Consider the following 288,358-nt stretch of genomic DNA (forward strand, 5'->3'; position numbering starts at 1 on the left):
TTGAAAAAATCACTTACTAAAGGAAAGAACTCGCTCTACAACTTAATGAGAGTCAAGATATCATAGATCAACTCTCTAAACATAGTGGATATGAGGAAGCAGAAGAGGTAGTCTTAGAGCCGATGGAAAAGAACAAGAAGCAGACTGAAGAAATCACAAATCTAAAAAGAGAGCATGAAAGTCAGGCCCTGAGAATGACTGAAATATTACAAGCCAGCAGGATAGCAGAGGAAAGAAAGAGAAATGCAGAAGAAGCACAGTTAAAAACTGAAAGAGCCAAAAGGCTTACTGAAGAAGCCCTAAAAGAGAATTATGCAATCATCATTGAAAAGGATGAAGAAATCTAGATTCTTACTCAAGAGAATACAGTCATGCAAGAGCATCTGCATGACAAAGTAGAGGAAAAGGAGAAGATGATGAAGGAGATTGAACAAGTCAAAAATGAGTTGAAAGCCACAAATGAGAGAAATGAAAAGCTAAGAAAATTTAATGAAAGCTCTGAGAAGATAGATGAACAATTAAAAGCTCAGAGGAGAACAAAGGTGACAACCGATCTTGGCTACTTCGGTACAAGTCCACATGAAATAGGAGAATCATCTAATCCCAAGAAGATGAAGGATGATAAAAGGGACAAATCAGGAATAAAAGGTATGAATTTTTCTAAATCTTCTTGCAATTATTGTGGTAAATCGGGTCATAAGTCTGATTTTTGTAAATATCAACCAGTCAGTCACAAGAAGTCATTCACCTTTGATGGTTATTGCTATAATAGTCACAAGTATGGACACACTGCTTATGAGTGTAAATCTTGATCAAGTAACATGTCCAATAGAAGAAGCTTTAATGGATATTTCTTTACATCCAATAAATATGGACACAAAGCTGAAGAATGCATGTTCAAGACAAATGCATCAAGATCTCCACCCAAACTGGTTAGCCCTAATAGAAGGAGTAATCAACTCAATGTCACCTGTTCCACTTGTGGAAATTTTGGTCATGTTGCAGCGAATTGCAGGATGAGAATGGGTCAGAGAAATAATGCAGGACCATGGAAAACAACTGGTATGGCATGTTTTATTTGCCAAAAGATCAATCATTTAGCCAAAGAGTGCAGGAACCGATCCTATAACCGATCTAAAGAGAGGAACCAGTTTGGCAAGAAGAAATGGCCAAATGATTTGAAAGGAAAGAAGACAATTGAAGAAGTGAAGAATGAAATGAAAAAGACATGGACTAAGAAGGAATCGAACAAAGAAGGAGAGAAGAATTTTGAATCTAAGTCATCATCCACCAATGATGACAGTTCTTCTTCGAACTAAGCATACCGATGCTTAGGGGGAGCCTTTTAAAATAAAAAGGAAAATCATGGCTGGTTCCCCGAAACCAAAGTGAGGTAACTCTTATTTAGATGCAGAAAAGTTGGCATATTATTTGTAATTCTTCATTGGTCAATTATTAAGAGTATAGGTGTTAAAGGTTGTATTGTTGCCGGTAGGGAAGTAACACCTATAAATTATAAAATATTACCGTTTGAGGTCGTACAACTTAACCATTGTAAAAGTGCACCGAACAACTTAACAAATAAATAAGGAAATGAAAGCTCATTTTCTTTACCTTGCTTTCATTTGTGAATTCGTGAGCTCCTAGTGCAATCAAAGGCTTTCTAAATCTGTTATGTGCATTACGTGTAAAGTTAGTTTGGAGATCAAGCAGTGAAGTTTTGGTGATCGAAAGCCCTAGCAGAAACGGTAGAAGAAGTCAATATGTGAATTCTATTCTAATTCATCATGGCAACTTCCGTGTTGACTCCTATGTTGGTTGAGGTAGTTAAGGAGCCACAAACCGAGTTCAAGCTGCATCCTATGAATGTCAGAAATATCGATATGACCGGTGCCCTATCATCTGTGCCCTCTGATGTGTTACTGGTTGAAGATATCCGTTCTTTCATCCACTATAGGCTTGAAGAACTTGAAGTCCAATTCATTCAAGATGAAATCAAAAGGTTTTGTGACAATGATTTGTTGAAGGTAGAACATATCCATTTGAAGACCAAGGGTTTGTCGTATGCTGTTGATATTCCTAACCAATTCCATCTTGATTGGATCAAGTATGTGCTAACTAGAGTACATGACTAGTTTCTATGGTTGGGAAATGAAGCACCAATCAAAATCACAAAGGAGGTGATCAAAAGAGTAACAGGGTTTAACGCAATAGGTGAAGTACTAACCCTAAGGACAATATCATCCGGTGATGTCACTCGGTTGACTCAATCCCGATTTGACAAAAGAGCAATGACTGTCACTCACATTGAGGACACATAAGTGAGGTTTGCATCTGTAGTGATAGCCTATAGGGTTTATCAATCAAGCCACATGAACAGTGTGTTGAGTGGTACTATACATGCATCTTACCAGATCATCAAGGAGGACACAACATACGACATTTGTGAGATGATAAGAAGTCAATTCCTGGTGAACATGGGCCGAATCAAGAATGACAAAAGGCAATCATTCAAGTATGGCTCAATACTGGTATGTATCTTCTTCTATGTGCAAAATTTATTTCCAAGTAAGAGCAATGTAGTGTGGTCTGTAGATAAACCTATCACAGTTCAGATAGGTGAAATGATTAGAGACTTAGGTGATAAGTTTGGAGAGACAATGTGGGGTTATTTTAAAGATTTCTAAACTAGAATGCATCAACGAGAGAGAATCCCAACCGGCATAGTCCAAAAGTTTAAGGACACCATTTGTTTTCTTGTTGATACTGACTGTTGCATTATTCAAGTGGTTCAACCTAGAACCTTCTGGGTACCTGCTATGGGTTATGAGATTGGGGCAAACACTACCAAATTATATGCAAACATGTTGCTATCTAAATCGGTAGACAAAAATGCAAAGAGATTTGGAACTTATCAGGAGGCAATCTCCAAAATAAAGAGGGAACTCAAGAAGACTATCATACAAAAGAAAGTAAGGAAAATGATTGACACCTTAGATAAGAAGTATGGAGGTGAAACATCTAGTGCCATTGCTTCCACCGGTACAAGTGAAAAAACAAGGGCTAAATCAAGCAAAGATGGAGAACAAACCGAAGAAAAGAAGAAAATGTCCAAGACAAAACCCAAGGGTGTTGCATCCAGCAAATCGATAGCATACATGAAAGAAAAGGACTCAGATACTCCTACATCTTCCCAAGGTAAAGGTAGACCATTAGAAGTCACATATGTAAGAAAGAAAAGGAATGAAAGGATAGTTGACACAAAGGCCAAAAAGAAGCCCAAGAAGGATGAAAAGGAGGGTGATAACTCTGACACCCAATCTGATATTATAGTAAAAGAAATTAGAAGAAGTGGTAGGAATGTAGCTCCAACTGTTAATGAATTGGTCCATGGGATCAAAGAGTATGGAGGTTTAGCTGGTGTTGGGATAAGTTATCCCCTCTGCAATGAGGAAGACAAAAGAAAAATTGAAGATGCACTTAACTGGAACTTACATAATTTCTATAGAACTCCTAGTGAACTACATGGAATTATTCCATCAAATCTACAAAATCTCATTGAAGGGAGATGGAAAACTGCCCTAGCAATTGATAAGGAACACAAAATTAAGGCACTCATGGAAGTGCAATATGAATTAGATTATGATCAAGCATCTGTAGTGGCCAAAGCTTGTGTACAACGTTTCAAAATAAGGAACAAAACATGGAGAGTGGCCATAGAAGATATTAAAGGTGTGCATGATGAGGGCGTTGCCATGTGGAAAACAATTTTGAGCCATCAAAAGGATGTTGAGGAGGAAATAGAAAAATAAGTACAACAAGGACAAGATGTAGCTGCTCAAGAAAAGGGAAAAAGAAAAGATAGGGACACCACCAATGAGTTTGATGTGTTTACAGTTGAAGATATCATAGGTAATGTTGTGTCAGATATTCCTAATCTGACAAAGGATGCAGAGCCACCGGTTGAACAAAAATCAACTGTTGAAACTATTGATATTTATGTTACACCGGCAAAGGGAACCGATCAAATTAAGCATCCCGGAGAAGATGAAGTCATAATTGAGGAGATCACTTATGAGAAAAGACCTCAAAGGAATCCGGTGGTAATAAATACTCCCATAGAAAATTCTACTAATAACAAACCTCATTTTCTAGAAAAAGGTGCAAAGGAAAAAACCCCAAAGGTGATAGATTCATCAATACCATCTGTTGATGAAGAAGAAAAGAAGGAAGTAGAAAATAACGAAGAAGAGAAGAAGGAAATAGAGGAAAAGAAAATAGAAAGGAAGGAAATAGAAACAACTGATACTGGTCCAGAGGAGACCAAGGAACCGGAACAGGACAAGAAGAAAGAGGATTCCCCATTCGGTCAACCTGAAGGTAGTAAGAAAATGGACACTCCTCTAGTGAAAAGGAAGTTAGATTTAGAAAAGGAAAGTGAAAAGAAGAAAGCTAAACTCACCATCTCAGCCAACTCTGAGGTAGAGGCTGAAGAAGAAAAAGAGGAGGAAGAAGAGGAAGACTTAGTAAGAGATACCAAGAAGATGACCCCCAAACAGTTAATGAAAGTTTCAGAAAAACTGAGAATTCAAGTTGAAAAGGCCAAAGTTAGAGCAAATAAAAAGAAGGCAAAAATTCTTAATACTGCAAAGACAATCATATTTGATCTCATTCATGACATTGCTATTGATGAGAATGCATCCATCATTGATCAATTGGGTACTCTTGTCAAAGCAATCGGTTCAGAGGCAACCAATCTGGAGAAGGTTGCAACTAGGCAATATGAAACTAGGAGAGGTGACAAATGAATGGAACAAATATTAGTTGACAAAGTTGCTCTCTCTAACAACACTAAAGAAGTGAAATCTATCTTAAAGGAAGTTGACCAATTATTGGTCAAATTATCAAACTTCACTGATTTCATCAAAGATCTTGAAGATAAAAGAGTACAGACTCAAAAAGAAATCCAAGATCTGATAGGTACTTTTGATCCTCTTACAAGCTTTGTAGCGACTTTCAGTGGAAAAGTCAAATAGTTGACTCATGAAATCAACTTTCTGAAAGAGGAACAAGACAAATGAGCTCTCAACTTGCTAGAGCTACAATGTTACATTGCACCCATAATTGATTTAATGCAAGGGAATGTGAAAGAAGCAGAAAGCTTCATCATTTCACCTGACTGTAAGACAGTAGATGATATGGAGGATTTTGTCACAAATCTGCATGGACAAATCCACACTATGAAACAGGTGAAGCCTTCATGGGAATCTACTTCGAAGGCTGCTAAGGTCAATTTCAAAGACATTTTTTATCTACTCTCACCCTTATGAATTCTTTTGTATACCTTGATTCTTTTATCCTTTGTCATTGTTGCAAAAAGGGAGAGAATAAATGAATGTGGGTTGTACATATGAGGAGGAAGGACTATGTGTACAAAGAAAAAGAATGTAAATAGTCAGAATACCACTGGTAGAGGTAGAGTAGTACCGGCAGAGGCAGAGAATAGGGGGAGAACCGGAACAGGGGGAGGATTCCAGTTCAATCCAGCTAGATGTTTTGCCACCAATGCCAAAGGGGGAGATTGTTGGCATCATGGTGAGCATGATGAAGTTTGAGGTACTTAGAGGTTGTCATTGATGACAAAGACCGACTCTAATGTCATCACAACTGATTAGAAAAGGGCTATAGTGGATTGGTAAGAAACAGGGGACTGAAGACTTCCACCGGTGAGTAGAGACCGGTTTACAGGAAGCAATCGATAGTTGAGCTGAGTGAAGCAGGTTCTTTGATATAAAGAAAGCAACCAGTAGCAGATCATAACGGTGATTGATAAGCATGCAAAGTGAAAAAGGATAAGCACGCGTAGTCATTAGCATGTTTGGCTTGCTAACATGTGGATCCAACAAATTTAGAAAGAGCTAGTTGAAGTCAAAGTGCTTGCTAGAGAACCAACGAGACTCGTGGCATGAACGAATAGTATAACCGATACAATCGACGAGATTTGTGGAACAAGATTGGTGCATATAATGATTTTGAGTTTGAATTTTGGAGGGAAAGTTAGTGCCAAGATTGAATACAACTATATACATGTTTTTCATCTTGATTTTTTTTGAGTGCGTGTCGTGGGAGTTGTGAGTGAGCAGAGATTGAAAATCAGAATAAGGTGAAGAACAAGCTAAGGGAAAAAGGGTTCCTTAATGAATCAGTGGTCATCACCAAGCAGAGATTGAAGCAGATATAGAGCGGATCTATTCGACAGAAAAGTGTCATCGTCAGATCAATGATTTGTTGCTCTCTAATCATTGCAACAGATTAAATCCCTTAACAGGGTGAACCTTAACCGGTTCTGTTTGTAAAATCCCCTAACAGGGTCGCTCCATGAAGGAAGTGTATAATCCTTTTGCAAGGTGAATCCTAACTGATTCTAAGGTATGCTTAACAGGATACCAATCATCTTTAATAGAGTGATGTTCCCAGAATGAACAAGATTGTAAGCTCTTAACTGGGCACTCTTTTTACTGCAGTAAAAGAGATTGTGGGTTATCCCCATCGTGGTTTTCTCCCTCTAACCGAGGGTTTCCACATATAATTCCTGGTGTTATGTGATGTTTATTTGATGCATGCAAATCTCTTTCCTTCAATGTTCTTACCTTCATGATTAATGCAATGTTTTAAGTTAATTTAAAAAGGGTAGTTGCAGACCGGTCAGTTTGGAATATTATTGTTTATAAACTATTTTTACTAATTCACCCCCCCTCTTAGTCACTGGTTAATACCAACAGAAGTTCCATTTGTTTTTCACCACCGCTTTATTGCATAAAAGAAATGTTCTTTCATCCCACTCTGTTGAGATTGTGGATCGAAGAATAATGACAGTGATTCTAGAAGACTGATTGCCATAAGTAATTGATCGTCCCCACCATTGAATCCAGTTTATATACAAGAGGAAAGGTTGCCTATGTAGGGACATGTCCATACGTGGCAGTTGCCACGTGAGGCAACCATTCATAACAATATTTTTGTTAATGTTTAATTTGCCGAACTACATGCTCCGTTAGTTTAGTATAATGCGATCGATAATCACATGGGCACGATAACTATCGTGCCCATTGTGATTACATTATAGTGCATACTGCAATGTAATCATAGTAGCACTATAGATATCGTGCTCACTGTGATAATCATTGCAATGTATATGATGTTACTGTCCATCTGCATATCGGGACTGTGTATTAATATATCACTCTCTAGAATGACTTTCAGGCATCAAATTAATAACCACACACACACACACAGATATATATATATATATATATATATATATATATATATATATATATATATATATATATATATATATATATATATATATATATATATATATATATATATATATATATATATATATATATATATATATATATATATATATATATATATATATATATATATATATATATATATATATAAAACAGTGGATTTTCCATTAGTTAGATTCACGAGGGCTATATCTTAACACTCCCTCTTAGCAAGAGTGGATCTAAGTAATTTTCTTGGGAGCATATTATGTCATGACTTCCAACACAATTCGGGACAACAATTAATGTAGTCTTATCATGACAATAAACTCAATATTATGATATCCGGCTCAGTTCGGGACAATCACTTAAGAAGTCAATCATGAGATGATCACATACTTTAGGATCAAGATATCTGGCACAGTCTGGGACAACAACTTAATGTAGTCAATCTTGACACTTGGTCAACTATTGTCAAGATCGTCACCTTGAAATAGTAACCTTAACCATAAGAAGATCGTCATCTTCTTTGAACAGAGTTAGAATATTGCAATATACATTTTATTTATTTATTTATGAACAAATTACACATGGTAGGAATTTCATCCTAATAATCTCAATTATAATCTAGTCATACCAAGTTTACTTCTGAAGTATTATATCTTCAATCTTGTAAGTGGCTTGGTGAAGATGTCAGCATTTTGTTCTTCAGTACTGATGTACACTAGTTTTATGACGTTTCGATCTACCATGTCTCTTATGTAGTGATAAGGGATCTCAATATGTTTGGATCGATTGTGAAAAACTAGATTTACTGAGAGCTTGATACAACTCTGATTATCACAGTGAATTATGGTAGAATTGAAAGTTTTTCCAAATAATCCAAATAATAACTTTCTTAGCCATACCGCTTCACGAGCTCCCATGGAGGCTGTCATATATTCTGCTTTGGTGGAGTTTTGTGCAACTGCTGACTATTTTCTGCTGAACCAAGACTGAAGCAACACCCTATAGTACTTTTATGGTCAGTGGTACTTCCGGCCCAATCAGAATCAGAATATCCTTCAAGTTGAATCTCAACATTTTCATACTTTAAGCCAAGTCCGATTGTGCCTCGTAAATATCTTAGAATGTGTTTAGCAGCCATTAGATGTATCTTCTTATGTTCACACATGAAGTGACTTAATACATTTGTAGCATAGCAAATATCAGGACGAGTATTTACTAAATACATGAGTGAACCAACAATTTTTCTGTAGTGTGTGGGATCTGTAGGTTCTGAATCTTCTGCCTCAATTTTTAGCTTGTGCAAATTAGTTTCCATTGGTGTAGCTAATGGCTTACACTCCATCATCCCAAATCTAGTTAGGATATCTGTGGTGTACATTTCTTGATTTAGGAAGATATAGTTTTTCTTCTGCCATACTTCTAATCCCAGAAAATAACGTATAAGCCCTAGATCCTTCATATCAAATTCTGCTGCCGGATCTTGTTTACATTTCACAATGAGATTATCCTCTCCCATTATCAAAAGATCATCCACATAAAGAACCAATATAATCATATTTCCATTTGAAACCTTGAAGTAGATGTTGGGATCTGTTAGGTTCTTGGAGTACCCTAGTTTGGAGAGATAGTTGCCTATCCTTGCATACTAGGCCCTAGGTGCTTGTTTTAGCCCACAAAGAGCTTTCTTCAGTTTAAAAACATAGCAATTTTTATCACGAATGGTGAATCCTTCTGGTTGTTCTATATATACTTCTTCTTCAATTGAACCATTTAGGAAGGCAGTCTTTACGTCCATTTGGTGAATTTTCCATCCTTTGGATGCTGCAATTGCAATGATTGTTCTTACTGACGTATACCGAGCAACTGGGGCAAATGTCTCTTCATAATCAATTCCTACTTTCTGAGAGAAACCCCTGGCCACAAAGCGAGCTTTATGTTTTTCAATGCTGCCATCAGATGCATATTTGATCTCGAATAACCACTTGGATGAGACAACTGATTTGTCTTTTGGTCTAGGCACTATATCCCAAACACCATTCTTTAGTATGGATTGATATTCTTCAACCATAGCATCTTTCCAAGCCTGTTTTGATAGAGCTTCTCTAACATTTGTTGGTTCAGAATTTGTAAGTTCGGTTAGAAGTGCAGCATAACATTTTAGAGTTCTTGTTCTCTTATTTTCTTTCGAAATTTCATTTGGTTCTACATTATTCTCTTCAATCATTTTCCTTGCCCATAGAGGTCTTTTCTTGTTATTGAGTGTTTCAATATTTTCATCAACTAGAGATTCAGAAGCTCTTATGATTTCATCCCTCTCAGTGACTGAAGGTTCAGAATTTTCTATGATATTCTCCCTCTCAATCTCAATTATGTGATATTCTTCTTCTTCGGTAATGTTATCATCCACAGGTTCTTTGAGTGTAGTGTTTTCTTCAAACTTTACATCTCTACTTATCTCAACAGATTTTTTCCCTGGAATGTAAATGCGATATCCTTTAGTATTTTCACTATAGCCAATGAAGATACCTCTTTTTCCGGATGGTTCTAGTTTCGTCCTCTTTTCTTTAGGAACATGTATATATACTGGACAGCCAAATATCCTTAAATGACTTAATTCTGGTTTGTTCCTTGTAAAAGCTTCTTCTGGAGTTATGTTTTCTAGAATTGAGTGCGGACATCTGTTTTGAATGTAGACTGTTGTATTTGAAGCTTCTGCCCAGAATGAAGTGTGTAAATTTTGGTAATGCATCATGGCTTTTGCTACTTCAATTATGGTTCTATTCTTTCTTTCTGCTACTCCATTTTGAAGTGGATTATATGGTACAGTATACTCCCTCTTAATCCCAACAAAATTACAAAAGTCTTTGAAGTTGTCAAATGCATATTCTCCTCCATTGTCGGATCTTAACACCTTAATTTTCTCCCTTGACTAGTTTTCTACTAGTGCCTTGAATTCTTTGAACTTAGATAGTACTTCATTTGAGTCTTTGCACTTTAGAAAATATATCCATGTTTTTTGAGAGTAGTCGTCAACAAAGATTATGTAGTATAAAGATCCAGTTAGGGATGGTGTTGACATGGGACCGCATAGGTCTGAGTGAATTAATTCTAAAATAACTTTTGATTTGTGCTCGCTTGAGGGAAAAGAAACTTTCACATTCTTTCCCAAGGTACATCCTTTGCAAATGCCCGTGTGTTCAGATTTTAGTTGGGATAGTCCTGAAGTAATCTTCTTTATGTTGGATAGAGCACTATATCTTAGGTGTCCTAATCTTTTGTGCCATAATTCATTATTATTTGAAACTTCAAGATTTAGTGCTTCCTTTTGATCACTGCATAGTTTGTATAGGCTACCATCTCTTGAACCTACTATTATGGCATTTTTTATATTTGTGTTTTTAGGCCAGAGTAGAACTTTATCTTCATTGAAGGTAACCCGATATCCTTGATCAACTAGGCCTAAGATTGAGACTAGATTTCTTTTTATTCCAGGTACAAACAAAACATCTTTTAATTGTAGAGATACTCCATTTCTTAGTTTTATAGTACAGGTCCCAATTCCTTTCACAGGATATGTGGAGTCATCTCCAATAGTGACCTCTTCACTTGAATGCCCGTTAAGTGTTTCAAACTGATTTCTGAATCCAGTTATATGTCTTGATGCTCCACTTTCTATGATCCAAGTGTTTTTATTTGTATTTATTTCACTTGATAGGGCTAAGAAGAAAAGTGAGTTTTCTCCTTTGACTTCGACTAGAGTAGCTTGTGTTTTCTTCCTTTCTGGACAATTCCTGTGAGTGTGCCCATACTTGTCACATTTGTAACACTAAATTTTAGATATATCTCTTTTCTGATGGTTTTTATTTCCTCTCTTCCGTTTGGAGAACTTTTTCTTTTTGTTGAAGGTATTTGTATTGAGTGCTTGGATTTCTCCTTCTTTATTTGGCCCTAATCCCCTTGAGATTAGTCGAGATTCCTCTTGAATGCACTCATTCTTAAGTTGTTCAAATTTGGGTAAGGGAGGTGTTCTGCTAATATATTGAATGTAGGATTCCCATGAAATTGGTAATCCTCTTAGGGCTATGAGAGAGATTTCTTGATCATCTAGCTCATTTCTAAAAGTTTGTAATTGGTCTTTTACTTTAGATATCCTTGAAAAGTATGTAGATATTGTATCATCTTTATTCATCTTTATGTTTAAAAGTTGTTGTTTCAAGGTTAACATTATGCTTGCATTGTTAACTTCATATGTATCTTTAATGGTTTTAAATACTTCATATGCTTTAGGCAGTCTAGCTATAGATGGAAGAATATGATCTTTGACTGAGTCAATAATTATTTTCTTTGCTTTATTATTACGCCTTTTCCAGGTAGATTTCTCTGGTTCATCATTTGGTATGTCTGGATTTTCTTCTATGTAATACTCTAATTCTAGTTCTTCAAAAATGGCAATGATTCGTATCTTCCAGGAAACGAAGTTTGAGGCTCCTTCGAGTCTATCTTCCACTCTCATATTACTTGACATTTTGAATATTTTCTTAGTCGGATATAGCCTCTGCGTCTATAGCCTCTGCGTCTATAGCCTCTGCGTCTATATGTTATTTACTTCCAATAATTGCTTGAGTAATATGGCTGTCTAATTAATTCTCTAATAACCTGGCTTTGATACCATGTTGAGAATGTGGATCGAAGAATAATGACAACGATTCTGGAAGACTGATTGCCGTAAGTAATTGATCGTCCCCACCATTGAATCCGGTTTATATACAAGAGGAAAGGTTGCCTACGTAGGGACATGCCCATGCATGGCAGTTGCCACGTGAGGCAACTGTTCATAACAATATTTTTGTTAATATTTAATTTGCCGAACTACATGCTCCGTTAGTTTAGTATAATGCGATCAATAATCACATGGGCATGATAACTATCATGCCCACTGTGATTACATTATAGTGCATACTGTAATGTAATCACAGTGGCACTATAGATATCGTGCTCACTGTGATAATCATCGCAGTGTATACGATGTTACTGTCCATCTGCATATCGGGACTGTGTGTTAATATATCACTCTCCAGAATGACTTTCAGGCATCGAATTAATAACCACACACACACGCACACACACACACACACACACACACACACACACACACACACATATATAATAGTCGATTTGCCATCAGTTAGATTCACGAGGGCTATATCTTAACACACTCTTCCTTTGGGACTACCCATCTACCCGTCTCACATCTAAGATGATGAGAACTGGTTCTTAGTTGCACAACTAGAAGTTTGGCCTTTCCCTTAATTACCACCCTTAGGTAGTATTTCTCATCATATTCCATCAAGGGGTTGAACTCTTTAATATATTGTACTTTGTTTTGACCAACTTGTTTTGTCCCACTTGCTAAACCACTTGCTATTTTGCCTCATCCAAGTCGGCCAAATGTTGCTTGTCCATATTTCTAACTTTTTTTCAAATAACTTAGCAAATAGATTATTGTTGAGGACTCCATTGGGAACACACCTGTTTTCGCCAAAAGAATCTCATAAGGAACTGTTAACTTGACCTTGAGGCTACTAATAATAGTATGCTTTTGGATTCTTTCTAACTGTCTCCAATTGTGGTTTGACAAGCTACTCCCCCAAATCTCACAACAATAAAGGACAACTGGCATAACCAACAAACCAAAGAGGGTTTTCTTGATTTTCCAATTCTATAGTTATGCTTTTCTACATCTCTTTTGTAATAGATAAGAAGTCTTCCACCCTCCTTGAATCCTTTTAGACCTACAAGTCTCCCAACAAAGCTTATTGTGGAAATCAACTCCCAAGTATTCATATTCTTCTACTATCTCCAATGGACAACCTTCAAATATGAAGTTAATTTGCCACTTTTTTCTTTTCAAGGAGTAAATCATAAATTTAGTCTTGCTAACTTGTTTACTTGCATTCTGACCTTGTGACAAAAAAGTTCAAGTTCCTTCAAATGTTCTCTTAAAATTTTTGTAGTTTTTGCTGTATATGGTGAAAATGGATATCAATAATAACAATATTGAAAGGCTAAATGAATCCAACCACAAAACCCTAGCCTAACAATCAACAAAGATCCACCATAACATATGAAGATTACCTAAGACAATGCAAATCAAACAAAATCACAAAGATTATACTATCACATGTCCAATAGGGTTTTGATCTCCATTCTTCCTATCTCCATTGATCTTGCTTGATATATTTGCTCTCAGATTTTATGTGCACAAGAGCTCAACAAAGAACAGAATGTGGTTGCAAGTAGGATCGTAGTGTAGTCAAATGATCAGGTAGTTAGGTCATTAAGATGCATCATTAGGGTTTGATAATGAAGAAAGCATCTCCTTATATAGAAGACACTATATGAAATGGAGGGATAAGATTGAGAGGTGTAAAAAGGAGGTCGACTATGATTAGAGGGTAGGTAAAAGAAATAATAAAATAATGAAAGGGGTAGGTAGTGTATGAATTAATAGATGAATGGCATGTGTCATAGGTAGAAAAGGTTAATGAATTAATTAAATAAATAAAGATTTATTTAATTAATAAAAAAAGTGGGATCATTAAATAAATAAAATATTTATTTAATTTAGGAAAAGGATAATTTAAATAAATAAATGTATTTATTTAAATGAGAAATAAAGCTAGAAGAGGATAAATGAATGAATTAAATAAATAAAGATTTATTTAATTAATAGAAGAATTAGGCTAAAGTAATTAAATAATATTTATTTAATTAGACTGGACAATTTTAGGTGTCTACATTTTGCCCCTCTTTGAGACAATGCGGCTTGTCGCGTTGTTTCAAAGAAGATAAGATGAACTGATACAGAGTTGCCCTAGGATGGGAATGATATGCCCCCTCGAGAGATTGGATGAAAATGTCTGGAAAGATCGCAGACAATCTCTCGATAAGAAAGAAAGGCTAGAATGGATTGGCTGGATAAAGTGACAGAGTCACGGGACAAAGAAGACTGACTCGGGAAATGAAGGCTAGGGTAGTCTATAAGATAGACCACGGGGAAAATACATCCTCATTGTCATCTACACATCCATGAGAGCATATTGTAGAGCGAAAATAGAGCAGGAGCAGTTAGCAGCGATGGCTTTCACTCACAGATTCGACCGCGTTCGCCGATTCCAGAGGCCAGCAGAGGCAGGAGAGCCGGTAAGTACCACCAAACCTCCTTGTACTTTGACGCATTTAATTTTTGTCATTAATGCATGCTAGATAGGGCAATAAATGCACTTAGACTAGGGTCCAAAAAGTGTCAAAAACGTCCAGGTGCGTCTGCGTTGGTGCCAGGCGCGTCTGTGCTCGCGAGGCGCGTCTATGTTGGTGCCAGGCGCGTCTGCGTTGGAACCCGCATCTGTGTCAATTGCGGCCGCGTCTGTGATGTGCAGGTGCATTTGTGCCAATAAGGCACGTCTGTGTCGCCTAGGCGCGTCTGTGCAGAGCATAGGCACGTCTGTGCAGTTTGAAAGCGCGTTTATGTCAGGTAAGCGCATTTGTGTTTGAAAAAGTGTGAATTTGCATCTTCTAGGTCAAATCGGCAGTTTTGTGATGAACATACGCTGTCGATTGGATAAGCCGCTGAGAGAATACACTCAAGCAGGTCCTCTAGGGAAGACTAGGATAGATCAAGGCACTTTGTGATGAATAGTGAGTACCAAGATAGAGTACTTTGTGATGAACAGGGAGTACTAGAATATGAGCAGCACTTTGTGATGAACAGGGAGTGCAAATGTGAGTAACACTTTGTGATAAATAGGGAATGTCACACACGTAGTACTTTGTGATGAACAGGGAGTACCACTAGGATAAATAGCAACACTTTGTGATGAACAGTGAGTGTCACTAGGGTAGATAGCAATATGCATTTGGATAAAAAGTAGCATTTTGTGATGAACAGTGAATGCCACGATGACTGACATGATTGATTTGTTTGACTGCAGGAGTATTTGTCGATGCTAGAGTCACGGGAGAGATTCCCATCGACTCAGAGGTTGCGACCTGAGTTGTCTTTCGAGGACAAAGCTGCCATCGAGGAGATGGGTTTGAGACATGTGCTATATGTGCCCGAGTTTCGGGCAAACATGGGACTGCTGACTGCATTAGCTGAGAGATGGCACTCTGAGACGTGCACGTTCCATTTGCCGATGGGTGAGATGATGATGATGGTGGAGGGGATGGGGGCAGAGGCTGACAGAGGAGGAGGGGAGTAGTTGGAGAGAGGAGGGTTGCACCTCGGAGGGAGGGTGGTGAGGAGAGGCAGGCTTGGGTGGTGAGGGGTCGTGGTGGATTGCCGCTACAGGTGCCAGCAGCACAGGGTCCCAGATAGGTACAGGTGCAGGGACAGGGACAAAGACAGGTACCAGTACAGGTACAGGTACAGGCACAGGCACAAGGGGAGGCACAGGCAGAGGCGGAGGATACAGGGGCAGGATATGCTTATGTCCTGTGGGCAGGGGAGGAGATTTCCTACTAGAGAGACCTCTACTATGGTGCAGTGCCAGCAGATCAGCGGGTGAGGAGCTTCCATAGACCATCGCGTACAACGACAGCTACGGGAGGGAGCCGGAGGAGACAGGCATCGAGTGGTGGGGTTATGGGTCCTCCACCACCACCATATAGAGGGGCTAGGAGGGATGATCCTAGGGCGAGTCCTTCAGGGGCTCAGATTCCGTCGAGGCCAGGCGGCTCCAAGGGAGGGAGTTCATCATAGCCATAGAGGGCTCCCTTTGTATCAGTGTTGTACCATTTTTGTATTGTAGACACCTGCGAGTGCTTTTGTAGCCATATGATTTTGACATCATTGTATCATGACACTTTTATATATATATATGAGATGATTCATCTTTGCGGCAGCTATATGCATGTGTACCTATGTGATGAGATGTTCTTATGTGATGCTTGTTTTATGCTATGGATGCAAATATTTATATGATGTAATGCAATATATATTTTTTTTGTTCTTTTATGTTTTAAAATGTTATGCCAATGCAAATGTGAATGTATGTAATGCAGATGAATATGATAGTGCAAATGTAAATTGTGCTAACAGGTGTTGTGTGCAGGATGTGATGCAGTTGTGATATCTATATGTATGTATGAAATGCTTATATGTGGTAATGCAGGTGCAACTACATGAAATGCAAATGTTTTTGGTGTGTCATTATACTCAGTCATGTGATAGTAGGCTACGCGGACTTGAGAAGGACGATGGAAGTCAATCAAGAAAGGGGGATGGAAGACAGAAGATATGAAAGTGAAAGAGCTTCTTGTGCGTTATCATCATTGAGCTTTATTATGGCAAGTAGGTTATGACAATCGAGGCATATGTTCGACCTAGAAAGTCATTGTACCTGTTTGCATGGAGATAAGACAGTCACAAACAAGAAATGCCCCAGTTCATACTAGACTCACAGTGTCCTCATATCCTTGGACAAGTCATAGTATTACTAAGAGACAATCCACAGACAACAAAAGAAAATAGGTGACGATACCCCATCCTCGCCTTTCTAGTTAAAGACATCCTGGAGATAGAATCTCTAGTCAAAGACATCCCGGAAAAGCTAAAAGACATGTCACCAAAAGACAAAATCAAAAGAAAACCAAGACTTAACACCAACATTCACTGTAATCCTCAAGTTTAGTGTCTCTTGTCACTTGTATAAGTTTTATTTGATTGTGGTCACAATGTTTACTTTCACAAAAAGGATAGATAGCACTGAACCATATGTTGTCTGAGTCTGTTGAAAGATTTGATTTATTGAAGCCCATTGTTGCTCTTGTCTCTCATCTGAAACTGACTGAATCCATGAAACTAATACTTTATTGTGGAGAAGACGAAACTTTATTGCGGATCTGCGATGCAAATGTTTCTTTATTGCGGATTGTGCGCGGATAGACTGAAGGAAGCTAGAAGAAATTGTACTCCTCGAAACATGTAATGTTCTCAGTTCCACACCCACCACTAGACGTAGGATTTGCCTTAGCCACAGATAGGATCTGTTTTATTATGGATGGAAAGGGATGAAAAGGAAGGTTTATTATGAATGGCGAACCAATCTTGGGTAGATCAATAACAAGCCATGATGGGAATGGGTAAGTTTATTATGAATGGATAGGTTGTGAGTGTGTGCAAAGTGAAAGGATGAAAGTGAATCCTGAAGGACGGAGGAGCAATGTCTCTACACATGGCGTTGGTAACCTAGTTTTCACCATGGTACTTGCCCAGGGCGCCACCGAAGTGGTTTTCACCATTGGACGAAATTATTTCTCTTTACTTTTTTCGATTTTTCAATGTTTTTTTTTGTGTCACAAGGCGCCTGTTTGCCAGGTTTTCACCAAGTAACGATTTTTTTTGTTTTATAATTTTTTTGTATTTTTGATTTTTTTTTGATTTTTTTTGTATTTTTGAAATTAGGATATTCCGAAGAGCTATGTGTAGAACCTGCGAAGGTGCATGCTGTTGATAGGATCCTCCAAAGGTTCACCTTCTGTAGTTGAGAGCTGATATGCACCAGATCCATATGTTGTTGTAATAATGTAGGGACCAAGCCAGTTTGGTTCGAACTTGCCCTTCTTCTCTCTATCTTGTTGATTTTTAGGATTTTCTCTGAGAACTAAGTCACCTACCTCAAATGTGCAAGGCTTGACTTTGTGATTGTAGCTGTGACTCATTCGTTGTTGGTAAGCCTTGAGATGATTAAAAGCAATTTGTCTTCGTTCATCCAATAGTTCTAGCTCTTGTAAGCGAGAGACCCTATAGTCTTCGTCACTGATGATGTTTTGCAAAGAGACCCGTAAAGAGGGTAGCTCGACCTCAATAGGCAAGATAGCTTCGGCGCCATAGACAATTGAATAGGGTGTAGCTCCTGTAGGTGTGCGGACACTTGTGCGGCAGGCCCAAAGTGCAGGATTAAGTTGGATATGCCAATTACGACCAGCATCGTCAACTGTCTTCTTTAGGATTTTAAGGATTGCTTTATTAGACGCCTCAGCTTGGCCATTACCTTGGGGGTAATATGGTGTGGAGAAATGATGGGAAATATGGAAGCGGTCATAGAGTTCACGAACATCCTGATTTTTGAAGGGACGCCCGTTATCAGTGATAATGGAAACAGGAATACCGTATCAGCAAATGATATAGTTGAGGATGAATGTACCAATATGTTTTCCAGTAACTTGTGTGAGAGGCACGGCTTCAATCCATTTTGTAAAATACTTTGTGGCAGTGATAATGAATTTGTGACCATTGGAAGAAGGAGGGTGAATCTTGCCTATAAGATCGAGTCCCCACTGACAAAAGGGGCAAGGAGACGCAAGTGGTTGAAGTTCTTGTGCTGGCGCATGTATGAGGTCTCCATGAATTTGACATTGCTTACATTTCTTGACAAACTGATATGAGTCTTTCTCCATATTGGGCCAGTAATATCCAGTCCTGATGAGTTTCTTGGCCAAGGTAGGACCACTAGCATGTGGACCACATATCCCTTCATGCACTTCCCGTAACGCAATCTGAGCTTCATCGTTTTCTAAACATCTAAGAAGAGTGCCATCTAGACCTCGCCGGTATAGGATATCAGCTAAAATGACATATCGAGAGGATTGGCAAATGAAAGTGCAACGTTGGTTATTTGATAGATCAGGAGGTAAAGTATTGTCACGTAGGTATGTGAAAATGGAACCATATAACTGGGATTCGGGACTGACAACACATATCGTCTTAGTAGGCATGATCTCGTATGAAGGAACCAAAAGGTTATCCACCAAGAACTCATAGCGGGTCTTGTCTAGAGTTAGATCGATTAGTGAAGCAATTGTAGCCATGGCATCTGCGGCGCGATTCCGTTCTCTTGGTATCTGCTCAAAGTCTATCTTTGTGAAGTGTTGTTTCAGATCATCCACCAATTGTTTATAAGGCATTAACTTTTCATCTTTTGTTTGGTAATCATCAATTGCTTGATGGATGACAAGTTGGGAATCCCCAAAAACATGAAGTTCCTGGATCTTCCATTGAACTGCAATTCGTAATCCTGTTGTTAATGCCTCATATTCCGCTATATTGTTAGTGCAAGGAAATGATAAGCGGTATGATTTTGGTATAGAATCCTCTTGAGGAGTTATAAAGAGGATGCCAGCTCCTGCCCCATGCTATGTGTATGAGCCGTCAAAGTACAGTTGCCATGGCTTTGCTTGTGACATTGTTAAAATGGATTCATTTGGAAATTCTGAACTTAGAGGAACATCATCTATCATGGGAGCATCTGCTAATTGATCTGCGATGGCTTGTCCTTTTATTGCTTTTCTCTCCACATACTCGATGTCAAATTCGCTCAGGATCATTACCCATTTGGCTAGTCGCCCAGTAAGTGTTTCTTTATTGAGAAGGTATTTCAATGGGTCTATTCTTGCAACTAACTTAGTCTTATGAGTGAGCATGTAATGTCGTAATTTCTGCGAAGCAAAGACCACGGCGAGACATGCACGCTCAATTGGTGTGTAGTTTAGCTCATATCCTACCAACGTGCGACTGATATAGTATACTGCTTTTTCCTTGCCTTCAGCACTTTGTTGTGCTAAGAGTGCCCCCAGTGTTGTTGGAGTAGCTGATATGTATAGTAACAGAGGCTGATCTGGAACTGGTGGCATCAGAACTGGCGGATTTAGAAGATAATCTTTGAGCGTCTGGAAAGCCTGTTGACAGTTATCATCCCATTTGAATTTGATGTTTTTATGTAGCAGGTGCTGAAAAGGATTACACTTATCTGCCCGTTATGCTATGAATCTTCGGATGGATTGGAGTCTACCTTGTAAGGATCGAAGTTGACTGATATTTCTTGGAGGTTGCATTTCCAAGATGGCCTTAACTTTTGCTGGATCAACTTCAATTCCTCTTTTGGATACAATGAATCCTAGGAGCTTCCCGGAGGTTACTCCAAAGACACATTTCTTGGGATTTAACCTTACTTTGTATTTTTCCAACCGATCAAAGGCGACTGAAAGTATGTCCAAATGTGTATTTCTGTCTATTGATTTGACCAAGAGGTCATCGACATAATCTTCCACAGTTACGTGCATGAGATCATGAAAGATAGTAGTCATGGCCCTTTGATATGTAGCACCTGCATTCTTTAGCTCGAAAGGCATGACATTCCAGCATAAAGTTCCCCACGGACATGTAAATGCCATTTTATGTTGATCCTTGGGTGCGATCCTTATTTGATTATAACCAAAGAATCCATCCATCAATGATAACATTTCATGACCTGCTTTGACTAGTAATGCCACTTGTGGATGCATTTTTCTTAGTTTCTGTTTTACTGGTTTTGCCCCCGGTTTTACTGTCAAATGATGCATTACCAAATCTGGATCCAATCCAGGCATATCAACGTATGACCAGGCGAAGTTGATTTGTCATTCTTTGAAGAAACTTATGAATTTTGACCTTTTGGACTCTGTTAGTGATCGAGCTAGGAATATGTTGTGTGGAACCTCTTCTGTACCAATGTTTGTTTTGATAGTCTCCTCTACCAACATGGATGACTTTTCCTCATATGAAGCTGGGAGAATGTCGAGCCTTCCATCTTCGGGTGCCTCAGAGAGGTTTTCGCCCTCAGATACGTCCTTTCTTTTTACTTTTTTGGGGTCAGATAGCGCCACAATGTGGTTTTCACCATAAGACCCTTGATTTGCTCTTATTTTCACATTTTTGCTACTGGAAGGTCCGACACCCTCACCAAAATATGCCATGCTATTGAGTTCTATAGTGTATCCCGCTTTATGGTCTCCAGGAGGAAGATCATCTCGTATGCCTAGATAGTCAATAAAAGCTTCATCGTTTTGGAATGTGTCAAATTGTGCAGGTCCTTCATGATCCCAGTCAATGAGTTGGTGGTGAACAAGGGGAAGGCCGTTAATGTTTTCAAAGTTAGCGGGGCTAAGAGTGAAGATGCAGTTATATTCGGGTATATCAAGGTAATTATCGAGGTCATCGATGGCACTCTCCTCATCAGTCTCGATCGCGAGCGAATCCAAATTATCATCATTAGGAGCGCACTCTGGGACAGGTGTTCTCATCCTATGTGATTTCAACCTAGAACCTTGAGACAAGGACTGTGTGGAATCCTCATGGGTTGTTTCTTGACCAACTCTGAACTTGTTATAAAACTCCTCTTCTTCTGTGGGTTCATCTGGCTCTCTGAATGTCTCGGTGAGCTCGTAGTCATTGGAAGACTTGTCGGAACCCCATTCCCATTTGTTGGAATCTGTGGAATAGCGATTCTCTTGTTGAATTTTGGCAGCTTTGATTTGTAAGGCTTCTTCTGTCCTTTGGGTGTGGACCTTGGAAGTTGAGAAACCAAGTCCTTTCGAGAGTTCTTTCTTGAGAGTCAATTCAGGTTGTAAAGGTTCAATGATGCCTTCCTTTCGTAATCCCAAAGGGCTTTTTCCATCATACCCGAATTTTTGTAGGATTTTGAAGCCTTTGCCTTATTTCTCACATGGTAGATTGATGTGATCTTGTGTTTCCTCTTCATTGTCTCTGAAAAGCATTTTGTATAAATCTTCCTCTTCTAATTCACCCCGTCTTTGAAAGGTAGTAGGGTCCCATTTAAGCATCATGATGGAGATTTGTTTGTTAGGATGTGGGCTTCCATATTCTTTTGGGGAACTCATGACTTGTCGTAAGTACATGGTCTGATTGAAAGTATATTCCCCCATGCCTTTGTCCTAAAACTTGCCTTTAAGCTCACCTTGTTTTGATGTCGAAGGTTTTAATGACTCAGGATCAATGTATGCCGAGGAAGGAACAACCTCACGATTACTGGGAATGATGGTCTCAGTCTTTGATTTCAAGTTATTGCAATATATGAATGGATTTGGATCACCGTTAACTGTTACTTCCACTCCATTATGAGGAAACTTAATGCATTGGTGATATGTGGATGGGACTGCCCTCATTTCATGGATCCAAGGACATCCTAGCAATATGTTATACGTGAGATTTAAATCCAGGACTTGACAAACCACATCCTTTGTAATTGGCCCAACTCTGAGAGGCAAAATGACTGTACCCTTGGATGAACGTTCTTCATCATCATATGCTTTAATGGTGATTTTGTTTGTAGAATTCACAACTTTATTAGAATATCCCAATTGTGTAATAGTGCTTAATGTGCAAATGTTTAGACCTTCTCCTCCATCTATCAAGACTCTTTTTATTCGATGTTTGTGTATGAAGGCTTCAATGTGTAGTGGTGCATTATGTGGCTGACTTACAGAGGCGTCATTAGCTTCTGTGAAAGTAAGTGAATGTGGAATGGAAAGGTATCCCACCATGGCTTGAAATTGGTCCATGTTTAGATCAGTAGGGACGACAGTATCTCTCAAGGTTTTGTCAAGAATGGCCTTATGAGTAGGGGATATGTGTAGGAGCTCAAGGATCGAGATGAGCGCGGGTGTCTTCCCTAGCTGTTCTACAAGGCCATACTCAGGTTTGGTTGATGAAGAAGCGGTGTTTTTAGTTGGAGCACCTTGCAAAGTGATTTTACCTCAACGAGTTGTAACATTACATTCAGAGGTAGGTTCAGAAGAAGATCCAACACCTTTTAGGACAATCCTGGGTCTCTGGGTAGAATTCTCGGACGCTTTGTCCTTGATGATAATGGTAGAGACATAATTGTCCATTGAAATGTGATTGATAGTTGAATCATAGTTATAAGATGCTCTGGTATAGTTGGTTTGATCCTCTGTGGCTTTAGCTTTTCCTTTGTCATGTTTTGGGAATGGTTCCTTAAACATCTCATGTTCTTGATTAAACGAATGTCCCTCAATCTCAATGTCACCTCTATCAATAAGATCCTGTATGATGTTCTTCAGTCGATGACAATTTCCTGTCTTATGACCTTTGCTCTTATGAAATTCACAGTACTCATCATCGTTCCACCAATTTGGTTTGACCTTTGGTTCATATGGAGGAAAATCTAGAACTGTGATTACCTTGTTTGCCACTAGCTTCTTGAAGACTGACTCAAGTGGTTCTCCCAATGGGGTGTACTTCCTTCGTGATCTGGAAGTTGTTTGAGTATTCACTTGATTGTTTGTAGAACTTGATCTAGAAAAAATGAATTTGGGTCGCATTGTGTTGGCATCAACAACACCATCATTGACTGTGTTCTTGTTTTTATTCCAAAATCTTGGCTTGTCTTTTCCTTAAATATCTTGAGGACTCCTTGTTCAATTAGGACCTTTTCTGTCGCTAAGCCTTTTTCAATAACGTCCTTGAAGGTGGACAAACAAGCTTTTCTTAGATCATAGCCAATGTCTTTGTTAACATTCTGGGTGAACATTTCTACCATTTGTTTTTGTGGAATTTCACAAGAGCATCTGCTGGCTAAATTCCTCCATCTTTGTAAGAATGATGCAAAAGACTCTCCCTCTTTTTGCTTGGTGTTGCACAAAGTAGTGACTGATATGTCTGTCTCTATATTGTAGGAGAAATGTTGAATAAATGCCTCTGCTAGATCACCCCATGACTTAATTCCAGGTGGTAGTTGGGAGAACCATTCCATAGCTTGATCACCTAAGCTTTGTGGGAATAATCTCATCAAATATGTCTCTTATGCTGCTACCTCAATGCAAGTTGTGAAAAATTGTCTTATGTGTGTCTTGGGATCCCCTTTTCCTCTATACTTATCAAATTTAGGCGTCGCAAAGTGTGTAGGAAAAGGAGGCATTGGAATGCTCTTGTCAAATGGATAAGGACATATGTCTCTCATTGTGTATGTTGGCTTTGGTGCATTTATGTCCTCCATTTTCTTTTGTAAGTCCCTGATTTGTTGCTCCAAATTGCTCTTAGGTGGAGATCGACTTCTTGGACCATACCCTATGCTTGAGGTACCCATTGGAGGAGTAGCATGTTGCATATATGGATGATATTGATCATACACATGTTCATATGGAGGAGGTCTGTAATGATGCTGCACATATGGACCACTTGGTATAGATTCATGTTGAGGAACACCATATCTATTTTGTGCATGTATACCATACTCTACAGGCATGTCACGTTCTATTGTATTGCCCCCAAATTTGACACGGGGTTTTCTTGTGTCCAAATTTTGAGCATGCCTTGGAATATCCCATTGCTTTGGTGGTTGATCCTTAACATTGATATGTGATTGAGCATATTTCTCTCCATAAGACTTCCATAATGGTCTGCGAAGGTGAGTATCATATTTTTGACCATGTGTATGTGGGACCTCTGGTTTTTGAAGCAAAGCTGATGGTGATTCAGGTACCATATGTGGTCCTCTATTTCCTCCACTATTAGGTCTCCTTTGATCCATGTTGGAGTGAGGTTGTTGCAAAGGTCGATTTTCCATTATTTGAGACATGTCAAAATCATGAGGTATCTTGGCTCCACTTTGTGCCATCATTTGTAAAAAGTATTGTCTATCCCTCCTCATTATTTCCTCAACCAAGCGATTGAAATGGGGATTCATAATGGATTCTTCCAAATCTGCTGAATGTACAGAAAAGTTGTCCATATTGTCATTGTGTGTAGCATTGTTGTTTATAGTGTCCATGTTCTCAACATTTGGAATGTTTCTATAGGCATCCATGTCAGGTAATGTAGTATGATCGGAATTGAAAAAGATCTCATTGTCATACTCATAAGAACTCATGTTCACGGACTCTTGAGCCTCTTTAGTTTCTCTCCTAGATTTTTGAAGACGGGTTTCAACCATGAACTAGGTATTGACCGAGATGTGTGAGACTAGATGAAAATGGAAAAAGTATGGAAGACCAAGAGTTTGATGAAATGTAAATGAATCTGAAGTGTACTTGCAATGTCCAAAGTGTAAGACCAAGTATGTATGTAGTAGAGTAGGTGTGACTTCCAAAGAGAGGATAGTTTCTCTTGATGAGGTAAGTTGACCTTGACTCTAAGTAAGACCAAATGAGACCCAAAGGTAAGAAACCTTGATGAGGGACCACTTAGCAAAGTGTTGTTGTATGTAGTGTGTTGACAAAGTATAGTGAGGACAAGCAAGTGACCTTTTGACTCAAGTTTAGACAAGTGTGAATGTAAAGTGAGATGTGAAGAAATGATGTATATGGTGAAAATGGATATTGAAAGACTAAATGAATCCAACCACAAAACCCTAGCCTAACAATCAACAAAGATCCACCATAACATGAAGATTACCTAAGACAATGCAAATCAAACGAAATCACAAAGATTATACCATCACATGTCCAATAGGGTTTTGATCTCCATTCTTCCTATCTCCATTGATCTTGCTTGATATATTTGCTCTCAGATTTTATGTGCACAAGAGCTCAACAAAGAACGGAATGTGGTTGCAAGTAGGATTGTAGTGTAGTCAAATGATCAGATAGTTAGGTCATTAAGATGCATCATTAGGGTTTGATAATGAAGAAAGCATCTCCTTATATAGAAGACACTATATGAAATGGAGGGATAAGATTGAGAGGTGTAAAAAGGAGGTCGGCTATGATTAGAGGGTAGGTAAAAGAAATAATAAAATAATGAAAGGGGTAGGTAGTGTATGAATTAAGAGATGAATGACATGTGTCATAGGTAGAAAAGGTTAATGAATTAATTAAATAAATAAAGATTTATTTAATTAATAGAAGAAGTGGGATCATTAAATAAATAAAATATTTATTTAATTTAGGAAAAGGATAATTTAAATAAATAAATGTATTTATTTAAATGAGAAATAAAGCTAGAAGAGGATAAATGAATGAATTAAATAAATAAAGATTTATTTAATTAATAGAAGAATTAGGCTAAAGTAATTAAATAAATAAAATATTTATTTAATTATACTGGACAATTTTAGGTGTCTACATTTGCAATTAGAATAAGATCGGTTGCATATAAAAGTTGCTTTACTACATACTCGACAAGCTAAATACCTTCCTTAGTGGGTTTGTTTAGCCAATCTTCAAGTTTATCAACTTATAGGCGGAACAAAGTAGGGGAAAGAGGATACCCCTTTTTAACTCCAATGTCGCTACCAAAACATTTAGACATCCCATCTTTAGTTTTGATTTTAGCCCTAACTTGATTACTTAGTTTATGCATTGCAACTCTAAGCTCATTAGAAATCTCAAGTTCCTCCATTCTGCTAGGTTGTCCATAGAGACCATATCAAAGGCTTTCTTACAATCAACAAAGCAAAAAAAAAAGCTTCTTTCCCTTGCGTGTCCCAAACCTTCTCAATAAAGTGTTTAAGAGATGCAATGGTCAATGGCAACATGTTTTGATTTAAAACTTGCCTATCCTTTCACTCTTTTTCCTTATCTTTCTGCTCAACTATTGATTCTATGCTCTATCATGCTCCCAAAAAGCTTTCTGAGAAGAGGATTGATCATAATAATGTTATAGTTAGAGGGATTATTAATGTCTCAACTTTTGTGCAAATGAATCATTACATTTGTTGTCCACTTTGTCAGAAAGCCACTTTGAGTGACTTTGTTAAAAATTTGCTTGAAGTGTGGAGCAAGAAGCCCCTTTCCCCATTTTAAAAATTCAGCTTGCAACTCATCAATGTCCCGAGCTTTACCACTTACTGAGCTTCTTATACCTTGTTTGATATCTTATTCCGTTAATAGTTTTTGGAATCACCGATTATAGGGGCTTTGTCTTTATCATGTGTCTGTTCATAAAGAAGTTTTGCATAATCTAACCATTGTGCATTTGTGATGTTGTTTTTTGTTTTCTTTCTCTCTCGTTGCAGCTCCCTCCAAAATCCTTTGGGGTTGTGCTTACAGGTAAAAATATTAACTCTTTCCTTCTTGCTATCACATAGTTTTCTTTTTTCACTTTGATTAATTCTCATATTTTATTTAGCTTTCTTTGTTTAACTCATCATATTTGAAGAGTCTTCTTATAGCCTTGCACTCTTCATCAAACCAAGAGTTGGTTGGAAAAGAATTTAAGACCCCCTTTTTAGGTTGAGATCTTTTCCACACTTTTAATGCCTTGATGATTATCGCGATCAACAAATTGCTGCAAATGTGGTTTGTTTCCCCATTGTTTTCCTTGCCTGATATGCTAATTTCTACTATTTCAAGGTGTTGTCAAGTGCAACAACAAAAAAGCTCCCAACTTTCACAATTTACATGGATTTACCTTGTGAATGTACGTTTTTATACTTGTGCACGGTCTTCCTTTCTCGTTGGTTGTTTATATGAATGTGAAACTTAACATGTAAAGGTAAATGGTCTGATTTTAACTCACTAGGGCAATTCCCAATAATGAATTCAAGTAGCCTAGAGATAGAGTGTTGAGAACAAATTACATAATCCACCACACTTTGCCCGTTGTAAGTTATCTTGGCCATTTTTTCACACCATTGCAAATAACCATATTGTACAAGCTACATAAGCCCAGTAACTCCACCCCAAAATGAGAAATACTCCCATTTCCATCTCATGAAGTCCTCCCCTAAAGCTAGTCCTCATTTTCCTCTAAACATAAGGGGTTTTTGTCGTCCCCTTCTTCTCTATCCAATTGAATAGATTGATTATTGACTATCCTTACTGTTGGTGTAAATAATTATTCATCATGGATATTATTACACTTACTTAAGTTTACTTAGGATAATGCATTTCATAGTAGTTTGGATATGAGACACTTGGGTGTTTGTGCCACACACTTGGGTGTTTGTGCCACATTGGGATAGTGTGTGTAGGAGAAATTCCACCTCTTATGGTGTTGATCTTGTTATTACACTATCATATCCACTTATTGTGGAGTGATAATTCCACCTTCGGTGGGTGATCCACCTCATGTGGAATATTATATTATTTCTCCTACCTACCCACACCTATTTCCTACCTACCCTTGTTTCTTATTGAGCCACATGTCATATTTGTGTGCTCATACATATGCCTAGCCTTGCCTATATAAGCAGGCTCATCTACATTGTATGTAACTATTGAACAATTATTATTGATCATTTTCTATTGATGAGAATACAGTTTATTCTTGTCCCATATTATATCTCTTTCATGTACATTTCAATGACTTCTTGATCTTGGCAAAATCCAACATGGTATCAGAGCTATTGGAGCTTCATTGATTCGTCTTGAAGAGGCATTATTGTGACGTCAAGAGGCAGATCTGAGGAGCATCGTCATTTGGAGGCGTCCTAGACCAGATCCGACCTCGCCATTGCGTCCGGAAGGCCATTTCCATGAATTTTGGTTATAAAGTTGGCCTATTTTGGTGAGGAAAATTTTTTTCCCCAATTTTGCTTATCGTACGGATTTTTCAAATATTTATATATATTTTTCAAAAAAAAATAAAAAATTTCATTTCTCTGAAAATTGTTTCAAAAAATCAAAAAATTGAAAAATTGAAAAAAATTCGAAAAAAAAAAAATCATCAAAAAAATATTGTTTGGGGGGTCCGCAGACCCCCCCCGTACCCTACGTACCTGTCAGCAGTTTTGTGCAGGTACCCGCAGCCGACACCGTACTCCATCGCTGTCACCCTCGCCAACCACGCCGCGCTCCGTGCTCCGTGCAGTCCCCCGGCGCTCCGCTCAGCTTCCCGACGCCCTCCACCTCCTCCCGGCACTACACACCCAGCTCCCTGCAGGACCTCCGCTCGGGCACCGGACTCCGGCGCCTCCTCAGCCGCTCCGGCACCTCCCTCGCGCTCCGGCTCCGCCTCGTCCGCCGGTTCTCCGCCTCCCCAGCTCCCGGGCTCCGCCCCGCTCCGGCTCCATCCTCAGACAGTCCAGTCAGCACACGCAGACAGACACATCAGACCCTCCGTACACTCCGTACGACAAGTCAGCCGCTTCCGTACTGAGCCATGTGGGATTTCCGTACGACACATCATCACTCGGTACTGCCACGCGTCAAAACCGTACGACACGTCAATCGTACGGACTGCCACACCAGCAGCCCAGTCACCTCTGCCACATCATCATCCGTACAGTACGGAATATCCAGTCAGCTGTCCACGCAGTCTGTCCGTACGGTACGGACGTCCAGTCAGCCAGGCAGCGAAGTTTTGGCGACGGTCATACGGCCGTCAAATTTAACCCAGTGTTTTGCTGACATCAGCACCACATCAGCAGGGTTTGGAAATTTTTTGACCCCCTCTCATTTGCATTTTTGATTTTGCAGTTCAACTTCAAATGGCCATAACTTGTTCATTTTTGCTCCTTTTTGGGTGCAATTTTTTTTGAAATGGGCTAGAATTTCGTGTTCTCCGCAGTGGTGAAATAATTTTTTGATGTTGATGCACGGATTTTTCAGAAAATGCAGTTTTTGGTGACTGTCCCTGAGTAATCCCTGTTTTTGCAACTTCAGAGGCTTCGTTTGGGGTCATCCGACCTCCTTTTTAGGTGCCGTTTTTTTTGAAAGTGCGTATTTTTTCGTCTAATTTCACATGATGCTATCAGATTGATGTCATTGTAAGTAGAAATTGTACTTTCAGATCTTGGCCATTTTTGGCTCTCTTGGTACTTGTATATTTGCTTGAATCTCAGTTAGATTCATTGCACTATTGATTGAAGTCTCTTGTATCTCATTTGAGAAGTTGTAAAATTTGCATCATAAGTCCACTTTGCCTTGTTTTGCAAGTGGCTCATTGTAACCGCACTAAGTATAAAGTGCCAAAATCATCACTTTTGGGGGGATACTTTGATTGATTGAATTTGGGGGGTGTCTCTTGTGCTTTTGTGCTCTTGTGTTCTTTCCTTTTTTGCTGCTATGGGTTCTTCTAAGTTTCCTCTCTTAACTCCACATAATTATGCTACTTGGAAAATTGATGCATGGAGTAAACTTATGGAAAAATGACTCACTCATTACATTGATGGAACTATTGTTGCTCCAGCTGATCCTAAGGCTGATCCAGTTGGTCACTTAGATTGGCTCACTAAAAATATCATGGCAATTGGTACCTTAAGAAAGTATGTATCAAAGGATCTCATTTTTCATATTGAGAAATGTACTCTAATCAAGGATGCTTGGCAAAAGTTTCAAGACTTGTATGGTCAAGTTGATGAGATTAGGGGATATCAAATTGATAGTGATCTCACCATGTTAGATCCCAAGAACTTTGATACTATACAAGATTATGTCACTAAGGCAAATGAGTTGAGGGCACAACTCAAAGATTGTGGCATTGATAAAAAGGATACTCAATTGATATTCAACTTGATAGGGAAGCTTCCACAAGAATATGCAGCATTTGTTTCTAGTTTCCAAACTCATAGAATGACAATGGGTTCAAGCTACAAAATGCCTACATTTGATGCTTTCAATGAAATGTTGATGATGGAACAAACTAAGTTGATAAGCATGGGCATTCTTAAGACTTCTTCTAAGTCTCAAGCATTGGTGGCAAATCAAGGAAACAAAGGAAATCAAGGAAAGGACAACTCAAACAAGAAAAAATGGCAATCAAAGCCTAAGGAAAAAGCATCATCTTCTCCACAACAAGGAGATTCATCTTCTTCCAAGAAAGATAATTCACCAAAGAGAGAGAGACCTACTTGTGCTTATTGTAAAAAGATTGGTCATGAGGAACATCGTTGCCATACTAAGAAGATTGATGAGCTTACACATATCATCAAAAAGCATAACATTGATTTGCCTAAAGTCTACAAGAAGGATGATTCATCAACTTCCACTTCCTCGCATTCAAAAGGAAAAGGGCAAGCATTCATGGCTTCTACAAATGGAAAGACTCACTCTTTTGGAACAAGAAAAGGACAAGCTCTATGTGCTACAACAAATCATACTTCAGAGAGATGGCTTCTAGATTCAGGGGCTTCTCATCATATGGCATCTTCACAGTCTATGTTCTCTACATTTGAGCCTTGCACCATGCCACAGATTTTGATGGGCAATCATACATACATGGATGTGATTGGGAAAGGATCTATTGACATTGGGGATAACTCCTTCAATGATGTGTTGTGTGTACCCCACTTGACAAACAATCTCCTTTCTATCTATCAAATCACACATGGCGCAACTAAGAAAGTTGTGGAGTTCACACCTGACTCAATTTTTATTAGAGATATGGAGACTAGAGCTATCATTGCAACTGGGGTGGTTGATCATGCATCTCGGTTATACTCCTTTTCAGATTTTGTTGATGATGATGATTTCACATTTGATGATTCTACACATGATGATCACACTTATTGTGATGATTCAGATTTTGAGGAGAACTTTGGACACTTGAACTTGGGGATTCTCACATGTGACCCCGTTCTTGAGTCTTGTACTTCATCTTCTCATATTGATATCACATCACCTATTGCACCTGATGATGCAGATAGTGCGACAGTTTTGCCTTCATGTGATTCAGTGCAGCAGGATATACATTGTCTTCCAGCTTCAGATTCATGGGATGATTACATGACAGATATTGCAGGTTTGTTTGTGGAATCCTACATTGCAGATTTGGGAGACATCATTGATGACATACATCTTCTCTTTGATGAAGATGATCCTTCTTCGATTGTTGCGAGGGCACACTCTGACCCTCTTGTTCATTCTCTACATGATCATTCTTTCAAGGTTGACATGATTGTGGATACTTATGTACAGGAGTTGGAGGAGGTCTCTTTATTCTTTGAGGAGACACATGAGTCTTTGGATATTGTTCTCCATCCATCTTCACTAGATGTTGGAGTTCCTTTTTCAGCAGTATGGCACAGTTTACCATCTTTGGAAGGGGTATCTTTCAGCATCGACATGGGGACACTTGAGCAGTTTTCAGAGATTCCTTTCATCATGAGTTTTCTTCATACATCTTCCCTTCATGATTGGGGAGACTTCATGGATACACCTTTGGTTTTGTTTCTTCCTAAGGGGAGGAATGTTGTTCGACGTTCGTGGAGCAGTTTCTTCATACATCGAGCTTCTATCTTTGGTGCAGATTCTTCATTGAGAGATGATCACAGTTTGACTTCTCTTCTTCTCTCGTATGGGGGGGACCTTTTCCTCACATGGGGTTTTGTTCCTCACATACTTCTTTGAGAGTTTTCTTGTATAGCTTTCATCTCTCTTTTGGGGGAGGGTTTTTTCCCATTGGGTTTTTCTCTCTTTCCCCACTTTGTGAGAGATTTCATTGCATTGGTTTGCATGCATTTGCATTTGTTCATGGGTACCTAACATGGCCTCATAGCCGGGACCCATCTTGCATTGCTTAGTTGCATTGTAGACTTAAGTGCATTCCCCTAAGTTGCACTTAAGGGGGGGTGTTGGTGTAAATAATTATTCATCATGGATATTATTACACTTACTTAAGTTTACTTAGGATAATGCATTTCATAGTAGTTTGGATATGAGACACTTGGGTGTTTGTGCCACACACTTGGGTGTTTGTGCCACATTGGGATAGTGTGTGTAGGAGAAATTCCACCTCTTATGGTGTTGATCTTGTTATTACACTATCATATCCACTTATTGTGGAGTGATAATTCCACCTTCGGTGGGTGATCCACCTCATGTGGAATATTATATTATTTCTCCTACCTACCCACACCTATTTCCTACCTACCCTTGTTTCTTATTGAGCCACATGTCATATTTGTGTGCTCATACATATCCCTAGCCTTGCCTATATAAGCAGGCTCATCTACATTGTATGTAACTATTGAACAATTATTATTGATCATTTTCTATTGATGAGAATACAGTTTATTCTTGTCCCATATTATGTCTCTTTCATGTACATTTCAATGACTTCTTGATCTTGGCAAAATCCAACACTTACATTAAAATCACATAATGAAACAATTTCTCGTGAAGTGCTAAAATCTGAGATGTCTTTTTTTAAAACTACATAAGAATCTTTGTTATCTAGATTTTTCTTCTTGTAAATTTTAGAATTTTTTTGATGCAAAGTAACATGCAACTACCCTAATAATAATCTCACTATCAACTATTTTCAACCATATGTATTGCTTGTTTGAATCTTCTTTCTCTACTTTTTACTATTTTGTCCCACATTTCTTTTACAAGAATTGTGACCCTCCTTATGCCTTTTACCAGTTTTAGTCCCTTTATTTTAAATTGAAATTTTATTGTATCCAACAAAATTTGACACTTTACAAGCATTGTGTTCATGTGTTTCCATGAGAACAACAATATCCTCGAGAAATACAATGTCCATTGGAAATTTGAAAATTACTTTTTAAATACTAATAAAATACTATTAATTTTTTTCTCACCCACTGAAATTTTTTAAGACCTCTCCATGGGACCCAGCCTTGTTCTCTATCGAACATAGGCTGCGGCCTGGAAACACGCACTTTCGGAACCAAACCTTATTAAAATCCTTCATTTCATTTCATTTCCAAACAACTTTCTATAAGATGTACTTCGTCCGTGTAACACAATGGATCTTCTCCATGAAGGCCACTAACTGTGACAGGACAAGTTTTCTAATTTACTAAAGAGGGTTTTGTTGATCGAATTGGAACCGTTTTTCCGGACCCGAGGATTCAACATAATTCTCTTTATCGTCTCGGAGATCTGTGTTCAAAATTAGATTAGATATCAAGATTTGCAGAATATAGGCTTACCAGAAAGCGTAAAAGCTGAAAATTCTCTGATCGTCTTCGTTTTAGGATAACTATTAAGTGTGACCCAAACTCAGTTTCGCTAAATTCCTCAGCAAAGCTATTGCCAACATCACAAACTAAGCATTACTTTTTAGGCCCCGCTTGATTATTTCTTGTTATCATATTTGGCATTTAGTTGCATGATGGCAGCTAATTTTTGGGTTTCCTCTCACTGGTAAGTCTCTCCCCCTTTTTCTTTTGATGTTTAGTACTTAAAATTCGTCTACGACTTCTGGCATGTGTAAAAATGGAGAGAATGTTTGAATTTATTTTGCAGCAAGAAACTTCTGGACCAGGAAGAAGTGGACATTGTCCATCCTGCAGATAAGGAACTGGGGCTCACTTTAGAAGATATTAAGCTCATCAAAATGCAAATGACATCACGTGAGTAATTTTTAATTTTGTCTAAGATTTTTTTCCATTATATTAATTTTTGTCAATAATACCATTGTATTCACTTTGGGGATAGAGAATTTGCCAATACTTTAGTGGCAGTGGAATATTATGAAGTTTCAGTAGAAAGAGGTACTTTTTGGTTTATTGACCACCCTGCTGAAATCCTTGACCCTATTTGCGCAGTACAAATATTTTTGTTGTTTTTATTTATTTTTTAATTTTTGGTGAACTCGCCTTGCGGATTAGCCGGTGCCATTGTCATAAGGGATCCTTTCCCGTCTGGTCATCTTTTAGTGTAGTTGTGTTGAATATAGTATTTTACACAATTTCAACACACATCATTTTGAATGTGATATTTTACCAGTTTCAACATCTTTTCATGTTTGCTGTGAATCTGAACCTGGATTTCTGTTATTAAAATTCCCAATGCACTTGAACTCATCCTATCCAATGGGGCATATGACCTTAAATTACCGACCTTAACCCTACCTAGCAAATGGATCATGAAATTAACCTATTATTAACAACATAAGGGTACCTGTATTGATGGATGATACAAAATGATTGACTGGAGAAGAAATTAGGGTTCAGCTCTGTGGTGAGAAGCTCATCCAAAGGGGGTCTTGTTTTGATAGTAAAATAGAACACTGACTATTCCTATTTTCTAAATTGATAAATTCCAATGACAGGGACTCATTCAGCTAAAATGTCACGAGCAAGGGACATCTCTTTTGTTAAAACTTAATATAATCCAGGACTTGCACCTGGTTTCATCTATTTTCTTTTTGTTCTGTGAATTGAGCGACATGGAACCCTCTCCAGTTTTTCCAGCACCTCATAAACAGGGAATACATATCAAAGGCTTTGCTCGAAAACCTGAGCATCGGTATATCAATCTATAGATATGATGTGCTATATAAACCTATTGATATAACAGTCCTGTATATACTAAACCAACCTATAAACCAGAAAAGAGCTAAACCAATTCTATGTCTTCAGTCTTAATAGCTTTGAAAATGCATGTATCTTCATTCTTGATTAGGCAAGACACCCAGATGAGGAATTTGATGGCTTTAGTGACTTTCTTTACTTTGTAGCTCTCCCAGTGCATTGAGGCCTTGAAAGGGGAAGCAAACTTCTCAATGTCCTGACCAGGGGAATAATCCTTTTCATTTTCCACCAAAAAACTTTGCATTCTGCCCACGTCACCAACCAGTGCCTTAAACCTTCCCTCAAGCTCTCTGAAAGTGCCTATAGAGGCCAGCCCATCTAATTCCTTGCTCGCCACTGAAGGGTTCCATTTGGAAGCTTTCAACTGTGTCAAGGGTGCTTATTCCTGAAATAGTGGCAAGCCAAAGCTTTGACCATTTCCTTGTCTTTGATAAAGTCAAGCAGGTTTGAAATGAACATAGAGGAAATAGCAGAATTGATTCTGTGCCTCTCTGCTGCTTCAAGCGAACCAGCCCCACATACTTCTTTGATCACTGCCTTGATTCCACCTCTCTGTATGATGAAAATCTTCGCCAATCTCATATCAGAAATCTCCCCTCTGAATGCCATTTGTTGGCTCTCTCTGAACAGGTGGAATATTGTCTCCATGGCAAACAGAGGTGATTATAGCTCAAAGAGGAAACAAATATTTTCTTAATTGCTGGTTCAACTTTCTAAAACATCACCGTTCCTTGCTAGTCAATCATAAGTCATCTCTTCATTAAACAAGCCACATGTGAAATGGGATTGAGGCTTTCGAATGACATGCTCAAAATACAGGACTGGGTAATCATGACATATAGAGGGAGGGGGACAAAATTCAAGCCTTGCCAGCTTTCCATTGAATGACTTATGACAAGGTCCCTGTTTGCATCTAAGCATTGATTAGAAAGATGATCCACTACCCCATTAACCTCTCTAAAGAAATGTTGAAGGGAGTAAGTGTAATGTCCCCTTTTGGGATATACCTGATTTTTGCCAAAAATAACAATTCCAACAAATGCAATTTATTTACAAACAGAATTCTATAATTAAATTATAGAATTGTAATGCCAATTTAGAGAAAATCATAATTTAGGTCTTATAAACTATATTAATTAACATCAAAGCATTAATATCTAGAATCTATGATCGTATACAAATAATCTTTATTAAAATCACAGTATCCTAAAATCATTCATATCTATACCAATTGTAATGTCCCCCTTTTGAATATATCTGATTTTTGCCAAAAATAACAATTCCAACAAATACAATTTATTTACAAATAAAATTCTATAGTAAAATTACATAATTGTAATGCCAATTCAGAGAAAATCCTACTTTAGGTCTTATAAGCAATATTAATTAACATCAAAGCATTAATATCAAGAATCTATGATCGTATACAAATAACCTCTATTAAAATCAGAGTATCCTAAAACCATTTATATCTATTTCATAGCTTATTCCCATACTCAACCATTTCAGGAATCCGATGGAAAAGTTTGATAGGACGCCGGAGAGACTGTCCTCTTTAACCAAGCCCAAGGGCACAGAATGAACCTGCAATCCATCCATCTTGGGGTGATGTACTTGATGAGGGAAGACCGGTACCGCTGCATCTTCCTATAAAGCATTTCGCATTGATTCCAAACATGGTTATTGATGGAAATTAGGTGAATAATTACTTATCCTATATTTATTGATGGATTGGCAATTTAATCATATAAGTAGGACTTAATAGCCAATCACATTGAATAGCCAAGTATTTCTAATCTTTGTCATAGAATATGGACAGAGGTGAAGTTTTGGTTAATCTTTCTTCTATAATGCAAGGCAAGGTAGCAACATGTCATTAGTAGTAGGTAGATCCTCCCTCTCTTGTTGATTCTTCATAGTTTTGTGGACCCAAAGCCTTAAGTTTGGGGAAGTGTGATCCAAAAATGAATTTTGGTTTGTCTCCCTGGCAAAGTGTTCACAACTTATAGGACACGTGAGTAGGTCCAATATCTTTGGTGGTACCTCTGTTTGAATGTTATTGCATATTTGGAATTTTCTAGTAAAATAAAAATTTGACACATTATTACAAGTGTGGTTGCAAATTATGTTTTTTTTTTCTTTTTCTTGAAGAAGTGGAAAAATTATTAGGAAGTGGCATTTTCATAACTGTTAAGCATAAAGTAATTATAAAACCCACTTGGAGTAAACAAACTAAAAACACACAAGGCACAAAGCATACACGCAAGACACAAAGCATACATGAAAAAGGCACACATATAAAAATGTTAATACTAAGGCAAACCAAGGTTCCAAGTGCACTAGGTAAGGAGCTCTCAAGGTAAAGGTTGTTTCAACTTTCAATCACTAAGTACTTAATTGACTGTCCTAGAGTGGGAGAAGCATTGATAGGAGCTAAGGCCTACATAGGAAGTGTAATGTTGGTCCACTTGATTTTATTTTTGATTACTCTCAGGGCTCAAGAAGTTTGCGCTTATTAACTTCCAAGCTCGAAATCTTGACTACTGAAAACCTCTTATCATATTGGCAGAAAATCCTATGATCTTTGGTAAGAGGAACAATTGTGGCCCTGTGAATGGTGAAATCCTAACTATCTTATCTCTGTATATCAGGCTTTGGGGTTTTGAAGTGCTCAAATGGGCATTTTGTGATTGGCCCTACGGGCACTCCCTTAATATTGCTGGAATCCACACAAGTGCATATAGCATTGTTCCTGATTCGTCCATTAACACTATTAGGGTCATTTGATTGTTCTAGACTTTTATGATGTGCATCTTCATGGTGATGCGTTTCTCAGATCCTTCTATTTAGGTTGGAATTTCTTTGATGCACCCATATTAAGATCATAGAAGGAAAATATGTCTTGCAACTGATGAGGATTAACGATTGTTAATAATAATAATAATTCCACTAACTTGATGTCAGTATTGTCTATATGCAGAATGTTTAAGACCTAGAGTGTCTAATGAGTGCGAAGCTTTAATATTGGAAAGTAATTAGCCAATGAGAGGATACGTTTTTTAAACCATGTATTTGTCAACTCTTGGATGATGGTTAATTTTAACTTTTAATTGGTGCAACTGATTGTATCTTACACCAACTAGTTAGCTTGGAATGAGACATATGGGACGAAATTCAAATATTGGATTACTCAAGAAGAGGCTGAATAGTTAACCCTAATTGGATGGCAATTAAAGTAGGTTTTTTCCTGCAGGTTGACAAGATTAACGCTCTGATACCAATTGTAATGCCCCCTTTTGGGATAAACCTAGGTTTTGCCAGAAATAACAATTCCAACTAGTGCAGAATTCTATAATAAAATTACATAATTGTAGTCCCAATTTAGAGAAAATTTAAATTTAGGTCTTATAAACAATATTAATTAACACCAAAGCATTAATATCAAGAATCTATGATTGTATACAAATAATCTCTATTAAAATCAAATTATCCTAAAATCATTCATATCTATACCAATTGTAATGTCCCCTTTTTGGATATACCTGAATTTTGCCAAAAATAACAATTTCAACAATGCAATTTATTTACAAATAGAATTCTATAACAAAATTACATAATTGTAATCCCAATTTAGAGAAAATCCTAATTTAGGTCTTATAAACAATATTAATTAACATCAAAGCATTAATATCAAGAATCTATTGTTGAAATAATAGCTAGTTCGGATTAAAATTTAAATGTTGTCAAATGGCAATCATATTGTAAACAACTTGTGCGATCTATTCTCCTTATTGTAATTGGGCTAGGACCCAAACATAACGTGTACTCTTAATGTGAACCCCAAATGGGCGGTAAAGGCAAACAAGCAATAATGTCTTAATAAGTCAAGACCTATTTGAGCGGTCTATATAACATTATTATGAAATTAATAAGGAAGCCGACTTGAAACCTGACACCTCAAGTCAAGTATATAAGCAAGTCATTTGCATGGCATTATACACAATCACATCATGCAAATTACATCAATTAAGTCAGCGAACTTGTAATGAGCCTCAAGTCAGCGAAATTGTTGTCTCAAGCTTATTCATCTTCTTGAAGGTCAGCTCTCATCTCTCTCCATTGGCTGGTCTGATATAAATGTTGCCAAGTCTGCAAGAGTTATCTTAAGTCTGAGACAGACTTCTGGAAGGCCAGCGATCATCCCCATGCAAGCGAATTCCTTCTACATATCAGTGCATCACATCTCCAAGACAGCAAGGCAGATTTGATACATCTCGGTCAAGCGAATTGATTGAAGACTGTTTTGGCAGCAAACTGATCTGATGTTGGAGATAAGTTTCATGTCTTGTAATTGCCTTCATATTTGACATAATATAATTGGATTTTAAGGCTGGGTTTTTCACCTCCAAGAGGGAGGTTTTCCCAGGGTATTGCTGTGTTGTGTTTATGTGCATTGTGTTTTTCATTGCATTTTCTGTTTACATTGAATTCTGTTATATCTGATTGGTAAAATTAACATCTATGATCGTATACAAATAGTCTAAAGTATCCTAAAATCATTCACATCTATTTCATTGCTTATTCCCATGGTCAACCATATTAGGAATCCGATAGAAAAGCTTGCTAGGATGTTGGGATACTGTCCTCCTCAACCAGGCCCAAGGGCATAGAATGAACTTCCAATCCATTCAGCCCCTTGGCCCACAAGTATGGCAGGACCTCCAGTCCATCCATCTTGGGGTGGTGTGCTTGATGAGGGAAGAACGGAATTGCTGCATCTTCCTATAAAACATTTCGCATTGATTCCAAACATGGTTGTTGAAGGAAATTAGGTAAATGATTACTTATCCTATATTTCTGGATGGACTGGCAATTTAATCATATAAGTAAGACTTAAAAGCTTCCTTTTAAATTTATGTGAAATAAATAAATAAATTCAATAATACTTGCATAGCAATTATTTCTCTTAATATCTAGACTGCTGTTCTTAATTTCTAACTCAGTTTTATTCTTGAATATATTTCTTTTTCTGTTTTCTGATTTCACTTTCTTATTGGTTGATCCCTCCAAAATTCCAAATGAATGTTTTCCCTTTTATATTCACGTATCCAAGTGAAATGACACATCTTTTTGAATAGGGACCTCCTTCTTAAGAGTCATGACTTTCTATTCAACCTTAAGCGCTGCTTTATGAATTGTAATTATTTCCTTTAAACTTTAATTAGTTTGCCCAGTTCTCAATCAGCCCTCTTGCTAAATATATTCTTTCGATCCAGGTCAGCCTCCTTTACGCAATCGCTCATAATTAAATTCCTTTTATCTTGTTTGGCCTGCTGAGAATTAAATTCCTTATCATCTAGGTCAGCCATTCATATGGAAACATTATATTCTTTTGTTTCATAGCCTAGGTATTTTTATTTATTAGCAGGCTGCGATATGTTTTGTAAGGCAGTATTCTCAGCAGGGGCATGACAGTAAGATTTGAGGGAGTCCAATAACAACCAAGCTTCTATGAGATTATTTTCATTTTTCCAATTAGTTGATTTCCAATTTCTAAGAGAATTGAATATTACTATATAATCTCCTTCAACTATGAGGCTTTAGCTTGTTGTTCGTTTGTTTGTTTAAATTTTAGAGCCAGCTTTGATAAGATTTCTAGACAAGTCACTAATCACACACCCGGCCTCTAGGAGGCCTGGATTTCTTCTTGAAGCACTATTGAAATTAAGTACAAAGAAGCCAATGTAAAGTGGAATCCCTTTAACCTTGCCCTAGAAGAGGGATTTGACTCTAATGCCCCATGAATAAGGGGAGGCTGATGAAGGGCTATGCAAATCCTCACTCACAAACTCTCAACGATAAACAATGCAGCTCAAAAAATGTTAGAAATTAACTCAAAATCTGTAAGAAATGCCTCATGTTTCTCATTCAAAGGCTCCCAAATTGATACAATAACATAGCATAACTGAAATTACATTGACTTGCAGATGTATGGGCTTTCTAGACACAATGACGACGTCTAGACTCTGTTCTAACCATGGCTTGCACACACTGACTTATAATGTTCAAAATTCAGGTCGCTCAAAACTGACAAATTTGGCAATACTGACGCAGGAAGGTCACAAGGCTCTAACAAAACCCCTAGAAAGCAGGAAAAAGGGAGGGTCCCCATTTGCAATGGGGTGATGTGTGAAAAAGGTCACAACAGGTATCTCGCTTTGATACCAATTAAAGAGCACACAGAAAATACTGAGAGGGGGGTGGGGTGAATCAATATTTTAAACTTTTTAAAACATGAAACCACATAATATATAGAAGAGCATACAACAAGATGCAAACACCAAGATTTCTTGTGGAAAATGCTTTCGGGTAAAAAACCATGACACACAAAAAGATTATATTAACTAAACTTGGGCACCAATCCAAAATATAGAAGTGAGCACCAACTCACTAAGAGCACCAATTCTTCTTGAAACACGGACAACATTGGTGAAGCACCCACTCCACAAAAAAGAGGCACCGACCTCAGTTCTGCAAATAAATGTTCCTCTTCTTCAATTGTAACACTCTCTTTTGCACAACTTCAAAGAGCTGAATTCCAGCCTGCCAAAGAACTTTGAAATGATATATTTTCCTTATTTTGCACTCACAATCTCATATATCTCTCCTCTGTACTTCAAAAATCAAAACCATGGGCAATATAAAATATTATAATTCCTGACTTGATTTCAGTAAGTCTAAATATGCAGCCTGTCACACACTTAACGAAACACCAAACCGATTCAGTTTACACCCCAAAAAGAAAAAACTATCTTTTTTGCATTGATTTTCTATACATTATTTTAACACCATATCCCTTGAAATCTATTATTGGGATGCATATAGAAATAGGAAGTAACGCTTGCTTACAAACTCCTGGTGTAGAGTTGATATGGCCTAACCATGTCCCATGACCAGCTTAGGAATTTATTCGTTGCCTTAGGGAAAATAAATGTCCAGCGAGGGAACTGACAACAAAGAAGCCCCATGTTTTTTTGATAGCAAATGAAATGCTACTGTCAAAAACATATACCTGATATCGGGTCTTCCTTAAGAATACCATAGCCGACATTAATCCAAAACTTCAATAACGCAAAGGCTTGATGTTGAATCCAAAACGTATACTTCATAAAACTCCATAATTTATGCTTAAAATAGTGCCCATAACATATGCTAAGAACAAACTCTGATGGCTTTTGAAACAATAAATTCATACGCATGTTCTTGTCCCTCTCATGGCTTGCAACAACAATAAAGAACGATTCCCTTTTTAGTCTAATGCGTTACATTTGCCGTATTCATAAAAATCGACCCTTTTTAATATTCAAGAGATGACATGGCAAACAAGTAGACAAGTAGGCAGCTTAAGCAGACAGTCAACCAATTCTACTAGATTGGCAAGTAGCTCAACCAGACAGGCAAGTAGCTCAACCAGGTAGGCAAGTAACTGAAGTAGCTCAAGCTAGTAACTAAGCAACTCAACCTAGCAACTAGGCAGCTCAACCAAGCAACTAGGCAACTCAACCAAGCAACCAAGTAGCTCAAACAAATAATTGCTAGACAACCTTGATCATCATCCTTTGACATCAATGACAAGATATCCAACATGATCCTCCAAGATAGTCGAGTGCCTGGAGCCTAGGACTTTGTACAACAAAGTATGGATATCATGAACACCCTCAAGGACAACCTACACTACACCCAAAATTAGCAAAAGATCTATGTTGATTAGAACCGTACCGAATGAACATATGAAGTTGGAGACTTGGTTTTCTTATGACTACAACCATACAAGCAATCTTCGATTGGTCAGCAGAGCATAGAAGCCAAAACCCTGATTTTATGGGCTATACAAGATTATGAGAAACATAGGCAAAGCAGCCTATGAATTGGAATTGCTAGAGAACAACAAAATTCATAATGTCTTTCATGTTTTCCTACTCAAGAGAGTGCTAAGGCAACATGTTACCTTGTGTTTGGAACTATCTCCACTTGATGATGAGGGCAAATTTTTTTCGAAACCTAAAACCATCCTCAATATGCGGGAGAAGAGATTAAGGAATAAGATTTTTTCTGAATTCTTGGTCATGTGGAAAGGCCTGCCTTTAGAAGATGCTACATGGGAAGGAGGAGATTTTTAATCATCCAAATTTGAAATTGCTTGAGGACAAGCAATCTCCGGAAGGGCGGACTGTCATGCCCTCACTGTTAAGGAGATAATAATGACAGAGAAAATAAAGACAGCATGTAAATCATTAAGAAGCGATGATTGCCACAACAATTAGATAGTAATCAAACATTGCAACAACAATCAATGAGGAGAACATTAAAAGGTACGATTAAGTAGGTTAATGATTGGTTTATGAAGAGATTGCTTGTCGATCAAACCATCTCTTCACCACTCCTTGGTGTTTAGCAAAGTTCTCTAATGCTTGATCTCTCTTTTCTTCCAGGTTCATCAACTGTGTCAATCTAGCCTGCACTGCATCAGTGTCTTCCATGTACTCCTGAATGAATCTCAAGGTCGGAATCCTGAGTTGCATGGGGAAGACTGGGTCTTGGCCATAAACTAGAAAATAAGGCGAAATGCCTAATGCGTTCTTTGTTCTGATTCTGTCTGCCCATAAAGCAAATCTCAATTGGGTGTGCCATTCTCTTGGACTTCTCTCTAATAATTTCTTGATGACGCTGAGCAAATTTTTGTTTGTGGATTCTGCTAACCCATTACCCTGAGGATAATAATTTGATGAAAACTTGAGGGTTATTCCGTACTCAAAAGCCCAATTTGAGAATCTCAATGATGTGAATGCCGATCCATTGTCGCAAACCAACGCATAAGGACATCCAAACCTTGTGATTATGCTCTCCTCCAGAAACTTGATTACAACTTCAGTAGAACAAACCTTAAGTGCTTGTGCCTCTGACCATCTGGTACAATAATCTGTAGCTGTAATGATGTACTTGTGTTGTGCTGAGGATGTGGGGTTGATGATACCAATAAAGTCCATTCCCCACTTAGCAAATGGTTTGGCTTCAATCACTGGATTCAGTGGCATGGCAGGATTTCTTTTTCTAAAAGCTGCGACTTGACATGTATGGCAAGTCCTAATGTGATTGAATGTATCTTTAAAAAGCGTAGGCCAGTAATATCCTGCTCTTAGGATCTGGTGAGCTGTGGCGAGGTTGGCTCCATGTCCGGTTCCAAACTTGGAATGGAAATGTTCAATTATCTGCTTTGCTTCGTCTTTGCCAACACATCTCAGGTATACTCCTTCATAGTTTTTGCGGTATAAAACAGATCCTTGAAGCATGTAATGTTGACACTTTGATCTTAATGCTCTCTTTTGTGTAGGTGTCATGTGAGCAGGACATCTGTGATTAAGCAAGTATGTCACAATATCTTTGTACCATTCATCATGAGTGACATCTTCTAATTCATAAATTTGTTGAACTAATCCTGGCCCATCTATTGCCAATGTCTGTGCCAAAGCTTGTCCTCGGACAAGTTTCATGGGCTGGATCTCAATATCAAACTCTTGGATAATGGCGACCCACTTTCCTCTTCTTTCTCCTAATTCATTTTGCATGAGAAGAGTCTTGACGGCTGCATCGGGCACTATTGCATAAATTTTGGCTCTCAGGAGGTAATGTCTGAATTTCTTCACTGCCTTTACTAATGCGTATGCTTGCTTTTCAACATTTGGATATCTCAGTTCTGCATCTTTCAACGGAGTGCTCATGAAAGCAATTGGGTTTTCGTCCCTCTCTTCACTCCTTTGGGTGAGAATGGCGGCACAAGTGTAATCGGAGGCGAAAGAATATAAATAAAAAGGTTTGAGATAATCTGGACTGATCAACACTGGTGCTTCTGAAATTGCAGTCTTTATTTCTTCAAATGTCCTTCTGGCTTGTGGAGTCCATTCAACCTTTGCATCTTTCTTTAACATTTCATTCAATGGTCTGACAATCTTGGCAAATCCGGTAATGAACTTTCGGACGAAGTTGATCTTGCCGAAAAATGACTTGAGCTCTTTCTTGCTTGCTGGCAAATTGATAGTAGATATGGCCTTCACTCTTTCAGGATCGATAGATATTCCTTTTTCTGAAATGACATGTCCTAAAAGCTTTCCTTCTGTGACTCCAAATATGCATTTCTTCGGATTAAGGGAGACACCGTATCTTCTGCATCTTTGGAAGACTGTTCTCAAGTCGTCCACATGATCTTCTCTCTGTCTGGAGAAAACTGTGATATCATCCATATATATAATAATGCACTTACCAATTAAATCTCTGAAAGCGATATCCATAGCTCTCTGGAATGTGGCCCCGGCGTTTATGAGTCCAAAAGGCATTCTCTTATAGGCAAACGTTCCCCATTTGGTGGTGAAAGCAGTCTTCAGTCGATCTTCAGGTTCGACTAGGACTTGATTGTATCCTGAATATCCATCTAGAAAGGACATCATCTGTGATCCATTGACGATCTGCAATACCTCATCTAATGATGGGAGCGGATAATTATCTTTCTCTGACGCTCTGTTGAGATTTCGGAAATCAACACACAATCTGATCTCTCCATTTTTCTTTCTAACAGGTACCAAGTTGGCGACCCACGTTGAGTGTCTTACTGTGAAGATGATTTTAGCTGTGAGTAACTTCTTCACTTCTTGGTATATCAGCGGTTCTAACAAAGGGTTGACGGGTCTTTGTCTTTGCCTGAATGGCTTGCTTCCTGGTTTCAACGGGATTGTGTGAGTGATGATTGCAGTGTCGTAGGTCTTGAGATCTTCATAGCTCCATGCGATGACATCTGGGAAGTCCCTCATGTTTTTCAGGATTCTATCTCTTTCAGTCGCTGTGCAGGACTTTCCAATGAAGACATTTTTAACTTGTGTCTCATCACCTAGATTGATTGCATCACACATATTGCCTTCTACATCGTGATTTTTCTTTTCTTTCAACTTGTCAGGATCAAAAATCCTTTCCAATTCTACCATTCCTTTTGGAATAGTGTTTGTCTTTAAGTTCAGGACTCCTTCAGCATCGAACTCAGCTTCACCCACTTCATCTTCATCTATGATCTGCGTCAAGAAGACGTCCGTGTTGGTTAGGAAGTCTAGAATATGCTTGTCGTCTTCGAAAACTTGGAAATTGGTAATGTTATCTGGGACTGAAGGAACTGATACTAACTCGATTGTAAACTTCTTCAATCCTTCCATTGCTAATGGTATCAGTGAGCTTGCGGCCTGTGCAAGTGAATTGGCCACTTGATTCTGATGTCTATAAATTGAATTGATATTGAAAGCATCAAAACTTTCAATTAGATCCCAGACTCGATTTCTGTACTTAGTTAATCTTTTGTCATGGCAAACATATTGCTTCCTGATTTGCCTTATTGCAATTTCTGAGTCTCCATATACTTGCAGTATCTTCGCCCCCTTTTGGATGGCTAACAGTAATCCATGAACCAAAGATTCATATTCTGCTACGTTGTTGGTGCAAGGGAACTGCAATCTGTGAGCGGCAAGGTATGTTTCTCCTTTAGGACTAATCAATTCATATCCAGCTCCAGATCCTTGTTTGGATTTAGATCCGTCGAATCTTAATGTCCATATTTGATTTTCTTGATTCTCTGTTTTTGGACTTTCTTGACTTTCAGATGATGTATTGGACAAAACTTCATCTTCCACGGAACCCTCGGTGTCCGTAGAGCTTTCATTCTCTGAATCTTGAATTTCTTCTACAATCAGTGTCTGTGGGGCTCTTTTGTATACTTGCTCCAATGCGGTCTGGCATAAAGCACAAGATAATTCAGAGTGGACGGCATTGTGGATTCTACACCAATTCGGAAGAAGCAAATCTCGGACGGAGGTTAGGTTGCCAAGTTGCACACTTTGCTGGATGTTTCTTTGTACGAACCTTCTGAAGTTTTCAAACATCCCTTCATCCTCTTGATCGGATCCTTGATCGCTTTCAATAACCATCTCTGTCGATTCTATGACCTCTTGCTGGGTATCTTCATTTTGTACATTTTGTATCATCAAGACTTCCTCCACTTCGGGCTTGTACGTTCCTAGATCGGACTCTAAAAATAGGACTTCATTGTCTTCCCCATATTCAGTTATCATCAACCTCAACCTTGGAGTGCTATCAATTTTAATCTGGTTCGGGACTCCTCTCCATGGTAACCACATGTGTGCAAAATCGGTCGATACATATCCATTCAATTTTCGTGACCAATCTCGACTTAGGAGCATTCCATATGAATCTGGAATATCCACTACTGAAATATCTATAAAATTCTGGACTCTTGGATCCGCGGCCAATTGCATGTGGATGTTGTTCAATTCTCCCATGACTGGAACTTCTGTCTTGTCAAGCTGAGTGACCTTCCTCTTGGTAGGTGCGGGAGTTATTCCAAGTCTTTGACAAACAGCTAGAGGCATCATGTTGCTCGAGGCTCCAGAATCATAAAGGCAATTGTGCAATAATTTTCCAAATATTCTAACTGATAACAGGAACGGGGCCGGTTCGTCTTTTCCTTGAGAAGGAGCTGAAGAATCCCCACTGTGTTCTTGATGTTTGACTTGATTAATCTTTGAATGATCATCCTTTACCAGACTCTCCTCTTTTGAGTGATCTGTTTTGTTTGAAGATTTCCCTTTCTTAACTACATCTTTCTTGATTGCGACTTCCTTTTCGGGAAGAACCTGGCTAGTGGCGAGGCCCTCTTTGACTGTAGGCTGAGCTTTCCTGGTCTCACCCCTTTTTAGTAATACTTTTCCTTCCAACATATCTTCCTTTTTAGCTGGGAAGGTTATTGTTTGAACCATGCATTCATTTTGTTCAGATTGTTCTTGGGAATCGCCTTCCTCTTGAGTCACATTGATAGTGGCTTGAACATTTGACCTTGTTGTACTAGGCTCACTTAGGCTATTGATCACCGCATCTTTAATTTCTGACACCTTGAGCAACTCATAGAGTGGTAGACTTACCTTGACTTTTTTGAGTTCATCCAATACCAAGGCGGCCAATCTTTTCATTTCATTACCCGCGGGAGGTGAAATATTCCTTTGTCTGTATTCTTGCGCGTTCTGCGGGTACTCTGGAACGTTGCTGGCTTGGGGGTCTGGCGGAGTTGAGAAATTGTTTGGAGGGATCGACGTTGTTAAAGGTTCAGGATTCCTCTGATTCCTGTGATAAACTCTTTGGTTCACTCCTCCTGATGATTGATGAAATACTTCCTTTATTCCTTCTACTAGGACACTGTCGTTCAATGGTGGGAAGTAGTATTCTGAATCCTCAACAGGTCCATTTGCAGATGCTGGCGGAAACTGGGATCCTGGTGGTACCATTGGTCCATTGGCCGACTCTGGAGGAAATCTCCCATTTTGCACTTGACTAATTTCTTCTGGTGAATATCTACAGGTTTCAACGATCATGGCTTGACCATATTGCGTGGTTGGAACAATTTCGTACCCTGTGGTGGGAGGATTTTCAGGTGGATTAGAGGTACGCATCTCTTGTTGGAAAATGTCGGCTGCAATTTTGAATTCAGGACACTGCAACTCAGAATGTTGGTTCGTGTTGTGGAGTCTGCACCAACTGGACAAGGCTGCTTCGGCTAAAAACACTTTGCTTGAAGAAGGGTTCTCTTGACTTTGCGCATTTGGTGGATTGTCCAAAGGCGTCACCACATTTCCATTGTTCGGAGCTGTATTCCATGGTCTCCTCTGGAAACCTTGATTGTTATTTCCTTGATAATTGTTTCTAAATCCTTGATTATTATTCCCTTGGAAATTTTGGTTGTGATTGATTCTTTGCATGCTTTGGAGTTGATTATTCTGGTTCCTTAGGTGAGTGACCTCAGTTGATAGCTTCTTGACTTGTTCGATCAACTCTTTCATTTCATCCTTTTCTTCTTGTGTCATTGACGAATTTGTGGCATTTTGCAGGTACACAGGTTGTGCGGGTGGAGCTTGAGAAATTGGGGCTCCAGGGTGAAGGACCAACTGATTTGCCGGTTGTACGCTCGGATAAGTTGCCTGCGGAATTGGATTCATGACTGGAGTTTGGTTGGCCAAGGCCGTACCAACCGCCTGCATCTGGTTCGGTGCCGCGACAGGTCCCATGTGTAGTAATGGCCCAGTGATGTTTTGCCCCATGTGCTTACTTACTTCAATAGCCTTTGCATAGGCCGCATTTAGATCATTTGGGGTCGGATGCGTCCTTACAAACATAGCTGTGAGATGATCTAAGGCTCCATAGTAAATTTCCCTTGGATCTGCAATGAGATAAGGGGGACGCAACATTGTGTATGCGCGGTGAAATCTGTTGTTGAAGGAAGTAATAGGTTCATGTTCTCTCCTTCGAACTTCAACAAATTGTCTGTATAACTCTGCTGGTGTAGTTGGGATGCCAAATTTAGCAATGAATGCGTCCTTCATCGCGTCCCAAGTCCTGATGGACCCTGTAGGCAAGTGAATGAACCAAAAGTATGCCTCTTCTCCCAATGAGTAGGGAAAAAGCCTACATGCCACATCTCCATATTCAATTTGTCTGTTACGAAAAAGGTCCTCGAACATCTTGATGTGATCTTCTGCCGTGCGATGGAAATCACTGACATTGAACTTGGAACAAAAGTGCTCTGGATTCTTCGGCATATCATGATAAATCGCGAATTCCAACGGTGATGGATTGTTGACTAGCCAAGTCGCACCATTGAGTATATGAGGAGGAGGAGGTGGAGGTGGAGCACGTTGAGCCATCGTACCTTTTGAAGCTGAACTTGATGAACTAGCTTGGCCCTTTGTTTGTGAAATTGCCTGGATACTAGATTGGATCGCCGCTTGAACTTGTTCTTGAAGAACTTGTGATGACTCAGGAGATCCTTCCAATCTTAGTTCGAATTCTTTGGGAGTGTCTTCTCTTTTAACTCGCTTTGCTTTGGAAGTAAACTGAAGTTCACTTAGATCCTTGATGCCTGGTGTGGACCTCAACAACCTTTGATGTTTCTCGGGCGAGAATGAACCAATGCGATCCAGCGTGAAGTCTTGCAAGGATTATTGTAGGTTCCTTTGATTGCGAAGATTTCTAGCTATGACCCTTTGATGTTCTTCGGCTCTATCTTCCTCTTGCTCTAAGATGATCCTGACTCTGTTATATTCGACTTGACTTCTCCTTGCGTTCCAAGCTACTTGATTCAATTCGGAAATGATGTCCTCTTGGGTATTGCCTACTTGCAAATTGGGTTGCACTACTTGATTCAATCCTTCATTTGGCAACACCATTGTACTTCATGATCATGCTTGCAATGTATTTCTTTTTTCAAAATCTTCGGACTTTGAACTTTCGGAAACTAAGAGCCCTCCTTCTAGCGCCAATTCTGTTGAGCGCAGGAGGAGGGACAAAAGTCCTGCACAACTCCTTGCGAATGTGATTATCTATGAACAGCTTGATAATGATCGAGGCATGATAGTACAAGCCCTCCTTCTAGCGCCAATTCTGTTGAGCGCAGGAGGAGGGACAAAAGTCCTGCACAACTCCTTGCGAATGTGATTATCTATGAACAACTTGATAATGATCGAGGCATGATAGTACAAGCCCTCCTTCTAGCGCCAATTCTGTTGACGTGTATTTTGTACACAATCATACACAGAATAAAATACCAATAGGCATCTTATCCTCTCTTGAGAAAATAGTCTCTAACTGCTGAAGATTCGCGTGAAGGATCAGTTAGGTAGACTCCAAGGTTCTTTTAGTAGGGTCTCTACGTGTGGACAAGCTTTTTTAGTGGTATGATGTGATTTGCTGTTTCGTCCAAGGGGTCTTACGCATTCTAAAGCTCGAAGATTTTACTAAACTAAAAGGAACTTTTCAAAAAATAGCAAAAGATAGGGTTTAAAGAGGTCTAATCTAGCCTAACCCTATGAATGACTTAGTATGGACGAGATTTGGCAAGACTCAACCAACTTCAATTTTGCCATAAGATAACAACTCAATTGAAATTAGTGCGATCTTCTAAGGTAATATAATGGTATTCAATGCATCAAAAGATCAAGGACACTACTACGAAGGTACATATCCAAGACACAATGATAATTGAAGATTAAGGACTCAAAGTGTTCTCCAGTCGACCACACAAGGCGTTCCTACAATCAGCAAGAAGCTAGTGGTTTGGATTACGAATCCTACCAAATATCAAATCTCACACTTAGTCTTTCAAATTAACAAACTACTTCGATTGAGCACGATTCAAGTGTATCAAACAACCATGAAGATAACTCAAGAAATTTGCAACAAAACACCATAACTTCAATATTTTATTGATTTCCAAATCATCATGTACAACAATTGCTTGAATTTCTCTCTTCAAGACTCAATCTTGCTACAAAATAAAATTGCTTACAACTCTAATCAACTATTGACTCTCTATTACACCATTAACTATTACCCAATGAAATGAAAAATGGGGGTATAAATAGCATCCCCAGTTACAATGAAAGGTCCAGATTGAAAGTAAATCAACGGACAAGATCATGACACCTAAACCCTAATTAGGGTTTGTTACAAATGACCTCCTTTTTACTGAACAATATTAAATACATAACCAAATATTAAATTTGGCACAAAAACCTAGGAGGTATCAACCAATGAGAAATAAGATGTCATGTCATCTGTAACAACCTTTCATCTAGAATCTTATTCCCTTTCCAATTCTCTTTCTTAGCATATGCAATGAATTTTGTCACGATTCCTTCGATTTCTGTGATTGGAATCTCGGGAAGATTCTTGATACTTTCTTCCAAGTGGATGACCTGATCGAATGCATCTAGAAGAGCTGCGTCCCAAGTAGGTTCAAGTTCCTTCGTTCTATCAATCAGGGGCATGGTGGCGTACATCTGATCATACTGTTCATCTGTAACATCTGCGTCCTTGCGAAAGATGATCTTGATTCTACCCTCAAATTCTTGCATATCCACATCTGTCTCGACCTCGATCCTTCTGCCAAGAATGGTACGAAGTACCTCAAATACTCTGTCCTGGATCGGATTGATCACCTCCTCAACTTGACCACATCTAACACTGATGTCCTCGAAGAGAACACTCTTTATATGGAGTAAGGTTGACCACTGAAATAAACTGTGAGAATCGCCTTCCAAGATCCTCTCCTGCGCTAAAATTCTTCTGGATGTATGTCTTATTACTTTCAAGACAGGGATGATAACGTCCTTGGTATGGGCAAATGCAGCTACTGTTACCATCAATCTGTGGATTATCTCAAGAACTTGGATAGCCTGATGAATAATCTTCGTCATCCTTGAAACAAACTCTATGGCCACTGTATGAGATCTATCCATCCAACTACATGTACGCTGGACCAGGTTCCTGAATCTTTCTGCTTCATTGATCGATTGAAGGGGCAATGCCTGCACTGGTGATCTAACTGGATCCTGACGTCCCAAAGGTTCATTGATGTGACTGAAATATGTCCTCCATGCACCTCTCTCTCTCTCTCAAGCTTCCTATTCTTTTCCACTTCTTCTCTAAGCTTGTCCTTTAATGCCTCAAATGTGTCGGTGGCATCATCTAAAGTCTGCTCTGCTGTGGATGGTCCTAACTCAAAAGTCTGTATATCATATTCCTCTGCTAGGATCTCACCTTCATATTTGTCTGCTGCCGGTGTAGCTATCTGCAGTTTTCTGGATCCAGTCTCATCTCGAATCATCTTGGACATCTTGGTAGCCTTCTTCTTTTCTGTTACTTCATGTGAGCGTCCAACAAGGCTCTCTAAATCAATTGCATTGTCCTCGTCCTCTACTACGATCACCTTAGTCAATCTTTCCTTCAACCAATCTGGGATATTCGATCTTGTCTCTTGAACTTGAATCTCTTTATGCACTATTTCTTCTTGTCTGGGAGGAGATGTCATTTCATTGTCCTCTTTGTCTTCATCCAACTCATAGTCTTGGAGAGATCCATCCGACGAAACATGCTGTGCCTGTCCTTCCTCCTGTCTGTCATTCTGTACCATAGACTCCATGGACTCTTCTACTTGAATTGTCTTATTCTCTGATCTAGAAGAAGTACCTAGCACTTGATCTTTGTTGGCACCCTGCTTTTTCTTGGAAGACTCTTTCTTTTCTGTTCTTTCCTTTCTCTTTGAACCTCTCGGATGGAGATTGCCCTCACTGGCACATCGAAGGTTACCTTCACCTGAATTCCTAGGATTGGGATTGCCTTCACTCACACTGGCTCCACCTTCGGCTGGTTTCTCTTCCAAAGTAAAAGACATAGCTATGCCTTGTTCTCTCAACTTCTGATGCTGAACGTCTACCCATCTGCGAGTACAAGACAAGACTGGTGCCATCAAAGCATCTAAATCCACGACCTCGGGCTCATTCCAATCCAACCTTATTGTTTTGCTTTCTCTATCATAGGAAGACTGGATATGCCTGCCATTGTCCTGAGCTTGGTCGGCCACTCTGTAAATCCTGCATTTCCTGATGAAATCCAAAGGCAATCTAGAATGCATTTTTCGTTTCACTTCAAGATCATCCAGGAGGTTCATCATAAAATCTTCAATCTGGTGCTCATGTCTAAATCTTCTACCGACCGTCTCCTCTAAATGTCCATGTGGATCAAAGCTATTTCTCCAAGCGAAAGATGAAAAAGAATACAAGGCTAACTCCTTCTCTGCGTCCTCCATGGCTAAGACATTAGGACATACCTCAACTGAATTACCCAAAATAATAGGTACCTGAACTCCATTCTGATGTCTGTGTCTGAATGCCTTCACGTATGCTGCCAACTGCCTTGTTACCTCAAGTAACACAATTCTGTCTGTCGGATACCTCGGCAACATGTATGGAGGTAAAGGACATCCATGCACTCTAATGTAAGTGAATTTGGGAAACTGAATGAACCAAGCACCGTACCTCTTGATGAATTCCTGGGCATCCTGAGATAATCTGTTGTGAATCCCACCTTGCAACGTCCTTGTGATGTTCATCGTGAAAGTATCATTAACTAACTTGTAGTTTTTCCCTGGCGGATGATGCAAGTAGGTATAGGATTCACAAGCTCTGACCTCGCCGGGTCCTCTTCCAATCACTCCTCTGTGAGGTAGTCCTGCGTACTCAACACTCCTGATCAAAGCATAGATGACGTATGAACTCATGTGGAAAGACTTAGTAGCCCTGAGTCTCCTCAACTGTACGTCTAAGCAATGGCTAATTATCCTAGCCCAATGTATCGTACCCTTTCCTTGAACAATCACCTGGATGAAGTAAAACATCCACTTCTCAAAATAGAAGGCATGAGGTGCTCCTGTAACTCGGTTGAGCATAGTAATCAAATCTCTGTATTCCTCCTGGAAATCGATCCGATGCGGTGTGTTCGGTACCTTGCTTAGACGGGGACGACTCTTGAGTAGCCAGTTCTTGTTGATTATGCTTAGGCAAGCATCTGGATCATCATCGTACACTGATCTGGCTCCTTCAATGCTCTTATATATCATGTCCCTGTGCTCTGGAAGATGGAAAGCTTCACTTATAGCTTCCTCTGAAAGGTACGCCAAAGTGTTTCCCTCATTGGACACAATTGTCCTGGACTGTGGATTGTAGTGACGGGCACACTCGATCATCAACTCGTGGCACTGAATAGCTGGAGGAAAACCGGCCGCCTTGATGATGCCACTCTCTATTATTCTCCGGGCGACAGGTGATGGCTTGCCAATGTAAGGGACCTCTCGAAACCTCTTCGTGCTAAAGTTCCCCAAGTTTGTATCTCCAATGTTGCTCCACTTCGACACGATCTTGGTCTCCACTTCTTCGGTCCTCTGATCTTCTTTCATGAGAGCTGAGCGACTGGTGGATGCTCCCGCCTTCGGGGTCGCCATACCTACACAACATTTCATTATGAGAACTAGATTTTGCAATAAATAACATAGATAAGAGAGAGAATATTTTTTTAGGAAACGTCATGATAAGTCTCTAGAGTTATCATTTCCTAAAAAAAAGCAACGATTGAGCCAAGAAAATCAAAATTCAAAACATTCAAAATTTAAAATATGACGATGAATAAATAAAGCAATAAAAATCAAATCGCCATACCTCAATAGAGAGCTAACTCTAGAATGCAAAAAGACAAAATTCGCCTAGGCAAAATTGATGTATAAATGATCTCCAAAGTTATCTCCTCAAAAGATCAACTTCGCCACCTTTGGATCAAACGCGATCTTCAATTGCACCTTTGACAATTCGCTCAAATGGATCTTCAAGTTCGCTCAAATGAAGGTCTTCAAATATCGCACCACCCTTTGACGTGGTCTTCATTTTACTTTGTCAGGTTCCAAATTTATATTCAACGGACTCGTCATGCTCTACTCCATTCATCCATGCCTTGACATCGTCCGCAACTTGGCAAGAAAATTAATTATAACAAAAATCGCTCTGGTCCCTTCCTGAGGGACAGGAGCGAACTAGGCCTTTTGGGACCCCTGTGGACGTTTTAAAATATTCAATTTATATTCAATGAGTTCATCTCACGCTCTTCCTTGCTTTTGGACGTAAACTTATCTTGATTTTTGCCTGGATTTTTCTCAATGAAGGACATCGCTCTGGTCCCTGGGAGAGGGACGGGAGCTATAAGGTACTTCGCCCTGGTCCCTTGGAGAGGGACAGGAGCGAACTTTGCATTCTGGACCATTCTCCTTCATTTTTGCATCTCAAATTATATTCATTTGGTAAAGCATCTCCCTTTGGACCTCTTCAAATCATCAAGTCAACAAAATCTCGCAAGGACAAGGCAAAATTTGATTTGTAGCTCCGGTCCTTCACTGAGGGACAGGAGCGATTTTCCTCCTGGAGGCGTTTCGGTGCTCATGAAAATCTTCAATTTATATTCAATGGAAAGGTCTCGCCGTTCACCATCACTTACAATTCGAAATTTGTCTAGACTCTGCAAGAATAATGAGATATTTGGAAAAGAGCTCCCGTCCTTCACTGAGGGACAGGAGCGATTTTGCTCCTACAGGCCAAAATAACATGATTTTTCACAATTTAACACTTCACAAGGCAAAAACAAAACATTTCCAATGCCCAGGATCAAAAATCAAAAAAGTCAAAATTTAGTCAAAAATATTCAATCAGACAAAGATTCACATTTCACTTTCAATACTTAGACAAATTTAAGCTCTGCATCAACATTCCAATTGAACATTAGACCACTCTGGCGAATTCATTGCATTCAAAATTTGCATCCTAGAAAAGGAAGCTCAAAAGCTCTCAAAAACGACTGGATTTTGGCCTGAAGAGACAAAAAGAAAACCCTAAGGCTTGACCCTAAATCCAGACAACTAACTGACTAACAAAATCCTAAAAACGAAGGCGAAAACGAACGAAAAACGAGCAAAAAAGAGGGGGTCCCCATTTGCGATGGGGCGATGTGTGAAATGGTCACAACAGTTAGTCATGAAGGGACACGTTTTTGCTGAGAGGGCAACTACTTTCCAAAGAGATGCCTATCTTCATAAAGTCATCAAAATATATATAGAGGAAGATGGAAGGCAGAAAAGATCATCATCGAAGAAGTAGAATCATTAAGCATTCGATCTAATCAGAGTTGCAGGCTCAGAATATACATATTAACCAGCAGCTTATATACCGATCTTAAATTGTGGTATGAAGTATAATGCATATTGATTTGGCTGATTTTATATTTATATTCAATTTGATAGGAAGTGGGAATGTATGCAGATATTCTATCACTTGTAATATATGCATAATTAATAGTGAAGTAGTAATGCATGTATTGATGTTAATGAAGATTCCTTTAAAGCTTAGAGCCAATTAGCTGCCCCATTATGGAGGGGAGAATGTACATACACGAAGTGCAAGTAGCATGAGTATCCATTCGAGTAGTAGTAAATCAGTAATAACCCTGTGTGGGGCTGGGAGGCCAAATGGTGAGTGTCATTCTGTGCTCCTAGGCTTGATGGATAGGCTCGAGGCGCCTTGTATGATCTCCCATGGTGCTTCATAATGTGGATAGGTTGTTGGGTAAAGCCTTAAGGGTCCTACATGAATATTATGAGAATTATAATATTAGTTGATTAGAACTCTATTTTAACATGGTTAGATTATATGCCTATTCATCTTCTATAATGATAACTAACTTGGTTGCAGGCTCTAATTCAAGATATCAAGTTGACAATTTACATTACCAAACATAATCCATACCTCAATTAGGGAATTCTAGGGCAAATTGACTAAAGTTCTAATAGGGTACACCACACCTAGGCAAAGGCTCTCGCTTTAGACATGCAGTCTTTGTGTCAACAGTTATCAAAGGGCCAATTTTCATCCATAAGCTGTTTAGAGATAGATAAATATTGTAGCTTGTGGAGCAGGACCCTGATTTAGAACATGCCCACCTTAATTCATCCTCCACATCTCCGAGGAAAATTTTCCTTTGTTCCAACTCATCCTTCTTAAGGGCTTTTTGAGAACGCAAGGCCTCCAAGTTTGAAAGACCTTTCTGACTAACCATTTGCAGCCCCTTAGATTTTCTGATGCCAACTTAATCCCTTACAAACAATCCCCACTCTTTGCAAATAAGATACTAATCTCTTTCTAATATCTCTTGTCTTGAAGTGGGCATTGGCTATTCTATGTATCATCCCAGAGTTTTTCTTTTATGCATTCCTAATCTCCCAAGTGAGATGGTTTTAAATGACCAGCCTGCATTTTTTGATGAAATAAATATGGCAATGAACCTCTTCAAAGATTGAAAGTGGTAAAGATTCTGTCTAGATCCATTGAGTCTGGACATTTCCTCCTTAGGAAGGTTGTCCACTTGGCAAACGATTGAAATAAATTCTGTCTACAAGTTTAGGGTCCAAAGCCCTATTGTGAGTAGACTGACTTTTTAAACCAGCACCACTTGCTCTGGTTGGGTGTAAACCGTACCCTATGCCACTAATGGAAGCTTTTTCTTGTCTTTTGCTTCTTGCCATAAAATCCTTCATTAGCTTATTTTGAGCTTTGGAGGAGCTAGAAAAAGTGTTCAAAACATAAGCTAGATAGATGGGAACCGCTGCTAGAACATTTTTTACTATCACAATTCTCCTTTCAAAGGATAGCCATGTACCTTTCCAAGAAGAAAGCCTAGATTGGTATGATTCAACAAATTTTTTTTTTAGCGAACCTGAAAACAAGCGGGCCCCAAGATCTCTACTTCCTAGCTTGCCAATTTTGAAGCCCAAATTAGTTGAGATTCTACCTTAGATTCAAGAAGATGAATTAAAAAAGAAGATTTCTGATTTGTACCCATTGATGATTTGGCCAGAGACAGTCAAATAGTAGCTGAGGATCTCTGTGAAAGTAGATGCTCTAACTAAACTTGCCTCCCCAAAAGGATAGTATCAATTGTGGATTGTTGATTTGTGGATGCTGCCCTTCCATTTGTGGCAACAATTCCTTTCCATAGCCATCTTTGATTAGCTAAGTTGATTGATCTCTCAAGAGCTTTTGTCATTGAGATAATCAAGGAGGGAGAGGGATGGTCCCATTGTTAGAGACCCATGGAGGGTTCCAATGGAGCATTGTGGAGTGGAAATACAGCTGAAAATGCATTTTATCCACTTGAGACAAAATCCAAATCTTTCCAAGATCTTCATTAAAATTCTCCAATCAACTTGATCATAAACTTTGCAGACCTCTAATTTTACCACCATGTTCTTCAATTTTACCAAAAGAATAGAATGAACTACTTCTTGAGTTACAACAATTTCTTTAGTGATGAATAAGGCTCACATTTGTAATAATGTCACCTTAGTGGCAAGTTTGGCAACTTTATTTCTATTTTTTGTAGTTTTCTTTTTAGCATTATGTGAGTCATGTAATGTTTATCCGTTTGGATGGTTTCATTCTCCAATCTCTATATGAGGAGATTAGCCTCTTTCTGCTAATCATCTTGTTGATTAATAGAATATTAAAATATTGTGTTCTATTAATTTCTGCAATATGGTATCAGAGCAGGGAATAACGTGAAAAGGAGACTTGTTTGAAAATTGTGAAGGTATCAGTTGGGAGATTCACATGGGTTTTTTCAAGTTAAAATCGCTGAGGTGTTTTGTTGAAATCCTTGCATGCTATTCTAAAAATTGTGGGCCTGTTAATTGTTGAAAAAATTGTGCAAGAGTTTTGATTCTAAATCAAGACCATTTTCATCTAAAAATCGTGGTTTGTCTTCTGCTACAAATAGAAAATTTGTGCCTCTGTTTTTTACTTAAAATCGTGCTTGAAGTTTCACAAAAATCATGTGGTTTTCATTTAAAAAAATTGCGAGGTTTTTCTTTAAAGCACATTTTTAATTAAAAAAATGTGATTTTTTAATCAGGGAATCACATTTTTTTCTCTGGATAGAAATCGCGTTTAAGCACTACAAGTTAAAATTTTTTAGGGTTATTGCATGATTGTGTAATGATGAATTTTTGAGGCCATTTTTCTGTTCATGCCTAGGGTTTGCAATCAGACGGTTAGGGCATAATAGTGAATCCAGGGTTTTATGATCTGTTTTGTGCCACAACTAGGGCTTTTAGAAATCAGCATCTAAGGTTTATATGTTTTTATGAGCAATTTTCTACAATTTGCAACAAGGGTGTCCTTGAAATGTGTGCTAGGGTTTGAAGTTTTTAAATTTTGTTATTTTGGGTTTCTATAAGTTTCAAAAATGCAAAATTCCTTTGGATAAATATTCTAGTTTCAACTTTCACGCTTGGAAAGTAAAAATTCAGATGAAATTGATGCACAAGAATATATGGGGAATAGTTAATGGAAATGAGACACTTTCTATAGGTGCTAGTAAAGTATCGGAATGGCAGAGCAGAGATGATGAAGCCAAAGCTGTTATTGGTCTTGCCCTATTCGATTTAGAGTTACATCATGTAGATTTGACAAAATCATCTAATGAAATTTGGGAGAATATGAGAACACTATTTTGAGCAGCAATGGTTAATGCACAATTCTCTTTAAAGCTTCAATTGTTCAAGTTCAAGATGGGTGACAGAATCATTATGTCAAGCCACATAAACAATCTAAGGCCTCTTCTTCAACAACTAGCAGAGGTCAATGCTGTAGTGAATGATGAAGATGCTAAAGCTTTTTTACTAAATAGTATGCCTTCAAACTTCAGCAATGCAATATTTACTCTTAGTCAACTTTCTTCTAAAAGTTTGGAAGACATGATTTCAGCTTTCCTAGCTGAAGAAAAGAAAACTATCGTAGAAGATACAACAGATGAGCGTCAACCTGATGTAGCATTATACTCGAATAGTAGAAGATCTGATAAGTACAAAAGAGGAACAAATTGCCTAGTATTGCAAGAAAATGGGCTGCACAGCTTGGAATTGTAGACTTCGAGCAAACGATATTCTCAAAGGAATACTCAAAGGAGCTAATGTAGCCATTGTTGAAGATCCTTTGGATGTCGACAATGATCTTCAACAATAGTGAAGGAGAAGTTGCTTTTTATGCATTTTAAAGAAGTTTAGTTGTTTGAAGATAGGTAGGAAGCCAATGTAGACAACTCAAGATGGATAGTTTCTTAGATAGCTTAGGAGTTTGTGATCTTGGGAATCATAAACTTTTGAGGGTTACGAGACAACTTGATGGAGCTTAGTGATTGTAGGTTAGCATGGATTGTTGTCCAATGGTTAGGGAGATCTATACTTTGGGAACTTTGTGAATTCAGTTGGGAGCCACACCTTTACAAAGGTTCAAGGTAGCTTGATGGAGTTCTACCTGGTGTATGGTTAGTTTGCAAATTAAATTATTAGAAGATCAGGCTTACAGTTGTAATAAAGTCACCTTAGCAGCAAGTTTCGCAAGTTTTATTTCTATTTTTTGTGGTTTGTTTTAGCTTTATCTGAGTCATGTAATTTTATCTTTTTGAGTGGTTTCATTCTCCAATCTCTATATATGGAGATGAATCTCTTTGTAATAATCATCCTGTTAATTAATAGAATATTAAATTATTGTGTTCTATTAATTTTTGTAATAAAAATCACTTTTTCTCTAGAATTTAGAGAAGGGAGGAGTATTTTAAGTTTTTTAGATATTGCCTTGGAGATAATTTTTTAGATGAAGTCATTTTTGGAATTGATGCAACAAAAGTGCAGTTCATTGCCTTCAAAATTTTCCTTGAATGCCGAACTTCATTGGCTGCTGTCCAACATCTTTTCCACTGATGTGCCAAGAAAAATGGCATTTCAGAAACCATTTGGACCTGGGCTTTATCAATATGCATTTGAGATAAAGCCAATTTAATTTCATCCTCTGAAAAGGGAACCATGAGAGTGTTAGTTTGTTTCATTGAGATGATGGAGGGGATATATTGCAACAAACAATTTTGGGCTGATAAGGTGGAATTGCTTTCCCATCTCAGAAGAGCTTGAAGGAAGGAGAGGGCCTCTAACTTGTTATCAAAGGAGTCTTCCAAAAGATGCCCATTTTTGTCATGAGTGGAAGAGATTCTATTGATTTCATGACAAAATTGGGTAGAGCAGTGAAAAAATTTAGTGTTCTTATCTTCTTTAATCAAACTTCCTTGATTTTTGCTTCCAATATGTTTTCTCTCTCATATGGATTTCAGAAAGAGCTGCAAGGAGAGATTATTCCTTGGATTACATGTCTTGATCCATTTTGTTGATTAGTACTTTTTCATTGAAAGAGTGAAGCTCCATTTCTGTCCTTTCTTTGCAATCCTTAAAATAGGATTTGAGATTTGATAGCCTCTATACAAAGGAGAACATTTTGGATCCACTGGTTTTTGGAATACCATCCCACCAAGTTTTAACCAAATCCAGAAAGTTAGAATCACAAAACAACATTTTAAAATTTGAATGGGCACTTAGAATTAGAGAGATAATTAGAGATATGAAGCTATATTGGGTAATGGCTAGAGCTAGAACATTGTATGATCCTACATTGTATGAGCTAGAACATTGTACGACCGCTCGAGATATTAAGCTATGCTGGAATGTTTAGAGCTAGAATATTGTATGATCCTACATTTAGGCACACAGCCACTATCAAGCCAAAAGGGGCACCAAATAAATCTATCCATTCTTTTTGTAATATAGTTGAAATAGCCTTTTGTTTGTCCATGTGAAGGTCCATTTTTAGGCTTAACGTCCTTATAGCTAGCAAGATTAACAAAAGGAAACAAAATCCAGCCGAGTTTGAGTCTCACTCGACACTCCTCTTTTTATTTCTAGATTTGAGGATAGCATTGAGATCCCCATTCAAGATGAAGATCTCTTTGCTAATGGTGTCAATTATTGTAAGAAGCTGATCCCATAGTACAATGGGACCATTCACATTAAAAAGGAAAAAATGTTATTGGATGAAAACAAATTATTTGATGTTATTTGTGTGTTGTTTCAACATTTTGCATGGTTTCTACTTCTCAAGTTGTAGTTAAAGTTCATTGATTTTGATGGAGAAATGTGAAGATATGTGATGAATTTGTTGGTTCATGCCATTTGTAATTCGTTGATTGTGGTTAGTTTGAACCTCATTTTGGCAATAGTTTGATTGTGAATATTCATTTTGGATTGCGCCAACATTGGGTATTTGGATGGATGTTTGTAATATGAAAATCTTTCACTACCTTAGAAGATTGCACTCTTTCTATGGTGTTGTGAGCTATCTCTGGATAAGTAGAAAGTAGTTCTATAAGGAATCCGTCTATCTAAGCACTATCCATTATTATCATTGTCCATAGGATTTTAGCTTAGATTCCCTAACCTTTATCCTTTTTTGTCTTTTATTTGAAGTTCAAGTCAGTTTAGTATTCAAATTCCAGTTCCAGTGAAAAGTGTAAGTCCCTTTGTGTAAACAGTGTTGGTTGAAAATTTTGTACACCTGGGAAGATGTGCAAAATTGTGGTTTCAGCCACAGTGTGTGAGTATAAAACTCTCCTAATTTAGGGAAGGCTCCCCCTTTGCTTTCTACTTCAACAATTCAAAAATCTCTAAATCTATTCTAAATCTGGGTTAAACTCTGTCTTGTTCTCTTTTTTCAGAAAAAGACACTTATTCTTTTCTCTTTTTTCAGAAAAGAATCACAGCTGAAAGCACAAATGATTAATGAAGTAAACTAAATAAAGAAGCAAAGTTTCCATAAAGGCACAAAGTCCTCCGTTGCTTCTTCGGGAAGGGAAAATAGAAAGAAAGCTCAAAGTCTTCAACTATCTACTCTCCTATCAACCTTTTTAAATGATTTTTTGGTAACCAAGCACAATATGTAGCAGCTCAAAGTCTAACTACATGATGCACCTCTTATGCACAAACATAGAAAATAAAAGCAGCACAAAGTCTGCAAGTTACCCCTTTTGCTTGGGCGTCCTACAATAGTTTCAAACGTGACAAGCAGCTCAAAGTCTGCAATATCAAATCTTAAAACCAATCTAAAACTCCAAATGCAATAAGCAGCTCAAAGTTTGCAAGATTGAGCTTGAATCCCTCTTGTATAACACCTCAAAACTCACAATCAATCTTCAGAAAATGTTGTCACATAACACCTTGAATCAACACAAAGTTTGAAAGCAATTTGCCTCTTTTAATTGACTGCAATCTGATTTACAATTAAGCTCAAAGTCTTAGAGTGTATATACAAACTGATAGAGTCTTGTTGCATTGCCAAAAGATATCTATTACAATAGACCCCCTCAAGTATTTATAGGAGAGGAGCCTTGAGAAAAAGGTGGGAGGATCCCAACTAACTTGAGAAATTCTCTCAACCACCATGACTTATTCCAACTACAGTCCTAATCTAACTCAACTTGTAGTTGCCTTATATGTAATTACATTTTACAAAAGTGCAAGTGAAAGTGACACTTGCAATTACAAAACTTGTTTTTACATTTAATTTGTCAAAACAAAATTATAAATGCATAATTGAAACTATTCTATGCGTCCGAAGACACGACTCTAACAACATCATCCTTTGTCTAGGATGATCTTCATGCTGCTTCAGGATGCTAGAACTTGAAGTATTCAGGATTGGTGAAGACATCTCGAACCGGAACGAGAATTTGCATCCTTAATGATCTCTGTGTCCTTGGCCAACAAACTTCAATCTTATCTTCTTGCTTGGGGTAGTACTGGCTTTTCAGGAGGGAAGTTCTTTGCAAGGCTGAAGTAAGAAGCCTATTTCTGTCTTGAAAGCATTCTATGCTCTCAATCGTTCATATCACTAGTTATCTCCTTGTGTGGCTCCATCATGTTGTTGTTCTTTCTTTGTATCATCCTCCAATCTTGGAATCTGCTTGCAAAATAAGGCCCATGCCTTAATTTGTTGGTTTGATAGATCATGTATGCAAACAAGACTGACAAGGGAAGGGATAAATTGATGCAAAAATGGGCTCACAAGTGAATTTCGGGTTTGGGAAGGCTGACTGCAAATGCAATTATTTACATGAGGCTAACTTTGACATGGTGAAAGGCCATACAAATCCAAAAGCAAGTGTTTTCTTGATGGGAAAATCATAGACTTGTCAAATATCACTACTTGTAATCGGGCTTCAAGCACACCACAAGCAATATAGACTCCCACCAGGTCACATTTCTTGTTGCAGAAAAAACGGCTTGGCATTCAACCCGAAATCACAAAAATTGGCAAGGCAGAAGACTCCCATAAGGCGTTGAAAACTAAACATTCAATGTTGAATGCAACAAATGGCGGAAAACAAGGGCAAAGCGCCAAAAACGCGGAGCTAAAACAGCAAATAGAGAAGCAAAAACCCCCCACGTTGGTATGCATTCATGGCACCATCCCCTTATGAATCGGATTCTTAATTGAATGCCACAAAAGAAGTCACTGCCCTTGGAGAAACACGTAGTTGGGTTTCTAGAATCCGACTTCAGCTAAGGAACACAAACTTAGCACAAGGAAATACGTAGTCGGGTTTTTAGAATCCGACTTCATGTTTTAATTAAAACATACTTCCCTTGCAAACCTCCAAAATCGGGTTTTTAGAAAGCAAAAACAAAACATAAAAAGCACTAAAGACTTGTAATCGGGTTTTTGAAATCCGATTACAAGTTTTAAAATAAAGAAAAATAAAAGGAAAGTAGGAAATTTTAGGAGAACTCTCATAAACTTGTATTTTTAAATTCACTTGTAGTATGACCAAAAAATTTCTACAAAACAACTTAAAAGGCAAAAAAGAAAATGGAAAAGGAAAGACAAGTTACAAGTTACACATGTTTTATAAACTTTCACTTGCAATTGTTTGAAAAAGTTCCTATAACTTAAGAACAAAAAGTCTCTTTAATTGCAAAAGAAGGAAGATTTCCCACTCGCAGTCCAGAGATAAAAACTCGATTTTGGAGGAAAGACCAAGCAAACGAACTCAGAACGCGATGAAATTTGAAATGTGGATCAAGGATGAACCGAAGATTAGTCCAGTTTAGAAAGAAGCAAGAATTTTGCCTCGAAAAGCGTGCCTTAGAATAAAATCTTCAACTTGCAGTTATTGCTCTGAAACCTGAAATTGCACAGAAAGCTAGGAAAATGAAGGCCAAAACTCACCAAAACTTGGACAACAATGGCGAACACACCCCCTGATGATTTGATACTAACAAATGTGAGTTTTGCACCTCGTAAAATGTGCCTTAGAAACAAAAATGACACATTTTGAGCAAAAATTTGTAGGTGTTGTCACATTTTTGAAAAACAAACAGCAAATCATATCTTTCACTAAATCTATCCATTGCATTGTCGCATTTTAAACCTTGGGGTTGCCTTAATTGATCACATTGTTTAGCATTTGAGGTTTCCTTGTTCAAGAGAGTATAGATACTATAGAATACTTGGTATTTTATTTTGTGTTGGAGAGTGTCACAAAACATGCATCAACAACAAGTAGAACAACAGGAGAAGAACATGAGATATGGCTGGCAGGGCTGAAAGGTTAAGTTTCAAGCAGAATGAAATAGTATGCCAAAGATGACATGGGGAAGAAGTTTTCAAACTTGTCAAGTCCTTGGGGACCAAAAGCCTCCAAATATGGGAGGGTAGGCACGATCCAAAAATCAGATCAAAAGTGTTGGACCATTGGGCTTATGTAGGTCCCCTTTAGTCGAGAAAGTTGTCATGTGACTTTGAACTTGGTGTTTGTTGGATTTCAGTGTGGTATGGAGCAAAAAGTACCATGTTTTTGTTAGGGGTGCATCCAAGGTTATTTGGGGCTTCTTGGCTATACTTTAAAAAGGGGTGCAAACTTCAAAATGAAGTAGAAAATCAAGTTTTGTGAAATTATTGGTTTGTGTAGGTGCCAATTTCGTCATCGACCATGGCGAATGTATCTTCACCACTCTATTAGATGCAACATTTTTGTCATTATGCAAACATAATGTGGAATATGAAGGGTTTTGACATTTGGCAAGGGAGGATAGCTGAATAGGGAGGATAGCTGAATGTCATATAATTTTTAAACATGAAGTTTGAAGGGTTGGATCTCATTGTTTGCTTCAATCTCATGCTTATTTTGTGGTTGGAAGTGTAAGAACAGGAGTTTTTGAGTGTGGAGGCACATTGCAGGAGCAAATTTGTGACATTTGTCAAGACTCTTAATAGCCAAAGGCACTGTAAAAAATCTGTACTTGTACTACAATAGTGGAATGGGGAGCAAAATTCTCTCTTGCTGTAGTTTTCACCTTTAATAGGTTTTTCTAGGGTAAATGCATTGCCTTTGTCATTGTGTGTGTCTTCTTTGCTTGATACCATCCCGGTTTTGTGTTTTTATTAAGTTTACATGACAGATCAATATGTGTGACTGTAATCACATCCCTTTGAGGTTAATTAATAGTGTTTGAAGGTATTGGAAGAGCTGATATCTAAGCATATTTGTAGATGATGATCTTTTTATGGATCATTTGAGTAAAGCAATTTCAAGGAGGGGGTACTGCTATGAACCTATTTCATAGATATTTTGAAATTTAAAATTGTGCTTCAAACAGTGTGCCTCTTTAGTATTCCTTTAATAAGTGTGCTTGTGGGTTCATTGGGACCAACGTATGGATTCTTTTGGGACCAGTATTTTAGGTCCAACTCAAGCAGTTCTATGGTTTTCTAGGAACTTGTTTTGGAAAATTGTTTTTATTTGCCTATGGGGTCCAGTCTTTTGTGTCCACTTGGGTTTGGTTCTTGATGTGTTTTTTGTAAGAAAGCGAACTATCCCACATTTAAAGAAAAACAGGAGTTTGTGTGAGAAATTAATTTTAAATTGGCTTTTGGTGTTAGAGAAGGACATTACTTTGGAAAAATAAGCTATCACACACACTTCTAATGATTGTGTTTGGCCAAGACGATGATCATAGAGTTCTCCATTTGGTCCAAGTTGGTTTTCTCACCTTCTCAAGAATTTTTTTTTTCCCTCTGATATGCATTGTCATCTATATCAATGATTTCATAGCTTTGACATTTTTCTAGTTTCCAAAATAAGAACCCGTTCTCATTTTTCAGCTGCGTAATTTTCTTATTGCCAATAGTTAAAGGTTTCTGCTTTACAGTAATTTAAGATATGGTTTCTAGCAATTTCAGATTTTCAGTAGTTTCTGAATTCTAGTAGTTCCAGTCTTTCATCTATTCCACTTTATCAGAATTTCTTTTCATACCATTATTAGCTTATTTTCAGCAGTTACTATATTTGGCATCATTACATCTGGACTATTTAAGGTTTTAAACATTTGAATTAAACAAGAATCCATTACAGTGCAATGGCACACAAGTGATTGTATGAGATTCTTGCATGTTCTTCATGCTTTTTTTTTATTAATGCTTATAGATATACTAGTTGTTTCTCTATCCAATTTTAGTACAATTGTGCTATAAAGGCTATACTCATTATCCTGGGAATACAATATGGCTTTTGTAATGTGTTCTTTTCCATTGCTTATTGGCATGTATTTAATAGTCATCCATATTGTCACTTTGAATGGTTTGTTAATAGATTATAATGTTTGATTTTTTATCCAGACATTCAGATATTAGCTCCGCAAGTGAAAGTGCGACAAAGGTTAGAACATCTGACTTGTGTAAGATGGTACCTTAAATTTTTGAAGTGTGCTTAAAATGTTTTTTAAATTTTTTCTTTCGAAGATCCATTTCTACATCTAAAGAATCTCTATATTTTTAGGATGAATTCATACAAAGAACATATCTAGCATAACATTAATTTGGTAATTTACATGGATTTATTTGGATGGTTCTTGTTAGAAAGTATGGATGGATTATGATTCTTCTATTACAATGTTAATTAGAGCTGTATTGCATGATGGATTTTTTAAGGCACAAAGCATTCATATCCAATGTTTTTTTTAGAGTTATAGTATATACTGCATGTCGACTTTAACAACTTTGTGATGTATATTGAGCCTAGATCTAATAACATTTGCTTGTTGGCTTAGTACCCATGGGTCTTTTTGATTTTGTTCACCATTTAAAACAGTAGTAGCTACTAGGATCCATTTATGTCTAGTGGTTGATGGAAGCTTCACCATATTGATGAAATCTAAGCCCTATTTTGTAAAGTTTTATTCAATTGCAATAAAAGAACATATTATATATATGTGAGAATTTCATATGATTATATTGTCTAATAATCTGATTATTTTGTTGCAGGCAGAAGGAGAGAGATCATTAATATTTTTATATGTCTTCTCCAAATGAATCATGTTGGGCTTTATATGTTTTAGAAGACTGGTCAATAGATGTCTTGACCGGTAGACATGACCGATCAAGGCACCTATTGATCGGTGCACATCCCGATTTCGGTTATGTTTGGTAACTAACATTTAATACTTAACACTCGGTTGAAACGGTGTTAGTTATGATGCTTTGTTAATGGCTTGAATAAATGTTTATCCCGATAACAAATAGCATTACATATGCTATCGGGTTAATACCCCGATAGCAAATTAATGCCGATTCATAAATGAATCGACATTAATATGCTATCGGGTTACTAGCCCGATAGCATTTAGATCGACGCTTAACTATGTTAAGCAAGTCGTCGATCTTATCCATCTTTATACAATGTCAATATCATAATCATGATCAATGTTACAATCTGATAAACATATTCAGTTCGGAAAGCATAAATCAGATAATCTAATAGTATAGATGAGTAAACCAAAACAGAATAGAGGAGAGTAAAGGATTAGGAAAGTCTTATCTTGCAGAAGCTACTAATGCATTAACACTCCCTCTTAGCTTTGGAAGATAGATAAAGTAACCTGCATCACATTTCTTTTCAATAATGTTAGTCTCCAAGAATATATATCATCTATACATATGATATGAAGTACCATCAGGACATAAGATACAAATATAAATCATCACTTTAAGTATGTGGCATAGAGTATCACCTAACCATGTGATATAAAAGATTCATCATTTCATTATGACAAGATATCACCTGAACACGTGATATCAGTATTGCCTAAACACGCAATACTAAGGATAAACATATGAGGATGGTTAGATTCTCATCTTATCCACATTGTGATATGTGTACAAACATAAATGTTTTATCACAACACCATCATGGCACATCCATGACATACCAGAGATCCAACATGATAACTGATTTAGAGAATCATAAGATTGTCACCTTATGATGTCTACATACAAGTGTTCATAATTTGAGAGATCGTCACCTCTTAGATATGAACACAGGGGGTGAAACCGAGAATGTCCCAACATGACAAAAGAAGTTTACACTTTAAACATCTTATTTACAAAGCATATTACCTTTCTATCATACCTAAACCTTTTCTGAAGTGATCAACCTTCACTCTGGAAAGTGGTTTGGTTAGAATATCTGCAGTCTGATCTCATGTACTAACATATTCCAATTTGATCACATTTTTGTCTACCATGTCTCGTACATAATGGTATGGAATCTCAATATGCTTAGATCTGTCATGAAATATTGGATTTATAGAAAGCTTTATGCAGCTTTGGTTGTCACAGTGGATGACAGTGGGTTTCATGGGCTCACCAAATAGTCCCACAAGCAACTTCCTAAGCCATACTGCCTCTCGAGCAGCCATGGAAGCTGCAATGTACTCGGCCTTGGTGGAACTCTGTGCTACAGAAGACTGTTTTCTGCTGATCCAAGATATCATGGCTGATCCTAAACTGAAGCAACACCTTGAAGTGCTTTTCCTGTTAGTCACACTTCCAGCCCAATCTGAGTCTGTAAATCCGTGTAGGTCTAGATCGACTTTCTCATATTTGAGACCAAGGTTTAGAGTACCTTGTAAGTATCTCATAATGTGTTTCACTGCAATCAAGTGGATTTCCTTAGGCTCACACATAAACTGACTTAAGGCATTGACCGCATAACAGATATCTGGCCTTGTATTCACCAGATACATCAAGGACCCAATCATCCGTCTGTAGAGAGTAGGGTCAATGGATTGTGACTCTGTTGATGCTTCCTTAAGTTTATGTAAATTTGTTTCCATGGGAGAGGTTATAGGTCTGTAGTTATGCATTCCGAATCTCTTCAAAATGTCCAAGGTATACTTTCCTTGGTTTAGTATAATATTTTCAGAATTTTGCCATATTTCCAAACCTAGGAAGTAATGAAGGAGTCCCAAGTCCTTCATATCAAATTCTTTAGATAAATCTTTCTTACATTGATCTATGAGGTGATCTTCTCCTGTGATTAGTAAGTCATCAACGTATAGAATCAATATTAACATATCACCTTTATTTTGTTTGTAGTAGAGATTTGGATCTACATCATTTTTAGAGAAGCCTAGTTTAGAGAGATAGGTGTCAATTCTTTCATACCAGGCCCTGGGAGCCTGTTTAAGCCCATAGAGAGCTTTCTTGAGTCTGCACACATGAGACTCTGCACCCTGAATTTCAAATCCTTCAGGTTGCTCTAGGTAGACTTCTTCTGAGATCTCACCATTAAGAAATGCTGTCTTAACATCCATCTGGTGCACCTTCCACCCTTTTGTTGCTGCAATGGCTAGTACTGTTCTTACTGAGATATATCTGGCTACAGGTGCAAAGGTTTCTTCATAATCTATTCCTTCCCTTTGAGAGAACCCTCTAGCTACAAATCTGGCCTTGTGCTTTTCAATACTGCCATTTGTAGCACGTTTGATTTTAAAAAACCATTTAGATGAAACAACAGATTTCTTAGTAGGCCTAGGAACGATCTCCCAAACATCATTCTTCATAATGGACTGATACTCTTTAGACATGGCATCCTTCCATACTTGATGTTTAAGTGCATCTGATACATTGTTTGGTTCAGCTTTAGAGAGATCATTCATAAGCGCAACATAGCTAGTGAATTTATTAGGTCTTTTGCTTTCCCTGAAGGTTCCTGAAGGAGCAACAAACTTTTGAGCTTCTGCTACAATCTTGGTGGCCCATAGAGGTCTTTTCTTGAGGTTTTCTCTAGGTGGGATTGGAGTTTCACCTATAGTTTCCTCAAGATCCTCCCTCTGAAGCTCAGGAGTAGGATCTTCTTCTATGTTAGGAGTGGGGATATAGATTTCAGGCTCTATTGTACTTAGGGCTCTTTTGAAAGCTAAATCTTCTTCAAAGATTACATCCCTACTAAGTTCAATATTTTTCTGACCATGTATATATATTCTATAAGCCTTGGATGTTTCACTATGTCCTACAAGTATTCCCCTTTTTCCAGAAGGTTCTAGTTTTAGTCTTTATTCTTTAGGTACATGTATATAGACAGGACATCCAAATATCCTAAGGTGGCTGATATCTGGCTTTAGTTTGGTAAATACTTCCTCAGGAGTTTTATCTTCAAGATGTGAGTGAGGACATCTGTTTTGTATATACATAGCAGTGTTAGTTGCTTCTGCCCAAAGATTGATATTTAGATTCTGATCAAGAATCATGGCTTTGGCAGCTTCTACAATTGTCCTATTTTTCCTCTCAGCTACCCCATTTTGTTGAGGATTATAAGGTATTGTTAGCTCCCTCTTAATCCTTGAGTTTTTACAAAAATCTCTAAATAATTCTGATGTGTATTCCCCCCCAGTATCAGTCCTTAGGATTTTAATTTTATTTCCTGAGTAGTTCTCCGTCAGTGATTTAAACTCTTTAAACCTGCTAAGGATCTCTTCTGATTCTTTACACTTCAGAAAGTAGATCCAAGTTTTCCTAGAGTAGTCATCAACAAATATTACATAATACAAACATCCTCCTAGAGAGGAAACGGACATGGGTCCACATACATCAGAATGAACTAACTCTAAAACTTTGCTTGTCTTCCTAGTACTATTATGGAAGGCACCCTTGATATTTTTACCTAGGGCACATCCCTTGCATGCCTCTGAATGATATTGCTGCAACTTAGGTAAACCTGTGACAAGGTTTCCCGTAGATGATAAAGCTCTATAATTCAGGTGGCCTAGTCTTCTATGCCAGACCTTATTTGCATTTGTTGCTTCATGAATTAGGGCTAGGTTGGGCTTTGTGCACAACTCATACAAATAGCCTTGTCTTTGACCAATGACTTTAGCTTTCTTGATGGATGAATTTCTTGGCCAAGCCAACACCTTGTTCTCCATGAAGGTTACTCTGTATCCTTTATCTTCTAGGGCTGATATGGAGACTAGATTTCTCTTGATGCCGGGGACATATAGTACTCCTTCGTGTTGCAATGATATGCCTGTCTTCAGTTTGATGGTGCAGGAACCAATTCCTCTAACTGGATGTGAGGAATTATCTCCGATGGTTACTTCCTCATCATTATCCTCTGTCATGGAGTCTAGCACTTCTCTAAACCCTGTAATGTGTCTGGATGAGCCACTGTCGCATCCAGGAGTTAGACTTATTTGATGCATGGCTTGTAAGTGTTGAGTAGAGGACATAGTTCTGGGAGTCCTCTTCTCTTTTAGATTTTCCTGCTCTGGCAAATGTGGTTTGTTTGGCTCTCTCTGGACATTTTGCAACAAAGTGCCTGAACTTATCGCACCTATAGCATTGAATATGTGATAGGTCTCTCTTTGAAGTGTTCTTGCTTTGATGACCCCTTCCTCTTCCTAAATTGCTTCTTCTTGGTTGTCTTATTTGTGTTAGTATTTAGAACTTGAAGGTCTTCGTCTATGTTCTTTTGTTTTATTCCCATCTTGTTCAATCTTGATTCTTCTTGGAGACAATCGTCCCTTAATCTTTCAAACTTAGGATACTTGGACCTTGCACTGATGCCTTGGACGAATGTACTCCATCCGCTAGGCAACCCATCTAGAGCAATGAGTGTTAACTCTTTGCTTTGGATCTCGTAATCCAAAGTTGCTAGTTTATCTCTTAGAATTGATATCCGCATAAAGTAGGCGTTGATTGTCTCCCCTTTGTTCATGGTGATATGATTTATTTCTCATTTTAATGCCAGAGTTCGACTTGCATTTGATATCTCAAATGTGCTTTCAAGTGCTTTGAACATTTTATAGGCTGTCTGATGTTTTCATATGATGGGCATTATGTTGTTTTTCACCCCATCAACTATTATTTTGATGGCCTTTTCATTTCCCTCAATCCATGCTGTTTTGTCAGGTTCATTTTCAGGTTGATCATTTTTAGTTTGAACAAATGAATCCACTTTGTTCTCCTTTAAGATCATCTGGATTCTGAACTTCCAGGCTGAAAAATCATCGCCACCTCCGAGTTTGTCTTCGAATTTGATAGCGCTAGCCATTGGAAAAATGTGATGTAGTATATAACCTTGTTCTTAAATTATTCACAAAATTGAATAGCCTCAAGTTCGGTCAACTTGGCTCTGATACCATGTAAAGTTTTATTCAATTGCAATAAAAGAACATATTATATATATGTGAGAATTTCATATGATTATATTGTCTAATACTCTGATTATTTTGTTGCAGGCAGAAGTAGAGAGATCATTAATATTTTTATATGTCTTCTCCAAATGATTCATGTCGGGCTTTATATGTTTTAGAAGACCGGTCAATAGATGTCTTGACCGGTCACGTCTTTTAGACATGACCGATCAAGGCACCTATTGATCGGTGCACATCCCGATTTCGGTTATGTTTGGTAACTAACATTTAATACTTAACACTCGGTTGAAACGGTGTTAGTTATGATGCTTTGTTAATGGCTTGAATAAATGTTTATCCCGATAACAAATAGCATTACATATGCTATCGGGTTAATACCCCGATAGCAAATTAATGCCGATTCATAAATGAATCGACATTAATATGCTATCGGGTTACTAGCCCGATAGCATTTAGATCGACGCTTAACTATGTTAAGCAAGTCGTCGATCTTATCCATCTTTATACAATGTCAATATCATAATCATGATCAATGTTACAATCTGATAAACATATTCAGTTCGGAAAGCATAAATTAGATAATCTAATAGCATAGATGAGTAAACCAAAACAGAATAGAGGAGAGTAAAGGATTAGGAAAGTCTTATCTTGCAGAAGCTACTGATGCATTAACATATTTTGCAAATTGTTGATCAACTATTATGGACATAAAGGGGAGGGGAATCCTTTTTTGGCCAGTAAAAAAATGACATTCTATTTTTATATGGATCCTCACCCTATAATGGGCACCATGGAACTTGCTTAGCCAATAATACCTTGCTCTCATAATATTTTTCATAGTCGTCTAGGTAGAGTAATGACCCTTGGAGAGTCCACGGTGGAATTCTTCAAGGAAGAAGTTTGTTTTCTCTAGATTGATGCATCTCAAAAAATACTACCATAATTTCTTATGAACAAAATTGTAATGTCCCTTACTAAATATAAATACACAGTTATATTTACCTGGGATAAATAATTCAGAAACGGAAAAATGATTTACCAAAAAGACTTTTTCTGCTAAATACTGTAAGACACCTGTGTTCATATCCACTTATATACACAGCAAATAATTTGTGGATATTTACGTTTATATATTAAGAGTTGTAAGGTTGATTCATTTTAATATTTATTCTGGAAACCAAAGTATAACCAGGTTTGCCCAACCGTCCCATATTGAGCCCAGAAGTGGTCAACATGCCCTTCTGGCCCTGGCAGGGTGGTCTACTCACTCTGGCATGGGTCTTATCCCCTTGTTTATACCTTGTTTCTTAATTAATTTATCATCTTAGCCAGAGAGCCAACGGATGGTAGGGGTGGTTTAATTTTGCCAAACTCAAGCCTAGGAGCAGTTACTTGCCCTCCTGGCCTACTGATTTATTAGTCTCAGTAGGTGGCCTGCTTGAGTGGGCAGTACTACCCCCCTACAGATCCCTGCTCCTCCTTGGAATGTCATCACTTAAGCGTAGGTTAATGAATGCAGATTGTTATCTTTGTTCACTTTTATTAATATTAAATTGTTCATTATGATTAGTTCAGATTTCAATAACCTGTACCAATTTGTCAGTTCATAATTGATTTTGTTCTTATGTCTTGTGATGGTTATTTCGGTTTGACAGTATACAAATTTATTGAAGATTCTTGACCATCTATCCTGCAATTTATTTTATATCATCTAATCCTAGATATACTGTATCTTACTGCATATTTTATGACATATTATTATCAGACTGATACACTTGAGAATATCTATGTGTATAACGTATTTTGTCTTTCTAATTACTGTTGCCAGATATAGATCTGATTGCATTTTTATTAAGTAATTTCTGCATTTTCCTTGAGTCGGGTGATACATACCTGGGACGTCTCCTCCGTATAAAGTCTGAATCCTTAATGTCCTGATTCCTGTAATACTTTCCCCTTATTTTCTCTACGTACTTTTTCCTCCTTATATCATGTAGTTGGGATGAGGAGTCACTTGTAAGGGACATGATTTGTTTTCTCTTCTTAACCGCATCATTCCATAATTCTTCCAATCGTTGCATGTATTCATATCAGGCTTGTATGCAATGGTTAATACACCCATTCATTATTGTTAATCGCTGCCTTCTCTCACTAACTGTTGTTTGCTATTGCTTGTCTCAATCGTTTGTTCCATAATGCTTCCAATCGTTGCATGTATTCATATCAGGCTTGTATGCAATGGTTAATACACCCATTCATTATTGTTAATTGCTGCCTTCTCTCACTAACTGTTGTTTGCTATTGCTTGTCTCAATCGTTTGTTCTTAAGTTGTTGCTTAGTCATTCTTGGTCGATCCTTGATATGAAATGATAATTAGTATGAGGCAATCCAATACTTTATTTGATTGTCATCGCGGGATACTAATTATCCAATTAGCGACAATCATCTTCTTCTTTTACACCATGATGGACTATATAATTTGTTTGTTCTATAATCGCTTCCAAGACGATTCAATACTTATGTGTTATTGTTTGCTAGTCTGCTAGGTTAATATAATCGCTGCTCTTATTAATACTGATGCCATTGTATTTTGACGTTGATCTCTTTTTATCGCTGAGCAATATGGATGCCGGCCGCTACTTTTCTACCCTCCGTGATTGATTTCTCCTTCAGTTTCATTCATTAAGTGTGACACCAAGAACAAGGATGTTACTACCTGTACCTTACTAACAGTTCTGATCTGATCTGGTCAGATCGATGGTGATGTCCCTAATGGTGATCTCTTAATTAGAGGGAGAGGTCACACCTCTTCTGAAAGATGCCAATTGAATCTTTCCCAAATCCAATAGGTTTGCCAACTGAATTTTTCTTTGACCAGCGAAGGTTTCGTTTCAGTTTTGAATGAATTTTGTGGTTTTGTAGTTTTGGGGTTTTTTACTTGAGATTTGGCAATGTAGATTAAAAAATAAATACAATACACGAAGAGCAATTAACTGAAAAGAAACTTCGGAATTCTGACTTTTATTACCAGCAATTACAAAATCAAATGAATTCACTACTAATTGCATTTAAAACCAAAATTGGCCTACCAGGATTCCTAAGCTTGCCTGGATGAGCTTCCTTATTTGCCTGAACTGAAGAAATTATTGAATTTGGTGCTTCCAATGTGGATCAACAACACCAATGAGTTTTATTGGTCCTAAAATGAATTACCAAAACACAATAATAAAGAACATTGCTGGTCTAAGTCAATTCTGAGAATCTTGCCAGGCACAACCCCTTGAAAATGACACTTTTCCTGAATGAATTGTTCGTACAGGTCTTATGCTTACTAGATTCTCCACACAAACTACTGATCTGTTGTTCTGAGACCCTAACCATGAATTCTGGGCATTTTATGGCAGTTAAAACCCTTGTATTTATTTCTTATGGTCCCCAGGCAAGAGATGATGGTACAGCCTTACCTGGAAAGGTATGATCTGCATAGAAGAGGACTTTACTTGTTGGATAATCACTGCAAACTGCTCAGATCAGAAGATTCAATCACCTATTTGCTGATACTGTCCACAAAACTCCTGAATTTGACCCTCACGGCTTGATTGGAGTTTGCCTGTAGGTGCTACGTGGCTGTCAAAGACTGGATGGGTGTCCAATCTTACCAAGAATAGGGGTTTTCGTCCGTAGCTGCCAATTTCTGAGGATTCACTGCTACTGCAGGTAGAAGAATAATAAATTTGAACAAAAGCATAGCGAACTCCAGCCCCACGCATTGCTATACCCTCCTCAAACTCTCATGCCAAACCTAAATCCTCAAGATTCCAAGATGCTTATAGAATCTTCTAAACACTTAACCCATGCCAAAGAGAAGGGGTCAATGCATCATGAGTAATTTGGTCCCTTTTAAAAAACAAATATTAGCCTAGATAAAAGTGCCATGGTGTAATTTAGTTTTTCAACTTATAAAGTTACTTTTTATTAAAATTTTCTATTTATAGAAAAAGTAACTTATAATCTTTTATAAGCTTTTAAAAGCTTATAATATGAACCTTATTAAATAATTCTTCACCAGGCTCCAATAATTGACTAAGTATAACTCCTCCTGGTAAATCCAACATCTCCTAACCCCATCATTTGTCTGTGGAGATGACTAACAGGCAAATCTAGGATTCTTGAGATATCACTAGAAAAATGGGGACATTACAGTCCTCCCTTCCCGGGATTGCTTGCCCTCAAGCAGCATCAAGCAATCCGCTGCTCCACTCTGATAAAATTTCCCAAGCAAATTAATTCCCGGATCCCATACGAAGATAAAGAACCCGCTGAAGATGCTGATGCATGAGAATATGGCATTACATAAGTTATCAAACATACTGTCAAGTCAATACCAATCCATGTAATATACCCCTAACTCTGTCTCTATCTCCAAAATACACCTTTGAGCACTACCATACTGCTGAAAAACTTGTGTACACCCTGCCAAATCCACAAGTGCCAAACGGTCCTTACCAAGACAGTCACTAACTCCAAAACCATGGAAGAGGTAATCACCAATCAGCAAGGATATTGCTGTCATCTGAAGTGGAGTCGGTGACCAATCCACAAGTGAGTGATGGATACCTTCCACTATCATCAAAGGCACCTCTTGAGTAGCTGGCTTACTAAAAGTATCATCAATCACAACTTCATTCTCATTAAAGGAGCAATCAGCAACTGAGTTTTCAGAATTAGACAAATCTTGTCCATCATTCAATATAGGATAGTGAAGGTAATGCATGTGTAGGAGATTTTGCTTAGCTTGTTGGGCTAACAATTTGGCATGTCGTGCTCTTACCAACCAATCCTCATTCAACCCCTGGGATTGTTCTATAACAGCTGTTCCAAAGTGCACAAAATCTGATTTACTACAAAATGCATTAATATTAGGTTCCAACCAGCATGCTGTCATTCTTTTAGGCTTGCCATCCGTTGTAGCTCTCAACACTACTTCCTTCCCATCCATTGAGAACTCAAACTGCATCTTATGATAATCAAATGTGTACCTACCAATGGATTGTAGCCACTGCATACCAAGAACCACATCATATTGCTCTATCGGTATCACATAGAAATCATCAGTCAAGAGATAAGTTCCCAACTGAAGGCTAAGTTGAGGAATTCTCATAGTGCAACTCAAGGTATTATCACTAGCAGTTGTCACTCTAAATCCTGAAAAATTCTCATCTTGTAATCCAAATTTCTGTACAGTCTGCTCACTAAGGAAGTTGTAAGTAGCAACAATATCTACCAAGCAATCCATTGGCTGCCCCCTGAGAGTTCCTTTCAACCGAAAGGGGTAATACCAAGGTACTCCAGACCATAGTTGGACTACTTGCGACTCGGCTCGATTCGCCAAGCCCCTGGGAAAAAAACTCGGGAAAAACTCGGCAACTTAAAAACATGCTTAAATTTAATAAAAAATGCATTTTTTTGCAAAATTTAATGAGAAGATGCATCCAATGAGTCAATAAATGATAACACAAAAGAAACAAGCTGATTATAGATATATTTAAATGCAAAGTGTCTACAAAATCACATCCTCATGAGGAATGCTGATGGCTGGAAGCTTGAAAGCAATATAGTAAATAGTTTTTGTAAAACCAAAGGTAAATACATCATTACAAATTACAATTACAACTTCCTCTTCCCAGCTCTAGCAAAAACTTGGGGAGAGGTAGAACTAGAGGGTCTAGTCCTATAAGTCTGTAGTGGGCGTGATTGTGCCTCCTCGCTCGGTATGGCTGGCTCATCCTCCATCCTGGATGAAGCTATGTCTCCACATGCTTCTGGCACTGGCAATGAATCATCCTCTTCCTCTTCCTCTTCCACTTCCTCATCAATGTCATCCAGCCCAAATCCACCCCCCTCCTCCTTCATAGCCTGCCTCTCCAAATCAGTGATGTCAGTGTCGGAAAACAATGGAGGCTGCTCCTATGATGTCCAATCACTGTAAGGATCTATATCATCCAAGTCAGTTGGACCATCTTCTACTTCCTCTACCTTCCTTACGCGCAATTGAAGATTATATTGCACGAAGACAAGGTCATTGAGGCGTTTCTGCGCTAACTTGCTCCTCTTCTTCGTGTGGATTGCTTCAAACAAGCTTTAATTGCGCTCACAATTGGATGAACTGCAAGGCTGACATAAGACTCTGAGGGCAAATTTTTTGAGATGTGGGGTGTTTCCACCCCAATTTTGCCACCCAGCATCTGCAAAATAAATAAAATGGAAAAGTTAGAAAGCAAAGAGAAAAGAGAAAACATAATTTAACAATCATTTTAGATCCCAAAATCCAAATGGCAAATGTTATACCTGGGGTTTGAGTGGTTCTTCCTCTCCTAGCCAGCTCTGAAGAGAATAGCTTATCCCTTACTCCCTCATAATTTTGGAGCTAACTCACAATGAGGTCTCTCTCCTCAACATCGGGTACCATCCTCTCAATGCATGTACTGAGGCCCTCCATGACCTCTCCATTTGGATCTGAGTAAGAACCCCCGAACCTAAAACGAGGGTTGAGGAAGTACCCTGCTGCATGAATGGGTTGGTGGAGCTGATTGTTCTACCTCCTATCAACAATTTCCCAAATGGGATCAAATTTGAGTCTATCCCCCTTGTAGTAATTTTTGATTGACTCCTTGGCCCTATCCATGGCCTCATAAAGATATCCCATTGGGGTTTTATCCCCATCCACCAAGCGAAGAACTCAAACCAAGGACTCTGACACCTACAATTGAAAAATACAAATTACAAAAAGATTAAATAATGAAGTTACAAATTAGTAATGAGAGACTTGAATCAAGAATAATTAAAAATTAAAAATTAAAGTTTTGAAGTTACCTTCACAATCTCTGCAACCCTTTGTGCAAATTGGCTGTCGAAGACTATGCATGCGACAGTCTCTCCTTCAGGATTCTTTGAATAAGGTGAGTTAAAGAAGGCTTTGCAACGTCAAGAAAATCGTTGCAAACCTTGTGACACCAACTCTCACCAAATCTTTCCCTTGGGTTTGCTGTCTCATCAAATTTAGGACCCAAGGGTGATTGTATATATATTTGGTGATCCTCCTTGCATCTTCCACAACTGGAGTCACCCACTCAAATTTTCCTATGTCCTCCAAAAGAAGGTCAAGGACATGTGCTGCACAAGGTGTCCAAAAAAGAGTTGGGTGCCTCTCTTGGAGGATTCTTCCTGCAAAAGAAGAATTTATTCTTAAGATAGATGCAACCAAGTAAAACAAAGCCACAACAAATGAAAATATTGCTAATGCCTAAAGGTGATAATTCAAAAGGATTCTACTTGTTGACACATATGTTGCTGCATTATCTGTGATGATTTGCACCACATTCTCTACCCCCACCTCCATGACGACATGCTCCAACATTCCAGCCAATGTTTCTGCATTCACCTTGTTGGAGGCATCAACAAATTTTAAGAACACTATATTGTCCTTGCAAGCAACCAAAAAATTGATGATGGTGCAGTTCTTGCCATCTGTCCACCCATCATAAAGAATGGTGCAGCCATAATTTGCCCATTCAATTTTTTGTTCCTCCATCACTTCTCTTGCCCTAACAATTGCATTTGTGAGCAACCTGTAAGAGCAAAGTGAAATTAGGTCTTAGTACACAATTTTGATTTAATAAACAAGAAATCTAAAAAATAATTAAAAATGAAATCAAGTGGACTATGTAGTAATTTACTAACCTCCCACTCAAATCCTTGCGAGAAGGGGCCTTGTACCCCTTTCTTGAAACTGTCATAGCAGTCACCAAATTCAGCCAATAAGGATTGTCCGCCGCATTGAATGGAATGTTGTTGAAGTACCAAAAATCAGCTGCTGCAATGTCGGTTTTCTCATGTACCTCCCTATTCCATCCAGTGGCTTCTAATGATGGTTGTGCTCCAGGTGTGTTCCTGGGCACAAAATAATCACTTATGGACCCTAATCATAATGATGGAACAGTGCCAGGTACTCTACTAGAGGAAGCAAAAGTGATGGGCAAGGTGGTGGTGGGATTGCGGATACGTGGGGCACGCCAAGAGCCCACTATGCCCTCAAGTGCTTCTTGTTCCTCTTCAATGTCAACATAAACACCTTGAGATTCAGCTATGGCTGATCTCATGGCTAGCTTTGCCCTCTCCCTTTGCAATTTCTTCTCTTCCCCAGCTGCAAGTAGGGCATTCGTTTGTCTTTTTATTTCTTCATTGGTCCCAGGGCATGCTCTAGCATCATGCCTGTTTATTCCTGCAAGGTGATATTTGAGGCGGTTGATGCCTCGATGAAGTATTTTCTCACACTTTATGCATATAACTGACCCAGGATCGGGTCCCTCATAGGCATACCTCCATGCCCCATCTCTAGCACCTTTAGGACGGGTGCCTATATATCCAGATGGGCATGGATCTAGTGGCCATTCCTCCCTTGCCATGATTAATGCTTACTTAACCTACACATACAAAGTGAAAAAAAAAATTAACATTTTAGTTAAACAATTTAGCAAACTATCTACATTAGTTTAAATAAATTTAGACATCATTCAAAGTTTAAAAAAAATAAAATATTAGGGTTTGAATTTTTTTTTGAAAACTAGAGATTCTTCAAAAAAATTGTGAAAATTCAACAAAACTTGTCAAATCTAGTGTTAAATCTTGTGCAAATAACTTAGAAAGGATTTAGATTACCTAGGAATCATTTCTAATTCATCTAAATGCAGCAAAAAATAAACAAATTGTTTTAAAAAAGCATAGGAAAAAAAAACTAACCTGGGAATCTGATTTTCCTTGAAAAATCACTTCAAATCCCCCTCAAATCCACTTTAAATGAGCAAGAATAGTTTGAAATCTCTTTGCTGGTCACTCTTCCCCCTTCTCACCAAAAAACCCAGCTCAAAAAATGAAATGCAATGAACTTTTGACGTTTTTTCCTTTTGTGCTGGCACGGCCAAGTTTTTGCCAAAAACTCGCAAAAAATTCGGCGAGTTTTTGGGCGAGTAGAAGTCGTAACTACTCGCCTGGCCCAAAAACTCGGCGAGTTTTCGGCGAGTAGTCCATCTATTGTCTGGACAATGAGGCAATTTTAATGTTGGCATAAGACAATGTATCCTCATCACTTGTACCCTACATTTGCTCATCCTCACCATCAGAAAAGACCTCTATAAGATGTGCCTTGCCTTTTCCAAGGCATCTATGACCTGGTTCTCATGGCTCCTTGCATGAGAAACACAATTTCTTCCTCCTTAATTCGTTCCGTGATTCATGATCCATCTTAGGTGGAGGTGGTGCACTGGGTAACTGTGAAGATGAACTCTGAGAAGGTTTAGAACCTTCGGAAGATTTCTCGTTCTGCTGAAATGTTGAAGGTGGAGGTGTGGTGTCCAAGTCCAAGGTAAGCTATATAGCCTCCTGCAAAGTCTTAGGCTTCAAAGCCTTGACTAAACCACGATATCTCTTATGAAGCCCCTCTATGAAGAGCATAACTACCCTCCTAATAGGCATCTCAGGTACCATCATTGCTATACGCTGAAATTCATTAATATATGTATCCACATGACCCGACTATATCAGGAGAGCTAAATCCTTGTAATAAAGTACCACATCTTTCCTGTCAAATCTGGAAATCAGCCTCTCTGTGAACTCTGCGTATGAATGAATAAGAGCATGATTCTGCGTGACCAATTCATGGTGCCACCAGTCATATGCGATACCTTCCAAATGTAGGACAGCAATCCGAATGGCCTCATTTTCAGTCGTGGGTTTCAAGGAGAGGTATATATCTAGCTTGTGAACCCACGTTCGTGCACTAGTGGAACCACTGCCATCAAAAGTGGATAAAGTCAGCTTGTCTGTAGCCTTCTTCAGATCATTATTCCATTGCTGTCTGGGTCCCCTGTCATTCTGTCCCCTCATGGAATCACGGCACTGCATACAATATTGATGCAACGGGAATGCATCTCTAACATGTGCCAGTAGACGTGCCCACTCATCGCTGGCAGCCATAACTGTGTCTGGAAGGTGATTTCATTCTGAGGCTCAGCCAATGGTGGTACATCTCTAGAAGTGAACCGTGGGAGCATAGGTCTATCCGCTGTCCTAGTATGGGTCCTGTCCCTCCGTGGTGAGATGGATGCATTACTCAGGGAAGATGGAATTCTGTTGCTGCCCCTACTTCCTGCAACTGATACTGTCCTGCTACTGCTTCTGTGCCTTCCCCTATTATTTCCCAAATCCATTCTGTCAAGTGTGCCCTGTAACTTGTTGATTGCTTCAACAATTCTTGGCTGTGCTTCAGCCAAGCTCCTTATAATCTCATCAGGATTGAGTGGAATCTATCTCTCCTGTCTGGGTCGGCTCCTCTATCCTTCAGGTATATCACCCATATTAGTCTCCAAGGGTGGTTCTATGACAAAATTTAAATCCACTCTAGGTCTCCTGCATGTGTAATATCTGTAGGTACCAAATCTGCCCCGCTACATAGAATTTCTCTGATGACCCCCAGGTTGGCAGGATCATCGCTCTGATACCACTGAAAGATGCCAACTGAATCTTTCCCAAATCTGATAGGTTTGCCAACTGAATTTTTCTTTGACCAGCGAAGGTTTTGTTTCAGTTTTGAATGAATTTTGTGGTTTTGTAGTTTTGGGGTTTTTTACTTGAGATTTGGCAATGTTGAATAAAAAACAAATACAATACACCAAGAGAAATTAACTGAAAAGAAACTTCGGAGTTCTGACTTTTATTACCAGCAATTACAAAATCAAATGAATTCACTACTAATTGCATTTAAAACCAAAATTGGCCTACCAGGATTCCTAAGCTTGCCTAGATGAGCTTCCTCATTTGTTTGAACTGAAGAAATTATTGAATTTGGTGCTTCCAATGTGGATCAACAACACCAATGAGTTTTATTGGTCCTAAAATGAATTACCAAAACACAATAATAAAGAATATTGCTGGTCTAAGTCAATTCTGAGAATCTTGCCAGGCACAGCCCCTTGAAAATGACACTTTTCCTGAATGAATTGTTCATACAGGTCTTATGCTTACTAGATTCTCCACACAAACCACTGATCTGTTGTTCTGAGACCCTAACCATGAATTCTGGGAATTTTATGGCAGTTAAAACTCTTGTATTTATTTCTTATGGTCCCCAGGCAAGAGATGATGGTACAGCCTTACCTGGAAAGGTACGATCTGCATAGAAGAGGACTTTACTTGTTGGATAATCACTGCAAATTGCTCAGATCAGAAGATTCAATCACCTATTTGCTGATACTGTCCACAAAACTCCTGAATTTGACTCTCGCGGCTTGATTGGAGTTTGCTTGTAGGTGCTACGTGGCTGTCAAAGACTGGATGGGCGTCCAATCTTACCAAGAATAGGGGTTTTCGTCCCTAGCTGCCAATTTCTGAGGATTCACTGCTGCTGCAGGCAGAAGAATAATAAATTTGAACGAAAGCATAGCAAACTCCAGCCCCACTCATTGCTATATCCTCCTCAAACTGTCACGCCAAACCTAAATCCTCAAGATTCCAAGATGCCTATGGAATCTTCTAATCACTTAACCCACGCCAAAGAGAAGGGGTCAATGCATCATGAGTAATTTGGTCCCTTTTAAAAAACAAACATTAGCCTAGATAAAAGTGCCATGGTGTAATTTAGTATTTCAACTTATAAAGTTACTTTTTATTAAAATTTTCTATTTATAGAAAAAGTAACTTATAATCTTTTATAAGCTTTTAAAAGCTTATAATATGAACCTTATTAAACAATTCTTCACCAGGCTCCAATAATTGACTAAGTATAACTCCTCCTGGTAAATCCAACATTTCCTAACCCCATCATTTGTCTGCGGAGATGACTAACAGGCAAATCTAGAATTCTTTAGATATCACTAGAAAAATGGGGACATTGCATCTTCATCATATATGCCCTTTGGCAAGAGACACACCATTTCACCATTGGCACCCTTTGAAAGAGTGCAACTCTTCATTATTTCTGCCCTTTGAAAGGGACACAACCTTTCACAATCAAGTCTGCACTTTTATTTAAATCAGATCTGCACCTCTGATTCTCATTATTCCCCCCTCGAATGAGGTTTTCAACAGTAGTTATTGTAATATCCCCTTTAATTGGACCTTGGAGTATAATTTAATGATTAAAAGTGTGTTGTCAAAAATAAGTAAACTTCATGGCAACTAATTTTAATTATTTAATAAGGTCATAAAATAATTAATTCCTAAGGTTTAAGTGACCTCTTATGTCGATGGAAAATTATAAGACGGCCACTTTATTATTTCCTAGGCTAAAGTTAAAAATGAAAAGAGAGGGAAGTTGAAAAGGAGAATTTGTAGAGTTTCTCAGAAGGGTTATAAAAGAGTAGTGAGAGGCACATTTGAGATGTGTAGAATTTATTCATTTTCTTTGATTGTAACCCTGTGGTTATGGAGTTTGGAACTCGTTCCATCTCAACCTCTTGAGGATGAAGAGCCTCTTGGGATGATCAATTTCGGTGGTGAAAGATCACACCCTAACTGGTGTTTGGTGGAGTCGCTCAGATTTCACAATTGGATTCAATGATTGAGGTTTGCAATTTGTGAAATATTCATCGAATACAAATTTCAGGTTTGCAATTCAGGGTTTGTGGAAGTCACTGAGTTGCTTGTCTATGTGCTTTATATTTCCTTTTGTTGGTCATAGTTCAAAAGAGGAATAAATAAGATTTAAATTAAGATTTCTTGTCAGAGTCTTTGAATAATCAAAAGGGATAAATATTCTTTATTTTGCTGGCCGCATTATTTCTATTGCAAATTGTGGATATCAATATTATTTTTTTGGTACACCTTATAAAAACATGATATGATTGTTGGAGTCAATTGAAATAAGAGAAATATTATTGTTTGTTGGTGTGATATCTCTTTGAAGACTATGCATCCTTCATATAAGGGCATAATTTCTTAAATTGGTGGGACTTTGTTGGAGTTGGTATTATAGAGGTTGAAGATTAAACATCCTAAATATGCTTGGTATTGAATAAAGAAAAAGATTAAACATCCTAAATATGCTTAGTTCCTTATTGAGTGTTGGGTTGATTTTTTTCTTGAGCACGGCCTTATCTTTCTCATGTGGGCTTTTCTCTCTAGCATAAAACCCTTGACTAAATAGGTATCTTCCTGACATGAGTGTCTTCTATTGCTAACGTGAGCACTTTGAAATCGTGGCTTCTTCTCAAGTCCATTTCATTCAACATAGGAGATTATAATTGGTGCAGGAATATTGCTGTGTTTTTATATGGAACTTTGTTGCTATTCAATTATCGTGGGTGCTAGTTTTCTTGGTGCGGCTCCTGGTGTGGATTAGCAACACGTACAAGTTGGTATTTGGCTTTCATCCTTTGGGGTGAACTACTTCTTTCTAGATGGTCACTTCTTTATTGGTGCATATGTCTTAAATCCCTAGCCGTCCCTTATTATTTGCTGGACATGTGTATTCCAAATCTGGTGCAACTTCTACTTGAGGCTTAAGATATTTTATGGCATGTGGGATTCATATTATTAGTGCTGCTGGGTGTTTTTTACTTGGCACGAGTTTTCTGTTCAAGTCGTGAGTATCTTGGGATGTGGAATTTATTTATATTGCAAGCTCTTTTCTTTATCGTGGGGATCTCTTCCATTATGGATTTAGTGTTTTCTTTGTTGTGGTGTGCCATCCTCTTATTTGGAGCTTAATAATTGGTGTATGCCTCGTTTGACTTCAACACATAATTTCTTTGGTTTATTGTTGAACTGTGGGAATCTCATTTCTTAGGCATAAACAGTTACTTGGCGTGACATGTATATTGTTGGTGCTTCAATTTGAAAGGCATATTGACCTTTGAAATCTTTGAAGACAAAAAGAAGAGTTGGTGGAGGGGATTAATTGCCTGGAGTTTATGCAAGAGCAAACTGAGGTTGTCTTGCTCAACAGTTACAAAGATTTAAACATATTCACAACTGAGAATTAAAGTGGTGTGTTTTGTATACTTATTGTATATTCTCTGCCATCTAATATCAGCAGCTTTCAACGCTGGATATTAATGTTTGTCTTATCAATTGTAATTTGTGCCTCCATACAAATTCGTACAATTTTATTCTTGCTATAAAAGGTCAATGTAATGTCCTCGTTTTTATGCTTTCCAATTCTGATAGGGTTGGCCTATTCCTGGAGGTTTCCAGTTTCTTAGAGAATGTTTTGGAGTTGTCTGACACTTTATGGGGTGATTTTGGGCAACTAGTTTGAGACTTACTATTTTTAGTAAGTATTAGTTTTGAGACCGTTTGGTCAGTTGGGAGTGTGGGCTGACTTACTATTTTTAGCAATTAATATTTATATTAACCGCTATTTTTGGCAGCTAGCCATAGTTCAGTCTCCTCCCAGCTTCAGCTTGCAACATCTTCAGTGAGCAGGTTTTGTGTGTACCTTCCAGAGCTCTTTTTGGGCACTTTTGTTCATACTATTTACAGTAAGTCATTAGATGTCATGGGTATTTTTGGATAGTCAGTTTCTGCAGAAGTTGATAGCGTCATGGTGATTGGAGTTTTATGGATACTATATTAAATAACGTTTTAATAAAAAGTTAAATTAAATGTTTAACTTTACGTTATTTAATATGATAGAGTGACTTTATGAAGTAATGTAATAAAAGTGACTTTATAAAAGTTTTTATAAAGTGGCTTTTAATGGTGCTTTGGGACACATGGATATTATAAAATATTAAAAGTCACTTTTAATATAAATGTGCAAACCCTAATTAGGGCGTTGGGATGAAAGCATTATAAAAAGGCTCTTGGGAGCTCGTTTGAGATGTACGTGGTTTAGTTTATTTTCTCTCTGAGAAGGTTGAGAGCTTTGGCTTTCATTTATAGGAAATTTGAGGATAGAAAGCCTTGGAGTCTTGGTGGATTGGACGAAAACCCAACTTCACATTGAGAGGTGAATTCACCTAGGGTTCATCATTGAGTATATTTGCAGGTTTACATCGTTCTGGAGCTTCAACCAGCTAGGTTTTGAAGTTTATTTGCAGGTGGAAGACATTGCTTCAGACTTGTAGCTTTTATTGCCATATTTTTCATGATACGTTGGACGGCTAGGGTTTGGCATGCAATTTTTGAAGATTTTGAAGCTTTAATGAATGTTGAAGGCTTGCTACAGTGATGTGAATAGTGCTGATACGGTGTCATGCTACAATAATGCTACAATGATTCATATTTCTGCTACAGTGATGTGCTTAGAGCTCCTATTCCATTCTTAGCAGGATAATAAGGGAAGTCTTATTGCTGCAGATCTTTTTATAACATTTTGGAATCATATTTGAAGAGTTCCAAGGAAGTTTCAGTCCCATCGTTTGGGTTGACACTCCCTTTGCAAGCTTGGAAGCACTGCTGATATCTTCTGAGCATCATTCTTAGGCATAGAAGTTCCCTGACAGTCTATGAAGCATGAGTTTCCAGGTCTGAAACTGTTCAAGGAGTTTGACTTTGTTTTGGAGGACATTGATACCTCATTGTCCTTGGTATTGGTCCAAGGATCAACCTCAAGAGAGTCTCAAAATCACAGCTGGTTGCTAACAGCAGTGCCACTATTATTGCAAGCAAAATTTTCGACAAAATACCCACATAGCTGAGTGGGTGAAAGAAGTGGAAAATATTACAAGTACAAATCGGGTAGGTCATTACAGTCAGATCTTATATTGTCGTGAGTAATTATCTCTACATTTATATTCGTTGTTTCTGTTCTTTATGCAATTAATATCATCACCAATTCCTTTTCTTGAATGTATTAAACAAACAAACATAGTAGACCTACAACTTTGAAACAAAGTAGCAGCAATACTGGAAACTCGCAAAGTTCAGAAATAAGTATTTTATGGTAAGAGAAACAGTGGTGTCAGGAAAGGGTCCTTACAGTGGTATCAGGGCTGGTGATCTTGCCAACCTATTGAGGAAAATTCAGATTGATTTTTAAATTAGAGCTTGGCATCAAATGACAGACAGTGGTTGGCCAAAGTATTATATGAAGCAGGTAGCAACCTCAGCATTCAACCTCAACCAAGGGATATTGTTTTCAACACCTTGAATGAATTAGATGGATGCTTGTGCATAGTAGAGGAGTCACCTTCAGAATTTTGTAGATAGCTCTTATTCTTCCAATGACTTCGTTAAGTCAACATAGGTGGTTGAGGCATTTGGATGATGATATAAGCGTAGTGGTTACTTCTTGTTTGAGTGAGATCATGAGGATTCTAGCACCTCAATTTCCTTATGATGACAACACCATGGAGGAGGTACTTCATTTGATGGTGGATAGTTTCTTGGATTTTGATAGACATCAAAAGTATTCATTATTCAAGAAGTGTTTCCATACTTAAAATATTCGCTGAAGTCAAATTAAGTAATTGTAGTGTTGTAAATTGTAATTGGTACAATTCACACCTCATATTTGTGCTCCTACTTTAGTGTGTCCTATCTTCATCCCCCCCCCTAGGCCTGTTTTGGTCCCTTTTGCTCTGGATCTGATTTCACTCGGTGGCATTGCTAAGTGGACCCAATCCCAGGGTTATACCCCCTTCATTTATTGGTTGTTTGTACTCTTTTTCGAGGACAAGGGCTCTGTGGCACCCCTATCTAGACTAGGGTGCCATAGTGCTCCGATCCTCCTTAAACAAGACCCATTTTAAATGTGCGGGGCATTCCCCATCCCTAATGGATTTTGGTCCCTGTGGCTTCATGTGACTATTGGAGGTCGGTGTAATCGGTAATTTACCTAGGGAACCCTATATAAGGACATCCTATCAATTCATTTTAGACCCGGAAGCAATTGATCTCTCTCATACCCCATCATTCGTGCATCCATCAAGCATTCTCAAGTATTCAAGGCAACATTTCATCCCATCATATCCTTCAAGCATCATGGAGCAAAGTCACATCAATCTTCATGCAAGCATGTGTATTTGATTAGGCCATTTATGTTCATGTGTTTGCCATGCTATTGCATTCAACATTCGTGATAACCAATCATTTGCATCATCAATCTTCTATCTACCATTATAGATCTGAGGTATAGCTTCCAACATTTACATTCAATTCAAGGTTAATTCTTAAAACGGGGTTTGACCTAAGGCAACCCCCTATCTACAACCCTTTTTCTCTCTTTTTGTATATGCAAGAAATTGATTCAAGAGTTGTGATCGAAGATTCCGACAAAATTGATGGCGACGAACAGGTTCAAATTTTGAAAGAGTGAAAAGTGGAGGACCAGGGCGACCCACCACCATGGTCTCGAGAATTTTGCCCAATCTTCCTACAGTGGATCCTATGCGTCTTCCTGATTCGGAAAAGATCCCATTTTCCCATCATAAATTTACAGGACTGAGGTGACCTACCACCTGGGTCTCTGTTTGTGGATTTGTCTGACATCTGTGGCATTTTGTTATTACTATTTCACTTCAATTATACATTGCTTTGCCCTAAAATTTACAATACAAATCCAATTTCAACTCAAAAAGGGGAGACAAAAAAACGAGTGAATCTAATCAGTATTTTAGCCCTTTTTCTAATTGAATTGTGGCTAGATCTATTGGATTCACCCCCCTTTTTCAATGTATTGGTTAACTAGGTAAGATTAGTGGTTTTATTCTCTTAATTGGTGAAACCTTAAAGTTTACCACCAACACATTTTGGTGAACCCAACATTTCTTACATTGCATTAATTCTGATTTTCTTTTTCAGATCTGATTTGGGGCGTTTCATAATGGAATTCACTAAATTTGATAGGTTTGCTATTTCACATGTGATTACTGTGTTTCTTAGTTATATTTATCAAAATCATGTGTCGGATAATGGTGTCTTTCACTTTACATTACTTCATTTCATTCATGGTACTCTTGCATATGGCATCATTAGAATTTCAAAGATATTTCTTACTTGCAAATCATCTCTTAAAAGTTTTTTTTCATGTTGTATGCTGTTTTATGATGATATTTTTAAGAAAATGCTTTACATATGTAGATCACATAAAAGCTATTGTAGATAGTGATAATCCTAGACGTGACATTGAAAAGGCTAACAATTGTACCTCTCCTAGGTTATCCCATGAGAATGAGGAAAGAATCAATACTCCTGTCAATGATCTCTCCAATGGAGAGCAAGTACTGAAGAGCAACATGACACCATCTTCTTTTCATACACATACTCTAGTGCAAGGAGGGCAAGGTCAAAATGTTGGTGTATCAATCTCTCTAGATCCTCCTTATTCTCCTAGAACTTATCTTAATCATCAACATATTTGTAGGCAAGATGATGCTATGCATTTCATTCATGATCTTTCTCCTCACATAACATTAAGCAAAGATGAAGCCTTAGATGATAAGGATCCTTCTTCCCAACCTACCAAAGAGGACATGAATAATGATGATAGAAAGGAGAATTTCCCTACAAGGGATATTCCTTCTTCATCTAATTATCTCTTTGGCCCTTCGACTTGTCCTTACACTACAAATTTTGAAGAAATTCATAATGAAAGTCTTTCTTCTCCACAATCAAGAACTTCTTATGAAGTTGGATATGATATGATTTCAAAACAAGGCTATATAGGACAAGGACTTGGAAAACATGAACAAGGAATTAAGATCCCTGTAGACCCTCCCACACAATTTACTGAAGAAGGCTTGGGATATCCTAATTCTCAAACATCTATGGAGGATGCTCATAAGGTTCAAATGCTTGAAGAGTATTTTGCAAGTCATAGAAACTATCTTCCATCCAAACATGCTTCTACATCAAGTAATCCTCCTTTACCAATTCTTTTACAAGAGTCAAGAAAAAATAGCTACAAGAGTTAGAGATTGAAGTATGATAAGCATGTTATATTTCCTTTCATAAAATACAATAATAAGAACAAAGAAGGTCATGAGTATTGTCTTTTTCATTGTTGTTATTCTCATTCTCTTGGAAATTGTAAAGCTTTCAAAGAATTTGTTCAAGACCAATATGATTGATCTCACATAGCTCTTACAATTGATCTTGCAATTTTTTTTGGTGAAGAGGTAGTGCCTTAGCACTCCATTCACCTTATTATGTTGCTCCTCATCCTATGACATTATTAGTTTAACTTTATTGGGGGCTCTTTGTCATGTGTGGTGATGCATCTTTAATCTCAATCATACTTGAACAACAACATAATTCTTCCTTGTCTCCTTGCTTGGGGGGCAAGGATAGTATATTCAACTCTCTCTCTCCTTTTCGAAGATTGCCTCTTCTTTTGAGTTGTATTTTTCATAACTTGATGTCTTTTCTTGCATGGAATTGTCCTTCATGCAAGTACATGTGTGTTCCTTGGTTAGGACCTATTCTTTGCTTGAAGTGGTGTATCTTTTATGTATAATCTCTCATTTGAAGGAGTGTAATCCTTCTCTTTGTCCCTATGCTTGGGGGGCATTGATTCTATCTTCTATCTCCTATCCTTTCTAAGGATTCCACTTTTCCTATGATGAATGATGTTTGCTTATGATAGTGAAGTTTTTTGTTTGCTTAGGGATTCTCTCTTATGAAAGAGGTGTGTATCCTTGGGTACAACCACTTCTTCAGTTGACGATGTATGTCTATTATAAATGAACCCCACTTAGGGTCAAAGGTGTGTTACCCTTCATCAAGAATCCCTTTATCTAGCAATAGGAGGAAGGTGTGAATTCTTGCTCTCCTTCCTTTCTTTTGGTCAATGATGTTATTTTTGTTCAAAAGCTCCTCTTGGAGGTAGGTGTCTTTGAGCAAATGTCTTTTCCTCCTCCAAAGGATTCCTTTTATACTTGTTGCAAGATATCTCTTTTACAACTATCTTTTCCTTGCTTATAAGAGTCATGCCTCTTTAGCTTGGATTTATGTACATTGTTTTCTAAAGGACATCTCCTTGGTGATGAAGGTGTGTGTTTCTAGCTTCCTTAAGACATCAACATATTGCTATGGTGACATCTTAAGGGGGGGGGGGAACACATCGTGTCCTCCTTGTACCATATTTTTGATTTCGCATGTCTTATATGAGTTGTTGCATGCTTGAAACCAAACCTAACTCTTAGACCGGATGCTTCATTCTTGAAACCAGATGCAATTCTTTTATATGTCTTATATGGGTTATTGCATGCTCAAAACCAGACCTAACTCTTAAACGAGATGCTTCATTCTTGAAACCAGACGCAGTCCTTTTATATGTCTTATACGAGGTATACATGCTCGAAACTAGACCTAACTCTTAGATGAGATGTTCTCGAAACCAGACATATTTGTTTTTCAAATGCATGTCTTATATAGTTTGTTGCATGCTCGAAACCAAACCTAACTCTTAGGCGAGATGTTTAACTCTTGAAACCAGACAACGACATATGCAGCAGGATGAATTGACTAGCATAACGCAGCTTGCTAGACCTTTCAACTCTTCCCTTTTCAACTTTAAGGTAGGTTGACTAGCATACCATAACTTGCTAGACTATTCAACCTTGTGTGGCATTTTTGAGTTGAGTGGAACTAGCATAACACAACTTGCTAGACTATTCTGACCTCCTTCTCTACATGAATCACACAACATAACACAACTTGTCTCGTGAGTATTCATGTTCCCATTGATCACCTAGCATAACACAACTTGCTAGCTTGTGGGTTCCACGGTCTCTCTTGCTTTTCTTCTCACGGATCACCTAGCATAACGCAACTTGCTAGCCTGTGGCATCCATGTTCTCTCCTTTCTCTTTCCCATGAGCTCATAGCTTTGCTACATGTTGGATCATGGTTCATCACTTGATGCATGCTCTTGCTCTTTTCATGTGACCACTTGTGTTCTTGTAATATCATTCCAAGAATGAGATTAATGGCTGAGACATTTTGACTATTGAGGTCTCTTCAACTAGTTGACTTGGAACTTGTTGTTTTTAGTACTGACCCCTTGTTGTGTGTCTTGTCTTTTTTTGTCTTTGTTTGGCTTTGTCTTGTTTTGTGTGTCCTTGTATGTGACTGTGTGAGTTAAGATCATAAGATTGGGGGCTTGGTTCCTTGAAATTAGTGATGTCTTTGTCTCTTTGTGACCTCGCTCCTCTCTCTCTTCCTTATCTTTCTACTTTAACTGTGAGTATTTGCATAGGCTCATACTCCCGTTAAAGTGGGGGCTAAATGTAGCATCGTAAATTGTAACCGGTACAATTCACACCTCATATTCGTTCTCCTACTTTAGCGTGTCCTATCTTCACCCCCCCTAGGTTCATTTTGGCCCCTTTTGCTCAGGATCTGATGTCACTTGTTGGCGCTACTAAGTGGACCCCATCCCAGGGTTATCCCCCCTTCATTTATTGGTTGCTTGTCCTGTTTTTGGAGGACAAGGGTGCTGTGGTGCTCCTGTCTCGACCAGGGCGCCATAGCGCCTGGTGCCCTAGTCCTCCTTAAATAGGACCCATTTTAAATGTGGGTGGGCATTCCCCCTCTTCGATGGATTTTTGTCCCCGTGGCTTGATGTAACTGTTGGGGGTCGACCTAAGCAGTAATTTATCTAGGGAACCCTATGTAAGGACATCCTATCAATTCATTTTAGACCTGGAAGCAATTGATCTCTCTCATACCCGATCATTCGTGCATCCGTCAAGCATTCATCATCAAGCTATTGCAAACAACATTTCATCCCATCATTGTCCTTCAAGCATCATGGAACAAAGTCACATCAATCTTCATGCAAGCATGTGTGTTTGATTAGGTCATTTATGTTCATGTGTTTGTCATGCGATTACATTCAACATTCGTGATCACATCTAGAGAGCATTTGCATCATCAATCTTCTATCTACCATTATAGATCTGAGGTATATCTTACAACATTTACATTCAATTCAAAGTTAATTCCTAAACTGTGGTTTGACCTAATAAGGCAAACCCTATCCACAACCCTTTTTCTCTCTTTTTGTGTGCAAGAAATTGACTCAAGAGCTGCAATTGAAGATATCGATAGAATTGACGTTGACGAACAAGTTTAGATTTTGAAGGACTGAAAAGCATAGGAGCAAGGCAAACTACCACCATGTTCTTGAGAAATTTGCTTGATCTTCCTATAGTAGATCCTGTGTGTCTTCCTGATCCGGAAAAGATCCCATTTGCCCATCAAAAAGTTATAGGACCAGGGAGACCTACCACCTTGGTCTTGACAATTCAGCTCGAATTTCTAGCAACTGGTTCTGATTCTCTTCTTCTTAGATCTTTGTCTGTGGCTCTTCTAACATCTGTAGCATTCTGTTATTACTGTTTCACTTCAATTATCCATTGCTTTGCCCTAAACTTTACAGTACAAATCCATTTTCAACTCAAAAAAGGGAGACAAACAAACAAGTGAATCTAACTAGTATTTGAGCCCTTTTTCTAATTGAATTATGGCTAGATATATTGGGTTCACCCCCCTTTTTCAATGTAATGGTCTCTTAGGTAAGATTAGTGGTTTTATTATCTTAATTGATGAAACCCTAATTTTACCACCAATACAGTAATCTTATGCTAGACTTCTGCTACGTATGAGTTGGTCAATAGTCTATTCAAACAATGTGAGGGAAAGTGAAACCTTACTTGTTTAATGAAGAGCAGGTGGAAGAAGAGGGGTTCAAATGAGAAATTGTTGATGAAGAAAGTGCCTTACCTCATGATGGATGTTTGATAGAACCCCATGATGACTACTTAGAGGTGCTGCATCTATAAATGCTGAGGATGAGTGCAATGAAATTGACAAAACAACAGATTTGAATACACATGTAAAGCTATCCAATGAAGTCGATGACACTAATACAAATGTTGGTTTAGCGGAGATCATTAATGTACTTTCTAACGATGAGCATAAAGTTGACAATAAAGATGATGGTCTCAAATCAGCTAATGATGATGATTCTTTTTCCATTTCAATGACACCAGTGGCTTTTGGTTTGATTTCCAAACCAAGCCTATGTAGAAATTTATGAAATTCTTTTAGATTTTAATGATATTCTTACTCCATCTCAATAACCATGCATAGAGGATGACATTGAAGGAGCTGATTCTCTTAAACACAAATTTGATTTTTCTTTGCTTGAAGCTGATCTAGAATAGAGTCCTAGTGATGTTTATGATTTGGATTCGCAACTTTCTATTGAAGAGGAAAAGGAAGAGCCATTGAAGATTTGTGACAGCCATGGACACACAATTGAAAGGTGTGAGACTAATTCTGATCTCTACATGCAACATAAAGGCAGTTCATCATCTTTGTTTGGTCATGACTGTAAAGTCATTTCTTGCTATTTCCTGAATATGAAGTGTGTAACAACCAAAAATTCTAGAATGGAAAATTTCATTAACTATTAACTATTCTACTGAAAAGAATTTCATTTCAATCATGTTCAGCTGAAATTGAAAAAGTTATTAACTAACTTTAACTTCAACTAACTAACCATTTCTGCAGAAAGGAAAATAACTAACATCTAATCAACTTTAGATTTTTAAGAAAAGAAAGAGAAGGGTTAAGCGTTTATAGAATAATGAACTTTCTGAAGAATAGATGCTAATCTCATTACAACTGGGAGAGGGAGAGCATCATCAAGGGCTTTGCCGCCCAAGCACGGACATAAGTTCCCCGTGCCACTTCCTATTGGAAGGGCCCGACCTTTCACAAGGGTAGCAGATAGAGGATAGAACAATTGCCATTAATCCTTTGAGCCTGGTGTTTAGAATATACACTAATTAACTGGTTATACACTATAGGTACCCCTGAACTTGCATGACACTCTGGCTAGTAGTGTATTTGACTCTTGTGAACTGACATACGCATGCTGACTGTAGCACCACCTTGGCTAAGGTTTCATAATAAGCACGTAGAAGTGCATTCAATGTCCACCACCCTTACTTGGCATAAGGAATGAAAGAGTTGCATACTTGCAACTTACCCTTGGGTCCAACTGACCATTAAAGTAAATTACAAGGTGGACAAAGGTATAATCCTACCATAGGAATCAAACATAAGTACTTATTTAGCTCAGGGTACTAGGTTTTATCATACTAAAGTCCCAGTCTAGAGAAAATCACAACGAGCATCACACAAAGACTGAGTCTCAGAATTACAAAACAAAGTTATTCAACATGAATATACAAACTCTCTCTTACTTCCCTTATGACGGTTTAGACAAGCTTAACTAGCTGTACATGATTACTTTATTTCAAGGGAAAAGCTTTAACCAGAATAGATTGAACTTCCATTTTCAAATAACATTCACAGCAAGAATAGACTTCACGCAATTCACATCACGAAGTAATGAACATTCGGTTCTCTTAACAGTGATACCATATATTGGTACACTGCCTTAGGTCCTTGGTGAATACAACCATGCATTCCGGTTCTCAACATTTCGTTAAGCAAGCAACAAAAAAAGCAAACTATAAGCTCTAGAACTCTTCAACTTAATCGCTTAGTCCAAAATTCATTTAACTTTACATATCATGATTCAACTCTTGATCTTTTTACAATAAGAAACTAGCTTCAAATATACATTCAAAACAGAGATAGATTAAGTATATCTCTTGTCTGAGAATTTAGCAGAACAAACGCATACACCAGCTGAGCTCAAGGTAAATCAGCTCGAATGCTGAACAAATACTAACAATGCTTCCAAGCTACAAGAAAACAACACAACAACGACTTGGTATCCCGACCTCCCAATGCTTCTTTCTCAGAATAAGATCGGCTTACCAAAAAGTTCAAAATTACAGAGCATTATCTGAAAACATCATTGATGTCTTTTACACCATAGAAACAACAACCTCGCATTATTGTTCGAGTCTACCATAAATACCAACGCAGTGGCTAATGCCAAACACAAGCTTGGTAAAGAAACACCGACCTCGAGACAGCCAGGGAAGTGATGTCCCTACTGTTACACAAGAAAGCTTCTGCCACAAAGGTGGTGGTTTCCTCGACATGCTTGTTGGTGGTCACCGAAAATAAGAACCATTACCAATGTGATACTTCGCATAACATAAACATACCAAATGAAAAGATGGATATATTCATATCCATACACATCGCTTATCACATACGTGTGTGGATATGGATATGCATCAAAACAATATCAAAGCATTGAAGATGCAACAATGAATATATATATGTATATCTCGAACATAATAAGAGAGAGACAAAATAAACAAGAACACTCAACATCAAGAAATAGATTCAAACCAAGGATACCGGACCACTCAACTGTACTAGGGTGACAAGATTACTTTAGGTCAACACCAACAAGAAAAGTGGAACAAACCTTACTTAACCAAGGCCGTTACGCTCAAGGTATATGTCCGAATTTTCCGGACTCAGGACTCAATGGCAATGGTCTTTTCTAATATCTGCGACCATCTCCTTGATGATACTCTCCCTCCCTCCTGAGGGTGTTGTGGTTCCTACAAACACTTGATCACAAGATAATTCAGTTAGTCACATCTTAACCGTATTGTCGAATTCATAAAATACTGCTTACTAAATAACTTCATCAATCATTCTCGTTTCATCAATCAATCATTGTCATTGATGAGCTAGAACAAAGCATAATAAGTATTTTCCAAAATCAAGAAAGAGGGATGTAATTTATTCCCCCCCTTGTGAATCATCGTCCTCGATGATTATTTAACATAAATCAAAATTCCAAACATATAAGCAAGTTCATTATTTCTCATAGTGATAATTGAATGGTTTTTAAATAGATGAGGAAACTTCTGAAAGATTTCTTCATAATCCTCCCAAGTGGCATTTTCTTTTGCATACTGGTCCCACTGGACCTTGCATTGCATAACCTCACGGTTACGTAGGCACAACTTACACACCTTGAGTATTCTGAGTGGTTCGATCAAAACCACCCCTGGATCTTGCACCTGCAAGGAATTCCAATCAATCATGTGCTCAAAATCTGCCACATACTTCTTAAGATATGAAACATGAAAAACATTATGCAATCGGGTGAGAGGTCGTGGTAGAGCAAGTCTATAAGCTACATGGTTAATGACCTCCAGGATTTCAAAGGGTCCCACGCATCTCAAGGCTAATTTGGAGGCCTTTTGAAACTTGATGAAACTTTTTTGAGGTTTTACTCTGAGGACCTTCTCCCCTATTGTAAATTGTTTGGGAGTCTGTTTTGCATCGGTGTAACTCTTATGCCGATCGTTAGCTTCTGCTAACCTTTTCATGATCAGCTTCACCTAATTTTCGATTTCCATGAGCATTTCAAGACGGAGGGTTATTCTGTCCTCTAGCCTATCCCAATTGATGGGGGTTCTGCATTTCCTTCCATGTAATGCTTCAAAGGGTGCCATTTTTATGGTGGATTGATATGAGTTATTGTAAGCAAATTCTACAAGAGGAAGGTATTCTTCCCATTTATATTGCTGATCCATCTTTGCAAACAAGAAACCCTCACAGTTGCAAACTATTTGGCAAAATGATGATGTTGAGAGTACAAAAATTTGGTAAATCTCAGTGAGGGTTTTATAACTTTTTACACTACAATCTGTTATAATTTATTATCTTGATTATTAAAGGAAATTTCTCAGGTACCTTGTCTTCATATACAAACCAACAATTCCTTCAGGATGTGTGTTTCAACTAAGTTACCAGTTCGGGTTTGGATTCAGGTTCGGATTCGGGTACGGATTCACAGATTCGGCAATTTTTTTCTTTTCTTGGGTATGGGTACGGGTTCGTCCGTATATATACATGTCATATATTATATATATGTTTAAACATCAAAATAATAATATATATGTTCACAGTTCAAACTTCAAACATACAAATATGAAACATACAATATAACTTTCCCATACAATGATACTTAAATGATAACAGATAAATCATAAATCATAAATCATAAATCCATTTTTGCCAATGCCAATAAATAATCTGATATTAATATATCGTAAATGTAATATCATATTCATAATTTGCAAAAAAGATAATATTCAAGTTTCAAACTGATTCAAGTTTGTTTATACATTTTTGACTTTTTTGACCTATAATTTTCATGTTTGGTTATACTTTTTTGACTTGTATGACCCATGGGCCCCGTTTTTGGGAACCCACAGGCCTTGGTTCTCCCGGGTCCACCTGGGTTCTCCCTGGGTTCCACCCGGGTCCTGCCCAGGTGGCTGGGTTCTCTGTGGGAACAGAGAACCCAGCCACCTGGGCAGGACGCGGGTGGAACCCAGGGAGAACCAGGCTCGGACCAGGACCGGGCAAGAACCAGGGCCTGGACCCAACCTTTTTCCCCAAGAACCGGTATCTGAGTGTTTCAAGTTTCAGATCACAGAATCAAATATTGATCTGTTAACAATATTGCAGCAGAATTGGTCTTTGATCTATTCCTTCAGGTATAGCCCTCTAGACAGGAAAAAACATCCTCGGTATAGCCCTCTAGACAGGAAAAAACATCCTCACAATGCTAAACATTTGTATTCCACTGAGCCCTCTTTTAGGGAAATGGGACTGGCTGGGGACATGGAAATGAGGAGCATGAATAAGGACACCTAAGAGTACCCCCAAAATCATAGGACCAATATTTTAAATAGAAGAATAATGTTGGGATGGGAGACTGGAGTGCAAAATGTGTCTTTCTGGAGCATAGCTGAAAATTAAGCACCAATAGAAGCCCCTTGAAGATTTAGTGGAAGATTAATTTGCATTTCTTGAAGATGCCTCTTGCATAAACTCTTGGCCTGATGGTTTGTTGTTTGTGGGTTTCTCTTCTTGATAAGCTCATGGAAGACCTGTATCTTGTCACTTTGTTACACTTAGGTGTGGGTGTAACTGTAATTTCTGAGTTTATAATTTGGCTTATGGTAATAAAGTGTGCTAAGCTTGTGAATAACGAGCACTGATTGTATTAGCAATTGCATCCTATATGAGTTTTGAAGTGCATGGACACTAGAGATGTGCTTAATCCTCCTAAGGCGTGGCTGGGATGGTGAAATGGGGACTGCAAAAAGGGAACACTTAAGAGCAGCCCCAAAATCCTAGGATCCGTATTTGAAGAGGAATATATCATGGATGTGGGACTGTGGGGTGCAGAATGCATCCCTGTGGAACATGGCAAAAATCAACAACCAATGGTAACCCCTAGAAGGATGAATAGAAGCTCAATCTGGATTTGTCCTAGATGTGTCTTGCGCAAGGTCTTGGACTTATGGTGTGTTGTTGGTAAGTCTTATTGATAAGCTTGTGAAAGAGCTGTAGCCTTTCACTATGTTGCATCTATGTGAGGATTTAGTTGCAGCTTCTAAGCTTGTATGGATTGGCTTGTATTAATAGAGGTGAGGATTACCAAATCTGAATATCAATTATTTTAAGTAACAGTCATTACTAATTTAACTTCACTGTGCCAGATATAGAATTGAAATTAAAAAAATAAAATAAAATTCCATACAATCTTGGCATTTAAACAGCAGTGGAAATGATCTGCTTGAGCACTGTAGATATCTTTACTTGATACATACTGTATCCATTTTTGTTGTTGATCTGCATACGAAAATCAATTTGAAACAGATCCATTGTTTATGTGGATCATACGAAAGTGGATCTGGTATGCAGCTGTGCTATGCATGTTTTTATGATGTAAATAAAAATTTAGAATAACAAAGAAGTTTCTCTATAAAAATATCTGTTCTATTCATTTAGAAATGCACTGATGTTTGAAGGTATAAATTGACTGCTTTTTGCAGTTAAAACAAATCCATTTAGAAAATTAAATTTTAAATTTGCAGTTATTGTGCTGACAAGAACTACAATGAAGGGACATAATATGTGGAATGCATCTCAAATTTACAGATATGCCACGTGGATGAAGGATTTGAGATGGAAAAATTTGATGTAGAAGAGCACCAATTAATCTTGTCTTTTGAATCTTGTAGAGGATCTTCTTGTAGATCTAGCTATCATGGCTAAGAAACATGGGAAGAATCATATTAGCTTTCATCTTAGGTCCCTGGCCTTTGTAAGTTAAAGTGATACTTTTTTTTTTATCTCACATCGCTCTTCACATCTTTGGCACTTGCCATATGTATTTATGAACTATAAATTTAATACCTAGTTTCTTGAAAACTTGAATTTAAATGGTGTATGTGTTTTGGTCTATGGATGTATGAAATTTGATTTATCATTTATGACATTTGAGAAGTGTTTATTGTATTCTGTGATGGTCTAAGTGAGAATGTAAATATCATCGAAGGAAATCTTTGAAACTATAATATCTGTGGATGAATTTATATTATTTTTTAAAATTTATTGTGTATATTTACATTTGTCCAGCAGATCAGGACACAAAGTGGAATGTGACTTGGTTCTCTAGACCATCATATTGAGTCTGAATAGAGTGTTGTTACCGGTAACAGTACGTGTATTGTGCTTTGAGATCTACCCCTTAATGAGATTTTCTTGATTCTTTTCTACTATTGCAGCTTCACAATCTGTTAGTGAAAATTGAAGTGTATAACATGTTGAAATAATTTCTTTAATTCTGTAAAGCATGAAGTTCAAGCAATCACACCTTTATAGATGCATTGCTTTCGAATTGTTTTTTGCTTGTTACAGCATTTTTAGAATTTGGACAGCTCGAAAATTTTCATTTTTATTTTATGGGATGCTTTCAGGGTTATAGCTACAGCTGTTACCTACTTCAGACGTGTTTATACCAGGTATGTTATTCTTTGCTATTTATTAATGAGTTTTATGAAATCAAATCTTGAAACTTTACTTTTTGTTGTGTGCTTATGTCCTTGCTCTGGGCTAGGCAATGGACAAGTCAAGGATGCTGCCTTCAAATATCGCATATCAAACATATTTAATGAAATGATAATTGATTGTTGTATTAACAAAGGAGAGGAATACTCCTTATATAAGCAATTACAAAAGATTTTTCCATAACAGAAACGATCGAGAACTAAAGACAAAATAGAAAGATTCTAAATATTAATTGACTTACAGAATAGAAAGTTACTAAAAACTAGCTAAATGACTTAAATGACCATTATAAGCTAAATATTACAATATTACTTTAATACCCTCCCTTAATGGTCATTCTATTAACTATTATGTGTTGATGCGTGTTTTGTGACACTTGCCAAAATAGAATAAAATACCAAGTATTCTTTCCTCTCTTGAACAAGGAAACCTCAAATGCTAAACGATGTGATCAAATAAGGCAACCTCAAGGTTAACAATGCAACTTTGCAATGGATAGACTTAATGAATGATGTGATTTGCTGTTCTAACAAAGGGACTTACGCTTTTCACTGGAATTGGAATACTTAATTGACTTGAACTTCTAATAAAAGACAAAATGGATAAGGGTTAGAGAAATCTAATCTAAGAACCTAAGGAAAATGAAGATAATGGATAGTGCTTAGATAGATAAATTCCTCATGGAACTACTTTCTACTTAACCAGAGATAGCTCACAACACCATAGAAAGAGTGCAATGTTCTAAGGTAGGGAAATATTTTCATATTGCAAACATTCATCCAAATACCCTATGCTAGTGCAATCCAAAATGAACATTTACAATCAAACTATTGCCAAAATGAGGTTTAGACTAGCCATACACTGCAATTTGCAATCAATAAACTACAAATGGTAGGAACCAAGGAATTCATCAAATATCTTCACATATCTCCATTAAATCAATGAACTTCAACTAAATATTGAGAAGTAGAAACCATGCAAAATGTTGAAACAACACACAAAGATCCGACGTCTTCAATGAAAATTTTGTATTCATTTCAGCATAGTCTTGGCAACAATTTCTAATCTTCTCCTCCTCCTCTTCCTACTACTTCTAACTATTCTTAACTTCTATTAACTATTGCTCTATTTTTAACCTTTACAAATGAGAAGGCCAAGCCTTTTATAGACTTCCCAATTACAAATGAAGGCTCCGGATTGATTCTAAATCAACAACCAAGATCATTGAAAGAAACCGTAATTTGAGGTAGTTACAATTAGCACCTCTTTACATTTAATAACCTCCAATGAGAAAATTACAAGTCCTTAAATGCACATCCTTTTGAGGAAAAGTACTTATGAAAATTAACCTAGCTTCAATGGCACAATTTACAAGGAGAAGATGATGACATTACATGTCCACTTGTTCTCCTTTAGATAAGTTAGGTTTGATTAATCCAGACATGTTGACCTTGAATTGTTCAATTGGTTGGAGATGAATAGGTGCTACCTCAGCTTGCATTTGTTGTAACTTTCATCCTTCATCACAAAGAAGTCTTTGCATCTCTAGCAAAATCTCTGGATAGTCAACATCATCCAGCTTTTTGACTGATTGTAATGGTTTATATTCCCAAATTGCATCATCTTTATATCTCCACTGGTTGAGTTTCTAACTTTGATCAACCCCTCTGAAACTATCTTCCTTGTCCTTAGGCTTCATTGAGCATTTTCTTCTTCATCTTTGGAATTCTTTTGCTATCTTCCTCTTCTCCATCAATGTCTTTGTTTTCATCTTTTGCTATCCTCCTTGGAAATCCTTGGCCTTGATCGCCTTGTCGTAATTGTATCCTCCATTTTGTAATGTCCTTCCTTGTCATCCTCTTGAAGTGTTGATCTTATATCTGCTTTTGTTGAGTCCTCTATTATAGAGCAATCCTTCTTTGTGATCTTCTTGAACTTGTTGATCTTGTCTTCCTTTTCCTTTTTGATTTCTTTCATCCTACTCCATTTCCATCATCTTCCTTGATGTATTTATCTTGTCCTCTTCGAGTCATATTTGTATCCTTCCCCACCACTTCATGTAATCACTCTTGCGAGAGAGAAGAAGTTTCTTGTATCATCCTAGGTTAGTAAAACGCAAGGAGATTATGATAATCAAATGAAAGTTCAACCTTGCATTCTTAATTTATTTTCAAGAACTCTAAAAGAAAATTCATGATAATCATCGTTCAACAATTGTGAAACAAATTGCACCTTACAATAACATTAATAATTTCACCAAATTTGCTTCACGAACCTTTCTTAAATCAGGAAACAACTTTGTCAACCCTTGGAATTTTCTGGAAATGACTTGGAAATTCCCTAAAAATTGATCTCAAAATAACTTCACTTCAGTTTTAAATGACGTTTTTCTTGCTTTGAAATCCTGAAATTCTTAATTTGGTGAAGGGATTCGCTTCAAATCTGAATGTGAATCGCCTTCCTCTTCTGTACAACTCGCCTCCATGGGTCTTGGACCTGATTTTCCTTGACAAAAATCACCTTCAATTCTGCTGGTATTCGCTTATCTCTGCCTGAATTTGCTTGTGGATTGAATTGAATTTGATGTGGAAAGACTCCCGTTTGATCTTTCATTTATATGCGTTCATAGCAACTTGATAAGGGAGGTCGGCCAGATTTAATTTATGTCATTAAAACTACAACCCTCTATTCTTGTCAAGCTGTCCTTCATCCTTTATATTTTGGAGGGATTTTCATGTTTTGCAATCCAAGTTGGCCTTCTAAGATCATTGATTTTATCTTGTATTGAAGGGTATAAATGCAAGGTAAGTGTTTATACTCTTCCTTGGCATCATTTTCACCAACACAAGGACTAGTGGGTGCAAATTCCATGTGTTCATGGACACTTGGGTGTGAATTTCATGTGTGCAGGGACTCATAGGCACATTTAGAGGCTGTCCATGGACTCATAGGCGCGAATCAAGGTTGTCCAAGGACTTCTAGGTACATTTCCAAGGTGGAGAAGGACTAGAGGGTGCATTTTCACATAGTGCAAGGATTAGTGAGCGCATTTTGAAGGTGTCCAAGGACAAGTGAGCGCATATTCACCTTGTGCATGGACAAGAGGGTGGGTTTGGAGCATTGACAAGGACTCCTCATGAAATTCTAAGGGAAATTCGATCTTGAGAGGGATGATCCATATTTGAACCTTGGATTTCACATTTCAATTTTAGATTTCCACATCTCAACTTAGGATCTTGAAGGGGAAACTTGCATCATACATGGATATTGAGTGGAATCCAAATTTCAATCTGAATTTTCCATGAAAATTACAACTTTTATCCAAGGGTAAAAAAAAGGTCTAAGAATTTTCCTTATTTTCCTTTCTCGTCAAGGTCGGAAATCCGACTTTGACAAGGAATTTTCGTGTCTTTATATTACATTTTTGAATTTTCTTCTCCGAATTCACACTTAGCATCTTCCAAATTTCACCTTCTTGACAACTTCTCTCGACAACATTTTTCACAATATTTTTGGCAACATTCTATGCTTTGCAAAGTCTCTCTCAATTTCACCCTCTATTCCCAATCTTGAAGTTCACTCATAGATTTTGAACTTGAATTCTTGACTGGATCATACCCTTCTAAGGATAAAATTTTGTACTCTCAAGTTATTTCAAGGATTGATCAATGTATTTCCTGACTGACAAGGGTTTACAACCTTTTTGCTAGGGAGCTAAAGGACTAAAATTGCTACCAAGCTAAGCAACACAACACCTAACCTAGCAAGCGGTGAGAAAGAGGGGTCCCCATTTGCAATGGGGCGTGTGTGTTTACAACACAACACCACACAAAAGACTTGTCATGATTTGCTGGTCTTTTGGCCATGAATGCATAGAAGGCTGACTCCTCCTTTGAACCCTTTGCGACATGAGCCTGTTGTTGAGACCCTCCGTAGTTGGATTTTTGATCAGCCAACCTCTCTCTACAGAACTTCTTCATGTGACCAAGTTAACCACAATAGTGACACCCTCCCGCTATCTAGAGACACAAAAAACGAGATAAAAACTTCTCAAATACCTTTGATTTTTTTTGGATTAAAAAAACAAAACAAAAACCCACGATTTGTTTTTAAAAAATCATGCAAAAATTTTGAATACCCACGATTTTTTTGAAAATCACTCTAAACCTTCACAGTTTTGAAAATCCACAATTTTGCCAAAAGTCGTAAAAAAAACCAGGTTAAAAACCCTCCACTGCTTTGGAGAAAACAACACCCATGGTTTTGTAAAAAAATTGAGCAAAACCTCAATACTTGTCACGATCCTACCAGAAGAAGGGCAAACGCAGCATAAGTAAAATCGTCTTGATTTGAAGATTTTGCTATTCGCCAATCAAAAGTCTACACTAGCGATCAACCCCAATCTCACATAACAAATAATTAACAAGTTTGAGGGATATTTGTTAAGGCATTGATTAATTCCAAGGGGTGCAATTTGTGAAGGGTCCAAAGGGCTTGAAGACAAGGGGCAACCGTTGCAAGAGGCATGCCTCTTCAAGCGCAAAAAGGTATTAAGGGCAAGATTGGCCTCCAAGAAGGGAATAATAGAATAGAAGCAAATACAACCATCGATTAAGAAGATCACAGTCAAATCAGGCATAAGAGAATCAAACTTCTAACCATGTCAGATTTTCTATAACAATCAACAAAGACAAGAGTTAAGCATTTGAACAAGGGAGAATTGACAGTCTCGTTATTATTACAATGAACAACAATCTATATATTGATAAAAGAATTGTGGCTCTAAATCAAGGTACTAAATTGACAATTTACATTCCCATGCCTGATCCAAACCCTATTTGGGGATCCTAGGGCAAATTGAGTAAAGTCTCAATAGGGCACATTATAGTATTTTTGCAGAAACGTCGTTTGTCCTAGATGTTATTTTTAGTACTTTCAGATTGAATAAAACTCAGAAAATTAGAATAAGGTTAATTAACTTATTGTTTTCCAGACTTAAGCATAATAAAGGAAATGAAATGCAAAAGACAAAACACAGTTACCCTGGGAAAACCTCCTAGGAGGAAAAACCCAGCCAAAGGATCCTCAGATCTGATTATGATTTTGAATTCAACTGAACATTACATATGATCTCCAGCCTCTTATGAAGTTCGCTGTATGGTCTCCAGCTTCTTATGAAGTTTGCTGCCCTTAATTTGGGATCTGCAGGTGTCTAATGGAGTTCGCTATCTCCTATTGATGATCTGAAGTTCACTGCCTTTAACTAGGGATCTGCAGATGTCTGATGGAGTTCGCTGTCTCCTATTGAGGATCTGCTGCTAACTAATGGAGTTCGCTGTTTGCCAGATGCCTTTAATATAAAGTTCGCTTTTCACTGAATAAAATTTTCATCTGCCAAAGTTGGAATGATGATAATGAGAAGCAAGAGTCACATTTATAGGAGACTTATTTCCTTTTAACATGTCGGCCTTCATGTATTAACATTATTAATTATATTAATTATATTAATTCCTTTTAATTGAATTGAATAGGGTCGGCCCTATCAAGGAGGCGTGATATGTTTTTTTTTCTGATAAAGAAATTTTCTCCTAAACTAGCCCTACCCTGGCGCCCCCCCGACTATTCTAGTTGCTGATTCGCCCTTCAAATAGTAGGGGGAGGAATATTAGTTTAGGGGCCGGATGAAGGTTGGCCCTATCCAATCTATTGTTCAAATCACCAATTCGATGGGTAGGGAGTAAGTGTAGCGTGGGAGCCTTTTTAGGTGGGAGCCGAGGAGTATTGGGCCTGGCCCTATATGATGGAGGCGGATTCCAATGTTGGAATCCGCCAACCCTAATTACAAACAACACTCCCTCTTAATTAGGGAATAGAATCATAATCATAATCTTCTAGCTTGCACACAAGCATAGACTGGATCCACCTTGCATTACTCACAGAGGGTGGAGAGGATCCTTTTCTACCATCTTACATTGCCCGCAGAGGATGGTTTAACAATTACACTTCCCTTTTACAATACCATCTTACATTGCCCGCAGAGGATGGTTAATAAATACACTTCTCCCTGAGAAGTTTACAATACCACCTTACATTGCCTGCAGAGGGTGGCTAACATTTACAACACCATCTTACATTGCCCGCAGAGGATGGTTAAGAATTATACTTCTCCCTGAGAAGTTTACACTACCACCTTACATTGCCCGCAGAGGGTGGATTTATACAATACAAAGTATCATTGAACTTGAGACTCCCTCTCAATCGGAGTTTCATTTTCTACAATACCGAGTCTATCCCTGAAGTACACAAACTTCACTTTGGATAGAGGCTTGGTAAGGATATCTGCAACCTGCTCATCAGTGCTGATGTATTTCAGCTGAATGGCACCCCTTTGCACCATATCCCGAATGAAGTGATAATGGGTTTCCACATGTTTTGACCTGTCATGAAACACTGGATTGATAGGCATTTTAATACAACTCTGGTTATCACAGTGAATAACTGTAGTGTCCCATGGCTGACCAAACAGTCCAGCAAGAAGCTTACGAAGCCACACTGCTTCTCTGGATGCTACACTTGCTGCAATATACTCATCTTCAACAGTACTCAATGCCATTGAGGATTGTTTTCTGCAGGCCCAAGAGATTACTGCAGAACCCAAGCTGAAACAAATACCGGAGGTGCTTTTCCTGTCTTTGACACATCCAGCCCAGTCTGCATCAGAATAACCTTCCAAGGTTATTGGGGTGTTACGTGGATACTTCAGCCCAAAGCCAACTGTGCCCCGCAAGTATCTTAGAATATGCTTGGCTGCAACAAGGTAAACATGCCTGGGCAAACTCATGAACTGACTGAGGGCATTCACAGCAAAATATATGTCTGGTCTAGTGTTAACTAGATACATCAGTGATCCAATCAACTGTCGGTACTCGGATGGATCTGCAAATTCAGAGTTAGCTGCAGAAACACTTAACTTCTTTAAGTTAGATTCCATAAGAGTAGACATTGGTTTACAATCCATCATTCTAAATCTTTTCAAAATGTCAATAGTATACTTCCCTTGACTTAGAAAGATTTCGTTAGATCTTTGCCATACTTCTAGACCTAGGAAATAATGCATTAGACCTAAATCTTTCATTTCAAATTCTGAAGCTAATTCTTTCTTGCATCTAATAATAAGTTCATCTTTACCAGTCAAAAATAAGTCATCCACATAAAGAACTAGAATTAGCATTTCATCATTGGCTACTTTAAAGTAAATGTTACGGTCAACATCATTTTTACAAAAACCTAGACTTCGCAAATATTTATCAATTCTTTCATACCAAGCATGAGGAGCTTGTTTAAGACCATATAGAGCTTTCTTTAACCTGCACACATGGGTTAATCTATCTTGAATCTCATATCCCTCAGGTTGCTCAATATAGACTTCTTCCTCAATGACACCATTGAGAAAGGCAGTCTTAACATCCATCTGATGTAGTTTCCAACCCTTAGAAGCAGCAATATCAATTATTGTTCTAATGGAAGTATATCTAGCAACAGGAGCGAATGTTTCTTCATAGTCTATGCCTTCCTTTTGGGAAAAACCACGCGCTACAAATCTAGCCTTATATTTTTCAATACTACCATCAGCATTATGTTTAATTTTAAATAACCATTTAGAGGAAACAACAGACTTACCTTTGGGTCTGGGCACAAGGTCCCACACATCATTCTTGATGATTGACTGATATTCTTCATCCATAGCAAGCTTCCAGGCATGATGACTTATGGCTTCTTCAACATTGCAAGGTTCAGTTTCAATGAGATTACACATTAAAGAAACATAGTTGGAAAATACCTGAGGTCTCTTAGTTTCACGGAAGGTGCCACTTGGAGCAGCAAATCTTTCAGCTTCTTGAATGGTGTTTCTTACCCAAAGTGGTCTCTTCTTGGTAACGACAATGTCACTAGGAATATCAGTGGGATTCATGGGTTCTGGAGGATCATCATGATCATCTTGAGGTGGAGGTTCAACTTGCTCACTCTGAATCTCAGGGTTAGTATCAACGTTCATATTTTGATTATCATCAGATTCATCAATAACACAAGAACCCTTCGATTTCTTAAACGCAATGTCTTCTTCAAATTTAACATCCTTACTTACCTCAACATACCTTTGACCTGGGATGTAAATCCTGAATGCTTTGGAGGATTCACTGTATCCGACTAGCATGCCTTTCTTTCCGGAGGGTTCCAACTTTGATCGCTTTTCCTTGGGCACATGAACATAGACAGGACTTCCAAAGATCCTGAGGTGACTAATGTCTGGTTTGAGTCCCGTGAAGGCTTCTTCCGGGGTCATGTTCTTTAGAGCACGATGAGGACATCTGTTCTGGATATATACTGCTGTTCTAGAAGCCTCAGCCCATAGGAAGGTCTTCAAGTCTTGATCGTGAATCATAGCCTTTGCAGCCTCCACAATGGTCCTATTCTTTCTTTCAACAACACCATTTTGTTGAGGATTGTATGGAACACAAAACTCCCTCTTAATTCCTGACTCAACACAAAAATCATGAAAGCTACCGGAGGTGTATTCACCTCCATTGTCAGATCTTAAACATTTGATTCTTTTACCAGAGAGGTTTTCAGTTAATGCTTTAAACTCCTTAAATTTACTTAAGACTTCATCAGATTCTTTAGATTTCAAGAAGTAGATCCAAGTTTTCCTAGAGAAATCATCTATGAAGATTACATAATAAAAGAATCCACTAGGAGATGCTATAGACATAGGACCACATAAATTAGAATGAACAAGTTCTAGTTTGTCTTTAGCTCTATTTTCACTTTTATGAAAAGGACTTTTAACATTCTTACCAATAGCACAACCTTTACAAGTGTTATCATGAATTTGTCTGAGTTTAGGCATACCTTTGACTAGCCTTTCAAGGTATGGAAGAGCTTGATAATGTAGATGTCCAAGTCTTCTATGCCATAACTCACATGATTCTGGGGCCTCATTAATGAGAGCTTGAATAGGGTTAGTAGAGAGCTTATAAAGACTATCATATCTATGACCAATTATATGAGCAGATTCAAAACTATCTTTCTTAGACCAAGCAAGAACTTTTCCTTCAGAAAATGCAATTTGATAACCTTTATCTTCTAGAGCAGAAATGGAAATTAGGTTTCTTTTAATTCCAGGAACAAACAATATATCACTAAGATGCAAGGAAATACTAGAATCTAATTTTAGAGAAGTAGAGCCAGAACCTCTTACCGAATAACGAGCGTCATCACCAATTACTACGTGAAGGCTGGTATCCTTTTCTACTAGGCCTAAAAGATGATCGCAGTAACTTGTGATGTGTCTGGAGGCACCACTGTCAATCAACCATGTATTGCTATTTGAGGGAGCACTGCTAGATAGAGTGGAGATGAATAAGAAGTCATCATTTTGTTCTGAGACTTCATTTAGGTTTGCTGCACTTTGGTTAGGGTTAAACTGACATTCCTTAGCATAATGACCGAATTTGTCACATCTAAAACATCGCACACGCGAGGTATCTCTTGGTTTCTTCCAAGGGTGTTGGGAACTAAAGGATCTGGAATCCCTATTTCTTCTAGGATAAGGTTGCTTCCAATTTCCCCTTTTCTTGCATTGAGCTGCAAGCATGTGATGTTCATCTACATGGGGGCTCTTGGATTGACTCCTTGTGAAGAGGCGAGACTCTTCCTGGATGCAATCATTCTTAAGGCGATCAAGAGTAGGTAACTCCGACCGACCACTTACGGTTTGGATAAATGACTCGCAAGAGAGAGGTAGACCATTAAGGGCAATCATGACAAGGTCTTTATCTTCCATGTTATGGCCAATTAAACCTAGCTGATTCTTTAGTTCTGAAATTTTTATGAAATAGGAAATAACAGAATCTTCTTTAGCCATTTTGATATTAAGTAGTTGTTGTCTTAACGTAATTGCCCTACTAAGATTGTTAACTTCATATGTACCTTGTAGATGGCTGAACATTTCCCTTGCAGTGGTGAATGAGGCAATAGAGGTGACGAGGTGGTCTTTGACTGAATCAATAAGAATCTTCCTGGCCTTGATAGCATCCCTTTTGAATTGTTTCAACTTAGCTGCATCCGAAGGCTCAGTTAGCTCTTTCGCTTCAATGAATTGGAGAAGATCTTCTTCCTCAAGAGCCAACTTGATTTGAACTTTCCATGTAGTAAAATTTAGATTCCCATCAAGCCTATCTTCAACTTTCAGCCCCATTGACCTGATCTGCAAAAGCTACAACAATCTGGAAATAAAGGTGTACTGAATTTTAAATCTGAAGATTGATCTAACCAATTAGCTCTGATACCATGTTATTTTTAGTACTTTCAGATTGAAGAAAACTCAGAAAATTAGAATAAGGTTAATTAACTTATTGTTTTCCAGACTTAAGCATAATAAAGGAAATGAAATGCAAAAGACAAAACACAGTTACCTTGGGAAAACCTCCTAGGAGGAAAAACCCAGCCAAAGGATCCTCAGATCTGATTATGATTTTGAATTCAACTGAACATTACATATGATCTCCAGCCTCTTATGAAGTTCGCTGTATGGTCTCCAGCTTCTTATGAAGTTTGCTGCCCTTAATTTGGGATCTGCAGGTGTCTAATGGAGTTCGTTGTGTCCTATTGATGATATGAAGTTCACTGCCTTTAACTAGGGATGTGCAGATGTCTGATGGAGTTCGGTGTCTCCTATTGAGGATCTGCTGCTAACTAATGGAGTTCGCTGTCTACTGTTGAGGATCTGCTGCTAACTAATGGAGTTCGTTGTTTGCCAGATGCCTTGAATATAAAGTTCGCTTTTCATTGAATAAAATTTTCATCTGCCTAAGTTGGAATGATGATAATGAGAAGCAAGAGTCACATTTATAGGAGACTTATTTCCTTTTAACATGTCGGCCTTCATGTATTAACATTATTAATTATATTAATTATATTAATTCCTTTTAACATAATTGAATAGGGTCGGCCCTATCAAGGAGGCGTGATATGTTTAAGTGTAGCGTGGGAGCCTTATTAGGTGGGAGCCGAGGAGTATTGGGCCTGGCCCTATATGATGGAGGCGGATTCCAATGTTGGAATCCGCCAGCCCTAATTACAAACAACACTAGAAACCCTAGGCATGACTCCAAAACATTGCAAAAAAATGACTAATGATTTTGATGAAAAAATCGTGCAAAAAACTCTTGTTGAAGCAAAACCAAGTCCGATTAAAAAAAAATTATTTGCAAAAATGAATAGCAAGAAATCACGATTTTATAAAAATCATCAAAATTTTTTGTTGAAGACGGAAAGGACAAAATCATCAAAAAGACATTTGCTTGAAACCCTTCGCATAGAAAAAAGTAGTTGCAACCGCTGCAAAAAGAAAAATGACTCGTTGCGAGTAGAAATGATCAGGAAGCATGAACCAAAAAGCCATGATTTTTATCAAAAATCGTTCAAACGCTTTGTTGGTAAAAATCCTCGATCTCCAATAGAAAAAACCACAACTTTTATTCGATAAAAAATCTGTGAAAAAACCCCCATGATTTTTGTTTTTAAAAAAAGATCAAAAAACGTCTATAAATTTCCTCAAAATTTATAAGTAAATGGATCATGAATAAAAAAAAAAAATTTCACCCAAAAATAACCTATGCTCTAATATCATGAAATGATAATTGATTGTTGTATTAACAAAGGAGAGGAATACTCCTTATATAAACAATTACAAAAGATCTTTCCATAAGGGAAATGATTGAGAAATAAAGAGAGAATAGAAAGATTCTAAATACTATTGACTTATTGAAAAGAAAGTTACTAAAAACTAACAAAACGACCATTATAAGCTGAATATTACAATATTACTTTAATATTTAACTCATGTTTAGAGTTCCTATCTCTTATCCATATTAGTTTGTAGTTGCGTCAACAGGGGGGATACTTCTTTCCCTTAATAGTTGTAGGCTAAGTTATTGGGCTTGGGCCTTGTAGCCCAGATGCGGGTCCAGGTCCGCATCGGGTTCAGGTCCACGTTCGGTATGGGGTCCGGTTCGCCGCTCAGAAAATCATAAGCTTATTTTTTTAATATGAATTTGTAGTTAGTGTTTTTTATATTTTTAATTCATAAATGCTGTTAAAGTTTTCAAATAAAGTTATTGATTATTTGATTATTATATATATTATTATAATATAACATAATAGAATATTATGTTATATAATAATATTGTAATTTTTTTATATATATTATTATATATAATAATATTAATATTATTTTATGTATATTTTGTTGCCACAAGGAATCTCCATGACCCAGCCCAACACCCATTTGGGCCGAGTTGAGGCAAGACTAGTCCTTGGGGATGTACCAAGGAGCCCGCAAGCCAAGTGCATTAGGTGATCCTGGGCCTCAGAGTCGAACCCAAGACTAATGGGGAGTAAACCCATGACCCAAGCCAATTCTGCTACCCTTTCGGGCTTATTGTTTATATATATATATATAGTTTTTGTACTAATGAACCCAAAATGAACGCAAACCCCTGTTCAAAATTTTCCCGAAATGGCGAACTGGGTTCTCGAACCCGAACCGGTTCCTGAACTGGAACCTGCAACTTAGGTTGTAGGACAAGTTGCTTCCATTCTGTATTCATGTATAGTAGAACAATCTGTGGTAGAGAATTGGAAGCATCAAATCAATTCCAAATTTGGTTCTTTGTCTTGCAGTTTAATTTATTTTCTTTTATTGGAACAAATCTATTTAATTATGCCAAAAAACACCTCCGCATATATTTTTATATAAATTGTAAAGTAAGATAAAGCATAGAAGCATTAATCATTTGGGGAATTAATCGGCAAAACAAAATAGCGTAAAAAATTGTAGAAATATAATCAAAAACTACTTTTTTATATATTTAAGGGCATTTCCATAGCATAGAGATATTGTAGGCAATTAAAATAGAGACTTCAACACATGAATTGTAGAAAATAGATTTTCGTTGGTTATATTCATATCGTTGATTACATTGCACAAAACATACCACAACATAAATAATATCTAGATGGTGACAGTTGTCAAAATGTCGATTACAATATAGTTTGTGACTTTGTACAAAGTCAACTTGTAAACTAAGTGCAAAATTCCAAAAAATCAATTGTAGTCAATGACATGCTAGAGGATAGGAGGCCCTAATGATGAAGTTCCTGGGTGAGAGCCTGTCCTAAGTCGTTCAATCCATTTAGGATCCATGTTGGCCATCTTCATGAGATCAAAATCTTCAGGCTCAATTGGAGTATCATCATCATCAGCAGCAACAATCCACTTAGACTCTAGATCTATCTCATCGAGGTCAATTGGCTCACTTTCCTCAATAGTTCTTGATTTTGCCCATGTCTAAAATTAGTCTTTGCCTTACAAGTGAAAAACACAATGAGTACAATTTCAACTAACTACAAGTATATATTAATATTCTTACCTTGAGCTTTCTTTAGCTTCGAGCGAAGGTTGTGGTGAACAAACACCAACTCATTCATCCATTGTTGTGTTAGGTGGTTGCGTTTCTTGGAATGTATGTGTTCAAAAAGACTCCAATTATGCTCACAAGCGTATGAGCTGCATGGTTGGCTCAAAATGCGCACCACCATCCACCTAAACTTTGGTAATTCGTCACCAAAACAAGCCCACCATTGATCTGAAAAACACATTATATGGAAATAATATTGTAAGAATATCTTAAAATTTGAACAAATTTAATGACCAATTTGGCAAAATAAAGAGACAGTCAAAAGTTTATAGAGTTTACTTGGTTGGAAGGTCTTTCTACTTTCCATGGCAGCCCTAGAAGAGAGAAAACCCCTAGCCTGCTTGTACATTTCCAACTTTGTCATAGCTGCATTAAATTTATCCGATTTGGAAACATTTTGTCCATGCACTTGAAGAAGCCTTGTTTGATCTCAACATCAATATCCATGAATGGAGTCTTGTAGAATAACGATGTATTGAGAAAGTATCCTACAACATGGAGAGGAGAGTGCATCTGTCCATCCCATCTCCTACCAATTATGTCCCACAATGACATATACCTCTCCCTGTTTTGCCAACTTACTCCTTATCACCTTCTTGGCCCTATTCATGGCCTCATACACATATCTCATGGGGGATTTTTCCCCATCCACTAGTCTCAAGACTTTTACTAGAGGCTCTGAAAATTCTACAATTTGTTCAATCGATTCTCAAAAGCTAGTAGAATACATGTATTGTGCCACTGCGATGGAATTTGATTGATTTGTGAAGCCCAATTCCATCCACTTAGCTGAAACAAGCATTCGCCTCAAATTATTTTTTTGTTCACATAGTTTCTGTAATGCAAGGAAGTGTGTTGCAAATCTTGTCACCCCTGGTCGAACTAGCTCCTTGCCTCTTGTGAAAGAGCGCATTATAAACAAAATCCTCGTGATTATAAATAAATTTGGTAACCTTGTGAGCCTTTTGCAATGCCTCCTTAATACATTAAATTTTTCCAATGTACTTCAGGGTTAGATCAAGGTAATGTGCTGCACATGGTTTAAAAAACATAAGGGGTATTTTTCAGTCAGAATTCTCCCAGCAACAACACAAGCAACAACATTGTCTGTGATAAATTGAACCACATTTTGTGGCCCTACATCCATAATTACCATGTCATACATATTGAACAATGTAGCTGCGGATTATATTAGATGCATCCACAGATTTCAAAAAAATATTGCCAATCTCACAAGAGACAAGGAAGTTAATGAGGGTTCGGTTCCTTCTATCTGTCTAGCCATCTGACATAATGTTGCAACCGGTAATAGCCCACTATAACCGATGCTCTTTAACAATATCTTCAACATCCCGTACTGCATCTTTGAGCATACCAACCCTCAATGACTCATAAGATGAGGCTTGAAACACAAGACCTATAGCTGCAATAGCATCCGCCATAGCTTGCCAATATGGAGATCTGAAAGCATGGATTGACAAGCTAGAGGAGTACCAAAAATTACCAATTGCCTTCTTTTCTTGTTCATGGACGATTTTCCTCCATCCTGTATTCTCCAAAGTGGCTTGTGATCTTGGTGTAGTACGAGTTTGGAAGAAATCATTAATGTTTCTTCCACTTGTGTTTGGTCCACATGCTATAGAAGAGGTTGCTGACCCAGATTCCCTGAAACCCCCATCTTCACCATCCTCTTCACCCAAACGGTTCCTCCTAGCATTTGCAGAACTAGAACCTAGTTCAACCCCTTGGCCTTACTCTCAGCAATCCCATCAAGAGATTGCTTTGCCCGATACGAGATATCTGCAGGGCATTCTTTGCAAATCTCAGTATTATTTCCTCCATTCTTTTGACAAATACCATTTGAAACAATAAATTCCACCATCGACTTCATTTAGACACCAATTGCATTTAACCTTCGTGCTACCAACAATTGGTGTGCAATGTGTCCATGCAAAGTCTTTTTGGCGTGGCATCGTGATCAAGAATCAGATCTGCAAAAGTATTTTAATGCAGTCTTTCAGCATTTTAATGTTATAGTTGTATGTTCATAAAGGATGCTAATGGTTCCAATAGATAATTTTAAAGATATGCATGAAGTTTTTGTAATAAACAAAGTTTTTTGTAATAAAAAACATGGGAATTTTGTTTGGCAGTGTTTGGTCTATAATTTGTACGGATAATCCAAACTCAAAGAACATTTTTCCAACATGAGGGCAATAATGACTAAAATGACAGATTGCTGCTATACTTTAAGAATATTTTTCCAACTTGTATCTTTTAGTAAAATAATGACTAAAATGACAGATTGCTGCTATACTTAAAGAGCAACAAATATCTCAGGTTCCTCCTAAAATGGCTACTACTCCTTCCACATCGAATGCTCCTCTAGAACAGGTACAAATAGATAATACTCCCAATTGGATGAAAACAACAGTTTTAAAAAAGAGGAAGATTGTGTCAGCAAAACAATTGAATATCAGTGTTCTCTCTTCTCTTCCAAGAATCAGGTACCAAAACATCCAAAGAGGCAAATCAGGTTAAAGAAAAGTTCTCTAGGGCACATCAGCACAGAGACAACAATTCTGCCCAAAGGAAAACAGAAATCCAAGAGATAGAAGCATCAGATTTCCATATTGTACAAACTGATTCGAGTGGATAAACAAGGCAGGGAAACCTAAATCTTTTTAGGCTTGTTTCAGACAATATCAGAGAAAGGGTGACAAAGTATGGAGAAGATAAAGCAGCTCTAAAAGCTCAAATCAAAGAGTTGCAAGAATATATGGCTAATTTGATCAAAGTTTCAAACCTTGTCTGAAATACCTCGACCCAGCAGTCAGTGCTAAAGGAACAAGAAAGTGAAACCTATTGGAAGCAACTGGATTAATTGGTTACATACAGAGAAGTTAGTCAGTAGTTGATCAATCAGGTAGGACAAAGGTATGTGAACCATTAATAAATTCTACAAAATTATGAGCAAAATCTAAACAGTTAAGAGGAAATATCTCAGAGATGGAACAAAGAATGCTTGATGATGTATCTCTGTTTTGAAAACTTCTTAGAGCATCTAAATACCATGGTTTCTCTGAATACGGGAAAATCAATCAGGTTGGGATCATAAAAGAAGCTAAGGAAAACCATATTTCTGATAATGAAGTAAAACCTGGGCCATTTTGATAATGATTGATGTGGCTATATTATCTAGGATAAATATTCTACCTTGGAGATGCTTCTACGCAAACATTAAGTGTTCTAGAACTATATACATATGAAGGTTAGATTTCAATTCACAAGTCTAATTGTAGAAACTAGTATATTGTTGCTAAAGGAATAATTCAAAGTTAAGCATAACCGAGCAAAATAAAACAGAAAAGGAATCGAACATTAGAATACAAAATAAGTAATAGTGCACTGTCACAATGTCAACAGTCACTAACACTGATTGTAATGGCAAGTAAAATCATTGAGAAAGAATACTGATATAAGAAAAGCTTAAATGAATATACTCTCCCCAAATGTGTGTCCATTTCACACAACAAACATACAGAGACAAACATATGTCTGTGTATGTTTGTGTATGTCTGTGACATACACACACATACACAGAGACAAACATACACACACATACACACACAAACATACAGGTCAATATACACATTACACAGTATGCAAGAATTAATTCGCTCGATAAAAGTATACATATACCTTGAATTAATTCGCAGAAATTGACGTCGCCGGTAATCACTGGTGAAGCCTCTGTCACGCGACCAAAAACCACTTCATATTCCCTTCACTTTGACTTTGACTTCGACTGGTGAAGCCTCTTTCTCCTTTGCCACGAGCTGAATGAATACCTCTGCCATGTGATGTAATAAATAGTGAATTTTGCAGACATTTTAGGGTTTTCACGGCTAATTTAGTGTTTCGCAGGATTTTGCGTGATTTATTCCTGATTAAACGCACGTTTTTTTCGTGATTAAAACACGAAATAATTGTTGAAAATCGGTAAAAATCGCTGACCGATTTTTTCTGATTTTTTGGGGAAAAAATCGCCTCTAGTGCCGATTCCCAATTAATCGAGTATAATCACGATTTTTTGCTGACTATTGCTTCTATGATTATAAAGTAGTTTCTTTCCCACCTTGTATATTTGGCTGTGATCAAAATTGATTAAAATCAGACAAGATGGTGATTGACTGAGTGCAAAATGAGTAGATGATAGTAGAGGTAGGCAGCCAGAAGCAGATCAAAGTAAATAACCAGGATTCTCAGCAGATTCACAATATATCCTTTTAGCAGCAGAGGATATCCCTTTTATCAACTAATTTTATGAAATCTATTTTTTGCAATCGCTATACTTGAACTTTGTCAGTCTTTGAAGTGGTAAAATTCTTGCTTGGCGTTGTATATATACATGTGGGGTTGAATAAGAGAATGACAGCGTTATGTTTTTTTCACAGAAAGAGCTTCGCAGAATATGATCCACGATTGGTAGCTCCAACTTGTTTGTACCTAGCATCAAAAGCAGAAGAGAGCACTATTCAAGTTAAACTACTAAGCTACTGCATGAAGAAGCCTCCTTTGAATGGTAATTATGCCTAAATTTTTCCTTTGTTGCTTCTTAATTCTTACATGATAGTATGATTCTACAAGTGGTACTTTTGCTTCCATAGTATTATTAATAATCATTTGCGTATGTTATGTATTCTGAGTTTACTTTAGAGCACATTTTGTTGGTTTTTTAATTGATCCTAGCACTGTGGATGAAGCTGATATCAAGCATAGATACGATTGGAAGGATGTGCTTGAGATGGAAATGAAGCTTCTGGAAGCTCTTGATTACTACTTAATCATCTATCATCCTTATCGTCCTCTAGTCCAGTAAGTATTGTTTTTAACAGATTACCATTCATATGCTTGTTTTCGTATTATTTACACTGTTTATCTAAATGTTAACCCTATTGGTTAATGTTTTTCTTTTTATAATATGGTGGTATTCATTCAGAATATTTTATTGAGAGAATTTCTACTCATTTGTATAATATTGGCGAATTTCTTTGTGCTTTATTCAATATAGTTTAAAATCACAACTTTTCAAATTACCTTTTGTCAAGGATGCAACTTATAATATTGCAATAAGAACATGGAATCTCACTATGTGGCAAGGATATGAGGTTGAAATAGATAGGCACTGAATTTTTTAGTTATTTTTTCATATATAGTGACATTATAGAATGAACTATGAAGTAAGTGAACTAAATTGCTAACCATGCTTCTATTTTCTTTTATTTGTGCCCAGAGTCGCTGGAGAAAAAGAAAAAATGTTGGTTCTATAATGTCTTTGATGACAGATTCTCTGGAAGGTGTACACATTCATATTAACATATTAATGAGAAGGGTTATGTTAACTTTAGTACTTTCAGATTGAATAAAACTCAGAAAAATCAGAATTAGTTTTAGCTAGGTTAATTAATTTATTGTTTTCCAGATTTAAGCATAATAAAAGAATTGAAATGCAAAAGGAACAAAACACAGTTACCCTGGGAAAACCTCCTAGGAAGAAAAACCCAGCCAAAAGATCCTCAGATCTGATTATGATTTGAATCCAACTGAATATTACACACTTATCTGGAGTCTAGATGTTGCAGTTACAAGGGAGATGACATAGAGGCCTTTGGATGTCATGAATTGCAGTCCTTATGACTTGCTGATTGTAACAATGGTGGCAGCAACCCTTTGATGAAGTTCTTTATTTCTTTGGAGATGATCTGCTGCCTTACTTAGGTTCGCTGCCTTCTTTTATTGATCTGCACATCTCTTAGTATAGTTCGCTGTGACTTAACTGCCTTAGAATGTGATTCGCTTCCTTAGAATATTTCGCACCTTATTCAAAAGACTGGAAAAATATGAATGTACATTGTGTGTAGCTTGTGCTTTATTTATAGGAGAGCAGTTTAAACATATTATTCATGTCGGCCTTCTTGCATTTAACATATTATTCATTTAATCCCTTTTAACCGAAATGCATAGGGTCGGCCCTATCAAGGAGTGGCGTGGAGACTTGTAGCGTGGGGTCCTTTTGGAGTGGCCGAAGTGTATAGGACCTGGCCCCATATTGGAGAAGGGGTTGGTCCCCTTAGGCGGATTCCAATGTTGCCCAAGGCAATTGGAATCCGCCGGGCCCTAATTATAACCAACACTCCCTCTAAATCAGGGCAAGAATTATAATCATAATCTTTCGTCTTGCACACAAGCATAGACTGGATCCACCTTGCATTGCCCGCAGAGGGTGGAGAAGATCTTTTTCTACCATCTTACATTGCCCGCAGAGGATGGTTGACCATCTTACATTGCCTGTAGAGGATGGTTTAATTTTTACAATACCATCTTACACTGCCCGTAGAGGATGGTTACTAATTATACTTCTCCCTAAGAAGTTTACAATACCACCTTACATTGCCTGCAGAGGGTGGTTAATATTTACAATACCATCGTACATTGCTCGCAGAGGATGGTTAATAATTATACTTCTCCCTGAGAAGTTTACAATACCACCTTACATTGCCCGCAGAGGGTGGTTAAAATGTACAATACCATCTTACATTGCCCGCAGAGGATGGTTAATAATTATACTTCTCCCTGAGGGGTTTATAATACCACCTTACATTGCCCGCAGCGGGTGGTTTTACATAATACAAAGTGTCACTGAAATTGAGACTCCCTCTCAATTGGAGTTTCATTTTCCACAATACCAAGTCTATCCCTGAAGCACACAAACTTCACTTTGGATAGAGGCTTGGTAAGAATATCTGCAACTTGCTCATCAGTGCTGACATACTTTAGCTGTATAGCACCTCTTTGTACCATATCCCGAACATAATGATAATGGGTTTCCACATGTTTTGACCTGTCATGAAACACTGGATTGATAGACATTCTAATACAACTCTTGTTATCACAGTGAATAACTGTAGGATCCCATGGCTGACCAAATAGCCAAGCAAGAAGCTTACGAAGCCATACTGCTTCTTTGGAAGCTACACTTGCTGCAATATGCTCAGCTTCAGCAATACTCAATGCCATTGAGGATTGTTTTCTGCAAGCCCAAGAGATCACTGCAGAACCCAAGCTAAAACAAATACCGGAGGTGCTTTTCCTGTCTTTGACGCTTCCAGCCCAGTCTGCATCAGAATAACCTTCCAAGGTTATTGGAGTGTTAAGTGGATACTTTAGCCCAAAACCAACCGTGCCTCGCAAATATCTTAGGATATGCTTGGCAGCAACAAGGTGAACATGCTTGGGTAAACTCATGAACTGGCTAAGAGCATTCACAACAAAACATATGTCTGGTCTAGTATTAACTAGATACATCAGAGATCCAATCAACTGTCGGTACTCGGATGGATCTGCAAAACCAGAGTTAGCTGTAGAAACACTCAACTTCTTTAAGTTAAATTCCATAGGAGTAGACATTGGTTTACAATCCATCATCCTAAATCTGTTCAGAATATCAATAGTATACTTTCCTTGACTTAGAAAGATTTCGTTAGATCTTTGCCATACTTCTAGACCTAGGAAATAATGCATTAGACCTAAATCTTTCATTTCAAATTCTGAAGCTAGTTCTTTCTTGCAACCAATAATAAGTTCATTTTTACCAGTAAGAAATAAGTCATCCACATAAAGAACTAGAATTAGCATTTCATCATTTGCTACTTTAAGGTAAATGTTAGGGTCAGCATCATTTTTACAAAAGCCTAGACTTAGCAAATATTTATCAATTCTTTCATACCAAGCACGAGGAGCTTGTTTAAGACCATATAGAGCTTTCTTTAACTTGCACACATGGGTTAATCTATCCTGGATCTCATATCCCTCAGGTTGCTCAATATAGACTTCTTCCTCAATGACACCATTGAGAAAAGCAGTCTTAACATCCATCTGATGTAGTTTCCAACCCTTAGCAGCAGCAACAGCAATTATCGTTCTAATGGAGGTATATCTAGCAACAGGAGCAAATGTTTCTTCATAGTCTATGCCTTCCTTTTGGGACAAACCACGCGCTACAAATCTAGCCTTATATTTTTCAATACTACCATCAGCATTATGTTTAATTTTAAATAACCATTTAGAGGAAACAACAGATTTACCTTTAGGTCTGGGCACAAGGTCCCATACATCATTCTTGATGATTGATTGATATTCTTCATCCATAGCAAGCTTCCAAGCATGATGACTTAAGGCTTCTTCAACATTGCAAGGTTCAGTTTCAATGAGATTACACATTAAAGAAACGTAGTTGGAAAATACCTGAGGTCTCTTAGTTTCACGGAAGGTGCCACTTGGAGCAGCAAATCTTTCAGCTTCTTGAATGGTGTTTCTTACCTAAAGTGGCCTCTTTTTGGTAACGATAATGTCACTAGGAATGTCAGTGGGATTCATGGGTTCAGGAGGATCATCATGATCATCTTGAAGTGGAGGTTCAACTTGCTCCCTCTGAATCTCAGGGTTAGTATCAACATTTGTATTTTGATTAACATTAGATTCATCAATAACACAAGAGCCTTTCGATTTCTTAAAAGCAATATCTTCTTCAAATGTAACATCCCTACTTACCTCAACATACCTTTGACCTGGGATGTAAATCTTGAATGCCTTGGAGGATTCACTGTATCCGACTAGCATGCCTTTCTTTCCGGAGGGTTCCAACTTTGATCACTTTTCCTTGGGTACATGAACATAGACGGGACTTCCAAAGATTCTGAGGTGACTAATGTCTGGTTTGGATCCCGTGAAAACTTCTTCCGGGGTCATGTTCTTTAGAGCGCGATGAGGACATCTATTTTGGATATATACTGCTGTTCTTGAAGCCTCAGCCCATAGAAAAGTCTGCAAGTCTTGATCGTGGATCATAGCCTTTGCAGCCTCCACAATGGTCCTATTCTTTCTTTCAACAACACCATTTTGTTGAGGATTGTATGGAACACAAAACTCCCTCTTAATTCCTGACTCAAACACAAAAATCATAAAAGCTGCCGGAGGTGTACTCACCTCCATTGTCAGATCTTAAACATTTAATTCTTTTACGAGAGGAGTTTTTAGTTAATGCTTTAAACTCCTTAAATTTACTTAAAACTTCATCAGATTCTTTAGATTTCAAGAAGTAGATCCAAGTTTTCCTTAGAGAAATCATCTATGAAGATCACATAATAAAGAAATCTACTAGGAGATGCTATAGACATAGGACCACATAAATCAGAGTGAACAAGTTCTAGTTTGTCTTTAGCTCTATTTTCACTTTTATGAAATGGACTTTTAACATTCTTACCAATAGCACAACCTTTACAAATGTTATCATGAACTTGACTGAGTTTAGGCATACCTTTGACTAACCTTTCAAGGGATGGAAGAGCTTGATAATGTAGATGTCCAAGTCTTCTATGCCATAGCTCACAGGATTCCGAAGCCTCATTAATGAGGGCTTGAATAGGGTTAGTAGAGAGCTTATAAAGACTATCATATCTATGACCAATTATACGAGCAGATTTAAAACTAGCTTTCTTAGACCAAGCAAGAACTTTTCCTTCAGAAAATGCAATTTGATAACCTTTATCTTCTAGAGCAGAAATGGAAATTAGGTTTCTTTTAATTCCAGGAACAAACAATATATCACTGAGATGTAATGAAATACCAGAATCTAAATTTAGAGTAGAGCCAGAACCTCTTACCGAATAACGAGCGTCATCACCAATTATCACGTGAAGGCTGGTATCCTTTTCTACTAGGCCTGAAAGGTGGTCACAGTAACCTGTGATGTGTCTGGAGGCACCACTGTCAATCAACCATGTATTGCTATCTGAGGGAACACTGCTAGATAGATCGGAAATGAATAAGAAGTCATCATTTTGTTCTGAGACTTCATTTAGGTTTGCTTCACTTTGGTTAGGGTTAAACTGACATTCCTTAGCATAGTGAGCGAATTTGTCACATCTAAAACATCGCACACGCGAAGTATCTCTTGGTTTCTTCCAAGGGTGTTGGGAACTAAATGGTCTGGATTCCCTATTTCTTTTAGGATAAGGTTGCTTCCAATTTCCCTTTTTCTTGCATTGGGCTGCAAGCATGTGATGCTCATCTGCATGGGGGCTCTTGGTTTGACCTCTTGTGATGAGGCGAGACTCTTCTTGGATGCAATCATTCTTAAGACGATCAAGTGAAGGTAACTCAGACCGGCCACTTATGGTTTGGATAAATGACTCCCAAGAGAGGGGTAGACCATTAAGGGCAATCATGACAAGGTCTTTGTCTTCCATTTTATGGCCAATTAAACGTAGCTGATTCTTTAGTTCAGAAATTCTCATAAAGTAGGAAATAACAGAATCTTCTTTAGCCATTTTGATAATAAGTAGTTGTTGTCTTAACGTAATTGCCCTACTAAGATTGTTAACTTCATATGCACCTTGTAGATGACTGAACATTTCCCATGCAGTGGTAAATGAGGCAATAGAAGTGGCAAGGTGGTCTTTGACTGAATCAATGAGAATCTTCCTGGCTTTGACAACATCCTTTTTGAATTGCTTTAACTCTGCTGCATCCGAAGGCTCAATTAGCTCTTTCGCTTCTATGAATTGGAGAAGGTCTTCTTCCTCAAGAGCCAACTTGATTCGAACTTTCCATGCAGTAAAATTTAGATTCCCATCAAGCCTATCTTCAACTTTCAGCCCCATTGACCTGATCTGCAAAAGCTACAACAAACTGGAAATAAAGGTGTATTGAATTTTAAATCTGAAGATTGATCTAACCTATAGCTCTGATACCATGTTAACTTTAGTACTTTCAGATTGAATAAAACTCAGAAAAATCAGAATTAGTTTTAGTCAGGTTAATTAATTTATTGTTTTCCAGATTTAAGCATAATAAAAGAATTGAAATGCAAAAGGAACAAAACACAGTTACCCTGGGAAAACCTCCTAGGAGGAAAAATCCAGCCAAAAGATCCTCAGATCTGATTATGATTTAAATCCAACTGAATATTACACACTTATCTGGAGTCTAGATGTTGCAGTTACAAGGGAGATGACATAGAGGCCTTTGGATGTCATGAATTGCAGTCCTTATGACTTGCTGATTGTAACAATGGTGGCAGCAACCCTTTGATGAAGTTCTTTATTTCTTTGGAGATGATCTGCTGCCTTAGTTAGGTTCGCTGCCTTGTTTTGTTGATCTGCACATCTCTTAGTATAGTTCGCTGTGACTTAACTGCCTTAGAATGTGATTCGCTTCCTTAGAATATTTCGCACCTTATTCAGAAGACTGGAAAAATATGAATGTACATTGTGTGTAGCTTGTGCTTTATTTATAGGAGAGCAGTTTAAACATATTATTCATGTCGGCCTTCTTGCATTTAACATATTATTCATTTAATCCCTTTTAACCGAAATGCATAGGGTCGGCCCTATCAAGGAGTGGCGTGGAGACTTGTAGCGTGGGGACCTTAAGTGTAGCGTGGGGTCCTTTTGGAGTGGCCGAAGTGTATAGGACTTGGCCCCATATTGGAGAAGGGGTTGGTCCCCTTAGGCGGATTCCAATGTTGCCCAAGGCAATTGGAATCCGCCAGGCCCTAATTATAACCAACAATAGTGACATTATAGAATGAACTATGAAGTAAGTGAACTAAATTGCTAACCATGCTTCTATTTTCTTTTATTTGTGCCCAGAGTCGCTGGAGAAAAAGAAAAAATGTTGGTTCTATAATGTCTTTGATGACAGATTCTCTGGAAGGTGTACACATTCATATTAACATATTAATGAGAAGGGTTATGTTAGGAAAGCTTCATATGAGTTATGAGGAGGCTGAGATGTTAAATTCCTTTGCTAAATTTCTCACTTTAAAGTCATGTCTGAGTTGAGTTGCTATTCCATTACTAGGTACTATGCTAAGAAATGGAGGACCAAATGCACTGGTAACGGAAGGTAGTGTAACCCAAAGGAAATCTCTTTTCTGAACTATAAAACATGTACAACAAACATTTCTTGAAGAATTGAAGGATGTATTAGTAGCAATTATGATGGCTAATGGCATTGTTTGCAATGCCACGTGATTTGTTTATTTTAAGGAGATGTTTAAAAAATAAAAAGGTAACAATTCCTTAGAGACCAAATACGTGATATGGGATGACCAAGATGAACAAGAACACAAAAGTTCTAAAGCAAACTTAAGTTTGGGATTGGATTGTGAAAATTGTAAAGATGATTGGACAAATATTGGTCTCGTTTCCTGTTAAACAAAATTGTTACTTCTCTTACAAGGGCCTGCTTCATGAGTTCACTGTAGTTGGCTCCATAAGAAAGATGATGAATTTTATCTCTGTAATTTTGTGGTTTTATGAGGACGAGAGCATGTATCATGATACAAGGCATCATGGACTTGTTGATGTGTTTTTTATGCACATGTGGACACAAAATAAAATACCAATGTATCTTATCCTCTCTTGAACAAAGTTTCCCTGAATGCTGAAGATTTCGCCTAAGGATCAATCGAGGCAACTCCAAGGTTCTTAGATGTAGGGTCTCTACGTGTGGATAAGCTCAATTTGGTCTAATGTGATTATGCTGGATTAACAAGGGGACTTACATTCGACTGCCTAAGCGTTTAATCTGCTAGAACTTGAATCCTATCTACTAGCTAGAAGATAAAGAAATGGCAAAAGATACAGGGCTCAAAAAGTCTACTCTAAGACCTAGAATGCGAGAAGATGGATGAATGACTAGGTGGAGTCCTATTGGGCTAGGTCTCATCATCAGATTGAACAATCCGACACCAACTCAGTGCAATCTTCTAAGGGATGCTTCGAATATATTCAAATCATACACCATCAGATATTGATCACCATTCAAGATAATGCATGAACAATAGACATGTAACGACTCGAGATCAAACTCATTCTATGCCAGTTGACCACGCAAGGCGCCCTTACAATCAATAAGAGGCTAGTGGTTTGGACTAAGCGGATTCCATGCGAGTGCATTCAATAACTTCCTTCATTCAATCTAATTATCTATCATCTAAAATGAAGATTCAACAAGAGACCATGCATATTGCAAAGAAACGACACATTTCACCATAACTTCAATGAAAATGAAGTTTATCTACAATCAAGGCAACAATTTCTCGCTTTCTCATCCTAATCTACTCTAATTACTATTCTATTTTATTGACTATTAGCTATTCTGAGCTCTATTAGCTATCTCTTAACTATTAACCCTTACAAATTAAGAGCCAGGGCTTTATATAGAGAGCCCTTTACAAATTGATGGCTCTGATTGACTTAGAATCAATGGCTAGGATTACAAGATAGAAACCCTAATTAGGGTTTGTTATAACAAACTCCTTTAGCCAATGAGAAAATTACATTCAATATTTGAGAACCAATAGGAAACAGGGGTAGGTGCCTCGATATTTGTGCCATCACTGGTGAGTCAGGTACATTGAATCTGGACATGTTGAGGTGGACCAATTTGGTTGGAGGAATAGTGACTGGGATGCCACCTTATCTGATGTTTGTGTTTGGTTGGTCTTCTTCTGTCCTTGGTGTACTTGATGGATGATGTACCCCTTTGACTCTTATGTGCTTGATGAGGCCGCCTCACGGTCAAGTCACTCCTCCTTCTCTGGTAGCATGTGGTTCCTTTGTGTGGCAGAATGAAGGTTTTGAAGATAGCTTGCAACTCCTCGAACACTTGTAGCCTTCCAACGCTTCAAAACACCTTGAGTTCTCCTTTATGCATTTGAAGTGTCCTTGATGATGATGGGACTAGAATAGGTCATCCTTGTCCTGACTTGATCTTCCTCCATCTGCAAAACAAACCGAAAGATGATTAAGCATACATAATATATTTATCCTAACTTGGCATTTCTTACCTTAAATCATCAACAAGAAGGCATCAAAATGGAATTTGCTCATGATCCTTTCTAGGGACAAGCCCTATAGGAATGTCGCTCTAGACCCTTTGGAAGGGTCAGGAGCGATTTTTGTCAAATGCACAAATCTTGACCATTTCCTTCAACCTCACTTCTAAGCCTGGCTTTTATGTCTTATCCCCATCTCAATCTTACTCAATTACCTTCAAAGTGATGTCAATTTCAAAGTGTTTTTGACAAGAAATAAGGTTATCTAAGGATTTCGCTCTGGAAGGGTCAGGAGCGAAATTCATGATTAAGACACAATTCCATCCCTTCCTTGCTCCAAATTGCTTCTCAAGGTAAGTATACATTAATCTTTGCTCCACCAATGCCTAGGAATTCATATTTTGGCCTCCATCATGAGCAAATTAGGTGTTTTTTGAGAATTTCGCTCTGGACCCTTTGGAAGGGTCAGGAGCGGAATTCATACTTTGCTTGTTTTCCCTCACTTGGCTCTATCCTTCCTACTTCGTTTTCCTTTGACTCTCACCTTTGGATCCCTCTCTCATGAAGGCAACACTTTTTGACCCTCAAGAAGGCCTAAAAAGAGGATTTCGCTCTAGACCATGGCTAAGGACAGGACCTATAGAGAATTTCGCTTTGGACCCTTTGGAAGGGTCAGGAGCGAAATTCAAGATTTAGCTCAAAATCTTCACTTTTTGTGATCACAACTCATACAAATACATGCCTAGGGATATCTTCAAGCCCAATTCACCCTGATCAACACTTGGCTCAACACGAAATTGGGAGAAAAAGGAGATTTTGAGAATTTCGCTCTGGACCCTTTGGAAGGGTCAAGAGCGATTATCATGATTTAGGCTTAATTCCTTCATTTTATTAACTCCAATCCACATTGCAAAGCAAATATAAACTAATCCACCCTCAGCCACGCCATAGGAAACAAGGTTTGACCTCACACAAAGGGAAAAAAGGTGCTTTTGAGGAATTTTGCTTTGGACCCTTTGGAAGGGTCAGGAGCGAAATTCAAGATTTTAGACAAAATCCTTCATCTCCTTCACTTTCAATCACTTCAAAAGGCCAAAACATGCCAGTCCACCCTCACTATGTCCAAGGAACAAGGATTTTGGTCTAAACAAGGAAGAAAATAGTGTCTATGGAGAATTTCGCTCAGGACCCTTTGGAAGGGTCAGGAGTGAAATTCAAACCTATCCCTCCTCATCATAATCAAGTCAATTTGCCATCCACTTAGCTCAAAACAAGGTCATTTTGATGCATTAGGCAAAATAGAGGGTCAAGTTGAGGATTTCCCTCTGGACCCTTTGGAAGGGTCAGGAGCGAAATTCTTGTTTTAGGTTGATTTTCACCACTCCATTGCCTCAAACTACCTTTCAAAGCCAAGTACACATCAAAATCTTCCCAACCATGCCTTAGAAGTCAGAAAACTTGGTCATAACAAAGAGCAACATAGAGGAGGTCATAGTGATTTTGCTCTAGACCCTTTGGAAGGGTCAGGAGCAAAATTCATACTTGAGCTTATTTCTCACTTCTTTCCTCCCGTTTTTGCCTTGGATCTAACTTCTCAAACCTTTTTCTATCATGATCAAGTCAATTTGCTCTCAAACTGGCGTTTACTTTAAGGTTTAGTGAGGAAATAAGGTCATACAAGCATTTCGCTCTGGACCCTTTGGAAGGGTCAGGAGCAAAATTCACCCTTATGCTTCAATCTTGACTTCACTTCCAACATTTCTTTATCCAAACAAGTGCTTTGCCTTCAACAATGCCTGGGACATGGATTGGTTCATAGTTTGGGCAAGGCAGAATGCCATATGGAGGAATTCGCTCTGGACCCTTTGGAAGGGTCAGGAGCGAAATTTCTCCTCTAGGCTCAAATCATCTTCTTTTCCAATTGGCTTCGCCTTAGACTTGATCCTGGATCCATTTCCTTCCATGTTCTTGCAAATTTGCTCAACCATTCAATGACTTAGGTGAAGACTTAGGTCCTTTGGGAAATTTCGCTTTGGACCTTTTTCACTCATCATGCTTTAGTCTTATCTTCTTGAATCCTCTTCTTGCCATTCAAGTCCATTATTTGATGTCCTTGATGAAGAAATAAGCAATAAGGATGACTTCGCTCTAGACCCTTTGGAAGGGTCAGGAGTGATAATTCATACTCATTTCCAAATTCCTCACTTTTTATCACTTCACTTTGTTTCAAACATCAATTCTCTCTTCACTATGCCATAAGGACAAGGTTTATGGGGCAAATTAAGACCAAGAAGGGAGTTATTAGGAAATTCGCTCTGGACCCTATGGAAGGGTCAGGAGCGAAATTGAAATTCGCTTTGGACCCTCTGGAAGGGTCAGGAGTGAAATTTGACATGTTAGTCTCTCTGTTAGGATTCATATATGGAATATAACATTTAAGTTATATTCCATATATTCTGTCAGGATGTTTGAGAGTGGTTTCGAACCTCCAGGAGTTATAATGCAAAATCTAGTTTTTGGAGGAATCTTCAATTTTCTAGACAGTCAAATTTCAGGATCAGGATGACATTCCAAACTTAGCCAAATTTCAGGACATTTGAGGATCAGGATGATATTCTAGACTTCTTAAGGCGAATTTGCTCTGTCCTTGATGTAAGGGATGGGACCTAGGAGGACATTATGCATTCAACCAAGGTTTGATTTAGCAACTTGAAGTGCGACCGGATAGTACACAAAAAAAAAAACCCTAGGAATGATCTAAATAACCCCTAATCACTCAATTGACTTGACCTCTTGAGGAGATCCACCTAACTCAATCCCTTCAATGTAAAGGCTAAGACACTAAAACGACTAACAACAAAACCAAAAGGGCTAACCCCAGAAAGCAAAAAGTGGGGGTCCCCATTTGCAATGGGGCGATGTGTGAAAACGTCACAACAGGACTATACCCTTGCTTGTGGTTCACATTGGTTAGCATTAATTGAGGTAATGGATGAAAGTAAAAGATGAAGAAGGGGAAGGAGGCTAGATTAGATAAAGCTTGGTTGAAGAGTGCAAGAGTTTTGTCATATTCATGGTTCACATTGTTGACTATTTTCTATAAAGTTTTGAATCTTGTAGCCTTCTATATATTTATGAGCAATTAATCACATGATAAGAAAAATAGTATTTGTTATTTGCTAGAGGGATCCTTCTCTGGACTCCAAAGAAATCAAAGAATGACACAAAACACATGCTAAAACAAATATTTCTTTTTGCTTGAGTTGATAGCAATAAATGCTCAACTCAAAGATCAGAAGGCTCAAATAGTCAAAATGGGATTCCTATGGTTTGTTCTTCCTAGGATTCATCATCATCTGATAAATATTCAAGGTTGCAAGTTTGCTGGTTGTTTACACGAATTGGGCTGTTTTTCACACATTCTAAGAAGAGACACAAGCTGATCGCTAAGAGAGCAAAGACCTTAGTATCAACAAAGGATCCTGATTGGGAAACATGTTTGAAATTGAAATGTTTTTTTTTTCCATTTGGGAAGTCTTCAAGGTCATTTTTTAGATGTTTTTTAGGAGAGGGCAATCTAGCATCTCTCTTTTGCAATATTTCAATTGTTACTATCCCTAAAACATGCTCATTGGGGTATATGGATGCTATAGTGAACTATTAGTGATTAACAAAAGAAATCTGAAAAAATACAAATTATATACCAATTCATTTTAGAAAGAAATGAATAAATGGAGACCTTCCTAGAAGAATGAGCATTTGTGCAGTGTCTGCAATACTTTTGCTAAACAAGGGAGGTGGGTGGAGAATGTGTATAGTCAATAAAATCACCATCAGGTATTGGTTTTTCATTTTTGCAAGTGGATGACCTGTTAAATTGTCTGAGTGGAGCATGTTTCTTTGTAAAGATTGCCCCCAAGAGCCATTACCATAAGATCAAATTTTGAGAAGAAGATGATTGGAAGACCACAGTTAGGACTTTTGACAAAGGATGGTTTATATGAGTGGGTGGTGATGCTATTTGGGCCAACATTTCGATGAGGTTGATGAACAGGATCCAAAATCCGTTTCTTAGGAAGTGTATACTTATGTATTTGGATAATATTTTGGTGTTCAACAAGATGACATAGTGTCTTGCATGGTTGTAGGTTTTTTTGTGTAGTTGAAGTCGCATATTTACTCGAAAAAATGCAATCTCATGTTAAGGGAACTTGCTAACTTTAGTTTTGTGATATCTCAAGATGACTTGAGAATGGGCCCAGAGAAAGTGAGCAATGATCATATGACTAGTACCACAGTATCATTGAAGTCAGAAGTTTTGATGGATTGGTGAGCTTTTATAGGAAGTTCATTTGAATCTCTAGTGATAGAAGTTAATTCACAGTATGTAGAAGAGTGGGTTTTGATTGGACTCTTGCCACAACCAAGACTTTCAAACTCATGTAGAAGGTGATAGAGGATCTTGTGTTGGTACTTCTTGATTTCATTAAGATTTTCAAGTTGATTGTGATGTTGTAGTTCTTAGTTAGGAGGGAAGGGAAAATGCATTTGTCAGTGAGAAATTGAAGGAAGCTAGAAATTACTTGGTGTGTGATCAAGAGTTCTACACCATTGTTTAAGCTTTGTTGAAGTGGATGCATCACTTGTTGGCTGGGGAGTTTGTATTTTACATAGACCATCAAGTGTTGTAGTACATCAGCAATTGGTCAAAGCTAAACCAAAGGCACATGTGCTGATTAGAGTATTTGCAAGGTATTCCTTTTTGTTAAAATATGGATCTGTCAAGTCAGATTAAGTCATTGACACCTTGGACGAGATGCATCTTTGTTGTCCATGGTGACTATTGAAGTAGTGAGCATGAGGGGATGAATGTTTTGTATGCACTGACTTGAGTTTTATAGATACGTTTGTTGACGTGTATTTTGTACACAACCAAACACAGAATAAAATACCCAAATGGTACCTTATCCTCTCTTGATTAAAGCCTCTGAATGCTGAAGATATCGCGAAAAGGATCAATCAGGGTGACTTCAAGGTTCTTCGTTGTAGGATCTCTACGTGTGGATAAGCACCAGTGGTTGTTGTAAATGCTGTTTCTTCAAGGGGTCTTACACACTTTCTGAGAAAGCTGGTCCGTGTCACTCTCGTTTGACTGCAGGAACAAGATTTTCCTAATACTAACAGATTCTCGAAAAAGATCAAAAGATAAGGGTTTCAAGAGATGAACGCTAATCTAATCCTAGGAATGACTCAATGTAAGCTGGACTTGGTAAGATTCTACCAATTTCAGTATTGCCAAGGAATTACAACTCTACTGGAATTGATGCGATCTTCTAAGGTGATTAGTGATTTTCAAATCATCAAGGATATAGATACTATCATAAAGATACATATCAATATTTCAACAATGATTGAATGTTTAAGCAATCTCAATAGCTCCAGTCGACCACACAAGGCGTCCTTACAATCAGTAAGAAGCTAGTGGTTTGGAACATGAATCTCACCAAAGATCAAGCACAACACTTAACCCTTCAAACTTAAACTTAAATACTACTTCGACTGAGAATGATTCAAGAAGATAAACAATCATGAAGATAGTGACAAGTACTGCAATAAAACACCATAACTTCAATATTTTATTGATCTCAAGGCCAAATAGACAACAATTGTTCAAAATTCTTTCTTCATTACTCAATCTTGCTACACAATAACTTTCTTCTCTAAGCTCTCTCTCTTCTCTAACTTCTAACTACTATCAAAATGAAAATGAGTGAGGGTATATATAGCATCCTCAAAAACAATGAATGGCCCAGATCGAAAGAAGATCAATGGCTAAGATTTTGACACCTAAACCCTAATTAGGGTTTGTTACAAAAAGGTCCCCATTTAGATGAACATTATTAAATGCATAACCAAATATTTAATTGGCACAAATATCGAGGAAACATAGACCAATAGGAAATAAGCTGCCACATCATCCTATAACAACTTTTCATCTAGAATTTTGTTCCATTTCCTATGCTCCTTTTTAGCATATCCAACGAATCTGGACACAATTCCCTCAATCTTAGCAATGGGAATCTCAGGAAGATTCTTCATTCGCTCTTCCAAGTGAATGACCTGATCAAAAGCATTGAGAAGAGCTGTCTCCCATCCAGGTTCAAGTTCTTTGATCTTCTCAATCAGGAACATGGTAGTGAACATCAGGTCTCGTTGCTCATCTGTGATGATATTCTCCTCTTTGCAAAAGATGACCTTGACTCTCTCCTCCAACTCTTGGATGTCCACACCTGTCTCAATCTCGATCCGCTTGCCAATAATGGTACATAACACCTCGAACACCTTGTCTTGAATTGGATGGATGATACCTTCAACTTGACTGCATTTGGTGCTGATGTCTTCAAAAAGAACCTCTTTCATCTGGAGCAGAGTTGACCACTGTAGGAGGTTATGAGTTCCTCCATCCATTATCTTTTCTTGTGCCAGGATCCGTCTTGGTGTTTGTCTTATTACTTGCAGGATAGGAATGATAACATCTCTAGTGTGAGTGAAAGCGGCTACAGTTATCATTAGATTATGGATAATCTCAAGGACTTGGATAGCTCGGTGAATTGTCTTCATCATTCTTGTTGCAAATTCAATGGCTACCGTGTGGGATTTATCAATCCAAGAGCTCATAAGCTAAACCAAGCTCTTGACCCTTTCTGCTTCGCCAACTGATTCAAGAGGAAGTGCTTGTAAAGGAGATGCTGCTGGATCCTGACGTCTCAAGGGTTGATTGAGATGACTAAAATAGCCTCTCCAAGCATTGACCTCTCTCTCAAGCTTCCTATTCTTTTCCATTTCTTCCTTAAGTTTGTCTTTAAGTGCTTCAAATGAATCGGTTGCCTCTTCCATCGCTTGTTCGGTGGTAAGTGGACCAAGCTCGAATGTCTCTAAGGCATACTCATTTGCAAGAATCTCATCCTCATACTTGTCCACCACTGGTGTAGCAATTTGCAATTTCCTGGATTCTGTTCAATCCCTTATTACCTTGGACATCTTTGTGGCCTTCTTCTTTTCCATTACCTCTTGAGAATTTCCTATGAGGCTTTCTAAATCAAATACATCTTCTTCCTCTTCAACCACAATCACTCTTGTCAGTCTCTCTTTTAACCAATCCGGAATGGCAGATCTTGTCTCTCTTACTTGTATCTCTTTAGGCAGTGGTTCATCTTCTCGGAGAGGAGATGTCGCTTCATCATCATTCTTTTCTTCATGTAGCTCATCAACTTGGGGAGATTGACCTGATGAATGTTGAGGTGTCTGTCCCTTTTCTGGCTGGTCATTTTGTACCATAGATTCCATAGATTCATCAACTTCAAGTACCATCTTTCCTTGACCTTCCCCTTGGCTTGCCCTCTTTTCATGTCAAGAAGATGTGCTTGATGGGTGATCATGATTGGCCTCTTGCTTCCTCTTGGAAGATTCCCTTTTCTCAGATCTTTCTTTCCTCTTTGCACCTCTAGGATGGGAAGTGTTCTCACTCATGCTTGCTTCTCCTTCTTCTGGTCTTGCCTCCAAAGTAAAAGTCATTGACACATTTTGCTCTCTCAATTTCTGATGCTGTACATCCACCCATCTGCGAGTACATGATAAAACAGGAGCCATCAAAACTCTCAAATCTAAAACCTCAGGCTCATTCCAATCTATCTTCACTGCTTTGTCTTCTTTGTCATAAGACGATTGGAGATGTCTACCATTATCCTGAGCTTGATCAACTACTCTATAAACTTTGCATTTCCTGATGAAATCTAAAGGTAGCCTGGAATGCATCTTTCTTTTAACCTCTAAATCACTTGAGAGATTCATCCAAAAGTCCTCCACCTGAAACTCGTGTTTGTACTTCTTACCGATTGTCTCCTCCATATAACCGTGAGGGTCAAAATTCTCCCGCAAAGCAAAGGATGTGAATGAATATAAAGATAATTCCTTCTCTGCATCTTCCGAGGCTTGGGTGTTGGGACATACTTCAAGTGAATTCCCTAGTATGATGGGCACGGGAATCCCATTTCCATGCTTGTGTCTGGATGCCTTTGCATAAGCTGCTAATTGTCTAGTCACCTCAAGTAGCACTATCCTGTCTGTCGGATACCTCGGCAACATGTAGGGAGGTGAAGGACACCCATGAACTCTATTGTATGTAAACTTTTGAAACTGGATGAACCATGCACCATACTTCTTCACAAGCTCTTGTGCATCCAGAGATAGTCGATTATGAATCCCACCTTGCAATATCCTAGTGATGTTCATCGTGAAGGTATCATTGACTAACTTGTAGTCACTTCTAGGCGGATGATGCAGATGAACATAAGAGTCACAAACTCTCACTTCTCTGGGTCCTCTTCCGATCACTCCTCTGTGAGGTAGTCCTGCATACTCGAAACTCCTGATTAAGGCATATATAACATATGAGCTCATGTGGAATGATTTGGTAGGTCTTAGCCTTCTTAACTGCACGTCCAGACTATTGCTAATAATTCTGGCCCAATGAAGCATTCCCTTTCCTTGGACTATCACTTGAATGAAGAAGAACATCCACTTTTCGAAGTAGAAGGCTTGAGGAGCCCCTGTAACTCGATTGAGCAAAGTTATCAAATCTCTGTATTCCTCCTGGAAGTCGATCCTATGCGGTGTATTGGGAATCTTGTTCAGGCAAGGCTGACTTTTGAGCAACCAATTCTTATTGATGAGATTCAGACAAGTATCGGGATCATCTTCATAGATTGACCTGGCTCCTTCTAAGCTTTTGTAAATCATATCTTTATGCTCTAAAAGATGAAGAGCTTCACTTATAGCTTCCTCTGAAAGATAAGCTAAGGTGTTCCCTTCCTTGGATACGATCGACCTTGATTGTGAGTCATAGTGGTGGGCACACTCGATCATCAGCTCATGACACTTGACTGCTGGAGGGAAACCTACCGCCTTGATGATGCCACTTTCAATTATCTTCTTCGCAACAGGTGATGGCTTGCCAATGTAGGGGACCTCTCGAAACTTCTTCACATTGAAGTTTCCCAAGTTGGTGTCTCCGATATTACTCCATTTGGACACGATCCTGGTCTCCAATTCGTCATTCTTTTGATCTTCCTTGATGAGAGCTGGGCGACTAGTAGATGCTCCTGCCTTTGGAGTCGCCATCTTGATACCTACACAACATTTCAAAATTAGTCCTGGGCATTAAAGGGTAGAAAATAAGACTTAAAAGGAAGATTTAAGATATTAATTAGGAAACTTCATGATAAATCTAGAGTTATCATTTCCTAATTAACTAATCAACACTTAGACTTTTCTAAAAAAAGTGCCCAAAAATCAAGTCTTACACAAGGATATTAGGATAATTTCGCCATACCTCCTCTTGAGTACTAAACTCTAAGACCTTTGAAAATGATGCAAGAAAGAATGGACTTCGCTGGGCAAAGTTTAAATCATAGCCCTCTCTTGGATGAATTGCGCCTCCTCTAGCTTCAAAAAGAATAAATTCCACCTTCCTTAGCCTTCAACACTTAGTAGAAATTCGCTCCAAACAAGCTATATTTCGCTCCTCCAATTTGCTCTTTTATTTCGCACTTAGAAGGAATGATTGAATGATTTGAAATGTAAAGCAACAATCCTCCATTATATAGAGCGCTCACCCTACTACCTTCAAGGCCGACTTGGCAAAAAAAAGGGTAAAAAAATAAATAAAATCTCCAAAAAGGGTGGCCGACTTGCAAAATAAATGCAAAATAATGCCTTGAGCGCTCATTAATAAATTTTAATTTAATAAAAATTAATTTTAGATGCCTCCAAAGTAAAATTTCGATTTTTTCAAGGCTTAAAATTAATTTATTAAATGCAAAACGCTTTGAAATTAATGCGAATTTAAATTTAATTTTCCAAATGCCTCAAATTTAGCAATTTTGGCGATTTAGTGCAAACTGGAGAATATTAATTTCTTGATCAAGGTCTAAATGAAGCTTGCAATTAATTTCGCCCTGGACCCTCTCCAAGGGTCAGGAGCGATTTTCCAAATTTAGCCTTGAATATTTCGTACCTCGACTCTAAAATCTCCTGGAGGGTGAATTCATATCCAATTAAGGTCTTGCATTTCAAATTTTGGCATTCTGCATGAGGAATTTAGGTGGAAATGTGGATTTCGCCCCGTACCCTCTCCAAGGGTCAGGAGCGATTTTTTCATTTTAGGTTGTAATCCACCCTAGCCTTGATTATTGAACTCTCAACGTCATTTCCAAGATCCATTTCCTTGCGCCACCAAGTTACTTCACCAAAAATCTTGAAGGAAATAATGCTTTTAGAGGAATTTCTCCCTAGACCCTCAGCAAGGGTCAGGAGCAATTTTCCTAATTTGGCTCAAAATTGGCATTTTTCAAAGTTCAAAATCTCTTCAAGACATCTCAAATAGGTCTTCTCACTGAATTCCAGTCTTAGCTCTATCCAACTTAGGAGAAAAAGTGTGTTTTTGGTGTTTTCGCCTTGGACCCTCAGCAAGGGTCAGGAGCGATTTTTCAAATTTGACTAAAAATCCTCATTTCCTTGTCTAAAAAAAAACTTCTTCACCAAGCAAGATCATGTTTATGCCTCCAAACTAAGCAAGAAAATCCTCTTTCCAAGTTTTTCGCCCTGGACCCTTAGCAAGGGTCAGGAGCGATTTTTGCAAATTAGGCTCAATCCATCGTCATTTTTCGTTGAAACTTTTATTCATCAGTAGATAATGTCTTTCCTTATCCACTCCATCCAAATTTGTCTTGTTTCTGCAAGGTAAAATGAGAGGTTTTCAAATTTTCGCCCTGGACCCTCTCCAAGGGTCAGGAGCGATTTTTCTTCTCTTGGCCTAGAATCATCAAGTTTGGAAGCAAACCACTATTCATCATGATCTCAAAGGGCATCTTTACCTTAGTGCATCCTTGCCTTAGCAAAATCTTCAAAGAAATAGGTAGGTTTCATGATTTTCGCCCTGGACCCTCTCCAAGGGCCAAGAGCGACTTTTGAATTTTAAGCATATCCCTTCATTCCTTTGACTTCAAATCACCTCTAAGGCATAACACATCACGTCCTTCTCCTATCCAAGCAAGATTTTGTCTTAATTCAACAAAAAAAAGGAGAGAACCTTGGAAATTTGCTCTAGACCCTCTCCAAGGGTCAGGAGCGATTTTGATAATTGCCTTCAAAATTTCCACTTTCAACAATCCTTCTTCACTTCAAGGCAATTCAAACATCATTGCAAACTCATGCCTAGGCTCAGCTTCGTTCAAACTTGGAGAAAAAGGTCCAATGTTAGGTTTTTCGCCCTAGGCCCTCAGCAAGGGTTAGGAGTGATTTTCCTTACTTGGCTTGATTGCTTCTTTGTTGGCCATCCAAATTATCTTCAATGGGTAAAACATACCTCCTTACATCTATTCCAATCATAAAAATCATTTTGACTTTGCAATAAAAATGTGTTTTTGAGAATTTCGCCCTGGGCCTTCAGAGAGGGTCAGGAGTGAACTTTGCAATTGTGACCAAAATGCTTCACTTTTCATCTTAAAACCTCTTTGCTAAGGAAGATGTCATCTTGTATTGTGCTATGAATGGGTTTTCATGCCCAAGAAAAGTCAAAAAAATGTGTTCATAAAGAATTTCGCTCTGGACCCTCAGCAAGGGTCAGGAGCGAAATTACCTTTCTTGGACAAAACTCCTTCATCTCTTCATTTTCAAACAAGTTTGGAGGCTTCATCACGCTCATTTCACCATTCATCATACCTTTGATATCTCAATTTGACCAAACAAGGCCAGAAATGACTCTAATGGAAAATTTCGCCCTGGACCCTCAGCAAGGGTCAGGAGCGATTTTGAGGTTTTAGGACAACTCCTTCATCATTTTAAGATAAAACTCTTTCAGGCGGGTGGAGGGAGTCTTTCATTTTCCATTCATGTTCAAAACTTGGTCTTTTTTCACTGCAAAATGAGGAAAATCAAAATTTCGCCCTGGGCCCTCAGCAAGGGTCAGTAGCGAATTTGCCCTTAGTCCCCAAAATTCATCATTTTTCATGTCCTCAAACCTTCAATTGCCTCAAGTGACGCCCATTCCTCCTTCCGGGAGACCCTGCACAAAACAAGTTAGCCAAAATCAGTGCCAAATAAGCTTAAACAACATTTTCGCCTTGGACCCTCAGCAAGGGTCAGGAGCGAAATCCTCATTTTAGGCTAAACTGTTCAAAATTTAAGTCTCAAACCACTTCACAAGGCAAAGTCAGGTCATTTTCAAGGCTAGGAACCAGTTAGCAAATCCATCAAAAAACAAGAAATTGTGTTTAGGATGAAGTTCGCCCTAGACCCTCAGCAAGGGTCAGGAGCGAATTTGGCATTTCAGGCATCATCTTACTTTCCAAAAATTGATCAAAAACCTCTCCAGGCAAGAACACACAATTTCACCCTCAAGCATGCTAACACTTAGTCAAAATTGTGAAGGAAATCCAGTCTACAAGGAACTTCGCCCTGGACCCTCAGCAAGGGTCAGGAGCGAATTTGACATTATCAGGCTCTTGATCTATTTCTTTACCTATTTAACTTAGCCCACTAGACTCCCTTTCTTCACTGACCATGCTTAACTGACTCTGACTTGGTAACAAACTAGACCTTACCCTAAAAACCTAACCTGAGACCTATTTGACTCCCCTAAAAGGCTTACCTCATTCCAACAATTTCAATTTGTCCAGGAGACACTTAACAATTTTCCAAAATTTGACTGGACTTAGCTTGAATGATGCCAAACAAGAACCTCTAAGGTTTAGCCCTAGCCCTAGATAGACAACTCATTCACTCAAAACCCTAAAAGCAGAGAGAAGAACAAGCAGAGAGAAAGCAAAACAAACGCAAAAAGAGGGGGTCCCCATTCTAATGGGGCGATGTGTGAAAAGGTCACAACAACGTGGAAGTTGTGTATAGAGCCATGGTCTACAGATAGAGGCCCATTTGTAGACTACTTTGCATTGGAGGGATACTTGTTATAGAGATAACAAAAGTGTACCTGTTCAATGAGGTAGAACCTCATTCGATATTTACATAGTGGCAGATTGAGAGGCCACTTTGGAAGTGATAACATGCAAACTATGTTAAAGGAAGGTATCATTAGCCTAAATTGTGCAAAGATGTGCATAAATTCGTTCAGAGATGCAAAACATGTCAATTGTTGAAGGGTGTGGCATAAAACACATGGTTTTACAAGATATTGCTAGTGCTAGATGGTCTTTGGGAGGAACTATCCTTTAATTTTGTGGATTATCCAAATGTTGAAAGGCAATGACTTAGTTATTGTAATTGATAGATGTTATTGTGAATAAGGTTATTTCCTAACTAGACATTAGTGGGAACCTATTCACATGTTAACTTAGGTCATAGGTGTCATTTCTAGAAGTTAGTTATAATGGGTCCATGTCGACCTCATCATGCATTTAATGTTTGTGTCATGTTAGTTGTTGATACCACATGGGAACCCATTGTGCATTTCATATTCAATCATATTCAATCAACACATTCTTATTATGCAAGCTATCTTTCCATTCTCTCTTGTGGGAGCTATTTTTGGTCTTGTAGGGATTTTGGGGGTGTTGAGGATTCACCTATCTATTCTACAATAGATTCTCAAAGATGACACATTTCGTTCTTTGCAGGGAAACAAATGAAGAATCAAAAGTAGTGAATTTTCTCTTCAATGGGGTAGTGTGATTGGATGGGTTGCAATAGAGCAATACTTCCACTCAAGGCACCGTGTTTCTTAGTCACTTTTGGCTAACACTTAGGAAGAAGTTGGGTACAAGACTCAATTGTGGTTTTGCACACCATCCACAAATAGACAGTCAAAAACAGGTCAATTAGATCCTTGGAGACATACAAAAGTGTTTGGTGTGAGATACACCTACATAGTGCAAGTAGAGTTTGCACTTTGCAGATACCACAATGAATAGGCCAACTAGAAGGATGCTTTTCTAGATTGGGTATGCGACATTGTTGAGACATGTCGTGCACTTGTTGAAGGAAAGGTGAAATACACATTAGTGTAGAGGTTGAGAACTTCACACAACACATGGAGGTCCATGCGTAGGTCAAGAAACAATTGGAGGAGAGTAGTGGGCACTATTTGATGTGTGCAGAAGAGAAAAATACTTACAAAGGGAGAGCTAGTCATGGCACATTTGAGAAAAATAGAGGTTCCTGAAGGAACATACAAGTTGAAACTGCAAAATATTGCTCTATACATGCTTTTGCACAAATACTTTGAGAATGTATATTAAATTGCGTTATTAGAAGGATTGGGTAAATCATCAATATTCAATGTATCCTGGCTTTTATCATTTTGTTGGGCAAAATGGTTTCACAAGAAAATAAATACTATTGTAGGACAATATATATTGGAAGAAGCAAATACTTAGAAAACAATAAAATATAATAGTGTAGGTTCTCTATTGGGATTCATCCCATAGTGTGATGATTAAGGTGTGGCATTTTTGTTGTTGCCGCCAAGGTTCAGACTCCTGCTGGGCTATTGTGATTGCGGGCTTTTTGCCCTCATCGATCCAATATGCTCGCAGGTTTGAACTTTCACATTGATGCTATAGGCATTCAAGCCAATTGTTGATACTATAGGAATTCATGCCTGTGTCTTTGTGCTCCATACCCACGTTGGGCTAGTGTGCTTGTGGGCTTCATGCCCCTATTGGGCTACCATGCTTACAGGGATGGGTTGTACATGTTAATGATGTACATTCATGCAGGGTATGAGGTCCCTCGCTTGTGGCCTCACTTGGTGCGGGCTAGGCTAAAAAATCCCGTTTTCATTGATAAAAAAATAGTGCAGGTTCTCTATTATTATATTAGCAAGAAGACTCAACAATGAGTGCAAAGAGTATCTCATTTTTTGGAAGGGTAAGTAGATAGAAGAGGATTCATCGATAATTATAGTTGAAGTCAACTTGGACGATTGAATTAACCTTTTGTGAAGGCCAATTTGTGAGCACCAAGCTCACAAACATGTCACTTGTGGTGTGATGTAGGAACATTCTAGGGGTCGAGCAAATTTCCATCATCCAAAAAGAGTTTCCTTTCTCTTTGTGTTTTCGAAATGTGGATTGAGTGTTTAAGTTTGTGGTTTAGTGTGTGTGGGTTTGGGAGCTTGAAGAACCTATTGTGATAGTGCAAAGACTAGTATTGGAGGTATTGGTGTTGCAAGGGCATATGGGCTGCAATAGATTCCTACTTTGCGAGAAATTAAATATGAACCTCATGGAACGATAGAGTGGAGCGTGCCACTAGGTGCCATGCGTTGACATGTAAGCTTGGTTAATCCATGTAGGATTCAATCTTAATTTGAAATATGGATATCTAATCAATCTTTTTGAGAGCCAATAGGTGGATAATGTGTTTGTCAGCTATGTCAGATTGTGCAAATTACCATAGGAATTCAAAAATAGTTAGAGCATTAGCAAACATGTAGATGAAGCTAAAACGCCATTAGTGTTGTGCCTTGCACACACTCCCCGTCGCCAACAGGGTCCCCCTTTCTTGTTTTTCCGTCTTGTCCTCACTGAGGTCCCGAGTAGGGAAATTTTGGTAAATTCGCAGAGAGAAGATGCAACAGTAAGGAATTTGAAGCGTTAAACTTGAGGTGAAATCGCAAATATTGTCAAGTCAAAATTGCTCATGAGCAAGTTTGAAGCCTGAAGCTAGGATGCCTAAGGCAAATAAAAAATGCACCTTTTGACCGAATTGCAAAGTGACTAAAGAGTGCGAAGTGGGATAAGTGAACAAGACATTTCTCGCAAAATGACCAATTTAGTTGAGTGAATTCGTTGAACGATTAACTTGAAGTCAAAATCTCTCAAAAATTCTAAGATGCCCGAAATTGGCAAGGCGTCATGACTTAAGAGCAAGTTATTTAAAACCAATCTCCCAAATTTCGGCCTCTAAGGCTGAAATGCGGACTTAAGGGCTAAAGTTCAACCTAATTGCCGAAATTCAAGTCAAAATACAACTTAAAAGCTAAATTCGGCCTAAAAGGCCAAAATGAGAGCCCAAGTTCGCAAATCAGCCTATAAGGCCGAAATTCAAAACAATAAAGCCACAAATCGGCCTAAAAGGCCAAAATGCGAGTTGCAAAGACGTTTTTTAAAGCCTAAATTAGACGAGCTCACAAATCGGCCTCCAAGGCCGAAATGTGAGATGAAACTCGCAAAAAGGGTTAAAGGGCCGAAATGAAAGACAAGTTCCAAAAGGGCCCAATACGTTGAAAAATGTGAAAGCTCTCAAAATCGAAATAAATGCCGAAAAAGCTAAAGATGTTAAGCTCACGAAATCCCCGTCTAAGATGAAAATTCAAAAGGCTCTCAAATTCGGCCTTTAAGCCGAAAATTTGAGAACAAAATAAAGTCTCGCATTCTAGTCGCATAGGCCGAAAAGGGTGAAAGGGAGAATAGAATTCCAAGTTGCGTAAAAACCCTTATTCCGCCGAAAATCTTCAAAGACTTCCATTGCGCCAACAAAAGTCCAAAATCGCGCAGAAGGAATTGTTTAGCAGAAAAGCTTTCAAGCTTGCATTTTGGCCGAAATCGGACAAGAGCAAACACAAGTCGCGTGAACTGGTCATTCAAACCGAAATGAAGCGAAGTTAGAATTGCGCCAAGGAGCTTGAAGCCAAAGATGAAGTGAAAGTCTCCATAGGGTAAGAATCACGTAGTGCATCTTCATTTTTTTGCCAAAGTCAGTCAAAATTAGAAGTCATTCAATTCGAAGGCTAGGTTCAAATCAGGGAGTCCTTCAAAGCCGAAACTGAGAAAAGATTTCAGAGTTGTTTAAAAGCAAAATCGCTAGTTAAGTTCGATTTTCTCCTCCCGAATGGCTTAAATTTATGCAAGTGATCATATCTGAAACCTAGGGTTTTAATCTACAAAGCAAAATTCAAATTGATTTTTTTTGAAAGCTAAGCATCCAAATAATTGATGGTCCTTTTGCCAAATTGACCCTCCAGATTGGAATTTTCAAAATTGTCGAGCTTTAGAGACTTAAAGCCTAACCTAAACAACTGAAGCATCCTTCCGAATGCCCTTGAAACGTTTGAATCTCACCTTAATATCCGGCAGGGCAAATAAGTTTGACAATAAACGCATAAAATCATCTCTCCGGAAACGGTTTAAACGTGCACGATTATCTTCGAGACAGTCAGCACAAACCAAAATTGACAATTTAAAACACTTATTCGCGCTAACCGGTTAACCGCTGTAACTTTCCATTGTTCAGCAGCATAGAGAGCAACATTTCAAAATATGCTCAAACGAAGAAAACCAACCGACCAATTTTCAGTGTCCTGATAATATTTAAAATGCACGGAATTCAAATTGTTTAAAAAGCTTGTTTCAAAACGTTTTTGAATATTAAGTTGTCTGGCTGTTTAAACAATTTTTCATGCTAATGCCGTCTTCGGGCACTGCTAACCCGTATTTTCACATTAAAACCTGTATCGTAATCTGTGTCCGAGTGTGCAGGATATATGCATCAGCAGGTTGCACGCAGATATACTGCGTTTGGAGGATTGTCAATCGGATTGGCACGAGCGGCTTAGGATAGTAGACACTCATCTAGAGTGCACTCGGTTCAAAATGCGTAATCCTCCCATTCCTTCTAATAAGGAATTGTTCCCGGTTTGCATGAGGTTTCAGGAATATGTTTGGGAAGAGCGCGTGGCAAACCAGGACATCTGGAAAGGGTACTTGCGGGAGGAGATTGAATTTTTGGTGAAAGAATTTGCCTCGGGAAAGGAAAAATTGCTTTCATAAAAATAATTGTTTCTTTTAAATTCCAAATGCACTTTTCCAAGCCAAAAACTTCTTTTCAACTACCCAAAGTCATTGCAGATTTTGAGCTCCGTGCAAGTGCACTTTTTGGGGAGCAACTTTATGTGGGGTAGTTGTTAGTTAGTTGGTAGTTGGTGGGGGATATTTTGTTCCTTATTAATAGGTATGGGTAGCCATACTTTGTAGGATGAATTTGGGCCACTTGTAAGATTAAATCTTGGCCATTCATCCATTTTTGAAAATCTATATAAGGGATGGTTTCTCCCTCTTTTTGTAAGAAGTCTAAGATTGTTGCTGAAACTCTAGCGAAATTTATGCAGAATTAATGGAAATTAAAGCTGTCTTGTTTCCTTGTGAGTTCATGGTCTCCTTCACGTTTTAATTTTCCTGTTATGTATGTTAAATTCAGATAGTATTTTTAGGATAATATTTGATAGAAACCTTGGTGTTCATACCATTAAGGATTGGCTGATTGCCATTTCCCCCTGCATGGTTAGTCTGAACCAATTTATATGCTTAGTTCGATTGTTAAATATCAAATGAATGGATGTCAGATTCTGCGTTTATGTTTAGTAAAATGAAAATCCAACTCCCTTTGAAGATTGCACTAGATTTTATAGCATTGTGCTTTATTATCTGATAATGTTAAATCTGGTTTTTTAAGGTTTTCATCTATTTTCTTGAATGTGCTATCTTAGATAGATTAATTAGACATTTTCTCTCTCTTTCCCTTTCCTTTTTGCCTTTTTTTTTAATCAAAGTTGAAGCCTAAAATAGTATCATGTCAAAGATAAAATCTGATGGAATCAAGACTGTAGAATCGTAGGGAACCCGTACGAATACAACCGATGCTACCTAACGGTAAGTCCCCTTTTTGTTTCGAGCAAAACACATCAGACCGTTGAGCTATCCTGCAGTCATGATCTCGCAGTCGAAACATTGAGGTCACCCCCATTGATCAATTTGAAACAGCATTAGGGATTTCCTTATACAAGAGAGGATAGGATACTCAACGAGTAAATTCTATTCTGTGTGGGCCGAATAGAGTTGTAGTGATACGATTTTAGCCACTTCAACAAAATTGGTGCTAAAAGGAGCGCCCAAGTTGGATAGAATCGGATCCTTCTCTCCGAAAACGTTCAAAAGGGTTCTATGATCTACCCTTGAACGAGAAAGATTTGTTGGATTTTAGTTCTACAAGCGTAAAAATTACCACAAGGTTGCATACCTAAACGAACCCCTTTAATTCCACCAATTCAGCCACAAATGGGCCAACATCAACCTGCTCCAAATGGCGCGACTTGGTTGGTTGACAATCTGTCCCCATTGGTCTTCACAGATTACCATGATATGCCTAAGAGCTCGGATATGTTTTGTTCTGTCTTTCATCCAAATGGCTTAAACAGAACCGCGGAGGAACATATAAAGATATTTGAGGATGCTCTCCGCAACATGCAGATTGAATATGTAGATGTTGCGTGTAGGCTTTTCCCTTACTCCTTAGGTGAAGATGCTTTTTACTGGTTTATTTATCTACCCGTATCTTCTATTGACTCCGAAAAAAAGATGAAAACAACCTTCACTGGCAAATATGGAATCCCCATCATGCCCACGAAGCTGTACAGACAGTTCGTAGAAGTAAAAAGGTAGGAGCATGAACCGATCAACTCCTTTAACAATAGGTTCCACAAGGCCTTTACCCGGTTGCAAGACCCTTATGTGGTTAGTGACGCTTCAGCAAGGGAAATCTATTATTCAGCCTTGGATTACCTAACCGCAATGTTTGTCTGACAATCGCAGCCTACCCCAACCACATTGACGGAATCTTATGCCAAGGCCATGGAGATCAGTAAGAACTTGGGCCAGAGTGTTGCGGGACCCTTACTTCAACTAGGACCGCCTATTATGCCCAACTTGATTCAGGGAATCAACCGAGCTTTAGCTCGCAAAGTGCCCATCAAGAATCAAATCCCGCAACCAACATATCGACCCCCACGACCCGCAAACCAATTGGTGCTCCATCCTGGACCACCCATATCTCAAATACCTCCTAGCCAACCTGTTTATCTCAAAATACCGCAATATCTACCAAGACGTGGGAAGAGAAGGATGAAATGCGTGAGTTAATTGATCAAATGAGGAAGCTCTCTTCTGAGATCACTTATTTGCACAACCAGAATAATTAGTTGCAAAATAACCAGAGAAACCAACACCAAGGCCAACACCAAAATCAGTACCAAAATCAGAATATTCAGAGGCCGAATAGGACATGGAATACCCGTCCTAACAATGGTGGAGTTCCTACGCCATTAGACAACCTGCCTGCATCTGAAAATAGGCCAACAGACAAGGTAGTTCTGGCAGAGGCTGCTCTATCCAACTGGTGCAGGCTGCATAACACCAACCAGCACTCAGAATTACAGTGCAATGAATTTCAAGTGGCAGCCAATATATTTCAGCAGGAAGTTGAAAACACAACGTCTCAGTCTACACCTCCCCCTACAGGATATGCAATAGTTCTGTCACCTAGGTATGATACAACCTTGGTTCAGAAACCTACATTCCTCCCTTTTTCTTCCCCAATCAAAATGAAAATGAAGTAGCAGATCCAACTCAGCCCGTAGAGGTGAATGCCTTCCAGCAGTACCAACGGGGCAACCGAGGGTATTATAACAACAACAATCAGAACAATAGTGGCCTGCATACCACATCCACACCTTCAAAGGACATTCAAGTTCCTTTAGACCAAAATGCAAATAATAACCCAGGCTACCCACGGGTGCCACAGCAATATGCGAACCAAGGCTCACCTCAGAAAGCACAGGCTCCCCTTAAAGAACAGGTCTTCCCAAACTTGCAAACTGCTGTCCCAAACCAGAATACAAGGGCTCAACCATTTCAAGTAGATCAACTCTTCAATAAGTCTAAAATCAATAGGCTGGGCCAATTGGTCGCAAAGGAGTTCAAGAAGGTCAAAATTAGTTTGTCGCTTGCTGAATTGATGAAGATTGCTGAGGTAAGAGACGCAGTATTGGGCAGCCTTAGGGAAGGTTTGCCAATTCAGACAAAAAAGGGCGATGAGAAGTCAGGACAGAGAGCTCCACCAGAACAACCTGTGAAAATCAATAATGAAGTAAGAGAAAGAGGACTTGCAAATGCTAGAGGTGTGACAGTGAAGTATGTGGCACAAGTGGAATCTCCAGTCAATCAGTCCATGGCGATTGGTTTTGAAGTCAGAGCTCGGGGGAGAGCTCAAGATAATCCGGTGACTGAAAATGATTTTATTCTGATAGAGCCTACCATTAATCTGTTCACAGAAAAGTTGGAACCCCTACCTTTCTTGCTGACGCTTAGGATTTTTGGTAAAAATCTGCATAACTGCCTTATAGATTCAGGAGCTTCAGCTAATGTTATGCCTCTATCTATATGCACCGCTTTAGGCCTAACCTCCACTAAGACCAACAGGAAAGTAACACAGTTAGACAAATCTGAAGTAAATGTGGTGGCTGAATTAAACATATCCATATGCAGTTGACAACAGATCTGCGTGTCCAGATGTACATTGACATCCAAGTGGTGGACATTCCTGGGGCATATGGTATGTTACTGAGCAGAGAGTGGACCCGCATCCTCAATGGATGGCTGCACTCAAGCTTTACCCATGTGGATGCCATGGGGAGGAGTGGCAAACGAAATACAAATTGAGTCTGAACCCAGATTTAAGCTGATGATCAACAAATATGGGAACCTACAGACTTGATACGAGCCCAACCAATGAAGTTTTGTTGGTTCAATGTTTAGGACCAGTTCCAAATTTAGAAAAAATCACAGAAGAATCTTAAACGCAAAATGAACCTGATGATGTCCTATCGTCAATAGAAGAAAATGAGTTGTTCGGCAGCTTCAAAAACTTTTTCTACAAATGTGGAGAACAAGTGCAACACTTGAATCACGGAATTTCCGTTGAAGACCTGCTCCTACCTAATTGGTGCAGAGTTCATAATGCTGTACATTCTGAAATAACATGCTCGCTATGCAGAACAATATTGAATCAAGTGTGCAAAAGGCACCCAGATGTATTGAGAACTCACGTGCCGAGACAAGAATGTTCTGCTCCACCTACTTGCCCCGAAAAAGAGGTCCCCAGTCATAAAAAAGATGAAGTGCAGAAGCTAGAAACTCAAACCTGCAATATGATGTATCCAAATTAGGCCTGGACATTAAGGTTTGATGGTTCAAAATCCAAGTGAGGAACCAGGGCAGGAATAGAATTGATAAGCCCCAATGGAGAAACTTATTTGGCCGCCTATAGATTGCAATTTCATTGCACCAACAATGTAGCAAAGTATGAATCTTTGGTTCATGGACTGCTGTTGGCCATTAAAAAAGGAGCACAGATACTGCACTGCTTTGGAGATTCAGAAGTAGTGGTCAGGCAAGTTAGAAGACAATACACGTGCCATGACAAAAGGCTAAATTGTTATCGCAACCGTGTCTAGGACATAATAAGTTTTGATGCCTTCAACGTCAAGACCATTTTCCGATCACAAAACCAGGTTGCTGATTCATTGGCACAAGCTGCAAGCTCATTAGAACCATTGTCAATGCAGAGTCTGAAGAAGTTCATGATTGAGTTGACATCAGTCCCGTCCATTCCTAATAATGTCACCAATTTTCAGGTGTTTGATGTTGATAGACACATTATCGACTTCATCATAAGTTTAGATGTGTTCACAACACAAATTATTGATGAAGAAGAGCCTCAAGAGGCTGAAATTGACATCGAAGGTGTCCTGAATCTCAAAACGAACACCGACTTGAAAGGATCTTTGATTGGGATTAGGTCAAGTCTCGCAAGGAAGGTGATTCCGAAGGAGGCATATGTGACAAGTTCAACGTTGGCACGATAGATAATCAGAAGAATGTGCTGATTGGAAAAGTCTGCACATACCAAGAAAGGGAAGGAATTCTCAGAAATATGTGAGAATTTCCAGATATCATTGCTTGGGGGTATGACGACCCGAAACATATGATACCTCAATCATAACACACACTATACCACTCAGGCCGGATTCAAAACCATTTAGGTAGAGGCAATGACCAATAAATGCTCTCTTGGAGCCTCTGATCTATCCAGAAGTGAAGAAAGTGCTGGCTGCCAGCATTATCTTTCCAGTAAGACATTCTACCTGGGTAGCCAACCTTGTCCCTGAAAGGAAAAAGATCGGTGAAATCTGACTGTGCATAGACTTCTGCAATTCGAATAGGGCATCGAAAAAAGATAACTACCCACTACCCTCGTTGGATGGGGTATTGCAGATGGTCAACGAATCCCAAATGATGTCATTTTTAGATGGGTACAGCCAGGTAATGGTTGAGTATGAAGACAAACTGAAGACTACATTCACCATCAAGTGGGGAGTGTTTGCTTACAAATAGATGCCTTTCGATTTGATCAGCGAAGGTGCAACATTTCAGCACGCCATGGACATTGCTTTCAAGGACCTAGTAGCCAAGTGCATCACCATCTACATGGATGATTTAACAATGTTTTCTAAAAAGAGAGAAGATCATGTAGATGATCTGAGGAAAGTTTTTCAGCGCCGGCAATTCGGGGTATCTCTAAACCCCAAAAAATGCATGTTCGAAGTGACTGAAGGAAAGTTACTCGGACATGTAATCTCAGATAGAGGGATCTCAATTGACCTCGATAGAATCAAAGCCATATTACAGATCAACCTTCCCGCAAGCAAGGAGGAGCTGAAATCATATTTCGAAAAGATAAATTTTGTAAACAAAATTTATAAGTGGATTTGTTGAGATCGTTCACCCCCTCAATGACATGCTCAAGAAGGATGCCAAGATAGAATGGACCCGGGTGACCAAAAGAGCTTTTGAAGAGATCAAACAAGCTATCGTCTAGGCACTAGTTTTGGTAAGCCCAGATTATCTACGACCATTCTACATCTATTCTTTTGCTTCTGAGCACACTTGTGCAACAATTCTAACTCAGCAAAAAGAAGAAGGGGAACACCTGATAACATTCATGAGTACCCCGTTGAAGGATGTAGAGCTGAGGTACCCCAATATAGAAAAGAAGGCCTATGCATTGGTTAAGGCCATCACGAAGTTCCGACACTATATATTAAGGAGTAAGATAGGTGACCATCATCCAAGAATACGATATTGAGATCCAACCCATGAAGCTAGTTAGAGGTCAAGCTTTAACGTAGACCCTCGAATCAGAATGTTCGAGGATCGTACATCAGCGGTACCTACTTAAGCAGGTCTCACTCGATGAATGGTATTATGACATCACGTTCTATTTTCAATCCAGTGTAGAAAAGAGCTCTAAGGATGTAAAGAAGCCGCTTTATGTTGCAAGGAGTTGTCTTGTACCGGAAGAACCGTGAGGGGATTTACCTAAGGTGCGTATATTGAGGAGAAGCAAAACATATCATGGAGCAGTTCCACGCTAAGTATGGAACCGGGCATGGATCAGGCTTGGCAACAACCCACCAGATATTAAGGGCAGGCTATTATTGGCCTACCCTATTCAGAGACGCCCATGAACACGTGAAGACCTGTCACGTTTGCCAAGTAGCTGCAACCAAGGAACGAACCCCAACAATGCCGCTACAACCAGTCGTGGAGGTGAACCGTTCGCTCAATGGGCGCTCGACTTTATTGGTATGATCAATCCACCTTCCTCTGCGCAACACATGTATATTCTAACCGCTTCCGATTACTGTACGAGGTGGTCCGAGGCTCAATCTTTGAAACAATGCAATGCTGATGCTGTTATTAAATTTTTAGAAGAAAATATTATTACAGGCTTTGGCTGTCCGCATGCTTTAGTCAGTGATAATGGGCCTGCATTTGCATCATTAAAATTTTCTAACCGGGCTTTTGATTACGACATAACTTAAAAATTTTCAGCCAACTACTATCCCCAAGGGAACGGTCTAGCTGAGTCCACCAATAAGAACTTGCTACAAGTGATAAAAAACAGTTTGATAAGAATCCAAAGGATTGGCACACCCAACTCAGGTTTGCCCTTTGGGCAGACCGCACGAGACTTAAGTCAACCATCGGAACATCACCATATCACTTGGTATACGGCCTAGACCCCATTTTCCCCATCCAATTGAGAATTCCAACCTTGCAGTTCATGCAAGAGTATCTAGGGATCGATAACAATGTAGAAGTCAGGTTGTCTCAACTGTTATATTTGGAAGAGAAAAGAGACAATGCAATTGACAACTTTGCCAAGCATCAGGAGGTGGTCAAACACTGGTTTGACAGGAGAGCAAAGGTGAAAGCTTTTCATATTTCGGACCTTGTCCTTTGCTAGGCAAAGCACATGAGCGTAAAGGAGAGCATGAGAAATTTGATAATCTATGGCTTGGTCCTTTCTAGATTTCTGAAATCCTGGGAAAAATGCATTCCGATTGAAGACCCTAACAGGTGAGGATGTTCCCTTGCTTGTGAACGGTCAATTCCGTAAGCATTACTTCCAGCCTTAGGTTTCTTTTGAAGCCTTTCCGGTGTGAATATTAGAATAGTCTTTCCGTTTTCCTGCTCTAGTTTAGTTTGCTTTCTGTTTTAGTTTAGGTTAGGAGTTTGAGGGTTGGTCTTTTGTCATTTTGAAAGGAGAGTTTGCGTTTGTTGTATGCCATTGGTATCAAAGTCAGAGTTTCGTGACCTACCGCTTCTTTGATCTTAGCTTTTGTAAGACACTTGATCACCGAAGCACCCCATAGAGAGGTCGGATCGATCTAGATAACCTTTCACTTCAAAATCTTGTTTCTTGTCAAAATTCATCCTCAACATCGTGATTACTGCACAATACACTTAATGATTGCATAGAAATAGTTGCTCGTCAAAAGGACACTGTGTCAATGTCAAAATATGAAGCTTTGCTTCAACGACTACTATTATGTTCAATCCCATGTAGGCTTCTTTGCCCGCAATACCAAAAGTGAAAGTGAAAAGAAAGAAAATCAAAAGAAAGAAATCTAAAAAACAATGAAATATCAAAAGAAATTTGGCAAAGGGAGTGCAGACACCTCTGTCGGTATCGAAAATGAAAATCTACCAGAAACAGAGCAATCTCTGTGAGCTTACAGGCGATAACTTTGTCGGGGCTATGAACGCTTGCTGGCAGCGGGGCTCTATCCAGGTTGCTTTTGGAGTATGAGTCCGCGAGGTAACTTGACATAGTGAAACATTGATGCTTCAACTCTTTCTAAGTTGGAAAGAACTTCATTGCACACACTGGCTAATCCGATAACGCATGATTTAATTTGACTTGTAACATTATTTAGTCTTGAAAGGCTTTTCTCTATCTTTTCATCCAACTTGTGGTGGCTAACCAAAGATTCTAGGTTCGATCCGGACTAACGTCCTTGAAATGATTGGAAACATTTCTCCAACAAAGTCGCCATTTGTTGTGCCTTGCACACACTCCCCGTCATCGACAGGATGCCCCTTTCTTGTATTTTCGTCTTGTCCTCGTTGAGGTCCCGAGTAGGGAAATTTTGGTAAAATCGTTGAGAGAAAGATGCAACAGTAAGGAATTTGAAGCGTTAAGTTGAATGAAGAACCTGAGGTGAAATCACAAATATTGTCAAGTCAAAATTGCTCATGAGCAAGTTTGAAGCCTGAAGCCAGGATGCCTAAGGCAAATCAAAAGTGCACCTTTTGACCGAATTGCAAAGTGAGTAAAGAGTGCGAAGTGGTATAAGTGAACAAGATATTTCTCCCAAAATGACCAATTTAGCTAAGTGAATTCGTTGAATGATTAACTTGAAGTCAAATTCTCTCAAAAATTTCTAAGATGCCCAAAATTGGTAAGGTGTCATGACTTAAGAGCAAGTTATTTAAAACCAATCTCTCAAAATTCGGCCTCTAAGGCCGAAATGAGGACTTAAGGGCTAAAGTTCAACCTAAAAGGCCGAAATTCAAGTCAAAATACAACTTAAAAGCTAAATTCGGCCTAAAAGGCCAAAATGAGAGCCCAAGTTGGCATATCGGCCTCTAAGGCCGAAATTCAAAACAATAAAGGCACAAATCGGCCTAAAAGGCCAAAATGCGAGTTGCAAAGACGTTTTTAAAAGCCTAAATTAGACGAGCTCACAAATCGGCCTCCAAGGCCGAAATGTGAGATGAAACTCACAAAAAGGGCTAAAGGGCCGAAATGAAAGACAAGTTCCAAAAGGGCCTAATAGGCCGAAAAACGCCAAAGCTCTCAAAATCGGGATAAATGCCGAAAACGCTAAAGATGTTAAGCTCACGAAATTTCGGTCTAAGACGAAAATTCAAAAGGCTCTCAAATTCGGCCTTTAAGCCGAAAATTTGAGAACAAAATAAAGTCTCGCATTCTAGTCGCATAGGCCGAAAAGGGTGAAAGGGAGAATAGAATTCCAAGTCACGCAAAAACCCTTATTTCGCTGAAAATCTTCAAAGACTTCCATCACGCCAACAAAAGACCAAAATCATGCAGAAGGAATTGTTTAGCCAAAAAGCTTTCAAGCTCGCATTTTGGCCATTTTGGCCGAAATCAGACAAGAGCAAACACAAGTCGCGTGAACTAGTCATTCAAACCGAAATGAAGCGAAGTTAGAATCGCGCCAAGGAGCTTTAAGCCAAAGATGAAGTGAAAGTCTCCATAGGGTAAGAATCGCGCATTGCATCTTCATTTTTTTGCAAGTCAGTCAAAATTAGAAGTCATTCAAACCAAAGGCTAGGTTCAAATCAGGGAGTCCTTCAAAGCCAAAACTGAGAAAAGATTTCAGAGTCGTTTAAAAGCAAAATCGCCAAGTAAGTTCGATTTTCTCCTCCCGAATGGCTTAAATTTATTCAAGTGATCATATCTGAAACCTAGGGTTTTAATCTACAAAGCAAAATTCAAATTGATTTTTTTTTGAAAGCTAAGCATCCAAATAATTGATGGTCCTTTGCCAAATCGACCCTCCAGATTGGAATTTCAAAATTGTCGAGCTTTAGAGACTTCAAGACTAACCTAAACAACTGAAGCATCCTTCCGAATGCCCCTGAAACATTTGAATCTCACCTTTATATCCAGCAGGGCAAACAAGTTTGAAAATAAACGCATAAAATTATCTCTCCGGAAACGGTTTAAACATGCACGATTATCTTCGAGACAGTCAGCACAAACCAAAATTTAAAATTTAAAACACTTATTCGTGCTAACCGGTTAACTGTGGTAACTTTCCACCCTTCAGCAGCATAGAGAGCAATATTTTCAAAATCTGCTCAAACGAAGAAAACCGACCGACCAATTTTCAGTGTCCCGATCATATTTAAAACGCACGGAATTCAAATTGTTTAAAACGCCTGTTTCAAAATGTTTTCGAATATTAATTTGTTTGGCTGTTTAAACATTTTTTCATGCTAACGCCATCTTCGGGCACTACTAACCCGCATTTTCACATTAAAATCTGTCTCGTAATCTGTCGTCGGGTGTGTAGGATAAATGCATCAGCAGGCTACATATAGATATGCTGCGTTTTGAGAATTGTCGATCGGATTGGCGCGAGCAAGTGCAGATTTTGAGCTCCGTGCAAGTGCACTTTTTGGGGAGCAACTTTATGTGGGGAAGTTGTTAGTTGGTAGTTGGTGGGGAATATTTTGTTTCTTATTAATAGGTATGGGCAGCCATACTTTGTAGGATGAATATGGCCCACTTGTAAGATTAAATCTTGGGCGTTCATCCATTTTTGAAAATCTATATAAGGGATGGGTTCTCCCTCTCTTTGTAAGAAGTCTAAAGATTGTTGCTGAAATTTTGGCAAAATTTATGCAGAATTAATGGAAATTAAAGCTGTCTTGTTTCCTTGTGAGTGCATGGTCTCCTTCACATTTTAATTTTCTTGTTATGTATGTTAAATTCAGATAGTATTTTTAGGATAATATTTGATAGAAACCTTGGTGTTCATACCATTAAGGATTGGCTAATTGCCATTTCCCCCTGCATGGTTAGTCTGAACCAATTTATATGCTTAGTTTGATTGTTAAATATCAAATGAATGGATGTCAGATTCTGTGTTTATGTTTAGTAAAATGAAAATCCAACTCCCTTTGAAGATTGCACTAGATTTTACAGCATTGTGCTTTATTATCTGATAATGTTAAATCTGGTTTTTTAAGGTTTTCGTCTATTTTGCTGAATATGCTATCTTAGATAGATTAATTAGACATTTTCTCTCTCTTTCCCTTTTCTTTTTCCTTTTTTTTAATCAAAGTTGAAGCCTAAAACAGCATCATGTCAAAAATAAAATCTGATGGAATCAAGACTGTGGAGTCTTAGGGAACCCGTACGAACAAAACTGATTCTACCTAACCGTAAGTCCCCTTTGTGTTTCCAGCAAAATACATCAGACCATTGAGGTATCCTGCATTCATGGTCTGACAGTTGAAACATTGAGGTCACCCCAATTGATCGATTTGAAACAGCATTAGGGATTTCTTTATACAAGAGAGGATAGGATACTCAGCGAGTAAATTCTATTCTGCTTTGGCCGGATAGAGTTGTAGCGATATGATTTTAACCACGTCAACAATTAGTTCTTGGAGGTTTAGTTACAAACAAGAGGTGTAGAAGAGACCCTTTGGTTGATTCCTTTTGTAAAGGGTGTTGGAGTCTTTGCTAAGGGGATAGCTGAAGTTGTGGCTATGGTACGAGCAGTGATAAGCATTTTTGGGCTTGCAATAAGGGGATAGATTGTAATGTAGGGAGTTCTGTATAGAGATTGTGTTTTCCATTGTCTTTGTTTTTCATCCTTATTTATGCTTTCATTGTATTATTCAACCATTATTAATTGATAGTTCATGTGACCTGCTTGCGGATTGCTTCACATAGAATTTGCATTTGCCATGGCAACATACAACAAATGCTGTAACCAAGTGATTATCATATATTTGCAAACCATAGAGACCATTTAGATGGCAAGAATATATCAGATTATCAAGATATAGTTGTAGATAGGATCATAATTGCAAATCATGTACTGCAATCCTATTGCTAATCATACATTAAATAAAGTATCTAGAGAGGCCTACAATATGCATCAAATTAATCTTATATGAACAACATCTCAAGAGTATAAGATGACAAGATCATGGTATCCTCTATAGGCATAGCAACCTTGAATATGGTCACCATTTGGAAGTTTTCACTATACCCAAGGCTCAAGGACATAATCATGTTTGTTTTTACTATCAAGTTATCAACCACTAATTTGATAGAGGAAACATATCTATAAATGTTAAAATCATCACGCTAACAAAAACATACACCTATCTAGCATGCTTTAAAATGCCCATGATTTACATCAACGACAAAACTCAAATTGCCTTTATGATATTGCTATTCATGAGTGCTAATAGAGAAAGTGAAGTTGAGTTCTGGGTCACAAGTTGTGGTAGATTAATATTGAGTATGTCCATATGTAAGTAGGAGAGAGGATGCCTTGCATCTGCTTTTCCTTCAATCATAGAGCCATGGACTCTGCTGCACACTATCTGAGTATTGGATTTGGCCCTACCCTTAAAAGGTGTTAAACACAGTACGATTGAGGAGTGAATAAATGGTGAGGATGATAACTATATTTTTTTATGTTTTAGGCAACCACACAATAATTAGAAAGAAGAATTCATTTATCTGTCTGTCTATCTATTACAATTGAACCTAGCCATATTGAACTCAGGGAAAAGAAAACGAGCAAACTTTGAACTTGCCTCGAACTTGAACCAATAAGTGTATTTTACCTAATTGTTTGTGTTTAAATGGTATTTCTAAGTCTTCCGTTTCTGTACCATCCTTCAACCCATCTTTCTCACCCATATCTTGCCTTCTTACATCCAACATAGTGATATTTTGTCAATTTGACAACTTTGCAACATTTGCTGCTTTTGTTTTCTCTACCACCTCTTGCCGATGCTACTCTTCTCAGCATGTTTCGAGTCTATTTTAATTCAATTCAGTTTGTTAACTGTTCAAACATCTGTCCATACTCCCTTTGTTCATCTCTTGTTTGATGACTATTTTGAGTTTTTTGGCTCATCTAGGTTGCATTTTTCTTTTTTAGGGTCTAATTTTGTGCTTCTTTGAATGCATTTGTATTTTTCTCGTGTTGTTTTTCTTTCTTTGGCATGTTTGAACCTTCCACTCATTGTTTCATTCTGTTTCAGTTGTGTTTTGTCATTTCTGTAGCATCTTTGGTCATTTCTGGCCTGTTTGCTTTTGTATGGGTTACTAGTATATAGGTTCTTTTTGCTTTCTTTAGCAACGGCTGTAAGTCGCAATTTATCATAATATTGAAATCAACTATTATGATTGCTTTGAAATTGTCAAAGTACTTTGACTTTTACCTCACAAAACTTAAAAATAAAAGCAATTTTAAGTGTTGGTACTTGTTTTGTTTTACTTTGTTAGCTTTGATTTCCTTTGAGCATCTAGTTTAGGTTCTAGGAGGCATTTGCTATTGACTATAAAGTGCTTGTCCAACTTATCCCTTTCTTTCTTAGTCCATCTCTCCTTTGCTTTTCGTTCTATTTAGGTTAGCTTAATTGTGTTCTTGTCTCTCCTTTTCCATATCATTTATTGGCAATTTTTAGCAAGGATCAGCTCCATGTGGCCTCAAACTAGAATAGTGTTGAGTCTATTGACTGACAACTCCAACTTGTTCTTTATTCTCCTTTGTTCCCTACCATTTTTTTTATTCATCAACTAGACATCCTTATAATGCACTATGAGGTTGTTGACAAGTTATGGATCCAAAGAGCTTGTGAGCAAAGACAATTGCTCCAACAATAGACTCAAAGCAGCTCTAATAGGCTAGTCATTCTCATTTACAAATTTGTGATTCTCATATTGTGACTTTTTTCTATCTCTACTTGTTTGTGGGAAGTTGAGTGCATGAGGATTATTGGTGTATTTGTCCTTGCACACTCTCTCACTAGAAACAAGGAGCCCCGTAACCAACTCAGCTATGTCTTTTGATGGAGGGAAGACAATATTACATTTTAATATATTTTTGAGAGATCATGTAATTTTTTTTTTGCGTTTTATTGTGGGGGACAAAAGGTGCTAGTCATGTTCAACCTTAATAGATAACATGCTCCAAAGAAAATGAATGCAATATATTCCCATCATAGTTGCAAAACTCAAACTTGGCATTCAAACTCAACAAATTGAAAAACCGTGAAATATAGAGATTTTTCTAGGATCTAAATCTTTTACTGTGCACCTTTAACTAAATGAACTTTGAAGACATAATAAACTAATCAAATAGAAGATACTTTGATCACATAGGCTAGTATACAATGATCCAATGAATACAAATGTGGATTTGAGTTGAAGGAAAGAATGTTTTTATTTTTAGATTATTTACTAAGGGATTGATTTTTGACTCACACTCCATTGCAGCTTGTCAACTATAGGACCTTAACATTTCAACTTGCAGGGAAACTAGTCTAATTGCTCTAAATTTGGGAATACCATTGAACACACACCTCAGCACTATGATGTCACCTAGGGCATTTGAACCTAGGTCTCCTACATTAGAACCCTATGGACTAACCAACTAGGTTCAACTCCACGGATGAAAGAAACAATATTTTCAAATATGTAAATATTCTCAATTGCTTCAGGTGAACAAAAATAATTAGAGCAGGAAATAATTGTTAGAGCAGCTAGATGTGACCAAGAAACTTCCTTCATTAGGTCTTATTATCAGGAGGAGGGCATCAAATAATTGTTAGAGCAGCTAGATGTGACCAAGAAAGATTATTTTAAGGAACCCTATCCTGAAGATTTATTGCATCTGATGTGTAGATGCCAGTGCAAATATCTGTTAATAAAGTTGACCATGTTTTAAAAAATGTCAATCCATTTAAGATTCTTTTCAAACACCACAAGTGTTGTTATGGGGACTTGGAATCTCTTCAATGAAAATTTCAGCTTGCACTGGATTTCTCTCTTTTTTGTGGATGGCATAAGTCTTTAAAAAGAGGATTGTAACTGCGTTCTGGTGGGTTTCATTTAGGGATTTATTGGAATTTTTATCTAATTCTCTGGTTGCTCATCTTATTTCCATGGTCTATGCGTAGAACTTAATTTCTCTTTGCAGATAGAGATATTTTCTCTTTAAACTAGATCAAACATTATATGTGGACATCTGTTTTTACAAAGATTTCTAATTTGTATGTATTCCTTTGTTAGGTTTTTGCAAGATGCAGGGTTGAATGATTTGACGAGTATGGCTTGGTAAGTGTCGATAAGTTCTATTTCCCTTTCTGCCAAGCTTTTAAATTATATCTACTAAAAAAGTTGATAAATAATTTGTTTTTCTAGACTATCTTAATTGGAAGTTTCTATCTAGAGAAGGGGATATTAATGGTAATCTGTTTACTTTGGTTAGAATGGATCAAATCTGTAGATTTTTCTTTATTCATTTTCAGGAATTTAGTAATAGTTTTTATTTTGCAATCTATATCTCAATTATAAGTGATTGATACAAAGTCTTAGGGAAACAGTGATGAAATTTTTTAGCAGGTGATTATGTATTCATATAGATTCCTTGGAAATGTCAGGTGCACCAACTATTCCATTCTAATTACACACCACAATTCTTTGTTGGTCTATATGAATTTCAGTGTTTAGCTAAGTTTCTAAATTGGAATCGGGTATGGGGATTGATGCACGGGTACAGTATTCTGGTATTGCAATATGTTTTAGGGGACTGGGTATGTTCTGGGTGCATACACAAATCCACATGAAAATCAAGTATAGAATAATATTTGAATAATATAATATAAATAAATACTATTAATATGCTAAATTGTTAATTAATAACTTATTTTATGAAATAATATATACAATTAAATAATAAATATGCATATTTAAACATAATTTAATGACAATATTAATGTTAATCTATTCTTGAAAATTTGAGAACTAAAATATTATAAAATAAACTATAAATATATTATAAGTACTTATCCATAAGGCTTAACATATACAATAATACATAGGTAATATTATAAAAATTCTAGGTTGCCGGTTCGGGTTCGGGTTCGGGTTCGAAGAACCCGGTACGCCGGTACGGCAAAATTTTGAAAAGGGGTTTGGGTTTGTTTGGGTTCGTTAGTACAAAAACATGTAAATTTTATATATATATATATATATTTTGATATTTGTGAAGCCTATAAGCATGAATTAAAATTTGCATGTCACATAGCATCATATAAACAACAAAACAAACATAAACTTGCAATCATAGCATCATGATCATACCATAATAGCATCATATACATCAAGTTTAATATCAAAATGACAAAATATTCAAGTATCATTGTTTCAACTTTCAATAATATAAACTTAAAGTTTAATCATCAAATGGATCATCTAATTCATCCTCCTCCTCCTCCTCCTCCTCCTCCTCCTCCTCATTGACATTGACATTAGATGAGCCAATGCCACTTGCACTTGCACTATAAGTTGGCTCAATTTCCGAGTCATCAAGTGTCAATGCAAGAAGCTGAGAAGTAGGAGCATCCAAATCAGTATGCTCTGGCTCTATATCCCACATCTTTGTTTCCCCTTGTGTGTAGTCATGTTGTTTGTGTGAAAGAAGACGTAGGTTGGAATACACATATACTAAATTCTCCGCTCTTTTTGATAGCAGCCTATTGCGCTTTACAGAGTGGATGAAAGAGTATGTGCTCCAATTTCTTTCTGAAGCAGATGAACTAGCAACCTATGAAGACAAAGCAAACAATTAAAGTTATACATTAATAAAAATAAAATTACTAGCAACCTATGAAGACAAAGTAAACTATAAATAAACTAAAACTTGTAAATTTAAAATTTTAATTAATTAAACCTACTTGTGATAAAAATTTTATAGCGAGGGGTTGTAGGTGTTGGAAGCATGTGCCATGGAAGTACCACCAGCTATGAGCATCCTTCTTGGATCTATGACAAAGTGCATCAACACTTAGACCATTCCCATTTGCGAATTCTATGAACTCATTTGTAACAACATCTCGCAAATCATCATCGGGATATAGTCTAAGAAATGCTGCCTTGTACCCATCAGATACTTCTAGATCTCTCCATGGTGGAATCCTTCCTGGTTTATCAAGAAACTGATTGCTATAGTACTTAGGTGTCAAGGCATAGGCAAGAAGGTGCAAAGGAGTGGTCATCTTATTCCACCTTTCTACAATAATTACTTCCATTTCTTTGAAGAATTTCTCCTGAGGATCATTCTCTTTTTCATTTATAGTGACCTTTATTTTTTCAAGCATTGAGTCAATGCCATCATAAATCTCACCTATGCAAGGCCTATCCATGTTTGTATAGCAAATCATGCTCATGATGGGCTCAGTGATACTTAGGAGATATGTAACAAGATCTCACCATTTCTCACTCAATATTCTATCCCTAATTTTTTCTGCCCTCTTAGTGCTACTTTGCTTCAATATAGTCCAATTGGTGTTGATCACCATATTGCATAGTGCCACTCTAACTTTCACAAGTCGTCTTAAGACGATTGTGTTTGATGCAAAACGGGTCTCAGCAACCTATAACACAAATTAATGCCAAATGATTAAAAAATAAAGCCAAACTTTAAAGAAGAATACACGATATAGCTTACACAATGATATTATGAACATTGAAAATTAAAAAAAATCAGAAAATGTAAAATTAAATTACTATTTCACTTACCTTCAATAGCTCCAAATTCGAATAGGTTCTAAAAATCCCTTGAGACATGTGGTGGTTTGTGATGAACATCTAGATGTCCTCAGCCTCTGCATACACATCTCTGATCCATTTTATTTTTTGCCCAATCCTTTGTAGCATAAGATTGAGTGAATGTACCGCACAAGGTGTCCAAAAGATGTGATCATAGCGTTGCTCAACCAACAAACCAGCAGCTCTACAATTTTTTGCATTGTCCGTTATGACTTGGACAACATTGCAGGATCCCACAGACTCAATGGTAGAGATGAGAATTTCTGCAATAAATTGGCCATCTTTTATTTGGCCCTCACAATCCACAGCTCTCAAAAACATTGCCCCTTTAGGGGACACCGCTATGACATTGATCAAGGGACGATTTTTAGCATCTTTCCTCCCATCTGAAACAATTGTTACACTTGTCTCAACCCATGAATCCCTTATGGGTTTCAATGCATCTTCAACCCTCTTCACCTCTTTCTCCAATAACGTTCCACGTACCTTCTCATAACTGGGGCCCTTATACCCTTTTGGAGCCTCATTAACACTTTTTATCATTTGCTTCCAATATGGGGAGCGAACAACATTGAATGACAACCCATTTGCATAAATGCACCTTACTATATCTTCGTCAACATTGTCTCTACTCTCATTTTGGAATGCGGTTTCTAAAGGCCCCTTTGTTCTTTTACGTGTCAAGGGTGGTTCACTTTGAGGTTCATTTGTGGCAAAGAAGGGGTGGTCTTCTACTACAATAGTGGGATTAGAAGGGCCTTGCATTCCCTTTGTTTTCTTTGATGCGGTTTGGTTCAATCTATGGGCTTCCCTCTCTTTTGCCGCCTCATGCTCCCTAATATATTCCATCACTGTCTCATCTGGTATAGGTTTACCATTTTTCCAGGGCATTTTTTGATGCCTCTTCCTTTTATTCCACACAAATGGCCTACCACCCGATAATATGAACTATTACGTTCAATATCACATCCATGGCATTTCCAACGGAATCCCCCACCTCCCGGAAGTTGTTTTATAATGTCCACATATTTCCATAAGGGAGAATTTGGATCATTTCTTTGTTTTGCAATTATTTGTTCATTGCCAATGGAGGAAGATGTAGATGCCATTCTAGTTCCTATGGCAAGAAATAATATAAACATATTCAAAAACAAAAACTAAATAATGAAAAAAAATTCAAGTTTCATATTTGACAATTTGTGAAACAAAAATAGTTGGAAAAAAATGTTTATAAACCTACCTCTTGCAGCCAATGGAAGCTTGAAAATGTATGGAAATGATGCTGCAACACTTGTTGAAGCTTCAAAAATCAGTCTTCAACTCCTCCTCTTTGATATTGGAAGCCAAATTTTGTTCACCCTTTCTTCAACTTGCTCTCATAAAACTTTTGTTTGCAACACAAATGAGGTGAAATGAGTCAATAAAATGTTTTAGAAGTCAATTTTAGGTTATAATTTTCACTTTTTACAAGGTGGATTTGAAAAAAAATAAAATTTTGCAATGTTTTTTGACTTTACGAGCCACCCAGCCGCCCGGGTTCGACTGGGTCCGCCCGGGTTTGACTGGGTTCGACCCCGGGTTCAACCAGGGTCGGACCCACTTTGGGTTTTTCGAACCCTGGTCGAACCCAGGTCGAACCGGACCCGTACCATGGACCCGGTCGAACCCGGACCCGTACCAGGGCGGCCCAGGGGCGAACCCGGTAACCTAGTAAAAATTGATTATCATATGATAGAATTAATATTATTTAAGAAAAGTATATTAAGAAAATCCATTATTGCTCTTTTTTTATCAGACTTACACATAAAGCTGGACATATCTGAATGCTAAGATAGATGATAAATAGGCAATATTAATCAGAGCAGGACAGCTGGCTGGCACTCTTACACCTGAAATAAAGATGAATCTTGCTAGTACTATACCATGGTTGTTGAACCTTAGGTGATTCCTCCCCATTACCAATATATCCCCGAACCTCTTCTTCCAGTACTGTGGACATCAGTCCAGCACCAGAGTATAGTCACCAATTGGAATCATGAGTAGTGTTGCTGAGCTACAGTTTAATGAGGTTTGCCGCAGATGAACTCCTTGACTGTTTGCTGCCCTAATTTCGTTACTCGGTTGCTGTTGTCATAATTTGTCCAACACAAATTGCTTAATATGCCTATCATTTAACATTTGGTAAAGGCCATTTAGGGTTTTTCGTGTTTTGTCCACTACAAAATTGAAACCAATTCTCAACACCCACAAAGGTTTTCTCTCATTTATCATGCAGGCATTTCGTCAAACACTTTGCATAGTGACTTTCAATGTATTTTCAATGTGTTTTGGTATGGGATCATTGATAATGCAATTTGAGTTAATAATTGTTCAAATAGTAAATCCACAATGCATAGAAATATAGACATTTCAACACACACGTTGCATGCATTAAAGAGATGACTAATAACAACAATCTGACCACAAAATCCAACAATGTATCGATTGTCAAATGATATGCTCACTGTTACAAAATTCTATTTACAACAGTAGTGTTACAATTTCAAATGATGATGACCTGCCAAGGAAATATGCTGTTGTTATACAAATAGACACTGCTGTAACATGCCAAAATGCATCTGTAGCTGTAAAGCTCCTAGAACTACCTGGTAACACCTTGAATCTGCTTCTAACAGCAAATACCAATTGTTATAGCTTCATTCCCTACTCCAACAGAAGCATTTGGCTACTAGAGTTGCCACGTCCCAGCTTGGGGCTCTTTATGGCTGCTCCTAACTCCTCATGTCAACAAAGCCCCGCATTCCAGCCACAAAACAATATAAATTCCCACGCACCCCCTTTCTGAATTTTATTCACTTCTCAAATGGCAACAAGGTCTTAATTCAAAGCATCGATTTATCCTTCCTTTCCAACACGTGACCCTCATAAGTGTGCCCAACCTTGGTAGCACGACTTGCCTGTATATTCTTCAATAAGAACATAATCTTCTCCATTATCGCCCCTGATTGGCTAGGAAATATTTGTATTCATAATCATTATCTCCACACAAATTTATTATTTCTCAAATCCCCACAAAAATTTATTGTTTCTCAAATCTCCACAAAAATTTATTATTTCTTAAATCTCCACACAAATTTATTATTTCTCAAATCTCCACATAAATCTCCAAGTTCTCTAAGAAATTGTTGAAAAGCGGCGGAATTGAAATCTGACCATGCTGGAATGATACTGATGATGAATAATGAAAAACAGGGTTGACCGAGTGATTTTCTATAAATAGAAACTCTCTCCAGGAGTCTTGGAGAACACACCAGAAGCCGTAATTCACTTAATTCATTTCAAAATGTGTCATACGAGTCCTCAAGACTAGTTGAGCTCATGCCAACATTAAACATTCCTTTAAACAAAGTTGGTGCACACCGAGGAAGCCAAAGCTAACTGCAAAGTTGGTGTGACAAAAAATGGGGACATTACAATCCTTCCTCAAGACTAGTTGAGCTCATGCCAACATCATTTATCCCTTCAGACAAAGCTAGCGCACAGCGAGGAAGCCAAAGCTAACTTCGAAGCTGGTGTGACAAAAAATGGGGACATTACAATCCTCCTTCCGCAAAGATTGCTTGTCTTCAAGCAATGCAAACTCAACCTCAAAATCACTTGACTGATCTAGAATGAAACCAAATGTGATCCTTGGATCCCATGTCAATCTCCGGAAAATCCCACCATGCTATCGTTGCATCACATGGATTAAAACTGTAAACCCAATGTTTGTCATGACCCTCGCCATGATATCGATAGTCACACCCTCAGTGAGTAAATTAAATAACACCCACACAACAGAAAATTGTCTTATTTTAAGATTTCACAATTTTCTGCATTCTCAATCGGACCAAGACAAAATAAGGAAAGGTGTCAACTCTATCCTATGGGACGTTAGCCATGTAACCGGCACTGATGCTCAGAACGGCTTACACAAAAATATCATCAAAGAGGATATTGCATAGTATCTGTTAGTATTGATCAAATAAAATATTCCTTTGCCAACACCATTATTGTTGATATTACCCCTTCGATGTGATTTATATATTGAATGTTTACTTTTGATTCGAGCCAAGCATAAGAAGGAATAATTTAACCACTACATACTGCCAAACATAAGAAGGAATAATGTTGCCACTACATACTCGAAGTTGATATTACTCAGTAAGCTTTCCAGTATCTGATATCTCTATAATGGTGGAGTGAATCTGTAGGCATGGAAAGATCTGATATTCTATCGTGATGGTTTGTACAATATTAACATGCTGGTTCTCAGTCTTGTGAAGTCCGTCAACCTCTTTGCATTCGGAAGTAACAGTGGAATGAAGGGGAGTCTGAAGATTGTCGCACTATTATTCCTCTCCCCTTACTATGTTGGGAATCAATCAGGAATTACTAATTCTAATTGCATTCATCTCTGCGGTGAATGTATCTTGCCCCCATCTCAAAAGAGACTCTTATCGTGAACATTAAAGAAAAAAAGCATAAGATAATTAAAGTTAATGAAACATGAAGAGGGGTGATCAAGGAAAAGAAGCAAATAATTAATCAAGCGATTAAGAAAGAAACAGATCTCCTCACAAGGGTCACCTCTCCTCCAAGAGGTAACAAGATATAAAGGGAATATTATCAGCAAATCATTAAAATATATCAAATCAATCCAACAGATCGAACCATTCAAAGCAGGTCAAATCCATTAAGCCGATCACACAACAAAAGCATTTCCCATAAGATAGGGAGCATCAATCACAAGGGAAACCAGTCCAATTCATCACAATAGAATTCTAATCATTTTAGATTATTATTATCAAACATATATTCAGTGGTATACTTGATATTTCTGCCAATCATTGTCTTATATATGTATACATGTTTTTAATGCATGATAAAGATTGTTTAATTATATGTTCTTATGATAGAATATAAAATGTGCTTGATTGACTGAAACCCACCTTGTAGAAAGGGCCTGGGGTGTAAGCAAAAGGGGTATACAAGGCTTAGTAAGCCAACCGTTCTAGAGTTGACCGTAATGGCTCCTAGGACCAGAGGGCACTTACGTAGAAAGCTAAGTAACCCACTTGCAACCCCCACCCAACTCCACAAGGTGGCAAGTGTCTATAGGGAGATAAGACATTGATGGGGAAAGCAGGTACAAACCACCAAGCAAGAGGGTTGTGGTAGACATCCACTCTTGGGCTTGGTGTAGAAATTGCTTTGGGAGGACCCATCATGTCTCTTCCTCCAAACTGTAAAGCACTTGTATAGTATTATTGATAATCTATGAATATGATGTGGTATGCCTAACCCAATGATATATATATATATATATATATATTTGCATATGTTGTCTATGTTATGATTGCAAGATTCAAATCTAGGATCACATTATTAAAGATAATATTTACTTGGTAAGATGTAACCAATTTGTTGTAATTGTGATTTTAGGGCAAATTAGGAAGGAGACATTACAATGTGCCAAGTGTGCACTCTCCTCTCTTGTAGCCCAATAATGTAATCATCCTCAAAAACCAAATCGGGATACTCTATAAGGGTTGAATGCTATACCATGAAAGATCTCCTACCAAAGCATCTCAGTATGGTCTACATTTGCAATCCCATTGTCCAACATGATCCTAGGCAATAAGAAATATAATCCGCTCAACAAGAAAACATGATCGTCAACATATCTCGTTATGGTGTCCCAAAGGTGATGCAGATTAGTCCTTTAAAAGAGGCTGATGTAGAAGATGACAAGAGTGTCAAAACTGAAAATAGCTATCTTGGGAATGCTTCCACTGTCATAAATTGATAACACCTCATTAACACTTAATCTCCTAGTGTCAAAAAGGTGGTCCGAGCACACCAACTCACACAACTAGCTGCAATCATCAATGCAACATCTGAGGATATATAGACCAGCAACATGAAATGACTGCAATAACTGCGACTCACCAATTTGGAATTTAGAAATAACTATACCATATCTGAAAAACCTCCCATAGCTTGTCGCTATAAAACTTCAAGTACTTAAAATCAACTTGCTCATTAACTGATGTTGCCAAAATTAGCATTGTAATGCTGGGGCAGCATATGTCAGAATGAAGAATTCTCAAATACATAGTAGATGTGAGTGTGGAAATGATTGAGAGGACTTCTCCAATGACTAGCTCACCTCCACCTTTCAACACGAATTGCAAAATACTCCATTATTGGGCTGGAATAGCATACCAATCCATTTGTCTGCAAGCAACCAAAGTCCTATGTTGGCTGATTGGAAGGTGGACAACAACTCCAACTCTGTAATCTTTTCACAGCTGAGAATCTCACTTGGATCCTGAATCCCGTGATTCTCACCAACCATAACATTGAAATCAGGAAGTGCTTCATTATTCAACTCAAAAAATGGATTATCAAAAGATGACTTTACATCCATCTCAAACAATGGGTTATCAATAAATTGAATACTGTCATTATGCTCACACTCAACCCAGTCCTCATACTGATCCAAACTTCCATTTTCCGATTTCTTAGGAAAATGAACTAGACCAAAACCTCTCCTAGATGCTATAAAGCTCTTTAATCACTTGTCTACTTTCCTTAGCCCTTTCCTCATTCTCTTTCTCACTAAATTGTTTGGCGACATAAAAATTGATCTTCTGCTTCTAGAAGTGCATTTTGGACACTCTCTAATGTAAGCTTCGTGGACTTAAGCTCATTGGTGAGCTCACTAACCTTTACCTTTGTTTCCCTACACATAGTTAAAAGTTAAAACCTCATCTGCAATTTTGATAGCCACATCTCTGTCACTGATCATGTGAAGTATGCTGATTTCTCAGCCGCCATTGTGCTCTTTATTATTTGCAAATCAGCAAAGGAAACAATTTGTTCACATTGATCTCTTTGTGCTCTTTGAAATAAATTTTCAACAAGTCTTTTTGTGCCATCCGGTTTAGATAAAGTTTGCACTTCATTTTCAGATATCACCAATAATTGTTTCTTCCAACCATCCTCATGAATGTCAAGATCATTTAAAGTTAACGAACTGCTGTTATGATGCACACCAAAATCAAAATTAACTTATACCTTTCGATGATTTCTCCAGGGCTGTCCCAATTCTCATGTGCCTCTCCTTCAAAATTTGTCCTATCTTCATCACTTGGCCTTTGATCAAAATCAGCTCCATGCAATAATAATTCTGATTTGTCTTCAAGATCATGCCTCTCAAAATCAGCTACCTCTAACACATCCTCTTTACATAATTTATGCTCAACACTTTTTTTTAAAAGGAAGTTCATCCCAGACTGGTTCTTCATCATAGTTTGGTGCCAAAATACTTGGATCCCATGGACTTAAGAGCTGATGGCTTTGATTTGGAAGAGTATGCTCATTGTGTACCTCGTGAATGGTTGCCTCCTTACATAAATTACTCTCCAAATAAAAAAACCTGAAGCTATCATGAACACTCCTCTGCATAGGTTCTGTTTGGAAATCAAACCAATACCATCTGAACTATCATCACGAGACTGAGATAAGAGATCATCATTATAAGCTGATTTGAAGACTTCAACATACTCACCTTCAACATTCTCTTCTTCTGAAAAGGCATTAGTGATCTCAACAATTTTATCATTTGCATTTAATCCACTAGTGTCATCAAGGAAACCGATAGTCTTTGGTTTGGTCTGAATTTTCAACCAAGGCTGGTGTTTTGAATTTTCCATCATGTACCATCTCATCATCTGCAGTTGCATGCACTTCTAAGAAGTCATTTTGGAGCTCTGTCACACATACCTTATGAGATAAAAATCTCTGCTATTAAATACTCTTCTTCATCTCCTTCCTTTCTTGCATCTTCATTTTTGTTAATTGATAAATATGGCTTCAGTTTCTGCTCACATTGTTTTAAAATACTGTTAACCAATTTATATGTAGCTGAAGAACTAAGCTGTTCTTGCCTCAAAACAACCAATAACATAGATAAGATGGTCTAGGAGATAGCATCACTTTCATTAATAATCAAGGTCATAATGGTTTTCATATGAGCAGAAATAATTTCTTCATGATCCTTACTGATAGAAGCTATGAAATTGTGAACATTTCAAGAGTAAGATCATCATAATATAATTCAATCAAAAGAACACACGATCTGACTTCTGCCATTAATTCAAAAATCTTAAATCTCTTACCAAAACATGGGCTTTTGGCATTGTCCAACCCATGAAAGCTTTCAATGATTATCTCTCCCTCATTATGTCATCGTGGTAGGGTGCTTCAGGAGTTGAAATTCTCATACTTTCACTAAGGCAATAAATGACAGCAAGTCTTACCTCTTTATCAAGATGTCTCATAAACATTGGCTTAATCAAAGAAGTCGTTGATGGTTTCATTTCCCAGAGCAGTTTCTTTGAGTCTGATTGATCTATTATAGACAAATACTCTCCGGCCTCCGCTACCTTCAACATACTGAGTAAATAACCCTTTAACTAATGTAGACTCTTAAAATCTCTACTTGCTATATAAAGCTTATCTCCAACATTCCGACTCCATGATTTTCAACCTCTTTTCAATTTTAGCCTGAGTTTGTCTCTTTGATTTCAACAAAGAGTTCATTCTGTCATCCATGATTTTGTCACTGAAAACTGACATGCACTTGAAGGGTTTCAACAAACATTTGTTTCCCAATAGGGTGCCAAGATACTCTGAGCTTTGATACCACTGTAATGTCCACCCCGAATTGAAACCATTTTTCCTCAATACCCACAAAGTTTTCTATTTGTAGCTATAAAGCTCCTAGAAATACCTAGTAATAACTTGAATCTGCTTCTAACAACAAATACTAACTGTTATAGCTTCATTCCCTACTCCAAACAAAAGCATTTGGCTTCTAGAGTTACCACGTCCCAGCTTGGGGCTCTTTATTTCTGTGCCTAACTCCTTGTGTCAACAAAACCCTACATTCCAGCCACAAATCAATATAAACTCCCACATGCCCCCTTTCTGAATTTTGTTCACTTCCCAAAAAGCAACACTGTCTATATTCAAAGCATCGTTTATCCTTCATTGCCAACATGTGACCCTAATAAGTGCACCCATCTTTGGTAGTACGACCTTCCTGTATATTCTTCATTAACATCACAAAATGTTCTCCAATATTGCCCTTGATCAGCTAGAAAATATTTGTATTCATAATCACAATCTCCACACAAGTTTATTATTTCTCAAATCTGCAATAAATTTTTAAAAACCTTTAGGATTGGAAAATAATGGATATTCAGCACACATACCATCACCGACAAACAATCAGAACACAAGCAATCTCTATATGAATTTGCTCCAATAATCCAACATTCAACACGAGCATGGATTTCAAATAAATCTACCCATAAAACCTTTCTTGCAGAAACTGTAACTTTGAATGAGTCACACCGTACCAGCCAAGAAGGATCTTTCACCACCGTGGCTAATCTTCTCTAAGAGGTCTTTCGTCTTCTAGAAGGTTGAGATGAACCAAGTTCAATCCCACATAACCACAAGGGTTTCCCAAGAGGAAATAAAAATAATCCACATAACCAAATGAGCTCTCTAAAATCTCCTTTTATACTTTTTTGTTTTTCCACTAATTTTCCCTTTTTGCTCCAAAAGACATTTTCATGAAATAAAAATTATATTTGATATGCATGGTTCCTTTTGTATGCATCCAGGGCTTACAACTTTTAATCCCCTTTCCAACAAGCTATTGTACTAAGTTGTTTTTAAATTATTCTATAAAATTAAGCAATCTTAGTGAAATAATTAAATTAAAGCTCAATAATTCACCCGAGTTGCAAAAACTGTTGTAAAGCATTGGAATCGAAATCTAAGCATACTAGAATGATATTGAATATGAATAATGAAACTCGAGGTCGATCGGGTGACTTAATATAATTAGATGCTCTCTCTAAGAATCTTGGAGAACACACCAAAACCTGGAATTCACTTTAGAAAGTGTCATAGAAGTCTTCAAGACCAACTGGGCTCATTGCCAACATCATACGTTCACTCAAACAAGGCTGGCACACATTGAGAAAGTCGGAGCTGACTACAAAGTTGATGTGACAAAATATGGGAAGATTACATCGGTCCAAAAGTGAAATAAAAATTGCCTTGAAGCATTTGGATGAAATTGGAATCAACTTGAAATTGTCATGTCCACTCTAGAACTACTTGGATACGCCTTGCATGATTCTAGAAGATTCCAACTGCTCAAATCCGAACCTTGCTTGATTCCACAGGTGATTTAGATCTGTACCCAATTTTGGTAGGGGAGAGGGAGCAATAGTTGTTAGGGCTAACTTTGCTACCATGTAGCGGTTGTATAGAATATTGGAGGACTTTGTTTTTTTCAGAAATGCAGATTGCTTTCTTACTAAGGTTTGGAGGTGTGACTCATTGCACAACTTGCCACATTAGCACATCTAGTGAGAAGTGTCCAAAATTGACTTTTTTTTTATGTATATTAGGAATAGAGTACAAAACAGACATTATGAGGAGCTGTGCTCCATTAATCCAAGATATAAACCCCTATTACATGCTAATTTGAAATCATTAAGCCCAATTCAAAAATATTACGTTACCATCACCATAGTATCCATATAACAGAGAGGATAAACATTGCCATAGTATCAAAATATCAAAAAGACTGTAGCTACTATCAGACAACTGTAATATCGGAGTGTTATAACAAACGAACTACTCCCAAAGACCCTTGGCATTGCTGCTATATTCTGCATAATCACAATCTTAAATACCAATTGGAAGCTCTATCATATCCTCCTGGTCAAGGTCTTTAACAATGGGCTGATAGTGTGTCTTCTGACATCTTTTTGGTTTGGTAGGTTTGGTACTTTCTTCTTCAGGGGTTTTACTAATATTGTTCTTGTCCATGTATTGCTTCAATAATGCAAGCTCCTCATTTTGATTGTTTCTTCCACGTGGGAAGAAATGTGCAGACTTGATCTCCGTTTTGTACACAATTGACAAGCCTTCTTAAAGAAGGATCATGAACCCGTCTTTAGGAATTTCCATAACCGTTGAAACCTGCAAAACAATGTTAGCAAAGGTGAGTTCACTAGTGAACTAAGGCACCTTATTTTGCCTTGAAAAAATTTCTTCATTTCTCTTCTTCCAGATTTACCACAAAATATTATTTGTCAAACTAAGGCAAAAGTCATTAAGTTTAACAGAAAAAAACATTGACATAGCCAACCAAGATTTTAAACCAATTAAATCCTTCTATGCAATCCCAACCAATCAAATGACCCAAAAACATAGACCACAGAGGAAATGTAAATTTGCATTCAAAGAACAGGTGCTCAAAAGACTCATTTACTTGGCAAAAATCACATGTCCTCGTAGGGAGATCGGCCACCTCTAACACATGCCTTACAACCAGCTTTTTAAGCAACAGTAACCATCTTAAACAGGCTTTTCTAGTTCCAATTGATTTAGACCAGATAAGACTTAACCTAGCTGATCAAATACTGTCATTCCAATTCAATTTCTAGGCCTTATTAATCCAAGCAATAACTTCCCTTGTATTAGTAAGCAAATGGCACAACTTTTTAACAGACTTGTTGAAACTGAGAACCATCAATCCAAGAGACCATACTCAAGTGGTTTGAGTAACAAGTTGAGGCTATAGAAGAACCCAAGGCCTCGAGCTTTCTTGAAAAATAATAAGTTCTTCTCTAAGAATTTGAGTTCAAATTGTCTAGATACCCGTTGCCAGCTAATTAGACCACTGTCATTAAGTGTATCCTGAAATACTTTGATACCTTTAGCACTCCACCCCTTAGCAGAGCAACCTTGTTTGAGTGCTAAAGGTTTGTCACTCCAAACTAAACCCCATCATATAGATTTGTATTTAAACCATGACTACAATGAGGAAGAAAATCCATCTATGATATGAAGTAAATGTCTAACATTAAGCCATGCTTTCCAAATGCTGCTAAACATTGGCGACCCAAATACTTTGACATCAAATTTCCAGAACAAGATTTCATGCATACGGAGGTTACCCCAATTTTACCTCTTTTGGGCTTTATATAACATTAAGTTGTTTCTAAGAAGAATTTTCCAGGGTTCCTCACCCTTACAAACTTTTACAGTCCACTTAAATGCCAATGCAAAGCCTTGGAATTTCAAGTCCGTAAGGCCCAAACCACCATGCATTTAGGGGTACAACACCATTTCTAGTTTACATGATGTCTCTTACCTTTTGCAAGGCCATCTAACCATAAGAAACCCCTGAGAATTCTTTGAAGTTTATCAAAATGACAATTTGCAAATAACCAGGTGGATGAGAAATATATAGCATTTGAAGCCTGAAACTTTTTTGAACGACTTGAATTCTAGCAGCCAAAGTCAAGAGGTGAGTCTGCCACTTATGATGTTTATTTTCAATTTTTGGAAACAACGATTCCCACATGTCTTTTAGATTGGGGGAGAGAGAAAAAGGGATACCAAGGTAACAAACAACTTGATTAGGATCCAACCACTGCCATTCTTGGTCTCTTAACCACTCAAGAGGGTTCTGATTCCAACTAAGAATAGAGGATTTAGCATTAGAAGTTTTTGCCCCTGATGCCTTACAAAAAAAATCCAGCCTATGACACACATTGTCAAAATTATCTTTATTCATCTAAACAAATAAAGTAGTATCATCAGCAAAAAGAGCATTGAGGAGCTGATCATTGCAGTTAGAGAGACTAATACCATGAATACGGGGACTAATCAGAGACTAATACCATGAATACGGAGATCTTATCTTGTTGTTACATTCCACCTCATGTGGAATATTTTATTGTTTCTCCACACCTATTTCCTACCTACCCTTGTTTCATATTGAGCCACATGTCATGTTTGTGTGCTCACATATCCATATAGCCTTGCCTATATAAACAGACTCATCTACATTGTTTGTACGGACAATTAATCAACGATTGATGATCCAGTTGATCACATTTTGCATCTTGATAGAATACAGTTTATTCCTATCATCTATTTTGTTCTCTCTTATTTGTGCTTTCCATTGCCTCTAGATCTTGGCAAAATCTCACAAAACTCATTATTTTTCTTGTCTATAACGTTCTTTTTTTCCGTACAATAGTGAGCAGGTTTCTCCAAAGAGAAACAAGACTATCCCATTTTTGCAGGAAGAGCCCTTATTGAGCTTCTTGGAGATCTTGGTAGCAACACTAATCCCCTTCATACAATCACTGTCATTAAGAAGAGAGGTGTTTAACTTATAGCAAGAAGAGGGGGTCTTTTGGGCATTGGGGTGTTGTCTCCATTTCAAAGCAGGATTCAATACGATAATAATCAGACATTGTAGTAGGGAAGACAGAAACAACCCTCCCTTTATCATCAGGTTTGAAATGGAAAAAATCCTTGTGTGCATAAAATCTATCCAACTTGGAATAGATCCTCTTACTCTGAGATTGGTTGTTACACCATGTAAACCAAATGTCTTTGAACTGAGACTTCATGTTTTCAAGAGGATCCCTTAAAAATAGAAATGTGTTCATCTTAGACCAAAAATATAATTCATTACCTTTTCCAAAGACCATCTCTAACCCCCAAACTTATCCTCTTTATATTCAAGCATGTTCAATTCACTAACAATAATCCAAGGGATTTTAGAAAGATTTCAAGTCATTCAAGCCTTGAGCCGACACCTCTCATTATAGTCATTCGGGGCATATATGGAGCAGAGTCCAAATATTTGAGTCAAAGTCAGATTTGACCCAAAAATCTTGTTGCAAGGAGAGATGCCCCAGTTAACTACAAACTTAGCCCATTTGTTATTGACAAAAATAGTAGTACCTCCTTTTCCTTTCTCATGTATAGTGGAAAAGGCCTTAGCAGATTTCCATAAAAAATTGAGAACACAATCTTTCTGGAAGCCAACAACTTTAATCTCTTGTAGACACAAGATATCCAATTCAGGTCCATCATTGCAAAAGGCCCTAAGAAAATATTTTTTGCCAAGGGATTCAAGTCCCTTGACATTCCAACTGCTAACATCCAGAATCATTAAAGATTAGGGGGTTGGGGAAGGGCCTTCTGATTCACATACAATCTTTCAAAACACTAAGGGACTCTATCCTTTTTTGAGGATTTATCCTCCTTATCATTCTCATCTTCCTTTCCTTTCTTACCACCCCTCTTTAGAGATTTAGAGCTTTTGGATCTTTCAATCTTTTTTTTTTTTTAACTATCACCTCCTTTATGTTGGTTTTAAGCAATCAGATTTTAATTTAAGCAATTAGATTATAATCAGACTGTGAATGAACAGTAACAGCAATAAAACACAAGACAAAAGACACCAATACCCTGGGAAAACCTTCCTCTTGGAGGTGAAAAACCCAGCCTCAAAATACAATATGTATTATCTCAAATGTAGGCAATTACAAGGCAATAAACTTATCTCAGATTGCTGTTCAATATATCAATGAAGATTGCAGCCCTTATCAACAATAGATGGCTAGGAGGATCAGCAACAGATGTCTAAGATCAGATTCGCACAATAGGAGTTCCTTATCAAGTTCACATGAAGATCTTTGACAACTTCGCCACACACAATCAACCTTGATGAGTTCGCACAATAGGCTTGTATAAATTCGCATGAGTGAAGGAGAGATCGTTGCTTGGAGAGCAGATATCATTTGCATGAGATAATGATGTTGTAATGACTTCATTTGCTGTTAGATTTATATCCCTCCTTTGGCATCAACCCTCAAGTTGGCTTGCATTTAGTTAATTAATTTATTTACATTTATTGCCTTCACGTTACAAGTTTGGGTCCAGCCCAAAGTTATAATTAATTGCCTCCACATTACATGTTTGGGTCCAGCCCAAAATAATTCGATTTACATGAGAGATAATACATTTGTATTTAGAATGTAATAATCAGGTATCCGAGCTAGCTATTATTTTCAACACTTTATTCCCTTGTGTAATCTGTGAGCAATTTCAGCCTGAGAAGTCGAGAAGAGGGGGTTGAAGTGGTTAAGAGTGGGAATGTTCGATCCATGAGTGGGAAGATGTTTCAAGGCCTTTGGATTGTCAATGTTTAGCAGCATATCCTCTTGGCACAAGATTTCATTCTGCATTTTTGCTTCGCAGCTCGAGACCTAATGGTCTCCAAGGCCAATTCTTGGGCATTCTTGGGGAGTGGGTTATCCTTCCCCAAAGAAGCATCTCTAACTTCAAAGTTAATAGAAACCACAACATTGGAGACACCCAAATTGGGGTCCTTACCTTCAATTGCTCTAATTACTTCCATCCCAACTCCAAATAAGGGGTTTGCAAGAGTGATTTTAGGACTATTCATCTCACAAGGCCCCGTGTTTGGAGGAGAAAAGTCTATTTTGTCCATTGGCATATTCATACTCATATTTGGGTCAACATCGTTATTCATATCACGAGGGCTAGACAAGTCTTCTTGGAGACTAGAGTTATTATGACCAATAGGAGGGCTATTATTAGTGATCTGTTTTGAAGAGGCTTTATCGTTACTAAAGGGTTTTTCAACATTTTTATCACCATTTTTGTTCACAGTATTGAAGTTTTAAAGGAGATTTTCAAACAATCTTTTTTTTGGTGACCATTTTTCTTACATAAAAAGCAAGCATTTAGGGTATTGTTGTGACCTAATTCACACTTCGCCCCATCACAGATGGGGACCCCCTTTTTTTTTTTGCTTTTATGGTTTTTGTCTTAGCTCTGCTTATTCATAAATCTTCATTTTGAGAGAGTTTAAGAGTTAGAGTTTTGAGGTTATCCTAAATCAAATTGAGAAATCTCGCTCTTAATTGCATTCAAGTGTTGTCAAAGTGTTCAGAAGGTCCGAAGGACGAGGTCGCAATTGCTTTGGTCATTTCTGACAAACTGCTATTTTTAGAAATTTTTGCTTTTTCTGCTTTTTTTTCGCTTTTTTGAAAGTGGCATATGGGTTTTGTTCCTCAAGTCATTTCATTACTACCCATTTTGTTGGAATTTGAAAATCTTGCCTCTAGGTATAAAAAGCAGGGCTTCAAAATTTTTAATTTTTTTGAGATTAGGGTTTTGTTCTTTAGGTCATTTTGATCCTGCCCATGTCTTCAGATTTTTTGCTTCTAAGTGTAAAAAGCAAGAGTTTGAAATTTTTGCATTTTTCTGAGATTATGGTTTCAATCCTCATGCCAGATTATTCCTACCCATGTTCTCAGATTTTGAAAATTATGTCTTTTAGGGTAAAAAGCAAAATGCAAACCCTAATTAGGGTTTTTTTCTAGAAGATCAGCCATATTATTAGTACCCATGTTCTCAGATTTCAAAAATGAGGTTTCCAAGTGCAAAAAGCAGAGTGGGAACCCTAAATAGTAGGGTTTTTGTTCCAAATGAACCAGCAAGGTATGAACATGGCATGAATACCGTTGATTGAGTCAAAAGGAAGGGATTGGAAATGGCACATTGAAAATTTCGCCTAAGTTGAAGAAGTAAAAATGGCAGATGCTTAGACAAGTTCAACAAGGCTCAAGGTTAGGCAAGTGGAATGGCAAATGATCAATCAAAATCGTCCAAGGATGTCAAGCATGGAAGATGTTTAAGCAAGATCAATGTCTGCTAAGGCATAGGAGAGTTGTCCAAGTAAAATTGTCCGACAAATGTTAAACTCCTACCGAGGGTTAACTGGTCCATGGCAAAAGTTACTCAAACTCCTCCCTAGGGTTAAGCTTATTCATACACAATACACAAGAATGTCTGACAATCTTCTAAGTGCACCTCATGGCCAAGCTAAAATTGTCCGACAAATGGCAAACTCCTACCAAGGGTCAACTAACTCATGGCGAAAGTTAACAAACTCCTACTCAAGGTTAAACAAATAAGAAGCCAAGGCGTGAAAATGGCTAAGTGTATGCAACTATCATCATGTCCAACACCCTCTAAAGTCTGCCTTGTCCTAGGATTGACAAAGTCCGCCTTGATGAAGCATGGCACAAGGAATATAAAGTTCGCTCAAGAAGACATGTCAAGCATTCTTTAAGGTTCGCTTAAGGTTGACAAAGTTCGCCATAGGAAGCAGGATAAAAGCGAATAATAAAAATATGTCCAAACTCTTTCCAAGTTCGCCTAGACAAGAAGGCCTTCCAAGTTGGCAATAGAATGATGACATGGCATTTCAAAGGGGTTGAAAATGGCAAGTGTGATGACTTGGCATCCAAAGGCAATTAAAGCAATAAAACATGTGACACGTCAAAGACCTTCCTCATGTTCGAATTCTAGAAGGAGATTAAAACAAATAAAACTTTCTAGAAAGTGATGGAAGCTTCCAATGATGAAGTTCGAACTTCCTAGAGAAAGAATAAAACAATAAAACTTTCTAATTTTGAAATCATCTTCCAAATTTCCTTCTAGAAGAAAGCAAAGGAGTTCAAACTCCTTAAAGGTGGAATAAAGCATTAAATCTTTCCTAAAAATAGTTTCTTGTGTGCCAAGTAAGAGGTTAAGATAAAGCTTCTAGAAGCCGCCCAAGAAGCTATAAATACAAGGTTTTACTAATACTTCTCTTTGCCAAATTCAAGAAGCATAAGTCTATCTCCAAAAATCGCTAAAAGGGTGATCAGAGTAAGCAGCTCAAAAACATAAAAGATTATCAGATTCATGCCAAAACCTGATCATATTATCAGATTCGCCTTGAAGAAGTGAAGCAAATTCAAGAGTTAGAAGGAAATAAGTTCGATATATTCCTCAAATTCGCCATTGGTAGTAGTTTGAAGGTGTAGATTCCGCCTTGATCATCTCCAGAAGGAGAAATAAAGCAGGTTCAAGGGTTTGAAAGGGACAATCAAGAAGTTCAAGTTCGCCATTAACAACAGATTGAAGGTTTGCTGATAAAATTCTGAATTCACCATTGATCATCCTTGAATCCGCCTTGGGAGAGAGAATCCAAATCTGCACATAGTCTCCTTAGTAATCTTTCAAATCTGCACTTCACCTTGTCCAGAAGACTATCAAATCCATCCTTGTCCTGTTATATCAATTTCATCAAACAGTTTGCATACATTTATTGACAAAGAACATTAACTTGTTGATTCATGAAAACTGCCAATACAAATAAATACTTGCAATACTTATCTGATTTGTTTCATTCATTCATAGCATATACATGTCTATGGAAAAGCAACATTAACATTATCTAAAGCTGACATATATGAACCATACAAACTGCTGTTCACAAAATCAAGATGTTTTGACATTCAACTTGGCTACTACAATCAAGTATGCACTTAGCAAATAGACTAAGCATGACTACCTTCAAAAATATGAGTCTTCTTGCTGCCAAAGGTCTGAAATGTCTTCAAATTCACCATCAAATGCTCATACAAAGATTACTAGAGGTCTGCCATGATATTTCAGTCATATCACAATCCACAAACCACCAAATCCAGCCTTTAATACTCCATATGTAACTTAGAAGTCTGCTCCAGCCTAAGTCACAATGTTCGAATTTGGCAACCATAAAATTTGGATGAAGTTCAGCAAGGGCAAAAATTTAGGAAAAAAAAATTGAATTAAATTTGCCTTATATAATTAAAATTGTTGCTGTCAAGTCCCAATTTTTAAATTTTTTGAGTTTGCCAAGTTATTGCTGAGTCTGAATTTTTTAACTATGGTTTGTCTTATAACAAACATAAAATGTGACCACAATAAATAGCTTGTTATGCCGAGAGGTATCTACAATGAGATCAAAATGTCCGTAAACAAAAATCCATTTTTGAAACAATTTGACATGCAAATGACAGGTAAATGTATGAAATATGCCATGTTTCAGCTTTTGTGGAGGTGTTATTTTAGAAGAACATTTATTTTACAAATAATTCTCTTCTATTATAAGATATCTGTCGGCATATTTTACATATAATTTTTAAATATAAGTATACTAGTTAAATATAAATAATATATCAAGTAAATTATCAAAAATAGTTTAACATTGCATCATATAACACTCGTATAATCATATTATCAAACATATATGTTTATCAAATTTGATTTAATCAATGTTATGAGGAGACGGGAGCACTTGGAGACTTCGGAGATGGGTACCGATACTGGTATGGCAAATTTTTAATATAATTTAATAATTTTGAAAAAATATCATAATATTATTTTTTTTCCCTCTTCATATGTTTCGAGATAAAAAATATAAATATTAATAGCAAATCGAGAAAACATGCCAAACACTAAGACTTAAAGTCAGCATATTTTATTCACTGCATGTTACAGAAATTTTGAAATTCAAATAATAAAAACTCTATATATATGACCTTCATTTGATCTAAATTTCCATTATAATCTTGAAAAGCTATATTTAATTTCTAGACCATAAAAGGCCTTCCCTAAACAAATAAATAAATAATTTTTTATACACTTTATTAATTAAAACAATCACATCCAAAAGTAGAAGGAAGCTAAAACTAAATAAATAAAATAATAATATGTAAGCCTATTATTAATTAATGAAAGTTAAAAACTATTTTTTTTTTTTTTAAGGTAAGTGCTATCAAGTATGGGGATAGCACCCTCTATTAAAATACTGAAAAATTACAGCAAGTTTCATCACCCACATATGACAAAAGGTGGGTGAATCGATTCATCCTGACTACCTGTTGTGACCATTTCACACATCGCCCCATTAAAATGGGGACCCCCTCTTTTTGCTCGGTTTTGCCTGTTTCTCTCTTTGCTTTTAGGGTTTTTTGAGTCGTCTGGATTAGGGTCAAGCCTTAGGGTTCCCGTTTTAGTGTTTTCAGGCCAGAATCCAGTCAATCTTGAGAGCCTTTTGAGCTTCCTCCCGTAGGATGCAATTTTGAATAAGGTGAATTCGTCAGGTGGTCAAGTGAGTTGGTCTAGGTTCAGTCGGAATTTTGATGCAGAGTCCAATTTTTGCCTAAGTGTTGATGATGAGTTATGGAATCTTGTATGATTGAATGATTTTGACCAAATTTTGGAATTTTGATGATTGATTTAATGACCTAACTTTGCCTTGTGAAGTGATTAAACCCTTGAAATTGTGATATTTTGGCCTGTGGAAGACAAATTGCTCCTGTCCCTCACTGAAGGACCGGAGCTTGTTTCACAAAATTTTATTGTCCTTGCAGGATCAAGATGATTTTCGGATTGGAAGAGATAAAGGGAGGCATGTTCTTTCCGTTGAATATAATTTGAAGAATTTCGCGAACATGGAAATGTGCCAGGAGCAAAAATCGCTCCTGTCCCTCACTGAAGGACCGGAGCTTAAAATCCAACATTGCCTTGTCCTTGCAAGATTTCAACAATTTCGCGATTTGAGGAGAACCAAGGAAGTACATCCTGTCAGTTGAATATAACTTGGAAATGTCATCATAAGGAAAATTAGACTTAGAAGCAAAATCGCTCCTGTCCCTCAGCCAAGGACCAGGGCGAAATTTGATGATAGCTCCCGTCCCTCTCCCAGGGACCAGAGCGAAATTCCTTATAGGGCAAAATTTGGGCAAAGATCAAGTGAAGATTAGGTTTGAGGAAAGCAAAGAAGGTGTAACGGACCCATTGAAGACAAATTGAAGATTGCAAGACACCGAAGCGAGGCCCATATTTGCCTAGGCGCTCCTGTCCCTCAGTCAGGGACCAGAGCGATTTCTTCCTTAGATCAAATTTGCAACAAGATAAAACGAATGCCATGCCAAGGATAAGTGAAAGGGGGCACAACGAATCCGTTGAAGATAAATTTGGAAGTTAGCAAAGCACGATTGAGCCTACAAGTGTAAGTTCGCTCCTGTCCCTCAGCCAGGGACCAGGGCGAAATATTTGTTATATTGCCTTCCTTACAAATATAAAGTCACTCCAAGTCAAAGTACAAGGTGGCAATGACGTTTGAGGTGTCTCGACGAAGAATAAAGTATCAAAGACTGCAAAGGTGATGGAAATGCCCAAGTTCGCTCCTGTCCCTCTCCAAGGGACCAGAGCGAAATGTTCAAATGTGTCCAAATTTAAGTTGCCACTCACATTTCAAGTGTTCGAAAGGGAGTAAAGAACATCATTTTGCGCCTCAAAAACAATTGCAAGTCAATATGATGAAGGATTTACATGAGGCCCAAATTCGCTCCTGTCCCTCAGTCAGGGACCAAAGCGAAATCTCTATGGGGGTTCAAGTTTTGAATGTTAATCACATTTCAAATGTTCAAGAAGGACCAAAGGACATTGTTTTACACTGTGAAGGCGTTTGCGAGTTGATAGAAACAAGGATGAGCCCAGGACACCAAGGATCGCTCCTATCCTTCAGTCAAGGACCAGGGCGATATTAATTAAATCAATCATTCGTCCCAAAAGATCATGTCAAAGCAAGATTATACAAGGTTGAAAATGTCATTTGGAAGGTGATGAACAAGAAGCTAAGGTTAAGAGATGACGAATTTTGGCTAGAACACAAGGATCGCTCCTGTCCCTCACCAAGGGACCAGGGCGAAAATCCTTCAAACATCAAATGTGCTTTGTAAAAGCCAAGTAAAGTATGCGTGGAGTGAAGGGGTAACGTTGTTACTTGCCTAGTGATGAAAATTGGTGACCAAAGAAACAAGGATTAAGGAGAACACGAGGTTCGCTCCTGTCCCTCACTAAGGGACCAGGGCGATATTGACCTTAAGAGGCATTTATCCACAAAGTTGAATCAATCAAGCTCGAGAAACCCAACGAAGGTGCTAGTTTGCACGTAGAGAAGGTAGTTTTGAACGTAAAAGACAAAAGAATCAAGGCTAAAATGCTAATTCGCTCCTGTCCCTCTCCCAGGGACCAGAGCGATATGGTTTGTATTTTTCCATCTCCCAAATTTTGGCGCTAATAACATTTTTGAATTTTATTAAATGCTAAAATCAATAAAATTTGAATATTCAATTAAAGTTAGCATTTAAAATTTGCGCTTGGACATTTAATTAATTATTTTTTGCCTTTAAAAAATCGAATTAATTAATTGCAAGGGCATTAAATGAATTAATTATTATTTTAAATAAAAATTAAAGTGGGGTGAGCGCTTAAATTTCAAATCTTATATTTTACAAAGTCGGCCCTTGGTTTTTATTTAAAAATTGTTGCCTTATTTTGCAAAGTCGGCCTAGAGGTGAATGAGAGGGTGAGCGCCTATAAAGGGGAGGTGAATTATTTCATTTTCAAGTCATCATTCGAACATTCCTTTGCATGCGATTTGGAGAGTGCTAGGAGAAGTGCGAATTTCATAAAGGAGGTGCGTAACATCATCAAAGGGGAGTGCGAACTTAGTTTCAAGTGAAGCGAGCTTGCCATCGAGACATTGAAGACCCCCCCCAAAGGTGGCAAAGTTGCTAAGGAGGACGTTCGTTTGAAAAAGATCACTTTGAAGTCATCAGACATTGATTTTTGCCTAGGCGAATTTCTTAATTTTGCATTTTAGAGTTAGCTCTCAAGTAAGGTATGGCGATGTGATCCCTTGCCTTAATTTTGAATCGTCATAGCCTTAAATTTTGAATTTTGAAAATTTGAATTTCCAGTAGCTCAATCGAATTTAGGAAATGATAACTCAAGATTTATCATGAAGTTTCCTAAATTCAATCTCTAATCTAATCTATGTTATACATTGCAAAATCTATTACTTATTATGAAATGTTGTGTAGGTATCAAGATGGCGACTCCCAGGCTCGAAAGATCTACAAGTCGAAAGACTCTTCTCAAGGAAAATCAAGCCAGATCAAGGACGGTCTCATCAAGGACGATCAAGCAAAGATAAGGGCAACCTCCTCCAGTCTAGCGTTGACAAGGCAACCTCTTCCAATCCAGCATTCCAAGGCGAGGTACATCAATCATCCTGCAAATCAAGGACAGAAGGAGTTAGAACAAGAGCTAATTAAAGATAGCTTCTCAACGACATCAAATTGAATATCTACCAAGCTACAAGTGTCAGACGAGGTGGCATCCTAGTCATCACTCCTCCAGTCGGATTGATCCACCTCAACAATGTCCAGGTTCAATGTACCTAATTCATAGAAGGTGGCACGAACTCCGATGTACCTACCCTAGCTATCCATTGGTGAAAATTTCTAGAGAGGACATGTGTCCAAGCAATACAATTTTATCATTGGTCAAGCATTAAATGTTATGTAATGGTTGTAACAAACCCTAATTAGGGTTTAGGTGTCATAATCTTGGCCATTGATCTTATTTTGATCTGGACCGTTCATTGTAATTGAGGATGCTATATATGCCCTCATTTCTTTTCGTTTTAAAACTGCAACTAGAAACTAGAACTAGAAAAATTAGAGATTAAGGAGAAATTAGAGAGATTAGAAGCAAGTTGTTTTTGTAGCAAGATTGAGCTTTGAGGGAGGAATTTCAAACAATTGTTGTACATGATGGCTTTGAGATCAATGAAATATTGAAGTTATGGTGTTTTGTTGCAATTCTCTTGGTTATCTTCATGGTTGTTCATTTTTCTTGAATCATTCTCAATCAAAGTAGTGTGTTAATTCGAAGGACAAAGTGTTGGACTTGATCTTTGGTAGGATTCGCTTTCCAAACCACTAGCTTCTTGCTGATTGTAGGAACGCCTTGCGTGGTCGACTGGAGATACTTGAATCACTTAAACCTTCAATCGTTGTTGTATCTTGGATATGTACCTTCGTGGTAGTGTCCTTGATCTTTGATGTATTGAAAAATCATTTATTACCTTAGAAGATCGCATCAATTTCAATTGAGTTGTTAATTTATGGCAATATTGAAGTTGGTAGAATCTCACCAAGCCTTGTCCACATTAAGTCATTCTTAGGGTTAGACTAGATTAGATCTCTTGCAAACCCTGCCCTTTGATATTTTTTTTGAGAGCTTGTTTAGTTTAGAAAATCTTCGGCGACGCAAGGCCCCTTGATGACACAGCAATCACAACGACCACTGGTGCTTATCCACACGTAGAGACCCTACTAAAAAGAACATTGGAGTCATCCTAACTGATCCTTCTTGCGATATCTTCAGTAGTTAGTGACTTTATTCAAGAGAGGATAAGATGCCTTTGGGTATTTTATTCTGTGTATGATTGTGTACAAAATACACGTCAACACTACCCTAAGACCCGACATTACAATTTGATAACAACACAAAAATCAGAGACAAAGACCAGAGCAGATGACTTGAATATGACGAACATATACAGAGACAGGGCAGTGACCAAATGCAGGGCAGTTATTCTCCCCGAAGAGCTTGGAGAATTAGAGCTGCATATTCTCCAAGGCTGATAACATTTGTAGTAGAGGTAGCAAGGAACCACCATTCATCGGAGTTGGTGACGCGCCTGAAGGGGTCTATGTTCCCATTCAAGACCGCACACCTGAATATCTCCCAAGCGTTTTCCACGAAGGTCTTCATTCGCTCCCTTTCCTCAGCCTTCTCCAATCTTCTTTGCGTTGTGCTGCCCTTATTGCTGTTCTCAGAATCCGACCCATCCTCCACCTCTTCCTCTTCGGGATTGTTTGCATCCTCACTAGAATCAGAGGGCAAGTAGTACTCGGGCTGGAAATATGTTTTAAGTATGCTGACCTTTGTGTTTTCATCCAAGCCGAGGATACCATTGGCAACAATATTCCCAATGGACGGCTTCACAAAATCACACATCAGCTCAACAGACCTCTCCCTTGAGTCGATGATGTCAACTAAGGGAAGCACCACTGCTTCATAAATGAGTGCATCGCACCAGTGCATGTCGAAATTTAGAGTAATCCCCATCAGCCCCTGGATTGCCTCATACACATACTCCTCTGTTACGAATAGGCTTCGGATTTGAGCGCCCACATGCATTTCACAGTTGACACAATTGATTTCTCCAAAGTGTGCCATTATCCAAGCTTCATCAATACAGGCGACATCATACTGTGAGGCATTTCTTTATAGAACCGGATGTCTCTGGAAGTTTCCTTTTCAAAATCCCCAAAAAGATATTGTTGCTCGATTTGCTCAGAAAAAAATAATGTGACTGTGCCGCCACTACTGCAGGAAATCATACTTGAATCTGCTTTTTGAGATATAGATTGCAGTGACATCCAGTCAAAGTACCATGTGACTGATCCAGAGTCTAGTCTAGTGCCACCTCAATTCCGGGTACTTGTCTCAGCCAATACCGTCATGTGAAGCATCCATTTTGATGTGATTAATTATATCATTGTTTGCAGAGTGTTGGTCAAAGGTAATCTTGTTATCTTACATACCACGCCCAAGTTTGCAAGGTAATCGGCCAAGCAGTTCCCTTCCCGGTACACATGCTTAATCTCAAAAGTGCCAATCAATTCCAACAGATGATTTATTCGAGGGAGCCATTTGCATAACTTCCAGCATTGGAACTTTGATTTGGTAATGCCATTTATAATTATTTGGGAATCTCCCTCAATGAGTACCTTGGAGATACCATTTTGAACGCAAAGATTTAATCCAGCCTCTAATGCTCTGATTTCAGCCTCATTGTTAGTAGCCTTGCCCAGTTCACCATATACACCATGAACTATCTTACTAGAACTGTTCCTAATTATGGCTCCAAATCCAGCATCTCTCGGGTTACCCTTGCTAGCTCCATTGAAGTTTAATTTCATCGAATCTTGCGGTGGGGCCATGTTGATGTGTATTTTGTACACGACCAAACACAGAATAAAATACCTAAAGGTACCTTATCATCTCTTGAGCAAAGTTTCCCGACTACTGAAGATCTCGCCGAAGGATCAGTCGAGTCAACTCCAAGGTTCTTGTATGTAGGTTCTCTACTCGTGTATAAGCTCTTTGTGGTATGATGTGATTTTGCTGGAATCACAAGGGGACTTACACTTGATGACTAAACGTCTGATTTGTTTTGAGTATTGCTGGAACACGGGATTTCACTAGCCTAGATTTTTTGAAAAAAAGGAAAAAAGGATGAGGGCGAGGGAAGGATCTAATTCTGACACTAAGAATGTAGGAGCAATGATTGATCTTTGATGAAATTCTAACTAAGTCTTGTTTTGACATCCCAGGACCATCTCCACAAGATTAGTGTGATCTTCAGAGGAAAGCTTTATGATGTTCAGATCATCGCTACAGGCATAGACACCATTAAGCTGATGCATATCAGTGAAGAAGCGACAATTGAAGTTAAGCTTAAGCTGAATGATTCCAGTTGACTACACAAGGCAAGTCTGCAATCAACAAACTGCTATTAGTATGGATATACAAATTTCACCATCAATCAAATACATTTCTTCCACTCATCTAATAACATGAAATCAAATCTGAGAAGTATAGAGACCATGCAAATTGTTGAATTGACCCATAGATTTCACCATTTCTTCAATGAAGTTTTACAAGCCTTTTACAGCAACATCTTGGCAACAATCTTTGCCTTCTCTTTCTATTCTACTCTAAGTGCTATTCTATTTGTTATCAATCACTAGCTATTCTAACCTTTATCAACTAATTATTCACCTTCTAACTATTGACTAACTATTCTCTATTAGCTAACCATTCGCCTTTACAAATGAGGAGCCAAGGCTTATATATTGCCCTCAATACAATTCAATGGCTCAGATCAACTTGAGATCAATGGCCGAGATTTTACAATAAAAACCCTAATTAGGGTTTGTTACAACAAACTCAATTCTGACCAATGAAATAATTGCATTATTTGGACACATGTCTTCTTTGGAATATTCGACAAATGGATAACAGGGGTAGGTACATCGAAGTTTGTGCCATCCCCAATGAGTCAGGTACATTGAATCTGGACATGCTGAGATGGACCAATCCGACTGGAGGAGTGATGACTAGGACGCCACCTTGTCTGACACTTGGTTGATGTTCAATTTGGTGATGCTGAGAAGCTAACTTTAATTAACTCTTCTGAAACTATCTGCTTCTCCAACGGACCCTTGCACTGACCTCCTTTGTCTTTGATGCGCAGGATGGATGGTGTACCTTTCCTTGAAATGCTGGATTGGAAGAGGTCGTCCCTGATGATGCTGGACCGGAGAAGGCCGTCCTTGTTGATGCTGGACTGGAGAAGGCCGTCCTTGTTGATGCGGGACTGGAGAAGATCGTCCTTGTCTTGGCTTGATCTTCTTTATCTGCAAAAACAAATCAAAAGATGATTAAGGACATAATAAATTCATTTCAACATAGTATTTCACACCTTAAATCATCAACAAAAGATATTAAAATGAAGTTAGTTCAAGACTCTTTCCAGGGACAGGCCCTATAAGAATTTTGCCCTGGACCCTCTGGAAGGGTCAAGAGCGAAATTTGCATTCTTGGCCAATTTAGATATTTTTTCAACATTACCTCACAATCAACACTTTGCCTGGCCCAAACAAGGCGAAGAATAGGCTTCCCTAAGGATTTCGCCCTAGACCCTTTGGAAGGGTCAGGAGCGATTTTCTTGATTAGGCCTCAATTACCCCATTTTTTCACTCCAAAATCCTCCAAGACTAAGGACACATTGCCTCACTCCTATCTAGGCCATAAAAATCAAAATTTTAACTTGTCTTGCAAAGAAAGTAGGTGATCCTAGGATTTTCGCTTTGGACCCTTTGGAAGGGTTAGGAGCGAAATCCTTGGTTTGGGCTAATTTCCATCATTTTTCAACACCAATTAACTTCAAAAGGCAAGAACATGTCTCCTCGCACCCATCCAAGCCATGAAAACCTAACGTTTGACTAGACTTGCAAGGAAAATAGGTGGTTTTAAGATTTTCGCTCTGGACCCTTTGGAAAGGTCAGGAGCGAAAATCACTTTTTGGCTCAATTCCTTCAAGTTTGATAATCATTGCTAAGTCAAAGTCATTCCTGAGGACCTCTCCCATCAAAACTCGCCCTAGTCAGCACTTGGCTCGGCACAAAATTGGGAAAAAAGGTGATTTAGAGAAAATTTGCTCTGGACCCTTTGGAAGGGTCAGGAGCGAATTTCTTAATTTAGGCTTATTCCTCCATCATTTCAAGTTGCATTCACCTCAAAAGGCTAGAAAACACTTCTCCTCTCACGTCCAGCCCAAGTTTGACTTGATTTTGCAAGGAAAAATAGGTGTTTGAAGAATTTTCGCTCTGGACCCTTTGGAAGGGTCAGGAGCGATTTTCATCATTTGGCTCAATTCCTTCAAACTTGATAATTATTGACCATTCAAGGACATGCCTAAAGACACCTCTAATCTTGACCCACACTAGACTTGGCATAAATTTGAGGGAAAAGATAGGTTTTGAGAAAATTCGCTCTGGACCCTTTGGAAGGGTCAGGAGCAAAAATCTCATTCTTGACCAAAAATCATCATTCTTTCAACTTGAAACTTCATTGCAAGGTAAAATCTCATCTCTCTTCGCCCTAGGAACAAGGTTACAAGCTCAAGCAAGGTAAAAAATATAGGCTTGTAAGGAATTTCGCTCCGGACCCTTTGGAAGGGTCAGGAGCGAAATTTCCTTCCGTGGCTAAAACACTCATTCCTCAACTCTTTCAAACGTCCTTAAGGGTTTCAATATGCCCATTCTCTCTTTCAACATGCCTTGGACATCAAAATTTGGCCAAATAAGGAAAGAAATGAGGTCTAGGAGGATTTTAGCTCTGGACCCTTTAGAAGGGTCAGGAGCGAAATTCACTTTCTTGGCTTGATCCTTCATCTTTTCAACTCCAATCTTCTCTGGAAGGTAACAAAACATCATTCTTCACCCCAGAAACAAGGTTTGTGGTCTAAGCAAGGTCAAAAAATAGGCTTGCAAGGAATTTCGCTATGGACCCTCTGGAAGGGTCAAGAGCGAAATTCACCTTCTTGGCTGGAATCCTTCATTTTTTCAAAGCTTTCAAACATTTCCAACGTCCAAACATGTCCACTCTTCCCTTCAAGATGCCTTGCAAATCAAAATTTGGTCAAATAAGGCAAGAAATGAGTCTTAGGAATATTTTCGCTTTGGACCCTTTGGAAGGGTCAGGAGTGAAAATCTCATTCTAGGCTAGATTACTCACTTTTCAAACTTCAAACCACTTCAAGAAGCAAACTTAGATCATTTTCCACCCGAGGAAGAAGGTTTCAAGGTCAAACAAGGTAGCAAATGAAGTTTATGATGAATTTCGCTCTGGACCCTTCGAAAGGGTTAGGAGTGAAATTCTCCTTTAGGCCAAAATCTTGTTCTTCAAAATCAATCAACTCCATCTCAAGGCAAGAACATACCAATTCATTCCCCAACATGCCCTAGAAACCAACACTTAGTCAAAATTTGAAAGGAAATGAGAGCTACAAAGATTTTCGCTCTGGACCCTTTGGAAGGGTCAGGAGCGAAAATCATGTTTTGGGTTGGATCCTTGACTTTTCCTATTTTCATCTTCTTTGGGGGGCAAACATAGATCCTTCCTCATGCATCTCCACCTTGGTCTTGACTCTTGCTAAAGGAAAAATGAGTGTTTTCAAGAATTTCGCTTTGGACCCTCTAGAAGGGTCAGGAGCGAAATTCATCTTCTTGACTAAAATCTTTCATCTTTCAATCTTGACAAGGCTAGAACATTCAAAAAATACCTTCAAACATGCCTTAGGAACTAGAAATTTGGCCTTGATAAGTGAGAATTTGAGGTATTCAAGGATTTTCGCTCTGGACCCTTTGGAAGGGTCAGGAGCGAAATCCCTATTCTTGGCCAAGATCCTGACTTCATTTTCACATTTCTTCATTCAAACAAGCGTTTTTACCTTCATTCAAGCCTGAGAATGCGTTAGTTCTAGGTTTTGGCCAAAGTAGAATGTCTTATGGAGAATCTCGCTCTGGACCCTTTGGAAGGGTCAGGAGCGAAATTTGACATTTTGGTCTCTCTGTCAGGATCATTTTATGGAATATAACATTTAAGTATAAGAAAGAAGAATGGTTTCGGACCTCCAGGAGTTATATTGCAAAATCTAGTTTTTGGAGGATTCTTCAGTTTTCCAGGCTTAGTCAAATTTCAGGATCAGGACATTCCAGACTTAGCCAAATTTTAGGATCAGGACATTCCAGACTTAGCCAAATTTCAGGGCATTTGAAGATCAGGATGACATTCCAGACTTCATCACTCACCAACTTGACCTAGCTCAGAGCTTCAAGAATGATACTCATTCACCAAGCAAGACACAATTAACAACAAGATCAAAACCAGGCCCTAAGGAAGACTTTCAAAGGAACCCTAATTCTGGGGCCCCAAAGACTCACCTCGGCTCAAGCAGAGCCTGCCATCCTAGTGATCCCCTTGGCGACACTCGAAAAGCAAAGGCTAACTGACAATACCCTAAAAGACCTAGAAAACACACCCCAGAAGGCAAAAAGCAGGGGTTCCCATTTGCAATGGGGCGATGTGTGAATACGTCACAACAGGCCACCCATTTGATATCCCTCCTTTTTACTCTGTTATTGTTGTCTATGATTACAGGGTGTTTGAGGAGCCAAATCTTCTCCATGCTACGGTCCCAATCGTTATAGGATCCGATTCTCCTAGAGGCAGATTTCCCATTTATCATTTCCTCGACAACTCTTTTGATGTTCTCGATGCTTTTGTTAACCGGGAGTGTGGTTTCTTTGAAAATCCTCCCGTTTCTTTCTTTCCAAATGTGCCAAACAATTAATGAAGGCCCTACCAGCCACAGGTCGCTCCACCTTGAATTGTAGATCCTTGGCCAAGAAATGAGGAAGTCCTTGAGTACTTCACTTTTTACGATTCTAAGATTGGTATTTTCAAAGAACCAATTCCAGCAGGCCTCCGCCATGGGGCAATTGAAGAGTAAATGATTGGCAGATTCTTCATCTGCCTTGCACATAACACACATGTTAGGTCCAGAGATACCAATTGATTTTAATCTGTCCCCAGTGAGGATCTTATTGTGAAGTGCCAGCCAAAGAAATGCCCTCGCTTTAGGGAGAAGCATATTGCTCCAACATAGCTTATGTGGCTAGTCCGTGCACATACCCCTTTGTCTTTGTACCTCATACCCCAATTTGACAAAATATTCTCCTGATTTGGCAACACTCCAGAATATCCTATCCTCATCATTAGACAGAGGGATACATCTACTTTTTAGCACATCTTTCAAAGACTCGCATAGAATTGGATTGCCAATGGATATCTGTTTCCACACCCTCTTCCCATCCAGTACCTTATTCTGCTCGAAATAATCCGTAACAAACCCCCATACTTTGACTCGACTAGCTCAATCCAATCCTGACTAAAACTGTTAGATAGTGCAGGAGCACCATCCCATGAGTCCCTCCAAACTTTTGCAGATTTGCCATTACCAATGTGCCACAAAATGTGATCAATTATAATGAATCTACAATCCCAAAGAAAGTTCCAAGAGGCGGATTCCTGCTCAGTATTTGCCACAGTGAGAATTTGGCAAGGATTCTCAGAATCCAAATATTTCTTCCCAAATATTTTGCACCATAGTTTCTGTGGTTCTGTGTACATCTTCCAAGATAATTTGGCACCCAACGCAATATTCTGAAGTGCCATTTTCCTAAGTCCAGCTCTGCCATCCTCTTTTAGTAAACACATGGTGTCCCAGTTAATGAGTGGTATCTTTTTTTTGTCTTTTGCCCCCTCCCAAACAAATTTTCTGAGCAGGTTGTCAATATTCTTACCAGCAGCATAGGGCATCTTGAAGCACGACATGCAGTAAATGGGAATGGCCGATAAGACAGACTTAACCATTGTCAATCTGCCAGCTTGTGTTAGCCATCCATTCTTCCAAAGCGTTGTCTTGATCGAACAAGATTTCAAAACATCTTCCCAAATCTGAGTTTGCCTACATCCTTTCTCAATTCTAACCCCCAAATATTTGATTGGAAGTTGAGAAATTTTTATTCCCAACAGGTTCGAGATCCTTTGCTGATCCTACATTTTAGTGTTGAAGAAGAATAGTTGCGACATTCAGTGAGCTCATGATGTTCTTGGCTTCAATCAGTGAGGCCTCCCCAAAGATTATTGTGTCGTTAGGAAATTGGGAATGAGTAATAGTATCCAATTGGTTGTGTACTTTTATCCCTCTCCATTTGCTGTCTGCATGTCTTTTTTCTATCAATTTCCCAAGAACTTCAGCCATAATCACAAACAGGGCAGGTGATAACGGGTCTCCCTGTTGCAAGCCATTTGTGGCATTGAAGAAGCCACACACATTTCCATCGACTATCATCGAGAAGTTAACGGTGGATATGCAAAATTTGATACATTCGATCCGTTTGATAGGAAAACCAAATTTTTTCAATACGCATGTTAAAAAGCCCCATACAACCCAAGTTTAATGACCATACCTTTCTGTTTCTCTTTGTACATTGAGTGGACGACTTTTGAGACCAGAATGATGCTATCGGCAATCTCCCGTCCGGGGGTGAAGCCATTTTGTTTCTTTGAGATGAGCTTTGGTAATAATTTCTTAAGTCTTTCCACCATTGCTTTGGAGATAATCTTGTAAATTGTGTTGCACAGTGAGATGGGGCGATAGTCCATCATCGATTCACAACCCTGCTTCTTGGGACTCAGTGTTATCAGGGTATGGTTGATTTCTTTGACAAATTAATGTTTTTTCCTAAATTCTTCCACCATTAACCAAATGTCCCGTCCCATGAAATCCCAACATTTTTGAAAGCATTCGGCAGTTATACCATATGGTCTGGGCACCTTATGTGGATGAAGGGAGAAAGTTGCACTTTTAATTTCTTCCAAGGTATACGGAGCTTGTAGCATAGCGCAATCTTCATCTGTTATGAGTGTTTCAATAACCTCATCAATTAATGAATATGTTGAATTGGTATCAATGTTTCTGCTCCCCAACCGCTCGGTGAAATAATCGATGGCAGCATGTTCAATTTCTTTCTGTAAAGTGCATACATTGCCATTTCCATCCTTGATGGATCCAATTTTATTGTTTTATCTTTTGGCCTTGGATGAGGCATGAAATTTTTTTGTGTTCAAGTCCCCATCTACAATCCATAATTCCCTAGATTTTTCTTTCCTATACAGCTCCTCCCTTTTAAGGATTTCCAATTACTGATCTTTTAAGAGCTTTTCGGCTTCAAACTCTTTATTTGTCATGCCCATTGCCATCACCTGATTATTGATGTCCTCCAATTCTTCCTCAATCCTGGTTTTCTCCGCAAAGATGTTTTTAAAGGATAATTTATTCCATGTTTTGAGCTTATTTTTCAAAAAATGCATGCGTTTAGTGAATCTGAAGCTTGGAGATCCAGAGAAGATATTACTTTCAAGTTTCGAGCCACCATTCCCTCAGATTCTTCAACAATTTTGGATCCCGCCACCACATGTTAAGAAATTTGAAATAATTTTTCTTACAACGATTATCGTGAGCAATTGAAAGTGAAATTGGAAAGTGATCCGACCCAGTTTGAGGTATAATTGTAGATTCCAATGAGAGGTTGCCATTCATCCACCATTCGCCAACCAGGAACCTGTCAAGTCTTTCGGAAATCTTGGAGAAGTTGAGTCTTCTATTTGTCCAAGTGAATCTCCCATTTCGGGGAATGATATCAATCAATTTGCAATTGAAAATAAAGTCCCGAAAGTCCTCCATTACCATGGTGGGTTTTCTTAGACCACCCGCCTTATCATCAATATCTAGGATGGCATTGAAATCACCAGCAATTATCATCTTATCAGATGCTAACAAATTTATCTAAAGGGAAATCACTAGCAATTATCACCTTATCAAATGCTAACAAAGTTAAAAACTATATAATGGAAAATACAATAAATTTTTTTCATTAAAACTATATAATGGAAAATTACAGTAAAAAAATGGTTTATCAATTGCAAGTTGAAATGATCTAATAGAAGATCAAAAACGAAAAGCATTGGTGGCATTCTATATATCTTCAAACACCATATATCTATGGTGGGGAGAACTCAAATTTGGCCTAAAAAATATTTGGGGATTGGGTTCGTGGCTGTCACATTTTTTATGGCATGCGTTTCTGATAATGTTGCATTTTCAAAACCCTTGTTTTCACTTACACATTGTATTTTTAGGTGAAGAAATTATGTTTTTCTATTTTATCCGCTGTTGGCCCTTAATGTTGATTGGAGACGTCAGTTCTGAAGCAGGAGACTTTAGGAGATGGTGGGAGACGTTGTCCTCTAGTACCCTTCGCACCAAAGCTTACTCCAGAGACATCTTTGAGACGAGAGATGCGTCCTGGTCTTGGGGACACGTCTCAGGGGTCTGGAGACGCATCTCCCGGTAACCCTAGATTTAATATAATATAATATAATATAATTATATATGATTCAACTTAATATAACAATATATAACTAGTTAAATATAACATTTTAAAATTTATATTATTAAAAATTTAATATATCAGGATTTTAATACAATTTAATTTACAGTTTATAAATTTTATAAAATATATTAATAAATATAAACTATTAACTATGTTGAATGCTTTAAAACAACCCTAAAAAATGTAAAATAAAAACAAAATGTTGTGGAAGCTGCAAGGGGAAAGAATGCGGCAGAGGGATAGAATGCGACAGAGTTTTGATTGATTTGGAAATTGTAGAGTTTGCTAGCCATAGAATGCACTCACCTCAGTCCGCTAGCCATAGATGCCCCAGTCAAAGACTCACCTCTCTCAGTCCGCCACAAAACATTGTTTGAAACCCTAAAAAAAAACTTTAATTTTTTTTAATCTAATGAAAACAACGACGCATTATACCATACTAATAATTGGTCGAACTTTAATCTATTTTACATAAAATTTGAAATTTGGCAAAATTTGAATTTCATCATGAAATTTGCTGAATACTGTGACTTAGGCTTCAGCAACTAAATGCAAGGAAACGGATAGGGACGATTTATATAAGACATTTCAATCATTTCTTTTACCCTCAAAACTGATCCAGATCTATTAGGAACCCTTAAATGCCTCAAAAAGATTATTTAGTAGCTTTCAAACATAGGAAAATACCTAAAAAATCCCCACGTGCCAATATCCAAGTTGGGTGCTTCCTACAAGGGGAAACTTGGGCTAGAAAAATAAATGTCAAGCCAAAACCACGTATTATATATGCATCCTCATTGCTTAGCCATAAGAAATCCTTTGAGACAAGGCCTAGATTGTCTTATTTTTGGAGATATGAGCAAAAATGTGAATCTTAAGGTAGCTGGAATGGTATGGCCAGCACTGGAAAATGTCTCCAAAAACTCTTGAAACTCGAATAGCACTTAGAAAAACCAAACTAGAAATATGCACTATGAAATACCTATAAAACATCTCCAACAAATACCAACTAGAGTAGATCTTTCACTACCGTAGTTTGTCTTTTTCAAGAAGGATTTCGTCCTTAGAAAGGCTGAGATGGACCACGCCCAAATCTCCAGAACCACGCAGGTTTTTTTGAAAAAAATAAATATTAGAAATAATAAACTCAACATGCCAAATGAGCTCTCAATTCTCTCAATCCTCTTTTTCATAAGTCTTTTAGGGAACTTTCCAGAAACTCCCTTTTAATCACTTTATTAATTTATTAGACCTTTTAACTTCAAAAAGTGATTTAATTTACTTCCAAAACTCAGCACTTAAAGTCACTTTTAAGCATCTCATTATTTAAAACTTTCGATTCTCTTTCCAATGAACTATAATGTTGTGGTGCTCGATAAATATATTTAATTAAAAAGACAAGTGAAAATAATTAAATATAACTCAATATTACACCCAACTAGTAGAAATGGCTAAAAAACATTGGAACTGAAATATGATTGCATAGGAGTGATCTCGATGATAAAAGATGATAAACGGACCCAATTGGGTGACTTACTAAAAATAGACGCTCCCTCCAAGAATCTTGGGCCAAAACTAGAAGCAAAAAATAATATCTGAAAGAATCATATGACTCCTCTAAACCAGCTGAGTTCATTGGTAACATCAAATCACTTATTTGAACATGCTGACACAAACCTAGAAAGTCAGCGACAACTCCACTACTAGAGAACCTAAAAATGGGAACATTACAAAGTTGCCTCATCTAAAGAAAGTTTTGGCAACTTGTATGATAATAATGTCTAAGTTAACACACCCAAGAGTTATATCACAATTCCTCATCACTCCCACATTGTTATCAAGTTTCTTATCTAACAAGAGATCTCAATAACTAATGGGGATTTGGGAGTGGAGACCTGTTGACGTGTATTTTATACACAATCATACACAGAATAAAATACCATTAGGCATCTTATCCTCTCTTGAGAAAATAGTCTCTAACTGCTGAAGATCTGCAAAAAGGATCAGTTAGATGGACTCCAAGGTTCTTTTAGTGGGATCTCCATGTGTGGACAAGCTTTTTAGTGGTATGATGTGATTTGCTGTTTCCTCCAAGGCGTCTTACGGATTCCAAAAGCTCGAAGATTTTACTAAACTAAAAAGGAACTTTCAAAAATGGCAAAAGGACAGGGTTTAAGGAAGTCTAATCTAGCCTAACCCTATGAACGACTTAGCATGAATGAGATTTGGCAAGACTCAACCAACTTCAATTTTGCCATAAGATAACAACTCAATTGAAATTAGTGCGATCTTCTAAGGTAATAATGGTTTTCAATGCATCAAAGACCAAGGACACTACTATGAAAGTACATATCCTAGATACGAAAATGCTTGAAGGTTAAGGACTCAAAATGTTTTCCAGTCGACCACGCAAGGCGTTCCTACAATCAGCAAGAAGCTAGTGGTTTGGATAGCGAATCCTACCAAATATCAAATCTCACACTTAGTCTTTCAAATTAACAACTACTTTGATTGAGCGTGATTCAAGTACATCCAACAACCATGAAGATAACTTATGAAATTTGCAACAAAACACCATAACTTCAATATTTTATTGATTTCCAAGTCATCATATACAACAATTGCTTGAATTTCTCTCTTCAAGACTCAATCTTGCTACAAAATAAAATTGCTTCTAACTCTAATCTCTCTATTACATCAACTATTATCTCTCACACTTATTCACTATTTTCTATTATAAATGAAATGAAAAATGGGGGTATAAATAGCATCCCCAGTTACAATGAAAGGTCCAGATTGAAAATAAATCAATGGACAAGATCATGACACCTAAACCCTAATTAGGGTTTGTTACAAATGACCTCCTTTTTACTGAACAACATTAAATACATAGCCAAATATTAAATTTGGCACAAAAATCTAGGAGGTATCAACCAATGAGAAATAAGATGTCATGTCATCTGTAACAACCTTTCATCTAGAATCTTATTCCCTTTCCAATTCTCTTTCTTAGCATATGCAATGAATTTTGTCACGATTCCTTCGATTTCTGTGCTTGGAATCTCGGGAAGATTCTTGATACTCTCTTCTAAGTGGATAACCTGATCAAATGCATCTAGAAGAGCTGTGTCCCAAGTAGGTTCAAGTTCCTTTGTTTTATCAATCAGGAGCATGGTGGCATACATCTGATCATACTGCTCATCTGTAACATCTGCGTCCTTGCGAAAGATGATCTTGATTCTATCCTCAAATTCTTGCAAATCCACATCTGTCTCGACCTCGATCCTTCTGCCAAGAATGGTACGAAGTACCTCAAATACTCTGTCCTGGATCGGATTGATCACCTCCTCAACTTGACCACATCTAACACTGATGTCCTCGAAGAGAACACTCTTTATATGGAGCAAGGTTGACCACTGAAACAAACTGTGAGAATCACCTTCTAAGATCCTCTCTTGTGCTAAAATTCTTCTGGATGTGTGTCTTATAACTTTCAAGACAGGGATGACAACGTCCTTGGTATGGGCAAATGCAGCTACTGTTGCCATCAATCTGTGAATAATCTCAAGAACTTGGATAGCCTGATGGGTGATCTTCGACATCCTTGTAACAAACTCAATGGCCACCGTGTGAGATCTATCCATCCAACTACATGTACGCTGGACCAGGTTCCTGAATCTTTCTGCTTCATTGATTGATTGAAGGGGCAATGCCTGCAATGGTGATCTAACTGGATCCTGACGTCCCAAAGGTTCATTGATGTGACTGAAATATGTCCTCTATGCACCGACCTCTTTCTCAAGCTTTCTATTCTTTTCTACTTCTTCTCTAAACTTGTCCTTCAATGCCTCAAATGTGTCTGTGGCATCATCTAAAGTCTACTCTGCTGTGGATGGTCCTAACTCAATAGTCTGTATATGATAGTCTTCTGCTAGGATCTCACCCTCATATTTGTCTGCTGCCGGTGTAGCTATCTGCAGTTTTCTAGATCCAGTCTCATCTCGAATCATCTTGGACATCTTTGTAGCCTTCTTCTTCTCTGTTGTCATATGTGAACGTCCCACGAGGCTCTCTAAATCAATTGCACTGTCCTCGTCCTCTATTACGATCACCTTAGTCAATCTTTCCTTCAACCAATCTGGGATATTCGATCTTGTCTCTTGAACTTGAATTTCTTTATGTACCATTTCTTCTTGTCTGGGAGGAGATGTTACTTCATTATCATCTTCTAAATCATAGTCTTGGAGAGATCCATCGGATGAAACATGCTGTGCCTGTCCTTCCTCCTTTCTATCATTCTGTACCATCGATTCCATGGACTCTTCCACTCGAACTGTTCTATCTTTTGGTCTGGAAGAAGTACCAGGTGCTTGATCTTTGTTGGCACCTTGCTTTTTCTTGGAAGACTCTTTCTTTTCTGATCTTTCCTTTCTCTTCGAACCTCTCGAATGGAGATTGCCCTCACTGGCACATCGAAGGTTACCTTCACCTGAATTCCTAGGATTAGGATTGCCTTCACTAACACTGGCTCCACCTTCGGCTGGTTTCTCTTCCAAAGTAAAAGACATGGCTATGCCCTGTTCTCTCAACTTCTGATGCTGAACGTCTACCCATCTGCGAGTATAAGACAAGACTGGTGCCATCAAATCATCTAAATCCACGGCCTCGGGCTCATTCCAATTCAAACTTATTGTTTTGCTTTCTCTATCATATGAAGATTGGATGTGCCTGCCGTTGTCCTGAGCTTGGTCGGCCACTCTGTAAATCTTACATTTCCTGATGAAATCCAAAGGCAATCTAGAATGCATCTTTTGTTTCACTTCGAGATCATCTAGGAGATTCATCATAAAATCTTCAATCTGGTGCTCATGTCTAAATCTTCTACCGACCGTCTTCTCTAAATGTCCAAGTGGATCAAAACTATTCCTCCAAGCAAAAGATGAAAAAGGATACAAGGCTAACTCCTTCTCTGCATCATCCATGGCTAAGACATTAGGACATACCTCAACTGAATTACCCAAAATAATAGGTACCTGAACTCCATTCTGATGTCTGTGTCTGAATGCCTTCACATATGCTGCCAACTGCCTTGTTACTTCAAGTAACACAATTCTGTCTGTCAGGTACCTCGGCAACATGTATGGAGGTAAAGGACATCCATACACTCTAATGTAAGTGAACTTGGGAAACTGAATGAACCAAGCACCGTACCTCTTGATGAATTCCTGGGCATCCTGAGATAATCTGTTGTGAATCCCTCCTTGCAACGTCCTTGTGATGTTCATCGTGAAAGTATCATTGATTAACTTGTAGTTCTTCCCTGGTGGATGATGCAAGTAGGTATAGGATTCACAAACTCTGACCTCGCTGGGTTCTCTACCAATCACTCCTCTGTGAGGTAGTCCTGCGTACTCAACGCTCCTGATTAAGGCATAGATGACGTATGAACTCATGTGGAAGGACTTAGTAGCCCTGAGTCTTCTCAACTGTACGTCTAAGCAATGGCTAATTATCCTAGCCCAATGTATTGTACCCTTTCCTTGAACAATCACCTGGATGAAGTAAAACATCCACTTCTCAAAATAGAAGGCATGAGGTGCTCCTGTAACTCTATTGAGCATGGTAATCAAATCTCTGTACTCCTCCTGGAAATCAATCCTGTGTGGTGTGTTCGGTACTTTTCTCAGACGGGGACGACTCTTGAGTAGCCAGTTCTTGTTGATTATGCTTAGGCAAGCATCTGGATCATCATCGTACACTGATCTGGCTCCTTCAACGCTCTTGTATATCATGTCCCTGTGCTCTGGAAGATGGAAGGCTTCACTTATGGCTTCCTCTGAAAGGTACGCCAAAGTGTTTCCTTCGTTGGACACAATTGTCCTGGACTGTGGATTGTAATGACGGGCACACTCGATCATCAACTCGTGGCACTGAATGGCTGGAGGAAAACCGGCCGCCTTGATGATGCCACTCTCTATTATTCTCCGGGCGACAGGTGATGGCTTGCCGATGTAAGGGACCTCCCGGAACTTCTTTGTGCTAAAGTTCCCCAAGTTTGTATCTCCAATGTTGCTCCATTTAGACATGATCTTGGTCTCCACTTCTTCGGTCTTCTGATCTTCTTTCATGAGAGCCGAGCGACTGGTGGATGCTCCCGCCTTTGGGGTTGCCATACCTACACAACATTCCATTATAAGAAATAGATTTTGCAATAAATAACGTAAATAAGAGAGATAAATTTTAGGAAACCTCATGATAAGTCTCTAGAGTCATCATTTCCTAAAATACAACGATTGAACCAAGAGAAATTCAAGAATCAAAATTTCAAAATTTGAAATATGACGATGAATGAAAAAAGCAATAACAATTAAATCGCCATACCTCGATAGAGAGCTAACTCTAGAATGCAAAAACAAAATTTGCCTAGGCAAAATTTGAGGTATAAAGTAATCTTCAATATGATCTCCTCAAAATTGACTTCGCCACCTCTGGAGAGAACGTGATCTTCAATTATCGCCTTGGACGTGGTCTCAAATGGATCTTTCAAGTTCGCACTTTGGCGTGGTCTTCAACGTAATTCGCACTCTATACTTGATGATATACTCCGCATCACCTTTGGTTTGGATTCGCACCACCCTTTGATAACTAAGCGCGCCACCCTTGGATGAATGAAACTCGCACCACCTTCGAACACACTTCGCACTATATTCGCTTCTCCTTGATTCGCATGAAGAAAGGTAAAAAAAATGATGTAGAAATGATAGTTTTTACCCCCCTTATATAGCGCGTTCATCCTTCACCCCTTAGGCCGACTTGATAAAAATAAAACCATTTTTTAAATGATTTGCAATAAAATGACAAGGCCGACTTGCTTAATTGAGCGCTCAAATCGATTTTTCATTAATTAAATAATTAATTATTAATGCCTTGCGTTTTTTATTTGCAAATTTCGATTTTAATAAAGGCAAAAAGAATTAATAAAGATTAACGCCATATTAAATGCCAATTTAAATAGGATTTTCAATTTTTAAAATCGATTTAGCATTTAAGGAAATTTGAATTGTTTAATTTGGCGCCAAAAATATGAAAATAAAGGGACGTACCTCATCGCTCTGGTCCCTTGGAGAGGGACAGGAGCGATCCATGATTTTGGTCTTGATTCTTGCGTTTTCAACGTTCAACTCCTTCATTTCCACGTTCCAAATCGATCATCTGGTGGTCCTTCGAATTTGAATTTCTTTCTTGTGCGAGCAAGTACATCTCATGACCATTATCGCCCTGGTCCCTTGGAGAGGGACAGGAGCGATCCTAAGGTTTTTGCTCGAAATTTTCCATCTTGGTACGATCCTTTCCTTGTATCATCTTCCAAATGCCTTTTAAAACCTTGTGCGTCCTTGTTTTAACGTGATTTTCAAAGAATATCATGTGTTTTGCCTAACATCGCCCTTGTCCCTTGGAGAGGGACAGGAGCGATCTCCATGTCTTCACGTTCATCTTGTATCTTTGACCTTCGAACTTCCATTGTAAGGCGAATAATATCATTGCTTGTCTATTCCACGTACGTCCCAATTGCTTTTACAAGGCACCTTTGATGTTATAAAGATCATCGCCCTTGTCCCTTGGAGAGGGACAGGAGCGATCCATGTTTTTTTTCTTGATCTTGGCGACTTTAAACTTCGATCTCCTTTGCAACGTCTTTCAAACGATGTCCCTTACCTTGCTTATCCTCGCCTGGCTTTGGTCTTGAAAGAACGCGAGTGTTATTAATAGCATCGCCTTGGTCCTTGTCCAAAGGACAGGAGCGACGTGAGGCTTCTACATTATTTGGCGATGTTTGGACGTTCAACACTCTTGCAAATTATCTTTAAACGATGCCTTGGACCATATGCTATCTTAAGACGTCTTGACTTAGCTTGATCTTGAAGCAAAACGAAGAATCCAAAGCAAATTGCCCTGGTCCCTTGGAGAGGGACAGGAGCGATATGGTCCCTAGGTCCATTTTGGTCATTATTTAACGTTTGAAATCTTCATGCATCACCTTTCTACCTTTCCGTGGACCCTCTAAGACCTTGCGAAATCTTGTCCTTACGTAAATCTTGCTCAAAATGATCAATACATCTAACATCGCCCTGGTCCCTTGGAGAGGGACAGGAGCGATCCTTCCCTTGTGGCCACTATCTCACTTTGCCAGGTTCCAAGTTTATATTCAACGGACTCGTCCTTCTTCACTCTATTCGCCCATGCCTTGACATCATTTGTAACTTTGCAAGAAAAGCAATTATATCAAAAATCGCTCTGGTCCCTTCCTGAGGGACAGGAGCGAACTAGGCATTTAACACTATTATGGACGTCCCAAAAATTTTCAATTTATATTCAACGCATTCATCTCATGTTTTCCCTTGTTTTTGAACGTAAACTTGCCTTGACCTTTGTCTGGATTTTGCATAATGAAGGAAATCGCTCTGGTCCCTGGGAGAGGGACGAGAGCTACAAGGTACCTCGCCCTGGTCCCTTGGAGAGGGACAGGAGCGATTTGGTCAATATAGGTCATTCTCCTTCGTTTTTGCATCTCAAATTATATTCATTGGGCAAAGTATCTGCCTTCGGACGTCCTCAAATCATTAAGCTCTCGAAATCTTGCAAGGACAAGGCGAAATTTGAATTGTAGCTCCGGTCCTTCACTGAGGGACAGGAGCGATTTTCCTCCTGGAGGCATTTCTGTGCTCACGAAAATCTTCAATTTATATTCAATGGAAAGATCTCGTCGTTCTTCATCACTTCAAACGTAAAATTTGTTTGGACTCTGCAAGGATGATGAGGTATTTGAAAATGAGCTCCCGTCCTTCACTGAGGGACAGGAGCGATTTTGCTCCTACAGGCCAAAATAACAAGATTTTTCACATTTTAACACTTCACGAGGTGAAAATAAATCAATTCCAATGCCCAGGATCAAAAATCAAAAATGTCAAAATTTGGTCAAAAATATTCAATTGGACAAAAATTCACATTTCATCTTCAACACTTAGACAAATTTAAGCTCTGCATTCAAAATTCCAATTGAGAATTTAGACCATTTTGGAGAATTTATTGCATTCAAAATTTGCATTCTAGAAAAGGAAGCTCAAAAGCTCACAAAAAGGACTGGATTCTGGCCTGAAAAGACGGAAATTTAAAACCCTAAGGCTTGACCCTAAATCCAGACAACTAACTGACTAACAAAACCCTAAAAACGAAAACGAAAACGAGCGAAAAACAAGCAAAAAGAGGGGGTCCCCATTTGCGATGGGGCGATGTGTGAAATGGTCACAACAAGACCCCAATGGAGGTTTGGTGGCTTTGGGTCAAGGGGTAATGCTCCTTGTGGGGATTTTGGGGCAATGTCCCCAATGGGGTCGAGGGGCCTTTGAAACCATAGAAACCGTCATTGCTAATACTTGTGTCACCACATGCCCTAAGTTGTCGATCATGTGTGAAAATGAAGTAAAATGGGCATTTTTGTAACTATAGGTAAGAAACAAAAGAGTTATTAACCAAAAACTTTCAATTTTTTCCATTGATTCATGAGTTTTATAGGAAAAAATCATCGTGAATTTACAAAAACTTGTTGGTGAGTAACTCACTGCAATTTGGTCATAATTACTCAGTGATTTTTGCTACTATGGGACAAACTATTAATATTAAATACCAAATGCATATACATTTTTACCCCAATAGTTGTACACATAAGAATAGTCTTTTTTTCACTATGACAACAATACCTTGTTCAAATGAGCACCTTATTTTATTAATTAAAGACACACTTATAGTGGATAGTTATGATATTTTATATGAAACAAAAATATATTTATTTCACTTGTTAATGAATGTATTTATGCTCTTTATATAACATGCGTAGGTTCTCATGTGTTCGAGTATAGGTCCATCTTGACCAACATTTGGCTATTTTTTTATTTACATGCGAACTAATTATTGACAATATATAGTATAAACTATAAACCATAAATATGTTGCAAGACTAAATATTATAACCACAAGTACTATACCAACAATTGGACCCCGTGCAACTAATGGTCCCTCTCCCCTAGGACATGTACTTGGAAATGCTGTATTTTCTAGGTGATTTGGTAACATAGATTTTTAGTCTTTGAGATCGAATGAAAGCAGCATCAGTCCAAATCTTGAAAAGCTTATTAACTAGTTTAACATGGTAAATAGAGTGAAAAACGGTAGAGAAAAATTGTGATTAATCTGAAGGAAATGTAAATGATAAAACTCAGATATTCAAGAAAGTTTGTGAGACCAACTCAAAATGTATAAATCCCCTTGTCCTCCTTTTCTATTCCTAGTTCTTGGTTCAACCAATTTGACCCAGATGTGTTGGAGCCATAATGAACAAATCATATAGCCATATGAGACAGCCTGATCGACAATTGAGGCTAGTGGGCAATGGGCATTTAGCTTCGAAGTTCAGTGTTGGATAACTCAATTTTATGTGGTTTAAAAATAGATTTTTATTTGGTTTTTACTTAGTTCAAAATGTAGTCAAGTTAATCCTGTTATTAAAAGTGTAACAATGGGTAATTGCAATGGACTTATAAAAGCCCCTTTTTATTCAATAGGAAAAATTATATAAAGAAAGAACAACTCTTACCATTTGTTTTTGATAATATGGATGAAACGGGTTTTGAAGGGGGTCCCTAAATCCTTTACAACTTAATACATCCAGCACCAAGCCAGAAAACAGCACAAAAGCAGCCAAAAAAGACAGGCTACTGCGAAACAACAGTCCAGCTGTTGTACCCCAGAAACAACAAAAAAACATTTGCAACCAAGTAGCCAACACAAAAACCAGGGCTAGCCAACTACACCACTCTTAACATTTGTTTCAACTACGGTGCATGTGCCAAAAGCATTACTGATTTCCACCAAAAGTTCACCAGATTCTTGTGTTACCAGAAAGAGGATATGGGGAATAAGAAATGACCGAGGCGTATGAGTTTTTGTCAAAGTCTAAGAGATGGTCCAATACTTTATAAAATTTAGTTCAAAACAAGAAACAGAACGATAAATATAATGGCAACAACACACTGTGGAGAGTGGCCAGGTTTCCTGTAACATTGTCCAATTCTAAAGGACCAAGGTTAACAGCCATTTCATGCGCACACACTCTACAAATTATGCCACCTAGCCATGCACAAAAAAAAACACATGCAAATATATGGGGCACAGTTATTTTCCAAGCCTTGACAGTCGAACTGAGAGCAATGCCAAATTGGCTTTAGTCTAGTTGAGACAACAGTTACAGCAACAGAATTCATTTTGTTAACTTCATGTTCTGTTAAATGATTCATAGAGATTATAATTTGGCAACTGTGATAACCATTTTCATTTTACCCAAACAGAAAGATCTTTTAGGCAGAAACTAAACCATGGACTTTTAGACACAAACTGAGAATAACACATGGAATCCATTGTCTTGATACTTTCAGAATCTACATAAGCTTTAGTTCCAATTTATAATATTGTTTATCGAGTTATTTTAATTTATAGCAGATGAAGTGATTGAAAGAACATTGGAAACCTTATCCAGTATATGAAAAGGGAAATAATGTTTAGTTTGTTAGACATGATTTTATACCAGTACTTGTTTGTCTTGAAAAGTGATGCAAAGCACAAATAATTTGGTGCTTTCTTTGTAATCAGATACCTTTCTGTGTAGGTCACTGGTAAATGACTCGTATAAAACCGATTTGATATTGATTCATCCTCCTTATATGATAGCGTTGGCATGCATCTATGTTGCATGTGTTTTAAAAGAGAAGGATGCGCATGCATGGTTTGAGGAACTTCGCGTTGATATGAATGTGGTGAGGTTTCTCATAAATCATAGCGCTCATCATCATTATTGTACTTGAATGAGCACTGTTATTCTAAACAGTTTGCTTCATAAGATATTTTTCTTTATCCACGTGTCAATTGAATTCTGCAGATCAAGAACATATCGATGGAGATAGTGGACTACTATGATAACTTTCGTATCATCCCAGCTGAAAAGACAAATGCAGCCCTAAATAAACTTCCACAAAAACTCTGAAGGTGCCCGGATAGCTTAGCTCTGTGTTGTAACTTCTAGTTACACGGTTACGCCAATTTCTGATTTAAATTTTTGTTGTAGAAAATCTAATAATATTGGATTACTCCTTTTTGGAAAGAAGTAATTTTGTCAATAGGAAACAGCTGGAGGCTGGACTTAGGCAAAGGAAGTCCAATGGTTGGTTAAGCTTATTGAAGACTGGATGAGCATATGCTCTTCAAGCTTCACGGTAAAGTATAGCATGGCGAGACTTGATAGAACGGGTACATTTTAGATCTCACAGTACGCATTAAGATGCTTTAGCTTCCAAAATTATTAATAGTAGAAAATTGGATGATGTAGATATGATCATAATCTCATATTGATTATTTGAATTCCATAGATCTTATTTCTAAACAAAGAAGAAATATTGTGCATTTCATTGCTATTTGGGAATCTCATATTTATACTTTGGGCATATCATGTCAAACTGAGATGATATAAACTGTTTGTAAAAAATAGATACACTTGTTGTGGTAGTAGAGCTTGATGTATTTTTATTGGTTCCTTGCTTTTTGCTAAGGCACATTTAAAATTTATGGATCACCATGCTTGTGTTGCATCTTACTCAGGTTTTCTTTTCATATGCCATTGTTAAATGTTTTGCATTAAGTGGTGATATCTTTTATATAAATGTTTCTTTGTGCTGCATGGTAAATTTTCACCAGATAACCCAAGAGAAAATTGTAAGTTTCACGTGAAAATCAATTCTTACAATGCTCTGTAAAAATACTAGTTTTGGAACTGCAGATGCAGCTGAATGAATAAATGGTCAAAGTTTTGCTTAAACTTGAATTTTTCCCCACAAATATCAGGAAATTAGGAATGTATCTAAAAAGCACCATACAAACACTACCAGACAACATAATCTATATGGTTGCATGGAGGGGGAAATATGGGGGAAACCATCTATGTACCCTGCCAACAACTTTCAAAGAAAAAGCTATTTGGTAGGGCTTATATCAATGAATGAAGCACAAACCAATGGAAATAAGACATAATAACATATACCAATTTAATGAGCAAAGGCCTCACGTGATGGTAAATAATCACATGGAATATCATGTGATTATTAAATATCATGGAATACCAAGAGTCATCATATGTATTACTAATTACTAGTTCACTTGTACAAGTCCTTGCCAGCTGGTTTAAATATTAGACCATAGCCATGCAAGAAATGGCGAGTAGTTTGATCATTTTGCAGAATCAACCATAGGCATACCCAAAATCACATTTTTTTTTGGTTGGAAGGAAAAGTCAAGACCCCTTGGTTTAATGCCAACTTCAATGAGGAGATGCTTTATCCCTAGTTAAGCAACTTTGAGACATACTCTTTTGAGTCTCATCTTGAGATCACTGATTTAAAAATCTCATTTGTTGAGGTGCAACTGCACATAGAAGAAAATGATCTAGTATTCAAAATGTGTGTTTTTTAAACCAAAGATGATGAAAATAGTTCCTCCAGAGAAAATGATTTTGAATGATGGTGAAGAATCTTAACAAGTCTTCATATGTATCACTAGTTCACTTGTACAAATTCTTGCATAGTCATGAAAAAAAAAGGCTTATGCAAAATCAACAATAGGCATACCCAAAATCACTTTTTTTTTTGTTGGAAAGAAAAGTCAAGACCCCTTGGTTTAATGATGGCTTTAGTGAGGAAAAGCTTGATTCCTAGTTAAATGATGGCTTTAGTGAGGAAAAGCTTGATTCCTAGTTAAGGAACTTTGAGACATACTCGTAAATCTCACCTTGAGAGCATTGATTAAAAAATCTCATCTGTTGAGGTTCACATAGAAGAAAATGATCCATATTGGTAGCATGCTATTCAGAATGTTTTTTTAAAAAACAAAAACCGAACATGATGAAAATAGTTCATCCATTGCTAATTCAGATCTAATGTGAAGAAAAGTTTCAACCTTACTAAGTATGCACAAATGTTAGCATTGGTTCAAATGAAACTATTAAATCAACCAATTTGATAATATATTCAACAAGATTCAAGTCAAGTTAGAAACTTTAGATTTGTTAATGGTTCTTAAAATAAATTTTCTTTTTGGTTTACTTATCAATCTTAAGAAAGAAATAGTTATGTTTGATGTATGCATATAAAATAAAAGAGTTGTACACAAGCTTGAATCTAATTTTCGCACTTCAAGATCCGCGTCTACTAATGCTGCTTCTTCAAAACCCTTGCAACCTGAAGATTCAATTTAATTTTGATGGAGAGTCTACTAGTTTAGTCTAGCCATCTTCATTTGAAGTTGAAGAATGTAGCACACCTATGAATACAAGAGGTACAACTACATGATCAAATCAATGGGGATGATTGCACACCCAAAATATTAGGATTGCACCTATACATCCAAAATGGGTGAACCCTTATAATAAATATAGTAGCTTCTAAGACATGCTACTTCATTATTAGAATGACTAGATTTAGTGTATCTACAAGTAGCTTCTCACACATGTTTCTTACATAACCACATCAAAAAGGTTTTTTTTTTTTTGAATAAAAGAGGGGTTAAAATTTATTCAAACCGGAAGAAATACAGAGCACGGGCAATAAACAACCCTACCAAGATTCACTTAGTGGTCTAACTATTGAGACAAACCCAGAGGTAATTGACCTTTATCCACTATATTCCAATTTTGCATGTGATCAAAAGCCCCTTTGCCAGACAATCCGCCACTCCAATTATCTAACACTGCCACCTATCGCAACCTATTCATGTGCCAAAATATAGGCTTTATGATTAGATAGCTCATTTTTATTAAGAAATATGGTGACAACATTTTTGTATTTTGGCACATAATAAGCCCTTAGCCTTTCAGAAGCTTTGTCCCTAAAACTAAGGAAAAAATAGTTGTTCTCATATGCATCTTCTTCATCTACTTGTTAATCCCTGACTTGTAAATTATCACACGAAGTCACTTGAATGGGTTGAAGTTTTTCTAATAGCCTATTTTGAAGAATTAAATGAATGCATTCTTTGTACTCTATTGTACATCCTCAAAGGTACCGTAGCATAGTAGTCTAGCTCAAACTTAATTGAATGTCTTAATATCTAAGAAATTCTTATGTCACCACTTGTGGAATGTTAGTATCATTTATTTAAATAAAATCTTGTAATGAGAATATGGATGACAATTTTGTATTTTTTTTTAATTTGATAATAAGACCCATTAAAAAAAGGTTGAATAGTATTAATTTTAATCACTAGTCAAATAATTTAAGAGAAAATTCTAATCATTCAACTATTTTGGTTGTTGATTTAAAGGATTAAAAAATCATTGAATACATTACTAAGTTTAGTTTCCAACAAAACATAAGACCTTAATAAATCATGCTTTGAAAATTATGACATTCACATTTCAAAATTAGGGGTAATTTTCCACCTCGGCCTTCTAGTCATTTTTAGGTGTTTCTAGAGTTTTTGAGTTGAATCGTGTCTAATGAGTTTGATGCATTGTCCCTATGATTGAGACCTAGAAATTGTAATTCCTTTAGTCCTTGGGTAGGACTATAGCACCATAAGAGGCCTCTAGTGCAAAAACATGACGCAAGTGTAAAAATAGAACTCTAGTGCAAAAGTAGGATTCCAACACCAAAATAAGACTCTAGTGACAAAATTGGATTCTAGAACTAAATAGGGAAACCTAATTAGGCTACTAGTTTCCTTTGTGGGCACTAATGTTTTATCTATGTGCTAGTATCAATTTTGGGCACTAGTGTCCAATAAAACCCTAGATAATAAGTGTTTCCAATCATTTCCTTGGGAAACTTTGTATATAAAAATTGTTCCTCTTGGTCTTTTGAGTATGTGTCATGTACTTAGGGAATGGTATTCTAATGTATTAGGGATCAATAATTAGAATGTGGATGCATATGTTTTGTAAGTCAATCCTCTAACTAATTAGAGTAAGAGTATTTATCCCATGTGTGGGGAAGTGGCAACAATAGGTAGTTGAGTGGTGCATATTTTTAGGCAAGACTCAAGATACGTGAAGAGTTAGTTGTGTTGGTATCTACTATTGGAGATATAGTGTAGAGTGGATGTATTGTATTATCCTACCTCAAGGGTTGAGTCTATTTTTTAATTTACTAGACCATTTATTTTATTCTATGCCAGTTTGAGAGATGAAACGTGTAAAGATGAGATTGAGTTATTGTTTAATGTAATTTGACTTGTGTTATAGGAAACTAAAATATATTATCAACAAATTGAATTTAGAATTATAAATAGTACAAAGAAAGGATGTTGACACTAAAGGGAGAGCTCATTGTCTAGGAAGCTATTGTGATGTATGGATGTCTACGTGATTGGGTGTATTCCTTACATGTTATCGTCCTATTTACATCATGTCATCCATAAAAATAACAAAATTCAAAGTTTTCACTAAATTTTAAACTTATTTGCACAATAGGTAAGGACAACAAAAATAGCAAATCGAGATATACCATAATATGGAAATGTTGAAAATTAGTTTAACCTATGTATTTTAAAAAGAAAATGAAAATATGTAAGGATACATATTGCCATGCAAGTCAATCCTTGTAAAACCTTTAGTTAAGACAAGGAAAATGGTTGGGACTGTTTGGGAGTTTGTTGAGAATGGTCAAGCCTTTGTTTGTCTTTTGACCTCCATAGGTAGCCAAATGGAAAATATAAGTGTATCAAGGACTAATAAGAATGAATCAAAATAAAGCTACAAATAACAAATCCTTGGTCTACAAGGATTGATAAACTTGTGTGTACGACATTGGATAAAAGGTGGTGGTAGTCAACAAGAGAGTTGTTAGAGGCAAAAGACATAAATGATATAGAATTTTTTTTCGTAACACTACCAAAACAAGAATTGAAGGCACGGAGATGCAAATGCAATGTAGCAACACTTTTCCTTGAACAAGTCTCAACAATGGAGTGTGTAATGAAGAGAGAAGAGAGTAAGGGAGAAATATACATTTCTTGTCGGAGAGAGAAAAAATAAAGATAGGTTTTGAAAAGGGGTCATTTGGAAGTTAAAGGGTTGTATTTAGCTTTAAGAAGCATTTTTTGACTATGGACAAACAAGTGTTAGAGTAGGTGACAATAAATAGCCAATTCTCCTTATTCTCTATACTTCTTATTATGAGACATTAATATAAATGTTCAAGATTTATGCCTTTTATTTAAAAAATAAATAAATAAATAGCTAATTGAGAAGAAACATCTAAATTTTTAGAAACTTGTGGGATGCTAGCATATCATGTATGTATCCTCACATCATGAATGTCTTAGAGAAATCACTCAGAATTTAACACATAATCTTAAGTTAGTGATAAAAATAAGAATGTGAATTTTTTTTTCACAATATAGTGAAGGAAAGAGAAAGACTAAGGCTAAAATGATCCTTAAACCATGCTAGAGGAATGTCATTAAAGAAATCCCAAAACATAATGTGAAATTGCAAGGGTATGCAATTTTTAATGTCACACTTTGCCTTTGCATTAGTAAGCTAATGATACTAGGTGATAAGCTATGCTAAAGTACATAAATAAAAAGTTGAAAGTAAATAACATCATAAAAGGATGTTAAAAATAACACAACAATACTCAAATGAGAAATCCATGCCCTAACTAGAATCTAAAAAATAAACCTGTTAGACAAGAAAACCTACTAATAAGTAATGCCAAAATAATAATAACTTGAAAGGCAACTTAGAAAGCATAAATCCGCAAAACAAATATATTAGAAAGAAAGAAACCATACAAGAACAACACATGAAATAGACGCGGATGCCAAAGTCACCTCAATATTTTGCATCATTCTCAAATGTAATGAAGGAAAAATACATGAAAAACGGAGGAATTCTTACATGATGACAATAATGTAATAATTTGTTTGATTACTTCAAATTGAGAATAAAGTAATGTATACAAAGAGAAAGGAGGCAATCAATACAAAAGAGACTACATGAATTGGGCTCAAACTTATTCTATTGCTAGGGTCATGAGGAAAATAATGAAGATAGAGGAAAGTTGTTAAGAAAAATGATATGACTCAAGGTCTATCTTGCTTTCTCTCTAGGAGTCATGTGGAATGAATCACTTGGAACGACACATTATGTTGCTCGGTGATTTAGAAAAATCAAGATCACTAGACTAGTGTGCTATGTTGCTAGGCAATCTATATTTATGGTAAAATGTAGGATCACTTGGGCTAATAACTCTATTGTTAGGTGATTGATTAGACCTTGAATTTTGAAAGCATGTTGAAAAGTGTGAATTTTCATATATGAATACAAATATGCTCACTTGTACATGTGATTGGAATAAATGACTCCCTTAAAATATTGACATGCATAATTTGTGAATATTTTAAGTTAGTTGGAAGGGGAAGAAAGAATAGGGGATATTTAGGAAGGATATGTGCCCCTAGGATGAGTTGTGCATAGGGTCCTAAAATATAAGTGATGATAGTAGATATGGAGATGGTTGTGTTACCAAAGAAAAGATATTATGGTTGCACTCAAAATTGTATTCCTATAGCACAAAATCATGCATGAGTGTCACATAGTGGGTAGCATAATAGATGGGGAGACCTAAATACCTCATGAAAAATCTAAGAGAATAAGATAAGCATAGTCTCCATATCACACACTAATGATCGAAATGGTTGAGGTTATCTTAATTTGATGATATATATGGTTCTCATATTAGAATAAAGGTGTTTCAGTACCATAATAGAGGTAGAGTGAATTGGGTAGAGGTGAACTTGAATGTCATGTATCATGCGAATAAGAGAATAGTGCATTAGTAAGAGGAATATGAAACTAGAATCAAGAAGGTTTTGGATTTTATCTTGTAAGGAATACAATCATTGGTGGAATGGTTGAGCACTTGATGATATGCATAGGAATGAAGTGTTGATTGGTCATGTTTAGGAAATTTATTGCATGTGTGGGGTTTATACCTTGTCTACATGGGCCAACCTCACCGCTTTCTTTCCCATGTTGCGGTCACTTCAGCAGGGGCCTCAAGTCATGCAGAATCGGATGGGAAACACATGTTGGCTCATCGGAGCTTTTAGCTCCCTACGCAAGAATTTCCCTCACAAAAGCCCACCCACATGATACGTGCCTTGCGATGGCCGCGCCCTCACAAAAGACGCCAATGCACATTCCCAGAATATACTTGATCTCATGCTTTCTCACACTCAAACTGTAGGATCGATAGGTGTTAGAAAGCATATTTTCAGTTAGCCTATGCAATCATAAGCAACCTCACAAGGTCGACATGATCAACTTTCTCATCCACAGTTGGCGCACATCTAGTAAGAAACTGGTAAAATAAGCACACCTGTCCTCGACACAAGAAAAACAAGGACTTCGTGCCAAATTCTTTGGCACACCATTGGACTATGATCAAAGGAAACCCTTCTTGAGGAAGGAACCAAAATTGTATATAAAATCCTGCGAGCTCGTATTGAAAAAAAAAAGGAAAAGGGGAATGGCTAGTTAGACACTCATGATTTTTGCTGAGAAACAATTGTAAATTCATAGTTATTTTCTAAGGAACTCCATGGTTTTACTACCAAAGGTGTATGTAATGTCAGCTGTTTTTTGGAACTTATTCTTTAGCTTTGGCATGCTTGCTCTTAATGAATTATGGAAGTTGTGCTCATGCCGTCCTATTCTAATTTGTTTTGAATATGGTCTAGTTTGCTTATGTGGGTGTTTTTGTTCTTCGTTTAATTAGGTGCACTTATGACCATGAAGGCTTTCTTCTCTTCGTAAGGCATCTAAAATAGAAGATGAATTGCACCCTTTGTAGCCTGCTCCTCAGGAATCCATGCTTTAGAGGCTAAAACCTCCTTGTTGAACCCTTATAGGAGTTATTCTGATCGAGAAGAAAGAACCCATTCTTAGGGTATTTTCATTGGAATGGTATCCCTATACTGTGTTCTTATGCATAGAGGAATTAGCACTCCTTAGGAGTTTATGCCTTTATTTATACCCTTGTAGGTGCTTCCTGTAGTTGGGATCTAAACATCATGCCCTATGCCCTGTCAGCTTTGCGCATTTTGTTCTCTCGACTAACAATGAAGGGTCTATGGTGCATCGTGTCTTTTCAATAGGGGCATGAATCTCTGATTAGTAATGATCAAATCTCTATGAATACTATCCCATACATTCCCAACTAAACCACCATAAGTCATTTTCTTAATCCAATCTTTTTGTGGTGAATCACCTCTCATTAGTTTAGTTTGCATGTGAAGGATTTTCTTCTTCCTTTTCCTCAACTCTTGCATGAAGAGCCGACTTCTAAAACCCTAGAGGTTGTTTCACAAAACACAACCTGTCCCACTTTTGTGAAACTCCCCAGCTGCCCTTTTAGGCGTGATCCTTTTGGGATCAACATGGGGAAGAATGATAAAGTGAGATTCTAAGAGGGTATGTAGGAAATATTTTGAAGAATGATCAAATTGTACACATGAGTTCTTGTTTAGATGGAATAAAGGAAGGTTGAATGCTTTGAATGGTATCAAAAGTAGTATTTATGGAGGAATTAACCCCTCTTGATGTGGAGACGTGTAATCCAAAAAGAAGAAGACACAAAGACATCAATTGGTAACCTAAACTTATAGTAGAAAGGTGTGGTGTAGATTTTAGGGACCTTAACTCCTTGTTCCATGGGCCCAAGACCATTTATATTCTACCCATATTTACAATGAATTTGAATTCAAACACATAGCATGTTTTCATTCCAAAAAGAGGAGGTGGTCTACATCACCAACCTTGTAAATATTGGACATGTATCCACATGTTGGAGGAGTAGAACTAACTAAAGATGAAGGAATGATTCCAATAGAAGAATGCAGATCCATGTTCCATATAGGGACTTGAAAGTGAGCAAGGTCAACCTTATGTGATGAATAATGATGAACAATAAATACTCAACAGATACTGAGAGGGGGGGGGGGGGGGCGAGGGTGAATCAATATAGACAAAAACTTCTTTCACAACTTAAACAACAAAGACTGCACTAACCGGTGAACAACATCACCGATCTAAATCAAGGCAATATCGGTAAAACACAGTGACTGTAAAAGTCATAAACCGGTAACACTTAGATCTTCACAAAACCTAATATTTCATTTCCACTTCACCCATATGCTTAAAACCTAATATCCCATTTCCACTTCACCCATATGCTTAAACAAGTAATACATCAGAAATATAATGACCACTGGATCAACTTGCATTACCGCTTAATAGAAAACACTAAAACATCACATGAAAAAGCATCACACATGACAACTTATTTTTCATGTGGAAACCCAACTGGGAAAAACCACGGTGGGGATGAATACCCACAAGTTGTTCTTGAACTCTTTTGAAGTTCTCTCTATTAGGAGCCTAGTCCGGTTAAAGACTTTACAACAGGTTTTGCTAGGAACCGATCCTGCTAGGGATCACCCGGTTAAGGGATGGCTAAATACTCGGTTAAAGGTTAAAACCCTGTTAAAGGTTACCTTGCAAGAGGATTTGAAGAACTCAATGATTTTGAGTCACCCTGTTAAAGGATTTACAAAAATCTTGTTAAAGCTACCCGGCAAAGGGATTTTCCAACTGCTGAAATGGTTAGAAGTCAATAGGTAATACACTGATATGATAAAAAAATTTAATGCCAAGTCAGATCCACTTCAAGTCCTCTACATCTACAATTACACTTTGCAGGTATCTACTCACTTCTCTGGTTTGGCAAGAATCAAGTATCTCTTCACTTGGATACACACATAACATTTGCCAACAATCTCAAATGAGAATCATCATTGACCTTATAGACAACAATTAGGTCGGTAGCCAAAACCTAAAACCCTAAGCATCTAGGTTAACAATACAGTCGGTCCAATCCTGACCGTTTAATCACATTACATAGGGTAAAACAATCTTGAACAAATCTCAAGACATTCTGCATCGTTCTTTCTTTGCCGCTTTTGGAAGTTGATAACCCATCACGCGCTCTCCACCGTTTAGTAGGATTTTGCACATTCCCGAGGTAGATAGAATCAATCTTCTTCATGCAAGATCCTCAAGGAGATTCTTCACGCACACAAGGCTGACGTGGAAACATGATCTCATCTTCATTTCAATGCTAACTCATCACAGGATGTCATCGGTTGAATCATACAGACTTGGAATGCATCAACCAAAAACCTTGAAGCTGAGACTACCAACCGGTAGTCATATCAAATGAAACCCCGATACAAACTTTGCATATACCGGTTCACCTTTTCACATATACCGGTTCATATCATCATACCGGTTCACTTCATACCATCATACCAGTTCACTTGCCAGTTTGCTTACTTCAATATACCGGTTCATACTTCAGCATATTGACATCAATGACAACATACAATATCATGTCATCAAACTCTGCACATATGCCAACATTATGTTGACTAGTGTAAGAAGGGGTGAATTTTAAGGAGCCCCAGTTGTCACAGAGACAAGTGATGGATGAAAAATAATGATGAAAAGTAACATCATCAACAATAGAGGGTGGCAATGCTATATGCAATTTGGATGAAGAAAAGGTAAGTGATTGAAAAGAGTATAAATGTATAGTAGAAAGATTTTCATGATCTAATTCAACTTATTGGTAGTATTGTAAGGGTTTAGGATCAACTTTTATGATAAATATTATACCATTTTGAACAAATTTAGTAGACTTTATTATAGTGTAGATGGACTTGCAACCATAACATGAATCTAGGGCCTACCCTAGAAGAGATTATAGGAAATAATTCTTGACTTAACATGAAACTTTGTATGTAATGTACTATGGCCTAACTCAATAGGTAAATGTATGATGTCTAGAGTCTAAAAATTGATCTTATAAAAATCTTTGGTAGAGAAATAGAAGAGCTATAAATATTGATATGATTAAGGACCTATAAAATGCAAACATTTAAAAATTGAACTATTATCAATAAGGATTCACTTAATCCCAATCAAGTTAGTCCCAACAATGATCATAAGAGGGTTATTTTGATTTTGAGCTTCAAAAGAAGGAAGTTGGGATTAGAGAAAACTAATATTTGATATAATTGTATAAATGTATTAAAAAAGAACAACCACCTTAGTGTGCTTTAGAAAATATGAAATGAACATATTTGTAAGGCATATTGAAGGATTCTATGATAAAAAAGTTAAGTTTGAATTAGCTTCCAAAGACAGATATTAGCTTGGGTAGCCCAAAGCTATTTAATATTAGGGTTGTCCTAGGTTCATTAGGGCATTTACAGTTTTTTTGCATCAACATAAAAATTGTTGGCATAGAAAAAGGTTTTGAGTATTGAAAATGTGAGGTAGGTTATTGTGGAGGGTCCTCATGTGACCCTGTATGTTCAAATGGCCCCTTTGTATGTGCCCCAGATTCTAAGAAATAGTCTGTCAAAGTTAGACATTTTTTTGAACTCAAGGCACTTAAGAGGCAACATTGCTATGTATGGCCTTCAGAATTTGAGCAAGTTGGGAAGCAAAATAGGAGCATGCCTAGCATAAATTCACCTACCTGGACATGTTCAAGCTAATGTTGTGTGCCCACAATGAATAGAATAAAAATTAGTCTATCTTGCAACTTTGCATTGCATGCATTTGACGTTTTTTGCATCAACACAAAAATTGTTGCCTTAAGAAAATGGTTTCGAGTCTTGCAAATATGAGATAGGTTATTATAGAGGGTCCTCACATGACCCTATAGGTTCAAACATATCATTTTTATGTGCCCCAGATTCTAAGAAATGACCCATCAAAATCAGACAATTTTTTGAACTCGAGGCACTTAAGAGACAACACTGCTACGATATGGCCCTAAACGTTCAAGCAAGTTGGGAAGAAAAATAGGATAATTACTAGCATAAACCCATCTACCTAGACATATTCACATTGAGAGTTCATGCCCACAACAAATAGAATGAAAAGTAGGCTACGTTGCAACTTTGCATTGCATGCATTTGACATTTTTTTGCATCAACTAGAAAAAATGCTACCCTAGGAAAATGGTTTCAAGTATTGAAAATTTGAGAGAGGTTATTATAGAGGGTCCTCATGTGACCTTGTAGATTCAAATGGATCATTTTTATGTGTCCTGGATTCTGAGAAACAAGCTGTCAAAGTTAGATAGTTTATTAAATTCGGGGCACTTAAGAGATGTTGCTGCTACAATATGGCTCTGAACGTTCGAGCGAGTTGGAAAGTAAAATAGGAGCATGCCTAGCATAAAATCACCTACCTGGACGTGTTCACACTATTGATTCATGCCCACGATGAGGAGAATGAAAAACAGGGTACCTTGCAACTTTGCATTGCATGCATCTAATGATTTTTGCATCAACAAATTTTTTTTTCCCTAGGAAAATGGTTTCAAGTCTTGAAAATATGATATAGGTTATTGTAGAGGGTCCTCATGTGAGCCCTTAGGTTCAAATAGATCATTTGTATGTGCCTCAGATTTCAAGAAGTATCCTGCCAAATTTTGTCAACTTTTTTGAACTTAGAGCACTTAAGAGACAATGTTGCTACGACATGGCCCTAAACATTTGAGTGAGTTGGGAAGAAAAATAGGAGCATGCCTAGCATAAACCGGCCTACTTGGATGTAATCACATGGACAGTTCATGCCTAGGACACTTTTTGCAACTTTTTGTAATTTTTTGCAAGTTTTGCAACTTTTTGCAAGCTTTGTAACTTTTGCAAATTTTGCAACTTTTGCAACTTCTTGTGCACTCCCTATGCATCATTATTTTGCAACTTTTTGTGCACTCTCCATGCATATTCTCGATATGTTCTTTTGGTTCATTTTTTCTATGCATGGCACAATATCATGATGTTATGGGTTCATGATTTCGAAGTATTGTAGTCCTATTGGCTAAGGTATCACTTGTCTCCATGGTGACACCTAGTGTAAAGGTAAAATCATTATTTTTTTTATATCTTATCACGTATATATGTTCTCCAAGGACCTTGAGGGTATTCTTTTGACCCAACATGAGATGCATGTTCAATAGTTAGGTGATCATAGATAAAGTAAGTAATCTATTTATTCATAGGCATACTAAGTAATTTGTTTGATAATGTCATGAAAATTTACACAGAGTTGTAGTGTCCTAAATTGTACTTGCCTACAATTTTGTCCTCACTTAAGGCTCAATTTAGCATTTTGTCCTCCAAGGCCTAGCTAAAGCACTGATTCTACTCACACCACCTATTCAACTCACATTCTCACTACATTGCCAGCTTGACCCCCTGATTGGAGTCTTGATTTGTAGGACCTGAGTGTATGATGCCCTTGGCCTCCTAATTTGGCCCCTCTTAATGGTCACCTAGTGAGAGAAGTAAATTAGATCCCGTGTCGGCTTAGGTCATAAATTTAATCTAATTTTCAACAAGCAAGTATAAAAGGAGGTCTACCCTCTTATTTTAAACCCTAATTGATCAATTAAGCAATTACACTCTAGCAAATTCAAGTGAGCAAGCAATCAGTCTTTTATCAAGCATTGAAGCATAAGTGAAGTCGAGATTCAAGCATTAGACATGACATTCATTTTTTATGAAGACAAATCTACATGAAACCCTAATTCCTTTGTGGAGACAAACAAAACTTCATTAAAGGTATATCATTAGTGTTTCAATCATTTTCAGCCTTTCCCTCAAAAGGAAAGTATTTTATTGCACTGCTTCATTTATATTTTCAATTCAATTTCATTGTTAATTCCAAAATCTAGGTTTGACCTATTCCCAACAATTTCCCCCTTCTTTTTGTGTGCTAGAAATAGGTAAAAAGTTGTGTTCATGAGAATCGACAAGATTCGTATAGACGAACAAGTTTAGCTTTCGATCATGAGAAATTCAAAGGGATATGGTGAATTGATACTACTTGGTCCCAAAAAATCGGGTCAAACTTATGGGAACAGATTCGAATTATCTTCTTCTGCTCAAATCCAGGTTGGGATCTTTTTACGACATCTATAGCTCACTATTTTTGTTAGATTGCTTCAATAAATCACTATCTTGCTCCAATCTTCAACAATTCAAAGCAATTCAATTTAAGGAGGACCAAGCCCTATTAAAGGAGCTTGGATTCTGATCAGAATCTTGGTCTATTAAGGCTATATCTATTAGATTCCTCTCCTCCATAATGTTTTGGTTAATTAGGACATTTAGTGGTTTTATTATCTTAATTTACCTCTAACCCTAATTTTACACCATCACATTTTGGCGAACCTGACTTCTTGCATCTAAATTTTTTATCTGTGATCTAAAATCTGATTGTTTATGCATTTTCAAATTCAAATTTACACTCATACATTTTAGTTTCAAGTGAACTACATAAATTCAGAGCTTAATTTCACACAAACCCTAATTTATAATTCTAAATTTGAACTTGTGGGTTGCATAATTTGGATTCATTATCTCAAATCTAATTGTTTATGCATTTTAAAATTCAAATATTCACTTATAGATATCATTTTCCAATTGAATTACATAAATTTAGAGGTTGATTTTACAAAAAATCTAATTTATAATTCTAAAATTCACTTGTGTATTCCATAATTTTTCAAATCTATTTTTAGATCTTATCTTTATAACATGTTATGCTATGATTTAAAGACATTTATCTTTCAAATTCACAAATCAAATTGCTTAATTAATTGGTTAATCAATCACTTTTACAAAAAAATATGTTTTTGATTAAGGAAAATTAGGTTTTAAGGGACTCGAAACCCGCTTACATTATGAAAAGATAAGCATGAAAGAAGCAAGAGAGAGCAAAACAAAGACAAAAAAGCTGCAAAAGACCAACAAAAAAAACAATAGCAAGGGAAAGGGACAGCACAAAGCCAACGAGAAACTAACAAACAAAGACAAATATTACATATCAAATAAAAGCTTTTATAGACTCTTCTGTGTCCTTCACCAGCATCATCATAGCCTTACCAGCTTCTCTCAAGTCTTTGTTCTCCTGCTTTAGATGAATGTCTTTAGTCTTTATCTCCAAATCACAGGTAGTCTACTTAGTTCTTCGTCTGGACAGTTGGGGAGCAGAGCTGTAGGTCGACATATCATCAATGATCACAATATCTTTGTTTTGTTGGTTCCTCTCTAGACAATCCACCAGGGCGTTCATATTATGAGACGAAACCCTCAAGACCTCAAGACTGTGATTCATAAATTTCTTCAATGCCTTCTCAGTTTTAGCAACCCGATTGATGATGATTTCATTTTCAACCTCGACCTTATCTTTGACAATTCTGATCACATCTTCTAGATGCTTCAAGTCTCCCTTAATCATATCTTTTTTCGACCAATCTTGCATTTCAATTTCATCCTCTGCCTCACTGGTTTCCACCTCCACATCCTTTTTCCCAATATTGGTATCCTTAATCAAATCCTGAATCTTATACTCCAAATCTCTCTATTTATTCTAAATACTGGTAATATTTTTAATTACCCATTTCTGGAAATTAAAAAATTCCAGAGTGCTATTTCTGGCAGCGTTCAAAATGGAGTCCGCCATTTCCCTACCTTGCTTAGAGTTCACAGATTTAGGGTTAGCTTCCTCCATGGTATTCTAGGCAACATTCCTACTATCCAAGACAATAGGTTTTGAATCAGGCTTTTCAACATAAGCTTTTCTCTTCACCTCCTCCTCTTCTCCTACATCCTCTTTCTTCTCACTCTCCGCTTCATAATCAGCCGCCTTCCCCTGTTTCTCCTCCATACCAACTTCCACATCCGTATCCTCTTTATCAACATCATCAACCCTCCCTTTTTTATGGAGAAGAGCGTTAGATGAGTTATCTTTAGACTCAGAGCCATCACGACTAACTGAAATATGGGCATTTGCCACCAAATGGTCATCCTTACTAACCCTAGCTTTTTTCTTCAAGTGTTCGTAAATGAGCAAGATGAGACCTTGATGAGCTAATGGATAGGATTTGGGTTTTTGGGCATGGTCAGCAAAGATTTCATTCAAGGAATAAGCTAAATAGAAAGGCAAAGATATCTTAACCCCATGACGGAAATGGTTAAGAATAGCAAAATGATAATTATAAACCTTCATAAACCTACCATCAACAGTTAGGTATTCCACCAAAACCCTTAACATCTTCTGCCAGAAGGACCTTTACCTGATGAGGGAGGTAGTAAGAAACATTATCTTTCTTGGTGAGCCGAACCTTCTCATCATCAGTTTTAGGGAAATTTTTAATAGCTTATGTCACAAACTTTCGATCTCTGTAAAACTTGGTGCCTTCCTTCTGTAATCCCATTACTTCCGCCACCAAATCCTCATCGAGCTTCCAAGTCTCCCCAAATAGAGTGACTTTGTTGTTGTTCCATCCCTTGGCAAAGCCTTAAGACACCGACTTTTTGCTTTTGTGCAATCTTTCCATGTAGTCTGTGAAACCATGTCTATGGAGCCTCCTCCAAACTTTCCGCTCACTTTTCCAATTGTTACAGCCCGAGGGCTCATTCCGGTTAAGGTTAACTCCCATGTTGAAATGCAGGTCGAGGTTTTTGACATAACACAAATTGCTCACAAACTGAAAACCAAGACTTAAGCGCAGGCTCTTGAACAAAATGTTGGGTTCAAAAAACAGGGTACTTTCCTTGAATTTGAAGAGGTATTTAAAAATAGTCACAATGAGCCAACACTTATTATGATTAGCCCCGTCACACTAGTGATCATAATGATGATGCCTAAAAAAAATCATTGACTGACACTTCACATAACCCCAATCTCTGTCTTTGATATCCGGACCCAGAGAAGTAATGATAGAATTAACTTGAACCATGGACACGATCAAATAATAATTGTGCTTGGACATCCTTCTTACAATAGGCTTCTCCGTTATATTTAGCGTCCTCCTCTAAATAAACTCCCTCATTAGCTAAAAGGTCAACAACTTTATTACCTTCCCTTAGAGTATGGGAAATGAAAACACTATCATAGTCATTTAATAACTTTTTAGCGCTTTCAATAATATTGAATATGTTCCAAGAGGAAGAGCTAGTACCTTTGATAGCCTAAATAATATTGAGGGAGTCCCCTTCCAACCATATTTTTTTAAATTTAAAACCCTGAGCAAGTTGGAGGCATTTCAACATAGCCTGAGCTTCAGCAACATGATTGTTTTGAACTCCAAAGGGAGAGGCAATAGCAGCAATACAAAAACCATGAGTATTTCTGATGACTCCTCCCCCTCCTGACTTCCCAGGATTGCCTTTGGCTGCCCCATCAAAATTCACCTTGACCCAATCATGACAGGGAAATCTCCAAACAACATTTTCTCTCCTAATCTTAATGTCAGATTTGCAAACCTTGTGAATCAAATTCCATTCGGCGAGGATACCTTTCTCACTGTCATTCATGTTAGAAAAACTCCATTGCTTGTTGTTTCTGTGAGGAATATTTATGTTTTCTTTTATAGCCCTGCAAATCTTTTCAAAAACCACCTGAGATGTACACTTAGCCTCCCTAAAAATTTTGTTATTTCTCTCCTTCCAGATATACCAACAGGTCATAGGAAGGATCAAGGACCAGAGGTTCTTGATGAGAGGATATTTGGTGGGAAAGATCCATTGCCAAATAACTTCCTTGAGACTGTTATGCATAACCCATTCAACTTTCCATTGCGCCCAAAATTTATTCCAGATTTCCTAGGTAAAGGAGCAATGGATAAACAAATGATCCATTAATTCTTCCTCTTTCTCACATAGCTCACACCTGTTAGGAAACATGAAACCTCTACGAGCCAAGTTATCAATGGTAAGAATCCTGTTGTGAACTCCAAGCCAAAAAAACATGTTAACTTTAGGAATAAGAACTCTATTCCATATTTTAGTCCATATTGGGTTGCTGATCTGAGTAAAAGTTTTTTTATAAGCAGAAGCAACAGTGAAGTTACCCCTGGGATTACTCTTCTAAAGAAAAACATCATCAAAATCTTTATTAACAGAAAAGGACAACAGATCTTGGTGAAGCAACGAAAACCCAACATAAATAGCATCAAGCCTCACCCATTTATTCTCCTTCCAGTAATTACAAACCATAGGCCCATACCTTCTTTTGCATTCATCAATGAATTGACTGCAGTCCTAATTAAAGAGAGGTTCATCTTTAATCCAAACATCCTCCCAGAACCTGATTTTGTCACCTTTACCAAGAACCCATCCAACTCCAGCTTTGGCAACTTTTAGGGACTTAATTATACTATTCCATATGAAAGACCCAATAGGTATGTCTTTAGCATAGAGAAGAGAATGAAGAGGTTGGTCCTGAATATATTTATCAAACCACACCCGATTCCAATCTTTCTTAATGCCATAAGCCCTCCATATCTGTTTGGCAAGCGGAGCTTTGTTAAAAGTTTTAATAACTTTAATACCTAAACTCCCCTTGCACTTAGGCTTACACACCTTGTCCCAAGCGACCAAGGCAATCCTTTTTTTTTCTTCAACCCTTGACCAAAGAAATCTTTTCTAAATCCTCTCTAAAGCTTCAGCAAATTTAGCCAAAATACCAAATAGACTAAGAGCATAGACATGAAGATTCTGAAGGGTTGCTTGAAGAAGTTGAAGCTTTCCTGCTTGAGATAACATAGATCCTTTCTAGCCAGCCAATTTCTTGTTGAGTTTAACAATTAACAAGTTCCAGAAGGAGTTTGGGGGAACCAAACCCATAGGGAGACCCAAATAAGTGGAGGGAAGCATTTCCACCTTGCTCCCAATGATGTTAGCAATTCTCTACTGCCTTATAATAGGGGTATTCATGAAATAGATAGCGGACTTCTCCCAGTTAAGTTGCTGACCTGTCGACAAAGAATATGAGCTAAGAGCACTTTTGAAGGCAGCAACCTCCCCAACAGAGGAGTATCCCATTAAAATTGTGTCATCAACAAACTGCTGATGAGTACAAGACACATTAGTAGAGGAAGGTTGAAGACCTTTGATGGTTTTATTCACTTTCATTTTTTGAACCAGTCTGCTTATACTCTCCACCAAGATAGTAAAGAGAATAGGAGAAATAGGATCTCCTTGCCTGAGCCCCCTAGAAGATTTAAAAAATCTAGACAGAGTCCCATTAATAAGTATAGAAAAAATTGGGGTGGAAATCGGTTCTCTGATTACTTTCATTACCTTCTCATCAAATCCAAAGGCCTCCATAATTCTGAAAAGAACCTACCATTCGACTCTATCATAGGCTTTTGCCAAATCCAATTTTATCAGAAAACCTTCTTTGTTAGCAGCATTAAGAGAATGAATATTCTCATGCACAAGAATAATAGAATCCAAAATCTACCTACCAGGGACAAATCCTTTTTGCTCCTCAGAAATAATAAAGGGCAGGACAGCCAAAAGTTTGGAAGTCATAACTTTAGAGATAATCTTATAAAAGGAGTTACAAAGACTTATTGGCCTGAATTTTCCCATGGAATCCACCCTAGCCACCTTAGGAATTAGGGAAATAAAAGTAGAATTGATTTCCTTAAGGATTCTTCTGGATCCAAAAAATTCTTTAACAGAATTGACCGTATCTTTCCCCATAATATGCCAATATTCTTGAAAGAAGAACATAGGAAAGCCATCCGGTCCTGGAGCCTTATCCCCTTGAAAAGAGAATACAAATTTCTTAATTTCCTTAGCAGAAGGGATAGAAGATAGAGCCTTATTCTGGTGAGGTTCAATAATCTTGGGAATGTTATCAACCAGGTCCTGTTGCTTAGCAATGTCAATATCCCTACTACCAGTAAGGAGCTGAGAGAAGAACCTAACAGCTTCATCCCCAATGTCATCATCTTTAAGAAGAATTTTGTCAGCAACAATTAATCTTGATATTCTATTAGTAATTTTATGTTTCATGGAGGTCATGTGAAAGAATTTAGTGTTTTTATCCCCAGCTTCCAACCAAATAGCCTTGAATCTCTTTCTCCAGTAGATTTCCTCCCTAGATATAATATTGTGAAGTTTGACTAAAATATCATCTTCCTTAGCCTTGGGATACTTATTATAACCATCTTTCTGAATAGAGTTTTGGATCTGTTCTAATTCCTCCTTCAGCTTTTTTTTTGATTCAAAAATATCTCCAAAAACCTTCTTATTGCAGATCTTAATGTTATCTTTGATGTTTCTAAGTTTTTTAGCAACTTTGTACATGGCTGATCCACCCACATCAATATTACACCAATTGGCAATGGATTTTTCCAAAGAGGGGTGAGATATCCACATTTTCTCAAACCGGAAAGGGAAACAACGTTTACTCTTAACCGACTCAACAACAAAAGAAATGGGATAATGATCCGAGCCAATTCTATTGATAACAGACAAAGAACATCTATGTGAAAGGATCCAGTCATGAGTGATAAGGGATCTATCAAGCCTTACCTGAATGAGGTCTTCTCCATCCCTTTGATTAGACCAAGTGTAAGAAGCTCCAGTAAGATCAATATCAATCAAGGCATTGGCATTGATGAAATCCATCAAGTCAGTCCTGCTATCCAGTTGGGCTTGGGTTCCTCCAAATTTGTCAATTCCTTGCAATAGAGTGTTGAAATCTCCCATCAATAGCCAACTATCCTGAGAAAAAAAACCTTCTTTTCTGCTGGATTTTATCCCAAAATTTACTCCTAGCAGCTTTGGAATTAGGGGCGTAAATGTTAGTAACCACCCATTCCTTTCCTTCAGTGATACTTTTGACTTTCATTGATATAATATTACCATCTTCATCGATCAGATCTCCTAAAATAGTTTTCTTGTTCCAGAATATAGCCACCCCACCTGATGCCCCATTCGAGCTACTACCACAAACTCCTCCATGTTTAAAGAATTTTAAATTTTCAACTTTTTCCTTACTCATTTTGGTTTCCTGAACCAAGATGATATTCAGCTTATGATCTCTAATAAGATTCCGTAAGACATCCTATTTATTGAGACCATTTATGCCTCGAATGTTCTAGGAGATTACCTTCATTTGGAAACCTGGGAGCAGGATTCCTGAATAGTTCGCTGCCTTCCATCAACTATGTTTTGTTTACTCTCCTGGTCCCTGTGCCACTTCATGGGTTTACGACCCTGCAGAGATTTGGAAAGACCAATATCTGCCTTAGATCCGGTCCTAGTTTTAACTCCATTAGAGCATCCCGTCTTCTTATTTTTCTTTTTTCCAATCCCTACTATCTCTTCCTCAAGTTCATCTTTGTGATCAGCTTGCTTATTATTCCACGGTTCTCCTCCTTTCTAGGATGAAGTGGGTGTTTCAGCTCCAACATTCTGAAATAAAGAGTTTAGGTTAACTTGAGGCGATCCAAACTTATTCCTTTCAAAAATAACTTTAGGTCCTTCAGAGTCATTTGGACAAGCTTTATTACTTTTCATTACTGAAACTTGAAGGGCCTCATGTTGGGATTCATTCATATCATCAATCTCACCTTCTTCAAGAATTTCTTCTATGGTTACATTCTCTTCCTCCTGAGTTTGTAAAACTTCAAAACCATTGACTGTTTTGATCTCAAATCCGCTATTTTCATTCTTTTTATCTTCCTTCTGAAGGGTAACCTTGAGAGGACTAGCTTTCCTATCATCTTCTGTTACATCTTTCAGGTTACTAGGAATTCCACTTCCTCCTTCCACTCTACTATCCTCCTTAATATTAGTCTTTTCTCTCCATACCTGTTTATGAGGATTATTAGCCTTCAAATGTTTTTTTGGGGTTACTAGGGCAAGCCTTAGCCCAATGCCCAACTTTCTTACAAGAGAAGCACACAAAGGGGAGGGACTCAAACTCTATAGTCTGTTCCCATAACCCAAGTTTGGAACTTATGTCAATAGAGCTGGGAAGATCCATATTTTGAGAGATATTGACACAGATTCTCGCATATACCAGTCTCTTTCGAGATGCTGTCATAGGATCTATCACAACAAGCTCCCCAAAGGAATTAACAATACCTGAAAAAACATCCTCCACCTAGAATTCAAGCAGCAAGCCGAGAAGCCTTACCCAAACCAGAACAGATTCAAAGAAGGAGTCATTGAGTTCCATATTTGGAGACCATTTCCTTAGGAATAAAGAAGATTTACCAAACATCCATGATCCACCACTCAAGGTCATTTCTAGATTTTCCCCATAAGAGAAGGAAAAAACAAACAAACCCCTTGATAGGGCGGAAACATCAACCTGACCTTTCAACCTCCATTTTCTCTTAACAAAAGATCTAACATCCTCAATATTGGGTCGTGGTCCGACAAATTTTCCCACTAGAGAAAAGGCCATTAGAGATATAATGTGATTGATAACCATTTCTGGAACTGCAATAGAAAATTTGCCTATTTTTTATTAGAAATGTCTTCCACAAAGGGGAAGGACGATTTACCAGTGGGTTTGTTTGCAAAAAGATGGTTCCAATGTTTAAGAGCCTTCACCTCTGTCGTCTTTTCCAAGTCAGCTTTAACGCTCTCGGGACCTGATTTTGAAAAATCTTCAATATTTTATGGTCAGGAGGAGGGTCCCGATACCGTGGGTCCCCATCTGGTCTCCCTTCCTCATCATCCACTGATTGTCCTTGAGCTGCAGAGGCAACCGAACCAGAGGATCCAACCATACTGTTCCCTCCATTAGCAAAATTTAAATTTACCTCTAGCTGCGTTGTTCCCTCCATGTTAAAAAATTACAAATCCTTGCTTCTGTCAATTTACAAAAAAATATGTTGTTCAATCACAATTTTCTGTTTGTGCATTCAAATTTCCCTCCTTTGTGCATGAGTTTTGTTACCATTAGTGCTACCTACAATATTTCCATGAGAAGAAGTTGTAGAATTAAGGCTTCTGAAGGTTTCATTACTAAGGATATGTAGCCTAATTTGGATAACTTATTTCATGAGAATGTTGGTGCTTCCTCCAACCCAACAAATGATGTCATTTATCCCCATTCTATTTATGATTCCCATGATGAGGATGAATCACTAACTACTATTGACCAATTTGAGAAGATTGACAATGAATTTGAAAATCTTTAACAATGGATGAGTCCACATTACCTAGAAAGTGAGGCAATCCCATTGATTGAAGGATTAAAAATAATGATGCAAAGTGACAAAAATGGTTTTGATTTGTTTCGGCCTTTCCCATATTGTTGATACTAATATCATGCCTATCAAAAGTTGTGTTGAAGTCCTTGGTTATTCTCAACCCACTAGTCAAGTTAATCATTCCATTCTTATTCCTACATCCTTACTTAGTGTACCTAGATTTACATCTTCTATCATGACTACTTCCGTACAAAATGATAAACCTACACATGCTAGTCATGGGGGAAATCATGTTAATCAATATTCTTACATAGCGCCTTCTATGAGTCTTCCATTTGTATCCCAATCATCTCCCATACCCACATATCATAGTGTTCCATCTCCTTACTCTCAACCTCCACCCACATACAACAATGTTACTCCTCCATCACAATCCAATATGTCCAATTTCAATCCATCCACCAAAGCAACCATTAATAACATTTCCCAAATTGTTACATCCCTACAACAACAATTGGATTCCATTACCCAATCCAAGTTTAATACGCTCACATATGATGTAGTGAACCCATTATCTGATGACATTATCCGTGCTTTGCCTCCTAAACATATGGAAGTCGTTCTATTGGAGTTGTACAATGGAAAAGTTGGCCCCTTGACTCATGTGAATGTTGGCAATTTGGTTAAGTGTGAAAGTGATTGTTGTCGAACCAAAAGGTGTATCCGTAGAATGTTGTGAAGGTAGATAGGAGCGATAAAGGATCCGATTCAACAAGAAAGTGCTATTTCCAGATCAGTCAAGAACATGTTGTTCTCCAACCATTACAACAGTTAAATCCCTTAACCGGGTAAAATTTAACAGGCTTGTTGAAATCCTCTAACCAGGTGATCCATTAGCTTGGATTTGAAATCCTCCATCGAGGTTACCTTTAATAGGGTATTGCCTTTAACAAAGTATTTGTAGTCAATCCCTTAACTGGTTGGTCCTTAACCAGATCTATTCCTAACATGACATTATTGTATAAGCTTCTAACAAGGCTTGGCTCCTAACAGGGCGAACTTCAGAAGAGTTCAAAATACTTGTGGGTATTCATCCCCACCGTGGTTTTTCCCATTTGGGTTTCCACGTGAAAAATCATTATGTCAAGTGGTGACTGATTTTGTGGATGTGTTTTTGATATGGTTGATTTGAATGACTGGTAACTCTGCATAGATATATTTGAATGACCGGAAATGATCTGAAACATATTTTTACTGGTATTAGTAAAGTGGTTTAAGGTTTTGTCAAATGGTATTTAAGTTTCAAGATCTGTTGCATTGTGTCACTGAGTATTAGGACAACCGGTAAAGTTTAACAGTGCAGTTGAAGATTTGTTTGAGTGTCTAAACTGGTATACTTTATGAGTTGATTCAGAGTTGAAAGTTTGTTTGGTGAAAGTTTAGGTTATTTTCTATCCACTGATTCACCCCCCCCTCTCTGTAGTTGACCAGATCTTTATAGTTTCATCATATTATCAATTGGTATTAGAGCGTTTTAGGTCCTCTTGAGTTTAAGCCTATCAACTTGAGGAAAAGATCTAGGAGAAAATGATGAAGAGAGAAGGTCCAAAGTTTAATAGAGAACTATATAATCTGGAGTGATAGGATGAAGATTTACATCAAGAGCTTAGGAAGTCCGTATTGGGATGAAGTTGTTACTAAGTATAACTCATCTAGTGGAATTTTGACAGATGATCACAAGAAAGAGCAACATGAGAACAACTAAGTATTGGAGGCCATCATCAGTACCTTGTCTGATTCAGAGTATGTTGATGTTCATGGATTGGAGACTACATATGAAGTTTGGAAGAAACTGGAAGAAATCTATGGTGGTGATGAGCATGTAAACATTGCCAAGGAAGAGAGTCTCGGAGGACAATTTGATGATATGAGAATGGCCGAAGGTGAAAAAATTTAATAGTATGGTCAGAGAATCAAGGAGATTGTTGGAGAAATCAAAAGTGTTGGAGGTATAGTGGAGGATGCCACTATGATTAGCAAGGTGTTGAGAACCCTTCTACCGATCTACACTATTAGAGTTGTAGCCATTCAAGAGCTCAAATCTATTGACAAGACAAAGGTAACTCTTGACTCTATCATTGGTAAACTGACTGCTTTTGAATTAAATGGTTTTGATGATAGTGTTCAGAGGTTAGAATATGCATTTAAAGCCTCAGTCTCATCCCCATCGGTAAGAAAAAGTAGAGAAGATAGTTACAGTCATGAATCCAAATCCAGCAGAGAGGTAGATGATGATGACAGTGTGATGGAACTTGAAGCATTGTTGGCCAAGCGGTTACCCAGAGGTACTGGTAAGTACAAAGGTAAACTACCATTGAAATGTTTTGCATGTAACCGGATAGGACATATTGCTGCTAACTGTCCTATTGGAGATAATGAGGAAAACAAGAGAAATATAGGAGGTTCAAAGGAAAAGGAAAAACAAATTGTCTCATTGCAGTGGATGGAAGTATTACAGACGATGAATCCGAGGGTGATGCTAATGAGGACATTGTCTTTGTTTCTATCAAAGAAGAGATATCAGATCATAAGGCATTGGTCTCTCACTTGGATAGTTTAGATGTCTAGATTATAGACAGTGGTTGTTCACACCACATGACCGATGACCAGAGTAAGTTTCTTACTTTGGAAGAATTTGATGGAGGTGTTGTGAGATTTGGAAATAACTCACCCTGCATGGTGAAAGGGAAAGGATCCATCTCCCTGAATGGTAAGAGTAGTGCATATGATGTCTACTGGGTTGAATGTCTAAAACACAATATTTTGAGTGTTGCTCAACTCAATGACAAAGATTACTCATTAGAATTCAAGAATGGAGTTTGCAAGATCTTTGGAAGCAAAGGTGAACTAATTGCAACCGGAAAACAAACTAGAGGTAACTTATTTCACTTAAATTTTAAAATCAATAGTTGTTTGATTGCAAAATTTGAAGATTGTTGGCTTTGGCATCAAAGGTTTTGCCAAGTGAATTTTGACAACATTGTAAGAGTCAGTAAGTCAAAATCAGTAAGAGGTTTTCCACAGTTGGACAAATCGGTGAATGATTTGTGCAAGGAATGTCAATTAGGGAAAATGACATCCTCAACCTTCAAGAGAAAATCTTTCTCAGCTGAACATTTGCTAGATTTGGTTCATATTGACCTATGTTGACCAATGAGGACTAGGAGTATTCAAGGAAGTCCGTATTTCATTATATTTACTGATGACTGCTCAAGGATGATGTGGGTCACATTCTTGAAAGACAAGACATAATATTTTAGCAAATCTAAGGCATTCAAAGCCTTGGTTGAGAATGGAAGTGGAAAGAAGATAAAGTCCTTAAGAACTGATCAAGGTGGTGAATTTACTTCAGAGGAATTCACTAGATTTTGTGAAAATAATGGAATCAAGAGGCAACTATATGCACCAAGGACACCACAACAGAATGGTATTGCATAAAGGAACAACCAATCAATAGTTGAAGCTACTAGGACTATGCTAATTCAAGGAGGTGTAGCTAAGATATTTTGGAGAGAAGTTGTCAACTATTTATACAATGAATTGGATATTGTTTAAAAGAGGTAAAGACAAAACACCCTATGAATACTGGTATGGTAGATCACCGAATGTTAATTACTTCAAAAATTTTTGTAGTTGATGTTTTATTAAAAGAAGTGGTTATATTGATAAGTTTGATGCCAAAAGTGATGAAGGCATATTTATTGGTTACTCCACCAAGAGAAAAGCTTAGAAGTGCTACAACAATCAGACTAAGAAGATCATTGAAAGTGTCAATGTCCGAGTTGATTAATTTCCCAAAACATCAAAAGAAACCATCAAAGAGAAGGAAGAAGAAGAACCTAAGACACTTTTTTTGGAACCAAAACTGGTAAAGCCAAAAGCTGGAGAACTGAGCACAGAAGCCCCAGTTCAACCGAAACATGAAGGTCCAATAGAAGATGAAGAAAGTGAAGAAGAAGAAGAACCTGAAAATCAAGATCATGTTATTCCAAGGTATATTAGACTCAATCATAGCCCTGATCAGATTATTGGAGACAAGAATTCTGGTGTGCTAACTAGAACAAGGCTTAGAGAAACTCATGTATGATCTCCACCATTGAGCCTAGAATTGCAAAATAAGCCTTTGCAAATGAAGACTGGATCAAGGCAATTGAAGAAGAACTTGACTAGATAGAGAAGAATAATACTTGGTCATTGGTACCCAAACTGGAAAACAAGAATGTAATAGGTACAAAGTAGGTATTCATAAACAAACTAAATGAAGATGGAGTAGTGGTCAGGAATAAAGCCAGACTGGTATGCAAAGGATATGCACAAGAGGAAGGTGAAGAGTATGGTGAGACATGTGCACCAGTAGCAAGATTGGATGGAGTAAGGACTCTACTTGCATTTGTAGCGTACAAAGGATTTAAAGTATATCAGATGGATGTTAAGGCAACATTTTTAAATGGAATATTGGAAGAATTCTACATAAAACAACTAGATGGTTATGCATTGACTGAAGAAAAGAATATGGTGTGCAAGTTACATAAGGCACTTTATGGATTGAAACAAGCACCAAGAGCATGGTATGAAAGATTGCACTCTCACTTAGTAAAGATAGGTTTTCAAAGAACCAGTGAAGATAGTAGTATTTATCTCAAGACAGAAGGAGATAAAATACTGGTAAGTGAGGTATTTGTTGATGATATCATTTTTGGAGGAAATGTTGATATGTGTCATGATTTTTCTTATGAAATGAAGAATGAGTTTGAGATGTCACTGGTAGGTGAGATAAAAAAATTCATACGTCTGCAAATCCAATAGATGAAGGAAGGTATTTTTATCACACAATCGAAGTATGTGAAGGAAGTGTTAAGAAATTTTGGAATGGGAGATTGTAAACTAGTTGGAACACCAATGGTTATAGGTTGTAAATTATCAAAGGAGGGTGATTCTACATCAATTGATGAAAAGGAATACAGGTCCATGATAGGTTAGCTACATTATGTTTTCCACAACAGACCGAACATTGCTCATGTAGTAGGATTGGTTGCCAGATTTCAGAAAAGCCAGAAGGAATCACACATGGTTGCAACCAAAATAATTTTTAGATACTTGAAAGGCATAATTGATTATGCATTATGGTATCCATATGTAGGAAATTTTGACTTAAAGGTCTATGCCGATGCAGATTGGGCAGGCAATGTTGATGACATGAAGAGTACAACCAGAGGAGCATTTTTTCTTGGAGGCAGATTAGTATCTTGGAGCAGCAAGAAACAAATTTGTATCTCTCAATCAACAACAAAAGTTGAGTATGTTGCAACTTACATGAATTGTACCCAAGGAATCTGAATGAAACACATATTGAAAGGTTTCAAGCTGAAGATATCAAAACCAGTAAGAATGTTCCGTAATAACACCAGTGCTATAAATATTTCTAAGAACTCGGTGTTGCATGCTAGGACAAAGCATATAGAGTTGAAGTATCATTTCCTGAGAGAGAAATTTCAAAGAAAGGATGTGTCATTGGAGCATGTTTTCACTAAAGAACAACTGACAGATGCCTAAGGCTACATTTGATTACCTTAGAGGTAAGTTAGGGGTTGTACCCCTACATGAAGTCAATTAAGAAGATAGGGAAGCCATCAATCCCGAAGCCTATTGAAAATCTCGAAGATGGATTGGTGAAGAATGAAGCTACTCCACAGGGGGAGCAACTAATTGCAGATCGGTGAAGCATGGAATGGTTTATCTTCACTTACCAACTACTAGCTAAAGATATGAAGATACAATTGAAGGATAGTATATGATTGGAAACATAAACCAAGATTCCTATACCTGTGTATGTTCTTTACTCTCAATCATGACAATCAATCAGTATTGATATTTGTATTGTCATTAATGCCAAAGGGAGAGAATGGGGAATTACATGAAGATTGCATTGGAGAAGTATAGTGTTGTCATTGATGTCAATAGCAACCGATAATGAAGCAAGAAAGCTACCGATAATGATGCAGTAAAGCAACTGGTGTTGATGCAGTGAAGATCAACCGGTAACTCTCAACTGGTAACCCTAACCAGTTGAGAAGCAGAACCCTAACCGATGAAGTTTGGAGATCAAGTGATGATCTATGATCGAATGATAATCGGTGATGAAGATGCCACGTAAGCATGTTGCATGTGACGAGTTTTGAAATGGATTTGGCATGTAAGAGATAATCGTTTATCTTGGGAATGATCAAATCCATAGTATGAAGTGACAAACACGTGATGAGTTACAAAATCAATGTGCGGTGATCCAGGAATAGTTGTAGATGCCTAGAAGAATGTAATGTTGATTTCATGTAATGTAACGGTCAAGATTGAACCGATATGTTTGTAATCTCTATGATATTTTTAGGGTTTGTGTTGTGTTACCGACCTAATGTATTTTCTTATAAGTTCGATGATTTGTTTCAATGTAGTGTTGGTAATTTGGTTAAGTGTGAAATTGATTGTTACCAAACCAGAAGGTGTATCTGCAAAATGTTGTGAAGGTAGATAGGAGCGATAAAGGATCTGATTCAACAAGGAAGTGTTATTTCCAGATCAGTCAAGAACATGTTGTTCTCTAACCATTAGAATAGGTAAATCCCTTAACCAGGTAAGATTTAACATTCTTGTTGAAATCCTCTAACCAGGTGATCCATTAGCTTGGATTTGAAATCCTCCACTGAGGTTACCTTTAATAGGGTATTTGTAGTCAATCCCTTTAACCGGGTGGTCCTTAACCAGATATGTTCTTAACAGGTAATTATTGTATAAGCTTCTAACAAGACTTGGCTCCTAAGATGAAAAACTTCAGAAGAGTTCAAAATACTTGTGGGTATTCATCCCCACTGTGGTTTTTCCCATTTGGGTTTCCACGTGAAAAATCATTGTGTCAAGTGGTGAATGATTTTGTGGATGTGTTTTTGATATGGTTGATTTTAATGACTAGTAAATTTGCATAGATATATTTGAATGATCGAAAATGATCTGAAACATGTTTTTACTGGTATTAGTAAAGTGGTTTAAGGTTTTGTCAAATGGTATTTAAGTTTCAAGATTTGTTGCATTGTGTCACTGAGTATTAGGACAACCGGTAAAGTTTAACAGTGCAGTTGCAGATTTGTTTGAGTGTGTAAACCGATATACTTTATGAGTTGATTCAGAGTTGAAAGTTTGTTTGGTGGAAGTTTAGGTTATTTTATATCTACTGATTCACCCCACCCCCTCTTAGTAGTTGACCATATCTTTATAGTTTCATCATATTATCAGTGAAAACATTTCAAACTTTGTGTAGTGATTTTACTCATGACCAAAGGCATGACTAAATTCTTTACTCGAACATTTAGGGATAAAGATTTGCAATGGTATTTCTCTTTGTCTCCTTATTCTATTACATTGTCTTAGCAATTAGCTAATGCTTTCATTCAAAAATTTCACAATAATATTGGTCCTAAAATTGCTTTGACTGATTTGATTCATTGTAAGCAAGGAGTTAAAGAGAAAGTGATTGATTGTATTGGTAGATATAAACATTTGTATTCTCAAATTTCTTATCCTATGCCTGATCAAGATGTTCAAAGAATTTTTATTGCTAATTTACAAATAGACATTAGGGATAAACTTCTATTTTTTGAGTTTACTTCCTTTACACAATTGTGTGCAGTGGTTCATAATTATCTTCAAGTGAGTCAATTTGAATCATCTCCTTCAATGGCTCTGGTTGATAAGAATGAGAGTGCTCAACAATATTTTGCGATGTTTAAACCAAACAAAGGATACACCAAGATAAATGAAAACATAAATAATCAAGTGACAACCACGACATTAGGTGTGGCCCCTTTATCCAAATAATTTTGAAAATAATTTACTCCTCTTTCGGAGTCTTTTCACATTATAATGTCAAGATTGATAAATAAGAATGTGTTGAAACTTCCTCCCATCAAGCCAATTGATACCTCCAAACCTTTTCCATCTTACCATGATCCCAAATCCTTTTTCCATCATCACCGTCAAACCAGTTATGATACTGAGAAGTGTTATACTTTAAGGAGTAAGATTCAAGACTTTATTGATAATAATACTATATTTGTAGCTGTATATGGTGAAAATGGATACAACAATATCAAAAGACTAAATGAATTCAACCACAAAACCCTAGCCTAACAACAACAAAGATCCACCATAACATATGAAGATTACCTAAGACAATGCAAATCAAATGAAATCACAAAGATTATACCATCACATGTCCAATAGGGTTTTGATCTCCATTCTTCCTATCTCCATTGATCTTGCTTGATATATTTGCTCTCAGATTTTATGTGCACAAGAGCTCAACAAAGAACGAAATGTGGTTGCAAGTAGGATCGTAATGTAGTCAAGTGCATAAAAGATGATTAGAATGATTGATTAGGGTTTGATAATGAAGGAAGCATCTCCTTATATAGAAGACACAATATGAAATGGAGGGATAAGATTGAGAGGTGTAAAAGGAGGTCGGCTATGATTAAAGGGTAGGTAAAAGAAATAATAAAATAATGAAAGGGGTAGGTAGTGTAGGAATTAAGAGATGAATGACATGTGTCATAGGTAGAAAAGGTTAATGACTTAATTAAATAAATAAAGATTTATTTAATTAATAGAAGAAGTGGGATAATTAAATAAATAAGATATTTATTTAATTTAGGAAAAAGATAATTTAAATAAATAAATGTATTTATTTAAATGAGAAATAAGGCTAGAAGAGGATAAATGAATTAATTAAATAAATAAAGATTTATTTAATTAATAGAATTAGATTGGACAATTTTGGGTATCTACATTTTGCCCCTCTTTGAGACAATGCGGCTTGTCGTTTTGTTTCAAAGAAGATAAGATGAACTAATACAAAGTTGCCCCAGGATGGGAATGATATGCCCCCTCGAGAGATTGGATGAAAATGTCTAAAAAGATTGCAGACAATCTCTCGATAAGAAAGAAAGGCGAGAATGGACTGACCGGATAAAGTGACAAAGTCATGGGATAATGAAGGCTGACTCGGGAAACGAGGGCTAGGGGTAGTCTATAAAATAGACCATGGGGCAAAATACATTCTCATTGTCATCTACACATCCACAAGAGTAGAGTGAAAATAGAGCAGCAACAGTCAACAATGATGACCTTCGTTCACATATTCGACCGCGTTCGTCGATTCCAGAGGCCAGCAGAGGCAGGAGAGCCGGTAAGTACCACCAAACCTCCTCGTACTTCGACGCATTTATTATTGTCATTAATGCATGGTAGATAGGGCAATAAATGCGCTTAGAATAGGGTCCAAAAATATCCAAAAACGTCCAAGCACGTCTGCGTTGGTGCCAGGCGCGTCTATGCTCGCGAGGCGCATCTGTGTTTGTGCCAGACGCGTCTGTGATGGAAACTGCGTCTGTGCCAAATGCGGCCGTGTTTGTGATGTGTAGACGCGTCTGTGTCGCCCAGGCGCCTCTGTGTAGAGCATAGGCACGTCTGTGTCTTTCAGGCGCGTCTGTGTTTTTCAGGCGCGTCTGTGCAGTCTTCAAGTGCGTTTATGTTAGGTAAGTGCGTTTGTGTCCAAAAAATGTGAATTTGTGTCTTCTAGGTCAAATCGACAGTTCTGTAATGAACATACACTGTCGATTGGATAAGCTGCTGAGAGGATACACTCAAGCAGGTCCTCTAGGGGAGACTAGGATAGATCAAGGCACTTTGTGATGAATAGGGAGTGCAAATGTGAGCAACACTTTGTGATGAACAGGGAGTGCAACACACGTAGTACTTTGTGATGAACAGGGAGTACTACTAGGATAAATAGCAACACTTTGTGATGAACAGTGAGTGTCACTAGGATAGAAGCAACACTTTGTGATGAATAGTGAGTGTCACTAGGATAGAGTACCATATGCACTTAGATAAAAAGTAGCATTTTGTGATGAACAGTGAATGCCACTATAACTGACATGATTGATTTGCTTGACTGCAGGAGTATTTGCCTATGCTAGAGTCACGGGAGAGATTCCCATCGACTCAGAGATTGCGACCTGAGCTGATAGCCAAGGAGCGAGCTACTATCCAGGCTATGGGATTGAGACATGTGTTGTATGTGTCTGAGTTTCGGGCGAACATGGGACTGTTGACTGCGCTGGCGGAGAGATGGCAGTCCGAGACATGTACATTTCATTTGCCGATGGGGGAGATGACAGTCACCCTCGAGGATGTATACAGGATTCTGCGGATACCGATCGATGGGTAGCTGATTCCGTACGATCGAGATGGAGACAGGGATGCCCTTAGATGAGTGTTCTAGGATCCGGGACTAGAGATGAGGGCTGGACATGTGGCTTGGGATACTATGACAGCTACAGGGCTAGTGCTGCCAGGAGTGATAGGAGGAGCGATAAGTGGGTTCCTGTGTCCGGATAGGGCGACACGGGGGTTGGTTGTAGGCTGGGGAGGAGCCTTGGAGACACTGGTGACACAACACACTAGATATGCCTGGGGACCGTGTGTGCTGACACACCTCTACTATGAGCTGCATCAGTTTGTATACCACGGATCAGTGGGATTGGGCTGCGGGGTGACATTGTTGCAGGTGTGGGCTTATGAGCATTTGCCAGTGACGAGACCGATACACTTCAGAGGCAGAGGTCACGGATGCAGTTTTGTTCACTTATACGACATGATCACGTCACAGCCATAGATTGGCAGGTTGGAGCATTGGCAGCGGGTGATTGATGACATCGATGTGGTCATATGGAGGCCATACCTGGGATGCGAGCAGTGGGAGGACGATGTGGTAGAGCTTCCCTACACCTTCCGGAGCAGGTACCTGATTGGGTAGATGCCCTATGTGCTGGAGAGGCAGCTAGTAGACAGGGTTGGCAGACAGTTCAACAGGATTCAGCGGATGCCACGGGGCTCAGGCATGTATGCACAGACTGTGAGAGATCAGGCGCAGTTTGGGCCCCTATTATCATATGATCAGGCTATTATGTAGCTGGTAGAGATGATGCCCCTACCCTGGGACATGTGGCCAGAGATTGAGGATGCCGGCATGGATGCCGAGTACACGACATACTGGGCCGAGCATCCCTTCCCATGTCTGACAGATCCAAGAGAGCTATTAGATGGAGACGGTGGTGGAGATGGAGATGATGATGGAGATGATGGTGGCAGAGGCCGACAGAGGAGGAGGGGAGTAGTTGGAGAGAGGAGGGTTGCCCCACGGAGGGAGGGTGGAGAGGACAGATAGGCTCGGGTGGTGAGGGGTTGTGGTGCATTGCCACTATAGGTGCCAGCAGCATAGGGTCCCAGACAGGTGCAGGTATAGGGACAGATACAAGGACAGGTACCAATACAGGCACCAGTACAGGTACAGGTGTAGGCACAGGGGCAGGCACCCGTACAGGGGGAGCCACAGGCAGAGCCATAAGGGGCTGATGCAGAGGAGGATGAGCTGATGGAGCTGAGGGAGATCTGCCAGGGACATGCAGATGAGATCCAGGAGTTGGAGAGGGAGAGGGATAGGCTCAGGAGGTGGCTCCGAGATACTGAGCGGGAGCAAGACCAGGCCATTCAGTGCTACACAGAGGCTGAGACAACACTGAGGGCTAGGAGACAGGCAGCAGAGGACACAGGGGCTGGATATGCCCACGTCCTGCGGGCAGGGGAGGAGATTGCCTACTGGCGGGATCTCTATTATGGTGCAGTGCCAGCGGATCAGCGGGCGAGGAGCTTCCATAGACCATCGTGGACAGCGATAGCTACGGGAGGGAGCCGGAGGAGACAGGCATCGAGTGGTGGGGTTATGGGTCCTCCACCACCACCAGATAGAGGGGACAGGAGGGATGATCCTAGGGCGGGTCCTTCAGGGGCTCAGATTCCATCGAGGCTTGGTCATCATAGCCATAGAGGGCTCCCTATGTATCAGTATTGTACCATTTTTGTATGATGATGTAGACACCTTCGGGTGATTGTAGCCATATGATTTTGACATCATTGTATCATGACACTTTATATATATATATATATGAGATGATTCATCTTTGCGGCAGCTATATGCATGTGTACCTATGTGATGAGATGTTTCATGATGTATGTTTTATGTGATGCTTATGATATGGATGCAAATATGTATATGATGCAATACAATATTTTTTTCTTTTATGTTTTATATGTGTATGCATGATGCAAATGTGAATGTATGTAATGCAGATGAATATGATAATGAAAATGTAAATTGTGCTAACAGGTGTTGTGTGTAGGATGTGATGCAGTTGTGATATCTATATGTATGTATGAAATGCTTATATGTGGTAATGCAGGTGCAACTACATGAAATGCAAATGTTTTTGTTGTGTCATTATACTCAGTCATGTGATAGCAGGCTACACGGACTCGAGAAGGATGATAGAAGTCAATCAAGAAAGGGGGATGGAAGACAGAAGATATGAAAGTGAAAGAGCTTCTTGTGCGTTATCATCATTGAGATTTATTATGGCAAGTAGGTTATGACAATCGAGGCATATGTTCGACCCAAAAAGTCATTGTACCTGTTTGCATGGAGAAAAGACAGTCACAAACAAAGAATGCCCTAGTTCATACTAAACTCACAGTGTCCTCATATCCTTGGACAAGTCATAGCATTACTAAGAGACAATCCACAGACAACAAATACAAATAGGTGACGATACCCCATCCTCACCTTTCTAGTCAAAGACATCCCGGAGATAGAATCTCTAGTTAGAGACATCCCGGAAAAGCTAAAAGACATGTCACCAGAAAGATAAAATCAAAAGAAAACCAAGACTCGACACCAACATCCACTGTAGTCCTCAAATTTAGTGTCTCTTGTCACTTGTATAAGTCTTATTTGATTGTGGTCACAATGTTTACTTTCACAAAATGGATGGATAGCACTGAACCATATGTTGTCTGAGTCTGTTGAAAGATTTGATTTGTTAAAGCCCATTGTTGCTGCTGTGTCCCATCTGAAACTGACTGAATCCATCAAACTGATACTTTATTGCGAAGAAGATGAAACTTTATTGCGGAGAAGACGAAACTTTATTGCGGATCTGTGATGCAAATGTTGCTTTATGGCGGATTGTGCGCGGATAGACTGAAGGAAGCTGGAAGAAACTGTACTCCTCGAAACATGTGAGGTTCTCAGTTCCACACCCATCACTAGACGTAGGATTTGCCTTAGCCACAAATAGGAGCTGATTTATTATGGATGGAAAGGAGTGAAAAGGGAGGTTTATTATGAATGGCGAACCAATCTTGGGTAGATCAATAACAAGCCATGATGTGAATGGGTAAGTTTATTATGAACGAATAGGTTGTGAGTGTGTGCAAAGTGAAGGATGAAAGTGAATCCTGAAGGAGGGAGGAGCAATGTCTCTACGCATGGCGCTGGTGACCCAGTTTTCACCATGGTAGTTGCCCAGGGCACCACCGAAGTGGTTTTCACCGTTGGACGAAATTATTTCTCTTTACTTTTTTCGATTTTTCAATGTTTTTTGTGTCACAAGGCGCTTGTTTGCCAGGTTTTTACCAAGTAACGATTTTTTTGTTTTATGATTTTTTTTGTATTTTTTTTAATTTTTTGATTTTTTTTGTGTTTTTGAAATTTTTGATTTTTTTTTGTATTTTTGAAATTTTTGATTTTTTTTTTGATTTTTGAAATTTTTGATTTTTTTTGTATTTTTGAAAATTTTGATTTTTTTTTGTATTTTTGAAATTTTTGATTTTTTTTGTATTTTTGAAATTTTTGATTTTTTTTTGTATTTTTGAAATTTTTGATTTTTTTTGTATTTTTGAAATTTTTGATAATTTTTGTATTTTTTGAATTAGGATATTCTGAAGAGCTATGTGTAGAACCTGCGAAGGTGCATGCTGTTGATAGGATCCTCCAAAGGTTCACCTTCTGTAGTTGAGAGCTGATATGCCCCAGATCCATATGCTGCTGTAATGATGTAAGGACCAAGCCAATTTGGTTCGAACTTGCCCTTCTTCTCTCTATCTTGCTGATTCTTGGGGTTTTCTCTGAGAACCAAATCACCTACCTCAAAGGTGCGAGGCTTGACCTTGTGATTGTAGCTGCGACTCATTCGTTGTTGATAAGCCTTGAGATGATTAAAAGCAGTTTGTCTCGTTCATCCAGTAGTTCCAGTTCTTGTAAGCGAGAAACCCTATAGTCTTCATCACTGATGATGTTTTGCAAAGAGACTCGTAAAGAGGGTAGCTCGACCTCAATAGGCAAGATGGCTTCAGCGCCGTAGACAAGTGAATAGGGTGTAGCTCCTGTAGGTGTGTGGACACTTGTGCGGTAGGCCCAAAGTGCAGGATTAAGTTGGATATGCCAATTACGGCCAGCGTTGTCGACTGTCTTTTTTAGGATTTTAAGGATTGTTTTGTTAGACGCCTCAGCTTAACCGTTACCTTGGGGGTAATATGGCGTGGAGAAACGATGGGAAATATGGAAGCGGTCACAGAGTTCTCGAACATCCTGATTTTTGAAGGGACGCCCGTTATCAGTGATAATGGAAACAGGAATACCGTATCGACAAATGATATAGTTGAGGATGAACGTAGCAATCTGTTTTCCAGTGACTTGTGTGAGAGGCACGACTTCGATCCATTTTGTGAAATACTCTGTGGCAGTGATAATGAATTTATGACCATTGGAAGAAGGAGGGTGAATCTTGCCTATGAGATCGAGTCCCCACTGACAAAAGGGCCAAGGAGATACAATTGGTTGAAGTTCTTGTGCTAACGCATGTATGAGGTCTCCATGAAGTTGACATTTCTTACACTTCTTGACAAACTGATATGAGTCCTTTTTCATATTGGGCCAATAATATCCAGTCCTGATGAGTTTCTTGGCCAAGGTAGGACCACTAGCATGTGGACTACATATCCCTTCATGTACTTCACGTAATGCAATCTGAGCTTCGTCACTTTCTAAAAATCTAAGAAGAGTACCATCTAGACCTCACCGGTATAGGATATCAGCTAAAATGACGTATCGAGAAGATTGACGAATGAAAGTGCGATGTTGGTTATTTGATAGATCAGGAGGTAGGGTATTGTCACGAAGGTATGTGAAAATGGAACCATATAACTGGGACTCGGGACCGACGACACATATCATCTTAGTAGGCATGATCTCATATGAAGGAACCAAAAGGTTATCCACCAAGAACTCATAGCGGGTCTCATTTGGAGGTAAATCGATCATTGAAGCAATTGTAGCCATGGCATTTGCGGTGCGATTTTGTTCTCTTGGTATTTGCTCAAAGTCTATCTTTGTGAAGTGTTGTTTCAGGTCATCCACCATTTGTTTATAAGACATTAATTTTTCATCTTTTGTTTGGTAATCATCAGTTGCTTGACGGATGACAAGTTGAGAGTCCCCAAAAACACGAAGTTCCTGGATTTTCCGCTGAACTGTAATCCGTAATCCAATTGTTAATGCCTCATATTCCGCTATATTGTTAGTGCAAGGAAATGATAAGCGGTATGATTTTGGTATAGAATCCCCTTGAGGAGTTATAAAGAGGATGCCAGCTCCTGCCCCATGCTGTGTGTATGAGCCATCGAAGTACAGTTGCCATGGCTTTGCATGTGACATTGTTAAAATGGATTCATTTGGAAATTCTGAACTTAGAGGGACATCATCTATCATGGGAGCATCTGCTAATTGATCTGCGATGGCTTGTCCTTTTATCGCTTTTCTGTCCACATACTCGATGTCGAATTCACTCAGGATCATTACCCATTTGGCTAGTCGCCCAGTAAGTGTTGCCTTATTGAGAAGGTATTTCAATGGATCTATCCTTGCAACCAACTTGGTCTTATGAGTGAGCATGTAATGTCATAATTTCTGCGAAGCAAATACCACGACGAGACATGCACGCTCAATTGGTGTGTAATTTAGCTCATATCCTACCAGTGTGCGACTAATATAGTATACTGCTTTTTCCTTGCCCTCAACAATTTGTTGTGCTAAGAGTGCCCCCAGTGCTGTTGAAGTAGCTGATATGTATAGTAACAGAGGTTGATCTGGAACTGGTGGCATCAGAACTGGTGGATTTAGAAGATAATCTTTGAGCATCTGGAAAGCCTGTTGACAATTATCATCCCATTTGAATTTGATGTTTTTATGTAGCAGGTGCTAAAAAGGATTACACTTATCTGCAAGTTGTGCTATGAATCTTCGTATGGACTGGAGTCTGCCTTGTAAAGACTAAAGTTGACTGATATTTCTTGGTGGTTGCATCTCCAAGATGGCTTTGACTTTTGCTGGATCAGCTTCGATTCCTCTTTTGGATACAATGAATCCTAGGAGCTTCCCGGAGGTTACTCCAAAGACACATTTCTTGGGGTTTAATTTTACTTTGTATTTTTCCAACCGATCAAAGACGACTGAAAGTATGTCCAAATGTGTATTTCTGTCTATTGATTTGCTCAAGAGGTCATCGACATAATCTTCCATGGTCACGTGCATGAGATCATGAAAGATAGTAGTCATGGCTCTTTGATATGTAGCGCCTGCATTTTTTAGCCCGAAGGGCATGACATTCCAGCAGAAAGTTCCCCAAGGACAAGTGAATGATGTTTTGTGTTGATCCTCGGGCGCGATCCTTATTTGATTATAACCAGAAAATCCATCCATCAACGATAACATTTCATGACCTGCTATGAGATCAACAATCAAGTCAATATTTGGTAATGGGAAGTCATCCTTTGGACAAGCTTTGTTGATGTCTCTGAAATCCGTACATATTCTGATGCTGCGATCTGGTTTACCTGACAGGCACTAAGTTGGAGATCCATTCCAGATAATCAATTGGGCATATGAATCCGACATCCAATAATTTCTCAAGTTCTGCTTTGACTAGTAATGCCACTTATGGATGCATTTTTCTTAATTTCTGTTTCACTGGTTTTTCCCCCGGTTTAACTGTCAAATGATGCATTACCAAATCCGGATCCAATCCAGGCATATCAGCATATGACCATGCAAAGTTGATTTTTCGTTCTTTGAAGAAACTTATGAATTTTGACCTTTCTGACTTCGTCAATGATTGAGCTAGGAATATGTTGTGTGGAACCTCTTTTGTACCAATGTTTGTTTTGATAGTCTCCTCTACCAAAATGGATGACTTTTCCTCATATGATGCTGGGAGAATGTCAAGCCTTCCATCTTCGGGTGCCTCAGAGAGGTTTTCGCCCTCAGATACATCCTTTCTTTTTACTTTTTTGGGGTCAGACAATGCCACAGTGTGGTTTTTGCCATAAGACCCTTGATTTGTTCTTATTTTCACATTTTTGCGACTGGAAGGTCCGACACCCTCACCAAAATATGCCACGCTATTGAGTTCTATAGTGTATCCCGCCTTATGGTCCCCAGGGGGGAGATCGTCTCATATGCCTAGATAGTCAATAAAAGCTTCATCATTTTGGAATGTGTCAAATTGTGCAGGTCCTTCATGATCCCAGTCAATGAGTTGGTGGTGAACAAGGGGAAGGCCTTCAATGTCTTCAAAGTTAGCGGGGCTAAGAGTGAAGATGTAGTTATATTTGGGTATGTCAAGGTAATTATCGAGGTCATCGATGGAACTCTCCTCATCAGTCTCGATCATGAACGAATCCAAATTATCATCACTAGTAGTGCATTCTGGGACAGGTGTTCTCATCCTATGTGATTTTAACCTAGGACCTTGAGACAAGGACTGCGTGGAATCCGTCTAGGTTGTTTCTTGACCAACTTTGAATCTTTTATAAAATTCCTCTTCTTCTGTGGGTTCATTTGGTTCTCTGAATATCTCGGTGAGCTCGTAGTCACTGGAAGATTTATCTGAACCCCATTCCCATTCATTGGAGTCTGTGGAATAGCGACCCTCTTGTTGAATTTTGGCAGCTTTGATTTGTAAGGCTTCTTCTGTCCTTTGAGTGTGAACCTTGGAAGTCAAGAAACCAAGTCCTTTTGAGCGTTCCTTTTTAAATGTCAATTCAGGTTGTAAAGGTTCAATGATGCCTTCCTTTTGTAACCCAAGAGGGCTTTTTCCATCATACCCGAATTTTTATAGAATCTTGAAGCCTTTGCCATATTTCTCACATGGTAGACTGATGTGATCTTATGTGTCATCTTCAATGTCTTTGTAAAGAATTTTGTATAAATCTTCCTCTTCCAGTTCACCCCATCTTTGAAAGGTAGTAGGGTCCCATTTGAGTACCATGATGGTTACTTGCTTGTTAAGATGTGGTCTTCCATATTCTTTTGGGGAACTCATGACTTGTCATAGGTACATGGTCTGATTTAAAGTGTATTCCCCCATGCCCTTGTCCTAGAATTTGCCTTTAAGCTCACCTTGTTTTGATGTCGAAGGTTTTAATGACTCAGGATCAATGTATGCTGAAGAAGGAACAGCTTCGCGATTACTGGGAATGATGGTCTCAGTCTTCGATCTCAGGTTATTGCAGTATATGAACAGATTAGGATCACCGTTAACGGTTACCTCCACTCCATTGTGAGGAAACTTAATGCATTGGTGATATGTAGATGGGACTGCCTTCATTTCATGAATCCAAGGACGCCCTAGCAATATATTGTAAGTGAGATCTAGATCTAGGACTTGACAAACCACATCCTTCGTAACTGGCCCAACTCTGAGAGGTAAGGTGACTGTGCCCTTGGACGAACGTTCTTCATCATCATATGCCTTGATGGTGATTTGATTTGTAGAATTCACAGCTTTATCAGAATATCCCAATTGTTTAATTGTGCTCAATGTACAAATGTTTAGACCAGCTCCTCCATCTATCAGGACTCGTTTTATTCGATGTTTGTGTATGAAAGCTTCAACGTGTAGTGGTGCATTATGTGGCTGACTTACAGAGGCATCGTCGACTTTTGTGAATGTAAGAGAGTGTGGAATGGAAAGGTATCCCACCATGGCTTGAAACTGGTCCACGTTCAGATCTGTAGGAACGACAGTGTCTCTCAAGGTTTTTTCAATAATAGCTTTATGTGCGGGGGATATGCGTAATAGCTCAAGGATGGAGATGAGCATGGGTGTCTTCCTTAACTGTTCTACAAGGTTGTACTCAGGTTTGGTTGATGAAGAAGTGGTGTTTTTAGTTGGAGAACCTTGCAAAGTGAATTTACCTCGGTGGGTTGTGACATTACATTCAGAGTTAGGTTTGGAAGAAGATCCAACACCTTTTAGGACAATCTTGGGTCTCCGGGTAGAATTCTCAGATGTTTTGTCCTTGATGATAATGGTAGAGACATAATTGTCCATCGAGATGTGATTGATAGTTGAATCATAGTTGTAGGATGCTCTGGTATAGTTGGTTTGGTCCTCTATGGCTTTAGCTTTTCCCTTGTCTTGTTTTGGGAATGGTTCCTTAAACATCTCATGTTCTTGATTAGACGAGTGTCCCTCAATTTCAATATCACCTCTATCAATGAGATCTTGTATGATGTTCTTCAGTCGATGACAATTTCCTATCTTATGACCCTTGCTCTTATGAAATTAACAATACTCATCATCATTCCACCAATTTGGTTTAACCTTTGGTTCATATGGAGGAAAATCTGGAACTGTAATTACCTTGTTTGCCACTAGCTTTTTGAAAACTGATTCAAGAGGTTCTCCCAATGGGGTGTACTTCCTTCATGATCTGGAAGTTGTTTGAGTATTCACTTGATTGTTTGTAGAACTTGATCCTGAAAAGATGAATTTGGGTCGCACTGTGTTGGCATCAACAACACCATCATTGACTATGTTCTTGTTTTTGTTCCAAAATCTTGGCTTGTCTTTTCCTTTAAAGTCATCTTTGTTTTCCTTGAATATCTTAATGACTCCTTGTTCAATTAGGACCTTCTTTATCGCTAAGCCTTTTTCAATGACGTCCTTGAAGGTGGACAAACAAGCTTTCCTTAGATCATAGCCAATGTCTTTGTTAACATTTTGGGTGAACATCTCTACCATTTGCTTTTGTGGAATTTCATAAGAGCATCTGCAAGCTAGATTCCTCCATCTTTGTAAAAATGATGAAAAAGACTCTCCATCTTTTTGCTTGGTGTTGCACAAAGTAGTGACTGAAATGTCTGTCTCTATGTTGTAGGAGAAATGTTGAATAAATGCCTCTGCTAGGTCACCCCATGACTTAATACCAGGTGGGAGTTGGGAGAACCATTCCATAGCTTGATCACCTAGGCTTTGTGGGAATAATCTCATCAAATATGTCTCTTCTACTGCTACCTCAATGCAAGTTGTGAAAAACTGTCTTATGTGTGCCTTAGGATCCCCTTTTCCTCTATACTTATCAAACTTAGGCATCACAAAGTGTGTAGGAAATGGAGGCATTGGAATGCTTTTGTCAAATGGATAGGGACATATGTCTCTCATTGTGTATGTTGGCTTTGGTGTATTTATGTCCTCCATTTTCTTTTGTAAGTCCCTGATTTGTTGCTCCAAATTGCTCTTAGGTGGAGATCGACTTCTTGGACCATACCCCATGCTTGAGGCACCAATTGGAGGAGGAGCATGTTGCATATATGGATGATATTGATCATACACATGTTCATATGGAGGAGGTCTATAATGATGCTGCGTATATGGACCACTTGGTATAGATTCATGTTGAGGAACGCCATATCTATTTTGTCCATGTATACCATACTCTACAGGCATGTCATGTTCTAATGTGTTGCCCCCAATTTTGACACGGGGTTTCCTTGTGTCCAAATTTTGAGCATGCCTTTGAATATCCATTTGCTTTGGTGGTTGATCCTTAGCGTTGATATGTGATTGAGCATATTTCTCTGCATAAGACTTCCATAATAGTCTGCGAAGGTGAGTATCATATGCTTGACCATGTGTGTATGGGACCTTTGGTTTTTGAAACAAAGATGATGGTGATTCAGGTACCATATGTGGTCCTCTATTGCCTCCACTATTAGGCCTTCTTTGATCCATGTTGGAGTGAGGTTGTTGCAAAGGTCGATTTTCCATTATTTGAGACATGTCAAAATCATGAGGTATCTTGGCTCCACTTTGTGCCATCATTTGTAAGAAGTATTGTCTATCCCTCCTCATTATTTCCTCAACCAATTGATTGAAATGGGGATTCATAATGGATTCTTCCACATCTGCTGAATGTATGGAAAAGTTGTCCATATTGTCATTATGTGTAGCATTGTTGTTTGTAGTGTCCATGTTCTCAACATTTGGAATGTTTCTATAGGCATCCATGTCAGGTAATGTAGTATGATCAGAATTGAAAAAGATATCATTGTCATACTCATAAGAACTCATGTTTGCGGACTCTTGAGGCTCTTTAGTTTCTCTCCTAGATTTTTGAAGACGGGTTTCAACTATGAACTAGGTATTGACCGAGATGTGTGAGACTAGATGAAAAAGGGAAAAAGTATGGAAGACCAAGAGTTGAATGGAATGTAAATGAATCTGAGGTGTACTTGCAATGTCCAAAGTGTAAGACCAAGTATGTATGTAGTAGAGTAGGTGTGACTTCCAAAGAGAGGATAGTTTCTCTTGATGAGGTAAGTTGACCTTGACTCTAAGTAAGACCAAATGAGACCCAAAGGTAAGAAACCTTGATGAGGGACCACTTAGCAAAGTGTTGTTGTATGTAGTGTGTTGACAAAGTATAGTGAGGACAAGCAAGTGACCTTTTGACTCAAGTTTAGACAAATGTGAATGTAAATGTAAGGTGTAAAGCAATGATGGACTGTGTGAGATCCAAAGACAGGTTGAATGCTAAATGAAACCCTGGAGAAATGACCTAGGAAGCCCAAGAATTCTGAAACTGACTGTGTTTGTTTGCTAGACTGTAACAGTTTTTCAATTCTGAACATAGACGCGCCTGTATACTTCACAGACGCAGTTTCCTGACACAGACGTGGCTCTGTTCAACACAGACCGCTTCTGAGATTTTTTTGCAAAGTGCAATGTTGATTCTGTAAACACAGACGCGTTTCTGCCCTTCACAGACACGGTTATATAACACAGACGCTATTATGTCCAACACAGAAGCGTTTCTACAAAATTTGTGCAATTTTTTCCAGTCTGTGAAGTTGTTTTGTTGTGACCAAATCTGACTGTTTGACTATTTTTCATGACAAGAGGACACAGTGTTGATGAAGACCCAATCTAGACTCAAAATGACTCCAAGAAAAGTGTGTTGTTTGATGTAAAAATGTTTTGCATACACTTGAAGACACAAAAGACACAATGTTTTGCTGTTTGGTCTTGAATGTTTTGAATGTTTAAAATAAGTCAAGCACAATTCTTATGGCTGGCCAAGACAGTAGTTGTTGATCCCACATGGGGTTTTACCCCCGAGGCTACGCTATTCAGAGTGGATACTTAGATGCTTGACCTCACTGGCTCCACCCTCGACACTCACTTCTCGGGTCAGCCAAGCATCAGTCCCCACGAAAACTCCCCGTGGTGAACTTTGTATCTCTACTAAGAACCGTATGTGTGTGGGCCACTACCAAAGGTCTGACCTCTTGCCCCAACAACTAGAAGAATTTGGGCTTCTAAAACAAAAAGGTGCTAGTAAGGGCATCTGCTCGTGTGGCCATATATGCGGCACTTTCAGCTCTGTAAATACAAAAGGCTCCCAGCCGGTAGGGGTTACGCCCTACAACTGATCAAATAAATTTGATCAAACGGGTTTATGGGGAGACATAGTGTTGGTATGAACTAATCAACACACGTTATCCATAGTTTTCACGATGAATACAGTTGTTTATAGTGGTTCGGAAGAGGTGGGTTTTCCTTGCTATCACTTGGGTCGTCTCTTCTCACTAGTAGTCCTAATGACCACACAGGAAGACAGGCCCTCTAAAAATTAAACAAAAAGAGCCTATTGCTCAAGACACAAAAGACAATGATTCAATTTTAGTGCACCAATTGAAGTTTTTGCTAGTCTATGAAAACAAGGCACACAATAAAAATCCAAAAACCCTTGCCAAGGACCTGCAACAAAGAGTTGTTAGTAGTTTGGATTGTTTCAAATAATCACCCCTTCCTGCAAGCACACAAGTTAGGTAAATTTTAAATCCAAAAGACTTTGTGAAAATAGGGGCCTTCAACCAAACGATTTTGCTTTCAAGACAAGTTGCACCAATTTCGTTAGCTAGATCTAAAAATGTTAGCTCCAAATAAAGCAGATCTGAAACCCTAAATGCAAAATCCAAAACTGAATCAATAAACCCAAAATTTGAAACCAGTGAACACAGACGCGATTACCCTCGACACAGACGTGACTTCGTGACGCAGACGCGGCTACAGAACACAGACGCGACTTCTAGACACAGACGCAGCTAAAAACACCGCAGACGCGACTTAATAACACAAACACGATTCCTGGAACCTGCAAAATAAAATACTGCCAATAACACAGACGCGATTCTAGATGTCGCAGACGCGCCAGAAAATCAAAAATGCGTTCCGAAAGTGCGCAGATGCGGGAATATCAAAATGCTGTCGAAAACGTCAGATCTGCAACTTCAAAACACAAGATCTGCAACAAAAATGTTAAATACAAAAGGGACAAGGGTCCCACCGGGCGTGCCAAAATGTACATGATGAAAATGGATACAACAATATCGAAAGACTAAATGAATTCAACCACAAAACCCTAGCCTAACAACAACAAAGATCCACCATAACATATGAAGATTACCTAAGACAATGCAAATCAAATGAAATCACAAAGATTATACCATCACATGTCCAATAGGGTTTTGATCTCCATTCTTCCTATCTCCATTGATCTTGCTTGATATATTTGCTCTCAGATTTTATGTGCACAAGAGCTCAACAAAGAACGAAATGTGGTTGCAAGTAGGATCGTAATGTAGTCAAGTGCATAAAAGATGATTAGAATGATTGATTAGGGTTTGATAATGAAGGAAGCATCTCTTTATATAGAAGACACAATATGAAATGGAGGGATAAGATTGAGAGGTGTAAAAGGAGGTCGGCTATGATTAAAGGGTAGGTAAGAGAAATAATAAAATAATGAAAGGGGTAGGTAGTGTAGGAATTAAGAGATGAATGACATGTGTCATGGGTAGAAAAGGTTAATGACTTAATTAAATAAATAAAGATTTATTTAATTAATAGAAGAAGTGGGATAATTAAATAAATAAGATATTTATTTAATTTAGGAAAAGGATAATTTAAATAAATAAATGTATTTATTTAAATGAGAAATAAGGCTAGAAGAGGATAAATGAATTAATTAAATAAATAAATTTATTTAATTAATAGAAGAATTAGGCTTAGATAATTAAATAAATAAAATATTTATTTAATTAGACTGGACAATTTTGGGTGTCTACAGTAGCTGGTGTGAATGACAAAGGAAATGAATTCATAGAACCTCCTAATCAAAATCTCTAAATCTTCACCAATAATTTGCCTTCTCACTCTACTAATATTGTTGAGTCAGATTCGCTTACCCTTTCTCCCAATGACCTTGTTGTAGAATATAATAAGGTTGCGAATCTTGTTGACAAACCTACACCTTGTAAGGACCTATGCATTACCTTTGATCCTAGTGAGATTATTGTTGTACCTGATGTCCCATTATATATCATTGCAAAGATCAAAGACAAAATCTCACAAGGAGTGCTCATTTATCCAATGTGTATGGTGAATGTGATTAGTGAAGAATATCTTTACATTTTACAAATGCATCAAGTAACATATGATAAATATGATATTACGATCAAGGTGTATGCTTGTTTCTCTTGCCCGACTATTGGTTCTATTACCACTCTTGTTGAGGTTGGTACTAAGTGCTTCGATGTGACTTTTTCTATTATTCCTACATCAGATCAATTTCTTGTGAAGTTGGGACATCATTAGCTCTCTTCCATGAAAGCGATCCCTTCTACTGTTCATAAATGTTTAAAATTCTCTCATAATGGCACTATCATAACAATTAATCAAGCAAAGCGTGGTAATTTCACACTTGATAACTTTTGGCCTAAACAACTTGAGCCTCTTAAGCCTTGAAGATGTTCTTTTTCTATCTTATCAAAAGTGGAAAAATGAGATGATCTTATCTTTGATTAAGCCTAGATATCCTAGACCTATTCCTCCTCATGATGGACCTAGTATCCTTCCCACACCTTCTATTCCTCTCATGTATGCCACAGTCTCGCCTCTTGCATCTTACAAAGGAAAGCATTTGGAATCTTCTTTGTCTCAACCTAATGTGTATTCTCCCATTCCTCCTCCTTTAAAGGAATAAAAGCAACCTATGTCCATTGATCCTCAATCTTCACAACCCTAAACTAAAACAAAAAGAAATCATTGTGTGAAAGAATGCCAATGAAGACATCGTGCTAAGGCTCATGAACTTGCTTCCCAAACCATTTCCTCCTTGAAGATACCAAATGATGACTTGGTCCCATTTGTGCAGCCTTTGCCTAACCCTAGGGAGGAAGTTCAACCTAAATAACCAAGATAAAAAATGCTTAAGAAAAATGACATGGTTCATGCTCTTTTCATGTTAGAGATCCCATTTTTATTAATCAAGATGATGAAATGGATGATAATGTTGTTCATGTTAATAATTGTAGTACCCCTACTCATTTGAACTCATTAGAATCATATTTTATTATTGTTTGTTTTCAGTGGATATATTACCATGATGTGTTATTCAGATTTTTATGACATTATTTCATTCTTTATCTGGATATGAGATGCATAATTTATTTGCAGTATTTCAGTACTTGTGATTTATGGCATTTTATGGATTATTGGTATGTACTGACATTTTACTTTATCTATGCAATGTGTAATTATATGTTGTGTGTCTGCGAGTGTATTGGATGCAAGGGGACAATTTTCCTTCACTCATTTCGGTGGGATAGGGAAGATCGCGATTCTCCTTCATATGTGTGTATGCCATGTTTTCTATATTGTATATATGCATGTGTGGTTTGGTGATGCGGGATATTGCAGGTACACGTATCGGGTAGGTACAGGGTATCGTCTCCACCTGGCTTCACAGGTCTGAGTGTGCTTATATTTTCCGATGGAAGTGGAGGAGGTAGTAGTTGACCCTATTTTACTCGGTTGCACTTGTGTGAGTGTCGTCAGTTGGTCGTCCTTTCAGTTTGTTCGGCTTTTGTATTTTGTTGTTTGATCTTTTTATGAGTATTTGCTTGAGGTTTGTTCAGTTTGAGTGTTTTAGTGGATTTAATTAATTAATTAATTAAGTTTATGGAATTGTCTCATAGTTGAATTGTTTATGCATTGAGATTATAAATTTAGTAATTAAAAAGAAATTATTAAATTAAGTTGCAAGCTGCATGATATTAGAAATATATTTTATTTAAATTTTAGTGGAAAAATAAATTAGATTAATTGTATTTATTATTTCCTAGAATTTTAAATAAATAAAAGAATAAAAGAATAAATTAATAAAAGAATAAATAAATAAATGAATAAAAGAATTAATTAGAATTAAAGTATTGCTTTAATTCTTTATTTAGAAAATTAATTAATTTGCATGAAAAAAGAAAAGAAAGAATAATGATTTTTAATTATTGCATGTTGGCATATCTTTTGTTATAAAATTAGAAAAGAAAATAAAATTGTTTTTATTCTTAATTTAGGTTTTTGAGAAAAAGATATTCAACCTAGAATTTTAGTTTAAAAAGAGGAATAGGTAATTATTTTAGGACACACAGGAAACAGATCAGAAAATTAGGAGAAGAAATTTATTGGAAAGATTAGGGCTCTTCTACAAAATTATTCCAGGAAAGCTATACCAGGTTGGGTGGCTTCTTTTGATTTTGTTTTAAGAAAATATTTCTATCTCTCTAAATGATGTGTGTATTAAGGCGTTTGTCAATTTGGAATCTTGTCTGATTATTTCTTGATTTTGGTTAAAATCCATTCCTGAAGATAATTTCTAGTTTATGGAAAATTTGTCAAGATTTTTATTGTGTATGGAAATTTCAAGACTTGGGAGGAATGGGGTTACCAGAGAAATCATTCCCTCTTGTTTGATTTTGTTCCAGTATTTGGCTATGGTAGTCTTTTAATTATATCTGTGAGAAATGGTTTATTTACTTAGAAATAAATTTAATTGTTAATTAAATATATTGGGATATTTTTAGGTCTTGGAAATTTAATTTATTTAATTTTAGAAAAAATAAATATATATTATAAAATTCTGTGAGAAAGAATTTCCTTGATATTGGAAATTTATTTATTTTATGGTTGTATTGGGCAAGGAAATTAATTTTAAAAAAAAAATTAAAAAAAAAAATATATAAAAAATGGGTAGCGAGCTACCTACGGTAGCATCTGCTACCGACGGTAATAGTACTACCTACGGTAGCAGTGCTACCATGCGGTAGAAGTGCTACCGGTGGTAGCATGAGCTACCGTGCGCAGTGGCAACATTTAAATATTTTTTTCTGTGTTCCCTGTGTGTACTGTGACATGATACTTTCGGGTTTTGTGCCCGGGGGTTGGGTAATTTGGGTGATTTATTAGTTTATAATATATATATATATATGAATCTGTATATATGTATTTATATATATGTTTATATATAAGCTATTTTTTATTGTTATGGGTGTTATATTATTTTAGCTTTATTTTAATACTATGGAAATTAATTAATGAGTTGCCTATAAATATATTTTTTAATATGATTATAAGAATAATATATATATATATATATATATATATATATATATATATATATATATATATATATATATATATATATATATATATATATATATATATATATATATATATATATATATATATATATATATATATACATACAGTGTATATATATGTGTATTCATATAATTATATTATACATATATAAATAATTTAGAGTTTGTTAATTTCTGAAAAAGCTTATAAATATTAGATTTTATATGTATGTTGGGAAATACATTAGGAGATTAATTTTTATGTGATTTTATTTGACTTATTGGACAAATGACAAAATTGATTTATTTAATATAGTTGTAATTCTTATTGTCTGGAAAATCTTTAATTGCAAGTTATTTATGCTTTTGGCTATTTTAAGAAAAGATTGCCTGTATTAGGATCTTGTGTAAATGGTGTTTTCAGTCAAGCTTAATTTCATTGCAATTCTGGTTGAGTTTTCATTGTGTCCTATGTTGTTATATCTCCTTGGCCAAGTGTTGTTGTATAACCTTATTGATGTGAGCCATTGTGTGTTTCGTCCAAATGGTCAATCTTGGGTTAGTGATTGTGTATCCTTCACCTGTGCTTTGTTAGGATTAGTTATGGCTGTATGTTTCGCCATAGAGTTCTCGTAGAGAGACCTTTCCTGTTAGTGTCCTATGAGAGAGAGTGGCTTTCGAGTGGGGGCCGTGCCCGAAGTGGATGACAGGATAACCCGTCAAAAGTCAGTTAAGAAGTGATAACCTAATAATTGATTAGGGGGTGGGTAGAATAAATATTAATTAAGATAATGTACCTTGTGCATAGGTGTAGTGCTTGTACAGGGCTCATAATGCTATGAGAAGGCCTGTAATGGCAAAATTACCACCTTGTCTTCATGAAAGGATTGGTAGGGTCCGCATGAGACTTAGTTGGAGCCGGAAGCCAGGAGAGGTTACCAAGACAGAGAGTCAGGACCTAGGAGGCCTACCATGGTAACCATCAAGCTATGCGATGACACTCTCTCCTTAGAGTCACTAGTGTTTTGTGAGTTAAATCACATGGATGTTTGTGGAGTCTTGTAGTTCTTTTGTACTTGTCTTACCTTGCTTTCTTGAGGGGTTTCTACTATCTCCTAGCACGGTGGGGTGGTTCCATTTCGGGATCACATGATCGGGTGGTAGTGCCACTTCCCATCGGATGTTTTGGATGTTGGCATATGTACAAAGCATGATGACATGTTAATACTGTATGTTGTCATTGATGTCAATATGCTGAGTGAACCGGTATATTAGAGTTAAACAATTGACAAAGAGAACCGGTATGATGTTGTGAACCGACATATGTGAAAAAGTGAAGCGGTATGCTTGTCCAAGTGAACCGGTATGTCACAAAGAAAACAAGAGAACAGGTATGATGTTGTGAACCAGAACCGGTATGTCAGAACGAGAACTGGTATATGGAATATTTTGTATCAAGGGTTCATATGGCATGACTACCGGTTGGTAGTCTCAGTCTTAGGGTTTCTGGTTGAAGTGAGAATTGTAATGGAGGTCAGATCGTGTCACCACATCTGCCTTGTGCGTGTGAAGGATCTTGCATGTAGGAGATTGATCTTATCTACCTCAGGAATGTGCAAAGTCTCTGCAAATAGTGGAGAACGCATGATGGGTTATCACCTCCAAGAAGCGGTGAAGAACGAACGATGGAGAATGTCTTGAGATCTGTTCAAGACCGTTGTATTCAAATGCAAAGTGTTCAATGGTCAGGATTGAACCGTCTAAATTTCTCAACCTAAGTGTTTAGGGTTTAGGGTTTATGCTACCAACCTATTTGTTTCCTATAAGGTCGATGTTGTGTTTCATGTTGAAGTTGTTGGCAAATGTTGTGTGTATCTATGTGCAAAGATACGTGATTCTTGCCAGACCAGTTGATAGGATTGATACCTGCATAGTGTGTGTGTAGAAGGAAGGAACTAAAACGGATCTGCATTGGCATTGAGTGCTATTACTAGATCATTGTAATACCTGTTGATTTCTAATCACTTCAATAGTTGAAAAATCCCTTAACAGGGTAGCTTTAACCAACTTGTTGCAAATCCTTTAACAGGGTGACTCAAAGCCATTGAGTTCATAAAATCCTCTAACAAGGTAACCTCTAATAGGGTTCAATCCTTAACCGAGTATTCTAGCCATCCCTTAACCGGGTGATCCCTAACAGGATCAGTTCCTAACAGAACCTGCTGTAACAGTCTTTAACCGGACTAGGCTCCTAACAAAGCGGACTTCTAAAGAGTTCAAAACAACTTGTGGGTATTCATCCCCACCATGGTTTTTCCCAGTTGGGTTTCCACATGAAAAAATATGTGTGTCATGTGTGATGCCTCTTTCATGTGATGTTTTGTTATTTCTTGTTTAGTGGTAAATCATTGTATCTTTGATGATAGATTATCTATTTATGCATAAGGACAAAGTGGAAATGAGGGAGTAGGTTGTATGGAAAGTTAAGAAGATTGACTGGTTCATGTATTTCACAGTTGCACTGTGTTTAATCGGTAGTAATCTGGTTCAGACCGTTGTTAGGGATTTCCAGTAGTTTACAGTCTGCAATCAAACCAGTTCAGGAAAAGTTTTTGTGCCTATACTGATTCACCCCCCCCCACCTCTCAATACCGGTTTGGTACTTACTATTCATCATTGAGTTATCAATTGGTATCAGAGCATCCTCCAAGTCCTCTGTGCTGTAAGCTTAACCGCTTGAGGGAAAGATCCTATTGTAATGATGAAGAGGGAAGGTCCAAAGTTCAACAAAGACAATTTTAAAATATGGAAAGACAGAATGAAGATATACATCAGAAGCATGGGTGCTTAGCACTGGAGCTATGTTGAAAATGCCTATGCCATTCCTACCGGTACTCTCACCGATGATCAAAAGAGAGAGATCCAGGAGAATGGGCAAGTCATGGAAGCCCTAATCAGTAGTTTATCTGACATTGAGTTTATTGATGTCCATGATAAAGAAAATCCCAAAGAAGTATGGGATACTCTTGAGAATATTTATAGAGGTGATGAGCATGTGAAACAAGCTAAGGAAGAAAGCCTTAGAGGAAAGTTTGAAGATATGCGGGTGGTTGAAGGAGAGACCATTCAACAATATAGAATAAGAATCAAAACTATTGTTGGAGATATCAAGAGTGCAGGTGGTAAAATGGAAGATTCCACTGTTGTTAGCAAAGTTTTGAGATCCTTATTACCGGTCTATGCAATAAGGGTTGCTGCTATTCAGGAGTTGAGGTCAATAGACAAAACTAAGGTGTCCCTAGACTCCATCATTGCAAATTTAACAACCTACGAGCTAAATAGTTTTGATGGCAGTGTTCAGAAGACTGAATCAACTTTAAGAGAATCTACTGCACCATCCAGAAAAGGAAAAGAAGTAAGCACCAGTGGTGAACCAAGACAAAGAAGAGAAATGGATGATGAGGAGATTCTAATGGAATTTGAAGCTCTTCTTGCCAAGAGACTTCCTAAGGGAACTGGTAAATACAGAGGTAAGCTTCCTTTGAAATGCTTCTCTTGTAACTGGATAGGACACATTGCTATAAACTGTCCTAATGGTAAAAGATCAGTTAAAATATTAAGATTTTGATTAGGAGGAGCTACTAATTTGTTTCCCTTATCATTGACACCTGCCACAGATATAGTAATATTATCAATCAGGTCGTGAATCTTACTTTTTAATGCAAAATATTTCTCAGTATCATGACTAGGTTGATGATGAAATTGACAAAAAGAATTATTATTAAAGTAAGGCAAGGCTGCCTTAGAAGGGTCAAGTGGTTTAATTAGAGGAAGGTTGATAACATTTATTTGTAACAACTAAGACATAATACTATGCAAAGATTCATTCAAAGGAGTAAATTGTCTTTCTCTTCTGAAAAATTTAGAAATAGGAGGCACACTTGTTGTAGCATTTGCATTGTTGTTGTTGATGGTGTCATTGAATTTGATGAAGCCTTTATTCGGTTTGAACTTCGCAAATGGTTGTTGAGCACTCTCACCCTTATCACTCAGAGCCATAGGAGTAGATTGATCCAGTTGACTCACAATCAGTTGATAATTGTGAAGTATTCCAAACAACTGCGGAAAGGAAGTAAACTCAGAAAGGAGAAGTTTGTCCCTAATATCTTTTTGCAAATTAGAAATGAACATTCTTTGAATATCATTATCAGGCATTGGAAAAGAAATTTGAGAATACAAATGCTTATATCTACCAATGAAATCGGTCACATTTTCTTTAACACCTTGTTTACAATGCATTAAATCAGTCAAAGTGATTTTAGGACCTATGTTGTTTTGAAATTGTTGAATAAAAACATTTTCTAATTGTTGAAAAGAAGTAATAGAATAGGAAGGAAAAGAACAATAGCATTGTAAAGCCTTATCTCTTAGTGTTCTAGTAAACAATTTGGCAAACAATATTTGATCATAAGCAAAGTTAGTGCACAAAGTTTGGAATGTCTTGAAATATATTAAAGGATCACCTTTTCCATTATAGAGTTCCAAATGAGGGAATTCAACGTGTTTAGGAGGGAAAACTCTAACAATATCAATAGAAAGAGGGCTCACAATATTAAATGTGGGTACACTAAACATGGATTGACTCATAGATGTGATTTGTTATTGTAATGATGACACAGTTTGAGCAAGATTATTAATGGTTGCTTCGGTTGAAGAATTTATGTTAGACATGTTTGATTGAGAAGGTGGTGTGATGTTATTGAAAAAAGGCATTGATTGAGAATAGGGTGGTGTAACACTATGGTAAGTAGGCATAGGTGATGATTGAGTAGGAAATGGGATACTAAAAGGAGGTATACAATGATTGGATGAATTGCCCCTTGTGTCATATTGATTGGTTGAGAGACAATAGGAATACTTGAATGAAGAAGAGGGATTGCCCCCATGACTAATGGTTGTAGGTATTGTAGACGTATAAAAATGACCATATTCCTAAATTAATATTTTATGTTCATTTCTCTATTTAATTAAATCCAATTTAATTAAATTACTTGCATTCCTCTATTTAATTAAGTAAATTACTCAATTAAATTCACTATACCCATTTAATGAATAAATCATTTTATTCAATTAAATCCCTTCAATCCACTTTTAATTAAATTCAAATTTAATTAAATAAGTTATCCTAAATTGAATAAATCTAATTTATTTAATTTCCCCAAATTGCAACCAAATTGAACTAAATTAACTTTATTTCAATTAAATCCTATTATCCCTCCATCCACTTGCATTTTCCTACATCTCCCACTTGCATTCTAAAACCCATTCCTAAATTTCTTCTAGACCCTTCTAATCACTTCTAAATTAACCTAACCCATCTTCTAAACTTTGTCACATCCCTAAACAAAGGGAAGTCACTTCTCAAACCCTTAAAGTCTTTGATAACCATTAAAGGCTTCAAGTCTTCAACCACTTAATTTTCCAAAGTCTCCCAAACCATTAATGGTTAATTCAACCCTCTTACATGGTTAGAGACTTTTTGCCTAACTTAACCTTCATCCAACCCAAGGGTCTCATCAAGCCTTTAATGCTTTGACCATGATTATTTCTTAATCATTTGCACAAGAGTTTATCCTTGGATTAACTCTTAATCCAATGGGTAAGCCTAACTTAGGCTTAACCCTTATCTCTAGATGACCATGAGGTCTTCTTAGGCATTTAATGTCTCCAACCCCTTCTCTCAACCCAACCCTATGTTGACATTTGTCATCATTTTATTGGTACAAATTGCAAACATGGATTCCCAACTTTCAAACTCAACCCTTGATCAACTCTTTCAATCCTGACCATCCATTGCCCTATTTTTGCTATAAATAGAGCTCTCATTCCTCCATTTTGAGGATCAAAGTTTGTAGTATCACACTTATGCTCAAATACATTCAAGCTTTCATACCATTTTATGCTCATCATTTTAGCCTCTCTTTTAACTAGGAATTAGTCTAAATATGCATGTTTAGAATACTTTCTATTATCATTAGCTTATTTCATTGAACTAATATAGTATGCTAGGATAGTTTGTTTACTAACCTCGTAATCTTATAGTTAGTTTATTGCATTTCTAGAATCATGCATAGCTTAGGATGCATCTCATATTAAAACCAATAAAAGCATCCCTCGTTCTTGCATTTGCCATCCCTAAACCATTTTGCTCAGTGATCTGAGAGCAAAAACATTGGTTTGAGGGACCGTGCAAGATAGAGATCCATGGAACCATCCTTGGGAAGCTGAGTTATGCTTCATAACTCCATAGCTTGCACCAAGAAGTCCTGTGGGTGTGTGAGCAAGGCTCCCTAGAGCTCCGTTTTTTGCATTTTGAGTTCTATCGACCCGCTTTTCTCGCATAAATTTATGGCACCCACCATGGGGCCCTACCCCATATATCTAATCGGTTTTGAAATATATCCACTTTTGCAAGCACGCGGGAAAAATGAATTAGCGCGTTAAGTTAACTGTTTAGCGCATCCAGTTAACAACCTGGCGCATTCGGTTTATTGTTCAGCGCGTGGAGTCCATCATCTAGCACATAAAGTCCATTTATCAGTGCATAAGATTACTAATTTTTCCTGTAGGTCTCGGCACGGAAGAAAAACAGAGCAGTGTTTTCGGCACACAGAGTATCGCATCCCGAAAACAGTGTAGTGCATCATATCCATCTTTTAGCGCATCTCTGTTATATTGGAGTGCGTACAATTTGTTCTGTAGCACATCATAGATAGAAAAGAGAAAACTAGTTTGTAACAGAAACTAAAATTTAGACTTGTGGAAGTCCACAGAATTTGCCTTTTTGCTAGCAAATTGACTGGTTTTCTGCAGGTTACTGACAGTTGACTACAGGTTTTGAATCCATTCTATTTAGGTTAGAATTAAAGTAGTTTAAATTTTTACTAACTTTTCTAAGTTAGCCAAAGTTCAAATTTCTTTCTTTTCTTGTTTAAATAAAATTGAACTCACTTTTATTTTGGGCAAGTAAAACGAACAACAAATCAAAATCTTTTCTTGCTTTTTTACGAGAAAATTTCTCACTTTGGGCTCTAAAAAGAACAACACAAAATTTCATTTTTTTTGCAACAGGCTTAAAAAGAACCTCACCATCCTTTGGTGCATAAAAGGATTCACTTTTGAAATTTTGCAAACGAAAGAACCTCACCTCAAAAATCTTTGTTGCAATTAAAGAGGGAAGTTATTCCCCTTCTATTTACCGATTTTTATTTGTTGACCAAATCGAACCTTTTGCTTTGTTGACTCGGTTATTTCTTTAGATTAAATAATCATTGTTTTGAGGAAATAAAATTCACACCATGCTTTTCTTGGAGCAACATCTCCCAGTAGAGGTTAGAAAATAACTGAATTAAAGGTTTAAAAAGAATTTGTGATTGCCTTGAATCGAAAGAGGAAGGTATATGCTCTCCCCTTAACTGGGTGATCAAAAAGCCAGACCTTTCTTAAAAAGATTTCTTTCCTTCAAAAGCATTTACATCCTTTAGCAGGCCTGCCTTCCCGAGGAGTTGAAATCAACTCTTAAAGACATTTATGGCCGGTGTGAGGGGAGCGACCTAAGTGGGGAATGACTTTGACGCCAAGTATTCCAACCCACTATAATCAAAAGTGAAAAGTGACGAAAGTCCTTTTCAACGGTTGCGCGCAGCGATTAGCTTTCCCCCAGTATCCTTGAGATACATAAAGCCTTTGTTCTAAAGGTTGGGAAGCCTCTTGAGGGAGTTTATCACTGACGACCAAACAGGAAGCCTGATTACGAGCCATAGAAATAGAAGCTTTAAACCGAGTTAGTAACCAGACATTTATAACATCATAGTGCAAGGGTGGGGAAGAATCCGCCCCCAAGATTACTCACCATATATCTCCCAAGATAACTATTCAACTGTGAAGCGATTCACTTTGAGTTAATTTCTGGCAAAAGGCAAAAAAATGGGCGCCCTCTAGGGGGTGACACGGCTGTTTGAGCTGACGGAGTATCAAGACTAGTGGGCTATGATGTTATTTATGACCTTTGAATAAAGAGTCTTTTTGAAGTGTATTATTCATATCCAAACTTGTTAAAACATTGGGGGTTTGAACACATCCTCGCAGAACATACACTTTTTTTTAGATTAGGTAAAATGGTTGTACTTTTTATGCCATGCTTGCATTTACTATTTCAGAAAATCATCCATCAAACCTGAAAAATTCATAACAAAAATCCAAAATTTACAAAAACCAGCCAAAGGAAAAATTAGGGCATTTTAGCGTGTAAGAGCAACTTCTTAGCACGTGAGGTACTTTTGTTAGCGCATACAACCATCAAGTTAGCGCATCTGTTCCAAACAATAGCGTTTTATCCCAAAATCAAACCAGTGTTAAAATATTTAGCGCATCAGAGAAATAGTCTAGCGCGTGGAAGCATCAGCTTAGCGCGTAGCAGCAAAATATTAGCGCATCAGGTCCACAAGTTAGTGCGTCACAGACCCAGGTTAGCGCGTAGCTTTTTAAAGGCAGAAAACAAATTTTTGAGCAGTCAACTCTTTAGCGCGTGTCTGGGGGAAGCCTAGCGCGTGTGGTCTTTATTTTAGCGCGTGGAGTAATTTTGGTAGTGCATTTCGTCCCTGTTTTAGTGAGTGACCAAAAACATATAGACAGAGGGCAAAACAGTGAGGAATTTTAAAATTTTTGAAAACATTTTCAGAAGCCTCTTGTTATCAGCATCATTTTTCATCAAAGATGGAGTAGCGAAAACAAACCGTTAAAAACTATTTATTGAGCTAAATTTGTGTCAAAACAAATGTTGTAAAAATCCTAAACTGATCGCACGATAAAACATATCTATCTTATCATAATCCAGAAACCTCATCATCAGTATCAACAAAATCCTTTACCATCTTACGGATTTCATCTCAAAAACACTTGTTTAAAATTTTCAAGTTGTCAAATCAAGTCTCCATATCAGGAGGCTTTTATCCATATCATTTGATATGCTTTGTCGTGAAGGGGCATCTAAACCTTCATTTTGATAGAGTAAGACTTGAAATTTTCCAAACAAGATCAACTGAATCCAAACAAATCAAAGGAAACCATTGATCAACTCATGCATGACTAATCCCCATATTCTGAGAAGAAAGAACCTTTATCGTAACATCACGTTGAAGAAACAACAACCTAGTTTTTCCAAGTTCATCAAGAGAAATAAGTTTTTATACATCAATCGTCAACTCTTCAAATCTCATCGGGTATTCCTTCATCACGTCAAATGTTATATCCAAAACAAATCCAACGAATTTGACAAAGAACCCTTAAAAATAAGAGCCTACTATGAAAAGTCTACTTTTAATCAAATCATAAATCGCGGAGGAAAGATCAATCCGGCATTCTTCCCCGACGAGTGTATCACTTATAACACATCTTGACCAGAACCACCCACCCCCGAGCAACATATCAACGAGGATTTAGTCCCCTTCGTCACTAAAAGTTTCTACTGAAATGCCTGTTACTTGCTCTCAAAGAAACGAACAAAGCGAGGCACACGCAGAATCTAGTATGAATCAAAGGTTGTCAAATCCTTTTGAAGTTCCACACCTAGAAGAGAATGAAATTTCTAAAGCACTTCTTTAGGAATGTCAGGAAAACCCTTCATTCCAAAAACTTGTAGAAAGGCTTATGGAAAACGACAAAGAAAAATATTCGCTCATGCTCACTAGTAAAGGAGTTAAAATTCCCGAAGATTTAGACACAAACATCTTTAGAACTGGATCTCAACAATATGCATATCAAGAACAAAAAAGAGAAGAAGAAACTCATAACCTTGAACAACACATACCTGAGCAACACATTCTAGAACAACGTATACCAGAAATGTGTATGCCTGAGCTAGAAACTCCAGAGCAAAATATACCATGTAACACACCTTTTTAGCTGAGAACTAATGCAAGAGAAGAGTTTCTTCCTTGGCAAAATAATGCGCCTTTGGTTGCTCTTACTCAACAAATGCAAATGTTACAAAGACAAATGCAAGACATGCAACAAGGGACAACAGTGTGGTACTCTTTAAACGAAATCTGTCCTGATCCATTTGATAGAAGATTGAACATGGTTCCTCTTCCTCCAAACTCAGACGTTCCCAAATTTGATAAATACGATGGGAAAAGTGATCCCCGGGATCATGTTCGAGAATTTTGCACAATGAGTCTTGAATTCACTCATGACGACACCTATCTGATGAGGTTATTCCCAAGGAGCTTGGGAGGACAAACAATGGAATGGTTATCCAAAATTACACCACCTGTCAGATCATTTGATGAATTGGTTAATAAATTCATAACACAATACTCCTATAACATTCAACACACCATAACCATGCTAGATGTTTGCAACACCAAACAAAAGAACAACTAAACATTCATGATATTCCTTCAACACTGGCGACGTATGGTATCATGATATCCTCGAGATATTCCTGAAAAGGAGAAAATGGAAATCTTCATTGACAATTTGAATGGTGAAATGAGTTACAGGCTAAAACTTCAATGCATACCGTCTTTCGCTAAATTGATTGAAAATGGCATTCAAGTAGAGGAAGCGTGTGTCAAAAAGGGAACACTCAAATTCTACAAGGAAGGAACAAACTCATCAAACTACAATAACCAGAACAACAACAACTTAGATAAATCTCGATTTTGGACTCGAAACAAAAACGAAGGCAACAATGACTCACATGATCCCAAATCTAAGCAACCAGTGCTTGCATTATCCGGGAATCTTCAAAATATGAAAAATCCTAAAAATGCTAATCCAAATGCTAACACATATGTACCAAACACTGATCAAGGAAAACTCAGCACAAACAACACCAATGATACTCAAAGAAAAAACATGAATCCAGGACCTAACAACAATTCACACAATAGCACGAACAATTTCCAAAAGCGTATCTTCACACCACTGGGGCAATCACTAGAATCAACATTCAGAGAACTTCTGGCAAACAAAATTCTCTCCTTGCCTGCAATCAGTAACTATGAACCCCAAATCAAACCACCTTGGTGGAATGATTCACACTATTGTGGTTTCCATCATAACAAGGGTCATCGGATGAACAATTGCATGAGATTGAAACACATTGTGCAAGACATGATTGATCGAGGTGACTTAACGATAGATGGTCTCAAAACAAATGGTGATCACGGAGCCTTTAAAAATCCTCTCCCAAATTACAACAAAGATGGAGCTTCAACCTCGGATGATACACGCGGAGCTCATATCAACCATATCTACAACAACACCATAAATCACATATCAGCTGAAGATCATCAAGTAAATGTCATCACCATCCGAGATCAGCGTGATCATGAATCTGTCAATGTAACAACCCGAACTCAGAAATATGTCTTAAAAGGACATACGTCACCTACAACTACTACACCAAAAATCCAATATGACTTGGTTAGCCAACTACGCAAAACTCTGGCTCAGATATCTATACTAGAATTGCTAAAACTATCACCGAAGCACAAAGACATATTGGAACAAGCACTATTGGAAACCAATGTACCTCAAAATCTGGATACAGATAGATTTCAAGCCATGGTCGCCCATATGACTGGACCTCATAACTTCACCTTCTCAGAGCATGACAATGCTTCCTTGAGCCATTCACATAACACTTCTCTCCATATAGAAGTCATTGTTTGCAAACACCAAGTAAAACTAGTCTTAATAGATGGAGGAGCCAGACTTAATATATGTACTTTAAAGCTTATCTATGCATTAGGCTTCTCAGAAGAGTCTATTAATCCCTGCAAGAAGATTACCATAAAGGCATATGATGATGAGGAAAGGTCATCTAAAGGAATTGTGATGTTACCTATTCAAGTGGGACTAGTGCAAAAAGATACTATGTGTCAGGTCTTAGACATAGATCTCACCTACAATATTTTGTTAGGGCAACCCTGGATACATGAAATGCAAGCAGCACCTTCTACGTATCACCAGTGTGTCAAATTTCCTTATGACAGACAAGAAATCTCCATATCTACTGATCACAATCCATTTCAACATTGCAACGCAATGGGGGCAGCCCAAGACAGTTTGGTTCCTCATAATAGAGAAAAGCAGTGATCTTCAACATCAGATCTACAAACAGCAAAGCCCAACTCATTATTTGGAGATTTCAAGCAGAAAATGCAAATCAAAGACCAAGGCATGGGAGAATACTCTTTGGAGCCCTTATGTTTGGCCAAATTATTGACATCACCCAGATCTCATGGATTGCCTACTACATCAACGCATCTGGTAACTCAGCCCATCACCAAATTTGATGGTACCTTCATCCAATTGGGCACTCTAGCACATGAATCAGAAGACAAGGATATTCTTAGCTAGTTATACAAAGATGAGGAAGAAGATAATAGGGCAGCTACTCTAGACATTGTTCTACCTACACACCTATATGGAAAAGGATACTTAATCATGCAGCAAATGGGATATGACAGTAAAGGACCTATTGGGAAACACAAAGAAGGAGTCACTGAACCCATAGATCTTCCTTCACAGCCCAGTAGAGACAAAATAGGATTGGGTTGTGAGCTCACTTTCCTATTAAGAAAGCCGCCCCACATAACTGCAAAACCTCAATGGAAAGTAAAAAGAAATACAAAGAAGAATCCTGGCAGGAAGCACTCTTTGAATCAGCAGAAACAATCCGCAAGGCACGGGAACGTCAAGAACAGAAGTTACATCAGGAAAAACTTCTAAGCCACAAGAAGGCCATATCTGCAGCAGTAGCTCATGTTCAAAATCCACTATTTCAAGAACCAATAAAATCATCTCCGCATACCATTATTTCTCCCCAGGGAGGCATAGTCTATGAACAAATATAGAAAGTAGAAACAAGATCTAACATAGAATCAACAAAAAATATCAAAATGGTATCCATCATCAAAGATTTGTTTTCACCATACAACATCCCAGTTTAGAACACTGATAGAATCTGGGATGATGCCTCTGAGACTGATTCAAATGAATATGAATGGGGTAGCTGCTCAAATGCTACTGCAGATATCACTAACAATACTGATTCCATATCCCTTTCTCAAGAAGAACATAACGCAGAAGATAGACCTCTTGAATTTGGACCGCAGAATATCTATGATGCCAAGGAAAGCGAACAAAAACATTATGAACAAGTCTATATGGAAGACAATACTATCGAAGACCTCGACAAAATCCTAGACTTCTTTAAAACCAAGAACAATCACAATGAAAACTCTGTCTTGACACTTACAGTAGCAGACCTTAATCCACCAAATGATTCCTTACCACTTGTCTTTCCTGACCTCATCGATTGGGATGAACCTGAAATCCATGATATACCAATTTTCCCAGATGATGAATCTATTATCCATTACCTATGTACCGTAAATCCAAAAATAGGCTCTACCAGTGAACAAAGTAATGATGTCTACCAATCAGGGAGTGCCAAGTATCTCAGTTGCAAAAATAAATCAAATAAAAGATCTGATGCTAAAAACCAGTCAATGGCAGCTCTAGATTACAAAAAAGTAAAAATAAAGGATGCATCTGAGGGTGAAAACCTTTTTAAGGCATCTAACGATGGGAGACTTGACACTCTTCCTGAGCACTTTCATGAGTGATCACCCATATTGATTGAGCCCACTCAATCAATCAACATTGGTACCACAGAAGCAGTCAAAAACATACACCTTGCGGAATCTCTGACAGAGGAAGAAAGATCGACATTCATCATTTTCTTTAAAGAACAACAAATTAACTTTTCTTGGTCATATGCCGATATGCCCGGAGTGGATCCACACTTAATCATGCATCACTTGTCCATCTCTTCAGGAGTTAAGCCAGTCAAACAAAAGCTAAGAAAGATGAATCCACAGGTGGCACTCATGGTCAAAACTAAACTAAAGAAACTATAAGATGTCGGATTCATCCGACCCATTGACTATGCAGAATGGATTTCCAACATTGTTCCAGTATCAAAACCAAATGGTAGAATCAGAATATGCACTGACTTTAGAGATGTCAACAAAGCTTGTCCAAAAGACGACTTTCCTCTGCCCAGTATCGACATAATTGTAGACCTCACAATAGGTCATGCAATGCTCTCACTAAAGGATAGTTTCTTAGGGTATAATCAAATCAAAATAGCCCTAGAAGATCAAGATAAAACCGTGTTCACCTGTCCTTGGGGAACCTACTATTGGAATGTTATGCCTTTTGGCTTAAAGAATGTAGGGGCCACTTATCAAAGAGAAATGACAACAATCTTTCATGACATGATGCACACATTTATGGAAGATTACATGGATGATTTACTAGCTAAATCCTTCACTAGAGCAGAACATCTCAGCATACTAACAAAGATCTTTGATCGATTGGAGAAATTCCAAGTCAGGCTCAACCCTAAGAAGTGTGTCTTTGGGGTTACATCAGGCAAGTTACTAGGCTACATAGTCTCAGCTAAAGGTATCGAAGTAGATCCAACAAAGGTACAAGCCATTATGGAAATGCCACCACCAAAGAATATCAGTCAACTCAGATCTCTACAAGGATGACTTCAATCAATCAGGCGATTCATCACTCAGCTAGCAGATAAAAGTCTACCATTTAACCATTTACTACACAAAAATGTACCTTTCAGATGGGAGACCAAGTGTGCAGAATCTTTTTATCAAATCAAACAGTACCTAATGAATCCACCAGTTTTGGTACCACCACTCGCAGGAAAGCCACTTATCCTATATATCTCAACAACAAATATATCACTGGGGGCACTATTGGCACAAGAAGATCAACAAGGGAAATAACGAGCCATATACTATATCAGTAGGACATTGAATGGCTAAGAACTCAACTATACATTCATTGAAAAGGCTTGCCTAACAGTGGTCTTCGCATCTCAGAAGTTCTGACATTATATGTTAGCACACACAATTAAGCTAGTGGCAAAAATTGATCCTCTCAAATACCTACTTAGCAAGGCAGCTCTTACAGGTAGATTGGCTAAATGGGTCATGATTCTCAGTGAATTTGATATCCAATACACAGAAAGATGAGCCATCAAAGGACAAGCAATTGCAGATCAACTGGCTGAAGCACTGCTACTAGGAAAACAAACTATGGAAATTGAATTTCCAGATAGGGACGTTCTTGCTCTTTCTACCAATCAATGGACTCTATACTTTGACGGATCCCACACACAACATGGTTCAGGTGCTGGCATTCTATTCATCACTCCTGAAGGACACACTATACCAAGATCATATAGGCTTATGTTCCCATGCACAGATAATGTGGTTGAATATGAGGCATTGGTTATAGGCATCAAAATGGCCGTCGAATGGAAACTCACAGAGTTAATGGTTTATGGAGATTCACAACTAGTCATCAATCAAATCAACAATGACTATCAAACAAAGGATGACAAGATGCTACCCTACAAGCGAATGGTGGATGACTTCAAACAGTATTTTGTGCACATCATCTTCGAGCGAATACCAAGGTTGAACAACAAAGCAACCAATGCCATGGCTACTGTCACTTCATTACTACAAATTCTAGAGCAACAGAGTCATTACGAGTTCCTGGTAGAGCAACTGTTCTCCCTAGCTTATGACCATTCTGAATCCCATGTTATCTATGCCTTGACTGGTTCAGATTCTCCATTATATGGACCAATATACGACTACCTCAAGAACAATATCTTACCCATTGACCAATCTCGTAACCAAAAACGTAACTTTATCTGGAAAGCTTCCCGTTATACCCTTACTGCTGATACTTTGTATCATCGAGGTCTAGATGGTACTCTTCTTCATTGCCTTGATCATAATGATTCCAATTTTGCTTTACACGAGCTTCACGAAGGTATTTGTGGCACACATTCAAGTGGTACTACTCTTGCTAAAAAACTTCTAAGGATGGGATACTACTGGCCTACAATGGAGAAAGACTTATATCACTTTGCCAAGAAATGTCCTAAATGCCAGATCCATGGTAATCTGATACATGCACCAGCACAGGAACTGCAGCCATTTACAACATCCTGGCCCTTTTGTCAGTGGGGACTAGACTTAGTTGGCAAAATTCATCCTTCATCTTCAAATGGACACAAGTTCATTATAACGGCAATAGAATACTTTACCAAATGGATAGAAGTAGTTCCCATGACCACAGTGGCTGGGAAACAAATTGCCTCTTTTATCCTAAATTATCTGATCTGCAAATATGGTATTCCAAGTTCAATCATCACAGATAATGAACGGCCTTTTAAAAACCAAGATGTACAAGAACTATGTGAAAAATTCAAAATCCAACATCGGTTCTCTACACCATACTACCCACAGGGAAATGGTCAAGCAGAAGCATCTAACAAGACAATACTAAAAATCCTAAAGAAAACAGTGAATGATGCAGGTAAAGATTGGCACGTCCAACTCAATCCAGCACTTTGGGCATATAGAACTAGTATCCGCACACCTACAGGAGCAACACCATACTCATTGGTATATGGATCAGAAGCCATTTTACCCCTGGAAGTAGAAATCCCATCTCTCAGAGTCTCTTTGAAAGGTTTAATCCCAGATGAAGAGTATCGAGTTAACCGACTGCAAGAACTCAAACTATTAGATGAAAGACGTCAGCATGCTTACACTCATCTCAAAGCATATCAATAACGCATGTGTAGGAGCTACAATCACAAGGTCATCCCTCGCAACTTCAAAGTTGGTGACCTAGTCCTCAAAGAAAATCCAAGAAATCAGCAAGATCGAGAAAAGAAAGGGAAATTTGAGCCTAACTAGTTGGGTTCCTATGTCATCATATCAGTCTATGGATCAGGTGCCTATCAGCTAACAACTTTAGAAGGAGATGTGCTCGACGAACCAACTAACAACATCCATCTGAAGAAGTACTACACTTAAGTAGCCTAGTGCACGGAAAAAGCCAAAACAAGCAAAAAAATCAAAAATCCAGAAAAAAGCAAAAAAACAAAGTACAATAAAAATAGATGGTGAAAACCTGGTAAATAGGCGCTCTTGTGAAAGAACGGCTCCTCTATCTATCTCCATACCATTTTATCCGTATCCTTAAAAACACTATTGGCCATCGCCCGACACTTAGCACATATCCATTCAAGACATACTTAGCATAGTCACTATCCTGGTTTATCCATATATATCCTCTTAACACATTCCACCATGGCTTGGAAATCACTGTACATATTCACATCAAGAGGCACACTCAGCTAGGGGCATTAAAATCGTCAAAACTTGTGAACATTCAAGATGTCAAAACTAGAAGCAAAACTCCGCAGCATGGCATCCAACAACCAAAACTACGCTTCATCGCAAAACAAAACAAAAAAATCACAGAAATACCAAGGATGGATGATTTTCTGAAGTACTGAATGTTGCATTATCGCATACAAATCTTGACTATTTTTGCATTTTGAACTTTTTAAATTATTGGATTCTCTTCCTTTTCTCACTAAATGCTTCAAAGCTAGAGATCATGGGGAACTTCCAATATTTTCTTAGTCTTCTGTCTGGGAGGCGATCACTTGTACTGTGTGAATACTTGCCTCGAGACGTGATACACCGAATATCACTGAAGGTCTGATTCCACTTCACGCATACAAATGATTTAATCTTGTCTATTTATGCAATCCGCACTCAGGTCGTCCTGGTTCAATTATACCTTGACGCTTGTGCTATCTTGAAAAATCAAATATCATGTAAATTTTTTTCAGGTTATTATGGTTCAAATATACCATTGTGCTTGTATAAATTTTCAACATATCCTAAATAAATCAATGCTCAATGATGATACCTACAAAGAAAGCAAACAACATATGGCTATATTGGATGGCAAATACAGAATGAGGATGCTACCAAAAACATAGTTGCATATCATTTTACGATTAGTTGCATATCATTTTACAATTAGTTGCATATCATTATCATACATCTCATTTTCAAGATACATCTCACAGCATAAGATCATACATCTCATTTTTTTAAATACATCGAACAAACATATCAAAGCATACATCCTACATCATACATTATATCATATATTTAAGCATTGCATCATCATAAAGTAAAGAAAAGAGCATATAAGCACCTACATCCATATAACACACCACATGATCAAAGATAATGATGCCGTATATATATATATATATATATATATCTCCAAAAAATGATCAAAATGTACAAAATCTATCATCTCTATGTCCAGTACAAAGAATACAATAATCTAAAATACAACAGAGACCACGTCTCTCAAGTATGGCTATCCCCTGATGGAGATGGTATGGCTCCAGATGTCCCCACCCCTAGATCTCTAGGGGGATCCTGTCTCGATGGCCCTGTCACACCTCGGCTCTCGGACCGTGACCTAGTATCTTGAGATCGACTAGATCTTGACTGTGTGAAGCTCTGTACTCGGCGATCTCAGGGTACCATAGCCTCATAGTGCTGACGGTACTACTCCACCTCCTAATCTCTCAAAGATAGCTCTCTCAGGGTGTCTCTCATCGGACCACCCGTTGCTGCTCTCTGCACACTCGTTGCAAGCTCCTCCGCTCGCCCCCTCCGCTCTATCTCCGTGTCCCGCTCAGTGGTCAACTGCACAATCTGCCACTGATATGTCAAAACCTGTGCCTGTAGCTGCTGTACAGTCACCTGCAGGGTCCGAATCTGTGCATCCTCAACATGAGTGGGAATCCGAACCCGTAGCGGTACCTGCGCAGGGGCATCCCCTCTAACTCTGCCTATCCTCGGTGCTAGAGGTGGGAGCACATCCGTCCTCCTCCTCTGGGATGGCCGTATCGCCTCATCAGTCCCCCCCACTGTAGCTAGAACCTCCCCCACCCTCTCCTCGTCACCGGCTCCAATAGCCAATCTGCCTCTCCCCCTGTCTATCACCACCCGTTTGACTGCTCTCTCCAAACCTTTATCTCCTCTCCTCCCTCTATCTCCCCTCCTCCCTCTAACTCCTCTCCCTCGTCATCCTCCTCCACCATCTCCATCATCCTCATCATCTCCATCTCCCTCATCATCATCATCATCATCATCATCAAATGTCGGCCGCATCTCCTCTGGATCTGAAATCCTCGCCACTGCCCGCGCAGCGAATAATCTCGCAAACTCATCGAACATGCCCACATCCAAAATCTCTGGGGCATTATCCCATATCTGGCTTGCCAAACCGACAAACTCCTCCACCACCACCGCACTATCAATGGTCGGGCCCCAATCTGATATGTCCTGCCTCTGTCGTGCATATAAACAGGCCCCTTGAGGTATACCCTACTGTCAACCAAACTGTCGCAAAACTCTGGTCACCACGAACCTCTCAATAACAAATGGGGTCCTTGCAATCAGGTATCTCATCATAAACACATAGGGCATCTCCATCCCGTCCTCAGCCCACACCTCACACCCTGTATATGGTCGCCATGTGACCGTATCGATGTCATCCAAAACTCTCCTCCAATGCTCTAGTTTGCTGAGCTTCCGCTGGACAACTAGACCCTTGTATCCATAAGCATAAGCACGTCCAATGGGCCTATCTCTATCTGCTAATGGCCTAGCGGCCGGAATGTGCTCTCAGCACCATACTTGTAAGAGCGTCACGCCAGCTGACAAACTGCCGTAACCTAGGTATACCACCTTCTGCAGGTCCCTGTACAGATGGGCTAGCATAGCCGATCCCCACGCGAACTTGCAGCCCTGTGTAACCATGTCCTCTAACACCAGCCCCCATCCCACAGAGAATTCCTTTGACCTGCGATCAGGACAAAGGAATCCACTGATAAACCCTGCCAGTACTGATGGAAGCAGTGCATAATCCAGGTCTAGGAACTCCTGCCACGGGATCTCATATCCGCATACTGTCTCATCATGAAAAATACGATGAAGTGCCTCTGTACCACCCTCCTCCGACTGCTCATATGGTAGTAGTGCACCTACTACTGGTATGTGCAGAATCCTGTAACAGTCCTTTGGTGTGATTGTCATCTCACCTGTGGCAAAGTGGAAGGTGTTCGTGTCGTTGTCCCACCTCTTTGTGAGCGCTGTAAGTAGCCCCCGGTTCACAGTGAACCAAGGCATATCCAATAGGGATGTCAACCCGCATCTCTCAATAATATCCAGGTCGGCTTGTGTCAACCGTGGTATCAGAGTCCAAGGCCTAGGAAATCGCTCACGCGACTGCACCATGCCCAATCGCTCCTATCAACCAACAAAACAAGTCCAATATCAGTTTCCACATCAAAACAAAGATATCAAAATCAAACTCACATCAACAACATGAAACAATTTGCTCATCTACATCAAGTTCAAAATCCTATCATTTCATATCAGCTTGTAAAACAACTCAAGCTATCAAAAACCATATCAAAACTTGTAACACAACTCAAGTCTCCAAATCACATAAACTTGTAAAAAAATTCAAGTTTCCCACCCATATCAGCTTGTAAAACAACTCAAGTTTCCAACCCATATCAGCTTGTGACACAAATCAGGCTTCACACATTTGAACTTGACAACAAAGTGCAAAAACAAATCATGCTTTGATCAAACCAACACATTAATATCTATGCATAACTTGAAATATCACAAATCAAAATAAGTTATATCGACACTCATATTGGACAAATCAATAAAAACCATGATAGCAAAACACAACAATTTCACAAAATCACCTCATCTCACAAAATTTTTCTGGATGCGCTAAAACAAGTTGTCTACATGCTAAAATCTACCCATGCGCTAAGCCGTTTTTCCCATGCGCTACTCTATTTACCCTATGTGCTAGAATACCTCTACGCGCTATCCTTTTTCCCCAATGTGCCATCCAACCTACCCTATGCGCTAAAACCTTTCTATGCGCTAACCTATACCTCGCTTACGCTACCTATTTGACCCTATGCGCTAAAACCCCTTACCCATGTGAACCTCGGTGACCCCTATGTGCTAGGTCTTACTCACGCGCTATCTTGTTAACCCGACGTGCTACCCTACGTTCGGCATGCACTATTTTCCCTCCCTACGCTAACCTAGACCTTCTATGCGCTACACTATTTTGTTTCGGACGCAGCCCTAAAATTCAAGCTTCATGCACTACCTAAATCTTCGTATGCGCTAAATTGTGACTTTGATGGGCTAAACCGCTAAAACCGAATTTCAAAAATAAAAAAATGACCAAAAATGACAAAATAAAAAATCAAAAAAGGGTCAAAAGTGTTGACTTACTGGTGGTCCATATGCGGCAGGTCTCCGGTACCTACGAACGCGCTCAAAACGATACCTGGAATACGGAATAGGCATTTTGACTTCTCTCCAAATTCTCTTTCTCCAAAGTCAACAATGCACAAATGAATCAAATCAAAACACTTTTCCCCTTTTATAGGAGGAAAATGAAATTAGGGTTAGGGAACCGGGCATGTAATTTGCTCGCGGTCTCCCTTATACCCTAAAAATCTATAAATTATAGGGAGATGAATCAATTTAAACATTTCACATAGACAAAATCATACAAACCAAACACGAATCACCAAATAAAAATCAAAATTTTCAAAATATTGATTCATCTCCCGAGGGGGCATCACGCATCAAATCAAATCTAGGGCACGACTTGCAAATCATAAGAGTGACACAAATATTTCATTTTATCATAAATCACGAAAAAACATCATTTTCTTTGAAATAACATGTGCACACATGTCACTTCAAAGAGGGGCAAAATGTAGACGTATAAAAATGACCATATTCCTAAATGAATATTTTATGTTCATTTCTCTATTTAATTAAATCCAATTTAATTAAATTACCCACATTCCTCTATTTAATTAAGTAAATTACTCAATTAAATTCACTATACCCATTTAATGAATAAATCATTTTATTCAATTAAATCCCTTCAATCCACTTTTAATTAAATTCAAATTTAATTAAATAAGTTATCCTAAATTGAATAAATCTAATTTATTTAATTTCCCCAAATTGCAACCAAATTGAACTAAATTAACTTTATTTCAATTAAATCCTATTATCCCTCCATCCACTTGCATTTTCCTACATCTCCCACTTGCATTCTAAAACCTATTCCTAAATTTCTTCTAGACCCTTCTAATCACTTCTAAATTAACCTAACCCATCTTCTAAACTTTGTCACATCCCTAAACAAAGGGAAGTCACTTCTCAAACCCTTAAAGTCTTTGATAACCATTAAAGGCTTCAAGTCTTCAACCACTTAATTTTCCAAAGTCTCCCAAACCATTAATGGTTAATTCAACCCTCTTACATGGTTAGAGACTTTTTGCCTAACTTAACCTTCATCCAACCCAAGGGTCTCATCAAGCCTTTAATGCTTTGACCATGATTATTTCTTAATCATTTGCACAAGAGTTTATCCTTGGATTAACTCTTAATCCAATGGGTAAGCCTAACTTAGGCTTAACCCTTATCTCTAGATGACCATGAGGTCTTCTCAGGCATTTAATGTCTCTAACCCCTTCTCTCAACCCAACCCTATGTTGACATTTGTCATCATTTTATTGGTACAAATTGCAAACATGGATTCCCAACTTTCAAACTCAACCCTTGATCAACTCTTTCAATCTTGACCATTCATTGCCCTATTTTTGCTATAAATAGAGCTCTCATTCCTCCATTTTGAGGATCAAAGTTTGTAGTATCACACTTATGCTCAAATACATTCAAGCTTTCATACCATTTTATGCTCATCATTTTAGCCTCTCTTTTAACTAGGAATTAGTCTAAATATGCATGTTTAGAATACTTTCTATTATCATTATCTTAAATCATTGAACTAATATAGTATGCTCGGATAGTTTGTTTACTAACCTCATAATCTTATAGTTATTTTATTGTATTTCTAGAATCATGCATAGCTTAGGATGAATCTCATATTAAAACCAATAAAAGCATCCCTCGTTCTTGCATTTGCCATCCCTAAACCATTTTGCTCAGTGATCTGAGAGCAAAAACATTGGTTTGAGGGACCGTGCAAGATAGAGATCCATGGAACCATCCTTGGGAAGCTGAGTTATGCTTCATAACTCCATAGCTTGCACCAAGAAGTCTTGTGGGTGTGTGAGCAAGGCTCCCTAGAGCTCCGTTTTTCGCATTTTGAGTTCTATCGACCCGCTTTTCCTGCATACAAGTATAACATTTTGAGTTGATGTAGTCATGATGTTTGAAGTGAAAGTAGGAATGCTAGTCATTGAAATGGTGAAAGGAAGAGAATGATTGACTTGTGTAGGAGGTTGGGAATAACCTAAGTTCTCAGCACAACTCTTTATAGGCATGACATTAGAATCAACAATATGGGCAATGCCACACAATATATCAATTTCATTCTTATCACTTTGAGTCATGCATTTTAGACCTCCAATTAAAGGAATAACTTCACTACTAGGATATTTTTGGGACATTCATTGTTGAAAGTTGTCAAATTGATTGTCCAATTTTGAAAGTTGATCTATGGAAACTCTATTCAAAGCTTCTTCTTCATCATTGGAATCATCAATTGGGTAGACAAAGATGTTGTTAGGATGAGAAGAAATAGCTTTATCATCATTAAATAAGTCACCCAAATTAGGCTCCATCTTTTCAGAAATTAAACCTTGGGAAGCCTTAATTCTAATGCTTCGTCTAACAGGGATAGTATAGGTAGAACTAATAGTGGTA

At 37.9% G+C, this 288,358-nt stretch overlaps 1 protein-coding gene across 1 annotated transcript; it reads left to right on the forward strand.

Annotated features, from left to right (window-relative positions):
* The first annotated feature begins 33,652 nt into the window (after window positions 1-33,652).
* Window positions 33,653-214,197, forward strand: LOC131075859 (cyclin-C1-1). Its single transcript, XM_058012776.2, has 10 exons — window positions 33,653-34,160; window positions 34,263-34,369; window positions 68,416-68,455; window positions 103,965-104,009; window positions 122,054-122,181; window positions 122,363-122,474; window positions 164,614-164,658; window positions 213,238-213,385; window positions 213,508-213,614; window positions 213,734-214,197. The coding sequence occupies exons 1-9, from the start codon at window positions 34,126-34,128 to the stop codon at window positions 213,610-213,612; spliced, it is 765 nt and encodes a 254-aa protein (XP_057868759.1). The 5' UTR covers window positions 33,653-34,125; the 3' UTR covers window positions 213,613-213,614; window positions 213,734-214,197.
* Window positions 214,198-288,358: the final 74,161 nt, after the last annotated feature.

Source organism: Cryptomeria japonica, chromosome 10 (assembly GCF_030272615.1).
Source record: "Cryptomeria japonica chromosome 10, Sugi_1.0, whole genome shotgun sequence".
In the NCBI taxonomy this organism is placed as follows: Eukaryota; Viridiplantae; Streptophyta; class Pinopsida; order Cupressales; family Cupressaceae; genus Cryptomeria; species Cryptomeria japonica.

What these genes read in the sequence shown, in the direction of transcription:
- LOC131075859 (XM_058012776.2), top strand. Translation starts at nt 34,126, where the DNA reads ATGATGGCAGCTAATTTTTGGGTTTCCTCTCACTG. An exon ending in CAAAATGCAAATGACATCAC is followed by an intron (nt 34,370 to 68,415) that starts GTGAGTAATTTT and finishes TTTTTTATCCAG; the next exon opens with ACATTCAGATATTAGCTCCG. An exon ending in GATTTGACGAGTATGGCTTG is followed by an intron (nt 164,659 to 213,237) that starts GTAAGTGTCGAT and finishes CTTTCTGTGTAG; the next exon opens with GTCACTGGTAAATGACTCGT.